Genomic DNA, 232,893 nt, shown 5'->3' with positions numbered 1-232,893 from the left:
ACCCAGGATTTAAGTAGTGTGATCCTTCCACCTCTCTTATACCCTCACCTAATAATATACCTGTCTCATTCCCTTTGCTTTGTGCTGTGGGGATTTTTTGTTGTTGTTTTGTTTTTTGTTTTTTTGGTTTGTTTGTCTTATTTTGGTTAATCCTCACCCGAGAATATATTTCGATTGATTTTTAGAGACAGTGGAAGGGAGGAGGGCGGGGGACGGGGAGACCGAGAGAAACATCGATGTGAGAGAGAGACATTGATTGGTTGCCTTCCCCATGTGCCCTGACCAGGACCAGGATCAAGCCTGCAACGAGGTACGTGCCCTTGGCTGGAATCAAACCCGGACCCTTCAGCCCACGGGCTGACACGCTATCCACTGAGCCAGAATGGCTAGGGCTGTTTTAAGTTAACTTAATAAGCAGTTTAAGCATTTTAATTTGATGTGAGCCCTTCTGTTTTGTGACCTTTGGGATAGCCTGCCTGATAGTATAATTGATGTTTACAAGGTAATTTCCCATACAACAGAAGGCCTTAACATGGGAAAATCTCAATGTGTTCTAGAACTGCACTGCCCAACAGGGTAGCCATTTGACACAGGTGGCTATTTAAATTTAAATTAATTAAAATTAAAAAATCATTTCCTCAGTTGCACTGGTCATATGTCAGGTGCTCAATAGCTATGTGTGCTTGGTAGACACCATCAGACAACTGGACAGTGTAGAAGAACATTTCCATTATCATGGAAAGTTCTGTTGGACCGTGATATTTTAGAAACTTAGAGGCGGCCAATATGGCTGGAGGTTGACTCTGAGGAAAGTGGCAAGAGATGAATTTGGAGGGAAGGTGTCAACATCACAAAGGGACTTCCTCTTTTTTCTCCTTATCACTTTCTAACTCATTCACCCTCCATTTTATTCATAAAGTCTTCCCTGACTGACCCTGCCCCGACTATACTCCTTAGTCCCTCTCAACCAAAACATTTAGTTTGTTTATTTTTTTTCCATTAGATTCCACATATAAGTGAAATCATATGGTATTTGTCTTTCTCTGACTGGCTTATTTCACTTAGCATGAAACTCTCCAGGTCTATCCAGGCTGTCACAAAAGGTAAGATGTCCTTTTTTACAGCTGAGCAGTATTCCATTGTGTAAATGTACCACAGCTTTTTTATCCACTCACCTACTGATGGGCACTTAGGCTGCTTCCAAATCCTGGCTATTGTAAATAATGCTGCAATGAACATAAGGGTGCATACCATATGATTTCACTTATATGTGGAATCTAATGAACAAAATAAACAAAATATTAACAGACTCATAGATACAGAGAACAGACTAACAGCTGTCAAAGGGGAGGGGGTTTGGTGCTGTGTGAAAAAGGTGAAGGGATTAAGCAAAACAAAAACAAAAAAACTCATAGACACAGACAACAGTATGATGATTACCAAAGGGGGTCAGGGGGAGGTAGAAGAAGGTAAAGGGGGATAAATGGTGATGGAAGGAGGCTTGACTTTGGGTGGTGAACACACTATATAATATTCAGATGATATATCCTAGAATTGTACACTTGAAGCCTATATAATTTTATTAACCAATGTCACTCCAATAAATTCAATAAAAATTTTAAAAAAGAAAACAAAAGGGGTAAAGAAATAAACATTTAGAGTAGGTGCCATATAATTCAGAGTGGCCCTTTTGATGTGAGCCCTTCTGTTTTGTGACCTTTGGGATAGCCTGCCTGATAGTATAATTGATGTTTACAAGGTAATTTCCCATACAACAGAAGGCCTTAACATGGGAAAATCTCAATGTGTTCTAGAACTGCACTGCCCAACAGGGTAACCATTTGACACAGGTGGCTATTTAAATTTAAATTAATTAAAATTAAAAAATCATTTCCTCAGTTGCACTGGCTCACATCAAATTAAAATGCTTAAACTGCTTATTAAGTTAACTTAAAACAGCCCTAGCCATTCTGGCTCAGTGGATAGCATGTCAGCCCATGGGCTGAAGGGTCTGGGTTCGATTTCAGCCAAGGGCACATATATATACATATACATATACATATACATAATCAGGGACTCTTTTGGTTGCAAGTGACAGAAAACTCAACTCAAGTGAATTTTTTTTTAAATCCTCACTTGAGAATATGTTTTCACTGGTATTTTTTTTAGAGAGAGAGGAAGGGAGATCAAATTCGCAACCTAGCTATGTGCCCTGACTGTAAATCGAACCCACAACCTTTTGGTGTATGGGATGCCGCTCCAACTAACTGAGACACCTGGTCAGGGCTCAAGTGAATTTATTAAACAATAAAAGGAAATTTCGTGTTTGGTGTAATTTAAAATTTTAGGGTGAATCTTCTTTTATTGAGGCTCTGTTCAAAGCCTTCAATAATGTCATCAGGATTTGGTTGCTTTTCATTTCTAGGTTCTACCTTTCACTGAATTGGCTCTATTCTCAAGCTCTAGCTATGTGATTTCTCCTCTCACCCCAAACAAGATTACAACTTTACATTCTTTCAAGTTCAAAGCCAATGAAAAAATAGAATTTCTTCCTGGAAATTTTCAAGTAATTCTTGGAATTCAGCCTTTTGATCTTGAATTGGTCATACCCATTCCAGGACCAACACTGTGGTGAGCAGGATTCTGGATGCTGGCTGGTCAGATCTGGGTCACATGCTGCAACCCTAGAACTGGAGTCCTATCTGAATCAAGTGGACTCAGAATGGAGGAAGGAGAGTTCCTAAAGGAAAACTGAGATAGGGTTTATCAGAAGGAACACTGGTAGGTAAAAACAATCTATGACTACCATATAATTTAAGTGACCTTATGAACTGCTCCGTAACATGCAGATATTTCATCTATCTTTATTTTTCTAAATAAAGTTAAATTTGGTACTGGCTTCACCTGACGGGCTAACATTAAAGACCAATTTTCAGGTATTCCTCCCCACCTTGAAGCATAAATAAAGTATGGAATCCAGCCCTAGCTGGTTTGGCTCAGTAGATAGAGCATTGGCCCTCAACTGACAGGCCCCAGGTTCCATGCCGGTCAAGAGCACATACCTCAGTTGTAGGTTCCCCTGCCCTGGTTGGGGTGCATGTAGGAGGCAACCAATGGGTGTGTCTTGCTCACATCAATGTTTCTCTCTGTCTCTTCTTCTCCCTTCTACTCTCTCTAAAAATCAATGGGATCAGGTGAGGATTAACCAAATAAATAAATAAATAAATAAATAAATAAATAAATAAATAAAGGAATCCAGGGAAAATGAACCAAGAGCTTTGGCCTTGGTTCATCATGATAGCTTGTAGGTATTCACTGCCCTCTTTTTCCATTTGAACATGAGCAGATCGACTGAGGGCATCTATTCTCTCTAAACTACTGGGATTTTTACTGCAGATCTCAAGACTAAATGGCTTAATGTTGAGAGACCAGGCATCTATACTGATCTTCTTCAGTAGTGGTTTTGCTTCTCCCAGGACAGAACATATGGGATCAAAGCTCATGTCTCTATTAGTTTTATACTTATATACTCTTTTATAAAAATTGCTACAGTTTTACATGGGTAGGATTTTTCTTCCGAGTTAAAATATGTTTCATAATGTATTCTTTCCTATGCCTTACTTTGCTGAGCATAGAAAATACAATAAATATTTGATAGATACAAAAAAATACACAGTTTCTATCTGGAAAAATTTACAACTGGCCAAGGGTACAACCAAGGAGAGGCCCAGGTATAACCACAAATCAAGAAAGAGTAAGAGAACAGAAATGAGAAAAGGAAGCACCATAGGGGCTCTAAAAGCACAAGAAGATACGATGTTACTAAGAGTTCTGAAAAGAATACATAAATATTGGCTTACTAAAGAATGCCCTAGAATCTTTTTTAAAAATATGTTTTTATTGATTTTTAAGGAAGAAGAAAGAGGGAGAGAGGGAGAGAAACATGGATGTGAGAGAGAAACATCAATCAGCTTCCTCCTGCACACCCTCTACTGGGGATGGAGCCCAGAGCCTGAGCATGTGCCCTTTCCGGAAATCAAATTGATGACCTTTTGGTGTATGGGATGGTGCTCAACCTACTGAGAGACACTGGCCAGGGCATGCCCTTGAGTCTTAAACCTTTTTGAGAAAGATAAGGATAATTTCATTTTTGATTTTCTAATTTTTTTATAAACAGGATTTTAAAATCTAAAACAACACTGTTGGGATGGATGAAGAAGTCTGGAATACATTTTATTCTCTCTTGATACCCTCTTTATTCAGATTCAGATTTAAACTGTGGAATTCAATTTAATAATAGTTTTATATTCAAATGGGGCTGCCATTCTTGCACTCATTCTGCTCGACTTTCATGTCAGTGATAGGAGCCCTTGATGTAGTCTGTAGCAATACAAAAGTAGACCAGCAAACTGCAGGCACAAAGAACCTGTTTCAGTATTTGTTCCTACCCCCCTACTCCCAGGCCTTAAAGAGTGGTATAATAAAGTCATGTTTAGCTATGTAATATCACAAGTTGATGGATATTATACCTGCTATTTCCCCCTCCATCTTCCCAGGTGCTTTTCAAATAGCATTGACTATGAAACTTCCTGGTCTGATACAAGATTTTGGTGATGAGGAACACACTGACTTAAAGAAAGCATCAGACATAAGAAAAGCATTCTCTTTTATTACATAAGAATACTAAGAAGCAGAGAAATAAGCATTAAATTATTTGATAGAAGCATTTACATTTCATTTGTTTATTAGTGACTAATAACTAATAAAAAATGAAGTTCTAGAATACTATGTGCATATTTTTGAAAAAGAGGTACCAAACACACTTATGTGAGATCTCTTACAAAAAATAGCACTTAGAATAGGGTCATACTAAATTACTGTATTTCAAATAACCCACTGCAGGCTGGTTGAGGGAGTGAGGTCAAAGCTGGAAAGAGAATTCAGTCCTGAGAAAGGGGAGCTAGGAAAGTCAGAAACTGCATTTGTTTCTGCAGCCAGGAGTTCTCTGATGGTTTGTTGATGGTTGGTGTGTATCCAGATTATTGTTGAAAAAGTGGTTTGCAGTGCTCTGCCTCTAAAGCAGTGGTTCTCAACCTTCTGGCCCTTTAAGTACAGTTCCTCATGTTGTGACCCAACCATAAAATTATTTTCGTTGCTACTTCATAACTGTAATGTTGCTACTGTTATGAATCGTCATGTAAATATCTGATATGCAGGATGGTCTTAGGTGACCCCTGTGAAAGGGTCATTCGACCGCCAAAAGGGGTCGCAACCCACAGGTTGAGAACCGCTGCTCTAAAGAGTCCGATTTGGTAGATAGAAGATGGAGGCCAAGAAATCTGCCTAGTTATTCAGCTGCGGGTGATCTGAGGATTGAACCCTGAGGAACACTGCACATTCAGAGCAGTCACTGCTTCATATTTTCTGTATAGAAGGTAGAGTGTGGAAAGTTCTCTAATGGGGAGGATTGCTAAGGGGAACTGTCCAGAAAGTTTGTTTAGAAAGTGCACACCCTGTATCTTATTTGAAGTGATGTGTGGCTCCTGAAGGACACTGGTGCAGCCATTGGTTAAAGGATGCATAAGAGTAGTGCTTCTTAAACTTTAATGTTCACACAAATCACAAAGGAGCTTGTTAAAATGCAGATTTTAATTCAGTGGAGCTGAGGGGGGCAGGGGGTCCTGAGAGTTCTGTATTTCTAACAAGATCCCGGCGGATACCGATACTGCTGGTCCCAGGAATAGCAAGATTTTAATTGAAAGTGGAGTTATGTAATGGAATGAGCTATGTCAGAAATTGCATGCGAAGTGAAAAACCAAAACATGAAACATAGCCAAAGTCTGAAGAAAACTTAATCCAAAGGTTAAACAAATTAGAGTCATGAAAGGGAATATAGCTGACAACTCAGACTTGCTAAGGGTGAATCCCCAAGGCTCTGGCTCTTAGCCTTTTATTTTCCCCCCACATGGAGCACGTTTGATGTCAGCATGAAAAGAGGGGATCATAGATGAGGTCACGGGCTGGGTCCTGAAAAAAGTCCAGCAAAATTTCTTAAAGAAACATTGTTTTCTCTGATTAACAAACCTACCTCCCACAAGCTAGAAAATGCAACTTTGCAATACAGGGTAACTGATTATCACCACAGAAGTTCCAAAAACCGAGGAGAACCAAGATGGCGGCATAGGTTCACGCCGGAGTTTGCTGCCTTGAACAACTACTTCAAAAGTGAAACTAAAAAACGGAAGGGACATCACCCAGAACCACTGGAACGCTGGCTGAGTGGAAGTCCTACAACTAGGAGGAAAGAGAAACGCATACGGACACTCAGAGGAGGCGCAGTGCTGAAGTCAAATTCTGAGGTGCGGAGTGCGCGAGCGGGCTGGCGGCGGAGGGCGTGGTTGGCGTTTTCAATCGGGAGGGAGTCAGACTCTGAGCTCCAGATACGGGCGAGTCTCTAGGGACCCAGACTCAAACGGGAGAAGCAGGACTGTCTGGCTTCGGTCAGAGCGAGTGCAGCTTTCTCTCTGAGCTTTGCAGCGGGTGCTGGGACTCAGAGAGGCAGAGCCCCTGGGGACAGGACTGAGAGCCGCCATAACTGCTCTCTCCGGCCCACCCTGTTGATCCTGTGCGACCCGCCCCGCCCAAGCCCTGCACAGAGGCATTTGCCGGATAGCCTCAGGCAAAGGCTAGATTAGCACCTCCCTAGAGGACAGAAGTTCTCTCACTGCAGACACAGCTGATTCTCATAGCCACTTGGCCTAGAGGTCAAACCCTCCCTGGTATTAGCTACAGCAATCAAGGTTTAACTATAAGACTGCGCACAAAGACCACTAGGGGGTGCACCAAGGAAGCATAACAAAATGCGGAGACAAAGAAACAGGACAAAATTGTCAATGGAAGATATAGAGTTCAGAACCACACTTTTAAGGTCTCTCAAGAACTGTTTAGAAGCCGCCGATAAACTTAATGAGATCTACAAGAAAACTAATGAGACCCTCGATCTTATATTGGGGAACCAACTAGAAATTAAGCACACACGGACTGAAATAACGAATATTATACAGACTCCCGACAGCAGACCAGAGGAGCGCAAGAATGAAGTCAATGATTTGAAATGCGAGGAAGCAAAAAACACCCAACCGGAAAAGCAAAATGAAAAAAGAATCCAAAAATGCGAGGATAGTGTAAGGAGCCTCTGGGACAGCTTCAAGCGTACCAACATCAGAATTATAGGGCTGCCAGAAGATGAGAGAGAGCAAGATATTGAAAACCTATTTGAAGAAATAATGACAGAAAACTTCCCCCACCTGGTGAAAGAAATGGACTTACAGGTCCAAGAAGCGCGGAGAACCCCAAACAAAAGGAATCCAAAGAGGACCACACCAAGACACATCATCATTAAAATGCCAAGAGCAAAAGATAAAGAGAGAATCTTAAAAACAGCAAGAGAAAGAAACTCAGTTACCTACAAGGGAATACCCATACGACTGTCAGCTGATTTCTCAACAGAAACTTTGCAGGCCAGAAGGGAGTGGCAAGAAATATTCAAAGTGATGAATACCAAGAACCTACAACCAAGATTACTTCATCCAGCAAAGCTATCATTCAGAATTGAAGGTCAGATAAAGAGCTTCACAGATAAGGAAAAGCTAAAGGAGTTCATCACCACCAAACCAGGATTATATGAAATGCTGAAAGGTATCCTTTAAGAAGAGGAAGAGGAAGAAAAAGGTAAAGATACAAATTATGAACAACAAATATGCATCTATCAACAAGTGAATCTAAGAATCAAGTGAATAAATAATCTGATGAACAGAATGAACTGGTGATTATAATAGAATCAGGGACATAGAAAGGGAATGGACTGACTATTCTTGGGGGGGAAAGGGGTGTGGGAGATGCGGGAAGAGACTGGACAAAAATCGTGCACCTATGGATGAGGACAGTGGGTGGGGAGTGAGGGCGGAGGGTGGGGCGGGAACTGGGAGGAGGGGAGTTATGGGGGGGAAAAAAGAGGAACAAATGTAATAATCTGAACAATAAAGATTTAATTAAAAAAAAAAAAGAAGTTCCAAAAACCAAGATCTTATCTTCCTCTGCTGGAATTCTGGATGGTCTCTTACTAAACAAACTCAGACTTCTGAGGGTTGAGTTTAATTTCCTTCACATTCTGACCCCTCCGTACATTTACAACTCTATCTCTTATCAATATTCACTTACTTTTAGGGCAGGTCAGACCTGTCTACAGGGTATTCCCTACTGTAGGCCTTTCTACTCTAGTCCGTTCTTTGCTGGAATGCCCTTTTTAAAATATACTCTTCAAAGACTAATTTAAACATAATAACAATGATGATGAAACACAAATCTATATTTATATAGTTCATACTATTTGGTAGGCCAAAAATTTTATCAGAATGAATCCTCACTCCAACTCTGAACAATATGATTATTATGATTGGCCATTCGTTCATTCAGAAAATATTTATTGTGTGCCTAATGTGTACTCTAGGCACTGAAAAACTAAACAGACAAGTTTCTTCCTTCAACAGGCTTACATTCCAGTTTTAAGAGAAAAATAATAAATAAACATACAATATGTTAGTGACAAGTGTTGGAAAAAATGCAACACAGTATGGGGATACTGATAGAGATCATTGTTGGAGCAAATACCTGAATGGAGAAAGCTGTAACTCTTGAGAATAGCTGGATGCAGAGAAAAAAGCAAAAGGCATACCTGACCTGTTTTGGCAAGGGGAGAGTGACTGAAGAAGAGGATGATTGGAGTTGAGGTTAGAGAAGTGGAGGAGGTGCGGCTAAATCATATAGGAGGTCTTTGTAATTTAGTCTAAAAATTTTGCCTTTTCTCCTAAGTTAAATATAAAGCCATGGTCCTTTTTTATTTCCATCGCCATTTATCCCCCTATACCAGCCGTGGGCAAACTACGGCCCGCGGGCCATTTGAAATGAATAAAACTAAAAAAAAAAAAGACCGTACCCTTTGATGTAATGATGTTTACTTTGAATTTATATTAGTTCACACGAACACTCCATCCATGCTTTTGTTCCGGCCCTCCGGTCCAGTTTAAGAACCCATTGTGGCCCTCGACTCAAAAAGTTTGCCCACCCCTGCCCTATACCCTCTTCCACCTCCATCCACTCCCCCACCCCCACAATCACCACACTGTTGTCTGTGTCCATGAGTTCTTTCTATTTTTTTAATTTTTTACTCAATCCCTCCACCACACCACCACTCCTGCCCCAGAGCTATCAGCCTGCTCTCTATCTATGAGTCTATCTTTACTTTGCTTATTAGTTCAGTTTGTTCATTAGATTCTACATATGAGTTAGCCATGGTCCTTTTAAAAGACTCATGGATTATTGCCTTGAAAATTGATCACAGGGGAACAAGGACAGAATCAGGGACACCTGGTAATAGGCTATTGCAAAGGTATTGAGAGGAGCTAAAGACTTAGTTAGTTTTTGGCCTCTACAATGGGCAGGATGGAGTTGCTAATTGCTGCTATCTTATAGATAAAGAATTTGAGGTTTAAAGAAATTAAGTAATTCCTCCAAAGTCAACCGTTCAGTTGTCTGTTACAGGTTTATCTGGAAAGACTGAGTGATAGTTCTCCTTTTTCCCATCTCCTCCAGAAAATAGCTTTTGCTAAGGTAAAGACAGCACTGAGGCTGGGGATTTCCATGCGTCTTCCTCTCTTGGAGCATCCAACAGAGGACATGACTCAGGTTGGGGTGGCTGCAGGATGCCTGGGGGACAGGTCTAAGCACTGAGACCCTGGAAACAACTCTAAGAGTCCTGGGCTGCTTTGCTCCAGAGAATGGAGAAGACTACTGGAGAGGGCTGTCTTTGGCCAAAGGAGGAGGATCAACAGTATAACCCCAATCCAGTTTCCCATTATCACTCCTAGCCTAGAGATCTTGTAAAGTTCACTTCAATGAGGAAAAGAATCCTAGAGCTACCTCTTGTCCACCTTGATGAGTGAGGGCTCTGAGCCATGTTTTACTTGAATGAATGAATGAATGAATGAATGAATGAATGAATGAATGAATGAAGAAAAATGACAGGGATGTGCACCATTGCATTGGTAATTAAAGGAAAACATTGGGGATGACCTAAACGACAACATGGGAATGGTTGATTAAATATGGTATTTATATGCATCTGTTTAGAAAGCTGGAACAGATCTGTACATACAGAAGTAGAAAGGTCCGCACACGTTGCAAACTGAAAAGATCAGTTTACAGAACAGTATGTAGAGCATGATTCTGTGTCAGTCAAACCATGTGCACACATACATATGCACAAATATATGTATGAAGGGACGTTTGGAAGCAAGTTCACAGGATGTTAATAATACTTATCCATGGCCAGTGAGGTTTATGTAACTTATTTCCTGCTTTTCTGCATTAACTGAATTTTTAAAAATGAGCATGTCTCAATTATGTAAACAGAAAAAAAGTCTTCTTCTTAGAAAAAACATCTGCCTAGAATTTTACAACTTTACTTTTATGCTGTAAAATTGTTTTATCTAAAGCTAAATTTAAAATATTCTTCAGATATTTTGCACCTTAGAAATTTTTATTGAGCCTCCATTTTTATCAATTAAATGTTGAAAAAGTTAAGTACATTATGTGGTGCCTGTGCTAACCATTAAACAGTCTGGGAAAAACACTCAGCACCATTTACTCATTTTTAACATTCCTTGGACTTTCTTGCTAACAAAAATTAAGTGGTTCTTTATTAAAACCACAATTATTTCCACAAATAAGAAGACATGAATTCCATTGATGCTACTTTTTTTCCTGAGGCAGAAATAGTTTTGAAACAACCAAAGGAAAAGGTACTGTTCAATGTCTGGGACTTTATTCGTTTATCACAATGATTCTTCTTCCCAACTTGATTATAAAACTATATGATCTGCAGGTTACTTTTTTTTAATCCTTGAAATGCTAATTCTATAGACACTACTTATTTATGTATATAATATTTCTAAATATGTAGTTCTAGATAAGTAGATCAGTTCAAATTGGTTGAATTCCAAGTCTTAGAGTGTTGAGTTCTAGCTATACTTAGGTGTTAGAAATGAAAATCACCATATTAGCTGAAAAACAATTTCAAAGAATTAGATGACTATTGACAATGAAATCAAGAAGTGTTCCATGCCTGCAAAATACTCAATAAGGAAATCAAGATCTCTGCCACACCTGTTCAATAAAGGAAGAGGCTTTATTTTCTATTCACAAAAAGCAGGAAGAGGAAAAAGGGGGAGAGGAGGAAGTAGAAGATCATGAAACTGATACAAATATACTGGAAAATAAACAAAAGCAAAATTTAATTTGAAAAAAATGTAGAATAGTAATACAGAAATAGAGTGTACTAGATGAGATATATTAGCGGCAATAAAACAAGTTGATCTAAAAAGGAAACATTTGGGGGTGGGTGAATAATTTTTAGGCTTTGCCCTATCTTTACACCTTTATATCTACTTAGTCATCAGGTTCTGCCAGTGGGTGAATCCTCAGCAAAACTGGAGGATATTAAAAAATGGTCTTCAAGTTACTCTCACTACCTGTACCAGGTTCTAATTCATTCCTCTAATCCTATCCCAAGTTCTTACTATAAATTTTGTTTCTCAATGAATTTGCTATCAGTGAAAGATAAATCTAAAACTCTAAATCGTGTTTAGATTTAATTCCACCCATGGAATTGTTTATATTTTAATAAGGGATGTTTGCATGAAAAAGCCTTCAAAACGTAACTGTCCAACTTTAGCTTGACTTTGCTCCCTCTTGGGTTTCATGCCAGGCCAGGGTTTCTAGTTGCCCACTGCTCATGTTTATCTGAACGTCCCACAGATCACTCAAACTCACCCCCTCAAAACTTGCTCCTCTTCCCGGAACCCACATCTTCCCTTTCCCTTATCCCTCACATTTAAAAAATTATACCTCCTAAAAGCCTTCTGAATCCATTCCCCCTTCTCTATTCACCCTACTAAGTCCTTAGGCCTTAGTCTGGTCACTAAACATCTGGACTTGCAGTAGCTTCTAAATTGTCTTTCTGCCTCCAATCCATCTTCCATTTGGTCATCATTCTAAAATATACAATTGATCATGTCAGCTGCCTGCTTAAAATTTCTTCAGTGGCTCCTCATTTTTAAAAAAAATATATTTTATTGATTTTTTACAGAGAGGAAGGGAGAGGGATAGAGAGTTTGAAACATCGATGAGAGAGAAACATCTATCAACTGCCTCCTGCACAACCCCCCAGTGAGGATGTGCCCGCAACCAAGGTACATGCCCTTGACTGGAATCGAATCTGGGACGCTTCAGTCCATAGGCCGACGCTCTATCCACTGAGCCAAATCGGTCAGGGCCTCCTCATTGCTGTCAGGATAAAAAAACAATTACAGCCCTAGCTGATTTGGCTCAATGGATAGAGCCTCAGCCTGTGGACTGATGAAGGGTCCCTGGTTCAATTCCAGCCAAGGGCACATGCCTGGGTTACAGGCTCAATCCCCAGTAGGGGGCGTGCAGGAGGCAGCCAATCAATGATTCTCATCATTGATGTTTCTGTCTCTCTCTCCCTCTCCCTTCCTCTCTAAAATCAATAAAATATATTTAAAAAAACAAAACAAAACAAAACAAAAAACAAATACATGCACATGGCATATAAGGTGCTTTGTGAGCTGGTTTCTGTCTACTCTTCTAATCTCTCTCTACCTCATTCTTTAAACATACTGTATCTAGTCATGCTGAACTAATTGCTGTTTTTCAAACAAGTCATGCTCTCTTATTTCTGGCCTTGTGTACAAGCTGTTCCTTCAGCCTGAAATGACGCCCCTTTCTCTACCTTACATCCACCTGCACTCTCCTACTCATCTTGAAGACTTAGTTCATGTCCCTTTTTTTCTGACCAATTTAGTCAATAGTTTCATATAAACATTTATTCTATATAATTTATAGTATAGTGTTTTACTTATTGCTGCATAATAAATTATTCTAAAATGTAGTGGCTTACAACAAAAATAAACATTAACTTCTCATAGTTTTTATGTGTCAGGATTATGGAACCACTTGTCTGGGAAGCTCTGGCAAGGGGTTTCTCATGAGGTACAGTCAAATGTCCGCTGGGGCTGCAGTCATCTGACGGCTTGAATGGGGTTGGAAGACCCACTTCCGATGGCTCACTCACGTGGTTGGCAAACTGGTGCTGGATGGGCCTTTCCACAGAGCTACTTAAGAGTCTTCAAGAGATGACTGACCTCCCCCAAAACAAGCAATCCAAGAGATTGAAGCGGAAGTTACAAATCCTTTACTACTCTTGGAAGTCACCTCCTCTAACCTCCACCATACTCTGTTGTTCACATAGATTAGCCATGATTCATTTCGGGAGAAGACTAAGTAAGGACATGAATACAAAATGTGAGGGTCATTGGAAGCCATCCTGAGATTGACGGTGACATGCAGAGTAACAAAAATATATCTTACTAGCTTACTTTTAATGTTGACATAAGTCCTCCCAGCCCGTTTCCTAGAAATAGCAACCTCTTCTTCTTTGTATTTCCGATGTAGCTCTTATGTTCTCAGGAACAGTTTCTCCTGTCCTATCCCAATTGTCTGGATCTGCTACAGCCCTGCTGTTTCTCCCTATCAGGATACAGCTTCACTGGTCACCACTGTCTTGCACAGATGACTGTCACCATTGCTTCTACCATTGACTTTGAGAAATGTGTGATATTTCTTCAAGAATGTGAATGTGTGATATTTCTCCAAGCTCAAGAGCACAACTGAGTCCACACTGTGATTGTTAGCAAGTTGTTTCAGATGGCCCGGGCAATACCAGAAAATAAATGTAATGGAAAGGGTAAGTTACACTGTTATGAGCAGTGCCTACCTACTCTGAGAGATCTACAATCTAAACTTACCCTCAGAATGGCTCAGAAAAGGTCCTCTGGAAATTCTACTACAATCAGATGATGTTCTCTTGTCCTATGTCCTACAAAAGACAAAGTGCAACACAATCTATCATCAGTGCAGTTCATAAGGTCTGGGATTTCAGTTTTTAAATAACACCACAGGTGGAACTCAACAATCCATACCATGGCATGCTGGGCCAAGCACTCTCCACGTCTAGTACACAGCCTCTCCTCCAGCACTGGTGGAAGAGAATAAGCCTGTGCACTCTCCCGGCATTCCTTTCCATCCAGTTCCATGACCCTCACAAACAAGTGCCGAAAGAATAGTGTTAGATATCTAGTAATGCATAAGCCTAGGACAGTCTAAATCCACACTTAGGGAAAAACATTTCCATATAGAAATCATAGGGGCAGAAAACTACCGAAGGACATCTTATTAACAGCTTGAAGCAGCTACACTTGCTTTAACTTAATTATTTCAAGTCTTTCCCAAGAACTACACATGAGTGATTGTTTTATATTTACATATTCCAAGAGACCACTTCAAGGTGTTTCCCAGGACTAAGGAAGAGTTAATACCAAAGGGAAACTGGATTCTTTGCTTTTAGGTGGTAGAGTTTCCAGCTGCTTGACTCAAGGTTAAAAAATAAAATCGGGGCTTCAGCCAGCCTGATTATATCACCTGCTGTAATTACTTCTTGGAAAGCATGTCTCCTCTTCATTAGAGAGCCTGGAGGTCAGACAGTAAAAATGGGAACTGAAGGAGGTATTAAAGGAGTCAATGATTCTTAGAGATAGAAAATGTAATGTCAAACACATGTCATGTGGAAAGAGTGGGCTGCAGTAAAATGACAAGAGATTTTTTGAGTCAGGCAAGTGTAGGTCCACTATGTAGTGGGTGCTTTTCCTGTGGTGAGTGAGGTAGCTCAGACTTAACTTCTCTGAGCCTTGCCTTCTTCACCTGTAAAATGATGGTAACAAACTCTACCTCACAGGGTTGAGGGTTAAATGAGAAAATACATAATCAACCTCTAGCAAGCAGGTAGGCAGGTTGTGTTCCAGGTACAGCACTGGGTACTGGGAACAGATTGGTGAACAGATAAAAATGAGTCACTGTTTCACTGAGATTCCAGTCCAGAGGGAAGGCAGGCATTAAACAAAGAACTACCTAATTACAGTGGTAATGAATGCGATAAAGAAGCAGCCTAGGGTATCACAAAAGGAGACCTGACCTAATTTAAGGTGGTAGGAAATGTGGCCTTGAGGTAGTGACACCAAAGGTGGGGAGCCTGGATTAGGGGAGAGCATGTCAGGTTTCAGTTGGAACATTCTAGGCTCCTGGACGGTGCTCAATAAATGGAACGAACCTGCTATTTATTATTATTATTTATTCAATAAATATTTATTGAGTATCTACCATGTGTACTATTACTAGGCATACTGAGGACACAATAAATATGTGAACTTGAGCAAATAGCTTAACTTTTTGAGCGTCGGTATGTTCGTATGTAAAATAGGAATATTAATAGTACCTACCTCTTCACTACTTTTTTGAGGATTCAATGAGATGATGTACGTAAAGTGTTTAACAATGTTTCACCTAGGGAGAAGATAAAATGTGCTAGTAATATTATTGTTGTTCCTTAGTCAGGACTGGCAATATAATTTTCAGGGCCCAGTGCAAAGTTAAAATGAAGGGCCTCATGTTAAGAAACTATTAAGTGTAGGGCCCTGTGTGATTGCCAACACTCATGAAGATAGCCCTATCACTAATTATGTCATATGCATGTATTTATATAGCTTACCAGTCCAAAAAGATTGAATTTTTCTGGGAGGCAAATTCCAAAACTCAATCTATTGAATTTAGTTTGTAAAAATAAAATATAAACATATTCAATATACCAATAGGTGATTGGTGCTTATATATTTATCAAAAATTTAATTATGAAAAATTTTTAAATAACAAAATTATAAGAATTTTATAGTGAACACAGGTATATATACCATTTAGATTCTATAATTAATATTTTTAAATTGTTGACAGTATTATAGATGTGTCCCATTTCCCCTCTCTTAGTCCCTCCTCACCCAGCCCCTGTCCCATCCCAGGCCTACACTATTGTCTGTGTCCATGGGCTCTGCATATATCTATATGTTATTTGTTAATCTCTTTGTGTCTCTCCACTTCTCTCACCTCTAAAATCTGTCAGCCTGTTCCATGCATCCATGCCTCTGGACCTATTTGTTATATTATCTTTATTATATATCTATCCACTTATTCAGTCCTCAAATCATCCATTAATCTATCTTGTTTTGGGGCATTTCAGAGTAAATTTCAGACATCAATATCACTACCTAAGGTCCAATTTGTTTGTTTTTTCTTTAGATGTAAAATTGACATAGAATAATGCACAAATCTTAAGAGTAAATTTGCTGAGTTTTGACAAATATGTCTCTGTAACCCAAACTTTCAAAGCATTACCATCACCCTAAAATGTTCCTTCATACTTCTTCACAATCAATCTCCATCACAACTTCTCCCAAAGACAACAACTATTCTGATTTCTTTTTTCTTTTTGTGTTTAAATTTTTCAAAAGGAGCCTTTATAAGTGCTTAGCTTCAGTGTTTTCTTACATGGGTATATAGACTATCCCTCAGACTCTAAATGAGGAAAGATAAGTCTAGGATACTCTGGTGCAATCAACAAATACTTATTGAGTCAAAGAGTGAAACTGGGAAAATCATTTTATTGTTTTTTAAAAATAATTTCAATGTGTACTCCAGAAAAATGTAAATAATATGAAAAAATACAAGAGGAAATTAAAAATCATCCATCATGGAGAAATAAACATTTTAAATTTTTGATGAAATTTCTCCCAGATGTCTATTTATATATACATATAGTGACCTATGTATAAAATTTGATAAAAATAGCAAACACATGTATAATCTGTTTCTATCACTTAACAATATGAAATAGATGTTTTCCTCATGAATAAGTGTAGAATGGAATCATCATTTTTAAAAATTCTTTATTAGTTAAGGTATTACAAATGTGTCCTCATCCCCCCAATTAAACCCCCATCCTCCCCCCGCCCCCCTCCCCCCCACTCATGCTCTCATCCCCCTGTTGTCCATGTCCATTGGTTTGGCTTATATGCATGCATACAAGTCCTTTGGTTGATCTCTTCCCCTTGCCCCTTCCCTCCCCTACTTTCCCTCTGGGGATTAATAGTCTGATCGCTGTTGCTCTGTCTTTGGATCTGTCCCTGTTCATCAGTCTATGTTGTTCTCTATATGGAATCATCATTTTAATGGCCACACTAGATGGGCATACCATTCTTTAATGAACCAGTTACCTAACCATGAACATTTAAGATTGTTTGCAAATTTTCAATATTATCTGCAATACTGAGATGAACTTCTTTGTACATACATCTTTCTCTGAAATGTATAATTACTTCCTTAGGATAAATTGTTAGGGTTAAGTTTACTGGATTACAACCTCAGTACATTTTACATGCTGCTTTATGACACCAAGATGCCCTCCAAAGAGGAGGCACCAATTTATATCCTTAAGTTTAAAATTTTTAAGAATGAAAATAAATGTTTTCTTCATCTTTTTTTTTTCCTTTAAGATAAAAAAGGGAGAAACACACGAAGGGCTAATATGCCTAGATTTAAACCAGCAAGTATAAATGTATATAGATGTGCCCCTAAAAGCAAATCAATCCAGTTGGACTCCATTCCATAAACAATTATTAAGCACCTACTATATGCAAAAATAAGGCTAGCTGCTGAGAACAGAAAGATGAGAAGCTATGGACTCAATAGTCAGAATATTCACACTCTTATAGGACAATTTCCTTGGCTACAGTGATTTATCTTTACCTAAGCCTACATAATGAGGATTTACTCTTAAAGGGGCACTGACTCCTACATTAAATTTGGTATTACTCAAAAGATATAAATGAAAAATCTTTCTTCCATCCTTATTCCCCAATCCATACCCCCACCTATTGTTTCCCTCTCCAGAGATTATCACTGTTTCTGATTTCTTGTATATTTTCCAAGAAAATACTCTGCATATACATAGACAGGCATGTGCTTAAGCATGCGAAAACATTAATTGCCCACTCATTGCTTATTCATTCAAGCTGTTTTAAAAATACAATAGTATTATACTTACAAATGATTACCTTGGAGATTGTTACATTATCCATTCATATAGAGTTGCTTCTTTATTTTTAACTTGGAGATTGTTCCATAACCCACTCTTAGGGAGCTGCTTCATTCTTTTTTTAATCATCTACACAATTTTCCATTGCATGAATATGTTTAACCAGTACTCTATTGATTGACCCCTAGGTTGGTCCCACTGTTTTGTAAATACAATCCTGCAATGAATACCCCTTTAATTTAATTTTTAAATATATTTTTATTGATTTCAGAGAGGAAGGGAGAGGGAGAGAGAGATAGAAACTTCAATAATAGAGAATCATTGATCGGCTGCCTTCTGCATGCCCTCCACTGGGGATCGAGCCTGCAACCCAGGCATGTGCTCTTGACCGGAATCGAACCTGGGACCCTTCAGTCCACAGGCCGATGATCTATCCATTGAGCCAAACCAGCTAGGGCATGAATACCCTTTTAGATAGTAAAATCATTTTGAAATAAGAAGTCTTTGTGAAGGTAGTAATGGTTGGCTTCTAATCAAATTAGTAAGTACTTCATAGAGACATTTCCTGGGTTATAGATGAATATTAAAAGTACAAAGCATTCAATATATATGCTGTGTCTGAAATATGTTCCTCCAAACAAAAGAAAACCATAAAAGCCAACAGGAAATTTCCACCCACTTAGACTCCTTAGGAGGAGTAAATAGATAGGCCTTATCCAGTGTTCTCCAGGTCCACAGTAGAGCTTTGTCACATTAATAGTGAAAAGTTTTTTGTATAGTCCATGCCTTGGCACTAAGAACTTCCCCTAGAGAGTTTGGATCTACCAATATAGACATACAAATAATTCATTTGTCACACAAATAATTCATCAAAAGGCCTTTGGACATGCAAGCGGAGGAGCATGTTTCCTTTTGCCCTTCCCATTGACTTTTTTTTTTTAAAAAAACAACTTCATTTTGGAATAATTACACTTAGAAAAAAGTTTCAAGAATAGTACAGCGAACTCCCACACACTCCTTATTGAAATTCACTGATTTTTTTAACATTTGTCGATCTCTCTCTCTCTCTCTCTTTTTCCCCCTGAATTATTTGAGAGTAGGTAGCAAACGAATGCTCCTTTACTCCTTGATATTTCAGGTGTGTTTCCCCAAAACAAGGATATCCCATTGGTTGGGGGGAGGGAGGAGAGACTGACCTGGCTGCTTCCAACTGACCCTTTAGAGAATCGTGGACTTTGTAAGAGTTAGAAGGAACCTAAAGGTGTCTAGTTCAATCTTTCTTTTACACACAGGGAAACCCAGAATTAGCAAATGAGTCAGCCACGGTCACATTGCCAGTATCCGGGAGAAGATCTTTTCTTCTGGCTCTTCACACTCTACAAGGCATTAGGGAACATCTGGTCCAAACTGTTCAATAAATTTTATAAATGAGGAACTATGGTTCAGAGAAAGTTTATGATTTGTCTAAGGTTATATAGGAAGTTACCTGCCTGGATTCCTTTGGCAGCTATACCTCTTTGCTAAGAGGCTTAAGGAGAAGACTAATTTTCCTAAATGCATACTCAGTGAATAAGCTAAGTGAATATCTAATATTTTTGTCTGCCCAGCAGCCCTTCCCCCTCCTTCTGGCAAGAGCTTTGGGAAACCATCCCTCTTCTATTGGATACAGAGTTAGTGAGACTGTCCTTCAAAGGACCTTGCCCTTTTGGCCATGAAATGGGCATGCAACCCAACCTAGGTCAATGGTCTCTGGGGTATTGAATTTTGAGGAGAGGGTCTCAAGGATTGAAATCCTGATTCTTCTTAAAGGTGGTGCCTGAAGAGGCTGTTATTGGCTTTTTTACTCAGCCACTCTGCTTCCCATCCCACCTGAGACTTGCTTCTTTCATTCTCCCAGGTACCCCAATGTGCTTCCAACAATTTCCACAGGCATACATTGGCCAGGCCCAGATTCTGTTGCTTGCTAGACCAGGACCCTAAATAATAACAGCAGACTAGGAAAAAAATTGCAGAAACATTTGTCCAAGCAAAACTGTGACTTGGGTTGCATAGAAAAGAGTTGGGCCTGAGTATACCCTTCCTCCAAGCTTAGTGTGGAAATGCTTTTCAGGCTCCTCACTCTGCTGTGGAGTGTACTTTCACACTCTACTTTCACACTCCAAGAAGTGACTGTTCCTGGAAAAACAGAGCAACCTTTCTGTTAACTGTAGCTCTTAGAAACGTCTCCAGCATGGGGACACCACTTAGTCAGCGGTTATTTTAAATCCATTTCCCCCAAACTGCCCCATCTGGACTGTTGAGAGTGTTGAAACACAATCTGACTTGAGCACAAAGGCACAGGGCGGGCTCCCTGCCTGATTGACTCCAGGGCCTGTTGCCAGCAGGAAGTGAAGACACCGCTCATTGTCTTTCCTGACCTCCTGAGAAGACTTTTGGAAGGAAGTCACACACATGCAAGAATGGCATTCAGACAGTGTAGTCTGAATCTGCATCCAGGAAAAAAATCTTCATAAAAGCATAATCATCTGCAGAGGTTCCCAAGCTCATGCTGAAAACAGCTTTTCCTCTTAAAAAAATTATTTTAGTATTATTTAAAATAATCTAACCATATATGATCTATATTATTTATAATTTAATATTTTAAAAATATGATTACACAGCAGCTTAGCTTCTCATTAGCCACTCATGAACCAGATCTTTGCATAGCCAAAAATTCGATTATTTAACAAATTTTTGTGCCTACTATGTGTCAGACTGTATTAAGTTCTGGAGAAATAATAGGAAGGAAAATCAGACAGGGTACTTATTCTTACAATGCTTACAGTGCAGAGGGAAAACAAACATTAATGAAGATGTTATCCTCATACCCTATTATAAATTATTACTAGTGCTATGAATAAGAATAGTAAATTACTTTCCTCAAAACAAACAGTTTCCATAATTCTAATGAATTTCTTAAAAGGACTATGGAGCAGTCCTTCCTCTATTTCATTAGCCTATACATGGTCTGTAAATATACATATCTCCACAGCCCTGGTAATAAAGAAGACAACAAAAACTATAGATCTAGTGCCCCTTTTAGAACAAAGTGTAGGGATTCTGCCTTTATTTTCTCATGGCATTAATTATGAATGTGTTCAAAGGCAAATAGAAAAGGAAAATCACTCAGACAAAATGTCCTAATAAATAAAAGACCACCATTTGAAAGGCAAATACAAATGGGGAGATGTATTTATTTTCTATTGTTGCTGTAATAAAATACCACAAATTTAGTGGTGTGAAACAACACAAATGTATTACCTTAAAGTTTTATAGTCAGAAGTTCGACAGTGTCTCACTAAGCTAAAATCAAGGTATTGGCAGAACTGAATTCCTTGCTGGAGACTCTAGGAGAATAATACTTTCCTTGCCTTTTTCCAAGGCTTCCTTCATTCCTTGGTTCTTTGCCCCCTCCTTCTATCTTTAAAGTCAGCAACATATTGAGTCCTCATATCCCATTTCTCTGCCCTGACTTCTGCCTCCCTCTTCCACTTTTAAGGACTCCTGCAATTAAAAGTAGCTTCACCCAGATAATCCAGGATTATCTCCCCAGCTCAAATTCTGTATCTTTAATCATACCTGCAGAGTCTCCTTTGCTTAACATTCATAGGTGCTGGGGATTAGAACATGGGTATCTATGATGTATCTTATTCTGCCTACCACAGAAGACATGGAAATATTCTTGTTTAGAGTGAAGAAAAGCAGAGATACTTCATTCTGTGGGGATAAAGCAATAGGTACAAGGTGGTAGCATTTTTCTCCATAGCACCAAACTGCTTACAGTGGTAATCTCCAGGCAGTGGAACTATGGGGTGATTTTTCTTTATGTTTTTCCATTTTCCAGGTTTATACATTAAAAATAAAATAATTAAAAAAGAAACATTGTGGCCTAGCCCGCGTGGCTCAGTGGTTGAGCGTCGAGTTGTGAACCAGTTGGAGGTGGGGAAGGGGAGGGGGGGGAAATAGGGGGATAGCTGTAATACTCTCAACAATAAAGATTTTAAAAATCCACAACTTTGAATCAAGGAGGGATATATATATGCTCATTTTTATTTTATTTCCATTTTCCTATACATTTGAAAATGTTTATAATAAAAAGTTATAAAGTGCATAATTTTATATTATTCTCATTGTTTTCAAGCATAACTTCAGCATCTAACTAGAGGGGATGGATAAGTTACAAAATCAAGGCAAGTTTTTGTGCTGGTGGTGTGGTTAAGTGGTTAGAGTGTTGGTCCACAAACCGAAGGGTCTCAGGTTTGATTCCAGGTAAAGGGCATATACCTGGGTTGCAGGTTCAATCTCTGGCCCTGGTTGGGGCAAGTGTGAGAGGCAGCAGATCCATGTGTCTCTCTCACATCGATGTTTCTCCTCCCCCCGCCCCCCCACTCTCTCTAAAAATCAATGGAAAAAGTATCCTCGGGTGAAGATTAACAAAAAATAAAATAAAATAAAAGAAAAGAAAAGAAAAGAAAAGAAAAGAAAAGAAAAGAAAAGAAAAGAAAAGAAAAGAAAATGCCTTCCCAGAATTTTTTTTTTAAAAAAATCAAGGCAACTATCTTTGTCACTGATACCAAGTCATATAATTAGATCCCAGGAAATGGAGAGATGAACCCATCTGGTTTTACTTAAAAAGTCTCAAAGATCTCTGAGAAATTCTCCAAAGTATAGCCATTTGGTGAGATGCTGTTGACCATTATCAATGACAGTGTTGTACCATAGTAGCAACAATGCCTTTCTCTAAAACAAAAGCTCTAATGAAACTTAATACAAGGAAACAAATAATTATATTCAAAAGCACTGATTCTATATGTCATAGTTTTCCCAGAACAAAGAATATACTTAAAATATATTTTAAAAATCACTAAATGAATAAAACCACCATATAAACAGTCTCTGATATTGTAATTGGTTATTTAACCAAGTTATGTAAAAATAAACCCAGATATACCAATAAAAATTCAGAAAGAAAATGCCTCAGGTGGCTTTCTGACCCATCCTTGTTTTATTAAACATTTGTTGCATTCCAATTAACATTCTTAAACTGATTATTAAAAGCAAGAGAACACTTTCAGTAATCGAAAGGGATCTTATAAGAGTGACAAAAATAAACAATTTCTTTCTTTCTTCTCCTTCCCTTCCAGTGCTGGCTTTTTGCTATTGATATAAACTATTTGTCACTTTTAGGAATAAGGTTGCTACTGTTCATTTTTCCATTTCTAATAAATAATATGACTTTTTTTTTTTTTTTAAAGAGCAGTTCTCATATGGATTAGAAAAACATCTGGAAGGATATAGCTCACAAACTGATAACAGTGATTAGCTCTGGACTGAGGATTTGTGATGAAGCGAGAGAGGACTTTTACTTTTCTTACTTTGCTTATTTGAATATATGCAACGAATATGCATTAGTTTAATCAATTACCCCCAAAAAATTCAGTAAATTTTTTTTTAAAGAAAACAAACACCTGCATGTACTTTAGATCTAGCGTGATGATTTAGGATCCATCACTTAATCTCTTTGGGTCTCAGTTTCCCTACTTATAAAATGGGATTAATATCACTCAGAGATGTCATGAGAAGAATGCCTTAGCACATGGCAAATACACATCCAATGAAGGTTCCTTCTCCGAGCCTCCGGTTCTTTGCCTGCAAAATGAGGGAACTAGATTAGTTGTCTGTCATCCTTTTGAGAATGAATATTCTGATACCCTCTTTTTATGTTCACAGAAAAAGATTGCTAATTGAAAAATAAATGTCTTTACTTGTCTTCAGGTAATTATTTTCCTTTTATTTCCTGTAGAACCAGGAAACCAAAAACAGATGAGCAGTAACTCTGGAATGTTTGGGCCACCCCACCCTGGGCACCTGGGAAATGACAGGGTATTTCCACTCATTAGAATCTCCCTGATGAGGAGAGCCTTCCTTACTGGGAAAAGGATCAAACTTAGTTTTAGTAAGCCAGTGTGTGCCATTAAAAATATTATATACTCTCAATTTTAATCTTTGACTATTCAAGGCCTCCTTTTTAATTAGTTTGCCTACCTATGTTTGCAATCCAGATACTCTGCGTAAGCAGTTATGCAAGTGTTCCATAATTCATTACATCAAATGTCATTGTTTAAAGTCCAATTAGATCATTATCACTTAAGGAAGGGCTGCATTTTCAATGAGTTTAAAGATTTGTCTCCTACACAACTGAAATGCTAATAATTGTCCGTCTTTCATGGTATCAGGGAAATAATTTCACAATAATTCTCTTTGCTTTCCTAAGATTGAAAAGTAGCATGGTTCATAGCAGTAGTAATTTTTATTTGCCTATTTAAAAAAGATAAAAATAGAAAAGGGAGAGAAAGCTACAACATTGAGGAATACTACCATTCCAAATTTCTCGAAACATGGTATGTTTTTTATTTAATTAAAATCTTGTATGGATATAGAATCATAAAGAGGAACACCCACATGGCTTAGAATTCTAAATATCTCTTGTATGAGATTTCTTAATTTAAGCCTTTTCTGTGCTTGCCGAATACCAGTGGGTGAAGAACGCCTTCAATGTCGTTTTTGGCATTTCCAGCTCCCTGCATAACTTGGTAGGATTCTTTACCCTTCCAGGTTATAGCAATCCCAAATTTTCTTTCTTCTTTCTTTCTTTCTTTCTTTCTTTCTTTCTTTCTTTCTTTCTTTCTTTCTTTCTTTCTTTCTTTCTTTCTCTCTCTCTCTCTCTCTCTCTCTCTCTCTCTCTCTCTCTCTCTTTCTTTCTTTCTTCCTTTTCTTTTCTTTTCTTTCCTTTCCTTTCTTCCTTTCTTCCTTTCTTCCTTTCTTCCTTTCTTTCTTTCTTTCTTTTTTTGGTTGAAGTCCAACTTGCAGCAGAAAGATTTTCTAGCCCCCCACCAAGGCTTCCCCAAATCCTATATCCAAGGGCTCCAAACCCCAGTGCCCTTGGGGTCACAGCAGGAGTCCTGGTCTGGGTAGTACATAGGCACTGAGTGTGGTAGAACTGTAGCCAAGAAAGGAAATGCTTAACCACATGGGTATACTCCAGCCGTGGGCAAACTACGGCCCGCGGGCTGGATCCGTCCCGTTCGGCTGTTCTATCCGGCCCACGGAGCCGAAAGAGCGGAGGGTTCTCTTGCTCTCCCCTCCGCTCCTTCACCAGCAGCAGTGTTAACATGTATTAGTTCACACAAACACTCCATCCATGCTTTTGTTCCGGCCCTCCGGTCCAGTTTAAGAACCCATTGTGGCCCTCGAGTCAAAAAGTTTGCCCACCCCTGGTACTCTCTTGACAGGTCATGTCTTTCTTCTGGGTCCCGATCAATATAAAAAAGCCAGAGGGTCTTGGTGGGTGGGTCTGATGAGGGAATCTCAGAAACAATGAATTGAGACGGTGGAGGGAACCAATGACCACAGCCTGGGTAACTCGTGAGGAGTTTCCAGTTTCTGTGTCTAATTGCAGCATGGACAGATGTGTTGGAGGCTGAATATTCTAGCAGAGAAGAGTCACCCTTTGCTGAAGCCATGCTGTTCCCAGGACCCTGGGGGTACTTCCAAAGGCAGCCAGACTACCCACCCATCTTAAGTTTTCTTGCAGAAAAAAATGCCTATTCTGTTTGTTTAATTTTAAGAGGTATTATAGTAGAACTGATTATAAAGAGACACTTTTGTTTCCATATTTATGAACAAGTTTCTATATATACAAATTAGGGATAATACAACTTGCTCCTACTGTATGTGGAAGGCTGGGAGAATTCTTACTATCCTATGTAATACAAGCCCAATATGCAAATTGTCCCCTTGACTGGGAGTTCGACCACTCACTATAATGTGTGCTGACCTCCATGGGGTGGCAAGGAACATGGAGGCATAGGTGATGCAGCATTGGCCCCAATGGGCCCCAATGAGAGTGGGGTCGCAGCAGGATGGTGGAGCAGGTGAGCGGGTGGAGCCAGGCCAAGGCAGGTGCCAGTGAGGCCTGGCGCTGAGGGAGGTGGGCGGGGGCCAGACTGCCCTGCAGATCACCCCGCAGACGGCGACCAGTGTCCATTACAGAGAAAGGGCAAATAGCAATATTAAAATATTTCTTCTAATTATTTTCCTTTCAATGTGCACGAATCCATGCACTGGGCCACTAGGTTAATAATAATAATAATAATAATAATAATAATAAAAACTAACATTCATCGAATACCTACTATTTTTTTGGCATCATGGTAGGCACTTTGTCTTTCATGATCTTATATAACCCTAATAAGACTCTGTGAGGTGTTATCTACTTTTTTCAAATGAGAAATATGAGACTTAGAAAAGCTAAATAATTGACCATTTACAGTGCTGGTAAATGGTGATGTAATAGTTGATTCTGAAACTTTGATTTTCACTATTCTACTTTGACCTTTTAGGAGAAAGATGGAAATGTTCTGAAATCCATTGGGTTGCCTCCAAGCCCTTCAGCAATTGAAACCACACTTTTGTGCACCTCTCCTTGACCCCCATACCTCATGCTACAGTAACACAGACTACTTGTAATAATTCTAAAGTCCTGTCATCTCAAGTTTCTGGGTTTTGTTTATGTTTTCTTGGCCTAAAATTTAGTTATCCCACTACTACCAGTCTAGCTGGCCTACTCCTACTAACTTTTCAAGTCTCTATTTAACCTATTCTATCATGCTCCCATTACTCTTTTTTAAAATGCTTTTTTAATTTTTCAATTATAGTTGACATACAGTATTATATTAGTTTCAAGTGTACACCCCAGTGATTAGACATTATATAACTAAGTAATCATCCACTATATCTCGTACCCATCTGACACCATAGTTATTAGAGTGTTATTGACTATATTCTCTATGATGTACTTTGTAGCCCCATGACTATTCTGTAACAACCAATTTGGAGTTCTTAATCCTTTCACCTTTTTCACCCAAACCTCCTCCCATCTGGCAATTGTCAAAATGTTCTCTGTATCAGTGAGTCTGTTTTTGTCTACACCTTCATTTATTTTGATTTTAAGATTCAATTGTTGATTGATATGTATTTATTGCCATGTTACTGTTCATATATATATATATATATATATATATATATATATATATAATCCTCACCCAAGGATATTTTTTTCATTGATTTTTAGAGAGAGGGAAAGACAGAGAGAAATATTGATGTGAGAGAAACCCTTCGATTGATTGCCTCCTGCACGAGCTCCTACCAGGGCCCAGGCCGGGGAGGAGCTTTCAACCAAGGTACATGCCCATGACTGGAATCGAACCTGTGACCCTTCAGTCTGTAGGCCAACACTCTATCCACTGAGCCAAACTGGCTAAGGCTTATTGTTCATATTTTCTATCTTTTCTTTTCTTCTTCTTCTTCTTAAAGAAGACCCTTTAACATTTCATGTAATACTGGTTTGGTGGTGATGAACTTTTGCTTTTCCTTGTCTGGGTAGCTCTTTATAGATCCTTTTATTCTAAATGATAGCTCTGCTGGGTAGGGTAATCTTGGTCGTAGGTCCTTGCTTTTCATCTCTTTGAATATTTCTTGCCTGCAAAGTTTCTGTTGAGCAATCAGCTGACAGCCCTATGGGAGCTCTCTCTTGCTGCTTTTAAGATTCTCTCTTTGGCTTTAACCTTTGGCATTTTAATTGTGATGTGTCTTGGTGTGGGCCTCTTTTGGGTTCATTTTGGTTGGGGCTCTCTTCACTTTCTGGTCTTGTATATCTATTTCCTTCACCAGGTTAGAGAAGTTTTCTGTCATTATATTTTCAAATAGGTTTTCAATTTCTTGCCCTCTCTTTACCTTCTAGCACCCACATGATGTGAATGTTGGTATGCTTGAAATTATCCCAGAGGCTCCTTACACTATCTTCATTTTTTTAAGATTGTTTTTGCTATTCTGATTGGATGTTTTTTGCTTCCTCATATTCTAAATTGCTGATTTGATTGTCAGTTTCATCTACTCTACTGTTGATACTCTATAAAATATTCACTTCAGTTAATGCATCCTTCATTCCTGACTGGTTCTTTTTATGGTTTCCATGCCCTGTTTTATTCTGTTGAAGTTTTCGTTAGGTGCATTGAGCATCCTCATAACCAGTGTTTTGAACTCTGCATCTAGCAGATTTCTTATCTCCATTTTGTTTAGTTCTCTTTTTCTGGAGTTTTGTTCTGTTCTTTCATTTGGGATATGTTTGTCTCCTCCTTTTGGCAGCCTCCCTGTGTTTGTTTATATGTATTAGGTGGAACTGCTGCAACTCCCAGGCTTGGTAGAATGTCCTAATGTAGTAGGTCGAGCGGCACAGCCTCCCAGATCACCCAAGCTGGGCACTCCTGTTGTAGTTGATCCTGGATTGCCGTTGGCACATCAGTGGGAGGGATATACCCTCATTGGCTGCAAGGACTGGCTGCAACCACCTACTACTGTGCAATATCAGCTGGGCAGGGGCCCACCCACATAGCAGGACTTACTTCATCGCACCTCTCATGCTCGCTGAGTCTGCCCCTTGAGTGAGTTACTGGTTGGGTGGTGCTTCAACATGGTCTAACCAGTGGTTCTCAACCTGTGGGTCGCGAACAATGAAAATACATCCTGCATATCACATATTTACATTATGATTCATAACAGTAGCAAAATTAGTTATGAAGTAGCAACGAAAATAATTTTATGGTTGGGGGTCACCACAACATGGGGAACTGTATTAAAGGGTCATGGCATTAGGAAGGTTGAGAACCACTGGCACCTGTCCCCCAGGTGTGTTGGCTCTGGTGGTCTCCCAGAAGGTGCAGGCCAAGGTCAGTCACCACTTGTGTCCTGCCTGAGACCCACTGGCTTAAGCTACAAAGCAATCTTGAGATGGCTGCTGTTTGTGCTGGGTTTAGGGGTGCCCAGGAGAGGCCAAGCTGTGAAGGTTGGCTAGTGCCAGGCCTGGGCCACTTAGCAAGAAGTACAGATCATGCCGAGTCCAGATGCTGCTTGTTTTAGAGATTTTTTTGTTAGGTTGGTTGTGTGTGTGTGTTGTTGTTGTTGTTGTTGTTTTAGAGATTTTAGGAAAGTCTGAAGCATTAGCCAAGAAAGGCCAATCTTCTGGAAAAGCCACTGGAAACCAAGCTTGGGTGGGCACACGAGTTTGGTGGGGCAGGGTCTCAGGGAATCACCAGGGTAGGGTGATCCATGATAATCAGGTTGATGGAGACTCAGATATTTCTCCCAACTGCCATTTCTGGGCTGGGAGGGCTAATTAAAATAATAATGGCCGCTGTCAGTACTTTTGTCTGGGGGAAAGGTGCCCCCATCTCTCACCCTGATGTCAGGTAATTCAGTTCCTCCCAATACATCTCTGGTGCCTTTCCAGCTGCTATCATAGAGCTGGAGCTCAGAGGGAGTGAGTCAGAGTAAGTCTGTGCACAGGCCTTTTGAGAGGAACTGCTTGGGACTCCAGCAGACCTCCATTTCACTCAGCTTCAATCCCTGCTGGATTTTATAGCCAGAAGTTATGAAGACTTCTCTTCTTGGCACTGGAACCATGGGCTTGGGGGCCTTGCTCGCAGGGGGGACCTCTGCAGCTGAAATATCCCTCCCAATTTGTATCTGCCACATGTGGGTGTGGGACCAGCCTGTTCCTTGTCTCTGTCCCTCCTACTAGTCTTGATGTGACTTCTTCTTTAAATCTCCTTTGTATAACTTCTATTCATGTAGGTTTCAGGTGGCTCTGAATGATGGTTGTTGTGTAGTTTAGTTGTAATTTTGATGTGGTTTGAGAGGATGAGTACTGTATTTACCTAGGCCACCATCTTGACCGGAAGTCCCATTACTCTTGATATACTCATTATGGCAATGATCTTTTTGTGTCATCATCTAAATTGTGAACAACTCAAGGGAGTCTTTTTTTTTTTTTTTCACTGTTGTATTTCCAGGGCTTTTCAAAGTATCTGTTTCCCAGTAGGCATTCAATTAAATATTTATAGAATGAATGAATGAAAGAATGCATAAATGACTTCTAAATTGATCTGGAGTACTCTTTAGAAATGTGTGTAGGAACCTGTATTACTTACTTTATTGCACATAAGCCTAAAAGTTATCTGTAATGAAAACATTTCATCCTCTTATTTTATTCTTTCATTTATTTTTATTTTTTAAAAATTATCTTTATTGTTGAAAGTATTACAGATGTTCCCTTTGTTTGTTTGTGTGTTGTTTTTTCCCATTGACCCCCTCCACCCTGTACCTGCTCCTCCCAGGCCTTCACCACTCTATTGTCTGTGTTCATGGGTTATGCATATATGCATATAAGTTCCTTGGTTAATCACTCCTTTCACACCCCCTTAACCCCCTCCTTCCCTCTGAAATTTGTCAGTCGGTTCCATGTTATCCTCTTATTTTAAAACTTTTCAACATATCCTTATTTTTCTCTAGAATAAAGTATGTTGAACACAGTTCAATACATATTTGCTGGATTAATGATGTCTTTAAAAAAAAATACAAGTTCTTTACAATCTAGTGCATATTATTTTCTCCAGACACACTTTGTGCCACTCCTACTTTATCCTGTAATAATGAGTAACAGTATATAATTTTCATTTAAGTATTAAATATTAAGAGCTGGGCATATTGGTCCACTGTTTCAAATAGCCTTATTCCTTTTCTTGATAGTCCCTCATTCTTGGAATTTATGAAGCCATTCATCAAATAGCATATTTATTGTGGTTTTCCACTCTCCTTCCTTCCCCTAGAAGGCTGCCCCTCACCCCTTTTTTGTGCTTGCCTCGTTTTTTAGCCCTGGTCATATCAAAGTAGTTATCTCTGTGTTTGCCACCCACCTCTATCCCCACCCTATTCGATAATGTCCATACATGCCCTCAGAGGGCAGGAGTTGAGGTTTTGTTCCCCTATGTGTCCCCAGGGCCCAGCACACAGTTTAGGACAGGGCCAAACCCTTTCTGTAGGTACTGAAACGAAGACTAGTTACTCTTTACTGAGTAACATGGATCGTCACCTTGAATTCTCATAATAATAGGTGAGTTATGAATTATCTCCCCATTTTATAGATGAGAAAACCAGGCTCGAAAACGTTTGGAAAGTTGCTCAAGTGGCGGAGTCTGTTGTCAGTGGAACAGGGTAAAGCCACCACCGATTCTAAATGAGTAAGGTTCCTTCCCACCATCTTTTCTTGAAAATTTTAAGGCTTTGCAATGTTTCCTTCTTGAGATCAAGCATCTACCTCAGCGGTTCTCAACCTGTGGGTCCCGACCCCTTTGGGGGTCAAACGACCCTTTCACAGGGGCCGCCTAAGACCATCGGAAAACACATATATAATTACACATTGTTTTTGTGATTAGTCACTATGCTTTCATTATGTTCAATTTGTAGCAATGAAACTGGGGGTCACCACAACATGAGGAACTGTATTAAAGGGTCGCGGCATTAGGAAGGTTGAGAGCCACTGCTCTACCTTAACATTATGAGTGCGGGAAATAACCCCCCTCCCTTTTTTTTTTCCCATATTGGAAATTGGTCGACCTCTCTCTGGAAGCAACATGGTCTTAAACTTGTTTAAATGACACTTTTTGGGGCAGACTCTGCCTTGGAGTCCTGGGGAACACGATAGATAGGCCCAATGAGAAAAAGGGTCGTTGGAAGCGGAATTCCGGCTCAGGAAGTTTTTCTCTGGGCAGGACACGCAGAAGCCTTCAGCCGGGGAGGCTGACCCTCTGCCTGCGCCACGCGCGGGCCAGGACTGCGGACACGGGTGCCTCACGCCCAGGGCTGCGGTCCCCGGGGACCCCACTGCCCGCAGATGAGGCGGCTGTTACTAACTCTCCTCTGGCCGGGCCTGGGCTCTCTGCTCCTGAGTGTTCTCTACGAGGACGACAGCGAATAAAAGTGGGCGAAAGTTGGTGCCTTCTCAACCCAGACGGTCAAGTAGGAAGTTGGCACGTTTTGCTTATTGAAACCTTCCACGGGTCAAATTCTTTCTTGCCCTTAACCAACATGGTCGCAGAGGGAAGTCCCAGCCCTTGAAACTTCCGGCCCTTAACTAAGATGGCGCCCGGAGGGGAGATGGAAAGTCGGCTTGCCCTCTTCGCTGCCCGTGACCGGCATGGCGCCCACGGCGTCGGTCACGTGACGCCCGGACTACGGCGCGGCGGAGGGGCAGGAGGGCCCTTGAAGGGTGCGCGCTCCCGCGGCGGTGCACCGGGTAGGTTTCAGTCAGAGTCACTATGGCGGCCGGCGCTGGCAAGGTAAGCTGAGGTGGCGGCGGGGCCAGGGCAGCGGGACCTGTCGTGGCGTCCGGGCTTCAGATCCCCGCAGCCCGTCCGCGGGAGGGGAGGCCGGCGAGTTGGGGGCAGCCGTGGGGGCTGGCGGGGGCCGGCTGAGGCGGGCGGGCGCTGAGGCGGGCGGGCACCGGCGCTTGACGGCCGTTTGTTGTGGTGTTTCCCTCCCAGGTCGGAAAGTTTCCTGCCTCGCCGGGCGCAGCCTGAGCGTGTCCCACCCGCCCCGAGCGGTGGAGGCGGCGGCGGACTCAGCCCGGGGCCTCCAGGCCTCTCCCCCGGCCGCGGGGCCAGCCTCCCTCCCCCACCTCCTCGTCCGCCGGGAGCCGCGGCTGCCGTCCCTGGGATGCGACCCTCGCGGGGGCGGCCCTGAGAAGAGGCGGCCAGGGTGCTGCCCCGGAGCCCGGAGCCCAGGCGTCCAGGGACCGTCTTCCTGCGGGCGGAGACCCCCGAGCCTTCCCCGGGGTCGTGCCTAGCGCGGTCCGCATCCCCGCCCTGGTCGCGGGGACGCCCGCCAGGTGCCCGGGAGTCCCCGCTCGGCTGCCGCCCGCGCCTCCGCGAGTCCCCGTTCCTCGTGCCCAGGACCCCGGCCACCGCCGCCTCGGCTGGTGCGGTCCGGGGACCCCGTGTCATCTCCCGGCGGCCTCCGCGCATCTGGGGCAAATGCGGACCGTCCCGCCGGCGGTCTGACCCTCGCGGACCCCTCCCGCCCTCCCACTGCCGAGGCCCTCCGGGACGGGTGGTGGCTGCCCGGAGGAGCGCGGCTGCACGTCTCCTCGCCCCGAAAGGACCTCGCCGGTCGCACCGACCCGACCCTTCCTTCATGCTGCAGTGCTGCAACATTTCCGCCACCGAGGGGGGAAAGCGGCCGCGATCCCAAACACCACGCCAGCATCGGCGTGTGACTCATCTGCTTGGATACCTCCAGCCCCAAACTGTCTTCCAGGAGTTTTCTTGGCCGCAGCTGTCCGATGTTTGAGCCTTGTCTTCCCGAGGGAGAAGATGGATTGAAAGCTGCCAGTTGGGGACTTTTTGTCATCAGGGCGCTGCTGGGTTTCCAAGGCGGTGATGGGGCTGGCGCTGGCTTGTCTTCTCACTCAAGTGCAGAGTTGTTGATGGTCACTGGTTATGCTCAGACCATGCGCAGCTTGTTTTAATATAGAATTTTGGGGAGGATAGGGGTATCGGCTTGTGAAGGGCAGCCCGGATCCGGTGGAACTCCTTTGTCCTGTGGTAGGAGAGACACCCCAGTCCTGTCCTCGATGCCGTCAGCCTTGGCCATCTTCACTTGCCGCCCGAACTCGCACCCGTTTCAGGAGCGTCATGTCTACCTGGACGAGCCCATTAAAATCGGCCGCTCCGTGGCCCGCTGTCGACCCGCGCAGAATAATGCTACTTTTGATTGCAAAGTGCTGTCAAGGAACCACGCTCTGGTCTGGTTTGATCACAAGACGGGCAAGGTAATGTCACAACATTGTTTAACAATCCTTACTTTTTGTTTCCCTTGCTCTTTCTGTATAATGCATGCGGGATCCCGGGGTTTGCACCCAGAGGAGACTTTCAGCAAGGCCACGGAATCAACTTTGTGTGTGTCTGGTTCTAGTGGAAATTTAATTGGGGTGGTTGAATGGAAAACAGAGAAGGTATTGTAATTAAATGCCTTGGGAGGGCGATGGCATCTTGATAATGTGGTCATTCCCAGTGAAATCCCAAACCCTAGTTCGGTTCGGAAAACCAGATAGTGAAACTTGTCATTTTGTTTTCAGTCTTTTTAGAAAGGTGAATTTGCAGTTGAGAGCTTGATTAAGCAAGCAACAGTTCCCAAAGCAATGAAGGGAATCCGTGTCCATTATTACACTGGGGCTCAATTGTCTGGGTGGTGAGATGTAGTTAATGTAGCTTTTAGTTGAGTTCAGATCAGGGCCTGTCTAGTAAAGGCAGTCGGTGTAAAGTTAGATTTTGAAAGATTTGCTATGTATACTCACGAGAAATTTGCAGTTATCAAAGCCAGTTTAATTAGGCATGAACTACTAACTACATACAGAGTTGGATGAACCTATACCTATTGTTTTTGGAAGTCACTTTTTGATGTTGCCTGCAGCACTTATTGAAAATATTTTGTGCATACTTACAGAGGTGATATTTCAAAATCAGTGTTAGGAAATTATTTTTTTGAAATTATATTCAATTCTATCAAATATTGCATTACCTAGATGCAATAGGATGAACTTAGTGCTCTTTAAGTGTGACCATTTTATCATTTTTATGTTAGCACCCTAATACTATATATGTGAGTGCTTATATTTTAAGAATGCGAGGAGAAAAATAAAGACCCTTTCAATTTTTAAAACTGTGTGTGAAGAATGTATTAAACCTTAGATTTTAGTTCAGCAACAGAATCAGTTCCAACTTAGAGGAAGTTATGTAAGACTAATAATAATATCTCAGGTTTCACCTCTTGACTTTTGCTCCCTCTTTTTGAGTTAAATGATTAAGTCTTTTTAAAAAGAAGAATGTAAATCTTCAAGGATAGTATTTTGAAATAAAAGAAACCTGAGCCTCAAAAAGAAGAAAGTAATACTGTGTTGCTATTGAATTAAGGAATTACTATATAAATCATTTTTCAGAGAAAGGAGGAGAATATTGCCCAAGTGCTGTGTGCTTGCATAATACCTTTATCCTAATTTTTGTGTAGGATGAGAACTGAAAAAGTATGTTAATTTTTCTGTATGACACCAGGTACTCATTTACCTGTGGAACACACATATTTTTCATCCCTGGAAACTAAAGTTTGGGTGGCTGAAAGATTTCACAGATTACTCATGATCATTTAAAGTGAATATTCATAGAACTCATCCTTCCATCAATCAGAGTCAAACATCAGTTAATTGCTAGGGCCTTAACTCAATCAGCTTTGACATTTTTGTCTTTTTATGTCCCTGGGCAACAGTTATAGCCCAATTTAAACAGATTACAGGTGTGCTTAAAATACATACTCTAAAAATGCACATTCTTTACTTTGACCCAATATTCTAAGGAGACTCAGATTTTTTTGTTTTACTTATTTGAAAACCAGTGATTGCATGAACAGTGCTTTTCCTGGCTAGGTTATTTTGAGATGACTAAGAATAGGTCAGTAGTGAGTGTTTATTGTGTAAATTTCGATGACACATTAAAATTTTAAATGGAATTTGTTATTAGAAAAGCTTATCCTTAAAGGATACACAACTGATTTCTGCCGTTTTTCCTTTTTATTGCTGCTTTATTAACCAACACTCAGAATATTACTTTAGGTGTAGATATAATTATTGACTATTGTACCACCTAGTCTAGTTAAAACAAATAACCTGTCAGATTTTGCCATGTGATTAAATTATTTTAGGAATTAACTATTTAAATTTAAATTTCAGCAGACTGGTTTTTATTGAGCATCTGTTATATGCCAGATATTATGAGGTACACAGTTCTAAAGAAAATTCACAGTTTGACCAAATATCATTTATTGTTTTCTCTGTGAAATTTCTAGTTTGAGGATTTCTGCTATAATAGTCTCATATCAAAAGTCCCTGAGCCATTCCCAGCAAACTTTTTTGTACAATACAAGAATCCCTCCTCAGGCAACTTTTTTCCCCCCCAAACATATCTAAGTCTCAGTTTTCTCTTCTGGGGATAATAGTGGTACTTACTTCTGTTTTGAGGATTGGGATAATCATGTAAATCACTTAGCACTCTTTTCCTGGGCATTTAAGGGCTATGTACTTAGGGAGGAGGGTGTTTGAGGGTCGGGGAGAGGAACCATCTAGGTAGCTGTTTGCAATTTGTTGTAGTGCTGTGGAGTCTTGGGAAGGTAATGAGAATTTTTTTCCTTTCATGTGATGGCATATGTAGAGGTAATTTTTTAAAAAATTATTGATTGATTTTAGAGAGAGAAGCATCCATTTGTTGTTCCATTTATTTATACATTCATTGATTGCTTCTTGTATGTGCCCTGACCTGCAACTTCGGTGTATCAGGAAGATGCTTTAACCAACTGAACTACTGGCCAGGGCTGTAGAGGTTGAAAATGAAACATACCAAGTTGAGAACTCTGTCCAAACTGGCATTTTTACCTGGGAGGTGTAAAGTTGGGGTAATAAGCCCTTTGGTTTATTTATTTTATTTTTTGTTAATCCTCACCCGAGGATATTTTTTTCCGGTGATTTTTAGAAAGAGTGGAAAGGAGGGATGGAAGGAAGAGAGGAGAGAGAGAGAGAGAAAAACATCAATGTGAGAGACATCGATTGGTTGCCTCCCACACGCACCCTGACGGGTTGGGGATCCAGCTTGCAACCCAGGTACGTGCCCTTGACTGGGAATCAAATCCATGACCCTTCTGTGCATGGGCCGATGCTGTAACCACTGAGAAACAGAGGCCAGGACTCTTTTTAGTTTATTATTATTTTTTAATATATTTTTATTGATTTCAGAGAGGAAGGGAGAGGGAGGGAATGAGAGAGATAAATATCAGTGATGAGAGAGAATTATTGATCGGCTGCCTCCTGCATGCCTCCTGCACGCCCCCTACTGGGGATTGAGCTCACAACCCGGGCATGTGCCCTTGCCTGGAATCAAACCCGGGACCTCTCAGTCTGCAGGCTGATCCTCTATCCACTGAGCCAAACCAGCTAGGGCTTTTTGGTTTATTTTTAATTGGGTTGTGTTCTGCATGGGCCATTATGAGAGGCTCCTTAAAATCTGGAGGAAATACTAAACATTTGAAACTTTCTGATTATTCAAGTAATACATGTTCATTATAGAAAATTTGCAAAATGTGGGCACATGAAAATGTAGGTCACACTGTTTAATGCTAAGTTCATGGAATGTGTTATGATACCTAAAACCTGCATGTTGAAGGGTGACAAGTTTGCCACAAAGTAGACTTTAACAAGCTCTCTCAAATCATCTACTGAGGGATGTAGCAGTTGGTTATTGCCCTTCTTAGATGCTGGCTCAATGGATCATCTTTTTGGAGGTCAAGCTTTTCAAGTTAGATGGTAGATAATAGAATGGTTAGTGATCCTTCTGTTGACTCAAGGTACCACTGAAAAACAAATCTATCCATATGGTGGTTACATAGAAAGGATAGTGAGTGTAGCACCTCTTTTCTGATTTGGATGGCCTTATTTGATTTGAGGCTTTGTGGAAAGGAGATAGTCCAGTGGTCCAAACAGTATGCAGTCTATTTCCAGTCTCTCTGAGTAGTACTAGTTGTTTTCTTCCAGTTGCCATTTTTTTACTTAAATTCAACAGGTACTATTGAGCACCTGTTCTAACTTGATATGTTTTAGTGGAGGGATGGTGAGGAGGAAGGAAATGGCAAGAACTGATAAGAATTGTTATTTCTTCTTTCTAGAAGCTTATGTTTTAGAGAGGGTGATTATACACCTTGGGAACAGTTGACTGACATAAGATAATATTATATAAATTAAAATGGGAAGAGCGTGATAGTGTTTGAATTGACTTTAAAAAAAGGGATGACCCGACCGGTGTGGCTCAGTGGTTGACTATTGACATATGAACCAGGAGGTCACAGTTCAATTCTCAGTCAGGGCACATGCTGGGTTGCAGGCTTGATCCCCAGTGTGGAACATGCATGAGGCAGCTGATCAGTGATTCTCTCTCATCATTGATGTTTCTATCTCTCTCTCCCTCCCTTTCCTCTCTGAAGTCAATAAAATTATATTTTTTAAAGCAAGGGATGGGTAGATACAGGTTACAAAAAAGTGCTTTCTGGTTGTTCTTGTGTGTTTTGAGAGGATGAGAGTGAAATAAAACAGACAAAAGCAGATCATTTTTTAAAAAATATATTTCTTTATTGATTTAAGAGAGGAAGGGAGAAGGAGGAAGAGATAGAAACATCAATGATGAGAGAGTCATTGATCGGCTGCCTTCTGCACGGCCCCCACTGGGGACCAAGCCCGCAGCCCAGGCATGTGCCCTTGGCTGGAATCGAACCCGGTACCTTTCAGTCCACAGGCCAGTGCTCTATCCACTGCGCCAAAATGGCCAGGGCAAAAGCAGATCATTTTTAATGACTTTGGCATCTTCCAAATACTGCAGAAATGAATTTTGTTGGATTGTAGAGTTCTTTTGGAGAGCTGCTATGGTGAACACCCATTCTTTGTGATGGTTTTATGTTTGTGCCTTGTTTTTGTAATTAGGAGTTAGGCCTTGGAGGAGAGGGTTTCTGTCTTATATGTCTGTTTCCTTTTATTTTGTATAAAGTAGATATTGGAGCCCAGTAGATAGTGTGGTGCCAGGTTGTAGAGTGCCTTGATTACCAAACTAAGGACATGGAAAGCCAGGGAGAGTTCTGTGCAGAATAATGACATACCAAAAGTCCCATTTAAGAGCGATACAATAATATATAGAGAGGTCTGGAGCAAGGAAAAATGAGTAACAAGTTAACTAACACTGTGTACTATGTACCATGCCTGTTCTAAATGCTTTAAATGTTAATTTATTTAATTCTTAAATAGCTGTTCAAGATAGCTGTTTATTTTCCCCATATTAACCTATGAGGAAATTAAAACACAGGAAGGTTAGGTTAGGTTTACTTGCCCAAGTTCACATAGTTATTAAATGGAAGAGCTAGGATTTGAACTAAGGTATTCTGACTCTTGATTCTAAGGTCTAGAACTTAAGCTCTTAACTACTCAGCTATTCTGAGGCTTTGTAACAGTTTAGATATAATGTCATTTTGTAAGGATATAGACCAGATTCACAATAGGAATGAAAATAATTAAATGCCAGAAAATGAGAAAAGACAAGTGTAATAACTTATCCATTAGTACTTTAGCAAAGAGAGAGATTTTAGGGAAAGTTTCATGGATGAGATAGTTTCAGTCAAGGAAAGAATTTTGGGTGGGAAGAATTGCTCAAGCAAAGATATAGATATGGTATGTTCCAAGACACTGCAAGGAAATCATTGCAAAGGGAATCTCCACAATTTTACAGCAAGATAGTTTCTTCCTTCTTCCTCCCTTTATCTAAACATGACAGCAATGATTCTGGCCTTAGTTTTTGGGACAGTGGCATATAATACATTCATTGATTTTGTTTATTTGTTTGTGTGTTAACACATACCTAATTTATTCTTTTGTTAATCCTCACCTGAGAATATTTTTTTTCCCATTGATTTTTAGAGAGGGTGGAAGGGAGGGGGAAGAAAAGGAGAGGGATGGAAGGAGAGAGAGAGAGAGTGCAGACAGACAGACATTGATGTGAGAGAGACATGTTGATTGGTTGGTTGCCTGCTACATGTGCCCTGACCTGGGCTGAGGATTGAATCTGCACCCCAGGTACATGCCCTTGGCCAGGAAGCAAACCCACGCCCCTTTGGTGCTCTGGCCGACGCTCTAACCACTGAACCACTGGCCAGGGTGATACCTAATTTTTTTTTGACAGAATTTAAAAGATCATTAAGAGGGGTTGCTTTTTCTGAGAAAGTCACATATTTAACACATGTTATATTTAAGGCACATTAATTATAAACATGTTTAGAAGGCATGTTTTATATCCAAAGCACATACTCATTTCCTTCTTTTCATAGTAGTAAAAAATCAATGAAATATTTTATCTATTATTTCAAGTTCTAAAAAATTTGGACAGTAATACACTTAAAACATGTTTTCCTACTTAGTTATTTGACTTTATTCCTTAGATTAAATTTATTCTTTACCTTCCTAGGCTCCTATTTGGTTTTCTCAAGTGGTATTTATGTTAGACTTAGTATTTATTCTCTTTGATAAATAGAGAGGAGGGTGTCTGTCATTTAGAGTTTTAAGTGAAAAGATTGTGAGATTGTTTCTTAATGTCATATGTCAGTTACTTGAATCAAGAAAAATGGTGGTATTTGTTAGCTGTGGAAATGTTCTAAAGACTCTTTCCTGCCCAAGCTTCTGTCACTGCCACTACAGGTAAATTAACAGTTTATACACTGCTCAAAAATCTTGGCTGTTGGGGGCTTCCAGTCAAGATGGTGGTTTAGGTAAATGCTGTACTCACATCCTCCCACAACCACGTCAGAATTACAATTGAACTACAGAACAACCATTATTCAGAACCACCTGAAATCTAGCTGAACAGAAGTCCTACAACTCAGGATATATAGAAGAAGTCACATTGAGACTTCTCCTAGGAGGAGCAGAATCAGGAACAGGTTGGTCCCACACCCACATGTGGCAGATAAAAATCAGGAAGGATATCTTGGCTGTAGAGGTCCACCTGAGAGCGAGGGGTCCCAGCCCCACACTAGGCTTCCCAGCACAGGAAGAGAAATTCCCACAACTTCTGGTTGTAAAAACCAGTGGGAATTGTGGCTGAGTGAGATGGAGGGCTCTCTGAGTCCTAGATGATCCTCTTAAAAGGAGGAACTCACTTCTTCTGAGCTTTAGCACTGGGGCAGCTACTTGAAAGGCACCAGACACATCCCAGAAGAACTGAATTATTTGGCATCAAAGCAAGGGCTGGAGGGGCAAACAGAAGTGCTGGCAGAGGCCATTGATTCTTTGCTAAGCCCTTTCTCCGCAGAGCCGGCAGGCATCATGTCTGAGTTTCCAAACCTGGGTATTACTGTTTGCCCCCACCCTGGTGATTGCCTGAGACCCTGCCCCACCCAACTTGTGGGCCCTCCCAAGCTGTTTCCAGTGGCTTTTTCATACAAATGCCTCAGACTTTCTTAAAATCTCTCCAAAAAGTAGCATCTGGCCTCAGTGCCCCATACCTCTCCTTAAGTGACCCCAGGTCTGGCATTAGCAGCATCTGGCCTTAGTTTGAAACTTGGCCTCTCCTGGGCATCTCCAAGCCCAGCACAAGTAGCAGCCATCTATAGATCTCTTTATAGATGATGCTGGGAGGACCCTGGGCAGAACACAGGCAGCAGATGACCTTGGCCTGCATCTTCCAGGAGGCCCCAGAGCTTCAGACCACGTCAAAGCACCACCCAACCACCTCCACAAGTGACACTCAAGGGGTGGACTCAGCAGGGACCACTGAAATAAGCTCCACTGAAATAAGTTTTGCTCTTTGGGGTGGACCCTTGCACAGCTTATCCTCCACGGTGGTCATAGCCAGCTCTTGCAACTAATCAGCTAGGATAAATCACTTCCATTGATGTGCCAACAGCAATCAACTTCAACAGGAGGGTATACACAGCCCACAGGGTGTATACATCTGGAGTGCCCAGCTTGGGTGATTGGAGAGGCTATGCCACTGGACCCTACAGGACACCTGTTACATTAGGACACTCTACACCAAGCCTGGGAAATGTAGCAGCTCTACCTAATACGTAGAAACAAACACAGGAAGGCTGTCAAAATGAAGAGACAAAGAAACATGTCCCAAATGAAAGAACAGAACAAAACTCCAGAGAAAAGAACTAAACAAAACAGAGACAAGGAATCTGCCAAATGCAGAGTTCAAAACACTAGTTATGACAATGCTTAATGCACTTAGTGAAAACTTCAACGGCATAAAAAAAGGACATGGAAACCAGAAGAAGAATCAGTCAGAAATGAAGGATAGAGCCCAGGTTGGTGTTGCTTAGTGGTTAGACTGTTGGCCTACACATCGAAGGGTCACAGGTTCAATTCCCAGTCGGGAATGTACCCGGGTTGCAGATTCTACCCCAGCTCTGGTCGGGCTGCTTGCAGGATGCAACCAATCGATGGGCCTCTTATATTGATGTTTCTCTCCTCCTCTCTCTCTCTCTCTCTCTCTTTCCCTCTCCCTCTCCCTTCCCTTCCATTTCTCTAAAAATCAATAGAAAAAATATCCTCCTGTGAAGATTAACAAAAAAACAAAGAAATGAAGGATACACTAACTGAAATGAAGAATAATTTCAGGGAGTCAACAGTATAGTTGATGAAGCCAATAATCAAATCAGCAATTTGGAATATAAGAAAGCAACAAACACCCAATCAGAACACCAAAAAAGGGAAAAAGAATCCAAAAATAATTAGGATAGTGCAAGGAGCCTCTGGGACAACTTCAGGTGTACCAACATTCACATCATGGGGGTGCTAGAAGGAGAAGAGAGAGAGCAAGAAATTGAAAGTTTATTTGAAAATAATACCAACAGAAAACTTACCTAACCTGGTGAAGGAAATGGACTTTTAAGTCCAGGAAGTTCAGAGAGTCCCAAACAAGATGATCCCAAAAGAGGCCCACACCAAGATACATCATAATTAAAATGCCAAGGGTTAAAAACAATCTTAAAAGCAGCAAGAGAAAAGTAGTTAGTTACCTACAAGGGAGTGCCCATATGACTGCCAGCTGATTTCTCAACAGAAACTGCAGGCCAGAAGGGAGTGGCAAGAAATATTCAAAGTGATGAAAAGCAAGGACCTACAACCAAGATTATCTACCTACCAAAGCTATCGTTTCGAACTGTAGGTCAGATAAAGAGCTTCACAGACAGGAAAAGGCTAACGAAGTTCATCACCATGAAACCAGTAGTACATGAAATGTTAAGAAACATTTTAAGAAAAAGAAGAAAAAAAAAAGATTTAAAAAATGAACAATAAAATGGCAATAAATACATATCTATCAACAATTAAATCTAAAAAGCAAGATAAGTAAAGAAGCAAAACAGAAACAGACTCATAAGAACAATTAAGAAGTACTAATAGTCATGGAGATACAAAGTACAGCATAGGGAATATAATCAATAATATTCTAATAACTATGTATGGTGTCAGATGGGTACAAGATATTTTGGGATGATCACTTAATAAGTTATATAATGTCTAATCATTGGGGTGTACACCTGAAACTAATATAATACTTTATGTCAACTTTAATTGAAAAAAAAAAAGATTAAAAAAATTTTGGTTAAGCTGGGCTGGTGTTGCTCAGTTAGTTGAGTGTTGTCCTGTGCACTGAAGGGTTGCTGGTTCAATTCCCATTTAGGGCACTTACCTGGGTTGTGGATTTAATACCTGGTTGGGGCACGAATGGAAGGCAACCAGACAATGTTTCTCTCTCACATCAATGTGTTTTGTTTTCTCTTTCAGCATGTCCTCAGGTGAGGATTAATTAAAAAAGATTTTTGGTTGGTGCTCCATTAATTTTTGGCACAATACTACAAACTCTATCAAAATCTGACTCTCATTTCCTCTTTTTCAGCTCCATTTTCTATTATTCTTTTTTTTTTCTTTTGCCCCAAACTCTGTGCAGTAGCTATGTAACAGTGCTGGCTGTTTCTAGAATACGTGCCTTTTTTGCTGTTTTGTCTTGTTTCCCAGAAGGATCGTTCCCTTCATTCCTTAAGGCCCAGTTCCAATGTGAAAGCTTCCCTGACCCCCACTAACTGAAGATTTGATTGGGTCTTTCTCTATACTCCCATAGAACTTTGTATATAATTTCATTATGGGATACAGACAACAAAGTAACTATGATGCAAATATGTACTGTTGCCCTGCCAGATGTGAGCTCTTGAGAACAAGAGAATAGGTACTGCATAAATGTTTGAATGAGTGAAACGTGAACAATGGATCAGTTGGTATTTCTGCAAAACCTGAGGAGGGTCAAAGGGCAGAAGGTCATTCAAGTTAGTTCTTAATTTGGGATCATGAACTTAATTACTAATAAGTAGTATTTATATAAATCATGACTTATTGAGAACTTGTCATGTGCAAGACAGTTTGCTAAGTGTTTTTAGATCATAGATAATCTGAAGTTGGTGATATTAATTTTGAACTATTGCAAATGTTTCTATTTTCATGCAAAATAATACTTTTATTTTAAGGATTTTATAATATTCAGAGTGCTTTCTTATTTTACTTGATCTGTATAACACTCTTAGGTAGGTAGAGCAGCTACAGACTGGCTCCCTTTTATCCAAAAGAGTTTGATGTTTAGGGGTTATTTGTACAAAATCACCTCTTAGGAACTATGGGAGTTGTAACCAGAATCTAGATTTTTTTCTAAAATAAAAGCCAACTGCTAAGACATTTATTCTGAACTACCTCATTATGGACTGAATAATTACTGTAATGAAAATCTGTCTTTTGCTCTCTTGAAAGTTAATCTAAGCTATTATTTTTGGAGTACATAACTAAAATACTTGTTATATGACATACGACTGGGAGAACCTGAGTTAATTATTTCTCTCGAGTTAACTAGCGTTTTTTAAACATTATCTCTACTATTTCTACTAATAAATATATTTTTTCTTAGATTTGCATTCAGGCAACTGATTTGGATTTGGGTGTTCATACAAATGAATGAGACAGCTTTGGAAAAACTTGTTTGCTATGTACTTTTTTAACCCTTTTAAGAGAATAGCTGACAAATATAAATTTAAAAAGTAAAGTTTATGTAGCTACTTGAACACATGGAAGCTTGGTGATTAGTACTGTGTCCTTTGTCAAATATACAGTTTGGGTTAGATTTTCATTTACAGACATATGAAACTTTGTTTCTTTTTTATTTATATTAATGTTTTATCAATAATTTCAGACTTGTAGTTTTACCTACATTTATAACTACTAACTTGTTCTAGTTGAGCTAAACAGAAATGATTTTCCAATATAGACATTCAAGCTGTTATTTTTTTTCTTATTTTTAACTTTTATGTACTAATAACAGGAATACATTTCCATAAAAATTCAAGCAATAGGGAAATATAATGAGTGCAGATATGTCCTCCTTCACATAGGCAACTCCCATCCTCTTCCTTTCCTCCAGAAGTAAAAGTTGTTATTAGATTGTGATTTTCAGAACTTTTTGTGTATTTAACTACTTAGGGATGTAGGTAAAGAAACATAGTTTTTTGTTGTTACTTTTTTCCATAAGTGATTAGATCATAATTTAAAGTGTACTTTTTAGCTGATGATATTAAGTGAATTCTGGTAAGCTATTCTGAAATGTGTTAATATGCTCTAAGTTCTGACCAGCATCCAAATTGTTGTAAGATTAATAGTTATCATTTATTGAGCACTTACTAGGTGGTGTGCTAAGAGGTATCTCAATTAATCCTCACAGCAAACTTTTGAAGTAAGTAGTATTATCTTCAGCTTATAGATGAGATACAGATAGTGGTGGAGTCAGGATTTGAACCATCTGATTGCAAAATGCACACTCCTGACCTCTAAATTGTGTGCTATCCCAACTCTCTTAGTCATTAATCTCATCACCATAGATCAAAAGAAAAAAATGCATTGAAATAAAATACTGTCTTTTAATGCTTAGATATTTTGGTAGTAAATCAGTATAGTTTTAGTTGAAGATCAGTTCCTCAAAAAGTATCATTTAACATTTTACAAGTTGAATAAAAACACCTGTTTGCATGTGAATATGGGTAGGGCAAAAGTAGGTTTACAGTTCGTATGGAAAATAACACAAAAATTAATAAATAATAATATAAGAATAAACATTTGCATACTCACAACTATAAACTTACTTTTGCCCCACCCAGTATATTAGAATATCACTGTTCAGATAATATAATATACTAAAAAAGGCACTTTTTTCTTTTGTTGGGTAATTTCTAAGTTTATTATTTATGGAGTTTGTGTTTTAAATGGAATATAATATATATATTTTTCCACATAAGTAAATCTAATTTAGAAAAAGTTACTACATTAGTTTTTTTAACTGTTAAACTGTAGAAATACTAACTATATTATTAGATGCTAGTTACAAGATTCCTTCTGTTTTCAAAAATTCAGGTTTAGGAGATAAAATCGTATTGTATACTACAAATATAGGTATGGTAGTTATGCTTCTAGAATAAACAAAATTTGTAGTTCTGAACAATTCTATTCCTAGCTATAATAAACCAAAGAGAAATCAAAACATATGTCTACACGAAAGCTTGTATGAATGTTCATAGCAGTTTTATTCATAATAGTAAAAAAAAAGTAGGAAGAACCCAAATGTCCATCAACTGATGAATAGATAAATAAAATGTGATATACCATATAATGGAAATGGAATATTATCCTAATAAAGAGGTAATATGCAAATTGACCATCACTCCAACACAAAAGATGGCCGCCCCCATGTGGTCAAAGATGGCCGGCAGGGGAGGGCAGTTGGGAGGGACCAGGCCAGCAGGGAAGGGCAGTTGGGGCCAACCAGACCTGCAGGGGAGGGCAGTTGGGGGGACCAGACCTGCAGGGGAGGGGAGTTGGGGAGGACCAGGCCTGCAGGGGAGAGCAGTTAGGGGTGACCAGGCATGCAGGGGAGGACAATTGGGGGTGACTAGGCCTGAAGGGGAGGACAGTTGGGGGGATCCAGGCCTGCAGGGGAGGGCAGTTAGGGGGGAACCCAGGCCTGCAGGGGAGGGCAGTTGGGGGGGACCAGGCCTGCAGGGGAGGGCAGTTGGGGGGACCAGGCCTGCAGGGGAGGGCAGTTAGGGGCAATTGGGCTAGCAGAGGAGCAGTTAGGCATCGATCAGGCTGGCAGGGGAACGGTTAGGGGGTGATCAGGCTGGCAGGCAGAAGTGGTTAGGCGCAATTAGGCAGGCAGGCGAGCGGTTGGGAACCAGCAGTCCTGGATTGTGAGAGAGATCCCAGATTGGAGAGGGTGCAGGCTGGACTGAGGGACAACCCCCCCCCCCCCACACACACACACATGAATTCCATGCACCAGGCCTCTAGTTGAACAATGAAAAGGAATGAAGTAATGCTACATGCTACAACATAGATGAACCTTGAAAATACTAGGATAAGTGAAAGAAGCCAGACATAAGGCCACATGTGGTATAGTTTTGTTTCTATGAAATGTGTGGGATAGGCAAATCAATAGAGTCAGAAAGTAGATTAGTTGTTGCCAAGGACTGGGAGTAAAGGAGTAATGGTTAATTTTATATATCAACTTGGCTAGGCCCTGGTGTTCCATTTTTGGCCAAATACCAGTCTAGTTGTTGCTGTGAAGGTATTTTTAAATGTGATTAACATTTAAATCAGTAGATTTGAGCAAGGCAGGTTACCCTCCAGAATGTGGTGGGTCTCATCCAATTAGTTGAAGGCCTTAAGAGAAAAGACTGAGGTTCCCCTGAAGAAGGAATTCTGTCTTTAGAGAGTCATCATACTCAAGACTACAACAACTCTTCTCTGTGTTTCTAGCCTGCTGGCTTGTCCTGAAGATTTCAAATTTGACAGTCCCCACAGTCACTTCAGCCAGTACTTTAAAATATCTTTCTGTCTCTGTGTCTCTCTGTCTTTTTCATCTGTTTCTCTGGAGAGTCCTGGCTGATACAGGGAATGACTGCTAAATGGGTATGGATTTCTTTTTGGGATGATGAAAATGTTATAAAATTGATTGTGGTGATGGTTGCACAATTCTGAATTGTACACTTTTAATTGGTGAATTGTGTGGTAGGTGAGTTATATCTCAAACAAGTTCTTATAAAAAATGAAATGTTAGATGGAGTAATAAGTTAGTGAAAGCAGATTAGAGTGTAGAAGGTAGAAGAGTGTAGAGCGAGTGTTCAAATGTGGGTAGGATTAACAGCAATTTTTTAAAAATATATATTTTTATTGATTTCAGAGAGTAAGGGAAAAGGAGAGAGAAATAGAAACATCAATGATGAGAGAGAATCATTTATGGGCTGCCTCCTGCATGCCCCCAGTGGGGAAATTGAGCCTGTAACCCAGGCATGTGCCCCTGACCGAATCAAACCTGGAACCCTTCAGTCTGCAGGCCGACACTCTATCCACTGAGCCAAACCAGCTAGGACAGCCATGGGCAAACTACGGCCCGCAGGCCGGATCCGGCCCGTTTGAAATGAATAAAACTATTGAAAAAAAAGACCGTACCCTTTTATGTAATGATGTTTACTTTGAATTTATATTAGTTCACACAAACACTCCATCCATGCTTTTGTTCCGGCCCTCCGGTCCAGTTTAAGAACCCATTGTGGCCCTCGAGTCAAAAAGTTTGCCCACCCCTGGGCTAGGACAACAGAGCAGCTTTTGAAGTACCTTTAGCTTAATTATTATCACTAATATCCTATTATGAATTGTCTTACTCTTGATTAGACTTTTGTTTTAACATATTTAGTAGATGGAGAGTGAGCTTCCAATTTTGAAATATTTGTTAACAGGCACAATTTGGGTATTATTGAGAAATTGTAGTGCCAAAGTCTTAATGTGGGAGTTGAGAAATGGTTGGAAAAATACAGTTTAAAAGTCTCAGTCTGAACCTGAGAAGCTTAAGACATTAATTTTACTCACTATGAATCTTTTGTGTATGCAGTCACATAAAGTGCAATAAAATATTATTAGAACGAATGATGTTGTCTTGACCAGAAGAAAATGTTCATTTAAGTTATAGTTGAACTTAAACTGGGACCATTATGAATTCTTAATCTTTAACAAGTATCTGTCTCATGCTTGCAGTGCAGTGTAATGTCCAGTAGGTATATAGCACTGAAAAATATAATTACAATACAAATAAGTCCAACAATAGAACAATCTGTGAATCATTGTTTCCAAGGAGCTAAGGGAGTAATGTATTCCTTTTCCCAGGATTGGGGGCAGAAAATGTGGAAGGAATGAAGAGGGCTTCACAGAGAAAGTTGTTTTTTAAGCTGCTGTTTGAAGAGTGAGTAGGGCTTTGCTAACTGGATAAAAAAAGAGCAAGGCATTCCAGCCCAAGGGAACAGTATGTGCTTAAGACATAAAAGCCTAAAAGAGAATGATGTATTTTGGGAAATACAGACCCAGATGTTAACAGAATTGGGAAGGGGAAAACAGAGCTGCTATCAAACCTTTGGGGGTAGTTGAACATCATTGACAGAAGGCATAGGGGAGGCAGTATGGCTAAAAGCTTAAAGGTTCTGGAGTTAGACTACCTGAGTTGAAATCCTGGCTTCACTGCTTACCAGATGTGTGACCTTGGGGAGTCTCTGTTACTCAGTTTTCCTCCTTTGTAAAAGGAGGCTAATACCTCAGGATTGTTGTAGAGATTTAATGATAATTCATGTTTAGCAGTTAGCAGAATGCCTGGCACAGAATAAGTACTCAATAACTTGTGGTTATTATAATTTTTCTTTATTTTTTTGTTGTTGGTGTACTTACATAGTAAAGCCTGTGTGCTTATTTTTCATCAGTGTGCTTTTTCATTGTTAAAAAACTTTTCTTCTTTGGCTCTGGTAGGATGGCTGAGTTTGTTCGAGTGTTGTCCGTACATCAAAAGGTTGTGGATTTGATTTCCAGTTCGGGCACATGCCTAGGTTGCGGGTTTGATGTATTGATGTTTCTCTCTCACGTTGATATTTCCCTCTCTGTGTGTCCCCCTTCCACCCCCTCTTTCTCTAAAAATCAATAAAAAACATATCTTTGGGTGAGGATTAAAAAAAAAGGTTATCTTCTTTGAATATCTCTGTCTTTGGAGTTATCTAAACTAAGATAATTCTTTAATACCTTGAATCTTTTTGAAATGTGTTAGAGAAATAGTGTGATATAATGAAAAATAAATACTTGGTCATTGTCCCAGGTTCCTGGCACACAACTCCTAAAATTCTTGGAATCTCCAGAGTGATAAGAATATTTTTTATGTGATAATAAGATGGCTGGTAGCTGGGGATCCCTAGATAGCTTCTGGATGGGGCTGGTCTTCTGAAAGACCTGGCGATTAGAGGGTTGGAACTTTCATCCCCACTTACCAATCTCCAGGAAGAGCAGTGGTGGCAGGTTGAAAATTAAGCTCTGTGAAAACTCTTGAACATTGAAATTCAGGGAGCTTTGGGTTTGGTGAACACATTGAGGTGCTGGGAGGGTGGCTCACCCAGACATGGAAACTCTGAGCCCCTTCCCCCATATCTTGCCCTTGCATCTCTTCCATTTGGCTGTTCCTAAATTGTTTCCTTTATAACAAACAGGTAATAGTAAAGCACTTTCCTGAGATCCTGGAGTCATTTTAGTGAATTATCAAACTAAATTTATAGTTGATTGTTTGGAAGTATCAGTGACAACCCAGGACTTTTGGAGAGGCATCTGAAGTAGGGGGAATCTTGTGGGACTGAGCACTTAACTTGTTGGATCTGACATTAACTCCAGGTAGTGTCAGAACCGAATTGAATTGAGTTATAGGACATTCGGTTTTATACTGGACAGTTGAAGTGGTGTTGCAAAAGTCACCACACATTGGATGTCAGAAGTGTTGTGTGTAAAAACAGTTCAAATAGCCCTGGCTGGTTTAGCTCAGTGGATGGAGTGTTGGCCTGCGGACTGAAGGGTCCCAGGTTCGATTCCAGTCAAGGGCACATGCCTGGCTTGTGAGCTCAATCCCCAATAGGGGGCATGCAGGAGGCAGCTGATCAGTGATTCTCTCTCATCATTGATATTTCTCTCTCTCTCTCTCTCCTCTCTAAAATAAATAAAAAGAAATAAAAAGTATTTTTTAAAAATCAGTTCAAATAGTCTTATAATTAATATCTGTTATCCATTTTTTATTTTAAATTTTTTTTGTTTTTTATGTTACATGCAATAATCATTACTATTTCAAGAAAAACAATTTTAAATATAATAATGTTACATGCAGTAAACACTAATATTTCAAGAAAAGATTTTAAATATAAATATAATAATATTACCAAAGTGTACTAACATAGTAATAACACAAAAGTTGTAGGAAATATTAAAAATTTGCAAATAACAGGATTACTTCTATTATATTCTAAAATTCTAGAGGCCCAGTGCATGAATTCATGCACCAGTGGGGTCCCTAGGCCTGGCCTGTGGGATGGGGTCAAAACCGGCTCTCTGACATCCCCTGAGGGGTCCTGCATTGCGAGAGGGCGCAGGCCAAGCCGAGGGATTCCACTGGTGTACGATTGGGGCCAGGGAGGGATGCGGGAGGTCGACCAGCCGGAGAGGGACTGTGGGAGGGCTCCAGGGCATGTCCGGCCCATCTTGCTCAGTCCTGATCGGCCAGACCCCAGCAGCAAGCTCACCTACTGGTTGGAGCGTCTGCTCCCTGGTGGTGAGTGCACATCATAGCAAGCGGTTGAGTGGCTTTAGCATATCATTACATATTACACTTTGGTTGAATGGAAGACTTGACAACTGGACACTTAGCATATTCGGCTTTTATTATATAGGACTAGAGGCCTGGTGCACAAAAATTTGTGCACTTGGGGGGAAGGGAGGGCCCCTCAGCCCGGCCTGTGCCCTCTCCCAGTCTGGGACCCCTCAGGGGATGACCACCTGCTGGCTTAGACCTGCTCCCCGGGGGATTGGGCCTAAGATGGCAATCAGACATCCCTCTGGCAGCCCGGGAGCCCTCGGGGGATGTCCACTTGCCAGTGGGGAGCAGGCCTAAACTGCAGTCGGACATCCTTAGTGCTGCTGAGGAGGCAGGAGAGGCTCCCACCACCACTGCTGTACTGGCAGCCATCAGCCTGGCTTGTGGCTGAGCAGAGCTCCTCCCATGTGAGAGCTCCCTGACCAGAGGGCAGCTCCTGCATTGAGCATCTGCCCCCTGGTGGTCAGTGTGTGTCATAGTGACCAGTCATTCCCAGTCGTTCTGCTGTTAGGGTCAGTTTGCATATTACCCTTTTACTATATAGGATAGAGCCCTGGTGCATGGGTGGAGGCCCGCTGGTTTGCCCTGAAGGGTGTCCCGGATCAGGGTGGGGGTCCTGCTTGGGTGCCTGGCCAGCCTGGGTGAGGGGATGATGGTTGTTTTCAGCTGGTCACACCCCCTTCAGGGTGGAGGTTCCCGCTGGGGTGCCTGGCCAGCCTGGATGAGGGGCTGAGGGCCATTATCAGGCTGGTCTGTGACTGAAGCTCCCAGCCTCTCCTTTTTTTTCTTTTTCTTTTTTTTTATTCTGGGATTTATTTACTTTCTATAGCTGTCCCTGGAGCTGAGAGCCAGCTCCAGCTCTGAGGCCGTGGCTGCCTGAAAGCAGGTATCTGGGGTTTGTTTGGCTTCTATAATTGAAACATTGTTGCTGTCCTGCTCACTCCAGCTCTGAGGCCACGGCTGGCTGAAAGCAGGTATCTGGGCTTGTTTAGCTTCTATAATTGAAACTCTGTTGCCATCACTGGCGCTCTAAGCTCTGTCGCCCCGGCTGGCTGAAAGCAGGTATCTGGGGTTTGTTTAGCTTCAATAATTGAAACATTGTTGCTTCCGGAGCTCAGAGCTGGACCGCGGCAGGCGGGGAACCTTGGCTTCCTCCATCACTGGAGCAAGCAAGCCTCATGTTTGCTTCAGCTACATGGCTGCCGGCCGCCATCTTTGTTGGCAGTCAATTTGCATATACTGCCGATTAGCCAATGGGAAGCATAGCAGAGGTATGGTCAATTACCATGTTTGTCTATTATTAGATAGGATTTTTCTCTGGCTCTATTTTTGTTCATCAGTTTATGTTGTTCATTATATTCCACAAATGAGTGAGATCATGTGGTATTTATCTTTCTCTGACTGGCTTATTTCACTTAGCATAGTGCTTTCCAGGTCCTTCCATGCTGTTGCAGATGGTAAGAGTTCCTTCTTTTATACAGCAGTATAATATTCCATTGTATATATGTACCACCATTTTTTAATCCACTCATCTGCTGATGGGCACTTAAGCTGTTTCCAAATCTTAGCTGTTGTTATCCATTACTACAAAGTTTGTATAGTTTCCTTGTTAAAAGCAATAAAAATCAGTAGCATACCTGGCTTGCATTACTTGAAGATTTAGCATGAAAGGAGTTGAATAAGTTTTATGACAAGAATCTAGTCAGTCAATCAGGAAGTATGTAAAAGAGCTAATATTAGGCAACACAGGCATAATGAAGGTGTTAAGATGTTATTTCAGTCTTCAAAGAGCGAAAGCTAACCCCCATAAACGATTAGGGAAGAATTATGTTCTTAATGGAATTAAGAGCTCTATTTGATTAAGATTAGGGAAGGCTTGTTTGTTTGGGAAGGGGGACTTAAATTGGACCTTGAAAATTTGGGGTAGAAAATAATAGGAATCCTTGGTGTAAGGAAGTCTGCATAAAAAGGCATAAGCCCAGAGGATAGTCAGGAAGCAATTGTATGTTAAGGAGCCGTATTACTACATTGATCAAGTAGTTTAGATTACTAGTAAATGATAGAGGTAAACCTGAGTAAGGCTTCATTTCAGGAAAGTTGTACAAGGGTTAATGTACAAGGGTTGATGGGGCAATAAGCCAGAAACCTTTGGGAACCAAGGCACAAATCTGGGAGTAAGAAACCTGGATTTGCAACTTTGGGGAAAGGCATTCCTCCCCTTAATCCATTCAGATAACCCTGTTTAATAGCTAAACTTGTATGTTCTAATAGTAGATTATGAAACACCCATCTGCTTTAATATGCTGACTTCATAATAGGGTGATTGGAAAATGATGAAGATTGGATTCATAGGTATAGGTAGTAGACAAGATTCGAAGGTTTCAAACTATGGTTTCTTATTTTCAAGATTGTTTCTTGACATATTGAAAGATTATGCCTGTGTGCATCATCTTAAAGTATATATATATATTTAATATATTTTTAAAGTGTATTTCAGAGAGGAAGGGAGAGGGAGAGAGAGGTTGAAACACCAAAGATGAGAGAGAATCATTGATCAGCTACCTCCCGCATGCACCCACTGGGAATTGAGCCGCTTTTGCCCTGACTGGGAATCGACCTATGACCTCCTGGTTCATAGGTCAATGTTCAACCACTGAGCCATGCTGGCTGGGCAAGGTATATTTTTTGTCAGTCATTTTTAATTATGGAATAAACTCATTTAAATACTATAATTTTGAATGAAGAATGAAAGTTACAAGGATAATGATGAATAAAATATTTCATGGGAATGTTCAAGTCAGAGACAGGTATTTGGTACATCAGAATTTCAGTTAAAATATATTTTAAAACACAAGACTTATGTAGCAGTCCTAGTTTTGCCATTTTATTTATTTATTTTTAGGGAGATACTCTTTTTATTTATTTTTATTTTTTGGGGGGGGAGATACTCTTTTTAAAAAATATTATATATATTTTATTGATTTCAGAGAGAGATAGATAAACATCGACCTGTTGCGTCTAGTCTTGCCATTTCAAATTGACACTCTAAGCTGAGGTTTTCGTTCATAATTGTTACTTGTGTGCAGGTAGAGTTGTCAGATAAGCATCAATAAAGTTTATTGGCATTATACTTGGATTTAATAGTTCTCCCCTACCCCTTGCCAGTGACCTGATTTAAGAATTGTATCAAAAATTTATCTTTGTTTTAGCTGCAGCTTTTTTGTTTTATTTATTTTTAAAATCCTCACCTGAGGACACCTTCATTGATTTTTTAGAGAGGGGGAAGAGAGAGAGGAAAGAGAAAGGAGAGAGGGGGAGAGAAAGAGCGAGAGTGAGAGAAAGAGAGAGAGAGAGAGAGAGACATCGATTTGTTTTTTCACTTACTTATGAATTCATTGATTGTTATATATGCCCTGACCAGGGATTGAATCTACAACTTTGGCGTATCAGGATGACCATCTAATCAACTGAGCTACCCGTCCAGGGCCTCAGTATTATTTTGTATTAGTTTCACTTGTACAACATAGTGGTTACACATTTATGTAATTTACGGAGGGATTCCCCCCTCACCCCCCAATAATTGTAGTACCCACTTGGCACCATACTTATGACTTATGTAATATTCTGAGAGTAATAGTTAATAATGTTATTCATCTCACCTAACCTGTCAACTTACTTTTGCTTTTGAATTTTGAGTTTCTGGTTGTTTGAGTTAGACTGAATACATCTTAGTTACGTATGACCCTAAGCAGTGCAAGCACACAGAATAAAAATCTATATGATGTTTATGTGTGTTTTAAATGGTTATTTTTATTATATTTTTCATTTTCTGTTGCTGTCACATGCAAGTTTTGCATTAATCTGTGGTTTTTATCTGTTGGCCATTTTAAGTATGGCTATTTTTGGGTAAATTCTGGATTTTGTTATTCTAAATCAGAATTAAGTGAAGGTTTAATGTTTCTTCATGAAATTTTATTGATTGTCATGATCCTCACCAATTTATTCCTCCTTTTTTTTAAAATTTTTAAAAATATATATATATTTTATTGATTTTTTACAGAGAGGAAGGGAGAGGGATAGAGAGTTAGGAACATTGATGAGACAGAAACGTCAAGCAGCTGCCTCCTACACACCCCCCAGTGGGGATGTGCCTGCAACCAAGGTACATGCCCTTGACCGGAATCAAACCTGGGACCCTTCAGTCCACAGGCCAGTGCTCTAGCCACTGAGCCAAACCAGTTAGGGCTACTCCTTCTCTTAATATTTTGAAATTAGATCTTGTTTATCACAAAACTTAATCCTTGATTATATATTATTCTGGCGCTAATTAGCCTGTAAGCTTCTTAAAGGTCACTCTAATAGCCTATGCTGCCATGTAGCTCTATAATAAAGGTACAGTGCCCAGTATTTAGTAGGTAGTTAAAAATTTATTGCCAACACACTACCGTTCTCTAAAGAAATTATAGGAGTACTAACTTAAAAAAACCTGTCTTTGTCCTAGCTGGTTTGACTCAGTGAATAGAGTGTTGGCTGCGGACTGAAGGGTCCCAGGTTCGATTCTGATCAGGGGCACATGTCCGGGTTGTGGGGTATGCAGGAAGCAGCTGATCAATGATTCTCTCTCATCATTTTTGTTTCTGTCTCGCTTTCCTTCTCCTTTCCTCTCTGAAATCAGTAAAAATATATTTTTAAAAACACACACAAAAACCTGTCTTTTTTTGAAAAAGCCTCTTAGAAGATAATGTAGAATATGTAAAAGTGCAGAAAATTCTCACTTGTGAAGGGGTCGAGAAGCTATAAAATTCACAATTTTTGTTAAAACTGACATTAAATCACTCAATTCTGAGAATCCCAATTTGGCACACAACACCTCCTGATGGATAATGCAATGAAAAGGTACAAGTGGATGTCTAATAGCTTCCATACACAATTTCAGGAATCCCACATTTTTTCCCACCATATTTGGTGCCCCATCTGTCTTGACTGACACAATTTTAGAGATATCAATGTTTAGGTCACTGAATGTTTTTATAACAACCTTACGTATTTTGTTTCCTGATACACTTATTGGCACTGATTCTAACTTTATCAACTCTTCTCTCATTGTGAGACCATCAGAATATCTAGCAATAATGGCCAACCGAGCATTTGATGTGACATCAGTAGTTTCATCAAGAGAAATCAAAAAATATTTACAACTATTTAAGTCTTTTTTAAATTGATGTTGCACGTTTTTGTTAAGATCTATTCTGTCTCTGACAGTATTTCTACTCAGTGGTAACTCAGAAATTCTTTTAATAATAGCATCTTTATTTTTCATATCGTGAAATAGAGCTGGTGCACATCTTAGAAATGTTTCCTTAATAAATTCTTCGTCACTGAGAGCTTTTCCATGCTGAGCTATGGAGTGAGCAATACAGTAACTTGCTGATGTTAAATTTGTAGAGCATCTTACAAATTTAATGATGGAATTTGATTGACTTTTATAGAGGTGTAGCTGCCTAGAAATGTATTCCTTCCTTTCATCGATACTTTTTTCAAGAGCTGACAATGGTTAGTTTCAAAATGTCTCTTTACATTCCACATTCTGCTTACTACCGTTTCTTTTTCTTTTCTTTTTTTTTTTTTTTTTTTTACTACCGTTTCTTTACACAGTATGCACAATGATCTGTTGTTTCTGTCGACAATCCCATACATCTCAGTCCATATGTCTTGAAAGGGTCGGCTACTGCTACTTCCACTTCCTTTATCGTTCAATCTTGCTTTTTTATTTTTTTGATTCTCCATCACAAGGCTGCAAAAATAAATAAATATAAATCATGGCATTTTTATAAAAGGTTGATAGGTTTCTTACCTATTAACTTTTTGCAATGTTGTTGCACTGACTCCTGGTGCAAAACAATTCAAAGATAGTATGTATAACCAACAAATATATGGTGCTGTAATCAATTATCCGACATGCAGAATGTCTCGTCGAGCACTGTTGCACTGTATATCTTTTTCTTCTAACCCTCCCACTCCTGTCTACTAATGAACATGGTGATCAAGTGCGTCTGTTTGCCGAATGCACCCGAATGCACGGGAAGCTTACCCGAGGCACATGTTGACAATAACAAGGCCGTTTCCAGAATTGGACATTTTGTCACTGGAGTAAAAATAAAATGTCATGAGTAAAGATTAATCTCTTTATAGTGCAATTCTTAACCTTTTTATATTAATGTCAATATTGGAACAATGTATCTTGGATGTTTTCACTATGTATCTTTGCTACGCAACACCAATGTACATGTTTACATCCAGTTTTAGAATTGCATTATTGATCATGAATAACGTAATATTACTCGAGTGATGCCCAACTCTGGCCGTTGCGAGAGACAAATATTTGAATTCTGCAATTTTTTGTGTCTGTCAATGCGCGTCACCCAAAATGAGTTTGCGTGTCACCTCTGACACACTGTCATAGGTTCGCCATCACTGCTCTATCCACTGAACTAAACCGGCTAAGGCAGGTAGTTTGTATCTTTTTAAGAAATGTGTCTATTTCATTAAGTCAGATTTTTTAGCATAAAATTAATCATAACACTACCTTGTTATCCTTTTACTATCTATAGAATCTGTAGTACTGTCACATCCTCATTTCTAGTATTGGTAATTTGTATCTTTTTTTCCTTTGTCACTTTGACTAGTTGTTTAAAGAATTATCTTTAATAGATTTTTCTCTATTTTTTGTTTTTCATGGATTTCTATTCTTTATTCTTCTTACTGCTTACTTTGGGTGTAATTTCCTCTTCCGTTTTCTAGTTCCATAAGTTGAAAACTTCAGATCGTGGAGTTAAGACATCTCTTCTAATAAAAGCATTTTATGCTGTGATATAATTATTTTGATAAACAATTTGACATTGTTATAATGTTAAATTTGTGTGTACCAGCAGTTCTTCACTTAGGTATATAGTCTAGAAAAACTTTTTTTTATCTGCATTAGGAGACATGTTCAAGCTTGTTTAATAGTAGCATTTTTTATGGTAGTAAAAAAAAAATGGAAATAATCCAGATATATGTCCATTGACAGGAATATGTAAACACTTCTGTTAATATACACCATGAAATACTGTACAGGAATGAACACAAATTAACAACAGCTGTATTTATTTGTTAGATGAATCTCCGAAATGTTAAATGAAAAAAACAAGTTGTAAAGAAATACTTAAACTATGATGCCAGTTAATAAAAATTTAAAAAGCACAAAATTATTCATAAATCTGTTTTACTACATATACAGTAATAAAATGGTAAACATATTTCCTTATGAGAGAGGCAGAGAGTGAATATAAAAATACCTAAATTTGGCATAATATGTGCTGGAAAGTGTTAAATACTTTACAAATACATACTTATTTAATTCACATAGTTATATGTGAAGCAGGCATATATTTATTATCATTTATAAATAAAGAAACTTATAAGGATTCAGAAAACATTAACTTTTCCAAATCACACTGCTAATAGATGGTAAACCTTCTAAAAAAACCCAGGCATTCTGACTCCAGAGTCTGCACTCTTAACCATTAAGCCATACTGCTTGCCCAGATGGAAGGAGTAGGGGGCTTCTGAATCTGGGTGTTAGTTAGGTACATGGATGTTTGTTTTATTATTCTTTAGTTCTTATTTTTGTTTTTATTTTTATATCTATGAGCTATTTAGTTAAAAATTTTAAAAGAAAATAACAATGGTCAATCCATCTGAAATGGAATATAAGAAACAATTCTTTAAACTATATCCCAAATGGAAGTTTAGGAAGTCAACACCATTAATTTTTTCTAACATATTTTCTATATATTAGTATATTATGAAATATTTAAAAACTGAGATAGATGATATGTTATTAATATCTTGACCTGGGTGGTAGTTACACCCTGTGTTCACTTAGGGCAATTCACCAACTTGTACACTTTTGATTTGTTCACTTCTTTGTAGTATTCTACACTTCAGTAAATTCTTTACAATAAAAATATCAAATAAGTTTTTTTAAATTCCAGAGATTTTTTTATTGCACCTGCATTGTGTCTTTGTTGGGATGGTTGTAAGGGAATTATAAGATGAGTTATAAAGTAAGGGGCTAACTTTGATGTTCTTTTTCATTGGAAAATCTATAAAAAGAATGAGGAAATATATTGTCAGGTAACAAAACATTACAACAAACAAGGAACAGCACACTATATATAATAATCCACCTTTGTGCAAAGGGGAGGAAAGTAGGAAACTATATTTGTTATTTATGCATAAAGAAGTCTGGAAAGATACATAAGGAATTAGTAACTGTGGTTCCATGGGAGTGAGATAAGGTGGAAGCTGGGTTGATATGACATAAAGATGGCAGAAAAGCTTTTCGGTATATAGAAAGTCCCCAAATCACAATGGATTAACTTAGGATTTTTCAACTTTACGATGGTACAAAATGATATGCATTCAGTAGAAACTGTACTTCAAATTTTAAGTTTTGATCTTTTCTGGGGCTAGTAATATACAGTACAATATTCTCTTGTGATGCTGGGCAGTGGCAGCAAACTGCAGCTCCCAGTCAGGCAGGCAGTCACAAGGGTAAACCAATAATCGACAGTGTGTTCATTGTGTTAAAGGATTTTGCCCAACTGTGGGTTAATGTAAATGTTCTGAGCACATTTAAGGTAGGCTAAGCTAAGCTAAGCTAAGATGTTGAGTAGTTGTATTAAATGCATTTTGATTTACAATGTTTTCAGCTTATGGTGATGGGTTTATTGGGATGTAACCCGATTGTAAGTGAAGGAGCATCTGTGTATCCTATATAATAAAGAGGTAATATGCAAATTAACCCCAATGCTCTCACAAGATGGCGGCCTATAACCAGGCCGGCATGGGGGTTAGTGAGGATGACCAAACGACTGAACAAGTACGCTGCGTGGGGTGACCAGGTCGGCAGGGGGTTAATGAGGGACAACCAAACGACTGATCAGCAGGCTGCGTTGTGCGACCAGGTCGGCAGGGGGGGTAGTAAGGGGCGATCAGGCCGGCGGGGGGGAGGGGGGTAGTTAGGGGCGACCAGGCAGGCAGGCAGGTGAGTGATTAGGAGCCAGCGGTCCAGGATTGTGAGAGGGATGTCTGACTGCCGGTTTAGGCCCTAAACTGGCAGTTGGACATCCCCCGAGGGGTCCTGGATTGGAGAGGGTGCAGGCTGGACTGAGAGGACCCTCCTCCTGTGCACAAATTTCGTGCACCAGGCCTCTAGTCCTACCTAATAAAAGAGAAACATGGTAATTAGCTGTATGTCCGCTACCCTTCCCATTGGCTAATCAAGGCGATATGCAAATTAACTGCCAGCCAAGATGGCGGCCGGCAGCCAGGCAGCTTGAAGCGAACATGAGGCTTGCTTGCTTCAGTGACGGAGAACTCCAACGTTCCCCGCCTGCCTTTGCCGGCCTCTGAGCTTGCAGTTTGAAACATTGTTACAAATATAGAAGCTAAACAAAACCCCAGAAACCTGCTTTAAGCCAGCTGGGATCGCAGAGCTGGAGTTGAAACAGTGTTTCGATTATAGAACCCAAAACAAACCAGATACCTGCTTTCAGGAGCGGAGGCCTAAGAGCTGGAGCCAAGCCTCAGAGCTAAAGCTGGCCCAGAATAAAAAAAAAAGAAGGGAAAAAATGAGTGGTTGGGAGCTTCAGTCACCCGCCAGCCTGTAAACAGCCCTCAGCCCCTCATCCAGACTGACCAGGCACCCCAGTGGGGACCCCCACCCTGAAGGGTGTGTGACCAGCTGCAAACAGCCATCATCCCCTCATCCAGGCTGGCCAGGCACCCCAGTGGGGACCCCCACCCTGATCCAGGACACCCTTCAGGGCATACCAGCCGGCCCCCACCCATGCACCAGGCCTCTATCCTATATAGTAAAAGGGTAATATGCCTCCCAGCACCGGGATCAGCGGAGCCGCGAGGCCTCCCGGCACTGGGATCAGCGTGACAGGGGGCAGTGCCCAAACCCCCTGATCGCCCTGCGGCTCTGTGTGTGACAGGAGGCGGGGCCACAACCTCTCTATTCCCCCTGCTCTGTTAGTGACAGGGGAAGGCGCCCCAACCCCCTGATCGCCCTGCGGCTCTGTGTGTGACAGGGTGCGGCGCCCCAACCCCCTGATCCGCCCTGCTCTGTGTGTGACAGGGGGCAGCGCCCCAAGACCCCCCCCCCCCACGGGCCCTGCCCTGAGTGTGACAGGGTGCGGCGTCCCAACCCCCTGATCCACCCTGCTCTGTGTGTGACAGGGGGCGGTGCCCCAACTCCCCTATCGGCCCTACTCTGTGAGTGACGGGGGAGCTCCTCAACCCCCTGATCGGCCCTGCTCTGTGCATGACAGGGGGGAGCTCCCCAACCCCCTGATGGGCCCTGATCTGTGCGTGACAGGGGGGAGCTCCCCAACCCCCTGACCGACCCTGCTCTGTGCGTGACAGGGTACGGAGCCCCAACCCCCCTGATGGGCCCTGCTCTGTTAGTGACAGGGGGCAGCGCCCCAACCCTCTGATTGGCCCTGCTCTGTGTGTGACAGGGGTGGCGCTACTCTGTGAGTGACAGGGGGGAGCTCCCCAACCCCCTGATGGGCCCTGCTCTGTGCGTGACAGGGGGCAGCGCCCCAATCCCCTGATGGGCCCTGCTCTGTGCGTAACGGGGTGGCGGCGCAACCTCCCCATCGACCCTGCCTTGAGTGTGACAGGGGGCGGTGCCCCAACCCCTCAATCGGCCCTACCCTGAGTGTGACTGAGGGTGGCATCGCAACCTCCCGATCCACCCTGCTCTGTGCATGACAGGGGGCGGTGCCCCAACTCCCCAATCAGCCCTGCTCTGAGCCCGACCAGGGGCTGCACCTAGGCATTGGGCCTGCCCTCTGCCACCCAGGAGCAGGCCTAAGCCAGCAGGTCGTTATCTCCCGAGGGGTCCCAGACTGCGAGAGGGCACAGGCCGGGCTGAGGGACCCTCCTCCCCTCTGAGTGCACAAATTTTTGTGCACTGGGCCTCTAGTATAATATATTTATAGTGGAATATGCCTGGGTGTTATATTATAGAGGAGGAGCATCTAATTCAATCTCTCAGTTTATGCTAATTATACTGTGGTAATAAACAACCTTAAGACCTCAGAGTTTTGTAACAACAAATACTTATTTCTTGTTCATGTTACATGTTTAGATAGATGGCAGCACCATCCATAGTTGTTCTCCTTTCTGGAATTCAGCCAAAAGGAGCAGTTCCTATCAGGGACATGTTCTAGTGGTAGAAGGAAAAGTGCTATGCAGAGTCATGGAATTACAGTTAAAGCTTCTGCTCAGAAATGGCACAAGTCACTTCCACTCACATTTCATTGGCTAAAGCAAGTCACAACCCAGGTCTGTGCCTTGACCTGGAATCAAACTGTGACCACTCAACCACTTTGGCCTGGCAAGTGTTGTTCTTATGAGAGATAAAGGCTATATCATTTATACAATACTTAATATCTTTTGTAAATAACTGTGACATTGAGTTATGAGGTTTAGTCATGGTGGTTTAAAAAATATATCACTTTCATTTACTTTATTTTGTCTATTCATCTGCTTTGTCAAAGACTGATTTCTACATCAATTATATTTTCAAATAAAACACTAGTATATATTAGTTCATAAGGTCAAACATTAGGATATTTAAAAAAGTGACATAGAGGCTATGAGAGATAACTCAGAGTGGGCTGGAGTGGGGTTGTGGCTGTTCCACCCAGAGGGTCACAATTGGTGGAGGAGCTGGAAGCTCTGTGGAAGCATAGGCTGGCCAAGCTGCAGGTAAAGCATGGGGATCCTGGCAATGCAGCACAACAGGGAGCAAAGTGCCAAGAAGCAGAAATGAGAAACAGGATCTTAGCCCAAGTTCTGGATCAGTCAGCTGGGGCCGGTTTAGTAATTTAGCACTTCTAAAGCCCTAAAAAACTAAAGGAGTAGAGAATTACTTTATACAGATGGCAAGATATGGACAACTAAGCGGGAAGATAGCAGAACAAGGTTTAATAGAAATCCTTGAAAAAGTAAGCCAACAAACAGAAAAGAAAGTGACAGTTAAATTCAATAGAAGAAAAATAATGGACTCTGATGAAGATGATGATTATTGAATTTAAGATGCTTAGACATTGGAAATTAATGGAACAGTTCCAGGACAGATAATACTTGGCAGTTAAGATCTGATTGAATGTTTACTTTGCTTATTGTTTATATACCTTTAGAAAAATAAACTTGCTGTGTAAAATAGAAATGAAAAGGTAAAGAAAATAAAATCGTGACATAAATTACATAGCATTTGCTTATTGAGCATCTCTTTATTAAGCATCTGCTATGTGGCATATTTGCTAGCTGAGAGGGATTCAAGAGTGAAAAAATACGATCTCTGTTTTTAGGGATTCTGCATAAATGGACATGTCTACAGAAAATTACAATGAAGTGAAATAATGTCTAAGAGAGGTACTATAAAGTACGGTAGAAATGTTGAGGATGGAATGATCAGTTGATAAGATGATGAAGGAAGGAATAGATAGAATGGCATCTCTGGGTAACTGAAACTAGTCTTAAAAGAAGAGTAGGATTTTAGCATGCAAATGAGAGGAAAGTACATTTTAGGCAGCACTAACAAATAGCATGAGTAATAGCATGAAGGAATAAAAATAGGTGTCTTGTTTGAGAACTTTTGAGTGATTTTTGTGTGACATATGAGGGAAGGGACAGAAGATGAGGAAGAAAGGTAAATTTAGGATCAAGTTTTGAAGGATTTTAATGTCATGCTGCTTTCTTCTTTAAAACAGTGGTGAGGAGTTCCAAAAAATTTTAAAGTAATAGAATCACATGTTTAGATCTTTGCTTTTAGAGCAGCAAAGTGTGTGTGTGTGTGTGTGTGTGTGTGTGTGTGTGTACATATATTAATTTCAGAGTGGCAGGGAGAGGGAGAGAGAGATAGAAACGTCAATAATGAGAGAGAATTATTGATCGGCTGCCTCCTGCAGGCCCCACACTGGGGATTGAGCCTGCAACCCGGGCATATGCCCTGACTGGGAATCAAACCGTGACCTCCTGGTTCATAGTTTGACACTCAACCATGCTGGATGGACTAGAGCAGCAATCTTGGTGATAATGTGTAAGACATTGGAATTGTGCCTAGAGACAAGGAGACCCAGTAGAATGATATAGAAGAAAGACCAGTTAGAAATAAATTTCTGGATGGGGAGAGACAGATTTTAGACTCATCACCAGTGTAGTGAAGGCTGTAGGAAATACAGGGAAGTTTGTACATCTCTAGAGGCTAAGGAAGAACCCTGGGGATGATCAATATTTGAACAGCTGGCACGGAGAAAGAAAACAAGGTTGGAAAACTGGCCAGAGAAATAAGAGGACCAGGAAAGATTGGATTTGTGAAGTAAAGGGCAGGGGAGAGTTTTTGAAAAGGTACTTATTAGTAGCATTCAAGGGCTGAGAATAGTCCTTGGGTTTGACAGGTAAGTCTCATCAGTGGCTTGAGTGCTTTTCAGTGGAGTGGTGGGTATGGAAGCTCACTGTCACTGGGTTAAGAAGCTGTGAGTGCCTTGGCTGGTTGCTCAGTGGTTAGAGCATCGAAGGGTAGAGGATTCGATTCCTTGTCAAGGGCACATACCTGGGGTGTGAGTTGCATAGGAGGTAACCAGTCTCTCACATCTATGTTTTTTTTCTCTCCTCCCTCCTCCCCTCTCTGAAAAGCAGTGGAAAAAAAATATCCTCAGGCTGTGAGTGCCCTGGTTGGTGTGGTTCAGTTGGTTCAGAGTTGTCCTGTGCACAGAAAGGTTGCCAGTTCGATTCCTGGTCAGGGCACATGCTCAGGTTGTGGGTTCAATTCCTGGTAGGGGGCATGCAGGAAGCAGCCAATCCATTTTTTGCTCACATTGATGTTTCTCTCTCCCCTTCCTCTTTCTCTAAAACTCAATAAAATACCTTAAAAAAAAATAGAAGACTGTGTGACAGCTCTGAAAGTATTTGACTGAATTGGATGCAGAGGTGTAACTAAGGGCATTTTATTCCATATAAAAGATATGTGTATGTAGACTTCATTGATGATAATTTGTTGTTTTTTTTCTCCAGTTTTAATTGTTACTTTTAAGGAGTCTACTGGTTCCCCACATTGTGGGATGGGGTGGGGTGGGGGAGAAGTGGAATGAGAAAAGCCATATAGGTTAGGCACTCCCTATCCATATTAATTTCTCAATAGACTTAAATGTAAATTGAAATCTTATTGTGTTAAATATAATTTGTGGAAATGGGATGTGAGTCACAGATTTCAAAAAGATATAGGAACGTTAACACTTTGAAATTCTGCAAAAATTAGAAATTCAGTAGTCACTGATATATTCCCTAGTACTTTTTTGATGTCCTGAGTTTTTAAGTTGTGTGTGTGTGTGTGTGTGTGTGTGTGTGTGTGTGTGTGTGTCTAAAGAATATGAATGAGAGTCTCTCTGAGAACTGCTTAATCTGGGAATGATATTCAATGAAAGGGTTAATGTTTTAGTATCCATCCTGATAAACAACTAACAATTCAAAAATGGTTATGGGAACTTACAAACTAATGTTAAAAAAAAAAAAGTGAAACATCATGGTAAAATTTGAATATTTTTGCAGTGAGAGATCCATTTTGTGGATTATCAAATTCTCTTGCTTAAGTTTTTGTTACATGGTCATTTATTTTCTATTTATAAACTTTATAATAGTTTTTCAGTTTTGCATTCTTCTTTTTGTGGTAGATGCTGAATATGTGACTATTAAAATGTACTTTTGACATTAAGTAAAAAGGAAGATAGCAAACAATTTCCAATTAAACATGTAGGACTAATAATTCCTCTGAATTTATACTATATAAAATGAGATCATGTATGTATTTAAAAATTCACTCTAAATTTAATAGAAAAACATAGTTAAGTTACTTTGGAGCAAAGAGGTCAAATAAAATATTTTCTATTTCAGAGACTTATATCCATGAATGTAAAGATAAAAAAGATATACTGAGATATAGATTTAAATACATTTTATGAGTTCTGGGATAGAAAAACTTACTTTGAGCAAGAGTTAGGGGAAGAAGGAGATTTTAGAATGGCTTTTTATGAGATTGGCCACTGTGTATAGCAGCAGTCTTACTTTAAAAAAAGAGTAACATTTTATTTTGCATGTGTTACAGTTCTGAACCTTACTACTCTTTTACTTGCACAATGTTTTCTATTGTAAAGCATGTATGTCAAAACCCAGAATCTGCGTTGTCACTTCCTTATTATAATTCCGGCTCTGCTCAGATAACATGCCTGAAAAATTGTAAATTTCTCGGGGTTTTGAAAAACAGTTTGAGAACGTAAGAAAAGTTAAGGTATGCTTAATTTTCTAAGTTATAAATATGTAAAAATTTATTTCAGTATTAATATAATTTTCAAAAAACTATCAAATGAACTCCTATATCAACAGAAAACTCCAAAAATTGATTATTTTTGGAATGGCATTTAAATTTGCTCAGATTAAGTACTTAAAATTTGTAATTTTAGTGAGTAACGGAGATCTCTTATACTTGAATTTATGTCCTTTACTAAACTTTGACCCATATAAAGACATCTATATTTATTAATGGAAAGCAAAAATTTAATCTCAAATTTTGCTTGATATTTTTAATTCAAATAAAGTCCTTAATAGAGGTAAATAAAAAATGGTTTTCAAATGTGACAAGTATAACAGGATGTTTTAATGGGCTATCATTTTAGTGTGGCCAAAGGAAATTGTTTGACCTTGAACTACAGCTTTAATTGTATGTCCATTGCCTGCAGGTATCTTGTTTTAAAAGAAAAGTGAGTTAAAATGAACTAACTAGTGACATCTGCCATTATTCTAACAATAGAATACTGTATTTTAAAGAATAAAATTTTGTATTAATTTTTGATTAAATATTTAAACACAATGTTGTTAGTGATATTTTAATATAAATACCTTTTTTTTGGTATTGACTTATTTGTGTGACAGATATAGAAACTTTATATAAATATATTTTAATGCTTTAAAATAAAATGTGTCTCTTTTTAATTTTCCATGTAAACTTAGAAGTAAATTTGCTGAATCAATCATTGTTAGAAATTGTCCTTATCTTTTTTTAGGACATTTATCACTGTATTGTAGTTTTTTCTTGCCTGTTATACTAAGTGAATTCTTATAAGGTGGGACTTTGTCTTACTTCTATGCTCATTGTTCTAAGTTCAGTTAGAATTGAATAGATTTTAACAGGTTTTATATTTTCTTAGATTTCATAGATATTTATTTTGTCTATGATATTTTACTTAAATCATATCATTTAAAAAATATTTATTGTTGAGAGTATTACAGATGTAATACTCTCCTGATTGCCCTGCTCCATATGGTTCCCGCCCCACCCCAGGCCTTCAACACTCAATTATTTGTATCCATACGTAATACATATATGCATATAAATTCTTTGATTAATCTCTTCATAACCACACTTCCCTCTGAGATTTGTCAGTTTGTTCCACATTTCCATGCCTCTGGTTCTGTTATTCATTGGTTTATTTTGTTCATTAGATTCCTTGTTTGTTTATTTTGATTTTTAGATTTAGTTGTTGATAGAAATGTATTTATTACCATTTTATTGTTCACATTTTCTCCTCCTCTTTCTCTTCCTCCTCCTCCTTCTCCTTCTTAAACATTTCATGTAATATTGGTTTCGTGGTGATGAACTTCTTTTGCCTTTTCTTGTCTGTGAAGCTCTTTATCTGACCTTCAATTTGAAACGATAGCTTTGGTAGGTAGATAATCTTGGTTGTAGGCCTGTGCTATTCATCACTTTGAATATTTCTTGCCACTCCCTTCTGGCCTGCAAAGTTTCTGTTGAAAATCAATGGGCAGTCATATGGCTGCTCCCTTGTAGGTAGCCAACTGCTTTTCTCTTGCTTTTAAGATTCTCTCTTTGTTTTTAACCCTTGGGATTTTAATTATGATGTATCTTGGTGTGGACCTTATTGGGTTCCTCTTGTTTGGGATTCCCTGTGCTTCCTGGACTTGTAAGTCTATTTCTTTGCACCAGGTAGGGGAACATTTCTGTCATTATTTCTTCAAATAGGTTTTCAGTATCTTGCTCTATTCTTCTGGCACCCCCATAATGTGAATGTTGGTACACTTGAAGTTGACCCGGAGGCTCCTTGAACTGCCTTTATTTATTTATTTTTATTCCTTTCCGTTTTTGCTTTTCTGATTGGGTGTTTTTTTCTTTGCTTCCTCATATTCCAAGTCATTGATTTGATTCTCGAAATCTACTTTACTGTTGAAACCCTGTAAATTTATCTTTATTTCAGTTAGTGTATGCTTAATTTCTCTCTGGTCCTTTTTTATGTCGTTGAAATGCTCACTAAGATCCTTGAAATACTCACTAAGTCCCTTGAAATTCTTAATTAAGTCCCTTGAAGCTCTCATTAAGATCCTTGAACAACCTTATAAAGATTGTTTGGAATTTTGTATATAGTAGTTTGCTTGCTTCCATTTCATTTAGTTCTTTTTCTGGAGATTTCCTCTGTTATTTCATTTGTGACATGTTTATCTCTGCATTTTGTCTGCTTCCCTGTTTGTTTTTATGTATTAGAGCTGCTATGTCTCCTGGAATTAGTACAGTGGCCTTGTGTAGTTAGGTGTCTTGTAGGGCCCAGTGGCTCCACCTCCCCAAGCGCCTGAGCTGTTCACTCTAGGTTCACTCTAATTGGCAGTGAGGATCAGCAGGGACTTCAGTCAAAGAGCTGCTCTGCAGGAGACACCCTATGGAGCAGGACTTGCATCAATGGGGCTTTGGTGCTTAGAGTTGGCCCTTTGAGTGTGACGCTCGTGGATGTGTAGAGTTGTAATCTGGCATGATCGGAAGCTGTCCACCAGTGCACTGGCTAATGGGGGCCCCCTGAAGGTGCAAAGTCAGTCACTGCTTGTTCCCTGCCTGTGGCCACCCGCCAGGAGCTACAGAGCAATATGCAGATGGCTGTTAACTTGTGTTGAGCTTGGAAGTTCTCAGGAGAGGCCAAACTGTGAAGCAAGGCAGGCTGCTTCTAGTGCCAGGCCTGGGGCCTCTTATTGAGAGGTATGGGGCATGTTGACGCCAGCTGCTACTTGTTTGAGAGATTTTAGGAAAGTTTGAAGCCTGGGCCAGGATGGCATCCATATGGAAAAGCTGCTGCAAACAGCATGGGTGGGGCTGCAAATTGGATGGAGCGGGGGTCTCAGGGAATCATCAGGGCAGAGCAAACAATGTGAACCAAGTTGATGGAGACTCAGATATGGTGCCTGCTAGTCAGGTCTGTGATGGAGGAGGTCTTGGCATAGGAACAATGACCCCCGTGAGCACCCCTGTCTGGGAGAAAACTGCCCCTCAGTTCTTGCTCTGATGCCAGACAATCCACTTCCTCCCCATATGTCCCTAGATCCCCAAAGCCACTGCCCCAGCACTGGAGCTTAGGGAGAATGAACCCAAGTAAGTCTGTGCACTAGACCTTTAAGAGGAACTGCCTGGGTCTTTAGCAGCCTCCCTGTCACTCAGCCACAATCCCCACTGATTTTTACAGTTACAGGGGCTTCTTTTCACAGCACTGAAACCCTGACTGAGGGGTCTGGTGTGGGGCTGGGACCCCTTGCTCCTTAATAGGATGCCTCCGCAGCCTACATATCCCTTCTGACACATGGGTGTTGGATCAACCTGTTCTGCCTCTGCCCCTCCTACTAGTCTCAATATGCTTTCTTCTTTAATTCTCTAGTTGTAGGACTTCCATTCAGCCAGATTATGGACATTTCTGAATGATGATTGTTTTATATTTTAGTTATACTTTTGATGTGGTTGTGGGAGGCAGTGAGTACCTTGTTCACCTACTCCACCATCTTAAATCATATCTTTAGAGGATTTTATCTTCTACTAGAGGCCCGGTGCACAAAAATTTGTGCACTCGGGAGGGTCCCTCAGCCTGGCCTATGCCCTCTTGCAATCTGGGACCCCTCGGAGGATGTCCACCTGCTGGCTTAGGCCCCCTCCCTGGGGGGATCGGGCCCAAGCTGGCAGTCAGACATTCCTCTGGCAGCCCGGAGCCCTCAGGGGATGTCCACTTACCAGCAGGGAGCAGACCTAAGCTGCAGTCGGACATCCTTAGTGCTGCTGAGGAGGCGGGGGAGGCTCCCGCCACCACCGCTGTGCTGGCAGCCATCAGCCTGGCTTGTGGCTGAGCAGAGCTCCCCCTGTGGGAGTGTACTGACCACCAGGGGACAGCTCCTGCATTGAGCATCTGACCCCTGGTGGTCAGTGTGTGTCATAGTGACCAGTCATTCCCAGTTGTTCTGCTGTTAGGGTCAATTTGCATATTACCTTTTATTATATAGGATAGAGGCCTGGTGCACAGGTGGGGGCCGGCTGGTTTGCCCTGAAGGGTGTCCCGGATCAGGGTGGGGGTCCCCACTGGGGTCCCTGGCCAGCCTGGGTGAGGAGCTGATGGCTTTTTGCAGGCTGGTCAAGCCCCCTCCCCCCCCTAGTGGGGACCCTCACCCCATGGAGGTTTGGCCAGCCTGGGTGAGGGGCTGATGGCTGTTTTCAGGCTGGCCACACCCCCTTTAGGGTGGGGGGTCCTGCTGGGGTGCCTGGCCAGTCTGGGTGAGGGGTTGAGGGCCGTTTTAAGGCTGGCCAAGCCCCCCGGTGATGGAAGCTCTCAGCCTCTCCTTTTTTTCTTTTTTTTTGGTTCTGGGATTTATTTACCTTCTATAATTGAAACTTTGTAGCCTTGAGTGGAGCTCAGAGCCGGCCAGGGTGGGCGTGAAGCTTGGCTTTCTCCATTGCCAGGGGCAACCCAAGCCTCCTGCTTGCTCCAGCTCCGTGGCCACGGCCAGCTGAGAGCAGGTATCTGGGGTTTATTTATCTTCTATAATTGAAACTTTGTTGCCTTGAGTGGAGCTCAGATCTGGCCGCGGCAGACGGGAAGCTTGGCTTCCTCCATTACTGGGGCAGCCAAGCCTCCTGCTTGCTCCAGCTCCGTGGCTGCTGGCCGCCATCTTGGTTGGGTTAATTTGCATATAGTCGCTCTGATTGGCTGGTGGGAATGGCTTAAGGCGTAGCGAAGGTACAGTCAATTTGCATGTTTGTCTTTTATTAGTGTAGATACTTTGTTTCTTTAACTTTTTAAAAATTCTTTATTAGTTAAGGTATTACAAATGTGTCCTCATACCCCCCCATCCTCTTCCCCACCCCCCCTGCCCCACACTCATGCTCTCGTCCCCCTGTTGTCCATGTCCATTGGTTTGGCTTATATGCATGCATACAAGTCCTTTGGTTGATCTCTTCCCCTTGCCCCCTCCATCCTCTGCTTTCCCTCTGGGGATTAATAGTCTGATCACTGTTTCTCTGTCTTTGGATCTGTCCCTGTTCATCAGTCTATGTTGTTCTCTATATTCCACAAATGAGTGAAATCATGAGGTATTTATCTTTGACTGGCTTATTTCACTTAGCATAATGCTCTCCAGTTCCATCCATGCTGTTGCAAAAGGCAAGAGTTCCTTCTTTTTTACCGCAGCATAGAATTCCATTGTGTAGATGTACCACAGTTTTTTAATCCACTCATCTGCTGATGGGCACTTAGGCTGTTTCCAAATCTTAGCTATGGTGAATTGTGCTGCTATGAACATAGGGGTGCATATATCCTTTCTGATTGGTGTTTCTGGCTTCTTGGGATATATTCCTAGAGGTGGGATCACTGGGTCAAATGGGAGTTCCATTTTTAGTTTTTTGAGGAAGCTCCATACTGTTCTCCACAGTGGCTGCACCAGTCTGCATTCCCACCAGCAGTGCAGAAGGGTTCCTTTTTCTCCACATCTTCTCCAACATTTGTTGTTTGTTGATGATAGCCTTTCTGACAGGTGTGAGATGATACCGCATTGTTGTTTTGATTTGCATCTCTCGTATAATTAGTGACTTTGAGCATGTTTTCATATGTCTTTCGGTGTTTCTTTAACTTGACATTGATGAATTCTAAGTGTATATAATTATTTTTACCATTTAAATCATTAACTCTTTAGAAGTTTATGGACTCACTTATAGTTTCTATTATACTAACTATGTAAAAATAAGGGAAATTTATCTAATACTAGAGGCCCGATGCACGAAATTCATGCAAGAGTAGGCCTTCCTTCCCCCGACTGTTGGCACCGATTTCCCTTTGGCACCTGGGACCTGGGCTTCCCTCCGGCTGCCAGCAGGCACCCGGGACCTAGGCTTCCCTCGCAGCCCTGACTTTGTCCAGAAGGTCATCTGGTTTAATTAGCATATTATGCTTTTATCATTTATGGAATATGTTTAAATATTTAAGAACACAAGCAAGGGCTGCTCTGTCTGTGGAGTAGCTTGTGCTCTGTCTCACTGCTTCACTAATAAACTCTATTTCACTTGAAAAAAAAAACATAAGCGAGTTATGTAGGCTTATTTGCCTCCGGTCAGTGTGATATTAGAGGGAAATTCTTTTCTTCCCTGAAACTAGTTTCTCTGGGTTTCCACCTATTAACATTCCACTTCTAGGTGTGTAGAATTTTCTCATCTAAATGCTAATTCCTAAAACATATGTACAGTATTCTGTAGATTTCAAAGTGCTGTTGATTTACTTAGCCATTATTGTTGACCATTTCCTGTGTGCCAAGCACTGTTCTTTATTAAACAAAACAAAGTCCCTGCCCCCAATGGAGCTGACATTGAACCATCTTTCATCATCCCCTCAGCCTATTTAGGACAAATGGGAGTGCTTCTCATTTATTGACAGGGAATTCAACATTGTTCAGGTCATCAAATTTGCTGTGCAAAAGCAATACTATCATATGTCCTTAACATATTCTGGTTATTTCAAAGTCATTAAGGAACCTCTTAGATGAGTCATTGAATGATTTTGTTTTGGTAGTTATTCTTTTTGTTTTCTTCCTGCTTGGAAACTCACTTTTCCATCTCCTAAGTATGAATTTTAATAGAACTTTTCAAACTTTTGTTTGCATCACACTGTACTTGCCTAGTTTTTAATTTTTTGACAGTTTTGACATCTCCATCCTTGTTTTCATGTCTATGGTTTCCATAAACACTTTTCTAAGCACTTTATTTCAGAATTCATGTCCTTATCCTGAATTTCTTAACCATCTTTTTAGTTTATTTTTAACTTTTTTAAGTGTGCACTTCAGTGGCTTTTAATATATTCACAGAATTGTGCAGTTATTACCTCTACTCAGTTCCAGAACATTTTTATTGCCTCAGAAAAAAACTCTGTACTCATTAGCTATCACTCCCCATTTTCCCCTCTCCTAGCTCCTGGCAACCACAAATGAGCCTACTTTCTGTCTCTATAGATGTCTTGATATTTCATATAAGTGGAATCATATAACATGCTACTATATGTTATATGATTTTGTGTCTGCCTTCTTTCATCTAGCATAGTGTTTTCAAGGCTTATCCATGTTGTAGCATGTATTGATATTTCATACCTTTATTGCCAAATAATATGCCATTATAGGGATATACCACATTTCACTTATTCATTCATCAGTTGATAGTCATTTGGGTTGTTTCTACTCTTTGGCTATTATGAATAACTAGTGGCCTGGTGCACAAAATTCGTGCACATTAAAAAGGAATTAGAGGAAATATTTTAATATTGCTACTTGCCCTTTCTCTATAATAGAAGTGTCAGAGATGAAAGAAAATTAGTAAAATGTATGTTAAAATCTCCCTCCTGTCAGAGTCTGCGGTGTACCATGGGACCCAGATTCAAGTACCCGTCCACCCGCATGTGCCTCAAAATCAAGCGAGATCCAGACCAGGCCTGGCGGGGTGTGCAGCTTCAGGTCCCCCAGCCCCGGTGCTGATGTGGGGGGCGCAGCCTTAGATCCCCCATCAAGCAGTGCTGGGTTGGGGGCGCGGCCTTAGATCCCCTGACCCCGGTGCTGATGCAGGGAGCATGGCCTCAGGTCTCCCAGCCCAGGTGACAACCATTTGCATATTAGCTCTTTATTATATAGGATGTTACTGAGAACATACATGTACAAGTTTTTATGCATATGTTTTTAGTTCACTGGGTCATATGGTAGCTCCATACCTAACATTTTGAGGAACTGCCAAACTGTTTTCCAAAGTGGTTGGCCTATTATATGTGCCCCACCAGCAGTGTATAATAAAGGTTCAATTTCTTCACTTCCTGGTCAATACTTTTTCCTGTCTTTTTTTATTGTAGCCATCTAGTGAGTATAAAGTGGTATTTCTTCCCCCCTCCCCTTTTTTTTTTTTGTAGTTCCCTAACAACTAGTAATATTGAGGATCTTTTCCTGTACTTATTGGCCTTTTGTATATATTTTTTGTGAAATGTTCACATCTTCTCCCCATTTTAAAAATTAATTTATCTTTTTATCATTAAGTTATATATTCAGGGTACAATTCCCTTATCAGATAAATGATTTGCAATTTTTTTTCCATTCAGTAGATTGTCTTGATGGTGCTTTATTATTATTATTATTATTATTGTAAAATATACACAACAAATTTACCATTTTAAGTGTACAATTCAGTGACGTGTTTAAATATGTTCACAATATTATGCAACCATCACCTTCATCCATATCCTGAACTTTTCCGTCATCCGAAATAGAAAGCTCTGCATGGATGAGAATGCTCTGCCTGGATCAGAACTCTCTACCTGAGAAAGATGGCTTCTGTAGTATGGAGGAATAACTTAGTATAGGGTTCCTAGTGGCTGCCCTCTCAGCTCTCTCCCAGAGCCACCAACCCCAGACTCTCCTCACATAGTTGTAGTCCACTCTGCCCTTCCTCTGCTAAAGCCCAAGAAGCCTGAAAAATAAAGCCTGAAATGAGGTATTCAACCACCAAAATTTCCCCAGCAAAGATGAACAATTCAGCAGGAAAAGCCCTGGTAAAATCTTCTGGGTTGAGAAAATCCCAACAGAAGGCCAGAGAAATTTACAAGATGTACTTTATGCAGCTATGTTCTGGCCTTGTCATAGAAAAGAAGGCCTGTTACTTTAGGAAAGAAACTGTCAAAAGGCATTCACCAGAAACAGTTGGAAATCACAAAGAGCCACATCTGCTATTCACTACCTTTCGGAAGCACCTGGAACACCTTGAACAATTTGTGGAGGCCTTCCCCTTTGATATGCCTGTGGTCCAGAAAGATACTAGAACATTTGATGGCTCAAGTATCCTAGAATGTTCTTTTTCCCTGAACACATATAGCGATTAATCCTTTACTTTTGGTTTTGTGGATGGAGGTTTTGAGATCTATGTTGAAGATTAGAGGGAAAAACAAGAGAAATACAAAGTATTATTCTTTACTATGTCTTGCAGTTACCTGTAAGTGAAGCAGGTGATTGTGTTGATTGTCACAAATTAATGGTAAGCCTCAGTCTTACAAAAGACAAAGATTTCTTGCTGCATGCCAACAACAAGGAGCACTCTGTGAAGCTACAGAAATGTGAAAATTCGTTGCCAGTCCAGATCTTTTTTCTTCCTACTGAGCTCCAGCCCTCCACATGTGTTTCATTTGAATGTAAGAGCAATCCTGGAGTGTTTATAGGAGTAAAGGATAACCATGTTGCTCTAATTAAATTAAATGACCAAACTGAGCATTCAAGAAGAGAGAATATAAAATTTAAGCTGTCTTGAATGTAATGTGTTTGAAAGTTGTGAATCCTGGGTTGAGTAGCCCAAATAGCTACCATGGGAGAGATTGTCAAAGAGAGAGAGAGATGAAATAGAATTGCTTGCCCTTTAAACAATAACTCCCTTTCTTGTTCTTTCCCAGACCATAGTAACCACTATTTCTACTTGTTAGTTCTGTAAGTTTGCCTCTTCTAGGTGCCTCATATAAGTGTAATAAGATAATAGATGTCCCGATGGTGTCTTTTATAGCACAAAAGTTTAATTTTGATTAAGCTTAATTTATATTTTAAATAATTTTTAATAATCTTAAATTTGTAAATTTATATTGTCACTGTGCTTTTGGTGTTGTATTTAAGAAGCCATTGCCTAATCCAAGGTCATGAAGATTCACATGAACCATTTTTGAATACTCTCTTACTTGGTCCTCCCATCCATATTTAAAACATCAATATAATTATTAAGATTTTTATGGGGAGGGTTTATTAAATGTCCTCTTTTTACGTTTTTAGATCAAAATAGTGGGTTTCAAACTGTAGAATCTCCTGGGATGCTTATTAAAGCACAGGTTCCTCAGATGAGTTTTGTACATTTGTAGTAAACTTCTAGTAGACCAGCATCATGTAGTTGAAAAAGTGTGGAATTAAAATAGTCCAGCATGGCCTGGCCAGCGTGGCTCAGTGTTTGAGCATCAACTATGAACCAGGAGGTCATGGTTCGATTCCTAGTCAGGGTACATGCCTGGGTGCGGCTCTATCCCCAGTGTGGAGCATGTAGGAGGCAGCCAATCAAGGATTCTCTCTCATCATTGATGTTTCTATCTCTCTCTCCATCTCCCTCTCTGAAATTAATAAAAATATATTTTTTAAAAAAAGGCCAGCATGGTGATTTAAGAGCATGGCTCCTATAGCCTGACTACTTGGGTGTAAATCGTGATGATGTCCCTTTCTAGTTGTACAGTTATGGGCAAGTCACTTATTCTCTCTGGGCATTCATTTTCTCTCATAGGGTTGTTGTAAGGATTAAACAAGGTGAAGCACATAGAGGAGTTTGGCAATAATGAGCACCACATAAGTGTTAGACATTGTTATACCCTTTAACTCAGTAATGCCGTTTCCGGGGACTTAATCTAAGAATAATATCAGAGATATTGCCTAAAGATGTATAGCAGTTTCATCATAGAGATTAATTCCCCAAAATCTACCATATATAATCAGTAGACCTATTATTAAATAAATTAATTAAATTTATGAAGCGTCATTTGGCATTTAGTCATATTTTCAACAAATATTTAATGCCATGGAACATAACAATGTAAGTGAAAAAAAATTAAATATGCAACTATATATAAAGTATGTCTTTAAACTTCTTTAAAAATACTGGGCAAGTGAGTGGAATGGTGGTCTTACAATGCATATAAGTATGTTAAACTGTTGAGAGTGGTTGTCCTTGGAAGCTGGGAGGAGTAATTTTAATTTCTTCTGTACTTTATTGTACTCTCTTGACTTCAACAGTAAGTATTTTATACTAAAAAAACGTTACTTTTTAGAAAGACTAAATGGGGGAAAGCTCAATGTGAAATAGGAAAGCATAATGTGAATAAGAAACCCGAGTCTGAGAAATAAGCCAGTCAGAGAAAGACCAATATCACATGATCTCACTTATATGTGGAATCTAATGAATAAAATAAACTAATGAACAAAATAGGTCCTGAGACATTAATGCATGGAAAAGACTGACAGATCTCAGGGGGACGGGGAGAGATTAACCAATGAACATATATGCATAGCCCATGGACACAGATAATAATGTGGTGAAGCCCTGGGGTGGGGCTGGGGCTGGGTAGAAGGGGCCAAAGGCAGGGAGAAATTGTAATACTGTCAATAATTAAAAAAAAACAACAACTCTGAGTACTAATCCAGTACTAGTACTGCTATTAAATAGTTTTGAACCTTGAATGAATTCTGTCTCTTCCTTAGGGGACACAGTTTCCTCATCTGCAAAATGAAAAGTTGGACCAGAATGAAAAGGCAATGTAGTTGAGTGTTGAAAAACTGGGAGGCCAGCCCTAGCTGGTTTAACTTAATGGATAGAGGGTTGGCCCACGGACTGATACTGGCTGTCTAGTTTTACTTATTTGTCATGTGTTTTTATACTGGCAGCTTCTTTTTTTTTTTTTTTTTAAAGGGAAGGAAACCATTTCTTTAATTTTTTTTTTTAATTTTTATTTCAGAGAGGAAGGGAGAGGGAGAGAGAAATAGAAACATCAATGATGAGAGAGAATCATTGATTCGTTGCCTTCTGCACACCCCCTACTGGGGATTGAGCCCACAACCTCGGGCATGTGCCCTTGACTGGAATTGAACCCGGGACCCTTTGGTCTGCAGGCTGACACTCTATCCACTGAGCCAAGCCAGCTAGGGCCTGGCAGCTTCTTTGGGGCCCTAAGCTATTTCATCAATAAGGGTATTTTGTAGACCTTTTTAGCATTAAAAATCTTATACTTAATTTTCTACAGTTTTTTCTGATTCTTTTAGTTCTGAAGCTAATGGGTACAGCTTAATCTATCTGTAATTAAGTTGCATAGGCTCTTAGGTCATACTTATTTTTCTTCAACTGATGTTTTGATTTTAAATTTAATAAATGTCATAAAGCCCAAAGGAATGTTATTCCTCAGTTGCCTAGCCCATTCTAGGAAAAGTTAATATTATAAGGGGAACTCAGCTAGAAGTTGGTAGAGCATGATCAAATGCTTTAAGAGATAAATCTGAGTATGTTAAAGTCACTTTCAGAGTCAACAACCATGTTGGAATTCATTTTCGGAACCCCGAGAAACAAAGACTATAGAAGAAATAGATGACTTTCATAATATACTAGAGGCCTGGTGCATGAAAATTCATGCACATGGCGGGTCCCTCAGCCCAACCTGCACCCTCTCACAGTATGGGACCCTAGGGGGATGCCCACCTGCTGGCTTAGGCCTGCTCCCCGAGAACAGATGTTCTAAAAGAAATAATCATATGCTTGGGTAAGGATTTTTTTTAAAAGGTAATGGTCACATGAAAATTCACTGCAGGGGGGGCTGAGGGGACTGGGGGACTATGGTGGCGGGCATGCGGCAGGGCTAAGGGGACTGGGGGACTCCAACGGCAGGCGCTCTGCCACCTGCCACCCCCCTGGCGGGGCTGAAGGGACTGGGTGCCGCCATCTTGTGGCTGTGGGCACCACCATCTTATCAAGGCCTGATGGTCGATTAGCATATTACCGCTTTATCATATAAGGTAATTTTCCTTCACTGACTAAATGAGATAATTAAATCTTCAGTGGTTAAGGGACTTGGCTAGCTATTCTATTGTTTTGGAAATGTTTATGAGCAAGTCACTCTGTGGTACCTCAATTTATAGTGGCAGTTATAATGAAGATGATGATTTTTTTTTTCCTCTGAAGGGTAAAATTGAAAGTTATATATTCATACATTTATTTTTAGATTTTTAGAAGTTCTCCTCTTTTCTATATAGTGTAGCTGCAGTAGGCTGCCCACTACGGGGATCATTATTTCTGTGTTAGAGAGTTAATTAATAGATTAACATTGCCAGGAAATAAAATGAAGTTAGATGGCCACAGTTGACAGATAGATTTGTTACTCATAACTAATATTAGAGGACATTTTCCTCTAATCATAATAACTTTTGTTTATAAAACATACCTAGCTAACCCCCATAACAGAAGAGAGGTGGTGTGTTTTCTGGCTTGATGGGCAAAATAACCCTGAGAAAACTTTGTGCCTCACAGACAAGAAGAGAGAGCTCTGTTTGTTTAGGGATTAGATTTTATTTTAGGATGAGTTGTTTGTGTAAGTATAGATATGAGAGAGTTCCTATCCTACATGTCCTGTATGTCAGATATCTTATTCTATTTTCCCAGAGATTTAATTCAATGCTTCCCAATTCCCCAAGTGTATACTTTTCGTATCTTCTCCTAATTGGGTAATGTTAATTACAGATGGCCCCCATCTCCCCTCCCCCCCAATCTGTCCACATCCACCCAGCCCCAAGAGGGACAATATATCTTATTGTATTCAGTGGTTGATGGACATTTAGATTACTTCCAACTTTTGGTTATTATGAACAATGCTGCTAGGAACATTTGTGTACAGTTCTTGTGTTTTCATTTCACTTGGGTAGATACCTAGGAGTAGAATTGCTTGGAACCCATTAAATTTCATATCACTACTTAGCCACAAAAATATTTCTTTTAAAGAATGGATGATAGCAATATATTTGTTAAGAAACACATTCGGTTGATTGGAGTATCATCCCACACACCAAAAGGTTGCGGGTTCAATTCACGGTCAGGGCACATACTAGATTGTGGGTTTGATCTCCTGTTGGGGTACATGCGGGTTCAGTGTTTCTTACATTGATGTTTCTCTCTCTCTCTCTGACTCTGTCTCTCTCTCTCAAATCAATAAACATATCCTCAGGTGAGGATTAAAAACAATTTAAAAAGCCCAGCCAGTGTGGTTCAGTGGTTAATCATTGACCTATGAACCAGAAGGTCATGGTTCAATTCCCAGTCTTGCAGGTTTGATCTCCAGTGTGAAACATGCAGGAGGCAGCTGATCAATAATTCTCTCTCATCATTGATGTTTTTATCTCTCTTTCCTTCTCTCTTCTTCTCTGAAACCAATAATATGTATTTAGATATATATAAAGAAAAACACAAATGATAGAAAAGAATTAAAGGGTAATGACTGGAGCAGGCAAATAAAAAGTTCTAAGACAGGCAGTGTGACTATATAATAATGGAAACAACTTCAGGATTTATTGGTAGATGAGTAACTACTATAGCCTACTCCCAAGTGAAGGCAAATCAAATCAATGGGTATCTAAATAAACATTGAAAACTTTTGTTCCAAAAGAAATGGAAATGGGACATCATTTGCATTCATTATGACAGAAAAATTAAGATATATAACACATAAAATGTCCTTTCCAAAATAAAAGAAGGCCATCAAGATTATTGTAGATAAACATATGGCCAAAGAAACAAGCAGTTTGTTCAAGATGAATATATGTAATAAATATACATTAATCCTTGCTAGTAACCATAGAAATAAATTTTTACAAATTGGTTGTTACATTAATTAACAAAATCAAACTGTCTAATGCTAGAAAGGTTGTTTGTGATAGTGATGCTAGCTTTATATGTTAGTCTAGTCTTTGTGCAAAGCAGCGTGGCAAAGCCTGTCCAGATACTTGAAGTAATAAAATTCTGAGGTAACTTTCATTTTAGCTTCCTTGAATGTAATTAAAATATTTTAATAGTAAATTAATAAGAAGAAATAAACCAAAAGGTAAGAAAGCAGCCACACAGTTTTCCTGTATGCTGAAATTGAATGTGGTAGTGCTTTCTTCCCCACTCTGTCTGACTCGCCCAAACTCTAGAAGCACTAACCCAGCACAGCTTTTTTTCTGTCTGGTCTAGAGAGCTGCATGTGTGCTCTGCTGTGCTCTGAATCCTGCTTTTCCAGCTTTGGCTAATGACACACACTTTGGGAGTTCCCCCTATCCTACTCCAAGAAAATGCTGTTACCTTTCCCATGTCATGTCTTTTCTTTGTTTCACTGATTTTGCTTTAGGTGCTCATCTGAAAATATGCTTCCTGTAGATTTTTTTTTTTAAAGTTCTTTGTGGCATTTTTTTGTATGGGTGGGACCAAACACTTGGGAGTCACTCCAGGTTAGTACAGCCATCCAAGAGTGAGTGATTTTTTTTAGATAGCCTGCCAAAAAGTGTAGATAAAGTAAAGCTAAAATCTAGAAACAAAAATCGAAAAAAAAAAGAAGAAACGGAAATTGACCCTTGCTCTGTTATTTCTCCCTTTATCTTTCAAGTTATTTTTTTCTTCCAACATCAAAAATTCTTTCCATTTCTGATAAATTTTTATTGTATTGGTAATACTTTCCCCTAATTACTAGCATTATAGGTTGCTACATCATCCATGCTTACTTTTCATTGTTATATAAGGCTTGTAAGATTTTATATAGTTAATTGAGTTTTGTGAAGTCAGGCGTGAGATAATGTGTAACAATCAAGAAGTCAGGAACGATAAAAAGTAAACATTTTTCTCTTCAGTTTATTATGATTAACAACAATTTTTGGTTTAATAAATACATTACCAATTTTCTTTGTGTAGAGTAACCATAGATACTCCTCGACTAAAACGGTAGATAATGTACAATTATGTTTAATCCCTTTAGTATTTTCCACTCAGATTGGCGTCACTACTTAAGAACCTTAGGAAGTGACCTAGCTGGTTTGGTTTAGAGCAGTGGTCGGCAAACTGCGGCTCGGCAAACTGTGGCTCGTGAGCCACATGCGGTTCTTTGGCCCCTTGAGTGTGGCTCTTCCACAGAATACCGACTTCTGTGCATGGGCCACGAAGTTTCAATCGCACTCTATGTACGTGCCCACACGTGGTATTTTGTGGAAGAGCCACGCTCAGGGGGCCAAAGAGCCACATGTGGCTTGCGAGCCGCAGTTTGCCAACCACGGGTTTAGTGGATAGAGCAGTCAAGCGCAGGTACCTCAGTTGCAGGCTTGATCCTTGGCCCTGGTCCGGGGTTAGTACGGGAGGCAACCAATCCATGTGTCTTTCACATCGATGTTTCTTTCTGTCTCTCCCCCTTCATTCCACTCTCTCTAAAAATTGATGGAAAAATACCTTCAGGTGAGTATTAACAAAATAAATAAATAAATAAGGCTCCATGGCCTTATTTTTTTTTTTTTTTTTTAAAGAACCTCAGGAGGAAATGGCCCTGATTTTTAAAATATTAATACAACAGAATTGGAAAATCCAGACTGTTATGTGATTTGACGCTTCCTGATCTCTGATCTCTGACAGCTTATTCAGGTCACTACAGCTTTTTTAAAAAAAATTAATGGTTGAAGTATTAGCTTTTGGCTCTTTCCCTGGCCTTTTGGATATATCTTTTCCTGATTTTTCTTCTACCTTTCTGACTGTCCTATCTAAAAGTACTTCAAGCATTTTTCTCCACTAATTTCTCCTTAAATGTTAGTATTCCTAAAGTTCAGTCATTATTTTCCTTGTAAATGTTATTTTTGGAAGGCAGCTATACTCACCACTATACCACCAATGCCAACATTTTTTTGAATCATCTTATATATTACCAGAGGCCCGCTGCACGAAATTCATGCACTGGCAAGGGAGTCTCCTCAGCCCACCTGTGCCCTCTCACAGTCTGGGACTTCTCGCTCCTTACCGCCCGCCTGCTCACTGCTCCTTACCACTCAGCTCACTGCTCCTTAGCGCTGCCATGGAGGTAGGAGAGGCTCCTGCCATCACTGCTGCGCTCGCCAGCTATGAGCCCGACTTCTGGCTGAGCGGTGCTCCCCTGTGGAAGTGCACTGACCACCAGGGGGCAGCTCCTGCATTGAGCGTCTGCCCCCTGGTGGTCAGTGCACATCATAACGACCAGTCATTCTGGTTGTTCTGCTGTAATGGTTGCTTAGGCTTTTATTATCCTATATAATAAAAGGCTAATAGGCAAATTGACTAAGAGGCAGAATGACTGGTCAATAGGACGCACACCGACCACCAAGGGGCAGATGCTCAATGCAGGAGCTGCCCCCGGTGGTCAGTGCACTCCCACAGGGGGAGCACCGCTCAGCCAGAAGCTGGGCTTACAGTTGGTGAGCCCAGCAGCGGTGGCGGGAGCCTCCCCACTCCCGGATTGTGAGAGGGCACAGGCTGGGCTGAGGGACCCCCCTGAGTGCATGAATTTCATGCACCGGGCTTCTAGTAGATAATAATTTTAATAACCCCTCAAATCCTGATGCCCTTCAGATGTTTTGAGCCCTCGGTTTGAGTTTTCTACCCAATTGCCTGCTTACATTTACTTACTTGGATGTCCTATAGAGATTCCAAAAGCAATATACCTCAAACTGAAACAAATCATTCACTACCCCCACCCATTAATATTTCCAAATACAGGTAATGGCATTATCATGTACACAGTAGCCCCCTCTAGAAGCTCCTGTCTTCAACACTGAGCACATCAGATCTTTCACTAAATCCCTTTCACTACTTTTAACGCTGTCCTAGTTCAGGACTTTATTATTTCTTTATTTCAGTAGCCTCATAACTGTTATCCCTGCCTTTTAATAACCCCTCAAGCCATTCACTTCCTCAGTGAAATGTCAGTTTGATCTTAGTACTTCCCTGCCTAAAAACCCTATAGTGGCAAGGCCTGTGTTATCTATATGATAATAGTTGTTCTGCTTGATTTATCTTAAAAGGCTTAGTGACTGTTTACCTCTCCAGCCTCACCCTCACCTCCTATCATTCTCAGTTTTGAACTTCACATGCCCCCCTCCTGTTGTTTCTTGCCTCTGTTTGCTCATGCTGTCTCAATTTCCTCCTCACTCATCCCTACTCACTCTTACTCTTCATGACTCAGCATGGGACAGCTCCTCCAGGAAACCTTTTCTGATTCCCCAGGGATAGGCTAAGGGCCCCTCCTCATTACTGGGTCATTTTTTGTTAGTATATGAAACAATGTGATTTTTCTCTTATTTAAAAAAAATTATCTGAACTACCTTCCCTTTTAGCTACTGCTCATTTCTTCTTTATCTGGTTAAAATTTTTTTATTGAGGTATAATTGATATATAACATTAGTTTTAGGTATACAACATAATGATTTGATATCTATATATATATAAGCCTAATATGTAAAGTGTCCCCTCAGGAGTTCGACTGGGAGACCAGGAGTTCGATCGCTCGCTATGATATGTACTGACCACCAGGGGGCTACATGGAATGAAGGAAGGCCCTGGCTGGCAGCCGGCAGCCAGGGAAGGGAGGCCCCGTCTGGCAGCTGGCATCTGGGGAAGGGAGGCCCTGGCTGGCAGCTGGGGAAGGAAGGCCCTGGCCAGCAGCTTGAAGGCCCCAATCAGCCCTGCTTGCTGGCCAGGTCTAGGGACCCTACTCATGCACAAATTTTGTGCACCAGGCCTCTAGTTTATATATATTGCAAAATGATCACCATAGAAAGTCAAGTTAATATGCATTGCTATACATCCTATATAATAAAAGCCTAATGTGCTAAGTGTCTAGTCGGCCTGTCGGCCGTTCAACCAATCAAAGCATAATATGCTAATGATACGCTAAGGCCACTCAACCTCTTGCTATGGCATGCACTGACCACCAGGGAGCAGACGCTCCGACCAGTAGGTGAGCTTGCTGCTGGGGTCTGGCTGATTGGGACTGAGATAGGCTGGACATGCCCTGGAGCCCTCCCATGGTCCCTACCCTGCTTGTCAACCTCCTGTGTCCCTCCCTAGCCCCGATCATGCACCTGTGGGGGTCCCTGGGCCTGGCCTGCTCCCTCTCGCAATCTGGGACCCCTCCAGGGATGTTGGAGAGCTGGTTTCGGCCTGATCCTGCAGGCCAGGCTGAGGGATCCCACTGGTGCACAGATTTGTGCACTGGGCCTCTAGTAGTTATAGAATTTCCTTGTGATGAGAACTTTTAAGATCTACTCTCTTAGCAACTTTTCAGTATGCAGTACAGTGTTATTAACTACTAGAGGCCGGTGCACGAACCGTGCATGGGTAGGGTCCCTAGGCCTGGCTGGCAATTAGGGCCGGCTGGGACCTTCCTTCATTCTGTGCCGCCCCGTGGTGGTCAGTGCACGTCATAGTGAGCAGTAGAACTCCTGGTCGGTCTAACTCCCAAGGGGACAATTTGCATATTAACCTTTTATTATATAGGATAGTTGCTGGATTGTACATTATTACACCCCATGACTTATTTGTTTTGTAACTGTAAACTTGTGCTTTTTGACTCCCTTCACCCATTTCACCCACTCCCACCCCCTGCTCTGGAAACCACCAGTCTGTTCTCTGTGCCTTTGAGCTTGGGAGTTTTTTGTTTACTTTTAAGATTCCACATATAAGTGAAATCAGATGGTATTTATCTTTCTTTGTCCATCTTATTTCACTTAGCATAATGCCCTCAAAGTCCATGTTGACACAAGTAGCAAGATTGCATTCTTTTTAATAGCTGAATAATATCTATACCACATTTTCTTTATTCATTCATTCATTAATAGACATTTAGGTTGTTTCCATATCTTGGCTATAGTAAATAATGTTCCAAGGACATGGGTTGCATACATATTTCTGAGTTAGTTTTTTCTTTGAATAAATACCCAAAGTGGAATTTCTGGATCATATGGTAGTTCTATTTTAAACTTTTTAGGAACCTCTATACCATTTTTCTGTTTTTCTAAATATATTTTTATTGATTTCAGAGAGGAAGAGAGAGGGAGAGAGAGAGAGAAACATCAATGATGAGAGAGAATCATTGATTGGCTGCCTCTTGCATGCCCCCTTCTGGGGATCGAGTCCGGCCATGTGCCCTTGACGAGAATCGAACCTGGGACCCTTCAGTCCTACAGGCTGACGCTCCATCCATTGAGCCAAACTGGCTATACTGTTTTTCATAGTGACTGCACCAGTTTACTTTCCCACCAACAATGCCCAAAGTTTCTCTTTTCTCCACATCCTCACCAACACCTATCTCTTTTCTTTTTTATAGTAGCCATGCTAAATAGGTGTGAGGTGATATCTCATCCTTGTTTTGATTTGCATTTTCCTGATGATTAGTGATGTTGAGCATCTTTTCATGTACCTGCTAACCATTTTCTTTGGAAAAATGGCTATTCAGATTCTCTGCTCTTATTTATTTATTTATTTATTTTTTATTTATTTTTGAGAGAGGGAGGGAGGGTGAGCGAGAGAAACATCAGTTTTGTTTCTCCACCCATCTGTGCATTCATTGGTTGATTCCTGTCAGTGCTCTGACAGGAAGCGGAGGTGGGGGGGGGCGGGGGGGGGGTTTCGTAAATCACACCAGAAAACTTGGCATATGGGGATGACACTCTCAGCTGCCCTGCCAGGGCTCCTCTGCTCATTTTTAAATCTCATTGTTCTTTTTTTCCCTATTGAGTTGTGTGAGTTCCCTATGTTTTGGATATTAACCCCTTAGATAAATGATTTGCAAATATTTTCTCCCATTCAGAAGGTTGCCTTTTCATTTTCTTGATGGTTTCCTTTGCTCTGCATGCTCATTTCTTTGATTCCTTTTAGAGCAAAACTCCTGTATTTTTTGTTTTGTTTTTTTCTTCTTCTTTTCATCTTCCACTCTCTTCCTCTAAATGACCATAATATGGTATTGAAGATTTGGTAGGCTTATTGAACACATTTTTTTAGCTTTCTTAATTTTAAAGTTTAACTCTTAAGATTTTTAAAAAATATATATTTTTATTAATTTCAGAGAGGAAGGGAGACGGAGAGAGTGATAGAAACATCAATGATGAGAAGAATCATTATGCTGACTCCTGCACACACCCTATTGGGGATCAAGCTCGCAACCCCAGGCATGTGCCCTGACCAGGAATTGAACCGTGATCTCCTGGTTTATAGGTCAATGCTTAATCACTAAGCCACACAGACCAGGCATAAGATTTGTTTTTGTGTAGATAGGCTGTGAGCTGTTTGTATACATTCGTTCAGATTTTTGTTTTCTAATGGTATATTAGAATATATCCTTTTTAAAAAAGGGATATATTTAATTTCAGTGCTGATAATTCTGCCTCATTATTTTTGACTAGAGGCCCAGTGCACAAAAATCTGTGCACTCGGGGGGAAGAGGGGGTCTCTCAGCCCGGCCTGTGCCCTCTAGCAGTCTGGGACCCCTCGGGAGATAACGACCTGCTGGCTTAGGCTTGCTCCCGGGTGGCAGAGGGCAGGTCCAATCCCTAGGTGCAGCCCCTGGTCGGGCTCAGAGCAGGGCTGATTGGGGGGTTGGGGCACCACCCCCTGTCACGCACAGAGCAGGGTCGATGGGGAGGTTGCGGCGCGACCCCCTGTCACGCACAGAGCAGGGCCAATCCGGGGGTTGGGGCACTGCCCCCTGTCACACACAGAGCAGGGCCCATCATGGGGGTTGGGGCTCCGTACCCTGTCATGCACAGAGCAGGGCCCATCAGGGGGTTGGTGAGCTCCCTCCTGTCACGCACAGAGTAGGTCCAATAGGGGAGTTGGGGCACCGTCCCCTGTCACACACAGAGCAGGGCGGATCAGTGGGTTGGGGCGCCGCCCTCTATCACCCACAGAGCAGGGCCAATCAGGGGATTGGGGCGCCGCCACTGTCACACTCAGGGCAGGGCCGATGGGGAGGTTATGTCTCTACCCCATCACACACAGAGCAGGGCCCGTGGGGGGGCAGGGGGGGGGTTCGGCCACCGCCCTCTATCACCCACAGAGCAGGGCGGATCAGGGGGTTGGGGCGCCGCCACTGTCACACTCAGGGCAGGGCTGATGGGGAGGTTATGGCTCTACCCCATCACACACAGAGCAGGGCCCGGAGGGGGGGGCGGGGGGGGTTGTGGCCCCGCCCCCTGTCACACACAGAGCAGGGCTGATCAGGGGGTTTGGGCGCTGTCCCCTGTCACGCTGATCCCGGTGCCGGGAGGCCTGTTACCCTTTTACTATATAGGGTAGAGGCCTGGAGCACGGGTGGGGGCCAGCTCATTTGCCCTGAAGGGTGTCCTGGATCAGGGTGGGGGGTCCCCACTGGGGTGCCTGGCCAGCCTGGATGAGGGGATGATGGCTGTTTGCAGCTGGTCACACACCCTTCAGGGTGGGGGTCCCCACTGGGGTTCCTGGCCAGTCTGGGTGAGGGGATGATGGCTGTTTGCAGCTGGTCACACACCCTTCAGGGTGGGGGTCCCCACTGGGGTGCCTGGCAAGTCTGGGTGAGGGGCTGAGGGCTGTTTTCAGGCTGGGGTTGACTGAACTCCCAAACGCTCCTTTTTTCCCTTTTTTTTTTTTATTCTGGGCCAGCTTTAGCTTTGAGGCTTGGCTCCAGCTCTTAGGCCTCCGCTCCTGAAAGTAGGTTTCTGGCCTTTGCATACAATGTTGCGAATCTGCTGGCTGAAGTCCAGCGGTATTTGTTACAATGTTTGAAACTGCAGGCTCAGAGGCCTGCAGCGGCAGGCGGGGAACGTTGGTTTCCTCCGTCACTGAGGCAAGCAAGCTTCATGTTAGTTTCAAGCTGCCTGGCTGCCGGCAGCCATCTTGGCTGACAGTTAATTTGCATATCTCGCTGATTAGCCAATGAAAATGGTAGCGGTCGTACGCCAATTACCATGTTTCTCTTTTATTAGTGTAGATGATTGTGATATTGTGGTTATGATGTCTGATATTTCATCAGGTAAGCATAGTTCAGTTTGGGTGGGCATTAGCTCTTTCCAGTTCTTCTTTTAATTTTGCTTCAGTGAACATGCTCATACATTTGCCTTTGTACATGTGTGTGAGTATTTCAGTGTTTCTGTAGGTTAGATTCTGGATGTTGAATTACTATTTCAAGAATATAAGCATTCTGCCCTAGCCAGTTTGGCTTAGTGGATAGAGCATCGGTCTGTGGACTGAAGTGTCCTGGGTTTGATTTCTGTCAGTGGCATATACTCGGGTCGCTGGCTGGATACCCAGTAGAGGGCATGCATGAGGCTGCCAATCAATAAAATGAAATTATGAAATCTGCTAAATATCACTTAGTTTAATTCATACTATTCATTGAGCTGTAAATTGCTCATCTATGTAATATATTCTAAGTGTATTTACATATACCTGAGTATAGTCATTTCCTTTTTTATAAAATATATTTTATTGATTTTTTTACTTATAGGAAGGGAGAGGGTTAGAGAGTTAGAAACACTGATGGGAGAGAAACATCTATCAGCTGCCTCCTGCACATCTCCTACTGAGGATGTGCCCACAACCAAGGGACATGCCCTTGACCGGAATCGAACCTGGGACCCTTCAGTCCGCAGGCCAATGCTCTATCCACCAAGCCAAACCTGTAGGGCGTAATTTCCTTTTGATTTAAATTTTATTAGGGAATTCCCTAATCACATTGTAATATGTATTTCATATTTTTCATAAAAGATTTTCAGTAGTGTGCGACAAAGGCTTAGCTGCTTACCTTCTTGCACAGGTTGTGGTTACTTACAGTAATATTTATGTGTAACAGGCCAATGGCATACTATTTTTAATACCTGTATGTGTTAGAGTTCAGCTGTTACTGATCTATTTATATCTCTATCAGCTGTTTACTGTTTAAGTAATTAATTGGCAAAGAACTTTATTTTTAAGAATCTTGAACAATAGAGGAAAGTCTTAAATCAGTTCTCTGACTGAAGAAAGTCAAAGTGACTTTATATGTATGTATAGTCTGTGAATTTAAAAACAATAGCTGCCATTTGTTTAGCAGTTATTATGTACAATACTGTGCTAAATTCTTAACATGCTTAACATAATTTAACCTTTATCACGAACACTCTGAGGTAGGTACTAGTATTATCCTCAATTTATACATAGGGATTTATAAATATCTCTTTACTAAAGGGATGCTCAGAGAGGTTAAAAAACATGCTCAAGGTCACATAGTAAATTGGAAATGATTGATGTTTCTCTCTTATCATTGATGTTTCTATCTCTCTCTTTCTCTCTCTCCCTCTCCCTTTCTCTCTGAAATCAATAAAAATAATATTTTATAAAAAAGAAATGGAAAGGGAAAGGCAGTAGGGAATTGAGAGATTGTTCTGAGTCAGAATTCATAGGAATTGGTGACATATTAGGTGAGATGCTCTAGTCTAGAGGGTCGTGGAAACTACTTGTATTACTGGTAGTATTTGTTGTTACTGTTGTTTTGCATTTGCTGTAAGTGGCTTCTTATAATCACATGTTCTTTCTATTATTGGAATGTGGCTGATTGCTGAATTCCTGTCTAGAGGTGCTCAAGAAATGGTGGGTAAACAATGGGTCTGGGTTGTAAATGTTACATTCATGAATTATTTATTTAAAACACTTAAATGCTTATTAACAGGCATTTTGTTAATAAGGTCTAGGAATATCATTGATCCTGATCTTCAAGGAATTTGCCATAGTCATCAGGAGTCCAATAGGCCTTGTTGGCTATTATTACGTTCTGTATAATCTTTTGGTTTATGGTTTAAATCCTAACCCTGTCTGTGTGGGATACTGTTTATATCTTAGTGTTCAGAAGTTCGCGTGAGGTAATGTATGTAAAGTGCCTGGCATAAGCAAATGCTTCTTTCCTTTCATCTTCCATGGGCACAGAAATTAGGAAACTCAAATTTATTGGGATTGTGTGTCAAGTAGGTGGAAGCAGACAGTGAATGCATTTTTAAAAGAAATTTTAAAAGTACCTTTTCTGATGATTTGGTAGCATAAGGCCTGATGGCTGGTTTTATTTTTTTCTCCATTGTTACTATTGATAGGCCACTTGACTTGTGTGTCATCCTCGATTTACTCATCTATTAAATGAACAAAATTCTATTTTACAGGGTGGTTGGGATGCATTAGAGATAGTGGAAAAGAAATTGCCAGACAAGCATAAGTAGTATAGCAGAATGGTTGAGATAAAAAAGATTAAAATGTACATTTCTCCCCATTACTAACTTTGGGATCTCCTTTGGCAACTTAGCCTCTTTTAGTCCTCATTTCTTTATTTGTAGTATAGGGATAATAAATCATCTACCTCATAAAATTTTTGTAAAGATTATTTGAAAGTGTACATGCAGAGTCGCTTATCCAAGCACATACTAAGCACTCAAAAATGTGTGATTATTGTAAATGCTCTGGTATCCTCTTGACACTGTTGAGCAATGAACTCTTCTTAATTGACTTTGCTTTGCTGTTAAATTTTCTGTGTGGCTGGATTCTGAATATACTTAATATTTCCTTTCATGGTAGTGAAATAAACCAATGATCTTTTTAAAAGAAAACTTCACTTTGGCCCTCAAAGTTTTCTAGGGAAAAATGTTTAAGGCCTTGTGTTTAAGCCATAAATGGAGGTAGAATTTGAAATGTTATAAATAAGGATTGAAATATTCCATTTAATCAAACATATAGGGTCTTTATAATAATTAAATGAGATTGAAGTATATGAAAATGGATTTGTAATTTCAAAACACTTTCTAACTTCATAGGATCGTTTGTACAGCATTATACAAGAAGGAAACTAGCCCTGGTCATTGTGGCTCAGTTGGTTGGGCATGGTCCCATGCACCAAAAGGTTGCAGGTTCGATTCCTAGTCAGGGCACATGTCTGGGTTGTAGGCTTGATAGGGGAGATGCAGGAGGCAGCCGATCAATGTTATGCTTTCATATTGATGTTTCTCTCCCTCTCCTTTTCTCTCTCTCTCTAAAAAATCAACTAGCCAGTTTATATTTTTCTACCTATCCCCCACCCTATGAATGTGATACTTTCTACTATTAAATTTAAGTTCAAAATTAAAGAAAAGAATTGCTGACTCATAACTGGGGACATTACCTATCCATCCTGAGAAGTAGTGGATGTTATGAGGGGTAGTGAGAGTAAACTGTGTTTGAACATCTTTTTTATTTTTTTAAATTTATCTTTATTGTTGAAAGTATTACAGATGTTCCCCCTCCCCCCATTGACCCCCTCCACTCTGCAAACCCCCATCCCTGCTTGTCTCCTCCCTCCCGCTTGAACTTCTTAATCCTGTGGTGGCAGAAAAATGGGAGCTTCTGCACTATACTGAACCCTTTAAGGGGTTTGTTTGCATTTTTATTATTTCTACTTACGCACTTATGGTCCTGAGTTAGTGACTTTGTTTCCTTTTCTCTTAAAGTAAAATTATGATTTCTAAAGAACTCACCTATGGATTTGTGAATTGTCAAAGCCTTTAGGAGATAACTCTCTCGAAGACTTATTATCACTAACAATAGAGAGATATGAGTAAAGACCAAGGTGTTTTAGACAGATGTACTATTTGCATCTTTTAACATTTCCATTGAATTTGTTTGCCAAATTGTTTTATGTGTGGGCAATTTTTTCTCCTTATATAAGATCTAGATTCCTATGTTTTGCCAGTCTTTAATAGAAAACATTTTTAAAGTTTCTCCCTCTCCTCTAACTCTTAGGGACTATACAAATCAATATCAACTGTCCTTAGATCAAGCCCGTTGTGTTCTTTATTAAACAATATGTAAGCCTATAGTGACCTTGTTCTATATTTCCCACAAATGTGATCACAATGATTTCCTTTTGTGGCAAACAAAGCTATTTTTCTATGGGTGAGGTTTTTTTTAACTATCAGAGATAAAGAGTGGTAGTGCAGTTATTTTGTTGTTTCAGCTGATCTCAGGATGGTTTAAGCTAACATTTTGTGATTAAAATAGTGACCTATAAAATATAGTCAGTATTGTGTATTTAAAATATCATAGTATTCCCTTGTTCTACATAATATGCTGTAATATATGGCATTTTAATAAATACATACTTATTTTAAATATTGGAGTTCAATTTTTGAGAGGTTATTAGAGACCACTTGGGGTTAAAAAGATTGAGTTTGGAATCAGTATCTATTCTTTATTTTTTTTAATATATTTTATTGATTTTTTTTTTTATTTTACAGAGAGGAAGGGAGATAGAGAGTTAGAAACATCGATGAGAGAGAAACATCAATGAGCCGCCTCCTGCACATCTCCTCCTGGGGATGTGCCTGCAACCCAGGTACCTGCCCTTGGCCGAAATCGAACCTGGGACCTTTCAGTCTGCAGGCCGATGCTCTATCTATCCACTGAGCCAAACCGGTTTCGGCAGTATCTATTCTTTAATACCAGTACCTAAGTAGGAGGCTCAAAGAAAAAGTTGAATGCATCTTGCTGTGATTAACACACCCATTACAGGAAAAAAATAATTAGAATTTGCTTGCCAATGCATCAGTTTTGAAATGTGGCAAATAGGTTAATCTCCTATAAATTAGAATTTGGTGTAGGCTTTCAATAGAAACACTCTCAGAACTGTAATTTTCAGATGATATATTTATTTTGTATTTTGCTGAGCTTCAGAAATCTAGTTTACTTTGTCCTAAAGCCTAGTGAAGGATTGTCACAATTTGATTACATATTTTAAAAGGATGTAATCACTCTAGCTGTGTTTTGTAATGTTCTGGTTAAATTATTTTTAATTTTGCCTTCCTACCTTCTCTACTTCTGTCCTTCATATTCTTATTTCTGTTCTATGTAGAGAGAGAGAAATACTTTTTCTCCTCTTTCTCTGGTGGGCTAACTCCACAAGAAAAAAAAAATTACTTTACAATGAATGTGTCTGGAATGTCACTTGGAGATGGAAAAATCCTTGCAAGTTTATAACATTTGCAAGACCTCTGGTTATGTGTTGACAAGTTCCTTCTAGTTACATGTGAAATTTTATTTTGGCAAGAACATTTTATCACTTTTCTGTGTTTTTTTCCGATAGCATATGAATAAAATCTTATATTTTCCTTTTCAGTAACACAACTTAAAAATTCCAGTCTCTGAAACTAGTGGTGTTTTGCTAGTCAGGAAGTTAGAAAGTTTATGTAAACAAATAAATCCTATCTAATAATAGACATGCATGGTAATTGACCATACCTTCACTACACCTCCCATTGGCTAATCAGCATGACATGCAGATTAACTGCCAACAAAGATGGTGGCTAATTTGCATACTGCAGGCAGGGCGGGACAGCGCGAACCGCCAGCGCACCACCATCCAGGCAAGGCCGGCTGCCTGGGACCCCATCAGCGGGTCCCGGGCGGCAAGGCACGCCCGCCCAGAAGCCCCAGCAGCTGGCTTGCCTTGCTGCCCCGGGACCCCATCGGGCCTGCCCCAGAAGGCCCAGAAGCTACCTGATATGGTAGTAACTCTATCAGTAAGCACTCTGAAAGTCAGTGGCATAAATGCACCAATTAAAAGACAGATTATGAGGGTGAATCAAAAACAAAACCCACTTTAAATATAAAGACACATATAGATTAAAAGTAAATGAATTAAGCTGCAGCCTGTTTTGCTCAGTGGATAGAGCATTAGCCCGTGGGCTGAAGGCCAGTACATTATTACAAATCAGTGGTGAACGCAGGCTTCTTCATCTTGTGCCTGATCTTAGGAAGAAAGCTTTCAGTTTTCTACCATTGTTATACTACCTGTGGGTTTTTCATAAATGGTCTTTATCATGTTGAGGAAGTTTCCGTCTAATCCTAACTTTTTGATAGTTTTGATCATGAAAGGGTATTGGACTTTGTCAGGCCTTTTTTGCATAAACAGGGATGATCGATGATCGTGTGTGTGTTTGTGTGTGTGTGTGTGTGTGTGTCCTTTTTTCTATTAATGTGGTTTGTGTCTTTTTTTTCTCTTAATGTGGTTTGTGTCCTTTTTTCTCTTAATGTGGTATATTGGTTGGCTTTATTATACTGAACCACTGGGGATAAAAATCCCACTTTTTTAGCCAGTCACTTAATTTTTAGCTTGGGTGAGTTCCAAGTTAGGCTAAACAGAGATAAGAGCCTGTGTCAGTCCATCAGATAGCCCCCAGATAGGTTAGAACATATAGACGCAGTAATTTGAGATTTAGGTCTGTTTTGCTCCCTCCGGACCCAGGTATCAGGATCCCACACTGGGAAAGCAGGCTCATGTCTTCAAGACTTCTATTGTACTAGGAAAGGGGATGGGACTAGGGTAAGTATTGCCACAAAGATTTCTTACCATTTTTAAGTTGCCTTTTCTTGATTCAGTATTCACTGACTTCTGTAAAATTTTTTTTTCTAGAGTTCTAACAAAGTTGATTCTGACATTGTTTACTTGTTTTCAAAGTTTCTGAAGGGAGTGGGGAGTTTAGAACTACCTACTCCACCATTTTACTGATGTCACTTTCTTAATTTCTTTTTGATTTTTAAAAATTTCCTCCTTTTTACCGTTTATTTCTATAAATGCTTTATTTGTTATATTTAGGCACTCATGTCCTTTCTAATTTTGTATTCATTTCTGAAGTGATTTTGCTTTGTTACTATTTCTTTTTGGAGTTCTTTCACCTTTTCTGGAGTTTTATAATTGTGATTTATGTTTTTCTTTCATGCCTTGAATTGTTTTTTTAAATGCCTTTTAGCTTGTTTTAAAATAGTATGTTATAATTTGATGTGTGCCCGAGGTCTGTCTTTCATTATCTGTAGGGATGTTACTCTGCTCTTCAGTCTCTTTTTTCTTAAAATAATTGTATGGGATGGGACCTTGACATTTTTCTGTTGCTTATTTTTATGTGAAGTTTTGTTTTTCTGAACTTTTAGAAGGGGTCATGATTTAGGATAACTTTTCTAATGGCACAGAGCTCCCTCTTCTGGTATTTTTATTTTTTTGTAAAATGTTAAAAAATATGGTGATTTCTTGCCCCTTCTCTACTTTTACTGGACCTCTTCTTCCCTTATCTCTGTTGTCCCTGTTTTGCTCAATTTTGTGTCCACACCTAGCAGCTTTTCCTCAGTGTGGAGTCCTGTTGTGGAAGGCAGCTTTGGTTGGGGGGTTGATTTTAAGAATTTATATGATTCATACTGCTCCAGCCTTTTCCAGAACTTACCCGACACTCACTTGTGATTGGATTGGGATAAACCTTTTTAATTTTCAAGGTTCTCGTCTCAGATTGGCCATCATACTATCCAGTAAATACCTACTGACTATTTGATGTTCTCCTTAAGTCCCTCAAATGCCCAATTGCTTCCCTATGCATCCTCCTGCACAGATACTGACTTCATGCAGGTCCTATGGCTGCTGATGGTTTGCCCCACTCCTATTTTTTTTTTAATATATTTTTTATTGATTAAGATATTACATATGTGTCCTTGTCCCCACGTTACCCTCTACCCCCCCCCCCCCCCGCTCATGCCCTCACCGCCCCCGTTGTCCATGTCCATTGATTAGGCCTATATGCTTGCATATAAGTCCTTTGGTTGATCTTTCCCCCTTACCCCCACCCTCCCCTACCTTCCCTCCAAGTCCCGACAGTCCAATCAATGCCTCTCTGTCTCTGGATCAGTCCTTGTTCATCAGTTTATGTTGTTCATTATATTCCACAAATGAGTGAGATCCTGTGGTATTTATCCGCTCTCCAGTTCCATCCATGCTGTGGCAAATGGTAAGAGTTCCTTTTTCTTCTTCCTCTTCTTAAAGAATACCTTTCAGCATTTCATATAATGCTGGTTTGGTGGTGATGAACTCCTTTAGCTTTTTCTTATCCGTGAAGCTCTTTATCTGACCTTCTATTCTGAATGATAGCTTTGCTGGATAAAGTAATCTTGGTTGCAGGTTCTTGTTATTCATCACTTTGAATATTTCTTGCCACTCTCTTCTGGCCTGCATGGTTTCTGTTGAGAAACCAGCTGACAGTCGTATGGGTACTCCCTTGTAGGTAACTGACTGTCTTTCTCTTGCTGCTTTTAAGATTCTCTCTTTATCTTTTGCTCTTGGCATTTTAATTATGATGTGTCTTGGTGTGGTCCTCTTTGGATTCCTTTTGTTTGGGGTTCTCTGCGCTTCCTGGACTTGTAAGTCCATTTCTTTCACCAGGTAGGGGAAGTTTTCTGTCATTATTTCTTCAAAAAGGTTTTCAATATCTTGCCCTCTCTCTCCTTCTGGTACCCCTATAATTCTGATGTTGGTACGCTTGAAGTTGTCCCAGAGGTTCCTTACACTATCTTCATATTTTTGGAATCTCTTTTCTTTTTTCTTTTTCGGTTGGGTATTTTTTGTTTCTTTGTATTTCAAATCTTTGACTTGATTCTTGGGATCCTCTTGTCTGCTGCTGGATCTCTGTAAATTATTCTTTATTTCAGTCAGTGTATGCTTAATTTCTAGTTGGTCCTTTTTCATGTCCTCCATGGTCTCACTATACTTATTGAGGGATTCATTAAATTTATCGGCGGTTTCCATAAAATTCTTGAAAAACCTTATAAACGTGGCCTTGAACTCTATATCCAATCGTTTGCTTTCCTCCATTTCTGCCATTTGTGACCTGTTTCTTTGTCTCCGCATTTTGGCAGCTTCCCTGTGTTGATAGAGTGGCCCTGCGCGCCAGGTGTCCTGTAGGGCACAGTAGCTCAGCCTCCCCAGTTACCTGGGGTGGACACTCTTGGTGCACTCTTGGTGCCTTGGTTGTTGTAGGATCACTGGGAGGAATTGACCTCCAGGCCAATTGGCTGTGAGAATCAGCTGTGTCTAAAGTGGGAGAACTTCTGTGCTGAAGACACCCTTCTGGGGCAAGACTTGCTTCAGTGGGGCTTTGGTGCTCACTGAGTCTGCTCCCTGAGTGTGTCCCTTATGGATCTGAGGAGTTGCAATCTGGATGGTCCCCCTCTGACCACTGGGCACAGTGGCTCCTGGATCTAAGGAGGTGCTAATTCAGCCTCTGCCTGAGGCCACACAGCAGGAGCCACGAAGAGGCTCAGCTGTGAAGCAATGCAAGCCGCTGCGGGGCCTTGGGCCTTCTCTTGGAAGTTCCGGGTCTGCCTGGCTCGGCTGCATTTAGGTGCATTCACATGTAAAAGCCTCTGCCGCAGCCTGGGTGGGGCAGGGTCTCAGGGAATCAAAGGGCGGATCAAGGAGCTATGGCTGATTCTCCGCCCGGAGTTGCGGGTCTCAGTGACCCGCTAATTGCTGCAAGCACCTCTGAGGGAAAGCCGCCTTCAAGTTCGCCCGCTGCCGGACAGACCAGCTTCTCCCCGTATGAGTCCTGGGTCCCCAGAGAATTCCCGGAACCGGAGTTCAGAGCAGTCGGGAGCTTGTGATTCAAAAAGACAGCCGAGTCCTCAGGTGCCGCCCCCTTTACTCGCGCGCGCACGAGCCGCCGTACCTCTGCACTTCACCTCTGCAGCTCCTCTGGCTCTCAGCGTGCTTTTCTTTCCTTCTAGTTGTAGAATTTACACTCAGCCAGCCTTCCTGTTGTTCTGGATGATGTTTGCTCTGTCCTTTGCGGTAATTTTCAATTGTTGTGTGAGGCGGCAATTTCCCGGTGTTTACCTATGCCGCCATCTTAGTTTCTCCTTAAAAAAATCTGCCCCACTCCTATTTTGAGGTCCCTAACCTAATTTTAAATAGCTTCTGTTCAATGTAGACTGAATAATGGCAGATTGTTTCATAGGTGGTGCAGAAATATTTTTTATATCAATCTTTCAAAGCAGCCAAAAGCAGAAAGTTAAATCATATCAACAAAAATATTTCTTCAGGGAAGTAAAACAAATGATCTCCACAAACGCAGAGACTCAGGGGCATATGTGTAGGTTAGTGTGGCTGGGAGGTATGAGGAAATAGAATGGTGGAAGTGAATGAGTTTGGAGAAGGAACCAGGAACCAGATTTCGTAGGGCTTTTCAGGTTATAATGGTAAGAACTTTGGACTTTATTCTGAGGTGTGTGGAAGCCATTAGACTGAAAGCAAGGAAAGAATGAGCAACTAATGTAAACTATGTTCAAGCTAAGTGGGTGCTGCTTTGAGCAGTAATATAGCTATGTCAGCATAAAACAACCTGGGTTAATACTGATTTTTTTATTTGCAATTTTATGGTTTTAGATTTATATAAGCGTTACATACATGAGGAGTACACACACACTTTTTTTTTACCAAAGTTTGCTAAATAGTACTGAATCTCATTTCAGTACTATTTAGCTGATATTCTTATTTATCTTCTGTTCTCTTTAATGTTTAAAATGAAATACTAGTTGCATCCCATTAAATTAACTTAGTAACATTAATGGATCAGAACTTGAAGTTTGAAAACCATTATAATTCTAGTATAATCCCTTTACTTGGGTTACCATAGCACACATTACTGGAAATGACCAAACTAGAATCCAGATATCATCACATTTCCCAAGAGTATATTTATTTAAAAACAAAAAAACAAACTCCCTTATACAGTGTAACATTAAGTTAGTTCTAGTATAGAAAAAATGTTGAGGATAAATGTTCTTACTTGAGTGTGTTGTCTGTGCTATTCTCCCTGGTATGAAATGTTAAGGACTCTAAGTTTCAAATGGATTTGTAAAATATTAATACAGTTTTCTTTACTATGGTCTGTAATTAAATATACAAACTGCTAGCTAAAGTAACAGTTGGTTTGGTCTCTTTTGAATTATAAACAGAGCCTGGACAGTGTCACTAAGTGGTTAGCATCAATCTGTGAACCGAGAGGTTACTGGTTCGATTCCCTTTCAGGGTACATGCCCGGGTAGCGGGCTCGATTCCTAGTTAGGCATGTGCAGGAAGCAGCCTATTGATGATTCTCTCTCATTGATGTTTCTATCTCTTCATCTCCCTCCCTCACTGAAATAATTTAAAAAATATATATATATATATTTAAAAAGGAATTATAAACAGAGTAAATCATATTACAGGCAGCCTGATGGCCTTTATATTGTCACCTAAGAATTAATGAAAAGAATTGTCATTTTCATATTTTCTGCAAATTGCTTATTCTTTTGTTGTGTTTCACTTTGGAAGAGAGCCTGTGGGAGGAGTGAAGCACAAATGAAACATAAAGGCCAGTTGAAGTAATGGGAACGATAGTTCTTTCAGTTCTCTTATTTGAATCCTTGCTTCTGTGTTCCATAGCTCTGTGACCTTTGGAAAAATAGTTGCCTGGGCCTCACTTTTCTCATGTATAAAAGGTAGTAATATCTATATCACAGCTTTAATGTTAAGGTTAATGAGAGCCTGGTGGTGTAATACACATTTTAATAAACATTAGGTTTTTGTTTTTTTTCCCTTTCTTTCTTAGGAAGGAATTCAGTGAAAATATGTTGCTAGAATATTCAGGGCTGGAGAGTGTAGAAAATTTCAAAAAGAAAGGTACATCTTTTCTTATTGGTTATTCTCTTTCTGGTAAGTCTATTATGTGTGGTCCCAGTTGTTCCTAATCTATTTTGGGATAAGTAAGTGAAAAACAGGTGGGCTTCCTGTGCTTCCTCCTATCCCTTCCCTTTTAAAGATGGAATATTATGTAATCTAAGTGATGAAAGGCAGCTTTAGGAGACCAGGAAGTAGTATCTTCATAGTTGATTCCATTATTTTAGTTTCTAGTGTCTCCAGTCTGCTTAACAAAAAATTTTACTGAGGATATATTGGTCCTGATATCAAGTATGCTAGCTAACTGATAGCTACTTGTATTAGTTATAAGTGTTACCAAAAACCATTTGTCCTGCCTGTGGAATGAACAACACTTTCTTTGACTTAACCCAGACAACCTAGAAAAATTACAAAGTCAGAGTGAGATGGAAAGATAGAATTTTATCTAGCTGGCTTTAAAAACAAAACAAAACAGGTTTATCAAGATGTAATTTATTTACCATAAAATTCATCCTCTTAAAGTGTACAATTTAGAGGTTTTTAATATATTCACAGTTATACAACCATCACCACTAATTTTAGAACATTTTAATCACTCCAAAAAGAAACCTTATACCCATTAGTAGTCATTCTCACCCTACCTCACCCCATGGTCTGGCACCTCAGCCCCTTGGGGATTACTAATGTAATTTTGTTTGTATGGATTTGCTTATTCTGGGTATTTTATATAAACACTAGAGGCCCGATGCACAAAAATCATGCAAGAGTAGGTCTTCCTTCCCCCGGCTGCCGGCACCGGCTTTTCTCTGGCACCCAGGACCTGGGCTTCCCTTGCAGAGGGAGGCCCCACCCACCCGCTGCAGCCTGCTGGTTGATGGCCTGGGCCTCCCTCTTTGGGGCCATCATGGAGCCCCCCAATTGATTGCCCCACCAGCCAGTGGTCTGGGCCTCCCTCTGTGGGGTGATCATGGGGCGATGGCCAGGCCCCCAACCAATCGCATCACACCCGCCTTGGCTGGCCTGGCGCCAGTGGGTGTCATAGTGTGGTCTGGGATGGTCATCTGGATGGTCATCCTGCTGTTTGGCCGTTCAGTCGATTTGCATAGTATGCTTTTATTATATAGGATAATAACATAATATATGGTCTTTTACTTAATATAATGTCTTAAAGCAGGGGTCCTCAAACTTTTTAAAAGGGGGGCCAGTTCACTGTCCCTCAGACAGTTGGAGGGCCGGACTATAGTTTAAAAAAAAAACTATGAACAAATTCCTATGCACACTGCACATATCTTATTTTGAAGTAAAAAAACAAAACGGGAACAAATGCAATATTTGTATTTGCATGTGGCCCGTGGGCCGTAGTTTGAGGACCCCTGGTCTTAAAGGTTCATCCATGTTGTGGCATGAATCAATACTTCATTCCTTTTTATTGCCAAGTAATATAACATCAGATGGATAGACCATTATTTTGTTTACCCATTCATTAGTTGGACATTTGGGTTGTTTCTACTTTTTGGCTATTATGAATAAACGCTGCTATGAACGTTGTGTATGAGTTTTTGTGAGGACATATGTTTTCAGTTTTCTTAAATATATACCTTGGAGTGGAATTTTTGGCTCATATGCTAACTTTATGTTTAACATTTTGAGGACCATATATCCTTTTTTCCAAAATGATTGTACTATTTTGTTTAGCTCGATTTTAAATCACTGATTTTAGTGTTCTAATTTTATATATATCAAAGGAGAACCTTGGCTGAAACAAGTGATTTGAATTGATAGTGGGGGGAAAATTCACCTGCACTAGTTTGCAAAGTTGGAAGTACTTTTTAAAATGTAGATTTAGAATTATTACTATTAATCTTTGACTTTTCAATTTTATTTTTGCAGTTTTATCTCCAAGACACTAAAAGTAGTAATGGTACCTTTATAAATAGCCAGAGATTGAGTCGAGGCTCTGAAGAAAGTCCACCATGTGAAATTCTTTCTGGTGACATTATCCAGTTTGGAGTAGATGTGACAGAGAACACACGGAAAGGTACGGGTATGGATCGATTTTTCCTATTATTTGTCTTTTTAACTTTATTTTTATTCTATCATTAAATGTTACAAAGTATGTTGTGCTTGTAGAAGCAATTTAAATACAGCATTATATGCAGTAAAGTTAAAAGTCTCATATCTCCTATTTTATAAAATTTTAAAATCTGAAATGTTAATAATTAATCTATATTCTTCATCACAGTATGACTATATAGGTCATGACTGTGTCATTTAGGAAACAGTATGCAGTGACTCTATACCCAATCAGTAGGAGCTTAAACCATAAAGATAGTTATTGTTAATAAGAAGTCTGGAGACAGGTAGGTCCAGACTTTGTTCTCTAGACTCAGTGATGTTATCAGGAATCCAGGTTCTTACTGTCCTCACATGCTATTATCCTTAACATGTTGGCTTCTTTGCTTATGCTCTTTGCCTCATAGTCAAAGTGTGCCAGCTGCAGCCCCAGGCATTATTTACCTCACACCAATGTTCTAGATAAAAAGGAGGAGGTGGGGCAAATGCTTTCCTGTGTGGCTCTGTTTTCATGTTGAAAGAATAGTTTTTTATAGAATCCTCCCAGCAGATTTCTCCCTTTTGTCTCAATGGCCACATGGCTATGTTACATACTTAGCTACAAAGAAGCCGAGGAAGTTACTTACCTGGCAGAGGTAAGAAGGAGATCCATAATTGATCAATTATAATTTATCCCTTCCAGTTGTGCATGCATTGTTGCCTCAAACAAAATTAGAGCTCTGAAAGCAGCTAATAATACCTGTCACCGTTATAAAATTTCATGTCTCAGTGTTTGAAACTAGAAGTTCTCTGAATAAATGTAGATTGTCTATATGTTTAGAATTCTGAAGCTTTCTGGCTGTAGCTAGTAACTCTCTACATATGACCATGAAATTATATAGCTGAATCATAAAACTAAATGAATAGGAACCAAAAGAGTGCAGTTCCACTGTCTTAGTTTAATATGGGTAGTGGACCCAATTGGCAAATTTCTTCTTTCATTTCTCTGAACATACTCTGATCTGGTGGTACCCTGAGTCATCAGTCTCTGACATTTTACTCAGTGTATACGGGGATTGGTGGTGGTGGTGGTGATGCTGGTGTGCATGTGCATGTATATTATATTTTTACTTACTTTCACTGGTGTTGCAATTGCAATATTAGTTTTACTGGGTTTTGTTGGTCTCCTCAGGAAATTGAGTTTTGATATTTGAATTTGTGTAGGGCCACAGTTTTAGAAATTTCCATTTGTAATTGTAAAATAGAAAAGTTTATATTTTGATGCAAAATATTTAGTACTCCTTAATTAAAGAATTCAACTTATGTATGGCCATAATGAGAACAGCTACAGTGGACACTCTAATGTCTGCTATTGCCAAATCACACCTCTTCTGCTACCAAGTCATTCAGCAAACATTTAACTGAGCCCCATGTGTGAGTAACCCACAGAACACATATAATTGGATTAAACTGTCCTCTCCAAGGAATGTCTATCTCCTTAGCTTTCATTTCCCAAAGAGAATTAATACGTGTTTATTGATAAAAGAATAAGATAATCAAATATATTTAGGATTTAACCCAAGGTAATGGGGACTTGCAGAGCTTTTCTTTTTTTTTTAAATTAAATTTATTGGGGTGACATTGGTAGACAAGATCATATAGGTTTCTATGTTATAAGATCTATATATTGTACCACGTGCTCACTACCCAAAGTCAAATCTTCTCCTGTCACCATATATAGGACCCTTTCTCCCTCCACCCCCAGAGCTTCTAATATGCTAACATATATGCAGACCTCCAAGGGGGTGACTGTTACAGAATGCTCTTTCCCAATTCCTTTCTACTCTTCTTCCTTATCTAGCTGTAAGGGATACTCTTTTTTTTTTTTTTTTTTTTAATCTTTACTGTTGAAAGTATTACAGATATCTGCTATTTTTCCTCCCCATTGACCCCCTCCTCCCCTCATTTGCCTTTGCCACACTACTGTCTGTGTCCATGGGCTAAGCATATACTATCTAATAAAGAGGGAATATGCTAATTGACTGTCCCATCCTCAAAGATGATGGCGCCCACAGCCAATAAGGAGGAAAATGCTTATTGACTGCCACACCCTCAAAGATGGCCACGCCCAGTCCCCTAAGCCCTGGAGTTCCCCAGTCCCCTCAGCCCCCCAACCACCCAGGGCCAGCCCGAGGTGCAGGCAAGCTTCGGACGGCATTTGCACAGCCATCCAGGGCCGCCCAAGGCTTGCGCTGCCGGCAGTGGCAGCAGTAGAGGTGTGATGGGAGCGTCACCTTCCCTGATCACCGGGTTCCTCCCGCCCCTCAGGGCTCCCAGACTGTGAGAGGGGGCAGGCTGGGCTGAGGGAACCCCCTCCAGTGCATGAATTTTCATGTACCGGGCCTCTAGTATGCATATAAGTTCCTTGGTTAGTTTCCCCCCTACCCCCTCCTACTTTCCCTCTGAAATTCATCAGTTTGTTTATGGTTCTATGTCTCTGGATCTATTTTGTTCATCAGTTTATTTTGTTCATTAGATTCCACATATGAGTGAGATCATATGATACTTGGCTTTCTCTGACTGACTTATTTCACTTAGCATAATACTCTCCAGATTCATCCATGCTGTTGCAAATGGTAAGAGTTCCTTGCCGTGTAATATTCCACTGTGTAAATGTACCACAGTTTTTTTCTCCACTCATCTGCTGATGGGCACTTGGGCTCTTTCCAGATCTTGACTGTTATAGATAATGCTGTTATGAACATAGGGGTGCATATATTCTTTCTAATTGGTGTTTCAGGTTTCTTAGGATCTATTACTAGAAGTGGGATTACTGGTTCAAATGAGAGTAATATTTTAAAAAATATATATTTTTATTGATTTCAGAGAGGAAGGAAGAGGGGTAGAGAGAGGTAGAAGCATCAATGACAGGAGAGAATCATTGACTGCCTCCTGCACCCCCTACTGGGGATCGAGCCTGTAACCCGGGCATGTGTCCTTGACTGGAATTGAACCCAGGACCCTTCAATTAGCAGACTGACACTCTATCCATTGAGCCAAACTGGCTAGGGCTGGCAGTTCCATTTTTAATTTTTTGAGGGAACTCTATACTGTTTTCCACAGTGGCTGCACCAGACTGCATTCCCACCAGCAATGTACTAGGGTTCCCTTTTCTCCACATTCTCGCCAACACTTGTCATTTGTTGATTTGTTGATGATAGCTCTTCTGACAGGTGTGGGGTGATACCTCATCATTTTAATTTTCATCTCTCAGATGATTAATGACTTTGAGCATTTTTTCATATGTCTCTTGGCCTTCTGTATGTATACTTTGGAGAAGTGTCTAGGTCGTTTGCCCATTTTTTAAATTGGATTGTTTGTCTTTTTATTAAGTTGTGTGAATTCCTTATGTATTTTGGAAATTAACTCCTTATCAGATTTGTCATTGGCAAAAATGTTCTCCCGCACAGTAGGATCTCTTTTCACTTTGTTGATGGTTTGTTTTGCTGTGCAGAAACTTTTGATTTTTATGTAGTTCCATTTGTTTATTTTCTTCTTAGTTTCCTTTGCCTTAGGAGATTTGTCAATAAGCATATTGCTGTGAGAGATGTCTGAGGTTTTGCTGCCTATGGTTCCTTCTAAGATTTTTATGGTTTCACTAGAGGCTCAGTGCACGAACTCATGCATGGGTAGGGTCTGGCCGGCCCACCCCAATCAGGGCCTATTGGGCTGGGCCGGCCTGGGGGAGGGGGTCACAGGTCGAACTCCTGGGTGAGCTCCTGGTTAAGGGGACAATTTGCATATTAGCCTTTTATTATATAGGATGACTTACATTTAGGTCTTTTATTCATTTTGAGCTTATTCTTGTCTATGGTGTAAGTTGGTGGTCTAGTTTAATTTTTTTGCATGTACCTGTCCAGTTTTCCCAACACCACTTATTAAAGAGACTGCCTTTACAGCATTGTATGCTCTTGCCTCCTTTGTCAAATATTAATTGAGCATAATGGCTTGGGTCAATTTCTGGGGTCTCTGTTCTGTTCCACTGATCTATATGCCTGTTCTTGTGCCAGTACTAGGCTGTTTTGAGGACAGTGGCTTTGTAGTATAACTTGATATCTGGTATTGTGATTCCTCCAACTTCGTTCTTCTTTCTCAAGATTGCTGTGGTTATCCAGTCTTTTGGTTCCATATACATTTTTGGAGTGTTTGTTCTATATCTGTGAAATATGCCATTGGTATTTTAATAGAGATTGCATTGAATCTATAGATTGCGTTGGGTAGCATGGACATTTTAATGATATTGATTCTATCAATCCATGAACATGGGATTTTCTTCCACTTGTTTATATCTTCTATATCTTTTTTCAATGTCCTGTAGTTTCCCGAGTACAGGTCTTTTACCTTCTTGGTTAAGTTTATTTCTAAGTATGTTAATTTTTTGTTGTGGTAAATGGGATTTTTTTTAGTTTCTCTTTCTGAGAGTTTATTATTGGTGTATAAAAAAGCCATCGATTTCTGAGTGTTAAGTTTGTATCCTGCTACATTGCCAAATTTATTTGTTAAATCTAGTAGTTTTTTGGTGGAGTCTTTAGGGTTTTCTGTGTACAATATCTTGCCATCTGTGAATAATGACAGTTTTACTTCCTCCTTTCCAATCTGGATGCCTTTTATTTTTTTCTTCTTGTCTGATCTCTGAGGCTAGTACTTCCTGTATTATATTGAATAATAGTGGTGAAATCAGACATCCCTATCTTGTTCCTGTTCTTAGGGGAAATGGTTTTAGTTTTTGCCCATTGAGTATGATGGCCAGTGTGGTTCAGTTGGGTGGAACCACCGCTTGGTGTACAGGTTCAATTCCCAGTTGGGGCACATACCCAGGTTGCGGGTTCAATCCCTGTGTAGAGGCAACCGATAGATGTTTCTCTCTCACATTAACGTCCTCTCTCTGTCTGTCTCTGTCTCTCTCTCTTCTCCCCTTTCCTCTCTTCCCGCTCTCAAATAAAAAAACCCTCCAGTATATATGAAATTTACATAATACCTATGTGTAAAAGGAAACTTTAAAAAAGAATATATAATATATAGAAGTGTGTGTGTATATACTAGTAAAGTCAGGATTTTGTTAGGTGATATGAGCCTGATGTCGTTGAACATATCAGTTTATATAACTGTTTCTTCTCTGTCCAGCTCTTTAAAACAAGCTGATTTTGTTTTTTGGCTTTTTATATAGTGTTGCCCCAGGGAGGAAGCTCACTGATTAGTACTGTACTAACAACCTGCCTTATAGATAAAAAATAATCATTGTAAACAAATAGGGTGACATTGTAATGGATTTTTTATTTTTGAAGGAAGGAATGGAGAAAGCCAACCTATCAGATCCTCCTGGAATGGGAGCCTTAGCAAACTAGCTACTGGCCACCACTTTGTTCCCAAACCCATAGACTGCTCAGACAGGTCATGGATTTTTTGGGTCACACAACATTGCAGTCCTCTGTTGAAAAGTTTGGGACTGGTTAGTTCTATAAAGTTCACATAGAACTTCTATCAACTCATCAGCTCAGGTCCACTTCACCAGTATCTGTTCCTGAGTAAGTCCCTATGAAAAAAGAGCCTATTAAGAGCAAGGTCAATGGTATCTTCCTTTTGCTTTATGCTCCCACAGCACTCAATTATTTTTACTCCCCACAATAAACCATGCCTTTTCTGGCCTTCAAGCCATTGCACACACATGTGTTTTCCTTCACCTAGAAACGTTTCTAGGCTGCACAAGGTGCCCTTCCATGTCCCCATTACACACTGCTCCTCCCCTTTATGTGTTTGCCTCCCTCACTAAACTGTGAGCTGTGCAAGAGCAGTCATTGTATCTGTCTTCATTATAGAAACTCACCGAACCTGGCACCAATATTGTTGATAAATTTTAAAACGTCCCATGAATCTTCATCCACCATTTTACAAACTTTTTTTTATCATCTTAACTAAGATTTTTTACAACCTTCCTCCTAATATGAGGATTGGGAATTGGCAACATTCTTGTTACCCACTGCCCTTTTTGTTCTGCTGTGACTTAGTTACTTCTCCTTACCCTGCCTTAAGCTTGAATTTCCTCATATTATGAAATGGGACTCAAGGGTTTTGGTAGTGTTCAGTGTTCACACTGTGACACAGTGTTCAGTGTGAACATTGAAAGGATGTTATAAAGTGCTCAGTGCAGGGCAGGGTACTTTTATTATCACTAAAACCCTTGCCAGTCATTTGTATCTTTTTTTTTTTTTTTTTTTTTTTTTTTTTTTTTTTTTTTACATCAAGTTTGCCCTTCTTTCTCAGTAGCCTTTACCTTTCTGTCCTTTGGAACCATCATTGGCCATTCAAAGATACTCTCACCAACTAGACTACTCCTTGACTTTTGGCTATGCTGGCTTGCTTGTTCCTGGCACTTGGTAACTTTCACCATAAGCTTTACTTGCTTCTACTTTCTAGCTCCTAGGGAAAATCACAAAGCTGATTCATCACAGACCACACAGATTTGCCAGGCTGACTGAGAGAATCTTCTCATGTCATGGCAGTGTACCCAGGATGTACACCAGAATTACCTGCAGAGCTTTGTAAAACTACAGATGCTCGGATCTCACCCATTCAGCCCTAAGAAGAATTTCTGGGTGTGGGACTTGGACATATCTAATTTTTAAAAAGCCTCAAGTTGTTCTTTTGGACAATGAGGTTTAAGAACTCTGCTCAGTTAAATTTCTGGCAAATGTTTTATATGCTTTCCCTTATCTTCAAGCCCCAAATTTCACTTCTTGCTTTGTCTGCTGTGAATCTGTTCATACTGGCCCTATACTTGTATTTCCAGCTGCTTGTGGTTGTTTCCTTTCGAATGTCCACTGTCACCTTACTCTGTACAAAGCGTAATTTAGTCTTCGAATGAGAGTATTCTACTGACGTCCCAATTTCTTCTATTCCATCGTTCTCCCAAACACTCTAGCTCAGCTTCTTGGTATCTTATCTCCAGCAGTTATGTCATCTACACCATTTGCCCTCCTTTCCCTGCTATTTCTTGTTTTTCCTGTTGCCAATCTAGAGTGTTAATAGAAGCTTTCCACTTCTGGCTACCATTCTTCTGTTACAGATTTATTTATGTCATTCTGCTTTTAGAAGCCTTAGTGACTGTGCCAATTGCAGAATAGTCTGAAATGCTTAATTGTGCACTTGAAGCCCTCAAAAATATGACTCAGTTTAGTCTTTTGGTTTTATTTTCCTTATATATGTTAAGCTATTAACTAGATTGTTTAGAGATAAGAGGGTATATGGAAAAGATTCTTTTGAATCCTAGCACTGCCACTTGCCAAAGGTGTGATCTCCAGCAAGTTATTTTAGTCTCTTTGACTTTAGTATGTAAAGTCAAGTGTAAAATGGGACATAAAAATAACTATTTGCATGGTTTGTCATAAGTAGTCAACATGTATAGTGTGCTTAGCATGAGGCCTGCCACCTAGAGGGCCTTGAAATATATTCTTTATCTCATTTTTTCAATCTTCTCTCCCTAGATTTGTGCTCTCTCATACCCTTCTCTTTTTCTGTTTCTTTGCTTATGCCATTTTCTCTACCTTTGCTTTCCTTGCCCTTGTCCATTCCAAATTCCCACAGTGTTTTATATTTATTGTAGTATTTGTGAAAGTTTCTCCCTTTGTTATGTTAAGTATTTCTAGTTCTCTCTCTGTAAATGAAATTGAAATCCTAGCCATAATCATCTTGTTTTCCCTCATTCTCAGCATACTGCTTTGTAGCCAGCAGTTTCTCAGTGAATATTAAACAAACAGGTAAAGCCAGAGAATCACCACTCCTCATTGGTGAATAAAAAATATGCCAAAGAGCAATATCATTTCACAGTATGCTAGAGAAAGTGGAAAATGAATCCACCTACCTAGAGAAAGGATTCCTCCCACCAAATAAATATGTAGAAACAAAATTCCTGGGAGAGATGGTAGCTGATTCTGAGTCTACCATCTCTCTATGATTTCATGTTTGAGCCTGGAATATTTATCATACTAGAATGCAATGAAGCTATCTAAGATTGCTGGGTTTCCGTCAAAGAACTCGGGAATTAATGTGGAGTTCCAATTGATCAAAGATGGGACACTTTGATCATCAAATAATAATAATAATAGCAGTAGATTGAAATGTACCAAATTTGTTTGAATCCATGAATGCACCAGGATTCTAAAAGAAAAAGATTTGATTACCTTTAGAAGAACTTAGGAAGCCTATTTATCAACCTGCAAACAAAAAATGAGAAAGATTAGCCTGGCCAGCAGGTGTGGTTCAGTGGTTGAGAGTCAACTTATGAACCAGGAGGTCTTGGTTCGATTACCAGTCAAGGCACATGCCTGGGTTGCGGGCTCAATCCTAGCAGGAGGCAACCAATCAATGATTCTTATCATTGATGTTTTTCTCTTTCTCCCTCTCCCTTCCTCTCCAAAATAAATAAAAATATATTAAAAGAAAAAAAGAGAAAGATTAAAGTATTTATGCTACCTTTCCTATAGGAATTACACCTGCAGTAAAGTTTTTACAACTGAACTCAGCTCACAAATGAAGATAGAATGATACAATATCAATTTAAAAATATTTTTGCCTTCCCAGTGTGGCTCAGTGGTTGACCATCAACCCATGAACCTGGAGGTCATGGGTTCGATTCCCAGTCATGGCACATGCTGGGGTTGTGGGCTTGATCCCCAGTATGAGGTATGCAGGAGGCAGCCAATCAGTGATTTTTTCTTGTCATTGATGTTTCTATCTCCCCCTCCCTTCCTCTCTCTGAAACCAATAAAAACATATTTAAAAAAATTTTTTTTTAGAATTAAAAGAGTTTTCTATTCAGCTAACTTTCCCTGCCTCTTTTCTAACTTGGAAAAAAAAAATAATAAAAGGTCTTTGAATTGAAAACATTATGAAGCAAAAACTTTAGGAGTGAAAGTTCAGTAACTCTTTTATTTTAGATTTCAGTCAAAAGGAAATAAGTCCCCAGCTTGGGAAATTATTATTATTATTGAAACTATATATTTAATACAACAGCATCATCTTTTTGTTTTGTTTTATTAATCCTCACCTGTGGATATTTTTCCATTGATTTTTAGAGAGTGGAGGGAAGGGAGAGACAGAGAGAAAGAAACATTGATGTGAGAGAGAGACATTTATTGGTTGCCTCCTGCCCAGGCTAGGAATTGAACCTCCAACCAAAGAACATGCCCTTGACTGGAATTAAACCTGGGACCCTTCAGTCCACAGACTGGTTCTCTATCCATTGAGTCAAATGGGCTAGGGCAGCTTGGGGAAATATTAACACCTCTAAGGGAAATTTTAACACCTCTCATTGAACTCTTGGTTTTTTAAAGGTTTTTTTGGGCTTTTATGATCTTACTCATTGTACTTCTTATTATTGCCAGTCATTTCAAGAGATCCTTCAAACTACTCAGTGTAGGTTGTATCAACCTTACTACGCAATGCAAAAATGGTGATAGAACTAGACTGCAACATACTTCAGAAGTTTTAGTTTCTCAGTCTAGGGCCTTAAACAGTTTTTCAACTTATCAAAGTGAACATGGGTCCTTTAAGCGGTGTTCATGTGAAGAGGCAATAGAAAAGGCTGGCTGCATACCATAAAGTAAATATATTAACTCAAAAGCAAAATAAATAATCTCTGAGATAACAGAGAAAAAAACCCATATAAGTGGTAGTCAGCTTTTGTAGTCTTAATTCTGGGTTTTCATCTCCTAACTACAGCAGGTAATTGCAGATTTTTCTTCCACAAACACCTTGCTTCCCCGATTCAGACACACCTGTTTTTCATGTTTTAACATTTCTGAAATTTGGGGGAAGCTTATAAGGGTAAATATATATTTAATATGGCAGTGTACCTATGGAATTCTTACCCTGCCAAAGAACCTTTTTTTTTTTTTTTTTAATTTGAGCAAGCTGGATTTATTACTCATTATAGAAAAAAAGAGAACAAATAATTTGAGTAACCAAGGGTGTCACACTAAGAAGTGTTAGAAAAGATCTAATATAGGATTAGGGCTTTGGTTGGATGATTTGGGGAGGATCCAAGAAAGCAGGAGTTTGAAAGGGGAGTGGGCCTAGCTGGGGTGGCTCAATAATTGAGCATCGACCTATAAATTAGGAGGTCACGGTTTGATTCCCTATCAGGGCACATGCTCGTCTTGCGGGCTCGATCCCCAGTGCAAGAGGCATCTGACTAGTGATTCGCTCTCATCATTGATGTTTCTATCCTTCTCCCCTTCTTTCTTCCTCTCTTTGAAATAAATAAAAATATATTTTTTTAAAAAAAGAAAGGGGGGGAGGATTCTATGATTGGACATTTCAGTAAATTGTATCTTTAGAGAAGGCAAAGTAGAGCTAAGGCTTAAGGCTATAATTGGTAAAGAAGTAGCAGGAACTCATATTAACCAGGAGAGAGGAGTATTTGCTATTTTGCACAGTGATCTTGTTTTTGTCAGTGCTTAGATGAAGTTATGAAGTGGTCTTGTTTTGCTTCATAGTCTCAGAATGATCTTGTCTGATATTAGTAAGATTACTTATGTCCCCCAGGAGAATAACATGGCCTAGCAGCTATAAATATTAGAGCAGTTCCTAGATGCCAGGGCTGGGGGTTTTTGTGTGTTTTTTTTGTTGTTGTTGTTTTTTGTTTTTTACTTCTCATCATTGTACCTAGTACATGGTATTCATGCATTAGTTACTTTTTGAAGTTACTTTCAGATGTCAAGTAAATAAAGAGTTTTTACTGTGTTCTGAAGAACGCTTTTCATGGCCAGGTAGAGGAGAAAGAAGATGGCTGTGCAGGGTGAGAAGTCACACAATCTGTTGTCTGCAAGCTGGAGAACCAGGAAAGCCCATGGCTCAATTCAGCCTTAGTCCAAAGGCCCGGGAACCAGGAGAGCAAGTGGTAATGATAGAAGTCCCAGAGTCTAAAAGCCTGTGAACCAGGTGCTCTGATGTACAAGTGCAGTAAGTGATGGATGCCCCAGCTCAAGAAGAGAGAGAGAATTTTTGAGAAACTTTTACTTTTTAAAAAAATTTTTTTATTGATTTCAGAGAGGAAGGGAGAGAGAGATAGAAACATCAATGATGAGAGAAAATCATTGATCAGCTACCTTCTGCATGCCCCCTACTGAGGATGTGCCCTGCAACCTGGTCATGTGCCCTGACGGGGAATTGAACCATGACCTCCTGGTTCATAGGTTGACACTCAACCACTGAGCCACACTGACCAGGCCTGAGAAACGTTTAAATTGTGTGTTTTTCAATCAGTTTTATCTTTGAATCTTTTAAATACAGTAATAATGCTTCCGGGTGAATTTGGAGAGCATAGTTTGTTTTAAAAGTACTTAATAAAATACTGTACAGCAGCATTTTCCAAAGTACAAGGTGGGCAAAAGTGGATTTACAGTTGTTCATATGGAAAATAATACAATAATTAATCAATAAAAATACAAGAATAAACTGTGTTTCACATACTCATTACTTTTGCCCCACCCCATATTTTCTTCAAAATATGATATATGTCATATATATATATATATGTGTGTGTGTGTGTGTGTGTGTGTGTGTGTATGATTAAGTGATTATGGTTATACCAGTGTGTGTGTGTGTGTGTGTGTATATATATATATGGTATAACCATAATCACATAGTTCCTTTATGTGTTCCTAAAAAGGGAGCAGGGATGCGCTCAGTGGTTACATAGGTTTTGAAAATGCATCATGATGTACATTAAGCTCTGAGAAAGGCTGTGATTTAAAAGATTAAAAACTCTTTCAACTTCTTTTAACCAAATATTTTCTAAGCTCCTCTAACCCCACCAACTAGCACTCCATTTTGAGAAATGCTGCTATATAGAGTTGATTAATACAAGTTTTAGAGCAAAACATTTTCATCAGATTGCTTTTGCATATTATTAAGGAGGTAACTGACATTTCTCTGCATCTAGTTGTCACAAGAACCTTTTCAAAGGCAGTGTTGGCTACAATGTTAGTGTAGTCAGACCGTGGTCTTTAACTGCCTTCAATGGTGCGGCAACCTATATTGCCCAGTAAGTGTTAACCCTTGGTTCATCTCACAGTTTGTACACCACCAGTCCAGTTGCTGGACTTCCGGGTGACATATCTGAACAATATAGTTTGTCATCTTAGCACTGTAACTCACTACACCTACTTTTTTAATAAACAATTTTCTTATTAATTTAAATATATTGGTAAAGTGTCAGTCTTGCTGGATCTTCTTGTATTGTGCTCCCGTATTTATTGTAGCCTGTTTGTAGTAAATTTCTGAAGGAGCCCTAGAGCTGGAATAAATTCATCCCTTCCCTATCTTTAGCCAGGGAAAGGTGGGAATTAGGTGTTTCTTGCAAATAGAGATGAACCCTGCCATTCTCAAAGTGAGAGGCAGGCAACTTTACCCCTGAGTAATGGAAGCTGTAAAATATTAACCAGACATGTTCTTTGATGTATTCAATAAACATTTACTAAATGCCTGCTTTATACCAGAAGCAACCAGTCCTTGTTGCCCTCAAAGAGTTGAATCTAATTGTTGAGACAGCAGTTGTGTAAATGATAAATATTAAAAATGCAGTATGCTTGGTGTTATAATAAATAGATTTAGGAGGCTTTGGGGACCCAACTTAGATTCTGAGCTTTGGTGAAGGAACTAGAAAAGTCTGAGTCTGGAGGATAAGTAGCATTTGGTCATGCAGGTCAGGGGATAAAGGACATCACTGATAGGACAACTTGTGAAAAGGCGTAGGGTTGCCCTAACCGATTTGGCTCAGTGGACAGAGCGTCAGCCTGTGGACTCAAGGATCCCGGCTTCGATTCCGGTCAAGGGCATGTACCTTGGTTGCGGGCACATACCCAGTAGAGAGTGTGCAGGAGGCAGCTGATCGATGTTTCTCTCTCATTGATGTTTCTAACTCTCTATCCCTCTCCCTTCCTCTCTGTAAAAAATCAATAAAATATATATTTTTTAAAAAGGCATGGGGTTGTGAAAAGTAAGGTGCTTGGAGATGCAAGTAGATTTGTTCTCATCTAGGGTATTTATGGTAGCAGGGTGGAGGAAGAGGCCAGAAGGAAAGAAGAAAAGGAAGGAAGGAAGGAAGGAAGGAAGGAAGGAAGGAAGGAAGGGAGGGAGGGAGGGAGGGAGGGAGGGAAGGAGGGAGGGAGGGAGGGGAAGGAGCTCAGTAGTTCATGGCCATAATTGCTATGTTAGGCAGAGAATTTAAAAGACTATCCATAGATGGTTCTTAATATGTGCTAGAACTTTTCATATAATAAATAAGTTAATGAAAATTAATATTGAGTAAAGTTGCTAAATTACTTAAATTTAATGTGTATTTCCAGATGTCAGAGTAATCATTACTTCATGTTTATAATACCTTATTGATGATTTGTAGGACTTATCACTTAATAAGTTACCCTCCTATAAGTACATTAGCTCTATTCTTTAAAAATCAGTTTTATTGAGATATAGTTTATTTACATCAGTTTTTTATTGTATATACAATTCAGTGAGTTTTGACAATGTATTGAGTCACATAACCACTACTCCTCTAAACATGATATAGTATATTTTCATCACCCTGCATTCACTTTTAATCAGAGTTTGGTAAACTAAATAAATTAACTCTTTGAACCCGGGAAGAGGTACTATCTGAAGAATAGAGAAATAAAAAAAACTGTCAACTTTTAAACCAGCCCCCAAATTTTACTTTCTATGAAACCCACACACAAAGAGAAGCTTCCTTGCCCTGGCCAGTGTGTTCAGTGGTTAGAACTTCGGCTCATGCACCAAAGGGTTGTGGGTTTGATCCTGATCCCTGGTCCCGGTCAGTACGCGTGTGGAAGGCAACCAGTTGATGTGTCTTTCTCACGTGAATCTCCCCCCCCCCCACTCTCTCTACACCCACTCCTCTAAAACCTTCTTCCCTCCCTTCCACACTCTTTAAAAATTAATGGGGAAAAAATCCTTGGGCAAGGATTAATAACAACAAAAAAAGAAGAGAGAGAAGCTCTCTGTACAGTGCTACTTTGGGGGCTTTTGTCTCTTGAAATCTTCAGAAGGAAAAGGAAGAAGAAGTTGCCTATAGCCCTGGCTGGTGTGGCTTAGTTGGTTAGAGCACTGAAGTGTAACAGGTTTGATTCCTGATTAGGGCACATACCCAGGTTGCAGGTTCAATCCCCAGTTGGGACACATAGGGGAGGTAACCAATCAATATTTCTCTCACATCAGTGTTCCTCTCTTTCTCTCCCCCACCCCCATTTTCTCTCTCCCTCTCCTTCTAAAATCAATGAAAATCATATCCTCAAGAGAAATTAAAAACAAAAAATTTCTTGAAAAGCAAAAGGGGAGTTGTCTACATAATGACTGGTGTAAAGCTATATAAAGATGTTTGGGGGAAGAAACAACCACAAGAAAATAAAACGAAAATTATAAATACTGAACTGGAAACATCATACTTGAAGTCTAGCGAATAGCTCTGGTACTTCATAGCAGAGAGTTGTAGCAGCAGTTTCATTTGTCTGAGGACTTAGTTTTCTCACTCATGGTGAAATGAATGGCACATTTCAAGCTGTATTATACTGAACTGTAGAGTTTTATGAGGTGTGGATAGGAGTAATAGGTTGGGGACAGGAGAATTAGGAATAAGGGCTAAATTTTAACCTGGGGAATAGTTGGACTTAGGTTCGATGCTGGCAAATAGGGAAGACAGTGCATTCCTCCCTCCCCACCCCTTAATTGTACTTCCATATATTAAGTTTACCTTTTATTGACTTGTTATAGCATAGGAGGTTAGGAGACTTTTCTAAACAGAATTCTACCTGTATTTGTGATTTGTTATGGATAGGTACAAGTTTCTCTAGGAGAATGAATATTGTCATTAAACCATCAGGTTTATTTTTTCCCCAAAAAGTTATTACATATAAGAATAAAATATATATTTACATATAAGAGGTATGAAGATTCATATTTCTAAACAATTATTTTATCCATCTTATTTGTTTGTTTTAACCAGTTACCCATGGGTGTATTGTTTCCACAATAAAACTTTTTCTACCAGATGGCATGGAAGCCCGACTCCGCTCAGAGTGAGTATAATTCAGTGCTATAAAATTTTGTTTTAATTACCTTGGTTAATAATATTATAGATGATGGTGTACCATTAATACTTTAGGATTATTCTAACAATGTTAGAAAATTCATATATTACTTTTGGACTAATGCACTTCACTTTGTTTTTAATATTAGTTGTAATTCTAAGTAGGCAATAATGGAAGCACAGGTTACATTTATGCTTCCAAATTTAATTATGCAGTTTATATTTTGATGAATAAATTAGTTGTTTTCTAAAATACTTAGGATATATAAGTTATTGGTGAGTGATAGCTACATTCATTTTGACCTGCATATAATGTAGGGCTTCTTAGACTATGATTGCCTCCGAGGTTAGTGCCGGTGTCACAATCTTATAGAACCTTAAGGATGTTGATATAGTTAGTAGTACATTTTGGTGGGCTTTTTTGGAGAGATTTTTCAGTGCTGTAATTTTTTTTTTAAATTGATATCAGAGAGGAAGGAAGAGGGAAAGTGAGATAGAAACACCAATGATGAGAGAGAATCAGCTGCCTTCTGTACACCCCACACTGGGGATCGAGCCCACAACCTGGGCATGCTCTCTGACTGGAAATCGAACCTTGACCTCCTGTTCATAGGTTGATGCTCAACCACTGAGCCACACCAACAGGACTTTTTTAGAGATCATTTAGAGAAGGACAAATCTAAAAGAAAAATAATTAGTCAACATCTAAATGTTAATATGAAACATAAGTACATTTTGACTTGTACTTTTCACAGATTATCATTATGAGGTGTTGGAGGAAGCTAAATAATCTAAAATTCAGCATTTTTTATTTTGGGGGAAAACCTTGAATATGCTAGAAGTTTGTTTCTATATCTAATATAATATTTTCTGCTTTTCAAAAGCAGAGAAAAAGATCTAAGGGTGGGAGGTTGAGAGAACCAACGTGTAAGGCAAAGTATAGAGTAGTCAGTAGGAAAGAGATATGGAAAAAGAAAGCAGAATGCATAACCCATGGGCACAGACCATAGGGTGGTGGAGGCCTGGGGTGAGGGGCGGGCGTAGGTTATAAGGGATCAATGGGAGAAAAAAAAGGACATATATAATACTTTCAACAATAAAGATTTTTTAAAAAGAGGGTATGCCAATCTTATAAAAAGAAAAAGAAAAAGAAAGCAGAGAGAAAACTTCCTATTACTGTGATAGTCTGTTCATTCATTAGAATGATATATTACTCTTCAGTTAGAAGCTACCAAGTTTTTTTTTTTTTTAGCTTCAAGGATAACTGAAGCAAAGCAGAAATTTTAAAACTTTATAAATTTAGCCCTGCCAGTGTGGCTCAGTTGATTAGAGCAATGTACTGTGTACCAGAGGATGGTGGGTTCATCAGGTCACATGCCCAGATTGCAGGTTCCATCCTCATTTGGGACGTGGGCAGGGAGGTGCCAGTTGATGTTGTTTTTCTCTCATATCATTGTCCTTATCTCCCTCCCTCCTTTCCTTCCTCGCTCCCTCCCTCTCCCCCCTTCTTCAATAAAAAAATAAAATTAAATAATTTTTAAATGACACTATAAGTTTAATAATAAAATTAAAGACATTATAAATTTAAGACATTAATGTTTCCTATTTTTAATGATAGTTTAATTATTAAAAATAAAATTAACTTTGGGAACTTGATTGTGACTCAGCTTTTATGAGTTAAGATTTTAAAAAGAAGAGTAACTGTTAATCAACTAATGAAGTATGGCTTCTTAAAGACCTTGATGTTTGTATTTGATAATGAGATTTTCCTCTCCTTTAGTCAAAAGTTTTGAGCAATTACATAAAGGGTCATCTGTGTTCTAGGTTTCACCCAGTAGGACATGTGAATTTTTTCAAAATTTATTTCAGAGAATTGTGTCACTATCCCTCTTGTTTCCCCAAAACTTTTCATCTTTGCCCAATTTCCTTCTCATTGTTTGATTTTATTTATGTGGTTAAATATTAGCATCACTTAAAATTTACTGTCAATTTCATTGTAAATAATCTGGCTTACTTTATGGATGAGATGAATTTTGAACAGGCATGTCTCTAGAGCTGGAGGAAGGTCAGAATCGTCTTTAAAGGAGGATGGTCCAGTTCAAGGCCTGTTCTGTGACTTGATCAGGCCTTCCTTTTCTCATTTGAAAATGAACATAGCCCTGGCCTGTGTGGCTCAGTTGGTTGGAGCGTGGTCCAGTACACCAAAAGATGGGTTCGATTCTGGATCAGGGCACATACCCAGATTGGGGATTCAATCTCCAGTTGGGGCTCATGTGTGTGGGAAGCAACTGATCAATGGTTTTCTCTAATATTGATGTTTTTCTCTCTTCCTCCCTTCCTCTAAGATTGATTAGGAAAAAAAAAGAAAATGGAGATAATAACCTATTTAGCAGGAATTTTATGAGGAGGATTAAACAAGGTTGCGTACTTAAAAGAGAGTAATACCTGGTATATAATAAGCACATGTTGTTTCTTTTATTGTAATTTAATATTTTTAACAATCAAGATGCTTTTAAGTATGCAAAAATACTTAGAGTTGAAGGGACATTGTATACATAGCATTGAATGCTTTTAAAGTCTTCAGTAGTTCTGAAAAAGTTTATTCTTTTTCCTCCTTGATTTTTATTATATTGTACAAATAATTTTTATTGATTTATTTGAGAGAGGGAGGGAAGGAGGGAAGAAGAGAGAGAGAGAGAAATTTGTTGTTCCACTTATTTATACATTCATTGATTCTTTTATGTGCTCTGACCAGATATCAAACCCAAACACTTGGGGTATCTCATGAAGACGCTCAGACCAACCGAGCTGCCTGGACAGGGCTTTACAAATAATTTTTAAATGATAAGAAACAAACCCCACCACCCTAACACTAAATAACAATTTTCCTTTTCTACCTTTCTTGTTGCATATGAACTTTTTCCATAATTCAAATAGAATATATCCATATCCAAGATAGTTTTGGTACAGTACAAATATATATCACTTATAAAATGTTTTGATTTTTAGCTTTTTAAGATTTTCACGAGAACAAATAATTTGTACTTGAGTCACTAAGAAAACTGGAGTTGTACATAATTTTTTAGATCTTCATTAGGCACCAGCTTTGTTAGGGTCTTCTGATAGGTTCTGGGGATAGAGAGATGAATTGGTCACAGTCCTGGGGAACACAGATGGGAATCAAACAAGGAGAGTAAAGGATTATAAGGTCTCAGTGAGAGTCTGTACAGGACGTCTATCAAAGGTGCTCAGAAGGGAGAGAGGTGCTGGTACTTAACGTTCCTTTTCGTTCAGCACTTTAGAATATTCATGATTAATTGAAACAGTTTTTTAGGATGTTTGCACTTACTACAATGGGATCAGAATTGTCATTTCTATTTTTAAGTCCTGAAAGATCAGTTTCTCAGGGGCTTACATATGATTAACCAATTGAATCTAGGGGTTTTACCCAGTCAGCCTTCAAGCTGACTCACCAGAGTGACCTCTAGGATATGGTGCCATTAGAAACTGGTAGGGGACATGGATGGCATCCTTGCTCTTTGCTCCCTCTGCTCAACTCCAGCCCACATACATCATCTTACAGGACATTGTAAGATAGGAACCCTGGCTTTCTTATGCTGCAGTGTTCTGATGGGAGTGGTAGTAGTGATCAAGTGCTATAGTGCCCTAGGTACTGTTTTAAACTCTTTATTTATACTAGCACATTCAGTATTCACAATAACCCATGGGGTTGGTTTTATGATTATTCCCTTTGTATGGATGAGAAAGCTGAAACCCAAGATTACACAGCTGGTAAGTAGAACAGGACCCAGTCAGTGTAACTTCTGAGCCTGCCTGCTTAACTGTCATACTTCACTGCCTCTCTGTCAGTAGTAACTTTATAAGGCCAAAAGACAATTAGTACCAGTTAATACTATCTGTTTACTGTTTATCTTTAAGAGGATATACTGAGTTTAGTTTCATACCTACATCTAAGCTTTCAGTTGTTAGTCGTGTGAGGCGGCTGGGTGGAGAAGACTAGGACTACTCTTTTGATTAGCTAAAGTTGTTCTGTACTCAAACAGGCTTCCAAAGTATAGCTTTCTTTTCAATAGAACTATGTTTTTTAAGAATTTCTGTATAGGAATATTTAATTTTAAAAGAACTTAATTTACATGTTCCAAAATGGATAATTTGGAGTGCTTCTTTTTCATATAGAAATTGGAAATGGATAATTTAAGGAGTGCTTCTTTTTCATATAGAAGTTCTTATGACCAAGGAATTCACCATAGCTCTTATTAAGTAGAGGATTCTTAAAGAGTATTTAATACATTGTGGATTTTGAATTTGTGTTTAGAAATATATTTTGTATGAAAGGTTTGTATATTATCTTATTTTCTATGAAGGATTAAAAATAATTCACGTTCTTTTAATCATGTAAAGGCAATTATATGTCAACTTTAGGGTTTAAGATATTCTGGTTCTGTCATACTCTGTTTCCTCTGTTGTCCGGAAATTAGATAAAAATTCTAATTTTTACTTTTCAGTGTCATCCATGCTCCATTACCAAGTCCTGTTGACAAAGTAAGTTGCCAATGATTGTTTTTTTACAAACTAACTCAGCTCTATTGCTTTGAAAAATGTTTCTGTTTGTTTTTAATATGCTTTACTTAGAAACTTATTTCTCTTTTGTAACAAAGCCTATAGAATGCATATAGATATATGGTTGCTGTAGTCTTCTGATCTTCAATATCTGGAGAATTTAGACTGGATGTTTCTTAGGAAAAAGCCTTTGTTATCTCAAGTAAATGGCTATGTAGACTAGAAGTACTTGTTTTGTGCCTAGCCAAAAGTAAAAAGTGTTTGTTACTACTCTTTATTTTGGAATACAGTTCTGTCTCGAAGTATTTATTAAAGCTTTCTGCACAGAGACTTCACTCTACATATATCTACACATAGAAATAACACAGAAATATGGGCTTATAGAAATTCCTCTTTTATTGTCCTTGGAGATTGATCAGTTTTAGCCTGATTTGGTCAGAAATTTTGCAATAATTACTTGTTAGAAAATATTTTTTCTTTTGTTCAGAAATAATGGTGTATTAAACTGTAGATATCATTGCTAAATAGTGAAGGAAAAACCCCCCAAGCATCTTTTGTATCTTTTGACATTAATGTATAGTGAGTTTTCTTAGTGCAGGAACTAAACTATTGGGGAAAACATTTTACAGTTTTTTCTTCCATTTGGATAAAGAATGAAAGCCTGTTTGAAGCAAAAGTGCTCTGTTAGATTCCTTTTTTAGTAGTAAAAGTGGTTAGTCACCAACTTCAGGAATACCAAGAATTATTTCAGAAGTAAATGATGGCATTGCTGATTTAGGACTAACTTTAAAAAATAATGCCGCCTTTCTGTCTTCTTGCTAGCATATTAATAAATATGAGCCTAATCAAGAATGACTCTACTAGTGATCATGAATAACTTGGTAATGGTGTGATCATGAATAAATTAAGATATGAGGCTTGGTAGTGTTGAGAGTGTGGGTAAATGTCTCAGCAACCTATTAGTGCCCGTCTTTTGTTTGTTGTTGTTTGGAATAATGCCATGGTTTTATATTCCACACTTGGAAGAAACCCATTATGGCAGGTATTTGTTCTTATACTCTTGAGTTCTAAGCATTTGACTGTTACTTGTAATGTTTAAACACCATAATTTCCCATCTTTTTCTTCTTAAAACCGACCTGTAGTTTAAAGGGGGGGAAAAGACAAAACTATTTTCGTTGCCTATGGCCATTGGATTCAGTGTTACATTTCATGTCTTTCTTCTCCCTGTACCCTCACATACAAATACCATTTTGAAGATGGCTACTTCTAAATGAATTGTGACTTATTGACATATTAAAGAACTATTTAAATATAAATTTGAAAGGGGAGGGAAATGTAGATAGATCTATTGATTTAGGTGGTATTATTTCTGTATTAAGAAAAGGCTCTGTAGCTATAAGTTTGTGATTTGGTTTATAAGGAATATTTTCATGAGAAAGACTTGTTCTATCATCCTTCTTATAAATCTCAAACTGGCCAGCATGATAAATACTACTTATAAATTCTAGACATAGGGCAGAAATATTTTGAAAACTAAAGGAACTGGTTAATTTGAAAAAAATTATTTTGCATTATTTCGTGAATGGGCATTTTTGGGACTTGGTTTGGCTTTAAAGTCTTTTATAAATATTTTGTATGACTGTTGATACTGTCATTTTGTTTCTAGGTTGCTGCTAACACTCCAAGTATGTACTCTCAGGAACTATTCCAGCTTTCTCAGTATCTACAGGTAAAAATAAAGCTTAAGAATTCTTAGTCTTTAAAAGTAAAATTAAACAACTTAGGTTTGATTTTGTTAGTTCACAAATATAGGCTAAAGAAATATTGGTTACATATAAATACTAAATAAATACCTTTTCATAGTAAAAAAAAAAAGGATTACAAATAGGTCTTAAGAAGAAAGGATAAAAAAAGAGGCTTGTTAAGTCTAGAGAAGATAAGGTTCTGTTTGCAAGAGAAGTTTTTTCTTCAGATATGAGGATGTGTCAGAAAAAGTTCTTTACCTATAGATGACTTTTAAATAAAAGTAAACCTGGAGAGATGGTTGCTTAATATGATATTAAGAGCAAATAATTATATAGTACTTATTACATGCCACACTTCACCTAATTAATTCACTTAATCCTCACAGCAATCCTATAAGGTATGTATTTTATTCCCATTTTTATGGATGGAGTAACTGAGGGACATTACACACCTAGTATGTGTTAGAGTTGGAATTTGAATGCACATAGTCAAATCTCAGAGTCTCTGCTCTTAACGACTGTGCTGTGCTGCTGGCTCTATGAAAAAGTTTCTTCATAGGGCAGATACTTGCAAAGGAAGTTAATACCATACTTAAAGAGCCATACAAATCTCTAAAAAGGAAACAAATATTAGTTTCTTCCTGGTTTTCGTAGATTTGGGCTGGGTTATGATTCTTCTTATTCTGGTGAGGGAGCATGGTTAAGGAAAACCCTGGATCCAGAATTTAGAGATTGAGGTTTTTATCTTGGTTCAGCTACTCAAGGAGTTCTGTGACCTTGGGTGAGTCATTATGTTGCAAGTCTTCAGTTGCCTTTTGTTTAAAACAATAGAACTAAACCAGTGATGCTGGGTCCCTACATTCTTTTATAGGAATCAGTTAGAACAGTCCTACCTCAGTTAAGAATGTACACATCTTTGAAAATAAAATTATCAATGTATTAATCAGATCTTATCTTCCACTGGGGATCATGTAATGGTGCATAGAAAAGCAGCTTTACACACTTGGAGTTTAGTCGAGTATTTAAGAGCGTAGACTCTAGCCAGAATTCCCTGGACTTGATATGTGGCTTTACCTCCTGACCTGTTGGAAAAGTTGTTTAATTCTTTTGTGCCCCATTTTCCTCACCTGTGATATGGGTATAGTAATAGCACTTACCTTGCAGGATTGTGAAGAGTAAATGAATTAATATATCTAAAGCACTTAAAACAGTGCCTGGCACATGGAATATATTCCATAAATGTTAGTAGTTGTTTACCATACAGTAAGAAAGCACAATAATTGACCTAGATCGCTCATATAGAGAGATGGAAGTAAACTTTGAGATTAATTTAGTCCAAACGTCATTTTTCATATGAGAAATCTGGGGCTCCTATAGGTAAAATGATTTCCCAAGGCTATACACTTTTGTTATTAGTCATCGTGGATGGTGAATCCAATCACTCAAGTACTCTAACTTTCTTACCAGTTTTTTAAATACTCATAGTAGGAGTAATCTTTCAATGGTCTTTTATTAATTTGCTGAGAGAAAATTATACTGCACTGACTTTTCTGTATACATATTTTTGAATTGGTAAAGTTCTAATGTAAGTTGTAAACCTTTTGAATAAAAACTAGAATAGATGCAATTCATCCCTTAGAACCAAAAGCCTATTCCTGAAAGTATTAGATTTATGTTAGGACTTGGTTCGTGGAGTTATGAAGTTTTAAGTCAGATTGAGTAAAAAAAAAAAAAGTGTGATTACACCATCTAGTGCAGTGGTTCTCAACCTTCCTAATGCCACGACCCTTTAATACAGTTCCTCATGTGGTGACCCCCAATTTCATTGTTACAAATTGAACATAATTAAAGCATAGTGATTAATCACAAAAACAATATGTGATTATATATGTGTTTTCCGATGGTCTTAGGTGACCCCTGTGAAAGGGTCGTTCGACCCCCAAAGGGTCGCGACCCACAGGTTGAGAACCGCTGATGTAGTGGAAGTAGTGGTTGTTTGGTGGTTTTGTTTTTAAGTAAAATTTGCAGCTCGAGTGTACTTCCTGAATATTAGGAATGTTTTAGAAGTTTAAAATAAACTTGGCAACTAGTCTCTTATAAGTGTTAGCTGTGTTTTAATGTGGGTTCTGGGCAGGATGGCTTTTATTAGATTCTTTAATCTATACTCTTAGAGTTATATTAAAAACCAGTACTCTAATTCCAATTAGACCAGATTTTTCCTAAACATTATTTATCAAGGATGTGGAGAGCAATAAGTGCATGCTTTAAACCTCAAGTATTGTATTTGAAGCATATGCTTCTTTGTTGAGGTGGCTCAGAGGTATTAGGGTGGTAAGTGTTCTTCTTTAGGTAATAACAGAAATAGAAGAAATGAAGTTTAAAGATATGCCAAAGCCACAACTGTGTGAACATTTCCACCTTGACTTCCATGAAGGAGACCCTCTTAATAGCTATCAAATATTAACAAGTGACCTAGAGATAAGGCTTTACTTGCCAATGTCTTTCTCTGTAAAAACGTTTCTTTGCAGCTGCCAAGTAGTTATATAACTCCTTGACTCCTTAATACTTAATTCAACAAGTACTTGGATTCTTAACTTATTTTTGGCATATTTAATTGCTAAGTCGTATACAGTCACAGAGATAATCAAGACACCTGCAAATGCTGTAGGCTTTGGGAGTGAAGTAATTTCTATTATGTGTTTTTTTAAATAATGTATATATATTTATATGTGTATATATATATAACATTTTAAACAGGAAAAATTAAAAGATACTTTTGTTTTAGCTGTCATACCCATGCAGCTAACCCATTAAGATGTATTTGCTCCCAGCCTTTGTGGCTCAGTTGGTTGAGTGTAGTCCCACGCACCAAGAATTTGCTGGTTCAGTTCCCCATCAGGGTGTATGCCCAGGTTGCAGGCTTGATGCCCAGTAGGGGGCGTGCAGGAGGCAACCAAGCGCTGTTTCTCATTGATGTTTCTATCTCCTTTTCCTTTCCTCTCTCTCAAAATCCATACAAGCATTTTTTTTTTAAAAAAAGAAGTATTTGACAAGATTGTTTTTTTTTTTTTTTTATTGCTTAAAGTATTACAAAGGGTATTACATATGTGTCCATTTTATCCCCCCGCCCTAGACAGTCCCCTAGTCTCCCCTATCCCCCAATGTCTTATGTCCACTGGTTATGCTTATATGCATGCATACAAGTCCTTTAGTTGATCTCTTACCCCCCTACCTCCTGCCCCGCAACCCTCCCCGGCCTTCCTGCTGCAGTTTGACAATCTGTTTGAGGCAGCTCTGCCTCTGTATCTATTATTGTTCAAAAGTTTATAATGGTCTCTATTATCCATGAATGAGTGAGATCATGTGGTATTTTTCCTTCATTGACTGGCTTATTTCACTTAGCATAATGCTCTCCAGTTCCATCCATGACGTTGCAAATGGTAAGAGTTCCTTCCTTTTTAGAGCAGCATAGTATTCCATCGTGTAGATGTACCACAGTTTTCTAATCCATTCATCTACTGATGGGCACTTAGGCTGTTTCCAGATCTTAGCTATGGTGAATTGTGCTGCTATGAACATAGGGGTGCATATATCCTTTCTGATTGGTGTTTCTGGTTTATTGGGATATATTCCTAGAAGTGGGATCACAGGGTCAAATGGGAGTTCCATTTTCAGTTTTTTAAGGAAACTCCATACTGTCTTCCATAGTGGCTGCACCAGTCTGCATTCCCACCAGCAGTGCACAAGTGTTCCTTTTTCTCCACATCCTCTCCAGCACTTGTCGTTTGTTGATTTGTTGATGATAGCCAGTCTGACAGGTGTGAGATGGTACCTCATTGTTGTTTTGATTTGCATCTCTCGGATGATTAGTGACTTTGAGCATGTTTTCATATGTCTCTTGGCTTTCTGAATGTCCTCTTTTGAAAGGTGTCTATTTAGGTCCTTTGCCCATTTTTTGATTGGATTGTTTATCTTCCTTTTGTTAAGTTGTATGAGTTCCCTATAAATTTTGGAGATTAGGCCCTTATCGGATATGACATTGGCAAATATGTTTTCCCACACAGTGGGTTTTCTCGTTGTTTTGTTGATGGTTTCTTTTGCTGTGCAGAAGCTTTTTATTTTGATGTAGTCCCATTTGTTCATTTTCTCTTTAGTTTCAAGTGCCCTAGGAGCTGTATCAGTGAAGAAATTGCTTCGGCATATGACAAGATTGTTTTGACTTAGTTTGCCATAAGTTTGATTAGCTTATGATATTGAGAAGATTGAATTGATTGATTTAAAAAGATATTTTTGTTGATTTTTAGAAAGAGAGAGGAATATCAATGGGAGAGGGAAACATTGATCGGCTGCCTCCTGCACACCCCCTATTGGGGATCAAGCCCTGACCTAGTATTGAACTGGCAACCTTTTGGTGCCCTGGATGATGACCAACCAACTGAGCCACACTGGCCAGAGCGGATTGATTGATATTTATAAAATTTGAGGTTAAAACATTTGTTGGAACCCTAATTGGTTTGGCTCAGTGGATAGAGCGTCGGCCTGCGGACTCAAGGGTCCCAGGTTCGATTCCGGTCAAGGGCATGTACTTTAGTTGTGGGCACATCCCCAGTAGGGGGTGTGCAGGAGGCAGCTGATCGATGTTTCTCCCTCATCAATGTTTCTAACTCTCTATCCCTCTCCCTTCCTCTCTGTAAAAAATCAATAAAATATATTAAAAAAAAAATTTGTTGGATTCTTCTACTGTGGGTTTTTGTTTCTGTGTGTGTATTTTTTAACTCTTGTGAATTATGAGTTAAAAAAAAACCAAGGTGACTTGTGTTCTGTTAAAACAGAAGTTGCTGTTAGAGCACACCTAACGGTAGTACTTGCAGCCAAACAAATGAGGCTAAAATGATGTGACCTGTATATGTATATTTTACAAAGTAGATTTATCATGTTTGAAAGTAAGATACAAAGTGGAATGTAATATGAGAGTATTTTCAGAATGTGCTAAAAATTAATTACTCTTCAAAGGAATCAAGGTGAGTTTATTAGAATCTCTTGTGCTTTGTAATATTAGGAGGCCTTACATCGGGAACAGATGTTGGAACAGAAGCTAGCCACGCTTCAGCGGCTACTAGCCATCACCCAAGAGGCTTCCGATACCAGTTGGCAGGTATTCCAGTTGCCTTTATTTACAAGAAGCATTTAAGTTTAATGTCCCTTAGATGTTGATAAAACTAAAATTTTGTAGCAAGCAAAAACAAAGTTTTTTTTCTAATGAACAAATAATGAAAACTTAGCATTTTACACTGGATATTGGTCAGTTTTATGATTTTCTTTTTTGGGCAGTGGCAGTCTTTTTGATATGTTATTTTTTAAATTGCTCTTGGATTTTATTTGTATTTGATTTTTCTTCAACAGGCTTTAATAGATGAAGATAGACTCTTATCACGGTTAGAAGTTATGGGAAACCAATTACAGGCATGCTCCAAAGTAAGTATTAATCTCAAGTACATAAAGAAAAATACGTACTTTTTATGTAGCTTCAATTTTTTGTCATTTTAAGTACATGCTAAAAACAATTATACATTTTCACTGTTCTTTTAAATCCTTTGTCATTATGGGAAATTTCAAACATACATGTATGTAGAAAGAATTGTATAGTGAATACCCATGTACAACTCTTTATCTTTTTTCACAGTTGATATTTGTTGAAGAATCTGGGTCATTTGTCCTCTATGATTCCTCTCATTCTGGATTGTTATTTAAACATTCTTCTAGCCCAGCCAGTGTGACTCAGTGGTTGAGCGTCGACCTGTGAACCAGAAAGTCACAGGTTCGATTCCGATGAGGGCACATGCCGGGTTGCAGGCTCGATCCCCAGTGTTTCTCTCTTTCTCTCTGAAATTAATAAAAATATATTAAAACAAACAAAAACATTCTAACTCCCCATCCCATACCATAAATTGGTAGTTTGATCTAGAGATTTGATTTGACTTAGCTTCGGTTTTTTTTTATGTGTGTGTGTTTTTATTTTGCCAATTCACTTCATGAGTGGTATTGTGTACTTTTACCAAGAGGTATCATATGTCTAGTTGTCTTTCTTTTGGGGATATTAGCAGTCATTGATGATCCTTGCCTACATCTATTGTTTTATTCAGGGTTGTAAAAATAGTGATGTAATTTTATCATCCCTTCATTTACTTGGTTCGCCTGAAGTACACTTTCTTTAGGAAAAAGCAGGGTAAATGGGTTTCTCCCTTTATTACTAGATTTCAAAATAACGAATTGGTTCCTTCTTATCCACCAAAGAATGATCATGAACTGTTTTCTCCCCTTAGATTTAATACATTTGGTGTATTTCGTCCTATAGTGTTTGTTTTTCTTATTGATGCACAATTACCCCATCATTGATCCATGAGAAGTTCATGTTGGCACCTGAGTCCTTTTGATAGAACCCTAGCAGACTCTGTCTGATAGCTTCCTGCTTTCATATCAGACAAGACATTCCAGGCTCATCAGACAAGACATTCCAGGCTCATCAGACAAGACATTCCAGGCTCATCTTGTACATTTCCTGCCTCAGACTTCAGATCAGCTTTTCCCTGTGGTGGTCTTACTCCTTTTGGTTTAACCATTGTTTTAAAATGCATGGGCCCTTTGAAGGTGATAGATTATTTTTGTCCACAAATGTAAATATTGTGGCTTACAGAGAATATGAAAAATAGCAGAGATAATTCATTTTGTATAGTTGAGAGAAATTCTTAATTGTCTTTGATTTTTTTTTCTGTTGGAAGTATGAATATATTTGTGAAGGATAATTTACTAATGAAACCTTTTATTGATTGATTGATTTTATTGATTTTAGAGAGAAAGGAAGGGAGAGAGAGAGAGAGAGAGACATTGATTTGTTGTTCCACTTATTTATGCATTCATTGGTTGATTCTTGTATGTGACTTGACTGGAGATCAAAGCTGCAGTCTTGGCGAATCAGAACAACACTCTTAACAAATGAGTTACCTGGCTAGAGCACTAATGCACCTTTTAAATACAACCTCATTTAATTACAGAGCCAACACCATCTGTGTTTGAAGGTATAGTAAACCCTTGATTTTTTGGACCTTGATTTAATGAATTTCAGATTTAATGGACAGAATTTCTGGTCCATAGGTGAAAATTAACATCCTGTTAATTTTAAAATGTTTTTAACCAAGATTTGCTTATAATTAAATTAATGGGTGTGTTTTATTTTGTTATTAATTCACTATGATTTTTAACAAATTTTAGCAAATAGGCCGTCCGTTGGAGAAAACACTGTAATAATTTCACCGACATAAATAAGTATTACATATCTGCAATTCTGGCCTACATATTTAAACCCAAAAGTCACCACTTGTAAATAATTTTAGCATGTGATCACTTTGCCTTGCTTGCGATAATTGGTTCTGTTTTCTTGGGGCCTGACTTTCTGCAGCAGTTTCTTTGTCCTTTTTTTTGTTTGTTTTTGATTGATTTCAGAGAGAGGAAGGGAGAGGGAGACAGGGATAGAAACATTAGTGATGAGAGAGAATCATTGATTGGTTGCCTCCTGCACTCCTCGCCCCCTACTGGGGATTGATTCTGTAACCCATGCATGTGCCCTGATAAGGAATCAAACCATGACCTCCTGGTTCATGGGTTGATGATTAACCACTGAGCCACACTGGCTGGGCTTTGCAGCAGCTTTAACTCCTACTGGCTAGGCCACACCCCAGCCATGTGTATTTGTTTACTCATGGTGATTGGTGAATGCACATGTTTATTAGACCTATTTATTATAAATTTAAAATTACATAACGCATAAAAAACTTTTCTGTGAAATTAAACTTTTCATACATACTTAATTTTAATTACACAAACATGTCTACATAAATAAAACATGTAAACTAATTTGTTAATTTTTAAAAAATATTTTTAATTGATTTCAGAGAGGAAGGGAAGAGGGAAAGAGAGCTGTAGAAACATCATTGATGAGAGAGAATCATTGATTGGCTGCCTACTGCACCCCCATACTGGGGATCGAGCCCGCAACCCAGACATGCACCCTGACTGGGAATCGAACCATGACCTAGTTCCTAGGTTGATGCTCAACCACTGAGCCACGCCAGTTGGGCAAATTTGTCAAATTTTTAACATAATGTATTCAGGAAACCTTTATTATATTACAGACTTTAGACTTTAACAACACCCCCTCACCCAAATTAGTTTGTTATATCAAGGTTTTACTGTATCTTCATATAGAATTCAAAGAGCATCATAATTTGTTATTTTTTCAAATGGTAAATACTTTCAAAAAATAACTTGGCTATAATTATAAATATCTTTTAATCCTAGAATCAAACAGAAGATAGTTTACGGAAAGAACTCATAGCATTACAAGAGGATAAACACAACTATGAGATGACAGCCAAAGAGTCTCTGAGGCGGGTTCTGCAGGAGAAAATTGAAGTGGTTAGAAAACTTTCAGAAGTTGAGGTATTTCAATTTAATAAATATTAAATAGTAAAATATGATTTTTAAATTTTAGCATAAAATGGCTAATATTTCAGGAAACTTGGATAGTGTTATTTAGCTAGCAAATATTTCCTGTCCATCAGGTGGGAGGGAGCAGCGAGCTGTTCTCATTGTCAGGAATTTTCAACATAACCAATAAAACTATGTGAGTTCTGCTTATGGTCCCTAGTTAGTGATTGAGGAAATAAAAGCCTGACCAGGGCATCTTACTATTTGCACTCTGCTCAGGATTCATCTTGCACACAATGGACCAGGATATGTGCCAGGGAATTATCTCCTGTCACCTTAGTTTGCTTTTCTTCCAGTTGAGGGTAATCAGTATAAAGCAGAGAATTTACACCAAATGTTTTTACTTTACCCATCCTCCAGAGAGGAAAACTAGCTGTCTTAACTTTAAAGATTCAAAGAAGAAATTATCTCTAAGGTCCTTCTTAAGTCTTTTAAACAAATGTGATATTCATTGCTTTAAAATGATCTTATTGATAACACAGGTCATTCCTTTGAACCAATGTAAAATTACCACAGAAGTTACCTGTTACTGGATTTGGTTAAAATGCCCATTGTAAACTAAATAGTATGCATACCTCCATATAGGGATAGTTTCTATAATAGCTCTATCCCATAGTGACTGATTCACTGTCCTGTCATTAACTTGACATGCAAGGAAAGAAAGTTGCTAGCTGTTTTATAACTTTCTTATTAAATTGATTGCTGCATATTATTGAACTTGCTTTTAGGAATTGAGAGGCTTAAAATTTTTTCAAGACTAAATAAACGTCCTACTCAGTGGTCTTTTAAAAGTGTAATTATATAAAGGTAGCATTCTCTCCTCCCTGTCCCTGTTTTGTTGTGTGTGTTTTTAATTCTTAGTTGTATTTTCTGTTTTAACATGCATCTGGAGTAAATTGAAATACTTGTTATTTACATGAAGTCCAGGGCAGATGTTGATTTAGAACAGCCCACAGAGTTACACTTTTTATAAATGGACTTTAGAATGTGGATTAATCCTAAATCAATTGCCTGTAAACTTGAATTGCAGCGAAGTCTGAGTAATACTGAAGATGAATGTACCCACCTGAAGGAAATGAATGAACGGACTCAGGAAGAATTAAGAGAATTAGCCAATAAATATAATGGAGCAGTTAATGAGATTAAAGATTTATCTGATAAACTGAAGGTATGTGTTTACTCAACCTGAAAGTATATTAAGTTAATTGGCCCTAACACACTGGATAGCTTACAAATTTAGGTATTGCGGAACAGTTGCTGATGTAAAATTTGGTAATTGTTGAAATTTATAGTAAAAATAAGGTGCTTATATTTAGCCCAAACCCCATTGCCATAGATAATTGAAAGTCTATAAAAGTTGACATAGTTTCTCTTAATGGAAATAAATAGTCAGTACTTCACAATAGACAGCAAAACCCAAGGTACTCAGACTTTCAAAAAATTTTTGAATCTGCTTATCTTTATTTTTTTTTTCATTTTTGCCAACATTATTTAAAAAAAAAAAACCACACATTTCCCATTAATGGTTTTAGTCAAGAATGAGAGTACAATAACATAGAAAACCTAGATTTATTTGTTAAGCTATTTATTACAAAGACAAAACAATTATCATGTGGAGTACTTTGAGGACTTCATCCCAATTTCATGTGTTCTGCTACAGAAACTGAATGAAGAGGCTACAAATGAAAGGATATAACATAACCTAAGAAGCTATAATAGAACAGACTGGTGAAACATGGTGAAAGGAGCAAAGCTAGTCAGAAGAAAGACTTGTGTTAGTATGTGTGGCTGGGATGTTTCCAAAAAGGCTCCCTAGAGATGCCTGAATGAATTAATCTGGGTCCCAATAGTAAAAAGATTCTTACCCCTGTGGAGAACGAGCAGAGGCCAGATTCATCTGAGATCTTTGTCTTTCTTTTTAAGGGCAAGGGTGTCCTTAGGCCCTAAAGGGGTCTATCTTAGATTCAGCCTCTTTTCCATCCCGTCTACCAACACCTAAGTGCCCGTGCATTTTCACCCCATACCCCTGCTAGATTACGGAAGATACATACACTGAAGGCAGGAATTATAGGCCTACTCAAAAGGTACCTAAACACAGAAAGTTTGGGGATAAAAGATAAACTACAAATACCCTCTTGGTTAAGTAAATTCACCTTGGTTTATATAGGTCATAGTTTCTTCTGCTGGTGACAACTTGTTGTCTCATACAGTCTGTCTCAAGAAAGAACTGGTTCAGGAAGTTTTGGAGAAGGAAAAATATTTTCATCAACACCCACTCCACAGAGGAAAAGGCACCAGGTTCTCTCCTACAGTTATGAGCAGAATCCCAAAGCAACATAAAATCATTTTCAGTGATCAACCACTGCATCCTCAAACTGTCCAGCAACTGTGGGTGTAGTATCTACCTCCATCCCATCTTCATAATCTCTTATTGAATCTTCTGTCTGGACTCCAGCCATGTTATACTGGCTGCTCACAGACTGAGAAAGCATTCCTTCGAATCTCTCCAGTGTAGCCTGGCCTTCGGCCATCAAGTGGAATAATCTTTCTTCATAGGTGTAAAATGTAGGCATGTCCCCCTGCCCTTGTTCATGTGCTTCCACATCATATTCTTCTCCATCATAATCATCTGAATCTTCATCCTCAGGACCTGGATGCAAAGCCTGGCATTCACACATTGCAGTGAACATTGCCTCCAATGCTGATTTATCACTAGGCGCAAATCTAAATTCAGCAATAGGTTCAACATCATCATCACTGCCTTCCTCTTCTTCATCAGTAACAGATTCTTTTGATTCTTCTTCAAATTTGGCATTCACCAAATTTCCTGTAGTTTAACATATAAATGCTCTCATGGATAGGCATTTAGGTTCCTAGACACTGCATGCCAACTAATGGTGGGGTATTCCAGTGAGAATTCCAATCCAGAGCCATCTAACCAAGACAGGCAGCTCTCAGTGATGTAAAGAGTGCCAGTGCCCAGGCCCTTCCCATTCAGCACCGCCTCGGTATCGGGCTGCTGCTGCCAGAGCCCCTCAGCCGACCCGGGTGGCGGGAGACTTTTGAGGAAGCTCATTGCGATAGTGAGGACCGAGATGCAGACCAAGAGGGAGCTGAAGCACAGCAAGACCCAGCTCACCGCATCCCACTCTGGAAGTGATCTGAATCTGTTTATCTTTAGGCAGTCCCAAAGGCAGGGCCCAGCTGTTAGTGTTGAATAAGCCCAGAGAGAACCTTGGAGTGATCTGCTTGCACCCTGTAGCTTCCCAGGGAGCCTTTGACTCTGCTTCCACTTCAGCTCTCTGTAGCTATAGGGACATATGGGATAAGGACAGACCAGACCATAGGTAACGGCAAGGTGGTCCTTTAAAATGTTATAACTGAGTTTGTGAAGACCCATCTGTATGTAATTCAAACCATGGATTGAGTGGCTAGAAGAGATAACATTTGTTAGAGAAGGCGAGAGCATACCTCTTGTTGGTCTTGTTAAAAGGAGGTTGTTTTGAAAAGTGCTTGTAACCATCATTACTGTAGTTAAACATAATTTTGTTTAAAATTTCAGAATAAGTTTTATTTTAGAACTTATAAACTAATTGCAACAATAGTAATTTCATGGGAAAACCTTATTATTTCCCCCTTTAAAGATCTGTTTTTCATTTTGACCACTTTATTTCTGTATATTGAGCCTACTTGCTTGCTACAAGTTTTTTTCTCCTATGTGATATGAAGGCATGACCCCAATGCAGATCACTTTTGACATCATTTTGCTGTTTACAAATATGTTCTATAATATTGAATATTCTCCTTAGAAGTTTTGTAAATAAAAGCAGTTCTGCTTTAGGTTTCTTAAAACAAGGTCAGGTTTTATTAAATAACTGAACTGTCTATTTCTTTCTCAACAGATAGCAGAGGGAAAACAAGAGGAAATCCAACAGAAAGGACAAGCTGAGAAAAAAGAATTACAACATAAAATAGATGAAATGGAAGAAAAAGAACAGGAGCTCCAGGCAAAAATAGAAGCTTTGCAAGCTGATAATGACTTCACCAATGAAAGGCTAACAGCTTTACAAGGTAAATTAGCTCACCCAGAAATAGATTTAATTTGATTTTTTTTCTTTTTATCTGTGAAATATCTTTTTCTTGGACTTTTATTTACAGTACGGTTAGAACATCTTCAGGAGAAAACTCTTAAAGAATACAGCAGCTTAGGTAGGTGTCATCAAACTTCTTAATTAAAGCTGAATTTTATCATTAAACTTTTGATGTTTACTATCTCACACTGGTTACTTATTTTCTTTAAGAGTGATATTTTACATATCCGGTATAAAGTATCTACACTCTTTCATAAAATTTCCTTTAAAAATATGCTTGATTGCCACCAGTGGGCACCATTGTTTAATCCTTTGAGATGAATGAAATTTTTGCATCTGAGATATTCCACTTAGAGATACTTAAATGAGAAAAATACATGACCAGCAGGATCCTTTTTATTTTTTTTTTATTTTTTTTTTTGAGGTTCATTGGAAGACTACTAAACAGTTAGTCTTTTCTCTGAGTTGATAGAGGATGGCAAGTTGGACACTTCTTATAAAAATAAGTGTGAAGTGTTAGTAGGAATACAAAATGCCATGGTTACACGAGAGACCAGTTTTAAAGTAATCCTTTCTTTGATCAGGCAATGATACACTGTCTTAATCCTAGGGATACAAGTTGATGACTTCTTACCTAAAATAAATGGAAGCACAGGAAAAGGTAGTGTAAAACACTTAAATATTTTTCTTTCATGATATCCTTTTATTTAATCAGGATAGAGAGGTCAGGTTTTTATGGTTTTAATTGTTTGGAATGAAAGCATGCTGTTCATAGACCATTCAATTCCTTTGTTTTGTAATTCTTAATGTTGTAATCTATGGTTGGGTATCCTTTGTTACATGGAAATTCTGATTATTCGAATAATAAGAAAATAATATGACTTTCCCCCCCACTATATTTTTCAAAGAACTATACTATTATTTTCTTTTATCAAGTACTGCTTCCTGGGGATAATTGCTCCCCCCCCCCTCTTTTTTTAAATATATTTTTATTGATTTCAGAGAGCAAGAGAGAGGGAGGGAGGGAGAGAGAAACATCAATGATGAGAGAGAATCATCGATCGGCTGCCTCCTGCATGCCCCCTACTGGGGATTAAGCCCGCAACTTGGGCATGTGCCCTGACAGGAATCTAACCATGACCTCTTGGTTCCGTAGGTTGATGCTCATTTTTTATATTTGTGCCTCAGCCAAGAGTTTACTTAACAGCCTATTGAGCCCTTGAACATGTCATAGAAATTGCTTTTTTTATCCATTTATTTCATAGATCAGAGAAAGCAGGGCCAGTAATTCTGCCATCTGAAAAATCCTTTATTAGTTCATGATACTATGATCCTTTTTGTGGATAGTTTGGGTAATCTCTTGCCAAAAATCTATAGCCACTATTGGTTTTCTTCCTATAACATGGAGTAGTTTTACCCAGGCTTCTAAATTCCTTCACTCATCAATATACCAACATACTCACTCCTCCCTTCCCCATCTATCCAACTTTAACTGAGTACCAAATAAGTGCCAGATTCTGCATTAGATGGTTGGAGTATAGAATGAATAAACCTGTTTTCTGTGTTTGCAAATCTGTGTGCCTCTCAGCTCAGTTTTTATACAGATGTTAGTAGAAGATATCAAGGTTGATACCCAGAACTTCTTAAGTATTTTTTTCTTGTATAAGGGGATATCTTTCTAGTTCTTAGGCAGCAACTAAACTCTGATAAAGTTAGAAGGCACTTTTTTTTTGTTTATTTTGCTTTTATTTGTTTTTTAATCAAGTACTGGCAAAATAGGCTCAGGTAATCGTGTTTATGTAAGCTGCAAAGTCAAGACCTAATATTGAATATGTAATGAATTTTGAAACTAAATTTTTAAAAAGTTTCACTAATCATTGTTATTTGACTGGTCTTTGTATAAAATATATTGACATTTTAAAATTCCAATTTGATTGAGTTTCAACTTGAGAACTTTAAAGGTGTAGTTTTATTCATTGTACTTTTTTCTGTCTCTTAAGTATATTAAGCAAACAAATGTAAAATGACTTAAGTGGTCTAAAAGCTTGTCATCCTTAAATGATTTTGTTTTCTGTTATTATTTTGCCTTTTTATTATCTTTCTGGCATGTACATTTTTTCAAATTCATCACCCTTTTGATTTAGCATGCATTTATTTAATATATTAGTGTTCACTCAAGCTGAGAACATTCCATTTCTTCAGTTAAGAGATTCCTTGAATATATACTGAACCATCTTTATACTATTTAGAGTTGTCAAATTACTGCTTAAATTTTTTTGCCAGTTCCAAATGATGTATATGAGAATACTTGTAGATAACTCCTTGATTTAAGACTGAATAAGAGATTTGGGATACTTTAAGGTATTCCTTGCTATTACTATTTTTCCCTGCTGGTGTGTTTGTTTTTGAATGGTGATAAGTTGAGTAGAGTGAGAGTGACTAATGGAATATCTTTAAAGAAACGGAGTAGTAAATATCTGGATATGCACAAAAACTTCATTATACCAGATTTAGTTACAGAGTGGATTTTGGAATAAGATGGATCTGTTCTGAATTATTTGTGATAAAATAACAAACCAGTTATCAAGTATTCCAATGTTACCAAAGTCCATAGCCATAATGGGCTATCAGACATGATTTTAACTAAAATTACTCTATAAATAATAGAAAGACAGCTAAATATAGAAGTAAGAGAATATTTCAAAAATGCCTAGAGATGTTAAGATTAAAACTTCTATAAACTCCATTTTTGAAATTAAATCTAACATAGCTACTAGAAGTACAGGTTTGAACTATAAATTTTAAATATATTTTCTAATAAGCATAATTTGAATATATTTTAGAGGGTCTAGAAAAGCACTGTCTAATACATTTTTTTTTTCTTATAGCCACTTTCAGGGACCTTAATAACTTCAATGTCTGTAAGACTCATAACATGGCTTTACTATTGCCAGCTTTCTCTAAATTTCTGAGAAAAACGAGAGCCACATACATAATTTAAAATTTTTAAAAATTTTAAAAAATTAAAAATTTCACTACATTGAAAATATAAAAAGAAACAGGAAAAAATTTAATAATATTGTTAAATAACTCACTATATCAAAAATGTTGTTTTAACATGTAGTCAATATTAAAAGATTATAAATTAAGTATTTCACATTCTTTTTTCTTTAATAAGTTTTTGAAATCAGTCTATATTTGTTTTACACTTAAAGCACATCTCATTTTTTAAGGGCTCAGTAGCCACAAGTAACTAATGGCTACTATATTGGACAACACAGGTATAATCAATAATCAATAAAAATCCATAGGAAATTCATATGTATAAATAAAATGCATTTTAAGTATCGTGGATCTCTATTATGTTTCTATATCTGTCTTTTTCTTTATATCCCTACAACCCTATTTAGTGTCATAGACACACCACACTCCTTTTGGATTATCACTAACATCTTTTATAGTTTTGGCAAACTGAGTTCCCAAGGGCCAGAATTCAAATAATAGGGTATTAAAAGTGTCATGATACAATCCTTTATATATATTATCTGAAAGACATTTCTCTAATGTATCTCAGGAGATGGCTTTGTGGAAGTCATATGTATATTTATCTTTTCATATTAACCTTGTATTTTATCTAAACTGGTATAGTAAATATTTTCATGTAGAATCCTGATATTAAAATCAGAGTAGATGAAAGGGTGATTTTTGGCTTGGTGACTAATGGTGGGATGTCCTGCATTAATTAATGTCATCTAAAGTCCTGTGATGTTAGTTTGAAATTTGGTTTCAAGTAAGTTTTATGAAGTCCTTTAGTTTGGTTTCAAATGAGTTTTCATATTTAACAGTGATATTTGTATAGTTTGAGTTCTAAAAAATGTTATAGTTCAGATAGGATTTATGTAAAACAGCTTTTTTTTTATCTTGGTAATTGCTATTGAATTGAGCGATCCTGTTTTGGATTTTTTGGCTCCAATTGGCAAATGCTATTTATTAGACATTTTTTAAATTTCAGATTTCTGTTGCAGTTAGTCTTTTTCTTTTTGGGGACTATATTGTATCTGTGTTCTGGATATGTAAGGCATTGGTCTCTAAAACATTTTCACAATCTTTCTTCCTATGTTTTTGTCTTATACTGAGGGTGCTTATAGACTCTGCACACATGTAACTAGATAAAAGAAAGTGAAGAAGGTTGTCAGTAAGGATGTCAAGGGGGCTAACGAGTGATCAGGGTAGGAGATTTCTGTCCCTCAAGCAAAGTTGAGATGAAGGGTGAGGAAGAAGAAGGAGAAGAGAAAAAAGGATTTTACAGAATGGTACTAACTCATTTCCTCTTTTGACAGGTTGTAGTGCTTTCACACCTTCCAGATAGTCATCATGTTGGAGTATATTTTTAACACTTGAACTTCTCAAAGATAAAAATATGTAATTGAAAGATGTTATCCAGATCTAGAAATTAACTATTTGAATCAAAGTAAAGACTATTGTAATACAAGAACTAAAACTTTTATTAAACTACTGTGTTAGATTTTGATTCTCTGCACCCATTAAAAACCAAAAACCAAATTCTGTTTGACCTGAGGAAAACCATTTACCAAGCTCTTATTTTCAAATATGCAGGCATTCATTTTAATCATTTGGACAGAAATAAATAATGTAGTGCTTTGATAGTACGTGAAGTACAGATTAAAAGGCTCAAAAGGTAAGATTGGCCCTGGTCTGGTGGCTCACATGGTTGGAGTGTTGTCCCATACACCAAAAAAGTTGTAGTTTGATTCCCAGTCAGGGCATATTACTAAGTTTTGGGTTAAATCCCCAGTTGGGAGGCACCTGATTGGTGTATCACTCTCTCTCTCTCTCTCTCTCTCTCTCTCTCTCTCTCTCTCTCTCTCTCTCTCTCTCTCTCTTATTTTCTCTCTCTCTCTCTCTTTCTCCCTCTCCCTCTCCCTCTTCTCTTCACCTCTAAAAATCAATGAAAAACATATCCTCGCATGAGGATTAAAAAGAAAATTATGTTTTAAAAAAGGAAGACTGAAATGAAAGTTTAAAAATTAAAATATTACATCATTTTCTTTAAAATTGTAAAGGTATTCTTAAAATATCTTTTCCTCTTAACTCAGATGAATAGTTTCAAAGAGGGACTGTTAGAGAACAGTTATTTGAAAATGTATTTAGTAAGAACAAATGCAAATTTTGAAATTAAGATTATTTATTAAGCTCTCGTAGAGAAAAGTATGTTTTTAAAGTGTTACAAAGTTTTTAAAGCAATATTTTTCTATGGTTTTCTTGAACACTTTGGATAGAAACTGCACCTTTAAAAGCTAACCATTCAGGGCATAAAATAATGATTATATAACTACAATTTTTAGCCATTTCACTTTAACTCCAAAAATGTCTGCTGTTAGTATTAAAATATATTAAACTTTTATTAATGGCATTCAGAATTACCCATGTTGAAACAATTCAGTTTTTCTACCTTTGCTGTTGATTTTCAAAAACAGCAGCAAACTATATCCTTAAAGGTGTTTCTTTCTTTATTAGAGCACTTGCTTTCAAAGAGTGGCGGGGACTGCACTTTTATTCATCAATTCATAGAATGCCAGCGTGAGTACAGAGTATTTTTCACATCGATTTTAATGAAGTGAGGGGCTGAAATTGAAAAATGAGAGGGAGAATGAAGATCTCAACATGTTTGTTATTGTGGTGGTGCGCAAAGGACCATCTTCAGACAGCAGTGAACCCCTTCACACTGTTTATGTTTCTCTCTTTTGAGAAAAATATTTCTGTTGCAATATGAACATTTCATATGGCCCACAAAAACAAAGAGAAAGTTTCAAACTTGTTAATTAAAAATCATTGTTGAGCGGGAAAGAAAATAGAATGTCTACACCTAAGCTTAAGAGAGAGGAATATTAACCTGTTTTATTAGGGCTTAAGTCACAGATTTGGATTTTGAGGTTCTTAAATAAATTTCTTAAATGATGCATAAAAACAATGGTTTACTTTAGGCACTCAGGTATGAAAATGACCTTAGGGTAGCAGGAGCTTTCTAGGGAAGGAGTGGCAACAGATTGTCCTATAGTCTGACATGAACTACCTCCCCTTGGGCTACCTTCAATAATATTTTTAAAATAGATAGGTTCACTTTTGAGGTGATTTATACCTATGCTGAATTCCGAACACAAGTATTGTGAATTCCCTCTTACTTGAAAATTATGTGGCTACTTAAATTTATAACAGTCACAAGCTTGAGATAGTGTCTTTATCTCGTTAGTGACAATTAAAGGTCACTGTGCATAGTAAAATTCATTGATGACTTCTATACTTTTTCTTATCAGACACACACTTTGTCAGGCATTTTTCTCTTCCTCTTTACTCTCTTGTTTTTGAAATGAGTGGTTTTTTCAAGTTTCTATGCGCATGAATTCACTTAGTGGGTGTGCATGCATGTGTGGTATGCTTCCCTCCCACCCCATCTAAGGGTATTTGAGGTTATAAGGGTTACTCCTGGTAATTATAGCAGACATTAGCTCAACAGATCAAATGTTATACTCCTTAGAGATGCTTTAAGGGATTTCATTTAATAGTGTTACAAGAGCTTCTGTTTTAGTCCATTTTAGAGACTATAATATTGAGTGTAAGTTTAATATTACTTTGAGGCAAATGATTTAATAGATATGACATCTCTTTCTCCTTTAAAATTTTATAAAGCAAAAATAAGTGCATCTTTTTATCTTTTGATAACTATCACTTTTACAGGAAATTGGCATAGGGATTTGGGGCAAAATAATTGGTACCCACTGAAACCAACTTAGAGCAGAGTATATAATATAAACTATAAATCTTTAGGAGAAGGATTTTATACTTAGTTTTATTGCATGTGACCATTTTTTAATGTTATTTTTATTTTGACTTTTGGGATTTATATTTGAACGCAAAGATAAATATAACTATCTTTTTGACTTTGGGGTTTTATATTTGAACGCAAACAACTACCAAAGGAATGTTATAGTAAGTTACAATTTGCAAAAATAACTTAAAATATTATAAAATGTGTAAAGTATTTACCTGTAGTTGTAATGCAGAACAAAGTTTGTATTAAAACAAAAAACAAAAAACTTTGGAAACTTTTATTGGGTTACAGGGAGAAAATGAACCAAATAAACATTCAGAGGTAGAGCAGAAGTTGAGTAAATTACAGCAATCCCCTCAATGGGGATATTAGCCAATAAGATGTTTATGGGAACTGTGTAATGGCATGCATGGTAAAATGCTAAATGTGGTACATGGGGATTGGGGCTGGTGGTGGATAAGAATTAAAGTCTTGTTCTTATGGAAAAAGAATGAACCAAAGAATGGGGGACAAGTATTTCTAGACATTTGAATCCATTTGGTCTCTGAGTGCAAATAGTGCAGGTTTGGACTGTGGGTTCAGGTAGCTAGGGATATAGCCCATTATATGAATGTGTTTGGTTCCTGAGTTTCAGTAGCAAGAGTTTGGTTAATGAGAATACCAGTTTTATATTAAAACTAGGGGCCCAGTGCACGAATTTGTGCACCTTGAAAGGAACTGTGGGCCACGAGGCTGCGGTGGGCACAGGGGCGGGTCTTGGCCCATCCTCTACCTTGGCAAGCCCCGCTCCCACTGCTGCTGCCCCCAGTGGCGCAGAGGATTGGGGACGGCGCCAACAATGGGTACGAGCAGGCACTGTCAGTAGGTGTGAGCAGTGGCTGCTGCCCCGATTGCCCCTCAGGAGCAGGGGGAGGTTAAGAAACCCTCAGAGGCGATTGGGGCCAGCAGCTGCTGCTTACACCTGCTGAAGGTGCCAAGCAATCAGCACCAGCGCCGTGTGTGTGTGAGCGGTGGCTCCGGTGCCGGCTGTGGGTATGAGTGGGGCCGGCTCTGGCCGTGGCTCTGGCACTGGCAGCGGGTGCGAACAGGGCCGTGACCAGCAGTGGGTGCGAGCAGCGGCTGCCAGCCCTGATCACCCCTCAGGAGCAAGGGGAGGTGGAGAAGCACTGAGGGGTGATCGAGGGCGGCAGCCGCCACTGATAGCGCTGAGTGATTAGGGCCGGCCCTGGGATCCGGCAGCGGGTGTGAGCAGGGCTGGCGCCAGCAGCAGATGCAACCACCGGCAGCAGATGTGAGCGCCAGCATGACTATGATGCTTGGGAGCAAAGAATTTTCAGTAACCACCAGAGGCTCACCCAGATGACAGCAACTGGCCTCCTGCCTTGGTCTGGTGCCCCTGCTCACCTGCTCCACCATCCTGCCATGGCTGATGCCCGCCATGTTCTGTGCTCTGCTGCCTGCTGCTGATGCCTGCCATGTTTCACATGTGCCCCCTGGTGGTCAGCACATGTCATAGCAACTGGTTGTTCGGTCGTTCCGCCGTTTGGTCTGTTTGCTTATCAGGGTTTTATGTATATAGATTTTCCAAATATGTTTTGTTCCTTAAATTTGGATAGCCAGAGTTGGCATAGTAAGGGTTATCTCTAGTTCGATTTGTTGTTACAGGGGACATTTTCATTATTTTATGACAAGCTGCCATTATAAAAATTGTTGCGTGTAATAAGTATTATGGCAAGCAAGGCAATTTCAGCAAAAATCTTCAAGTGAACTTCTGAAATAATTTTGGATTATTTTTTGACAAGCACATAAAAACTTTTTACTATTATTTTTATTGATAGGCATCTTGAGCTGATTTATGATCTTGAACATGAAATATATATTCTGTGAGCAGAGATACTTCATGTTCTTGTTTCCAATCTTTTAGAAAGCGAATGTTAAATACCTAGCTTTCATTATTTACTGTACTTGTATACTAGATTCACCTGTGTTTTAAAAATTAGAAAGCCAATAGTTCACTTCTGTAGGATTCTGCATGTCTGTTTTTAATTTATTGAGAGATTCTTTTCAGTTTATGTGTATGAATCTATAAGAGACAGTATGGTTAGTGGCTCTCTCCATTATAAAGTAATTTTGAGGAAATTAATGGAGTTGGAGCACATTTCTATTTGTTTTCTTTTTATGGTAAAACACACTGTGTTTCTTTTTATTCTTTTTAGGAGAAAAGCTTTTAATCCCAGGCAAAGAGATTAGATTTGAACAGACTTTATAAATATAACCTTTTGCATAATTCCAAAACTGTGAAGTAAATTTTCTGTATAAAAATACACTATATAAAACCTACAATTAACCAGTAACTTTAATAAAATTTGCTAAAAAGGCCTAGCAATATTTCCTTCAGAGTTTCAAGCATGAGGTTTAAAGAGAACTTCACATTCTATGTTCCCTGCAAATTTTAGTTACTCAAGGTTTACCATGAAACTTAATGTATTGAGACTTTTGTGTTCCGCTAAAGATGCTTTCTCAGTTAAATTGTGCATCTCTAACTCTGTTTCATATGTATTTTTGAACTCTATCACTTGATTAACTTGTATTCTGAGTGAAAAGATAAAGGGTAAAAGGGGGAGAATCTGAGGACATGGAGACCTGCCATTACTTAGCCTTCTCTGGACCTTGACTCATTGCTCTTCCTACTGTTTGTCCAGGAGAGGGCAGAGGCATCAATGCTGGATGCCTGAGGAACTTTCCTCTGAGGACTCCTTTGTAGAGTTAAATTATGCCCTCCCCCAAGGGCATCTCCCTTTTGATGATGGTCAAAAAGTGCCCTGAAATAAACCTCATGTCTTTGAATTCTTTGTTTTTTAAATTTTATTTTTATCACCATTTATCTACACCGGGGTCCTCAAACTTTTTAAACAGGGGGCCAGTTCACTGTCCCTCAGACCGTTGGAGGGCTGGACTATAGTTTAAAAAAAAAACTATGAACAAATTCCTATGCACACAGCGGCGGCAAAAACACCCAGCAGGCCGGATAAATGTTTTCGGCGGGCCGCAGTTTGAGGACCCTTGATCTACACCTTCTTCCACCTCCACCAACCCCCCTCCATCTTTGAATTCTTAATCTGTGCTTATTAGAAGACTTAACGGTTTTTATTGTTATTAGGCAAGAGTCTATCTAATTCTCTTAATATTTCATGTCTTACTGGGTTTTTTTTCTAATTTTTGAAAACATTTTTTAATGGTTTCAGAGAGGAAGGGAGAGGGGTAGAGAGACATGAGAGAGAATCATTGATCGGCTACCTCCTGCAGGCCCCACTGTGGGGATCAAACCTGCAACCTGGGCATGTGCCCTGAATGGGAATCGAACCATAACCTCTTGGTTCATAGATCAGCACTCAACCACTGAGCCACTTCAGCTGGGTGATTTTTTTCCCTGACTTAAAAAAAAATTCTCTCCCTGCCTCCCAGTCCATTTTGAAATCATAGTCACTATCTGTGTATGTCATTCCCTTCTCCCTTCTTTTAAGGCTTTGCTCTCACATAGAAATTGCCTTATGTGGAGTGATGAATGCATCGAATCTCTTGCTCTTGTGATTGTTTTCATCACTATGAGATCAGTCTCTCTGAACAATCTTTGGATTATTCTGATTACATATTCTACTTAAAACATATTTAAATTTTTCATGTTTTAAACTTTTATTTTCCTCAGCCAAAGCACTTTATTTATGACAAAGAATAGAAAAGACTTGGTGTGGTTCCCACCCTACTCATATTAGTTTATGGCCTCATTAAAAGAAAACTCCTGAGTTTAAACTAGATGTTACTAATGTTCTCTTTCTTTATTCTTAGAGTAGTTGTCCAGCCTAGGATATTGGAGGGATTTTGTTTATTTGTACCAATCATTTCCCGGGTGAGCTATCTTTCTAACAGATTTGTTTCTGTGTTCTTAAAATTGGCCCATTTCATTTAGTTTTCAATCTATCTTGGAATTCCAGTTTTTTCTCTTATTTATTATTCCTTAGTCTTATGTTTTCAGACAAATAGCTTCTGGAATTGTTTTTATAAAAATGTAGGCTATCTTCTGTAGCAAGAATTGCTTTAATTAATTTTATTTTGCTGCAGAAACAAATCTGCCTTATAAAAACCTACATTATTAAAATTAACAAAGTCACGGGACCTCCCCTATGAGTTAAAAAAGCTCTCTATTTTGTGAACTGCTACTTTCTGAAGGGAAATAAATTGTTGGTTTTATTATAAATGCGGATTGTTTATATTTACTTTTATTGTATCTTGATGTTAATTCTAATGTCAGTTTATTTACTGTATTTCCTTTTAATGATCTGTTAGATGACTTCAGCTCATTTTCATTTATGATGTTTAGAATAGGATCAGAGGGATCTTTTTTTTCTTTTTCTTTTTTTAAATTCTCACCAGAGGATATTTTTTCCATTGATTTTTAGAGAGCATGGAAGGGAGGGGAAGAGAAAGAGAGCAAAACGTCGATGTGAGAGAAACATATCAATTGGTTGCCTTCCACACATACCATGAGGGTGGGGATCCAACCTGCAACCCAAGTATGTGCCTTTGACGGAGAATCGAACCCTTGACCCTCTGGTGCATGAGCCAATGCTCTAATCAACTGAGCCACACCAGCCAGAGCAGCATCATAGGGATCTTGATATGAATTCTGATTTGTTCCCTCACTGGCAATATGACTCTGGGCAGTTGACCTCTTTATACCTCATTTATATAATGGGATGGCCCTGGCTGGTGTAGCTCAGTTGGTAGGAGTGTCATCCTGTACACCAAAAGGGTTCAGGTTCAATTCCCAGTCAGGGCACATACCTAGGTTGCCAGTTTGATTACCAGCCCCAGTTGAGGTGCTTTCGGGAGGCAACTGATCAATATTTCTTTCTCTCCCTTCCCCTCTCTCTAAAAATCAATGAAAATGTCCTCAGATGAGGATTAAAAAAAATAAAATAAAATGGGATGGCAGTACCTACTTCATAGGATCAATATGAGAATTATTGAGATAATATTAATATTCTAATGTCTGGCACACATGTTAACTGGTAGGTAGAAAACTTATTCATGGGGCGGGGGTGGTTGAAGCAACTTGTTTTCCTCGTTTTTATTCCCAGTCACAAGATAATGAAAGCTGATTGATCTGGCTATTTTGTTCCTATTAAAGTAATATGTTTCTGACAATCTAGAGATTAACTTTTTAATTACCAGTACCAATGCCATTTTAAAAATTTGGTCTCAATCACATTATTTTGATGCCTTACTCATAACATTATTTTTTGGATAAAACCTAACTTTGAGTTTAAAAATATTTTTCAGGGTGGCAGTTATAACAGCAGATTATGTAGTTCTTTTATATTCACCTAGTATTCTTCTCTCTGTCAGTATAAGATCCCTAGCTAACTGACATCAATGTCTGAGAGTCAGTACTGTTAGTTTCTGCTTCAATTAGTTGTAGCTGTCATGTGAAAAAAGTGGCTCTTGTCGGGAAACCAAGATGGCGGCATAGGTAAACACCTGAAATTGCTGCCTTGCACAACCACTTCAAAAATACAACTAAAAGACAAAACGGACATCATCCAGAACCACAGGAAGGCTGGCTGAGTGGAAATTCTATAACTAGAGGGAAAGAGAAAAGCACACTGAGACTCAGAGGATGTGCAGAGGTACGGAGGCACACGTGGAAAGAGCAGGCAACTGAGGACACGGTTGTCTTTTTCAATCTGGAGGGGGTCTCAAGCTCCCGACTGCTCTGAACTCCAGTTCTAGGCGAGTCTCTGGGGACCCAGACTCACACGGGGAGAAACTGGACTGTCTGGCATCGGTTGGAACTCGAGGGCGGCTTTTTCTCAGAGGTGCTTTCAGCAATTACTGCGAGACACTGAGACCCAGGGCCTCTTAGGGCAGGACTGAGGAGCAGCCATAGCTGTTTGCTCCACCCTGTTGATTCCCTGAGACCCTGCCCCACCCAAGCTGTGCACAGAAGCTTTTGCATATGAATGGCCTGGCACTTTGCAATCTAAAATTACCTAAAAACTGCAGCTGGGTCAGAGAGACCCAGAACTTCCAAAAGAAGGCCCAAGGCCCTACAGCAGCTTGCATTGCTTCACAGCTGGGCCTCATCTGGGCACCTCCAAACCCCAAACAAAGAAGAGGAATCTGCAGATCTCTCCATAGCTCCTGCTGGGTAGCCTCAGGCAGAGGCTAAATTAGCACCTCCTTAGAGATCCAAGAGCCAGTGTACCCAGTGGGCAGAGCGGGACCATCCAGATTAAAACTCCTCAGATCCATAAGGGACACACTCAGGGGGCAAACTCAGTGAGCACCAAAGCCCCACTGAAGCAAGTCTTGCCCCAGAAGGGTGTCTCCAGCACAGAAGTTCTCCCACTGCAGACACAGCTGATTCTCACAGCCAATTGGCCTGGAGGTCAATTCCTCCCAGTGATACCTACAACAATCAAGGCTTAACTACAACAAGACTGTGCGCAAAGACCACAAAAGGGTGCACCAAGAGTGTCCACCTCAGGTAATTGGGGAGGCTGAGCCACTGGGCCCTTTAGGACACCTAGCACACAAAGCCACTCTATCAACACAGGGAAGCAGCCAAAATGTGGAGACCAAGAAACAGGTCACAAATGACAGAAATGGAGGAAAGCAAACTACTGGATATAGAGTTCAAAACCACACGTACAAGGTTTTTCAAGAATTTTCTAGAAACCGCCGATAAATTTAGTGAGACCCTCAAGAAATCTAGCAAGACCCTCGAGGTTATAAATAAGGACCAACTAGAAGTTAAGCATACACTGACTGAAATAAAGAATATTATACAGAGTTCCAACAGCAGACTAGAGGATCGCAAGAATCAAGTCAAAGATTTGAAATACGAAGAAGCAAATAACACCCAACTGGAAAAGAAAAAAGAATCCAAAAATATGAAGATAGTGTAAGGAGCCTCTAGGACAACTTCAAGTGTACCAACCTCCAAATTATGGGAATGCCAGAAGAAGAGAGAGAGCAAGATATTGAAAACCTATTTGAAGAAATAATGACAGAAAACTTCCCCTACCTGGTGAAAGAAATAGACTTACAAGTCCAGGAAGCACAGAGAACCCCGAACAAAAGGACCACACCAAGACACATCATAATTAAAATGCCAAGAGCAAAAGACAAAGAGAGAATCTCAAAAGCAGCAAGAGAAAAACAGTTACCTACAAGGGAGTAACCCATATGACTGTCAGCTGATTTCTCAACAGAAACTATGCAGGCCAGAAGGGAGTGGCAAGAAATATTCAAAGTGATGAATAGCAAGAACCTACAACCAAGATTACTTTACCCAGCAAAGCTATAATTTAAAATTGAAGGTCAGATAAAGAGCTTCACAGATAAGAAAAAGCTAAAAGTGTTCATCACCACCAAACCAGTATTATATGAAATGCTGAAAGGTGTTCTTTAAGAAGAGGAAGAAGAAGAAAAAGGTAAAGATAAAAATTATGAACAACAAATACACATCTATCAACAAGTGAATCTAAAAATTAAGTGAATAAAAAATCTGATGAACAGAATACACTAGTGAATATAATAGAATCAGGGGCAAAGAAAGGGAGTGGACTGACTATTCTCGGGGGGAAAGGGGTGGGGGTGTGCGGGAAGAGACTGGACAAAAATCATACACCTATGGATGAGGACAGTGGCGGGGAGGGGTGTAAGGGCAGAGGGTGGGGTGGGAATGGGGTGGAGGGGAGCTATGGGGGTAAAAAGAGGAACAAGTGTAATCTGAACCATAAAGATTTAATTTTAAAAAAAGAAAAGAAAAAAGTAGCTCTTTAGCTTTAAGAACTTAATCATACCTGTGCTCCACTGAAGTTTCTTTTGACTACATCATTTGCTTTGTTCCTAATTTTTATTTAGTGTGCATAGTAGTGTAGTTAGTGCATAATTTATTTTTATCAACCAGGAAATAAATTTGGTTATGATAGTTTTTGCAACTCCACCATGTTTTCTGACTAAACTAAGTGTTTAATGATGGTTCTCAAATATTGTCAAACTTATACTCATCAGTTCTACTCCTTGGTAGGTTCCTTACAGGAATGCCTGCACATATATATCGGGTACGAATTTAAGAATTTTCATAGCCACATTATTTACAGTACTTCAGAAGAGCCCAAAAGACCATCAGTAGTCAAATAGATAAATACACTGAAGTATATTGGATAAAAGAAGCCAGATACAACAGAATATATACTGTAGTATTTCATTTACATAAAAGTCAAAACCACTAAAATTCTATTCCTTAGTCATGCATATATAGGTATTGTGGCTATAAAGAAATGTAAGAAATAAAATACCATAGAACTCAGATTGGAAAGGGAAATGTGGAAGGCTTTGGGGGAAGGAGTTAGGTTCTGTTTCTTGATTTGGGATGTAGTCATACAGACATTTGCTTTAAAAAGGTTTATTAACCTGTACTTTTGTGTTTTATGCCCCTTTTTTCATGTTGTTTTCACAATATGGTTTTAAAATAGGAGAAAATGAATAATTATCTATCCCTCAAAAAAATAGGGAGTTTTCCTAAAGAAAGAAAATCCTCTATTTTAACTTCTAGCTGTGCCAACGTAAATAGCTCTTTTAAGACCTCCAGTGTCCATACTTGGAAGTTCTCCTTGTGTCCCTGAGAGGTCTCTGACTTTTTTTTTTTTTTTTAGTACTCCTAAAGGGCTGAGGTCTCCATTCCAAGTTTGTGAACCAGTGATTATAAATTTTTTAAAAAAATAATATGTTTTTCTTCTTTAATTACTGACCACTAATAATTCACCATATTTGATAATAAATATAACCTTAAATAATGTCAATAGTGATAGTAGCAGCAAGTATTTATTATTTAGCACTTATATACTAGTACTATTCAAAACTTTTTATATGTATTTAATCCTTAGTTTAAAATGAGGAAAATATTCAAATAATTTTTCCAAGTTTAATCCCTTTATAAAAATTTATTTACTCACCAAATATTTATTAAGTATCTACTGTGTATATACCAGGCATTATTTTAGCTGTTGTGGGTATAGAAATGAACAAGACAAAGAAAGCTTTGCCTTCATGTTGTTTACATTTCCTTAAAGAGACAAAAACTAATAAAACAACAAAATAATATGTTAGGTGATGAGTCCACTGAAGAAAAATAAAAGGTTATAATTCAGTAGGGAGAGACAAAAGTAATAATATATGGGATTTGAACAGAGATAGTACAAAACTGAGTGAGTTATAACATGTATCTGGGGAAATGTCTGTGAGATAGAAACTGTGAAAACCCAAGGTGGATTTGAAATTGGAGTTTTGGAATAATAAAAATGCTTTAAAAAAAAATAAAGGGCCAGATAGTAAATATTTTAGGCTTCGTAGACTATAAGGTCTCTGTTGGGACTGCTAAACTCTGCCATTTTAGTGGAAAGCAACCATGTCAATCTGTAAATGAATGGACCTGGCTGTGTTCCTATAAAACTATTTACCAAATAGGCAGTAGGCTGGATTTGGCCCAGTGGGGCTGTTGATGACTGACCCCTGGGCTAGATCACATGGGCCTTATAGGTCATGGTAGAAACTTCAGATTTTATTTTAAAAGTGAGAAAGTTGTTTTTAAATATATTTTTATTGATTTTAGTGAGAAAGGGAGAGGGAGAAAGAGATAGAAAAATAAATGATGAGCGAGAATAACTGATCGGCTGCCTCCTACACATCCCCTACCGGGGATTGAATCCACAACCCAGGCCTGTGCCCTTGACCAGAATCGAACCCGGATCCTTTAGTCAGCAGGCTAACGCTCTATCCACTGAGCCAAACCAGCAGGTGAGAAAGTTTTAAGCAATGAATTACTCCTGATGTGATATGTGCTTATAATTTTTTAAACAATATGGTACTTAAATTTTCAACATACTAGAGAAAGTTTAGAATGGCTTTCAAAGTCTGTTTATATTATTTTATTATTTGCTATATTCATGTAACAAGCATTTGTGGAACTTGTATTTTATGTCAGAATTGTATTAGGTATAAAATTATTAGTAAGATAATAATTTTATACCTAATATAAAATTATTCCTGCTTTCTGTAGACAATAAATTCCTAGACTTACTACTACATTTCTCTTGATAATCTTTGAGGAGTACCTAGTATTGTACCTGGTGCATAGTTGTAAATATTTGAAGGAATCTTAAAAGTTCATAGTATGTTGGGAAGGGTAGACATAGAAAGTTGAAATAGCTTAATAGAGATATGAATTGAAAAGGAATGGAAAGAAGGGAAGAGAGATATACCAAGTCCATCCAGAGGAAAAAGGAACAGAAGATAAATTCCAATTTAGACACGGTGAGATTAAGTTCCTGAGATTGCTGAGTGAAGATATGTGGGAAGTAGTAAGACAATAGGGTTCTGAGACCTAAAAGAGAAGTCTGAACTAGGCATCAATATTTAGAAATTATAAATGTGGCTCAGTTGGTTGGGTGTTGTCCAGTGCACTGAAAAGCTGCCAGTTCAATTCCTGGTTAGGGAACTTGCCCCAGTTTCAGGCTTGTTCCCCAGTAGGGGGTGTGTAGGAGGCAGCTGAGATGTTTCACTCTCACATTGATGTTTCTCTCTCTCTCCCTTCCTCTCTCTCTAAAAATTGATTTAAAATCTTTTTAAAAATAGTGTAGCATATAATGTCATTAAAGCCCACAACCTTGAAACACAAAAAATATAGGAAGCAGAATAAAACTTTATTATTATTTTTAATCTTCATCCAAGGATATTTTTCTATTGCTTTTAGATAGAGTGGAAGGGAGGAGGGAAGGGAGAGGGGGAGAGAAAAATATTGATGTGAGAGAGACATATTGATTGGTTGCCTTCCACATGTACCCCTGGGCCGGGGATAGAGCCTTCAACTGAGGTACATGCTCTTGACCAGGAATCGAACCCGAGACCTCTCGATGCATGGGACAATGCTCAACCAACTGAGCCACACTGGAGGGGCTTAATTTGGCTTTCTTAAAAGGAGGCTGGGGCAAATCGTGCCACATACTATAAAGAGCCTAAATAGGAGGGGAAAAATTGAAAAGGAGCCATGGGTTTGGGCAGATAGGAGGTTATAGTGATCTTGGAACAGTTTCGATTATTGAGTTGTGAGTGTAGACCAAGTTGTAGTAGGTTGAAGAGTGAAAGAATAGAGAAATTATATCACATATGGCAAAAGTGTAAGTTGAAGGGGACCAACTGACATACAGGGTTAAATAAGGGGATATACAGAATAGCTATATCATCCTCCTAAGTGAAATTTAGAATATGAAAATCTGACTTTAAATAAATTATAAAGAAGCTACATTATACATTTACAGATAACCTCCTATAAAAGTTTATTTTTTTAATAGCTCTTCTAAAATGATTCATTTGACTGAAAAAAAGTTATATAGGCATCTCTGCTGAATAGTATCAATAAGGAAAAGTAAACTCTTGGTATAACATAATTTGTATTATTTCTTTATTTAAATAACATGCCTTCTCAGAATTCCTTTATTTCAACTTAATAGCCTTGATTTAAATAGGATTGCTTTGTTTGTTCTGAGTACTTTTTAAAAATAAAATAAGGTGGAAACTAATGAAAGTAAAAGGTAAATTGTTCCCCAACCTCCAGATTTCTGCATTAATCTGGTTATTCTATTAGAGAGTTTGATTTCTCTGAGTTCCCCGTCCAGGGTCTAGTTCTTGTTCAAGCCTAGTCATGGGAGTAATGTTACCATCTTTAAATTTGGTCATGGAATGTGTTGCACTGACTGCCCTGCTCAGGGAAATGCTATTCGGATTGGGCTTGGATAGTAACGTTTATTTTCTTTGGCAGAGAAGCTGATCGTCGAGGGGCATCTAACCAAAGTGGTAGAAGAAACAAAGCTTTCAAAAGGTTTGTGTTCTGTGGGATTTTTCTGTGGGTTTCCCAACTCTTGGATAATGAAGGTTAGTGTATATTTTCAAGGTCATTGTATTTAAAAATCAGTTTCTTTCTTATAGCTCAAAAAATGGCTGTCCTGTAATAGTGTCATATAATAATATAAAATAGTTGGAATTCTATTTTAAGAAGAATATCTTAATTGGAAAGTTTCTTTTTAAAAGGGTATATATGTGTGTGTTTTTAAGTGCTTAGAATAGGTTTCTTTAGGTATTAAAGATTTGTTGCTATCTCTTTCACTTCAGCTTTGATCTCAAATTTTTAATCAAATACAATGTAAATCTTATTTGAAACAACAGGTAAAAAATGTTTGCAGTTCCATTTGGGAGGATATTATACCTTTAACATTTCTTATGATAATATTTTCTTCATTTTTGGTATCTCAATTTGATTTAAACAAAAGTGAATATGTAGAATCTTCTTATATTTTATCATGAATAGTCCTATAATTGCCTGAAGTAGTTTATTCTGTTCATTCTTTTCTGATACAGTTGTCAGACTTAGAGAAGAAAAGTGAGTTTTAAAGCATCATAGTGTCAAGTCACTTTTGTGCATAGGGAAATTGGCAAATTTTATGGGATATGCTTCTTGTTATTCTAGGACTTCTTTCAGAACATACCAGTTTAAAATCTAAAGTTACATTCCCAATTATTTTGGTCATTTAAAACAACGAGTGATAAAAGTTTAGAATACTCAATTTCAGTATATTCTATTTAATGAAAATAATTGGATTTATTTGGCTTTTAAAAATAAAGGATAGTGTTATTTCAAATATCTGGTGGCTTCCATTCTGAATTTTGTGCACGGCAGATGCCATATTTGGGGAAAGAATGCATAGAGTATGCATCACTAATATTGTCTGGCAAGCAGGCATTGAGTTTCAGAACGTGAACTATTTTTAGTACATATGGCAATTTATTTCATCTTATTAAAGTGAGATGAGAACAGACTTTAAAATAGCTTGTACTTCATCACCTAAATATCTATTCAGATTAGTTGGTTGAATAAGCAACACTTTGAAGTAGAAGTAGAGCCTTTGGTGGAAAAATGAATGCCTCTTTAATTAAAGAAAAGTATCTTGATGCTTGTTTCTAATGCATTCTGAATTAAACTATATTTGCTCAAAATTATGTGATGTCATTTTTGAAAGAGGTTTGTGCAATCTTACTGATTTCCTTTTGAAATTTGGCTATAAAATACATATTGAACGTTTTAAAGAGCATGCTTTTTAATTTTCATTTATTTTTTAAGTATTTTTTAATTGATTTCAGAGAAGAAGGGAGAGGGAGAAAGAGACAGAAACATCAATGATGAGAGAGAATCATTGATTAGCTCCCTCCTGCACATCCCCTACTGGGGATCGAGCCCGCAACCCGGGCATGTGCCCTTGACCGGAATCGAACCAGTCCACAGGCCAATGCTCTATCCACTGAGCCAAACCAGCCAGGGCTAAAGAGGATGCTTTTTTATCTAGCAGTTTTACTTCTGGCCTTTTTATCTTAAGTAAAACATTAAATGTGCAATGGTATTTTAGTGTTACTTTTTTGGTTTTGTTTTGTGCTTGTTTTTGTTTTAATTGATTTTTGTTTTGAGAGGGAGACAGAGAGAGATCAATTTGTTGTTCCACTTATCTATGCATTCATTGGGTGATTCTTGTATGTGCCCTGACCAGAGATAAATTCCACAACCTTGGCGTATTGAGACAACACTCTAACCAACTTAGCTACATGGCCAGGGCCTGTTTTAGTGTTGTTTTAAAAAGCAAAAAGAGAAAAACATAGGTGTCCATTAATAAATTATAGCAAATAAATTCATGCAAGAGAATAGAATACACCCTTTAAAAATAATACAGATACAAATTTTATATACCCAGAGATATCTTTTGTCTCCAATCAGCATTTTACTAGTACTTCTCACAGTAAGCATGCAGAGGAAATACTTGTAACAAAATAGATAGCTGAAATAAGTTACATTTTAAATATTTTATATCTGGCTATAAAGTATTTTCTTTGCATCTGGCCAAATTGTGTTATTTTTGTTTTATTGGTAATGTTTTTAGGGGAATTTTCTGCATTGAAAGTATCAGTTGCTAGAAATTGCCAGTTATCAGCTGTACAATCTTAGTATTTTCTTCATATATTTTACCTAATGCAAAATGTAATCATTGGCTGCATATGCTTTTTGTTTAAGCCCTTACTCAACTTGCAGTTAATGTGTGTTGATAGTTGCTTTAGGGGTGAAAGTAGTAAGAAAGTAGTAGACAGCTGGATTGAACTTCAAGTTCTACCGCTAGCTGTATGCCATCAGAAAATTACTTTAGTTCTTTAAACCTCAGTTTCCTCATTTGTAAACTGGGATTGGCAATATTTAACTTGCAGGGTTTTGTGGGAATTTAATGAACCATTGCTTATAAAGCAGGAAGCACCATACTGGTATTCACACAAATGTTAGTTCTCTTTTTCTTTTTCTTTTTAAATATGTTTTTGTTGATTATGGAGAGAGGAAGGGAAATGGAGAGAGGGATAAAAACATCAATCATGAGAGAGAATCATTGATTGGCTGCCTCCTGCACACTCCCTACTGGGTTTTGAGCCTGCAACTTGGGCATGTGTCCTGACAGGGAATTGAACCCTGACTTCCTGGTTCATGAGTAGACACTCAACCACTGAGCCACACCAGCCTGGCATCTCTCCTTTTCCTTCTTATCCTGATCCTTAACCTTGCTCTATTTCCTGGTTCTAATGGTATACAAAGTGATCTATGGCCCATATGTTTGTTTTGCCCATCCATTGTTATGTCTACTCAAAGATACAGTGAAAATAGTCACCTTGTTGTAGATTTCCCAGTTTGGGAATAGTTTTGTTATTGATGTTGGTAGCTATATTTTTATTTCCTTCTGTATACTATTGGAATATATCTTAATGATTAAATACTGCAGAGAAAATGAACTAGTAATGACTTTTTAAAAATTTTTAAAATTGATTGGGGTGACATTGGTTACTAATGACTTTTTATACTAGAAAGTTGGGTGCTGCTTCATAGCTGAAGAATAGGGGAACGTTACCAGTCATTTGTTGTGTCTTGTGCTTCATTCCTTTTTTTCTTTTTTTTTTATTGATTTTTTTACAGAGAGGAAGGGAGAGGGATAGAGAGTTAGAAACATCGATGAGAGACATTGATTAGCTGCCTCCTGCACACCCCCCATTGGGGATGTGCCTGCAACCAAGGTACATGCCCTTGACCGGAATCGAACCTGGGACCCTTGAGTCCGCAGGCCGACGCTCTATCCACTGAGCCAAACCGGTTAGGGCATTGTGCTTCATTCTTAAATAGATTTGGTTTGCCTTTATATAATCCTATATAATAAAAGGCTAATAGATGCAAATTGTCCCCTCGGGAGTTCGACCGACTGGGAGTTCGACCACTCGCTATGACGTGCGCTGACCACCAGGGGGCAGCGCGGAACAAAGGAAGGCCCCAATCAGCCCTGATCACCGGCCATGCGTAGGGACCCTACTCATGCACGAATTTCGTGCACCAGGCCTCTAGTAACTGTAATATCAGTACATAAATATGGTGGACCATGAGTTGACTAAATAAAAAATCTACTTTGCTTTTTTATTTACAGTAGATTTGTGCCTTTTGTCATCCTTTTTTAAAAAGCAACTACTATGAACTGTGCACTGTTCTATGCAGTGTGTGTGTGTGGGGGGGAGGCGTTATAACAATTAACAAAACTGAAAAAAATCCCTGCCTTCATGGAGCTTATTTTCTAGTAGGACCTTAATGAAAAGGTTGGACCAACTTTTAAGGCAATTTTACCTTCCTGGATAATACTCTAAATATAAAACAAATGTTCTTTCTAAACCCGAAGAATGCTTTTGAAAATATATCCCTCTTGGTTTTACCTCAATATCTTGATCATAAAATTGCCAAGAATATAAAAATCAGAAGAGAGTCATTTTTCTGTTTTCCTTTCTGTTACCCAGAGTGGTTCCGTTTGTATCTATATAGATTAGGTGTACTAGCTGCCTTATTTGAGACTACAACTTTGTGATCAAAACTAGGACATTTGGAAATGTCTGATTATAGCACGTTATGCATGCACCAGAACAGATTGGATGCCCATGGGCCTTCATGGTCAGTGACTTCACTTCTAATCTCAGTTCCGTCTCTCAGTAGTCAACCTTTGACTAGAAAAGACAGTTAGAAAAGAAGCAAAGGCTTTTTGTAATCCATCATCCTTTTTACAAGTTAAGCCACAAATTCTAGGGGTGTTCTTAAATGGAATAGCCATTACAAGTTATATTTTAATATTTAAATTTTGACAGTAATGATTTTAGATAGATTTCTGACTGTTTTCAAAATGGAAAATATGCCTTAATTTAGTTGATTATAAGACAGTATATATTCACTATAATTTTTCAAATAATTTATGACTATGTGAAATTAGAAAGTAAATGTCTACCATGTCCCTGTTTCCAGAGTAACTATTGGTATCTCTATTGTAGGTCCTTCTACATTTGAATAAATATATACAAAAGAATTTCACAGCTAGTTGTATAGCTGTTTTCAATTTTAACGGGGTCATATTATAAATACTGTTCTTTAACAGATTTTATTTTGGCTTAATAGTACTCAATTATCTTTTTAAAAAAAATATTTTTATTGACTTCAGAGAGGAAGGGAGAAGAAGCAAGAAATAGAAACATCAATGATGAGAGAGAATCATTGATTGGCTGCCTCCTGCACGCCCCTACTGGGGATTGAGCCTGCAAACCGGTATGTGCCCTGATCGGAAATCGAGCCATGACCTCCTGTTTCATAGGTCGATGCCCAATCACTGAGTCACACCATCCGGGCTCAATATATCTTGAATATTTTCCATTTCATAATAAACAGTGCTGCAGTGAACATTTTTATAGATACTATATGTAGTTTATTTTTTCTTTAGGGAAAGTACGAAAAGTGGATATGTGCATTTAAGTTTTGATACATTATCACCACAAACAATACAAATGTATAGCATAATAAAACATAATCATATACTTAGGGAATTTATAATCTCACTAAGGAAATAATATATATGTACAAACACAGAATGGCATGAAATAGAACATAATTAATTTCAAAAACATGATACAATAAAGAAGATGCAATAAAAAGGAGCAGCATCCTGGAGATAGATATGAAGATTTCCTTAGAGCTGTATCTTGCAGAATGAATAGGACAAGTAGAGAGAATGGTCGTTGAGTTTAGGGGAATTCAACTTAAGCAAAGAATTGCAGGTCATAATGAGCTGACATGCATTGGCTCTCTAAGAGGCTGGCCTAATTGAAAAAGAGCTCATGTGGGAATTAATGCAGGGACAAGGTTATGGCTAATTGGCTTATGGAGAACAGGGAGGTGCTAAAGAATTATGATTAGAGAAATAACCATCTCTGTAAATAGTATCATAATGCATATCATAGTATCCACAGATGTGTATTTTAGATGAGAATCTAGGGCCTAATTAATTCCCAGTCACCTTTAATTAATTGTTGGAGTTACAGTTAGGATTTTTGAGAGCACTTCATTGAAAACTATACCTAGGATATCTTTATTGGATCAGGCAGCACACTACTTGCAAATAAAAAACTTTTTAAAAAGTTTTTTTCTCAGTGTGGTTCAGGTACAGTTAAATTTTCTTTAGATATAAAAGGCTCTTGCCTTGGCCAGTGGTGTTCAGTGGTTAGAACATAAACCCAAGCACCTAAGGGTCACAGATTCAATTCCTGGTCAAGGGCATGTACCTGGGTTGCAGGTTCAATCCCCAGCTCCAGTCAGGATGTGTACGGGAGGCAACCAATTGATGTGTCAATTGACATCTCTCACATTGATGTTTCTCTCTCTCTTTTCCCCTCCCTCCCTTCCTTCCAGTCTCTCTTAAGAAAAAAAAAAAAAATCAATGGAAAAAATATCCTTGGTTGAGGATTAACAAAATAAATAAATAAAATAAAGATGTTTTTAAAAAATTAAAATAAGTTAAAGGCTGTTAATTTTACTGTCTTAAGTGTTACCTTTATAACAAATAATTATTTTACTTTTGTTATATGTATAAATATTACTAAGACAAACTAGTGTTGTTTATGTAATAGAGCCATTTTCTTTCATCATCTTCATAAAATGTCCACATTTTCCTGAGAGTTTTGTTATATTTGTTGCAGTTTTCTAAATACTTTAGCAAAGCTTGCTTCATTTTTGTTTCCAGTTGGCCAGTGGACAGCCTTGAACAAAAGCCCCAGCCCTCTGCACAGCAGACATGCTCCACATTATAATTTAATATGAGCTACGTGTAATAACCAGCATTCCATTTTGGACTAGAGTGGTGAAGAAGTAAGAGATTAGTGACCTGAGTTCATTTTAAAAGTATTTTGCATAACAGTAGATTTAGAGCACGCATAGCCTGAAAGTAGTTTTATTGATAGAAGCTATTTAATTATAATGAGATTCTGCTTTTTTTTCCTTCTTGGTAGAAAACCAAGCAAGAGCAAAGGAATCTGATTTATCAGATACTCTGAGTCCCAGCAAAGAAAAAAGTAGTGACGACGCTACAGGTGAGTTTTAACCTAATGTTTACTAATTTGCAGATGTTATTATTTCCAAGCAGTTTAGATATGCAGGTTAATGTGGGTGGAGATTTCAAAGTTTGTATTTGAGGGAAAAGCAGTGCTTTAATTTACCAAATCATTTTCTTGAATCCTGAATATATGGATAAAACTATCCAAATAAAATAGCTATATAAATTTCAACTATTCAAATACAATAGAAGTATAAATTTCGGTTATTTATTTTGATAGTAACAGCTTGCTGATAGAGTTGACTACTGTTTATAATTATCTTTTTTCCCTCTGTAGACGCCCAAATGGATGAGCAAGACCTAAATGAACCGCTTGCTAAAGTATCCCTATTAAAAGGTATTTTAACATGTTTTTATAACATTTTAAACCAGGGCATCAGATTTACATACCCTTGCCACAAATCAATTCCATGTATAATGTGAGATTTTCAGTTTTAGTTAAAAGATTATGTAAGATAAGTTCTGTAAAGTAGCAGGAACTAAAATTAAAAACGTTGGTGTTGGTGTCAATGCTTCAAACAAAAAATATTTAAATTGTAAAATAATGTTTATCAGTCGGCAAAGCAGGAAGTGATAAAATATGATATGCAACAATTTTTTGTATGTTTACCTTGGTGCCTCTGATAGAAACTCATTGCTGCTTTTAACATAAATTAGTAAAAGGTGAAAATATTAACTTCCTTGGGGAAAACCACCTGTTTGCTCTATTATCATATTATAGCAGTTATAAGTGTCCTAATTTTCTCATCATTCTCTTCTCCAGTAAAGATACCCAGGTTCTTAGGACACTTCTATAAATTTTGGGTGGGGGTAAAGTAAGCAATGCTTGTAATAAATTTTTTCATTTGTTTCACTTCTAAATAAGAAGTACATTTATTTATTGATATTTACTTGTTTAAAATGAAATGGATAGGCAATAAATCAACATTTAAGTGTTTTTAAAATGAAGTGCCTTGGGTTGGCTTATTTATAAATCTGTGGTTATCAGCATTTAGACTCTTATATTGCCTTAGTGAGGAAAGGAAAATTGAGATGTGAGTTCAGACCAGTTGGTTAAACATGTTGGTAGCAATGGACTAATACCGGGCAGTTCTCTGAAATCAGCAGCAGAAGCAGCCTATGGAAGTTTCTTTTTTTTTTTTTTTTTTTTTTTTTTTTTTTTTTTGTAGAAATACTTATGCTCTGGCTGGGCTATTAAGGGATCTTCCAGTCCAGACCCTGAGCTTTGGATTATTTATAGAAACCTTAATTTCACCCTGCATGACTCTTCTGCTGGCCTAGTGGTGCAATGATGGGGATTGAGGGTGGCTAACAAAGAGATTACTTAAATTCTCTTAGAGTTCCTTAGTCTGAACATCCTGGCCTTCTTTTTTCTTCCATGTGGATATTGAAGCTCACTCACATGGCTTTTTGAGCCACCTTTGATTGAATTCCATTACCAAGGAAAGTCCTAAGATTACTGGCCCAGGCAACGAATTGCCAACTTGTCTTCAAGTATGAGCATAGTTTCCAGCAGGTCACCTTTGATGTTAAAAAGGCATGATTTCTTTCTAGTATTGTAAATAATAAATCTACATTAATTTTTTCAGAGTCCAGAAATTTTATCTTGGAACATTTCTGATTCTTTGCAGAAAGACAGTATTGTTATTATATAAAAAATTGTTACTGGAAACATGTCAGAACCCCTGGGCCTTTGTGGGAACATAGGAAAACAAGAGGGAAGGTGAATGAGTAATGAAAACCTATCATACAAATTAGCTGTTCTTACGGTCTTTTTTACTATAGAAATCTCCCAGAAATCTTTTTAGCAGCCAGGTTCAGATTGATTTATAAGTAGCATTTATGATTATATTAATTACATTCAACTTGTTATTAGTACTTTTGTAATTTTATGTCAGTCTGTTCTAAATTTTGTTTTTATCCTGTTGCCAGAAGTTCAGTAAAATTTACATATTTGTTGAATGAATTAATAAAAGACCTCTTACATCAAAATTATAAAACAACAAGAGCTTTAGGAAAGTAACATTCTAAACAAAAAGCTAAGAGTCAAAGAGGTCTGGGCTCAATCTCAGCTTTGTTATTTATTTGTGATAGGTCCTTGGGCAAATTGCTCAACATCTGTGCTTCACTTTTTTTCATTTGTCAGACTGGGAAAAGCCGACTTCATCAGGTTGTTGTTAGGATTAAATTAAATAATGTATTTGCCATGGTGTTAGGAAAATAACATGTTAAGATTGGTACCATAATGAAGAAACTGATTATAATAATGATAGTAATTGATAAAAATAGACCTGTCTGTTCAATAGTAACTTTTCACTCATTGAATAAGATTGTGAGGTTTATAAGAAATATTTCCTACTTTATCTTTTAGGGAAAAGCAGGTGATGGATATTTTCAAATTAATAATAGAGCGTGCCCTTCTAGTTGTTAGATGGTATGCTGCCCAATTCATAAATCACATAATAAAGCCACTTAGAACTTAATAATAGTTAATAATAATATCTGTTTGTTACTTTGCCACGTCAAGGGAAATTTTTTTTTTAATCCTTGAGTACCACAGTAAGGCTAAGTCATTTCTGTATAAGTACTCATAAAAGGGAAAGTTGTGGGAGAGAAAGAGACTGGAAAATGCAAGGTGCCTGTGGAAGGAGGGTGGGTGTACTAATGCTGCTAGTAATCGCTTGGGTTGCCATTGGTTAAGATGGGTCAGAATTCCCTAACCTTCCTTTAAGTCAGTGGTTCTCAACCTTCTGGTCCTTTAAATACAGTTCCTCATGTTGTGACCCAACCATAAAATTATTTTCGTTGCTACTTCATAACTGTAATGTTGCTACTGTTATGAATCGTAATGTAAATATCTGATATGCAGGATGGTCTTAGGTGACCCCTGTGAAAGGGTCATTTGACGGCCAAAGGGGTCGCAACCCACAAGTTGAGAACCGCTGCTTTAAGTTAAGGTGACAAAAACAGAACCCCCAACTTCTTTTACATTCTATATAATTGCCAATTCTTGTTAATGAAGTACTATCTTTATCAACACCTATTGAAAGATTTTGCAGCTTGATTTTAAGAACAGACTAAGTCAGTCACTGATTAGATGTAAAGGAAAATCAACCAGTTTAGAATCAAGCATATTTTAGAAGTGTTTCTAAGAAAGTCACCATGACCCTAAATAGTTGTTTTTCCCATTGCTTTTTTTCTTTTGTAAGAGTTGTATAAATTCTTAAAAATAATGTATTCACTACCACTTACTAGAAACATTTGGGTTTTGCTTGATTATGTGTGGTTGTGCTTGGTAATCTGTGTAAGTTCAGTAGGCTGACAGATTTTTTTTCCTAAATAAAGAATAAATTATTAGACCACAATTTTAACCTTTAGAGTTGTAAAAAGGAGTTACATTTAAGTAATCCCATTATTTTCCCCATTGAACCGCTATGCCTGACTTCTTGAACCATTATTTTTAAATTTTATTTTTCCTTTTAAAAAAATAGCCAATCTTTACTTAGAATTATAGTATGCTACTCTTCATTTTAGTTATCTGGGGTTAAGAAAATAAGCTAAAGTAGATTAAAAATTCACCATAAGATGTAAATAAAAGGATGATAGCAGTAGTACCTTTGTCCTGAAATAAAAATCATTTTTAACCAATTTTTGCCACTTTTGAAAGAGAAATGAAGATGTGGCTTTAACCACAGGTTTTTATGTGCTTGAAATCATTTCCCTAAAAACCAATAAAAAGAAAACTAGAATTTAGTCCAAGTAGTATTGAACACAAGTGGTCTATTTAGGGACTGTGCCAGGGCCTGCCATGGTTTCAAAGTCTGATAAGACTGTCCTTGGAGTTTGAGAAAGTTCTAGTCAAAAGGTGATAGGAAAGTTACAGATGATAAACTGCTTCTTTGTTGATGTTGCCATTAGGAGTCAAAGTGGGAGTAAGAATGTTCAGATTTTTTATGTTTCTTTTTGTTTATTTTGGAAGATGGGGAGAAAAGGCAGTTTGAGCTCATGGAATAAGTATCATTGGAGATGATGCTGAAGGTGTATCTATCATATTACATATGACATGTTCAATAATTTAAAAAACAACCTGAATCTGGTCAAGTTGCAGGACGTTAAAGATTAGGGCCACATTCAAAATAATGTGGTGCGCGTACAACAAAATTAGAATGTGGAAAATTCTGTAGGACAGTGACCCAGTTTCTTCAAGTAAATTGCGAGATTTAAGAGATGTGTCAACTAAATGCAATGTGTGAACCTTGTTTGGATCATCATTCAAACAGTCCAACTACAAAAGAAATTTGAGACAATGGGACGTTTTAATACTAAGTGGATACTTGATATTAAGGAATTACTTATTATTTTCAGTGTGGTAATAATATTAGTTATTTTTGTTTTTAGTTGTTGACTTTTGGAGAATATATTTAGATATATTTTTAAGTGGTTAGGATTATAAAAGAGAGATATCTTCTCAAAGAAAATATTAAAAACTACAAGCTTTATAATATGGGTTGGGTTTGACAAGTACAGTATAATTAAAGTTTGTTCACATAATCATTTGAGTGTTTTTTTAAGTTGGGGTGATTATTTTGGCAAAACTCAGTGGCTTCTGAGCACAGAAATTTGCTCAGACCTGTATTTTTGGGAGATTTGTTGATGAATTGGAGTAGATAGAAGCTGGAGATAAGGAGGCTTAGGTAATTATTGATGGTCTGAATTAGGATGGCCATTGTGGAAATTTAAACAAAAGAACAAAATTGGCCTCTGTTGTTCTTTCTTTGGTAATTATCTGAAATTCATAGGCCTGAGAAGCAGAATATGAGAGAGAAATGAAAGTCAGGTATAATTTCTGGAAGAAGAGGTATCCTGGTAGGAAAGTGATGGTTCTAGTTTGTTGAACAGGAAAGGTGATGTGGTGTGCCTGTTGTCCCAGCATAATTATTACAAGTGCTCCCTTTCACATTTAAAGGTGTCCTTGTTTCATATTGTTATCCTAGGAATTAGAAATGCTTTAGAAGTGCAAGACAGAAACTAGGATTAGAGAGTCATTGGCATTTATTTCTGAGACATTTATTGACCTAAGAAATACAGAGATAAGACACATGCAGAGGCTATGGTCTTATGGAAGATAGTGTTGACAGGGTTTAATTGGGCGTGGTGAAAACTTTGGACAGCATATCTAACCATGTTTTGGGAATTCTATGCATAGGGATGGACCATCATAGCAAGGGGAAATTATAGAGAAAGAACAAACAATGGGGAGGAAAAGGAGCCAATAAAAGATCCAGTTATCAAGAAGGAGCCTAGCTGGTCAGAAGGAATGGCAAAGGGGTGAGAATCAACAATAAGAGGTTGCTGCCTAGAGCTGTCTCATATGACTGCACATACCCACGACAGAAAAATGGTCTTTCTCCATTGTAAAGGTTGTTCTCCTCAACTAAGCCTGCAACTACCAGACCTTCCAAAGGGAGGAGTGCTATTAATAAAAAAAGGGTACACCCACCTGGCCAACTGCCTCAGTCAGATCTTCTATCAATTGATGAGTTAACAGATGTTGTGGCTACATTAGCCTTCAGCAAATATGCAAAATAGAACTTGGGAAAAAATGCTTTGATTTGGTCTTTTACCAAATCAGATGTTCATAGCATCTCATCCATGTTTAGAGCAAAGGGAAGGTTTAAGTTAACTCTCCAGTCTTCTGAAGAAATTTAATTAGGACATCATCAATATAGGTATTGCAAGTGACAAGGCTGGTTCATTTAGTGGGTTTTTGTGTGGTATGGACCTCTTTATAGGATTTACCCTTAGTCTGAGAAAAGCTAGCCCTTGGCCTATACTATACACCGGGTAGTTCTAAATATAAAGCATTTGTGTTAAAGGGAAAATAGATCTGTTATTCTTTCCATGCTATCATAGTTCCTAAAAACATTTATTTCCACCTGACTTCACAGCTAAATAAAGTAGATTTGGCTCAGTAAGGCTTCCATTTATCTTCATCTAAACACTTTGAGCTGTACTTATCACAAGACTTTTTCCAAGATTATGAAGTACATTGTTACAAAAAGTCTGTGACAAAAGTAAGGTACCATGACAGTGGGCCCAAGCCATAATAAACTAATAATGCATTTTCCCACAGAACCCTATGAAGTACAATGAGCCATTGATCAACCTTAGCAGAAAAAAGATTTGCTCATTTGTCTTTGGCCAAAAAAAAATTTTTTTTTCTTTTAAATAGTCACTTGGTTTTCTGAAAAGAGTATCAACACATTGACTACTTGATTAGTTTGAATGTAGTCATTTGTGTTTATATTAAACTTAATTTGTAAAGATTTGAAGTCAATATCTCTACTTCTATGATCAAACTCTAGAATTTTATATTTACACCAGAGGCCTGGTGCACAAAAATTTGTGCACTGGCAGGGGAGGGTGGAGGGAGTGTCCCTCAGCCCCACTTGTGCTCTCTCACAGTCTGGGACCCCTCGAGCGATAACCACCTGCTGGCTTAGGCCCGCTCCCCAGGTGGCAGATGGCAGGCCCGATCCCTCGGTGCCTGCCCTGCCTCCCCGGGTCGGGTCGCACACAGGACGCCTGGACGGGCCGGCCAATCGCTGCTGCCCTGCCCGGCCGCCCCGGGTCGGGTCGCACACGGAATGCCCGGATGGAGGCCGGGTGGGCTGGCCGATCGCTGCTGCACTGCCCGGCTACCCCAGGTCGGGTCCCATACGGACGCCCGCTGCCCTGGATCGCAGATAGCAGGCCCGAATGACGGCAGGGCAGGCAGGATGGTGCTGTCCCACCCCACCGCCCCGGGTTGCAAATATCAGACCCAGATGGCGGCGCGGCAGGCGGGATAGCGCTGTTCCGCCCTGCCTGCAGTATGCAAATTAGCAGCCGTCTTTGTTGGCGGTTAATTTGCATATCGCGTTGATTAGCCAATGGGAGGCATAGCAGAGGTACGGTCAATTACCATGTTTGTCTATTATTAGATGGGATTATTTGATGCAAGGCATCTTATTTGATCTAACTAAAATGCTGGTCCTTTTCACTATGTGGTACAGAGAACTAATTCACTTGATCCTTATTTTATAAGCTCACTAGAGGCCCAGTGCATGGATTTGTACACCAGTGGGATCCCTTGGCCTGGCCTGCGCCCTCTCACAATCTGGGACCCCTTGGGGGTTGTCCGAGAGCTGGTTTCAGCCTGATCCCCACAGGCCAGGCCGAGGGATCCCACCCGTGCTCATGCACTGGGCTTCTAGTATGCATTTAAGATCTTTGGTTAATCTCTTCCCGCCCAACCCCCTTCCCATTGAGATTCATCAGTATGTTCCATGTTTCCATATCTGTGGTTTCTGCTCCTGCATTGTCTGACCCCTGGTGGTCAGTGTGCATCATTGCTACCGGACAGTCGGTCAGCCGGTCGTTTAGGCTTTTATATATATATATATATAGATTATTGCCTAAGTTAAATTTGTCTCCCAAAACATAATTACTTAACATAAAATCTGTTCCATTATTTTTAATTTGAAAAATAAGTATTAGTTTTGTTTCACAACATCACTGATCAAGAGAATTGTTCTGCTGCAGACAAGAAATGTCTGCTTTAATAGACCTTCAAGGTGGATTACATAGAAAAATAATCTGCAGAGGAAACAAGATAGTGGAATAGGTAAACACCGGAAATTGCTGCCTCACACAACAACTTCAAAAATACAACTAAAAGACAAAATGGACATCATCCAGAACCATAGGAGGGCTGGCTGAGTGGAAATTCTACAACTACAAGGAAAGAGAAAAGCACACTGAGACTCAGAGGAGGTGCAGAAGTAAAGTGCAGAGGTACGGAGGCGCACGTGGAAAGGGCTGGCAACTGAGGACACGGTTGTCTTTTTCATTCGGGAGGGGGTCTCAAGCTCCCGACTGCTCTGAACTCCAGTTCCAGGCGAGTCTCTGAGTACCCAGACTCATACGGGGAGAAACTGGACTGTCTGGCATTGGTCAGAAATCGAGGGCGGCTTTCTCTCAGAGGTGCTTGCAGCGATTACCAGGACACTGAGACGCGGGGCCTCTTAGGGTAGGACTGAGGAGCAGCCATAGCTGCTTGCTCCGCCCTGTTGATCCGCTGAGACCCCGCCCCACCCAAGCTGTGCACAGAGGCTTTTGCATATGAAAGGCCTGGCCCTTTTCAATCTGAAAATTACCTAAAAACTGCAGCTGGGTCAGAGAGACCCAGAACTTCCAAAAGAAGGCCCAAGGCCCTACAGCAGCTTGCATTGCTTCACAGCTGGGCCTCATCTGGGCACCTCCAAACCCCAAACAAAGAAGAGGAATCTGCAGATCTCTCCATAGCTCCTGCTGGGTAGCCTCAGGCAGAGGCTAAATTAGCACCTCCTTAGAGATCCAAGAGCCAGTGTACCCAGTGGGCAGAGTGGGACCATCCAGATTAAAACTCCTCAGATCCATAAGGGACACACTCAGGGGGCAAACTCAGTGAGCACCAAAGCCCCACTGAAGCAAGTCTTGCCCCAGAAGGGTGTCTCCAGCACAGAAGTTCTCCCACTGCAGACACAGCTGATTCTCACAGCCAATTGGCCTGGAGGTCAATTCCTCCCAGTGATACCTACAACAATCAAGGCTTAACTACAACAAGACTGTGCGCAAAGACCACAAAAGGGTGCACCAAGAGTGTCCACCTCAGGTAATTGGGGAGGCTGAGCCACTGGGCCCTTTAGGACACCTAGCACACAAAGCCACTCTATCAACACAGGGAAGCAGCCAAAATGTGGAGACCAAGAAACAGGTCACAAATGACAGAAATGGAGGAAAGCAAACTACTGGATATAGAGTTCAAAACCACACGTACAAGGTTTTTCAAGAATTTTCTAGAAACCGCCGATAAATTTAGTGAGACCCTCAAGAAATCTAGCAAGACCCTCGAGGTTATAAATAAGGACCAACTAGAAATTAAGCATACACTGACTGAAATAAAGAATATTATACAGAGTTCCAACAGCAGACTAGAGGATCGCAAGAATCAAGTCAAAGATTTGAAATACGAAGAAGCAAATAACACCCAACTGGAAAAGAAAAAAGAATCCAAAAATATGAAGATAGTGTAAGGAGCCTCTAGGACAACTTCAAGTGTACCAACCTCCAAATTATGGGAATGCCAGAAGAAGAGAGAGAGCAAGATATTGAAAACCTATTTGAAGAAATAATGACAGAAAACTTCCCCTACCTGGTGAAAGAAATAGACTTACAAGTCCAGGAAGCACAGAGAACCCCGAACAAAAGGACCACACCAAGACACATCATAATTAAAATGCCAAGAGCAAAAGACAAAGAGAGAATCTTAAAAGCAGCAAGAGAAAAACAGTCAGTTGCCTACAAGGGAGTACCCATACGACTGTCAGCTGATTTCTCAACAGAAACTATGCAGGCCAGAAGGGAGTGGCAAGAAATATTCAAAGTGATGAATAGCAAGAACCTACAACCAAGATTACTTTACCCATTAAAGCTATCATTCAGAATTGAAGGTCAGATAAAGAGCTTCACAGATAAGAAAAAGCTAAAGGAGTTCATCACCACCAAACCAGTATTATATGAAATGCTGAAAGGTATCCTTAAGGATAGGAAGAAGAAGAAAAAGGTAAAGATAAAAATTATGAACAACAAATACATATCTATCAACAAGTGAATCTAAAAATCAAGTGAATAAATAATCTGATGAACAGAATACACTGGTGAATATAATAGAATCAGGGGCATAGAAAGAAGTGGACTGACTATTCTCGGGGGGAAAGGGTGTGGGGGTGCGGGAAGAGACTGGACAAAAATCGTACACCTATGGATGAGGACAGTGCGGGGGAGGTGGTAAGGGCAGAGGGTGGGGTGGGAACCGGGTGGAGGGGACCTATGGGGGGGTGGGGGGGAGAGAAAGAACTGTAACATCATAGCCTTTACTCTTAAATACTTCCGTGTGAATTTTTTGTTTCTCTTACATAACTATTATACAGTTCCCCAAATTTAACATTGATATACTAGTATATTACTATTATCAAATCCACAAGCCTTACTCACATTTTGTCAGTTGTCTCAATAATGACCTTTATGACAAAATAAAATCCTGAGTCATGGGTTGCATTCTTTTTTTGTGACTCTTTAGTCTCCTTTAATCTGGAATAGTTCCAGTCTTTCTTTGTATTTCATGACATTGACATTTTGGAAGAGCAGTATTTTATAAAATGTCCCTTAGTTTGTCTGTACCTTGTGTTTCCTCATGATTAGATTCAAGCTATGCATTTTTGGTAGGGATATAACAATAATAGTGCACATCATATCAGGAGGTGGTGTCTGATATTGAATTGTTCTATTGCTGGTATGTAAGTATCCTGTTACTCCTATTACCTACTTAATTTTAGCATCTACTGATGATTCTTGCCTGAATCAACTGTTACTACATTAGTTGCCAAATAGTGATTTTCTGATTCTGTCATTCCCTTTACATTTACTGGCTGGCTTTCTACTATAAGGAAGCGTTTCCTCTTCTCTTCCCCTTTCCCCATGTAATCAATGAGTATGAAAATATGTGTATGTAACATCTGAGACTTACTTAGATTGTATTGTGAAATTATATTCTCAGCTGTTTTTTTAAAAATAAAATAAAATTTATTTTTAGATAGAGGAAGGAAGTGGGGAGGGAGAATGGGTAGGAGGGAGAAAGAGAAACATCAATGTGAGAACAAAATATCAATTGGCTTCCTCCTGCACGCCCCATACTGGGGATTGAGCCCCAAAACTGGGCATATGCCCTGACCGGAATTGAAACTGAAACCTTTTGGTGCATGGACGACACCCAACCAACTGAGCCATACTAGCCAGGGCCTCAGCGTGTTCTCTCTCTCTCTCTCTCTCTCTCTCTCTCTCTCTCTCTCTCTCTCTCTCTCTCTCTCTCTTGTTAATCCTTACCTGAGGATATTTTTCCATTGATTTTTGTTTGTTTTTTAAAGAGAGTGAAAGGGAGGGAAAGAGGCAGAGGAAAACGTCAGTGTGGGAGAGAGACATCAATTGGTTGCCTCCCGCATGCACCCCAACCAGGGCTGGGGATTGAGCCTGCAACCCAGGGATGTGCCCTTGAAGGAATGGAACCTGGGACACTTCAGTCCACAGGCCAACACTCTATTCACTGAGACAAACCAGCTAGGGCAGCTCTGTTTTGATGGATTAAAGTTGTTATGCCTGAGCTACTTATAAAACAAAGTAATAGTCAAATAGAATGTACTGGAAGAATATGGCCTATCTGATTTATTTCAGGCAATATGCAGTAGCAGAAAGTTTTAATACAATGAAAGATGAACAGAATGGCTAGAAAGGAAAGAAATTAGGGGAAGGATGTAGTTGAGATGTAAGAGTAGGTCTGATTTCTTTCAATAAAATCATTTAAGTTATTTCTTACATCATTTAATAATTCAACAAATATTTGTTATGTGTGTATTGTTGGGAAAACAGTCATGACAACGTGAGCACAGTGCAGCTTTTAGCCTGGTTTTTATTTTGTATCCCACAACTGTGGAAATCATGCTAAAAATACTTTTTCTGGAAGAAAAGTTTGTTTCTTCTTTTTTTCACTTCCAGTTAAGTTAAAAGTGAAATTGTTCTGATTTTGTTATCAAAGAATTTCAAAATTGGTAAAGAATAGCATTATGCTTGTCTTACTGACATTCAGGCCTTACATAAGCTCTATATGAGTGAAATTTATAATTTTAGTATGTATTAATATATGTTTTATAGTAACATGCCATGAGCTACTAATATATTTATTTAACTGTACTTGTATTCTTTCTCCAGGTAAAATGACTAAAATGCTTAATATAATTTGCTCCCAAGTTTTATTTAACTCAGTTACGCTGTGTTGTTTAATTATGCATGTCTAAACATGAGATTGCTAATCTTTGGTTGTAGAGTTTATATTGTGATACTAACTTTTGCTTTTAAAATAAACATTTTTATCAGATGACTCGCAGGGTGCACAGTCAGAAATTGAGGCAAAACAAGAAATTCAGCATCTTCGCAAGGAATTGATTGAAGCCCAGGAGCTAGCTAGAGCAAGTAAACAAAAATGCTTTGAACTTCAAGGTGAGATCAAGATTACTTTGATTCTTTAGGGGATATGGAGGCAACATGATATAACTGAATGGCCCCAAACTTGGAGTCTAGAGGCAAGGTATCTTGTTCCTGATCCACAACTTTATTAGGTATGTGATCTTGGGACTTTCACTTAAACTCTCTGAACTTACGTTTCACATCAATAAAGTGGGGAGAGTTCGGTTGCTCTACTTCTTTCACAGTTTTGACGTGAACATCATGAAAGATCTCTGCCAGTGAAAGATCTTGATTTTAGTTAACCTAATGTAAGCTACTCAGTATAAGATAAGGGAGATTTATATTCCCTGTGACTTTCCAGTGTACTCAGCAGTAAATGGGAAGAATCAGGCTAGATTAAGGTATAGAAAGAATCTTCTAATGTCCCAACCATTTCTTTCCTAGTAGCTCACTTAACTGTAGTGTCACAGGCCAGTGGAGTCATAGGCTATTCCCTAGAGCTTACATTTCTGTATCATTCACAGTAACTGCCAGGTTGTAGTCAATTAGCACATTAGAAAGTTTTAGAGTGAGGAGAAAGTGAACGGCCTTTGGCGTCCTCATGTTCTCTAAGAAGGCCTTCCTGACCAGGAGGAAGACTCTCAGGGAGATGCTACTACTCCCTTCCTTTCCTGCTTCTTGAAGAAATTAGAGTTGCTATGCATTGAACTTAAACCTTGTGGAGGGCTCAGGCTAATTTAATCAATTATATTTAAAAAACAAACAAAAACATTTCCCAAACAGCAGTTATTTAGTCAGTACTTTCTATGTACTTGATAGTACACATTAGGATTTTAAGTTCTTTTTTTTTTTTTTAATTTAAGCTCAAAATGCTGATTAACAATTATCAAGAATGTTTCTCATGTGAAGAATAGCACATATCTTGGTGATACAAAGTCTGGGAAACCCCACTACTCAATTGAATAGATTTATTACTTACTACTTACTGTTTGTGCTCCTAAAACCTTTAAACTGTCTAACTGCCAATACCGATGATACTTACCGCCTAACTTTTGTTTCCTTCAATAAGCTTTAGGAGAGAATTTTTAAGAAATTTCCCACTGCCCAATTCTGAATACTTTTATTAACTCACAAAATTAGATATACTGTGTTTTACTTTTAGCTCTTTTGGAAGAAGAAAGAAAAGCCTATCGAAATCAAATTGAGGAATCCACTAAACAAATACAGGTTCTTCAAGGTATGGACACTAAGGGTATTTGAGATAGTTTTTAGTGATTCACAGGGATTGGAAACTAAGAGTGCAGAGCATTCCCTTTGTTCTTCCCTAGAATCTGAGACTATAACTGGGTGAGCTCCCTCCTTCCATCCTTCCCTCCCTTCCTCTTTCCTTCCCTCTCTCCCTCCCCCCCTCCTTCTCTCCCTTTCTCCTTTCCTTTCTTTCTATATAAAGGAAGATTCCCCTGTACTCAAACAATAGACACTTGGGTTAGAAGAGCAAGGGTGAAGGTGAGGATTTGGAAAGGTTGTCACTTTCTGAGTTATTGCAGTGAGTTACTACAGAGATAGCCTTCAGATAGGAAATCAGTTTGAGCTGCTCTGTGCATTAGCACTTTTAGCTTATGTTGCTAATGTTCATAACACACTTGGCATTGCAACAAAAATTATATACCACATGAAACAGAATAATGGTCCCAACACTGCCTTCAGTGGTAAAGACTGCTCTTCATAGCCCCCGTTTAGTGGGCTATCACGGAGTCATTGCAGAAATGAGCAGAAAGACCTCTGCCTGTCACGAGTTTTCTTTGAACTGCAGCTTCTGGTACTGTGAGGCTATAATTGCGAGATACCCCAAGCGAGATCTTTCTTTCCTATGCTATTGTAAGATTCCTAAGCAAGATTAATTTGCCTTCATTGTCAAAGAGGGAACTAATGTTATTTAAATTTTTAGTTTGCGAGATAGGGTAAGAAATTAGACAATCTCACTTAAGAAGAAATGGGGAGCCATGGTATGAGGCCTGTGATATTTGTCCTAAAATAGCCCAGAGAAAAGCCAGTCTTTGGGTTTTCTTTTGAGTGGGATATTTGATCTATTAAAATTTTTAAATTTTATTATGGTCAAATTAGAATTTTTGGTATAGGTTGTATATCATTTTAAGTTGAAAACTTTTTAAGCCCTTATTATAGTTTAATGCTCTTATTCATTAGTTTATATAAATGTTATTTGAATCTATAGTGCCATCCTGTATTGTGCATGGGCAGTTTTCTGTGACAGTTCTGTGACTTAGTGCTGCCTTTTGTCTTTAAAGATGCCTTACGTAAGCATCAATGAGTGCCCCCTAGTGCCAGCATGTATATTTCAGGACTTAACCCACAAATCCAAGGTCATACCATCACTGGCCATTGTGTTTTTTCAGGTTTTGAACCTGTTACCTCTCAGTGTTTCCTGCACACTTAAAAGGCCTAATATTTTCTTTAATATTTATTTATGGAGCAACCTCCTCCTCCTCTCCCCGCCTTAAATCCTCTTGATTATTTTAATTATTCTTTTATTTTGTCAAAGGAACTTTTTTTACCTATAATTTTCTTGTGTTATAGTAACCAAACCTAGTATGCTACTCCTAAACAAAGTGTTATTTCATACAAATTATTTCCAGTTCTATCATCAGGGCATAAGACCAGATCTTTTAAAAATGTACCTCTTTGAATGGGGACATCTGTAATAGTGTCGACAATAAAAATAAAGTTTAAAAATTAGGCAGTATTCATTAATTTTATTAATTCTTGCTTGTTTGCTAGTATTGGGGATAGAACATGCATAAGATGTACAGTCTAGTGAAAAGATAAACAACAAACAAATATATAATGTGATATCCAATAAGGGCAGGGTAAATAGCTAGAGAATGACAGATAAGATTTTTTAGGTAAGTCATCAGAGAAGGCTTCTTTAAGGAATTGATATTTGAACAGAAAATTGAATCAAGAACATCAAAGATTTTTCTAATGTTTACCATTTGATCAAGCATTCTCTATCTAGGAATTCACCCTAAGCAGTATTGTTTAGAATAATTAAAAACTAAACAGTCTACAATGTCTAAAATAAAGGATCCGCCAAAAAAAAGTTACAGCATAACTATTTTGTTAAGAGATGTTCATCACTAGCAGGATAGAGAGCACTACACATATTTTCATCCTCCCTATTTTGTATTCTACGTGTATAGATGCATAGAAAATACCCAGAAGAATAAGTCCAAATGTTAGAAGCAATTTTCTCTGTGTGGGGGAAATAAAGATTAATTTGTTTGTTTGTTTTCTCTGTGTGTTTCTGTATTTTGACATTTTCTACATTAAACATAGATTGCTTGTACAGTCTAATCAAAAACAACAAACAGCTGTGATAGCTTGGGCTATGTAGTGACTACAGTCCCATATGGGCTATTCTTTTATTTTTAATTGCTATGGACTAAGGAAATGATAGATAAATATACTTTTGTAGCCCAACTGCAGAGGTTACACATCAATATTGAGAATCTCCGGGACGAGAAGGACAGTGAAATCACAAGCACTCGAGATGAACTGCTTAGTGCCCGAGATGAAATTTTGCTTCTTCATCAAGCAGCAGAAAAGGCTGCCTCTGAGCGGGACACTGACATTGCTTCTTTGCAAGAAGAGCTTAAGAAGGTGCGAGGTGAGCTTGAGAGGTGGCGGAAAGCAGCGTCTGAATATGAGAAAGAAATCACGAGTCTGCAAAACAGTTTTCAGCTTCGATGTCAACAATGTGAGGACCAGCAGAGAGAGGAAGCAACAAGGCTACAAGGTGGATAAGTGTATTTTACATAAGCTCTAACCTCTTGACAATGATAACCATATAACTTATAAAAATTAACAACCCAGGCTCTTCTTCTCTTTGATAGCAATTGATTATACAAAGCAGTGTCTTATAGTAGGGCTATAAGAACTTCAGGTCTGCAAGTTCTAGAATAAGCTAAATGTTTTATAATTTTATATTTTATTTAAATTCTGTTAAAAATTATTTGTCTTATAAAAGTCAAGTGGGGAGGGGATTACAAAAGTTCAAAGTGATGGGGTTTCTCGTGAGGTATAGATGCAGAGTAATAGGAATCTAAGAATAGCCATGTAAAATTTACATGTTTTTAAAGGGGGGAAAATACGTATGTTCTCTGAAATTTTTCATCTTGTTTTCTCTTAATTATGGAAGTTATGTTCCTATGTTAATGAATATGTTTTGGGATTCTTTTAGGTGAACTAGAGAAGTTGAGAAAGGAATGGAAATTATTGGAAACTGAATGCCATTCTCTAAAAAAGGAAAATGTTTTGCTATCATCAGAACTGCAGCGGCAAGAAAAAGAATTGCACAAGTATGCAAGAACTCTTTTTAGCTTTGAAATATTTCTTTATCTTACATTTTAATTTAAAGTTAATTTAATTTTGATACTTAAATATATTTTTGGAGCAAAATGTTCAGCCAGTCTCATTTTGGCTGTTTGGCAGGTTAACCATGCTACATGACTACTTCAGCATTTTTTTTTCTACCACCACCATCATGATACACATTCTTTCCTTTTGGTGTACTCATGGAATATAGGTTCATTAAATGCTCCCTTCCCCAAAAAATATTCCTAAATGAGCAGCAAAGATCTTTAATTAGTGATTGAATTTGTCCTATAAACTAAATGATAATAAATTTCAAATACAAGTTTGCTTTTCTTTCACGCCAGTGATCCCTTCTTTTACAATAAGGATGATATGACCATGACAAAGAATTTATACAATTAAAAGACACAAATTCAGCTTCTGGACTTCAAACAGGGTTACATAAAGAGTAATAATATATAAGATCAAGAATTCTCTAATCAGTTAAATCTTTCTAGCATCCAGTACCTTAAATGCAAACCAATCAATGCAGTAGATTTACTTCAACAGATTAGTGGAGTCCTGTTTTCCCACGGGGATTTGAACTCTGCAAACATTTGTTACAGAGTTCAAAATTTATTTTTCCTTAAAAATTTGATCTGTTATATATTTTTATTTAAATAGCATTTGTACTCTTATTCAGAATATGAAAGTAGTACCTGTTTATTATTAAAGCTACTTTTAATCCACCTCTTCTCCCCAGTACACCAAAATGGAAGTCATTCTTGCTAGCCTTGTGGTTACCTTCCTCAAGAGCATTAAGGTTAGCAAAAAGTCAGTTATCACCCTAGCTGGTTTGGCTCAGTGAATAGGGCTTCAGCCCTTGGACTGAAGAGTCCAGGGTTCAATTCTAGTCAAGGTTACCTTGGTCGTAGGCTTGATCCCCTACCTTGGTTAGGGCACATGTGGTAGGCAACAAACTGATCACATGGATGTTTCTCTCTCTATGTCTCTCTTCCTCTCTCTAAAAATCAATGGGAAAAAATATTAGGTAAGGATTTTAACAAAAAAAGAAAAAAGGGCCCAGCTGGCGTGGCTCAGTGGTTGAACCTCTACCCATGAACCAGGAGGTCGACAGTTTGATTCCTGGTCAGGGCACATGCCCAGGTTAGGGGCTCAATCCCCAGTAGGAGCATGCAGGAAGTAGCTGATCCATGTTCTCTCTCATTAATGTTTTGATTTTTTGTTGTTTGTTTGTTTAAAGGAAAGTGTGTGTATGTGTGTGTGTTTAATATATTTTTATTGATTTCAGAGAAGAATGGAGAGGGAAAAAGAGATAGAAACATCACTGACGAGAGAGTCATTAATTGGCTGTCTCCTGCACGTCCTGGTGCCCCACAACGGGAATGAGCCCACAGCCTAGTCACGTGCCCTGACTGGGAATTGAATTGTGACCTCCTGGTTCATAGGTTGATGCTCAACCACCGAGCCATGCTGGCTGGGCTCTCGTTGATGTTTCTATCTCTCTATCCTTCTCTCTTTCTCTCTCTCTCTAAATCAATAAAAACATTATATCCTATATAATAAAAGCCTAATATGCTAAGTGTCCAACCATTTGTTCGACCGTACGACCAGTTGCTGTGATGTGCACAGACCACCAGGGGGCAGACACTCTGACTGGTAGGTTAGTTTGCTGCTGGGGTCCAGTCGATCAGGACTGGGTGAGATGGGCTAGACACACCCTGGAGCCCTCCCGTGGTCCCTCCCTGGCCCTGATCATGCACCGGTAGGGCCCCTCAGCCTCGCCTGTGCCCTCACAATCCGGGACGCCTTGGAGGATGTCAGAGAGCCAGTTCTGGTCCTATCCCCGCAGGCCAAGCCGAGGGACCCCACCGGTGCATGAATCCATGCACCAGGCCTCTAGTATATATATATATAAAGTCACAGAGTTTGGAATATTCATACTAGATCGTTGGTTAAGATGTCTGCCTAAATTGACATATACTATTTAAGACAAATTAATTTCTTAAACTTCTGGTTTAGTAGTTCTCTAAGTTTATTTGGTAAGCCTCCCCAGCATACTTGTATTTAGAACCTAGTCTTTCTTCATGGGTTATTATCTGCCATTTAGTTCCTGGCTGTATTGGCTTGACATCACATCTGCCTCCTAAGAATCGGCCTAGCAAAAAAAAAAAAAAAAAAAAAAAAAGAAACTGCCTAGCATACAATCAAAATGTGATTTACTAGTATACTACACTAGAGGCCCGGTGCACAAAATTTGTGCGCTGGAGTGGGTGGGGTCCCTCAGCCTGGCCGGCGTCCTCTCGCAGTCCGGGACCCCTCGGGGGATGTCTGCTGAGGGATCCTTAGCGCTCCTGCCACTGCCGCTGCACTCACCAGCCATGAGCCCAGCGTCTGGCTGATTCCCCCTGTGGGAATGCACTGACCTCCAGGGGGCAGCTCCTGCATTGAGCATCTGCCTCTGGTGGTCAGTGCACGTCATAGCAACTGGTCATTCCACTGTTTGGTCGATTTGCATATTAGGGTTTATTATATAGGATAGTACCTCAGTTACATCCTGAGTCTTATGACTCATCCTGAGAGGCATAATAATTTTTAAGACCTTATCCTTCTTTAGCTGTTTCATTTATATATGAGAACCAAATTATCTCTTTAACTGATTTGAGAGAGAGAAAGAAAGAGAAATATTGATTTGTTGTTCCACGTATTTATACATCCTTTGGTTGATGCATGTATGTGCCCTGACTGGAGATTGAACCCACAACACTGGTGTATTGGGATGATGCTCTAACTGAGCTACCCAGCCAGGTCCTGGAAGCCAAATTCTTTAACACAACTACACTATTCAGGTCTTTTGTTCTTTGTTGTCTGTGATGTAAAAGGAATTGAATAAAGAATTTCCTTTTATGCCTATAAAACTGTTTTCCTAGTGTGTAAATTGTGGTTGTTTTTTTAAATCAAGTTTTAAAATTTGGTAATCATAGAATTTAAGCAGGAAAACAGCCTCAGAAATTGAGTTCCGTGGAGGGCACTGAGACTCTCCTTGTATTATCTGTGTCTGTTTAACATGGTGCCGGCACAGATCTGAGAGCTCAGGAAATCCTTACTCAGAGAATGGTATTATACCAGTCAAATGACTTGCTTAACATCCCACAACCAAATAGGGGCCCCAGCCTCCTGGTTCTTTGTCCTGTGCTTTTCCCCATTTTGGTGTGTCTTCTCATTTGAGTAGGTTTATCTTTACTTGAATTGGCAGTGACTTCTAAACTGTGAGTTTCTATCCCCCATCCTATTTGTCAAGTACTTATAATAAATAGTTGAAGCACATGCTATTCTTTCCTTTAGAAGACCTACACTGAATCTTTTTATGATAGTTAATATAATGTGATATAACAAAATATAGTCACCTTCTACTTCTACTTTTAAATTTCAACCTTTATGTATATCTGATTATCTGCAAATAGGACACAGCTTTAAACTTACTTGCATTCTTTAGTGTTTTGACACTTTTTACTTATTGAAACTCTTATTTTTTATATAGTTTTCTTTTCTCTGAAATCCACTCCATCCCTCCTAGTGAAATGTTTAAGGAATTGGACTTCCTGCTGTGTCTAGTTTCTACATGAATAACTCTGTGAATATTTATCTTACAGTTCTCAGAAACAGAGTTTAGAGCTTACCAGTGATCTTGGCATCCTTCAGATGACAAGGAAAGAGCTTGAGAATCAGATGGGATCCTTGAAAGAACAGCATCTTCGGGATTCAACTGATTTAAAAACTCTTCTCAGTAAGGCTGAAAACCAAGCAAAGGATGTACAGAAAGAGGTAAAGCGGAAAGACATTATAAGCCCCATTATGGTGGGACTTACAGCCAAAAGCAAATCAGATATTCATGCTAGTTAGAAATCAAGTTACATGACCTGTCACGAAGTTGATACTTGGAACATCTCTGCTTGGTGATTTCTAGCTGCATATCATGGTCCATATATAGAGAATTTGTATTTAGGCCAAACCATTAAAAAATATAAATATATAAAATTACATTAAAATTTTTTCCATACCAGTTAGTTGACCTATATGAAGAGCCCTTTGTACCAAATCACTTAACCCTCTCGAAGACAGTATCTTACTTAGAATACTTTGGAAAATGCTCAGCTGTTGTGCCTCAGTGGTTGAGAGTCAACCTATGAACCAGGAGGTCACAATTTGATTCTCAGTCAGGACACATGCCTGTGTGTGGGCTCAATCCTCCACCCAGTGTGGGGCGTGCAGGAGGCAGCCGATCAATGATTCTCCCTCATCGTTGGTGTTTCTATCTCTTTCCTCCTCTCCCTTCCTCTCTGAAATCAATAAAAATATATTTAAAAGAATAAAAAGAAAGAAAGAATACTTTGGAAAATAAAGTGAGGCCACACCATAATGCTATTTAAACCCCTCAGGTGAAACTGGCCTGAAAAGTTACTTAAAATTCACCTAATAACCAGCCAGCCAAATACATATTCTATGACCTTTTACTTTCTTCCCACAAGCCCCATCTCATTTTCCCCTTCTTCACAAATATGCATGCTCCTGTTTCATGTCATTTTGCTAAAACCTTGACTTGGTGGCTTTTTAAAAAAAATCATGTTAAAAATGGTGAAGGTTGACTTTGGAGCAGAGACCCCACCCAGCCTCTTCTGAGCAAAGACTTGAAGTTGCCAATGCAGCAGTAAGAGCTGTGTTCAGTCCTGGCCTTGCACTCCTGGCCTGCATTGCCTCCTGACCTGCTCTGGGCATGGAGAAGCCTAGTGCATTTTGATCTACTTACTGGTCAGGGCCCACCCCAGTTGTAGACTCTGTTAAACAAAGGATTCGTTATAAATGGAAGGAAGTTGAAGACAGTTCTCTGTCTTTAATAACGAATTTTCCCAAAATTGTTTTTAGAAAATCTGTTTAATCAATGCAGTTTTCCTTTGCACTTTCCTTTCCTTGTAGTGTCTTGAACTTGGAAATGATTATTGTTCTGTCTTCATGTTTGTTCCTAAAGGAAAAAAAAAAAACCTGTAACAGTATATGCAGCCATATTGATTTTGTAATATGTTCATTTTTATCCTCTTGCTAAGGATATGTGTTTGGGGAGAAATCTCATTTTATTTAGTTGGAACACAAATTTTGTGCCAAAGTAAATACCCAAGTATTTAATACTGTAAGCACTTTGTGTTCTTCCAGTCCATATGTCATAATTCTTTCAAAATCTGGGAAGAATGCTGTGGTTGGAAGATGATTCTGTTGTATGTTACTATGAATGCATTACCGTTTTGTTGCATTATTTGTTTGCCTGTTTTTGGTTACCAAGCCATCAGTGCAAAATGCTTTAACTGTTTCCATAAATTGCAGTGGCATGTTGTCACAGCATCTAAATTGTTGATAGCCTTTGGATTGCATTAAATGCAGCATATTTAAAAATATGTCTGATCTTGTCAATATGTTTCTTTTTTGTTTTCTTGTTCAGTGTTTCCCATTGTGAAATGATATGTAGTCATCACACTTCTTTGTAATGTAAATTTGCTTCTCTTTCTGTTTGTTTGATGTCAACTATTGGATACTAGTCTGTAACTAAACTGTTCTTTACTGAGGCTCTTATATCTGTGTAATCTGTTGCAAATGAATTACTACCTTTTATTAATGCACATATATTCTTCCCTTTCAGTATTCCCCTTTGTTCTCCTTTCTCTCATAGAATCATGCGTAGTATCATCATTATGTATCTTGAGCACTGTAAAAGGCTAAAATATTATCAGCTAATAAGCAAGGTTATTTAAGAAGAAAACCAAAAGTGTTGGTAATATTGTGTGGTATTTCCCTTTTAATCAGAACTGAGCTCATTTCTCACCTCTGAGTTAGAAAGCAAGATAGAGCAAAAGTGATATCCAAGCAAGATATGAAACTAAGTTTGCAGAAGGTGACCTTTGTTCCAACAATTAAACTTTTACATGTGGCAGCTTTTATTTGAATATTTAACAAAGAAAAAATACATGAGAACAGTACATTTACCCTCAGTATTAAGAGAAAAATAATAGTATAGCATCTTTATATTTGACTTTAAAAAGCATCTACATAGTTTAATTTAGTAGGAATATCTATGAATTTATAATACATTGAATATACAAGTCACCTTGCAAAGACTAACTCAGCGAAGTTGCTTGGCCTCACCATCTTGTTCTGAGGCCAGAGTTCTTCCCACCCCTCTCACATGCTGAAGGTAAACAGCCAATCTTCCGACTGAGCTGCCTAACTGTCTTTCAGCTTCACAACTCCTGGAACGGAGAAATGGCTAAGTGCTTTGGTATGAATGGCAGGATGGATGTGAAAATGGTGGAAAGGGAAAGTAAGGGGAAATTTAAGTCAGCAAAGCACTTTTCATTTCTGCTCTATTACTCACTGTTAAGAATCAGATCATTTAGAATTGATTATGTTCTAAGGCACACAGACTAGTCTAGGTACACTGAATTTGCCTTGGCAGCCTACCCATAACCTTCTGCCTTCTGGAAGGAAGTCCACAGACCCCACAGAAAAAAACTGTCATGAAGTCCATGAATCTTACTCCTTAATTCACTCTCTGGTATATTATCTGGACTTGTTCTGGGGACTTTGGTAGGTAATAAGGCGCCCCTTTCATATTTTACCTCCTTCTCTGTACACATATCTTTCTCCCCATTTTCTAGTGACTTTTCTGCTGACCCTAAGCCCCTTACCCCCACCTCTTCTGACTAATGTTTTTATACATTTTTACCCTTCTTAGTTCTTTACCTTTTGGGATGCATAATGATAAACTCCAAGGTAATTGCATTATTCAGAAGCACCATATCAAGGTGTATCCTTTATTGAGGAATTTCTAGGATATAGGCAGAAAGGGTTAGAAGCTTTCCAGCCTCATGGTCTATGTTTAGGGAAGAGGAGAAACCTTTCCAGTATGGCAAACCCATGGTATATTTATTTTATACTCAGCCCTTGTCTTTCTTTCTTCCACAATCTTCAGAGATGGCAGCGGAGGCCGAGACAAAGGCACAGCCAGCAGCAGAACAGTCTTTGCTCTTTGACTGGGAGCCCAGCTTGCATGTAAGATGCAATATCTAGAAGTGGAACCAGTCTAGAATTCCTGCCTCCCGGGGCATTTAAGTAGGGGCACACCATACTGCATTTCCCATTAACCTCACCTGTGTTTTTGAGGGCTAGGTAGTGCATCTGAAAATTATATACTGTGAACTGTTTTTCAGAGCAGGAAGTAGTTTGTTTCACTTTTCTATAGACATTTTTCTATAATGTCTATCAGAAACACATTTCTAAAAATTACTTTTAATTGATGCTTATAAGTTTAAGTTGAGAGATAGAAATATCCCTACTCATAGTCGTTGGTACCTTAGACCAGTGGTCACCAACCTTTCGGACCTCATGGACCACCGGTGGTCTGTGGACCACCGGTTGGCGACCGCTGCCTTAGACACATTTCTTTGCTTTATTTGCCTAGAAATTCATTTATCTGGAACATTTTCATAACCTGTGATGCTGGATTAAAGGAGGACTAATGGGAATTAATACTTTCTACTTCGCGACTAAACTAGCTTGGCTGATATTGCTTACCAGGATATAAACTCATACTTTCTAACCTTGCCATTTAATTAAGCTATGGAGTTTTTCTTCACCTGTTTTCTTTTGCTCAGTTTGAAATTTTATTTTTCTCCTCTAACTCACTTAGTGGAAAAAGTGACCCTTTATATTAGAAACAGATGACACACTAGTTACTTCTCTTAATTTTTTTTTAACTTCAGAGCCAGAAAATTCTTACATAGAATCAAGTTAACATTAAAGACTTCTTATTATTAGTGTAAATGATTCTTATCCTTCTTAAAACAAAAAGGCTTGACTTTGGTGTTGCAGGTGACTAAAGAGGGTCTGGTATATAAGCCTGACTAGAACATAACTTCATACCCTTTTAAGTTGAGTCTGCACACTCTTTTTTCTTTGCCTTTAGTATGAAAAGACACAGACTGTACTCTCAGAACTGAAGTTGAAGTTTGAAATGACTGAGCAGGAAAAACAGTCAATCACAGATGAGCTCAAACAATGTAAAGACAACCTGAAGCTGCTCCGAGAAAAAGGAAATAATGTAAGTCTTTGCAAACTTGGCTTAGCTTTGATTGAGAGGCAGGTGAGAGCCCTGAAATCGGTTCTTCAGAGGATTTTATTACTGATTTGAGAAACTAAGGCCTATAATACACATGAATTAAGATTTTCATTATGAAATGTCATGATGGAATCATTGTGTTGTCAAAATTTTTAGTTAAGAATTTGCTCCTTTAACCTGTACCCCTAGAAGAGCCTGAGGACTGCCTGGAGCAAGAGCCTTGTTTGCAAGAGAATAATTACCTAAGAACTGTCAGCTTTTCACTGATGAATCTGAACTTCTGTCCCACTTCCTGGCTCTTTTTTTTCCTGGCTGGGAAATGAAGCCTTGTACCACCAGAGTCCCACCTAAGAAAGAGTAGTTCATGTTGACTCCTTAGCATTTGGTTGTATCCAAAAATGGAAACTTTATTATGGCTTTTATTTTATACTAAGAATTTTCTCACTAAGGCACATTCCTAAAAAACGTAGTGTCTTTTTGGCCTCCCATAAATGTTAGGAAATATTGAAGTTTCTGTAGGGCTATGTGTGTGCATGTGTGTGTACACACATGTGTGAAGTTGGAATGTTTTAGTATAAACTGGGTTTAATATTAATTTGTTTTTCATTTGCTAGAAAGGCAGATGGTCTTTAAAAAGATGTGGTACTAAATAAATGTTGTGTTACATGTTTTGGTGATCATTGCCTTTGTGGGACCTAACTGATGGATGATGTTCAGTGTGGTTGGATGTGCTGTGACTTACTTCAGACCTTTGCCATGGCTTGGACACTGCGGGAGACACACACTTCCTGCAGAGGAAGGCACTTTGCTTAACTCGCAGCACAGTGCAAAAGAGTGGTGTTGCATGGCCGTCACAGAATGCTCATGAGTTGTGTCCAGCTGTCCTTCCTTTGCCAAAGAAAGTCTTAGTTTTTTAGAAAATAAAGGCATGTGGCTTAGTTAGAAGACTTTTAGAAGTTAATGAATGGGGTCTGGAGGCTGTATGCTAAGCAAAAACAGAGTGCATTTATTTTGAAAATATAGATTACAGAACTCTTCTAAAATCAGATCATAATGGTTTGATTCCAAGTTTGATTACTCCTATCTTTTATGTTAATTCATATCCTTCTGAGTATGGAATTTCAGTCTACCTTCTACTAAATTAACCTATGAAGACATCTAGCATAATCAGAATGGATTCCCTGCACCATTTAGAGCCTTTTCTAAAGTAACATTATTATTATTTGCAGTTGCACAAATAATTTACCGTAAGGGTAAATTTCCTTTTATTTATAATATGGACATGTGGTACTAAAATGTTACTCTGTAATAACACTCATTGTGGTAATTTCCTCCTAATTTAATAATTGTTTATATTTGGTAATAAAACCCAAAGCCCTGAGACTTAGCTGCCTGTCTTCATATACCAAATGATGATCTTACATTATGTCAGCTCTCTTACTTGGTTTAGAAAACACACACCATAGGGCATTTATTTTTAAGCTTTAAAGCAACAGCAAAAGAGTTTTGGTTTTTTAAAGAAAGGTTTTGATGGAGAGATCAAATAAATTTTAGCCATTTCCAATTTACTCATGTCAAATAATGGATTCCAAGTATGAAGCAAAAATAATGTACTGTCAAGCAGAGCATCAGTTGTTGAGATATTGCCCTTGCTCTGTCTTAACATACTGCCTTTCATTAGGATGTTAGGAACACCCACATTGCCCATTCCTCCAGCTGTTCCTGTTAGACTGTAGTTTGTCAGCTTACATACCACAGTCCATCATTCTGGATTGTATTAGATGTCTTTAAAATGTTTGAATCAGTGCAAAACCTGAGTGCTAATACTTCTATTACCTCAGTCTTTCTACCCTTCCTCCCACCCCCTTGGGGTCTAAATCATCTTATCTGATTTTTTATAGCATAAAATGATTTTAATATCCCTTCCCTTCTTTAGCCTTCCATATTACAACCCGTCCCAGCCGTATTCATCGGCCTATTCCTGGCTTTCCTGTTTTGGTGTTTCGGTCCATTGTGGTAGAGAAAGGTACAAGCACTACTGTTGAGTCCTTGTCTGTTTGTCCCCGTCACCTGTTTGTACCATCTTTGTAATATAGTGCATGGCAAAACCACACGGGTATTTTGTTACCTGAAGCAAACCCTTCATTTAGTATGCCATGTATTGTGTCATTTGAATGAACTGAACAATCAACTAATCATGTAACATTTTGTCTTGTTTCCTTTGTAGTAATGCTAACAATGAATTAATTCCAACCTAACCAGTTGTTAATATTCTGCGTTTAACTGAGTCTTTGTCTCTAGCAAACTGGAGTAAGCTATGAATTTCTGCAATATTAGTACCCCTTTCCAATTATATTTTTAATCAGATTTTAATGAGAAATGAAGAGTTTGCCTCTTTGAAATTTTCAGCCAGCTTTCTTACCCCTCCTCCCTTTCCTCTTCTTTTCCATAGTGTAGGGTTTCTTTGTTTCAATCCTTGCCTATATTTACACAATGGCTATGAAGATGAAAAAGGATGAGATTAACATAATGGACCATTGGCTCACAATCTCAACCTCAATGTGCATTTACTTAGGAGAGTAAATTTACCCCATATCTTTCTGAGCCCTGATCTGCAACATTAGAATATTTCCTTAAAAGCCAACTTTCTTAATAAAAACACTAATAAAAATAAAGCTATCAACCAAAAGCAAGTTGATATTATAAAGCCCTCTGAAAATTAACAGGGAACAGCCCATCCATGTTTGCCTCCAACAGGCATGCATGCTAGTAGATCATATGAGATGATCACATGACATTATTACACTGGACATGGTCTTTACCAAAAGTATCAGATAGGCAGAGTCCCTAAGTAGCACTTCCCCATCTTGAACCCCATCTGATTTTGTCTTATGTGGTTTCAAATTCAAGCATCAAAGCTTAGACCATTTTCTTTCGATCTTCTTACTGACCAACCTTTTGTATAAAACTACCCTACTATGTGAGTCTGATTTTTATCAAGAAATAAACACGTTAGGCAGAAACATACTCCAGGCATCTGTGTACATCAGTTAGTTGTAATATATGGGTACTGGAGTAAATAAAGCAGGCTGACCCCAGAGGGCTTCTTAGAAGTCACTGTTGGGTTTTAGCTGTAACAAAACTGAAAACTGCCCAGGACTTGCCTGAGATGTATCGAGACACAGTGGTCCTCTAAAAGAGTTCCTGCTGTTAGGGCTCTTCTCACACCTGCTCTCCCGCACCTTTATTTCCTTTCTTTTTAAAATGTTTTCTTATGCAAAGATAAAGTTTTTCTAATAGTCAAGTATTCAGGACTCTCTGGAAACCAAGGGGTTAATATGTATGAAAAGAGAGGGGAGAATGTGATACTGACTCTTGGTTTCTTTCCACACAGAAACCCTGGCCCTGGATGCCCATGTTGGCTGCCCTGGTTGCAGTAACAGCCATTGTGCTGTACGTGCCAGGTCTGGCCAGAGCTTCTCCATGAGAGCGTTTCTTGAGTCCGTACACCGTCCTCCCTCTAGAAGCTGGCATCACACTCATGCTGGGGACAAACAGAACCATTTTCTTCCTTTTTACCTCTTAAAACAGCAGACAGAAGTGCAAGAATACAGCTGTAGGGTCATTGCTTTAAATTATATAAAATGTATCTGTCTATAAAGAGAATATAAAATTGTGACTTTATTGTAAGCAATAACTTGCTTGCAATTTTTCATGTAATTTTTAAATTAGTATGTTGGGGTTCTGAATATTATGGTGGCCTAAAGTAGGCTTCTTGGTACACCAGATTATTTATAACATTAAATTTATGGCTATTTTACTCTGAATTCTAAAGGCCAGATAATTCATTTTTCTGATTCGTTAATTACCCAAACCAAACAACCGATGTATACATGGGAAGAGAGGCCCTGTGTGCTCAGTGCCTATCAGTTTGAAATATATACACATATATATATATTTTTTACATATTTACACCATTTTTTACTTGTTATAAAACCACTGAGCTATTGGGAACAAGACTTAGAGACAACTCTTTGTGTGGATTTTTTTGTTGAAGGAGAAATAATGCACTTGGAAAGTATTCTGCTCTAGTGATACTTTGGGCAATATGTGCACGCTTGTTCAGCCTTAATGTGACTTGACGATGTGGAGGACATCAGCTTTGAAAAACTTTCCATGAGAGTATTTTCTCGAACAAACTAAAGAATTTCTGGAAGCAAAAACATAGTAATTATATAATTTCAGTGCAGTAAACCAAACTTTTGAGTCAATTGGAATGTAATTTATTAAACCTCATGTATTTAAAGAGATATTTTCTTTAAAGCCAAGTTACTTTTTCATATACAGCATTTTAGGAAGCATGATTTTTTTTCTATCATCTCTTCCTCCAAAGCATGTTTAATTGAAGAAAGAATTAATTTCTCTTTAGATAAGCTTTTACAGACTTAATTTGATTATGGTATTTCAAAGCTAATTCATGTTCGAAGTATACTGTTAGTACCTACCAACAGATTTCCTGGTTGGGTATGCAAATGGTTATTTTCTTTTGTTAATTGGTATGTTCTGTTAATGAGAGCACTATTCCCAAGATTAATAGCGTTCCAGGCTCAGTGAAGCACCTAAACACTGCTTGATATTATAAATTTAAAACACAGAAGTGGTTTTGTGCAGCACCACAGTCATGTCAATAAAGTTTATTTAGATCATAGAATATCCTAAAGTACCACATAGTTAAATTTTTCAGTCAATGAAGGCCAGGAGGCAATGTCAGTGAACTGGCTTGAACGTTCTGTGGCAATCCACAGGCCTAGCCAAATATTGAAATAGAAGTTTAGGATATAATTTGCCTTGTGATGTTTGGCAGTCATTGTTTGTACTTTAAAGGTTATGTTTTAAGCTATTCGGGATTGGCTGTTGGGAGGATCACTAGATTTATGGAGGAATTAGTCACAGATGACTTGTAGGAAATACTGTCATACATAGTTCATTTCATCATTTTCTGTTGCAGGAAGCCACTCCACCACAGAATGCTAATATGCCAGTGGTACCCAGTACCTCTTGTATATAGGTTATTGCAAATATTGTTCTGAAATGCTTAACTTCAGAATTACATTTTTTAAAGTAAATAATTGTTTTAAATCTATTTTGTAAAGATATAAAGTACAATAGAATTTCTGGAGTACAGATTAAACTATTTGCACTAACACACGTGATGTGCATGATTTAATAAAATAACTTTACTCCCTATGCATTTTTGAGTTGGATATCATTGAAATTCTTAGTGCTGACTCTACTATTGGATTGTTAATAAGTCTTTTCTTAAAATGACTCTTTGTGCAACACATGTTTGGTGTTCTTCAGGGTTTAAAAGAAAACACTGAGCTGTTTCCTCCAGGTTTTATTAGCCTTTTATTTAACATAGTGCTTTAATTTTTTTTCTCTTTTACTATGGTTATTGTTAAAACATGGCTCACTTGCCAGACAAGTCTCTCTAAATGTAAAGTCCAGTATCAATATTTACTTTATTTAAATTGAATAAATGAGGTTTTGTAGTTACTGCCAGTTTTTCTTAAGAATATAAATGAGCCTATTCATAAGCAATACCTCCAGCTTTGTTTAGTTCACTTCCAGGTTAAATAAAGAGTATGATTATTCACTGGTAGTGATCGAGCCATTAAGAAATTTTAGTCGTAGCCGTTAAGAATTGAGCAGCCTATAATGATACATTAAAGAATTACACAATGGCGCTAGCGGCTGGGTCAGAAAATGAAAAGAACGTGGGGGCTTGAAGCTAAGCAGAACCAAACTGGATCCTGACTCTGCCTTTTGTCAGCTGTGTTGCCTTGGGCAAATCATGTATATTCTCTGAGCCTCCACGGCCTCCTTTATAAAATGGAGAGAATAGTATCTATATTTTTAGTGGTGGCATGAAAATTAAAAAGATAATGTATGTGAACTGTCATTTGAGTGCCAAATGAGTGTTTATGAGAATGTCATACTAGAAAAAATACTGCAGTTATTTAAGTTAGGTGAACCATTATAGCTGTTTAAAGTGGATTGGCTCAAATGTTGCAATTTTCTCTGTGTGAATGAGATATAACTGCGAAGTAATGAATCTGAAGAAAGCATCTTCACCAAGCTCTGTCCCCTTCATAGTTGTGTCTGGGAAGTAATATGCTTAGTTTGATAATGAGCCTGTTGTGAAAACAAGTTACAGTGCTGAATAGTAGAGGCTTCCAACCAAAACTAGTATTGATTGCCTCACTTGGTCTCTCACTTTAATCACCAAGCTTGACCCCCAGTAACTTTTAGCTGCTTCCAGTGATTATATCTACTATCAAAAAGATGGAAATCTGGCCCCTAGCCAGTTTGGCTCAGCGGATAGAGCTGCAGACTAAAAGGTCCCAGGTTTGATTCCAGTCAAGAGTACATACCTCGGTTGCAGGCTTCCATCCCTGGTTGGGACGTGCGGGAGGCAACCCAGTCAGTATGGCTCTCTCACATCGGTGTTTCTATCTTCCACTCTCTCTAAAAATCAATGGGAAAAATGTCCTCAGGTGAGGATTAAAAAAAAAAAAAAAGATAAAGATAATAAATGTAACAAGTTAAACACAGACACACACAAAGATGGAAATCTACTAAAGAGAAAAAAAACTGCATACAAAACAGCTGTCTTAAAAATGGACAGCCTTGCTCAAAAAAATTCACTTCTGGAAATTTATTCTGAAACGTAATTAAACATAATTGTGTGCACAAAAATTCAACTACCATTTAGTATAGGATTTTTTTGGTAATAGTGATGGGTAAACAACCTAAATATCCAGCAGTCGGTCATTGATTAAGTTACTATTGCCATTCTACCCATTACTCTGCTTGCAAAGGATGTGGGGAGAGATAGGTTACCAGGGTAGAATAATCCTGGTTTTATAAAGAAATAATGCAGACATACAGGATATGTTTCCAGCAGGAGGACTCAGAAAGATTTATACCCAGGCCACAGTAGTGCTTCTCTCTCTATGATCATAGGTCAATTCTTTTCTCCTTTTATGATTTCTAATTTATTTTAATATATGTTGCTTTTGTAAATTTTTAAAAAGCTATTTGATTTTGCTTTGAATTAGAAACAAAATGAATTTTTCAGGATTCCAAATTGGTTTCCATGATTAAATGAGTAAGTATCTGTATTTATTTTTTTAATATATTTTTATTCATTTCAGAGAGGAAGGGAGAGGGAGAGAGAAATAGAAACATCAATGATGAGAGAGAATCATTGTTCTGCTGCATCCTACATGCCCCACAGTGGGGATTGAGCCCGCAACCCAGATATGTGCCCTGACCAGGAATTGAACTGTGACCTCCTAGTTCATAGATCGATGCTCAACCACTGAGCCACACTGGCCAAAGTATCTACATTTAAAGGGGCTAGTGTTCATTTGCACTTATGAATTCTGGTGTGTTCATTTAAAAATCAGTCTTATAATTTGAAACCTGGTTTGTATACATGTACATAGAACGTTGGAGGAGGTCTTAGCAATCCATTCTCACCTTTTTGCCAATCAGGGCGAAAGTTCAGATAATATTTTACTCAAAGTCAGAATGATACTTATAAAGTTGAGAAGTAAGATAATGATTTTTTTGCTACTCCACATTGTCTCCAAGCTTCAATGGTTTTATATCCATTTACTTAGCAAATAATATTGTCTCATGGGAGACACTGTACCAGGTCCTGGCAATACTCAGTCCCTGTAGAGGGGGGATACAGGCAAGGAAGCTGGCAGTTACAACAGAGTGAACTAGGCGACACAGGAGCCTGTGGAACCATGGAAGAGGCTGTATTCTTTCTCACCTTCAACCACCCCACCATCCAAGCCAGAGATGCTTGGCTGCAGAGCCAGAGGTGAGTTTTCCTTCTCCTTAGTCTGGGAAACAGGACGGGTTTCTCTCTCTCTCTCTTTTAAAATTTTTTTTAAATTAATGTATTGATTTATTTTAGAGAGAGAGGGAGGAGAAGAGAGAGAGAGGAACATCGATTTATTGTTCCAATTATTTATGGTTGGTTCTTGTATGTGCCCTGAAGGGGGATCAAACCCAAAACCTAGGGGTTTCAGGACGATGCTCTAACCAACTGAGCTACCCTGCTTATTTTTAATTTAAATAAGTTTATTTAAACAACAAGACATTTGACTTAAGGGAAAACTATCTAGAACTCTGTTAGAGTAATTTGTTCCTACTTAAGGACAGATTGTTCTATATGTAACAGCTATGTACAAAAAAGTTATAAAATTGTCCTTGATTTTGCAATGATAAGTGAAAACATTAAAATTTTCCAAAGGTATGCAAGGATTTTTATGTTTGTTTGTTTTTTTGTTATTAAACAATGAGAGCAAAATAACTTACTGGACTATAAGCTGAATGAGCTGCTAATGGAGAAGGGGAGTATTTTCATAGAACCAGTATTTTTCCCCATCCCATCTCCATTTGATGTCTATCAAAACATTCCCAGCCAGTGTTGCTCAGTGGTTGAGCATCAACCTAGGAACCAGTAGATCATAGTTCAATTCCCAGTCAGGGCGCATGCCCCAGTGGTGCGCTTGAGCTCCAGTAGGGGATGTGCGGGAGGCAGCCAATTGATGGTTCTCTCTCATTAATGTTTCTATCTCCCTCTCCCTTCCTCACTCTGAAATCAATAAAAATATTTTTTTTAAAAAAAGTTAAAAAGAAAACCCAAACAACACCACATACCCTTGGCCATTTAGTTTTAAAAATGCAAATGTTTGTGCACATACATCAGTTACTTTATGTCCAGTAAAGGAATGGGAAAGGGGAAAATGAAAAAAGAGAAAACTGTATTGTAATAGGATGCGATGGAACCAAACTCCTTGCAGTTTTATTACTCTACAAGTTCTGGAATAAAGTAGCAGTTCCCCTTTTAGCAGACGCCTCCCGTCTGCTGCAGGAACACATCACTTGTACCTTCATCCTCCATGTCCAAGTGTGCAGTGTCTGTTTCATCGATTGGCTGCCCGTCAAATCGGAATCGCATCTCGCTCTTTGACAAACCCTGTCGTCCACAATAGGCTTTCATTAGTTTGCTAAGGGGTGTGTTCCTCTTAATCGTAAACTGCACCCCAGAGCCATCCTGCCCCGCCACCTTCAACCCAATATGATTGCTGTTCTCAATCTTGATGAGTCTCCTCAGCTACCGCTTCACAGATGAGATGCCAAGTCCGCACCAAACAAGCACATAAGCAGCACCAGGAGCTGCAGATGGAGGTGGCCAGGACTGGTTTCTCTTGAAGTACCTGGTTTTGCAAATGATTAAGATCTGAGGTTGATTTTCCTAGAAAAGGCATTGTGATTGGGAAGCCAATCATGAGAATTCTTTTAAAAGATATTAGCTTGTAAGAACATGTAATAAATAACTTGAAAATGCAATGGGTATTTAATTTTAAAGCGTGCCTTTAACATTTATGTAAAACGTTTTTTGTACTCCTTCAATAGAAACTAAACTGGCCACTGTGTAAAGCTAGCAATAAAACTACTGGTCTGCAATGTGTTAAAAAACAAAAGACTCAGAACCTTTGACCCTCTTCCTTATCTGCCTAAAAGGAATTAAGATTTAAAAAACCTGCTTCAGGCCCTGACCAGTGTGGCTCAGCTGATGCACTGAGAGGTCCCAGGTTGGATTCCAGGTCAGGGCACATGCCCAGGTTGCAGGCTGGATCCCAATGTACAGGAAGCAGCTGATCCATGTTTCTTTCTCTCTCTCTCTCTCTCTCTCTCTCTCTCTCTCTCTCTCTCTCTCTCTCTCTCTCTCTCTTTTTCTAAAATCAATAAAAACATGTTTAAAAATATAAAAGCCTGCTTCAGGAAGGGAGCCTTAGCATATTTACCCTGACATGTCTGAATTGAGTGTGGCGGACAGGGAGAAATCTAGCAAAGCTTGTTTGTCGGACTCCCCTCTGTGTCCCATTGTTTCTGGCACATTTGTTGGCCACATGTTTGCTCTCTCTCATCCACCAGTGAATTGCCCACTTTCCCAGACCCCTGCCCCCCTTCTTAGTCCAGATGGCATAGAAGACTCAACTGCCCAATGCGACCTCGGGTCTCATTCTTGGGAAACCGCTGCATGTACATATGTAATAAATTTTAAACATTTTTTGTTCATCTGTCTCATGTTAATTTATTAGCTCAGCCAGAAGAACTTAGAAAGGTGGGAAATTATTTTTGTGTCCCTACACCTTGTATCATTTATATTGATTCTGAATGAGTTATAGGAAGTACAAAACAAGGAAATGCATTTCTTTGGATGAATTATCAAGTTTGTGTATCCTCAAGATAGCTGTCATACCTGCAATTTCCATTTAGAAGTGTTTTTTGCTTTTTGGTTTTGGTTCCTCTTCACCAGAGGATATTTTTTCATTGCTTTTTAGAGAGTGGAAGGAAGGGAGGGAGGGGAGGAGGTTGGAGAGAGAAAAAGATAGATGTGAGAGGGACACATCAACCAGTTGTCTCCCACATGAGCCCAGACCAGGGGCTTGGAGTGAAACCACAACCAAGGTATGTACCCGTGACTGGAAATCCAACCCAAGACCCTCCAGTGCTTGGGCCGGCCCTTTGCCTGGAGCTGGAGGTGGGAGTAAGGACTGCGTGCATATGCGCCCAGTGGAACTTTTTAACAATATGTATATTTTTATTGATTTCAGAGAGAGGAAGGGAGAGGGAGTAAAACATCAGTGATGAAAGAGCACCATAGATCAGCTGCTTTCTGCATGCTCCCTACTGGAGATCAAGCTGACGACATGCATGTGCCCTGACCGGGAATCTAACCATGACCTCTGCTTCATAGGTGGATGCTCAACCACTGAACAACACCAGCTGAGCAAATTTCAAGGCTTTTAATAAAGCTATAATGATTTAGAATATAGTATCAGAGCTACACATATATCAGTGGAACAAAAGAGCCCAGAAATCAATCATCTATGAAATCTTGGTACATTGTAATAGCAGTCACATTACATTACAAATCACAAAAAAATAATTCAATGAATAATTTGAGGAGAGTTGGGTTTCCATATGGAAAAATAAAAGTTAATCTCTATACCTTATACAAAAATAAATGCCAGATGAATTAAAGACATTAACTATTAGCACCCTAGCCGGTTTGGCTCAGTGGATAGAGTGTTGGCCAGCAGACTGAAGGGTCCCAGGCTCGATTCTGGTCAAGGGCACGTACCTCGGTTGTTTTGCAGGCTTGATCCCCCGCAGGAGGCAGCAATGTTTCTATCTCTCTATTTTCTCCCTTCCTCTCACTCTAAAAATCAATAAAAACATTTTTTAAAAAATTTAAAAATAAATGATTAGGGGAAAAGGAGGGAGGGACAAATAATTTTATGAACTTGGTGTTATGTCAACTTACGAAGGTAAAAATAAGTTCAACTATTTTAATGTTAAAAACTTGTACAATAGAAGATATTTAATAAATTAGAAGACAAACTGGGGGGTGTTATTTGCAACACAAATAACAAAAGATTACTATCTCAGATTTACAAGTAACTACAATCTAGTAAGAAAAGTCCAAAGGAAAAATGGTCAAAGGATATGAACCAGCAAGTCTCAGAAAAAGAATCCAGATAGCCAATAAAATATAAAAAGATCAGGGAAATGCAAACTGAAACATCAATGAGATATCCTATAAAAATTGCCATGTTTATTTTGCTTTTACTTGTGCCCAGATTTCAGATGTTTTAAATGCATCGTCACATTTTATGTATTGACGGTCTGACAATGCTAAGTGCTAGTAAATTTATGGAAAAACAGGAGTTATCATTTGTTGCAGGCAGGAATGTAACTTGACATGGCCACTTGGGAGAGCAATTGAGCAATATTTAGTAAAGTTGAAAATGTATAACACTTTGACCAATAATCCCTCTTCTAATGATATATATATTAAAGAATCTCAGATGTATGTGTACAAGGATCTTTGTTCACAGAAGCATTCTATGTAATAGCAAAAATTTAGAAACAAACTAGAGGTCCAATGATAAGGAAAGAGATGAATTGTGGTTATGTGATGGAACACTATACAGCAGTTAAAGTTTATAAATGGGCCCTAGACAGTTTGGCTCAGTGGATAGAGCGTCGGCCTGTGAACTAAAAGGTCCCAGGTTCGATTCCGGTCAAGGGCACATGCCCTGGTTGAAGGCTTGATCCCCAGTAGGGGGCGTGCAGGAGGCGGCCGATCAATGATTCTCTCTCATCATTGATGTTTCTATCTCTCGCTCTCCCTCTCTGAAATCAATAAAAGTATATTAAAAATAAAATTAATAAATGGGTTTATGAGCATCAACTCTGCTAGAACTCAAACAATATTGAATGAAAGACAAAAACCACTCTGTTTTCTATGTAGTGAAATTGTAACTAGCAACAGTAGGATTACTAACTTCCTATATTTGCTTCTGGGATGGTGGTGCAAGGATGGTGAGATTCAGAGAAGCGAAGGAGGAACAGGGAAGGGGCATCAGCTTTCACTGAGATGATGAACATGTTATTTACTTTTTAAAAAGCACGGTGGCAGAATTTAACACTTGTTCATTTATGATGATAGGTACATGGATGTTTCTTATATTGTCTTCCATGCCTTGTATTTGAAGAAAAGAGTTCCATCTGTTTCCATTAAACAGACTGTCTCTCTAAGGGTGGCAAATTGTACCTATACAGTGGGCCCTCTTATCTGCAGGAAATATGTTCCAGGATCCCCAGTTGGTGCCTACAAGGGCAGATAGTAACAAACCCTACATGTACTATGCTTTTTCCTATACCTATATACCTAAGGTAAAGTTTAATTTATAAGTTAGGCACACTAAGAGATTAGCAACAATAAAAATAAAATGGAACAATTATAGCAATATAATAACAGTTACAGTGAATGGCTTTGGGGCCATTAGTAAGTAAAGTGAAGGTTACTTGAGCACCAGGACTGCAATTCTGCAACAGTTGATCTGATAACCGAAACAACTACAGAGTGACTAAGGGTCGGGGATCGTATACAGCGTTGATATGCTGGACTAGGGGATGATTCACGCCCTCGGTGGAGTGGGGTGGGACGGCTCAAGATTTCATCATACTACTCAGAATGGCATGCAATTTATAACTTATGAATTATTTCTGGAATTTTCCATTTAATATTGTTGGACACGGTTGTCCACAGGTAACTGAAACCATGGAAAGTAAAACCATAGATAAGCGGCAACTATTGTACAAAGTGTTATGACCAAAGTGTTAGTTCTGTTTGGACAGGTATAGATTGAGTAACCAAAAAAGGTGTTTCAAATGTACTACTACCATCTTTTGAATCTTTTTCCTCAGAATACAGTACTGCCATCCTTGTGGACAAGGACTCTATCCCATACAGGCTTTCAGCAGCTGGGCCTGAAGCAGGCTGTGGCAGTATTTCTGACAGTTGCCGCTTCTTGCAGGAATGTCTGTAAAAGTGAGAAGTAATTCCTAATCAAGGGAGTTTTTTTTGTTGTGTTTTGTTTTTTTGTAAAAGAACATTTATTGGGTAAATCACAGAGGTAGAAAAAGTAATTTTTAAAAGAAATGAGCTTAGCCCTGACTGGTTTGGCTCAGTGGATAGAGCATTGGCCTGCGGACTCAAGGGTCCCAGGTTTGATACTGGTCAAGGGCATGTACCTTGGCTGCGGGCACATCCCCAGTGGGGAGTGTGCAGGAGGCAGCTGATTGATGTTTCTCTCTCATCGATGTTTCTAACTCTCTATCCCTCTCCCTTCCTCTCTCTAAAAAATCAATAAAATATATTTTTTAAAAAAAAATGAGCTTAGTAAACAAATTGTAGAGGTAAAAGGAAGGCCCTTGGAGCTTGGGAGTGAGGGAGCTAATGGGAACGTGCCTTGGGGGGGGGGGGGGGGAGACAGGGAAGGGAGAGAGCGCCCCGGGAGATGTTTTGTCCTCAGCTAAGGAGGTCCCGTGGTGAGCAAGTTGCTCTTGGCCTGCTGGCCGCCCAGCAGCCTCCTAGTTTTATGTGGAGGTTTGGGCTGGAGCACCGTTCCTACTTGCAGCTGGGGACCCGCAGTCCTGCTGGGGAAAGGCAGGCTCTGGCCTGTGCAGTGCACAGGTGTTCCAGGATAGAGGGGCCAGCGGGAACCCAGGGGTCACCTGCCCCATGGCTCCTGCTGATCATGTGCCACGCAGGACTGCTGTCAGCAGCTTCTGAATTTTCAAGGGAAACTGGAAACCGGGCTTTATGTTCACGTTCCAGATTAAAGGGGAGGGGAGAATGCACCCAGTGAGGCAAACAGAACGTGCCCACAAGCTCGCTGTGGCCAGTGGGGCCACCAGCCGGCAACCTGTGTTCTAATCAACAGTGAATTTGTAAAGCGGACAAGTGCCTATGCCAGAGCTGGACTTCACAGGACAATACAATGTTCCAGAAATTTCAGAGCTAGACGTAGGGTTGCCAATGTTTTACCAAGCAATCACATTTTTATTAAAAAACACGTACACAGCTTCTATTTACTTTCACCATTTCATTAGTGGAAGTCCATTATACCTCTAAAAAGTAGGATGCACTTAACAGTGGCCCGCGTTTGCTTATGAAATCCTCGAAGCCAGTTTTTTACATTTTTGAAAGGTAACATGGTGCGTATAACACTCCATAGTAAAACATAACATTTCTACAGTGAACCATATGAATATTCAACTACTAGTAAGTAGAATAAGGAGAGGCTATAAAAAACTGTATCTCCGTTCAGGACAGGATTTGTTGCCAAATGAGTTTTGGTGCCAAACCAAAAATCCTGGTCTGCAGACCTTTCTGGATTGTGGACCCTCATCGAAAAAGAAAAGCCCTAGAAATGGATTTGCTTTTGAAAACCTCAGCAGGTTGCCCTGGTTTTTCTCAGGTCACCCCAGGCCACTGGAGACCACCCTGATGGTTGACTTATGTCGGCTCAGACAAGTCTCCCCATGCTTCCCACTTTCACCTGCCTCCCTAGACAACAGGGAGCACAGGCTGCATCCGGCAGCATTTCATAACGTAAAGTGGCCCTTGCCAGGGGAGCCCTAAGTCCTTGTATCTCCAAACTGCACTGGTCCTAGTTCTGAAGCCTTTGCCATCCAGAACTCAACTCCTGTCATGACAACTCTTCGGCTCCTGGAATGCACCTCTCCGAGCTGGCAGAGTCCCAACAAACTTGGCTCCCTCCAAGGTGCATGTGACAAGGTTGCCAGGTTGCCTGCCACGCTGAGTGACTTCTGGAGCAGCCAGCGTTGGAGGTCCAAGGTTTTCAAGAATGGCTCCAGAAGGACCTGAGCTTCAAAGAATGGTGGGATCGGTCCGTTCAAAATCACTTTCTGCCCCTGCGTCCCGAGGGAGATGTACGTGTTTGAACAACCAAGACATACTAAGGGCTCCTACTGTTTCAGAAGCAAATGACTATTTCAGAAGCAGCTTGAGCAACTGGAAGGGGGCGAGACTTTGCAGGCTGGCCTTGAAAGAAAGATGTGGGCTTGTTGGGGATGTAACAGGAAGGCGTGGCAAGGGAGGTAGGGCGTGTGGGAGTGGGTTCACGAAGACTGCAGCTGGGCTGGAGGAAGGGCAGGGTTTGGGAGGAGACTGGGAAAAGAGGATTTCAGGTGAAAGAAATGGCTGAGACAGGGGGAGCTGGCTGTGCAAAGGCGGCCCCACTGCAGTTACGGTTTGGTAGTGAGGAGTCAGGGCTGCCTTAAGCAGAGGGTATTCGTCAGGAGACAACTGCAGGGCATTTCTGTTTCTGTCTTTCTGTCTTTCCCATTCTCCTGAGAGAATTCCCCCAAGCAGCCCCCCTGCTTGGCCTCTGGAGGACTTTTTCTGTGACTCCTCACCCTCCTGCCCCAACAGTTTCCACCCCAGGAGCCCCTATTAACCTGTGAACTCCTAATGGCAAGGCTGTGGCTCACAGGCCCTTGCTGCACGCCCCCCCCCCCCCCCCCCCCGGCCCTGGGATACATACTGAGTTTTCAGATTTTCTCCCTGTTGACCCTGCCTTGGCCTCCGCATGGGTGGGACCCAAGATGCATCCTTCAAGTTACCGCCTCCAACAGTCCCTTGCAAAGATTCCGATCTCAGGCGCAGGCATTTATTGCATTTTTTATGATCAAAGCTCTGGTCCCAGCAGGATGTTTTCCATACCAGGACGCTTAAGAGGACCCAGAGTGACCAAGGGAAGAGGAATGAGGTGATCACAATTTTCTCCAGTTCCTGGGTGGGTTTAGCAAGAAAAAGGGGTGGCCCCTTCGCTTGCTTCTCTGAATACCAAGCTGAGCACCTTTGTTAATTCAGCCACTCGTACTTTCTTTGTTTTGTACCTTTTTGTTTTGATGTGATTTCAAACTTACTGAGACATTGCAAGGATAGCACAAGGAACTCACATTGCCCCTTCACTTAGACTCACGTTTCATTTTGCCCCATTAGCTTAATCACTCTCTACTTATGTGTAAATACACACACACACACACACACACACATGCACACACACACTTTTTTCTGAACTGTTTGAGAATTTCAACTCATTCATCGTGCTCCTTTGCATTAGTGTGCATTTCCTAAGGACACGGACATTCTCTTGGTTTTTCACTTCTCGCTGGGGTTTACTGAGAACTGGAGGGAGAGGAGAGCAGCAGTCTCGAGGACCTGAGGGGTTTAATAGCACCTGTGTCACAGTGTTCCTTGCCTCCCACCAGACCCTGCAGGGACAGAAACCCATTCTAACAAGGGGTGGGCTGGGTCACCTTCCAAAAGTCTGCCTGTGGTTTCTGGGTGAAAATTCAAGCCTTGCCACCGCTCCAAAGCCAAGTATGATTTGGGGAAGGTGGCATCGATGAAGTGAGCCAGTCTCAGGCTTTGAAGCCTGTTTACTGTCCACGTGGTGCCAGAACCCAGAGGAAAAGAGGTCAGGCAGGTGCAGAGGAAGGTGTCTCTTCACAGCTGGCCGGAAAGTTGTCTTCCTGCCACACCGTCTGTGCCAGGGCCCTCAAACCCTCCTGCTCTGACCCAGGCTCCCAGAGATTCAGAGGCTCCCAGAAGAGCCACAGCAACCTCCCACATAGGGTCCCCACTCTTTTGGTAATTCCTGGTGGGTGGATGGACAGGCAGATCAACCTTTAGCTTTTCTGATTATAAAATTAGTACCTGTTTAATTAATACCTGTTTGATTAATACCTGTTTAATTAATACTTGGGGGGATTCATAAACTGAGAAAAATGTGAAGATGATCCAGACCCTCCGGAAGCCTCCTGCAGTCCTGGGGTGCTTCCGCTCCAGCTCCCTGTGCCAGGGGTGAGCATTGTATGCAGTCAGGGGCCCCCACTCTAGGTGAGAACTCCATGTGGTTCTGGCTCGGCCATTACTGCCTGAGTAAGAAGACTGACTAAACTTTGAGATCCAGTTTCCCCATCTATAAAATGGGATAATAATAATAATACTTGCTTAAATAAGCTAATTCAGCTCAGGGGCTTAGTCCAAGGCCTAGAAGCAATTGCCAACAAATGTTAGTTCTAAACAACAACAAAAGGTCCTGTGCCCTTCCGCTGGACAGCAGTCTGCTGCTGAGGTTCATTCAGTCCACATACATTTTTCTGAGCACCCATTGCCTCCCAGGTGTGAGTCCTAGCAAGCCAACTAAAGAAAACCTTTGCCCTCAGAGAACTTACGTTCTAGTGGGGAGAGAGATAACAAGCCTGCATATCTTATGAAGTATGTCAGGTCTGATAAGTGATCTGGAGGAAAATTTGGCATGAAACAGCAGAGAGGGACACCAGTGGCAGGTTGCTGTTTATGGAAGGTGGTCAAAGAAGGCCTCTGAGAAGGTGACATTTGAGCAGAAGTCTGAAGGAAATGAGGGAAGGACACATCTGGTAGAGGGGACGGCATGTGCCAGGGCCCTGAGGCAGGACATGCTTGTCATGTCTGAGGACAAGCCTGGAGGCCCGTGTGGCCAGGGCGGAGTGAGTGAGGAAGAGAGTGGTAGGAATAGAGGTCAGAGAGGTAGTGGGAGTCCAGCTGCTTCAGGCCCTAGAGGCCAGTGTAAGGGTTTCGACTGTTCCCCTGAGTGAGACGAGGACTCTGGAGGGTTGAGAGAGAGGAGTGATGTAATGGACCCTCAGTAGGTCTCAGTACTTGTGTGTTGTAGATAAAGTGAAAGCTGCACAGCTCCTCCGACTCTGTCAACCAGCTCCCCCAACTCTGAGGGCCCCTCCCCACAGGGAGCATCACTCAGCCCACTGCCCGGCCTGACGCTTCCCCCGACACACCCTGTTTCTCTGGATGGGACTTATATCCAGGTGACTCACCCAGATGCTTCCAGGCTAGACCACACGCCCAGCGGAACTGTAAACCTCTCACTAGCTAATGGTCGCCCTGGACTGAGGTCTTGCCATAAGCCAGAGCCCCTATCCCGGGAACTCCTTCAGCCTCACAGCCACCCTGCCTGGCAGCCACCATCACTCTCCCTCTGCCGCTGGTACCATGAGCCATGAACGTGCACAAGGTACTGAAGCAAGCAGGCGCAGAAGCCAAGGCCCCAGCCGGTCTGTCAGACGCCCAGGATGGGACCGTGACCACCCCAACAGCAAGAGAGAAGGCTGAAGGAGTCATGCTCCTTGGCCCGCCCCAGGCTCTCACTCTGTTGAGAAAATGTCGGAGAAAGCATTTTGCAAGTCTGTGTGAGGCATCACACCAATACAGGGGCAGTTAGGAAGATGGTTCGAGTCTGAAATCCCAGGCTTTGGTTTGGCTCCTGAGTTTCCAGATAGCTTCCTCCTGCACCCCAAACACCTGAACTCCCCCAAATCTCAGCGTATTCCCCAGCTTCTCCTCTGCTTTGCTTGAAACAAAGCAGGTCTTTTATAAAGAGGGTGGGGGTGGGGTAGGGGGGTGGCCTTGCTTTGGGGAACATGCTTTCACCTCCTTCTAGTTCATTGTTTTTATACAAAATTCCAGGCGCACAGGGCAGGCAAACAGAAGTCTCATTCATAGTCCCTGACCCCCTCCCCCCGCAGCCCCCCACCTCCTGCTGGTGTGTTTCCCGCCTCCTTCCCCTTGCCTCATTTCAGTCTCCTGTTGAAGTCGTGATCCACAGAAGGCTGGGGAGGTAGACGCAGAGCAGAGCAGATTTTGTGCACTGCTTGTGGGGGTGGGAGGGCATCCCCGGCGGCCGTGGTGTGGCGTGAAGAGCCCTAGATTTGCTTGCCCAGAGACTAGACTGGTTTCCAGGCTGGTTCTGCGGATCACTAGTCCAATGACCTTGTCACTTTCCCTTTCAGCCGCTACCTGTTCATCAGAGTCAACATGTGCTTATTATGAAATCATGTGCCTCCTTCTTCCCTGTTTGGCTAAGTTGGCACAAAGCTGAGCGTGAGGGCTCACGCATAGGACACACGTTTCTGCTTTCCCACTGTTTTCCCTCTTTGGGCCCCACACCTCCCTGATTTTTGTCACTTGCAAGTGGTAAAACTGCCAACTGTACTGCACACACACTTTTTTAAGGCTGAAGTCATCGGCTCCCTCGGCGTCACACCTGGTGGGCACAGGGCACTGCTATGCAGGCAGGGCCCGGCAGTGGGACAGCACCAGCCATGCGGGGTGGGGGTGGGGGTGCCGGTGGGGAAGGTGTCTGATCACGAAGTACAAACTTGTAACGTGTTGCCGTCTTTAGAGGAGCATTACTTTGGCTCTGGGCACTGGAGGAGGTGTGGATGGCTGGTCTCGGAGATTTTCTGGGCAATTAAAGAGAATGAAAACAAATGTGCACTTCACACAGCACGGGCTGTCTGCGGGGTGCTGGTGTCCTGGAATTCGGAACCTTTACTCTGTATGCTTCTGTGTGTCTGAACTTTATACTTGATGAGTGTGTATCAATTTTAGACCACATTTCATAAGTCTAAGATGCCATCGATTAAAAGAGACCATCATTTTATTCAGACAAACTGCTACCCATTAAACTACGTCACAAATTAGTAAGGCCCGTCTTACTAATTGAAATGTTTTTGAGGTGTTAAAATATGAAAGAAATGTGCATCTTAGAATTAGTGGAATGCACATGAAAAGAAATTTTCCATCTTTGGGAAAAAATTTGCTTTTATCTCCCACCCTCCTGTTCAGAGTGATTTCCTAAAAAAAAAAAAAAATGCCTAGGGAGCGTTTGAGGATGACTTCATGTTACTATTTTTAGCATCTAGATGCCAGTTTATTCCAGGCCCTGGGCTAGGTGTGTTCTTGTGTCCGAGTCCCTCAAGGCCTCCTGGGAACTAGTGGGAAAGGTGGTCATTTTCCAAATAAGGGGCCTGATGGTCAGATTCTGATTCCTGCTCACACGGCAAGTAAACGAGGGAGATGAGACGCAAACCTGCCCGCTGCCCCACCGCATCCCATCACAGGCCTGAGCTCGGAGGGGGTCCTGAGAGGGGCCACCAGTTAGCACCTGAAGCCCCAGGATCAAGGAGAAAGTGCCCTGCTCCCAGGCCCACCTGTGCACCCCCTTGTTTCTGGTTCTGGGGAGCTGACTTCCTCCTTGCACACCCCTCTCTGCCAATCAGAGTGAGTCAACCTCACAATGACCTCACTGTCCTCAGTGGGCTGTTTGGCCGTCTCCTGCTGTCACTGAGCCCTGGCCCCAGCACCTCCGCACGGGCGCAGTGTTCCCCGCCCCACTCCTCAGACGTGGCGGCTGACCTGTCGTCCGGCTGCTAAGAACGGAACGACCACGGCTGAGAGGGCTGTTTTCCTCCCGCCACCGTCTCAGTGGACTGCCATCCATGGGCGCTGGGGGCTTGGCCTGATTGTCCCAGGGCCTGGCACAGAGGCACGGACAGCGGGAACACTGCTTGTTAGACAGTGGACGGAGTGAGCTGAAGTAACAGCTCGGGGCCCAGGCTACAGCAAAGGATAATTTTCAAAAGGATACTTACACAAGTATATAGTGGCCACATGTCAACGTTTATGTAAGTCATCAATGAGGGAACCAGCGAAATGACAAAGCTAGATGAGATTTGAGGGGGAAAATGTTCGCCTGGGCTGCCACCACAGATTACCCCCAACTGGGTAACTCTTCAGCAACAGAAATGTATTCTCTCACGTGTCATAAAGCCAAACGTTCAAAATCGAGGTGTAGGCAGGGTTGGCTCCTCCCGGAGGCTCCGAGGGAGACGCTGCCCGCCCCTCTCCTTGACGTTCCTCGGCTTGTAGACACAGCACTCCAGCCTCCGCCTCTGTAATCACGTGGCCTTCTTCCTCGTGTGTGTATCTGTGGTTTCCAAATCGTCCTCTCCTTATAAGGACAGCAGTCTTTGGATTTAGAGCCATCCTAATCCAGTATGACCTCATTTTAACTTGATTACATTAGCAAGAGCCTACTTTCCAAATAAGGTCACAGTCACAGGTTGGGGGGGGGGGGGTGAGAGGACTTGAACGTCTTTTGGGTGACACAGTTCAACTTGTAACCATTACCAAATTCATGTCTCATTACTCAGCATCACAGACCCCGGCTTCACAGGGCCACGGTGCCTGGGGTGTCAGCTCTGATGGGTCTCTGGTGTCTTAGGGTTGAGCGCTGGCCTATTGACAAGGCTCAGGGGAAGGCAGGGCATCTCCATGGCAGAAGTCAGCACTGCACGGGGCACAAATGGAGCCAAACTTGCAGGGCTCAGCTCCAGCTCCACACCCCACTGTCTGTGACTCCTCGCTTTTCTTCGCCTCTCTGGGCCTCAGTTTCCCCATCTGTGAAATACGGGCCACGGTGGTACACGCTCCATAGGACAGCACTCAGAATGGCACCTGTGAAGCTCTGAATACGTGTGCACTGTTATTGGCCTAGTCACGCCCACTCACAGGTTCACAGCTTTGCTCCTTTTGGGTGAGAAAGGCTGTCCTACTGGAAGTACCAGAAAGTTCCCCCTCCCCCTGGGCCTGGTCATGGCGGAAAAAGGAAGCTTATAGTCCGCCTCGGTCTCCAGAAAACACAGCGAGCTCCTGGTGAGGACGGAGGAGGCCTCTGCCCAGGCGGATTGTAGGCCGGGGCGTTTGCTTTCAAACCTGCCCCGCTCTGGTGAACAAGCTCTCTTTTGGCTGCTGGCGCTGCGTCCGGCTTGGAAGGTGATTTCCCGTCATTTGCTGCCTGTGCAGCTGGCAGTTTTTTTTCGGACACTCATGACCCGTGGAGAGCTATCAGGGCCCAGAGGCAGAAGCTGGGACCAGAGCCTTTCCAGCCAGGACTAGGACCGGCTGGCCGGAGAGGGCAGCCTCCCGGGGGCCAGCTGGTGGGGTAGAGGCCGGCAGATGCCAGGCCTGGCCTTCGCCATCCAAGCTGGCAGGACAAGGCCTGTCTGCCCCTCGTGAGCTCCTCACACACTGGACCTGGGGAAGCCAGGACCTCCTGCATCCAGACCTGTCCTCCGCGATGGGGCGGCGTGGCCAGGCCGGGCCCTGAGCAGTACCACCGCTGCTGCCACTGTCATTAGCGCCTGGGATGCAGGCCTGGGTTGGAAAGACTGAGCCGCACCCCAGGCCTCTCCGACCCTGAGTTTGTTCATCTGGGAGTTGAAGCAGGAGGGGCCGGGCCCTGCACTCTAGGCCCTTCACGGAGACATCTTTTTTGCCCTCAGTCATCGTCTTCCCCTTTCCAGGCCTGAGGACAGCAGCGTTCTTCTTGGGTTTTTTTACTTTTTTTTTTTTTTTAAGAAGGTGGAGATTCCTAGAAAAGACAAAATTACTGAGACAGAAAGCAGACCTGTGGTTGCCTGGGGCTGGGGTGGGGTTGACTGAAGATGGGCCCACAGCGTGATGGAAGCGTTTGAAGACAGTTTGTGTCGGTGGTTGAGCTGCTTTGGACATTCACGCATCAAACAGTGTGCCTGCCGTGGTGAGTTGTATGGCATGCAAGTGCCTCTTCGGGAAAGCGGAGTGAAGGCGTGCATCTAAAAGGGAACCCTCTTAAAACCACCGTTGGTGAGGGGTTACCATCTGCCAGGAACTTGATAGAAAGTGTTCAGTCAATGGTTGTGAACTTGAACAAGAGTGGAGGGGGCGCCAAATTGGAAGCCTTTATGTGGCCTGGGCAGGTCCAGACTCTGTCTAGGTCTGTTTCCCGAGTTGATGCCCTGGAGGGGTGAGAGGTGCCGGGCCCCTGCAGGAGCTGTCCTGCCCAGCCCTCTGTGCTGCAGACCCTCGGGCTGTCCCGGGCCCCGCTGTGCCTTTGCCTTTGCCACAGAGCACCTCTGCCTTCCTGCCTTTGTGCAGAGCATTTCCTCCCCCCAGCCCCTGGAGCAAACACACAGCCGGGAACAATTGGAAAATCCGGATTGGCCCGGCCTCGTTTCCCCCCACCCCTGGCTCCTTCCCTTGACCGGGACCAGAGAAGCAACCAGGAGACTGCCCCGGAGAAAACCCCTCAAACCAAGGGGCCCACGCGCCTCCTGGGCTTTCCGCTCCCCTGCAGCCCTGACGGGTGACCTCAGCCAGTTTACAAAGAAGATCAGAGATAAAGAGATGCTTGTCCACAGAGACGATCAGTGCCTGGGCCAGGCTCCTTGCTCAGGGAGAAGCTGGGTGAATTGGTCGTTGGCTTGTTTGGGAATCACTTGCCTTCCTCTCCTTCTGCCTCTCTCATTGTTGTCAGGTGCCAAAATGCCACCGTTCAAATGCCACCTCCTCCAGGAAGCCTTCCCTCAAACCTCCTCCCATTCACCCAGAAAGTTCCTAGGGTCAGGCAGCAGGAACCCAGAAGTGTGAGAAGTGCCTTTGCAGGAACTGAGTACCTCCGTGGGAGGATGGCAGGAAGGAGCCCTGAGAGTCAGAAGGTAACCTGGCCTCTCCTCTAGGGCTGTGGGGAGCTACAGCAGGTTCTGGGCAGGGTGGGACCAGCAGATGTGGCAAAAGAGGGTGGTTCCAGCTGCTGGGTGGAGGAGGGTCAGACCAGAGTGGGACTAGTGGGAGGCTGAGGCCACTGAGGAGGCTGAGCCATCTCCCCGGGGAGTGCTCCAGCAGGAGGACGCGGCCTGCCCCTCCCATCACCTTTCCCTTCCTACCTCGCACTGTTCCTGTCCCCAGCCCCCTCCCTGGGCCCACAGCGCCCTGGCTGATAAACTCCAGGAAGCACTCCACTGCTTGGCGGCTGCTCCTCCCAGAGAGGCTATAGCAGGTTTCTTCTGGAGATGATGCCCCAGGACTAAGTGGTGGACCTGCCAGCCGGAGGACTGCAGAGAGCAGGAGGAGTGGAGGGCTGGGAGCCGGAGCCCTCGCTGGAGCAGGTCCGAGGCCAGGGCGAGTGGTGAGCCAGCCTGTCACTCCTGGCTGACTCAGACCCTCCTGCCCCTCTTATCAGGCCTGCGGAGTGATAAGGGCCCAGTTCCTGCACTGGATTCTAGGCCTTTGTTTGGGGCAGCCAGGAAGTGACTGTGGGTTTTGCTGTGCCTTAAGGAGTGGGGCTGACTCACGGGGGTGGGGGCCTGGGTGTGCCAGGGGTGGGGAGAGCCTGCAAACGCCGGCCCTGCACCACCAAGCACCAACGGGCCGGGGGAGGGAGGTCCCCAGTGGGAGTGTGTCTGACCTCCACACCCACCTCCTCCGCAGCCACGGAGAGGAATCCTTGCCTCTGCCTCCAGGATTAGGACAGGATGGGTGGCCCAGGGCGTCTCCTCTTTATTTTTCAAACAGAAAATATTTCCAGAATATTATTCCCCGAAAGTGTTGACTGTCTGCTAAGCACCAGACACGAAACTAAGGGTTTTGCTGGCACTGTCTCCTGTAATCTTCACCCCAATAACAACCCTGGGGGGGCGGATATCACTGTCCACACCTTACAGACAAGGAAACAGGCTCAGAGAATAGACGTGCATTGCTCAGATTTGCTCATCCAGGAAGCAACAGATCCAGGATTCAAGCCCACTCCAAACTCATAGAAAACTCCCTTGCAAACCCCCATAAAGATGATAGACAGGGCAGGGATGGGCCTCAGGAGGTTTGGGACACCCTGGGGACTACCCATCCCTACATCAGGTCCTCAAGGGCCCCTCCAGACCACCGCCCCAGGGGACCCTGCCACGGTGGACAGTGAATGTGATGCTTTCCCAGCTGTTACTCCCTCCTCCCTGTGAGGAGCCGAGAGGCTGGGCCAGGTGTTCTCCGTAGGCCAGACAGCGGGTGAGTAACTTGAGTTCATCAATGACCAGTTGGGTGGCTCCTTGTCTAGGCTCTCGGAAGGGGGAGGAGGTGTGGTGCCTGAGAATGAGATAAAAGAACAGGAAATTCCCAACCAAGCGGCAGAATCAGGACCCCATTAATCAAGACGGAAAAGCCATTCCTAAAAAGGGAAGGATCTGATTCATCTATTTGTCGTCAGGACTCAGTCCTCTCCGCATTTATCAGTCAGGCCTGACGCTCTCTGCACACCTGCGCGCCGGGTACCCCTGGCTCACGTCCGGCCAGCTCGCTGGTCCTAGGGGAGAGAGAGTCTCTGGCAGAAAAGTTCCAGAGAAAATTCTGATCAGCAGCTCTTGAGTCACAGGACTCCCTGTTTGAACAAATCTCCATAGCCTGGGGCGGGGTTTGGGGATTGCCCTTACCTTGCCTGGCATGCCCTTCCTTGCACTGCATCTCATTGTGGGGCCGGACAGCAGAGCAGCAGAACCAAGCCAAATGGGTGGGAGGTGTGTGTGTGTGGGGGGGGGGGGGGGGAGGAACAGGGGGAGGCAGGCAAAGCCCAGGGGATCCCGGGAGCTAGCTCCCAACTTCCCCACCCACTGGGCTGTCCATCCCCAGACGATGCTGGGCCATTCTTGTCAGGCCAAGGAAGCCAGAGGGTTATCGCCAGGAAGAGCCACTCAGTGTCTTAGCTTAGCCAGGGCATTGCAACCTCAGCACTATCGACATGGATGCCAGATGCTCCCTGTTGTTGGGATTGCGCTGTGCGGTGTAGGAGGGGAGCAGTGTCTCTGGCCTCCGGCCTCTAGGAACCAGTAGCATCTTCCCCCTCTTCACTGTCGCAATCCAGAATGTCCGTGGACCTTGCCTAACGTCCTGGGACCAAATCGCCCCTGGTTGAGATGACCCCAGCAGCAGACGTTAGATGAGGAATTTCAGGAGCACAAGCAGGGGGTGGGGAAGTGGGGCAGGGAGAGAGCAGCTGGTCCCCGGCGTGTTAAAGGGCAGGCTATCCCTGTGGGGGACTGGGGCTTGGGGCCTGGGAAATGGTGTGGAGCAGGTGGACTGAGGAACCGGGGAGCTGGAGCAGGTCTGGGCCAGGCCCGTCAGTCCCCTTGAGGTGCTGGGACAGAGGGGGCACGGCAGGCTGCTGTGTGGCACAGCGTGGGCCCTGGCAACCTGGAGAAAGCTGGCACCGGCAGCTGAAAGCTGGGCCTGGGACACTGCCGTGGTAAGGGTAGTGGCATATGGGACCACTCAGTGCCTAACAGCATCTCCTGCCCCCTCGTTCCTCGTTTCTCCCCTCCCAGCGACACAACCATGTCAGGAAGGACAGCTGGGTCTGGGCAGAGCTCCCCAGGGGTGCCAGGGCACCAGGATTGCTTCCATACTTTAATTTAATAGTTCATTTTTGTGAATTTGTTTTGCCTTGTGAAGATTGTGAATCGTGGCACTCAGTGGTAGATCCCTGGCTGCAAGTTTAAATTATATGGGGAGCTTTTAAAAAGCACTATTGCCTGGGCTCCCTTCTCCAGAGAGAGATTCTGTCTTGTTCTTCAGAGGCTTTTTCTAAGGTCCCTGATGATTCTCATGCACAGCCAGGCTGAGAACCACTGATGTAATTAATCGTGGCTCTGGGTCTTTGCAGGTGCTGCTCTGCCTGGAAGACCGTAACCAGGTTTCTTCTCATCATGCAGGTCTTGTGCTAAGTTCCTAGCGCTGCCATCACCAATGATCACAAACTCGGCAGCTTAATGCAGTAGAATGATATCATCTCACAGTTCTGAAGGCCAGAAGTTCAAAATGAAGGTGTCAACTCGGTTGGTTCCTTCTGGTGGCTCGAAGGGACGATTCATTCCATGCCCCTTCTCACTGCTGGTGGCTGCGGGCAACCTTGGGGCTTCAGAATTCAGGTCTCTGCTTCTGTCTTCTTCACCAGGCCCTCTTCTCTGTGTTTTGTGTCTTCTTTTCTCTTAAAAGGATATTTAGGCCCTGGCCAGAGAGATCAGTTGGTTAGGGCATCGTCCTGATATGCCAAGGTTGTGGGTTCGATCCCCAGTCAGGGCACATACAAGAACTAACCAATGAATGCATGAATAAGTGGAACTACAAATTGATGTTTCTCTCTCTCTCTCTCTCTCTCTCATTTCACCTTCTCTCTCTAAAATCAATAATTTTTTTTTTAAAAAGGGTAATTACTGTTGGATTTACGGCCCACCCTCATTTAGGAGGATATCATCTTGAGGTTTTTACCTTAATTACATCTATAATAACCCTTATTCCAAATAAGGTCACATTCTGCGATTGCTGAGGGACACATGTTTTGGAGCCACAATTCAAACCACTGTATGTCTCATCAGCTTCCCTGACCATCCCTGCTAAGCCAGCCCCACCAAGTCTGTTGTCAGTGCTTTCTCTTCTTAGCATGAACCACTGTCTCTAGACTCTTAAGGACTGACGATCTGTCTCCCTCCCACTAAAATATAAATTCCAATGGAGCAGGACCATATTTGTCTTGTTCTCTACTGTATCCTAGTCCAGTGCCTGGAACATAATAAACACCCAATACATATGTATTAAAGGAATAAACAAAGTTTCCTTCGTTGCCTTGCTTGCTAGGAAGCTCAGAGCAAAACTGCTGACCTATCTCTAGTAAGTACTTTTATTTTGTTTTTGTTTTTGTCTTTTTAAAATTTAGCCCTCTAACCTTTTCTGAGTGTAGTTCAGTGGCATTAAGTATGTTCACATTGTTGTGCAACCATCACCACTATCCACCTCCGAACAATTTGTCCTTTTAAATGAAACACCCAATCAAATGAGTTGTCTGTAGAACACGGTATTCAGCTGGCGGGGGCGGGGGGGGGGGTGTTGGAACAGGGATGGGAGCAGAATAGCTATGCAAAATCTGTAAAAACCCCGAACTGCGGGGGCGGGTGGAGGGGGGGATCAGGCCCCAAACATTGATAAGATGCCCCACCACCCGTCTGTGTTAGGTCTTAAGCCATTAAGATAGCCAGGCCAGGAGGGGCGGATCTCATGGCATCATCGGGCCCAGCCCCCTGACTGGAGGCAGGACCACACGCTGACTCACCCTCAGCTGCTTACAGGAAAGTTAACCTGCCCTCTCCTCATCCTGCCTTCCAGGAAAACCAGGCTCTTTGGAAACCAGGGGCTAGGGTTTGCCTCTTCTAGTCTGAGGTGGAGGGTGGGGAAGGGGAGGAGAGGCTGGGGAAGTAGGAAGAGCTGGAGGGGGCAGCTCACCCTGACCTAATCACATTCTTGGAGCCAGGGAGTGGGTGGGCCAGCCCCCTTCCAGCCTCTCAGAGTCAGCCGCTGTGCTTTAGGGCCTGACTTCCAGTGGGCCCTGAGGACCTGCCTGCTTCCACTTGGGGAGGAGAGCAGCACACACCTGGGTTCGAGTCCCCATTCTGCCACATTCTACTCCGTGACCCTGAGCAAGTTATTGAAACTGGCTGAGCTCAGTTCCCCTCTTGAAATGGTGGTATCTAACAATGGCGTCTAACTCAGGGTTGCTTTGAGGATTAAATGAGATACTTCCATCTTTTGCATAGTTCCTGGAGCATGGTTTTTGCTCAGTATATATTAGCTACCTGGAAAGCTAACATTTTGAAGACAACGTGTTTTTTCTTTAGGTAGTAGGGCCTCCCAGCATTAGGTCAGAAGGGGCTGGCAGTGGCCCAGCCCAGGCCGGGGTGGTAGGGGCCCTGTGGTGGTGGAGGACTAGTGTTGTTAACGGGTACCTGGGTTCAAAATCCCAGCTCCCTGTCATTAACTTTAAAGCCAGGCAAAACACTTAGTAATCTGTGGATCTGTTCCCCCTCTGAAAAACGGAGGAAATAATAATATCAGCCTCACAGCGTTGACTCCTACATAAAGCTCTTAGAATACTGCCCGGAACATAAGTCTGTGCTGGCCATTACCATCTTTGAGTCTGTTAGAGTCCCCTTGTCCCTACCCAGTCATAACAATGACAGCATCGGCAGCCACTGTTCTCTCCATGAACCCAGGACACCGCTCTCATCTTATAGCTGAGGCTCAGGAGAACTGGACGTCGGATACATAAACCCTCATGAAACCAACAGACCTGAGACAGACTGTCAGGTACCGCGCCAGCACCCAGCGCGCTGTGAGTGTGCAGAGAACAGAACCCGAGAAGCCGGAAAGGCTGGCAGGAGGGGGCAGCCTGGCCTCCCTGAGGACTGGTGCGCTGGGACGGGTGCAGCTTCAGGTGGGGGCAAAGGTGTGGAGGTGGGGCTGGGCAGGGCCCTGTGGGACCTCGGCCAGGGGCAGGGCCAGGGATAAAGTCAGGGCAGGTGAGGGGGCTGGCCAGCCTCCAAGTGGAATTCAGGGACGAAGCAAAGGCGGAGCGAGGCCCAGGCAGGCTCTGAGCTCCTTCTTCTCTGCAGCCAGACCTCCCTTCCTCAGAGACCCAACGGACTTGCGCTCTCAACTGGAAACTGTAGTCCCTGCCCCTCAAAATCCCAGAGTCCGGAGACTTAAGGAAACAACAGACTCTCTGCTTGGACTCAGCTTGGGACAGGGATCAAGGAGAGAGAGTGGGCCCTTTAGCCCCACTTTATTGGTTTGTTCTCTCTGGGTGAACACACCCAACATGGCAGCCGGCAGCCGGGCACACCCCAGACGTGCTTCCGGCATTCCTCCCGGCAGGATGTGGACACACTGTCCCTCCAAAACCAAATCCACCCCCTCATCCGACGTGGAAGGGTTACTGATGGCTTCTTAGGAATGTAAAGGGCACGTTTCCTAGTGTGGCCAGACTTCCTGTAAACCCTGCCTCCCGGTCTACCCCTCCCCTAGGAACTGCTCTCCTGAGGCTCAGCTTCGGACGTCCACGCCCCGAGTGCCTTTAGCAGGACCGGCTACAGGACGTGCAGGTCCGGGTGTAAAAGGAAGATGTGGGCTCTGGTGCAAGATGTTGACAACAGGGCGTGACATCAAACGCTGGGCCCTTCTAAGCACAGGACCCTGTCAACAGCCAGGGCCGCGGGCCCAGAAGCTGACCTGGCCCTTAGTGCGTGCCCTACGTGGACTGGAGCATCAAGTTTTAAACATTTTAAAGCAAAAGCCTGAGATTCACCTCCCTCCACCATCCCCCCCAACCCCCCCCCCCCCCCCCCCCGACTCCCAAAGCATATTTGAGGACGCTATTCCCGCCCCTGACCAACCTCTCACCTTCTATCCTGCCCTTAGGCCCACAGCAGAAAAGTTTGAGGTTTCATGTTTGAACTGATCGTACCTTGGCCAAGTGCTCTCACACGTTCTTTATGAGAGAGAAGTTACCCTCCCATTTTACAGTGAGACAAACTGAGATCCGGAAACGCCCCACCCCAGCGGGCGCCTTGCTGGCCAGGAGCAAAGGTGGCGCCAATACTCTGGCTTCTAGACCCCCTGGGTCTGAGCCATTTCCACCAAAAAGAACCCAGACACCTTCTAGAGTGAGTGCACAAGTGATGCAAACCACGGCGCTGAGGGAATTTGCGTTCTTTCTAGCGTCACAGCAATTCCTCCTGCTGAAGCAGCCTCACCCAACCCCAGACAAACACCAGGCCCAACAGACCTCAGCTGGCCGAACTGCTGAGGAATGCTCCGGGAGTGTCCGCACCCGTCCCTGACTCATCGCACCCAGCACTCCCGAGGCCACTGACCAAAGAAAAGCTTCTATTCCCAAGGATTACAGGAGGCTGTTGGTTTTACTTCATTCCTCGTTAAAATGTGGGGAACCTTTTTGTGTTGGTTTTCCTGTTCATCCTCACTAAGGATGATTTTTCCGTTGATTTTTTTTTCTTTTTGTTGATTTCAGAGAGGAAGGGAGAGAGAGATAGAAACATCAATGACAAGAGAGAATCATTGATCGGCTGCCTCCTGCACGCCCAGCACAATGGGGATTGGCCCCACAACCGGGAGTCTAACGAGACCTCTGAGTTCATGGGTGGTCGCTCAACCACTGAGCCACGCCGGCCGGGCTCCACTGATTTTTAGAGAGAGTGGAGGAGGAGAACAGAGAGAAACATCAAAGTGAGAGAGACACATCAGTCGGTTGTGTCTCCCGCAGGCTCCCTGACTGGGGCCACAGATGGAGCCTGCGACCGAGGTACATGCCCTTGACCAGACTCGAACCCGGGACTCTCAGGCTGCAGGCTGACGCTCTAACCACTGAGGAAACCCACTAGGGCAGAAACCTTTTTTTTTTAAGTGAACTTTTTTTTTAAAAAAAAATATATATTATTGATTTTTTTACAGAGAGGAAGGGAGAGGGATAGAGAGTTAGAAACATCGATGAGAGAGAAACATCGATCAGCTGCCTCCTGCACATCTCCTACTGGGGATGTGCCCGCAACCCAGGTACATGCCCTTGACCGGAATCGAACCTGGGACCTTTCAGTCCGCAGGCCGACGCTCTATCCACTGAGCCAAACCGGTTTCGGCATAAGTGAACTTTTTATTGTGGAATCGCGTCAGATTTATAGAAACGCTGTGAAGGTACCATGGAGAGTTGCCTCCCCCCGTGTCCCCCTTATTGACATTCATGTTATCGTAGCATATTTGTCACACCAAGACGCTGACATGGGCCCATTGCTGGGAGCTAATCTCCACACGGGTTTTGGATTCCACCCGTCTTGCCGCCCGTGTCCTCTTTCTGTTCCAGGACTCGGTGGAGGGAAGCACATGGCATTCAGTTGTCACGTCTCTCCTCTAACCTGACCGTTTCTCCTGGGCAGTCTTGAGGAGGACTGGCAGGTATCCTGTAGGCTGTCCAACGGGGTTCATTTGGCGGCTTTCCCCTAATAGGACCGGATTATAGGTTTTAGAGAAAACGCCCTTATCGCATCTGTGACACCCACAGGACACCAGGTGAGGTTCACCTGAGTTGTGGTTGAGGTGGTGTCTGTTTTGCTTCCCTGCTGTGCAGTGAAGTTACCATTTTTCATTTGCCAAACTCTACCCTTTGGAAGTGAGACAATAAATCTAAGCCACCCTTGAGTGGGGAGGGCGGGAACTAGGTTCCACCTCTAGGAGGAACCTTAATTTTTGAAATGCTAATTTAATTAACTTAGGAAAGAAAAATCTATGCTCTGTTTTTAAAAGGCAAAGGTGCAGGTGAAAAGCCTCTCCCCATCTGTGTCCTTGAAAATTACCATTTTCTCAGACTCCTTCCAGAGGTATTTTATGCAGAGACAGGCAAATATATATATATATATATATTTTTTTCTCTCCACCTTTTTTACACAAAGGTAGCACGCTGGCCACACTGTTCTGCACCCAACCACAGGGTTGCTTGGGCTACTGAGACTTATAAACCACCCAGTTGTCTGACGATGATGGATTACACGATTGTATAGCAAAGGCCTGGTCACAGCCACCGGCAGTGACTCAAGTAAATGCTATCTCGTATCGTGAACAGTAATAGGTCAAATAAAAATCCAGTGCAGAGTGCATGTGATTTCTCCTGGGTGGACGCTGTTTTCCAGGAGGACGAAGTCAGAAGAGGTAACAGGAAGCTGTGAATCCCTGAGAGGAATGGAAGACTTGAGTATAATGTTTTGCCACATCGTATAAAAGGCAAATAAAAGGAGGAGGCTGGCCCTAGCTGGTTTGGCTCAGTGGATAGAGCGTCAGCCTGTGGACTTAAGGGTCCCAGGTTCGATTCCAGTCAAGGGCACGTGCCTGGGTTGCGGGCTTGATCTCCAGTGGGGGGTGTGCAGGAGGCAGCCAATCAATGATTCTCTCTCATCATTGATGTTTCTATCTCTCTTTCCCTCTCCCTTCCTCTCTGAAATCCATAAAGATATATTAAAAAAAAAAAAAAAAAAAAAAGAGGAGGCTGTGAGCTTTCAGGGAACTCAATCTTTAGGACCTGAACCAGCCATAGGTGGACGGCCAGACCCCACCGCTCTTTTCCTGGTCAGGGAGGTAAGGGCTGTCTGACTCTCTAAGCTGTCTCTGTGGATTGAGGGTGTTCACGGCATCTCGGAAGTAAGTATAGAGCAAACACCCCACCCAGGGCAGGGACAAGATGCAGATGCTTCAGGTCACACACTTGTGATGCCTGCCTGAAGGGTTGCCCATAGCCTGAGGGATAAAGTGTTGCCCTTCAGTTTATTCATCCGTTCCATTTATCCATCCTTCGTTGATCTATCCATCCGTCTATGTATCTACCCAACCATCTCCCACCCGCCCACCCACCCACCCATCCACCCACACATCGAACCATCCACCCACCCATCAAACCATCCACCCACTTGTTTTCTTTATTCTTTCACTTATTGTTTGGCTGGCCCCGTGCCAGGTGCAGGGGTAAAGCTATGGCTGAGATGGACACGGGCCCCCTTCACACGGCTGCTGAACGGCAGAGCTGGAATCAGAACCCAGGCTGCCTGGCTCCTGACTGTAGGTTTTCCCGGAGCAGGAAGGCTAACAGAGAGTTCTCTTCTGCTCTCAGAGGACAGATGAGGTCATATCTGCAGATCAGGAGGCTGGGCTGGGGGTCCCAGGGTTGGAGCAGTACCTCCCAAAAGGCCCTTTAAGTTTGGGAGCGATTGTGTGGTAAGGGCCCCACTTCCCTGTAGGACCTGCAGGGATTCCTCAGTGGCCTGGGAAAGCACCCCCTCCCTCCTCCGCTGCAGGGCCTGGCATCCAAGTCTGGGTTCTTTCCAAAGAAGGAGGAGGCTCTGCTCAGGGCAGGTGTTCACACGGCCCAGCAGCTGAATCCCGACCTCCCTCCCGCCCCCTCGCCCCCCTCCTCCTTCCACCAGGGAAGATTCAGGTTCCACTTGGAGAGCAGAACTAGGAAACGGGGCTGAGGGCTAGAGTCCTAGAAACAGCCGAAGGGTAAGTGTGCTTTTACCAGCCCATTTTACAGATGAAGACACTGAGGCCACAGAGGTTAAGTTACCTGTCCTCAAAGCTGGGGCCCACCAAGCACAACTCAGGACTCTACCCCCAAACATTTCTTGCTGCTCTTCAGCCACCTTCTAGCTTTCTTGCCCTCAGAGGCCTGGACACTCAGATTCCTCAAACGTACTCATACCTTGCTCTTAGGTCACCAAGAAGAACCTGTGGCCAGGCCGGGGCCTGTGACTGCTCCATGGAGCCCATGGTGTGTGTCCAGCGTCCTTCCTCTCCGGACCTTGGTGCCTTCAACCCTGGCAGTGGAGATGCCAACACCTGCCCTCGGGCTTTTTCTGACGACTGAGGGACTCAATACAGGTCACACGCCCAAGACAGTAAGCCTTTGGAAGGACTCAGGAGTTGGCAGTGTGTATCACTCATTCCCTTCAGAAGTTGTGTTGTATAGTGTTTCTTGGAATGAACTAGAGGGAAATGTTCCCCCAAATATGTAAATAAATAACACAACTCTGAAAACTGAAATTTCACCTAAGTCCCTGTTTGCTTTTTAGTTTTGAAGTCTTTGTCCATGCTGGCCGAAGAGCAGCGGCCGGGGGGATGGCGGGCGGTGAGGGGGTGGCCGGTGCTTCCTGCTCTCGCTCTGGCAGGTGAGTGAGTACCAGGGGGACCCTCCCACCAAGGACACCTAGAAATGGCCCAGAAAGGTAAGCCTGGAGTTGGGAGCTCCTTTTCCCCTCAGGCAGGCTGGCTGCAGCGGCGGAGGGCCGGGAAGCTCCAGAGCTTTGGTGTCTCGGGTCTGGGGGACAATAATTGGAGGGCAGGCCCCACCATGGTGGTGGTTCTTCGATAAAACCCCAGGCTTGAGGCGCGACTCTAATAACTGATGAACACGTTCAGGAAATTAGATAACAGGAATTTCAGCAGACACCTGGAAACCATAAAAAAGAAGCAAGTGGTCTGGCCAGCGTGGCTCAGTGGTTAAGGATGGGCCTATGAACCAGGAGGTCACGGTTCGATTCCTGGTCAGGGCACATGCCCGGGTTGAGGGCTTGATCCCCAGTGTGGGGCGTGCAGGAGGCAGCCAATCATTGATTATTTTTCATCATTAATGTTTCTATCTCTCCCTCTCCTTTCCTCTCTGAAATCAATAAAAATATATTAATAGAAGAAGAAGAAAAAAAGAAGAAGCAAGTGGAAGTTCCAGAACTGAAAACACAATACTGAGGCTAAGAATGGCCGTTGTCAGGATCACCGACAGCCACGGCCCAGGCTCAGGTCCTGGCCCCAGCCTTCACCACGTACAATGCCAGCCCTTGTTTCCTTTTCCTTGAGGTGAATTCATACAACGTACAATGAACCATTTTAAAGTGTACGGTTCAGTGGTATTTAATGTATTCACAATGTTGGGCAAAAACCAGTGCTCCCTAGTTTCAAAATCTTTTCATCACATCGCTAAAGGCCTTGTACCCATTAAGTTGTCGCTCGCTGTCCTCCCCGCTCCCCCGTAGCCTCTAGTCTACGTTTTGTCTCTGTGGGTTTCCCTCTCGTGGCTGTGCCATATCAGTTAAGCATACAGTACGTACCTTTTGTGTCTGGCTTTCACTTACCATGTTTTCAAGGCTCATCCAAATTGTAGCATGTGTCGGTATTTCATTCCTTTTCATGGCTGAATAATATTCCATTGTGTGTATGTATCACATTTTGTTTAACCATTCATCCACGGATGGACGTTTGAGTCGTTTCTGCTTTTGGCTAATATGAATAATGTTGTATAAACATTCGCACACAAGTTTCCGTGTGCACCTGTTTTCATTTCTCTTGGGTACATACTTAGGTGTGGGATAATTGTTCCTTAACTCCTTGCAACAGTTTCCTTGTCTAAAAAATGGGGCGGATGGTGGTACCTAACACCTAGTTCCATGAGACAATCAAGGGTCTTAGCTTCATAAATGATGACTATAGATCAGAGTTGTGACCCAAGCAGGTTGTAAGTATTTGTTGACATGTCTGTCTGCTCAGCTAGGTCACAGGGCCTTCCTGATGTCTGTCTGCACCCCAACCCCAGTGCCTGGCACCCTGCTGCCATGGAGCAGACAGTGGCCTTACCTGTCCCTTGGCTCAGCAGTGCCATGGGGAGCACAAATACTATTGTTCTTTTTCATCCACTGGGGGAAACGAAGCTACTGGAAGTTGAATAACTTAATGCTACAAGACTAAAGAGAAGCAGAACCCAAAGTCCAATCTAAAACCCCAAGCAAGGGTTCATTCATTCATTCATTCAACATCAAATATTTACTGAGCACCTGCTTTATGCCAGGCATGTTCTAGGCATTGGTGTCTTCATGAGTTACTTGGGAAAACTATACAAACAAGATAAATGAGTTACGTTCTGTATCTAGGTGATATGTGCCAAGCAAAAATAAGGCAGAAAAGGAGGATAGGGAGTCAGTTGCCTAGGGAGAGTGGGAGGGCTACAATTCCTATACAGCTCGTCAACGACAGGACAGGGATTTGAACCTGGACCTGAGTCCGGAATCTATGCCAGGCCTGGCCTTCCCCTGGTACCTGGGGGGAGTGTGGGCTCTGGTTCAGAGCTGGGGCTTCAGAGTCAGACCTACTAACGGGCTGTTTGCCTAACCCCTCTGGGCCTCAGTTCCCACCTCACGGACGTATGTGAGGATTCAGTGTGGCCACAGACGCGCATGGGGAGGTTGCTGTTAGGACTGTCGTTGTAGTACTGTACTAGAGAAGGTTTGCCTTCTGAAAAGCTATCTGGTGCAGCGGGCTCCCTCTGGTCCTAACCAACTTGGGGTCACACGACTGGCCAACCGTCTAGGCCGCCAGAAGTGAGAGGAGAAACCAAACCTTTCACCCTTGGAGAGCAGCGACCCTCCCAGACCCCGTGAATTTGGCCAACCAGGTTCTGCTTGCTCTCAGGTTACTTCTCTGTGAGCTTCTGGAGCCAGCTGCTCTCCAGTTTGGGCGTCAGGGTTACCAAGGAACACGGCTCCATTACACTGCCCCCCCCCCCGCCACACACACACACACACACACACACAAACACTATTAAAGACCCACTCGGAGCATTTGCAGGGAGGACCGACTCCAGCTATTCCGGAAGGGCCTGTCTCTGTCAGGGCTGATTCTGGTGCGAGTTGAGAGTGTATTTACTGGCCAAAGTCTGCTCCAAAGTAAACATGTCATCACATTCCTCACAGCCTGTAACCTCCATGGGGAGAGGCTGGGCCACCGTGGAGCTAGGGTGGTGAGGAAACCTTATCTGACTCCATTTCAGCAGGATCCCACTTCGTTCACTGGGTGGGGGACACGGGGAGGAAAGAAGCAGAGACTCCTAAACAGGCCGAATGAAAGGACACATTTGGTGCAGTTGTTCTCTGCGGTGGTGAGAAGGGGATACTGGGAGGCTTAGAAGACAAACATGTGATGTAGTGAGAGAGCACACTTATTCATGTGGGTGTGCCTTTGAGTTTATCCTATTGCTTTTTTCTGCCCATAGACGTAGAACAGACTTTTTTTTCTTCCTTCCTTCCTTCCTTCCTTCCTTCCTTTCTTCCTTCCTTCCTTCCTCCCTCCCTCCCTCCCTCCCTCCCTCCCTCCCTCCCTCCCTCCCTCCCTTCCTTCCTTCCTTCCTTCCTTCCTTCCTTCCTTCCTTTCTTCCTGTATGACAGACTTACAGTAGACTGCATATATTTAAAGTGTATAATTTGATTTTTTAACACACACACACATACTCATGAAACCATTACTACAATAAAAACGGGGAACATTTTGTATCAAACTTATATATTAAATGTAATCATGTTCTGTTTTTGTTTTTTTTAAAAAAATATATTTTATTGATTTTTTACAGAGAGGAAGGAAGAGGGATAGAGAGTTAGAAACATCGATGAGAGAGAAACATCGATCAGCTGCCTCCTGCACACCTCCTACTGGGGATGTGCCCGCAACCAAGGTACATGCCCTTGACCAGAATCGAACCTGGGACCTTTCAGTCCGCAGGCCGATGCTCTATCCGCTGAGCCACACCGGCCAGGGCTCATGTTCTGTTTTTTTTTAAAAAAAGGTTGGGGGGCGGGGAGACATAAGAATCACTCCAAAAAGTTTCCTCAGGGTGACAAGAAGAGATAAACCAAAGAACGTATATACTTAGATGCATAGCGCATGGGCACAGGCCATAATAGGGTGGTGAAGACCTGGGGTGGGTGGGGAGGGGCTGGGAGGAGGGGAGAAAGGGAGGGGAAAATGTGAGTTTCCTCATACCCTTTTGTGCTCCCCCCCCCCCTTCATCCCTAGGCACACTAGGGTCTGCTTTCTCTCACTCCAATTGGTTTGCATTTCCTAGAGTTGTATGTAAATGGAGCCATACAGGATGTATTCTTTTTCTGTCTAGCCCTGTTCACGTAGCATAATTATTCTGAGATTTAGCTGTGGCTGTGTATATCCGTAGGCCCTTCCTTTTTACGGCTGAGTGACTCGTGCTCGGTGTGGCTGTACCGGTTTGTGCATCCACTCACCTGCTCATGGGCCTCTGGGTCCTTGCCCGTTTCGGGCAGTTACCAATCAAGCTGGTGTGAATATCCAAGTGCAAGTCTTTTATAGACACACGTTTTATTTCCCTGGGGTAATTAGTCAGGAGTGGAAGGGCTGGGTCATATGGTAGGTATATGTTTCACTTTCTAAAAAACGGCCTTCCATGGCGGGTATGCCATTTTATATTCCCACCAACAGTGCATGTTTAACAACGTTAAACATTTAAGACAGAAAGAACAGTCCTTAAGGTAGAAAGTAAAGCTCTTATAAGTCTACCTCCTAGTGACTGGCGGCTTCACTGTTTACTATAAATCTTGCAAGGTTCCTTTGTTTTCTTGTCCACACACAGAACCAGACTGAGGCGCTGAGGTGCCCTGGGCAGGCTAATAATCTGGCATGCCCTCAGCCTGATATTGCAAAAACAGTTGTTCAAAATTTACTTAGGCAGGCTGTGGAGAAACTGGTTTTCTGTTAATAAAATATATCATTCTTCTTTCCTTTCAAAAATAAAGGATTTATGACATGCACCGAATGAAACCTGACCTCTTAACTTCTTTGGCATGGTCCTGGAATCGTAGTTGTTCAAGCTTTTGGGGGCTGAAATAAAGGGCATAGGATTGGGTGTCACACTAACAAAACATTAGGTCCTGGCGCAGCACGAAACGCTGACCAAGGACGAAGCTGACATGACCAAAGACCCAAGGGAATTGTCTCCTAGCTGGACTCGGGCTTGTGGCACAGCCCAGAGCTGCCCGAGGGTTGGGGAAAAGAACGTCCCAGTTTCTCCCAGAGGACGCTCGTTGCCTCCGATCACTGGTCTGTCCTGTGTGGAAGCCCAAGTCACTGGCCCCGTGTTTCATCTAGTTCAGTGCTGTCTGGGCTCCCTTCTAGACTGGCGCCCTGGTAGGCTGCCTGGTGGTCAGCTCGGTGCATGTATTAACGCAGATTAGTGTTACTGGTATTTTAAATGTGTGCATACAAATTGGATCATACAAATTCATGTTGGTCTGTAACTCGCTTTTCTCCACCCCCCCCCCCCCCACCACACTTAGCAATAAATTCCAAGATCTTTCCACATCAGTCTATGCAGACCCATCACATTCTTTTTAAAGATACAGAACTTACCCTCCGTCACCTTGGGGATCTTGTTAAACCACAGCTTCTGATTCAGCAGGTCTGGGCGACGCCTGAGATTCTGGACAGCCCAGGTGCTGCCCCAGCTGCTGGTGGGACCACACTCGGAGGAGCAAGGCCAGCGTGCACGTAATAAGCAGCCTTGAATATCAGAGGAGCAACAGAGGACGGGCATTAGAGTCAGAAGACAGACACTGAGCGCTGGCCCTGGCACTGTGTGACGGGGAGCAGGTCACTTACCCTTGCAGAGCTGCCAGCGAGCGGTCACAACTGCCTTCCCTCTATTAGATCCTGGGGATAAAGACAAACTGCCCCTGCCCTTGAGCCTCTGAGAATAAGAACAGTAACCCTGGCTGGGGAGCACAGCAGGGGGGAGTAGGCGAGATAAGGATGGAAAGGGCTTTGTCAGCTGCGGAGCCGGACACAAAGGGCCAGTTCTGCTCCAGTTGGAAGGCAGACTGGTTTGCAGGTGAGCAGTGGCTAGACAGGGTTTTCTTCAGCAGAAAGGTGCTCTGTGGCATTTGTCTGCACTCTAAGAAAACAAACCGGACCCACACATACATCTTCCAAAGAAGCCAGTCAGGCTGCGTGGAGCAAGAGGCCCAGTCCCTTGCAAAATTGTGTGTGTGTGTGTGTGTGTGTGTGTGTGTGTGTGTGTGTGTGTATGTGTGTGATTCCAGAAAGACAGGGAAGGTATGGGGCAGGCTCTGGCCCTGGGTTCCACCTTGGGCTGGGAAGGCCCAGAGGGAGGAAGTCAAGGCCCTTAGCAGGCTCTGTCTCCCCCGTCCCCCCTGCTGAGTGAACAACACACACATGTCCATGAATGGTGGCCACCGCCTTCATTCCTTCACCATCGCCAGGCAAACCGTGTTTCTGGCAGTCAGGGTCGTGGGCTCTGAGGGACTGGAGAGCTTAGAGACTCAGAACTGGCCTCTGGACCAGGGTTTGAATCCAGACTCTGACACTAATACCAAAGGGACCCTAAGCGGGTGACTTGATTTTTTTTGCAGCCTCAGTTTCCCCACTTGTAAAATGGGGGTGGTAATGATAGCACCAAGTTCACAGTGTGCTTGAGATTTAAAAGGATCACTCATGGACATGTGATGCTTAGCTCAGGGCCTGACTCCAGGAAGTGGTCACTGATTGCAGTTGTGGGATCAAAGGAGATACTATGGATAAAATCGCAGCAAGCCCATTCTGAGCCCCACCTCAGCAGAGGGTGAGTGGGAGAAGGGGAAGGTCCGTGTCTTCTCCCTGCAGCCTGCTTCCCCACAGGCCCCACCTCCTCTCAGGGCAGGGCTGGCTGGTGGGTCCCTGGGCCTTCAAAGTGCCATAGCCTTAGGCCAACCCTTCGGGCGAGGCCTGCTGTCCCAGCCCTCTTCTTGCTGGAAGGGCTTTCTCCCAGGACCCCACCCACATGATCAAGGGACTTTTGCAGTGAGGTTGGGGGTAAAGGGTGACCCTCCCACCTCTCCTGGGAGGGAGCTGCCGAGAGAACCTCTTCCCCTAGGAGGTGGAAGAAGAGCAAGTATTTTCATTTGGATTTTGCTTTTTTCCCTTTCTGGCAGAGTGTGGAGCTTGGTGTAAAATTACAACTAAGAAGGCCCGCCCTGGGGAGGACATAACTTTATTTTCTAAGCCCTGGTGCTCCATCTCTGTTCCCTTTGGAAAGCAGGTTTCTAAATCGGGAACTTTCAGTCTTTGCTCTTTGATGTGGCTTGAGCCAGGCTAGTAAACCAGACCAAGTGGAGAGGGGGCTGGGACATAGCTAGCCAAGCAGTTTGCAGCCATTGAGGAAATCCTATCTTCTCGAAGCCACGGGCACTTAATAAATGGTTTGCACTTCTCCTCCCCAACCAGAGGGTAAATAGCTTAAATCACGCCACTCAGGGAGACAGATAGCAGCAATGTAATTAGTGCCATCTGTGCAAACCACACTCAGGAAGAGATGAAGGGCCCTAGCCAGTTTGGCTCAGTGGATGGAGCGTCGGCCTGCAGACGTAAGGGTCCCGGGTTCGATTCCAGTCAAGGGCACATGCCTGGGTTGGAGGCTCCATCCTCAGTAGGGGGTGTGTGCAGGAGGCAGCCAATCCATGATTCTCTCTCATCATTGATGTTTCTCTCTCCCTCTCCAAAATCAATAACAATATATTAACAAAAAAGATGAGAGAATAAATCTCATTTTGGTACATCAGCATCAAGCTGATTAATATTTTATTGAGATTCTCCTCTAAGAACTCCCCTAAATTCCCAGCCTTTAAAAACCCTTAAAACAAAGGTCCCAGTGCCCTCTCCCTCCCAGGAGCACACCTGTACCTTTCCCTCTCCCCTCTCCTTCCCCCACAGGCAGGCATCTCCTAACCTCTAAGGGAGCCCATGAGTCTTGCAACACGGAGCAATGGGCAGCGGCAGCTCGTCCAGGGCTAACCCCCTGACCCTGTCTCCAAGGCCCCTTTGTCTCTGACTTCTTAGTGAGCCAGAGCAACCCGGCCTGGGCTCATTTCCCCACCTAGTCCCTCTCCTGTTGCTTCTTCTCTCCTAAGCCCTTCCTTGTTTCACTGTCCCCAGCTTTAATAAACATCTTCTAAAAATCACCTGGACTTGTGTTATGAAATCTTTCCTGCACTAAGTCAGGAACCCACACACTACCAGCGGCCCAAGGTAGACCACTCAGGGCAGACACTTCCGGGAAGTATATTGTTAATGTAGGCTACAGGTTGGGAAACAAAGTCAGGCGCAGCCCCAGTCCCTGCTTCTTAATCATGACTGTTGCCTTTGTTGGCCCTTCCTTAGTATCCAGTCTTTGTCACTCCGACCTTAGGCTTATGACTACTCCTCTCAGCCTCAGTTTCCTGCCTGTAAAACGGGGATGATAACCACACCTCCCGCGGTTGTCCTGATGATCAAATGTCAGTACTCAAGAAATGGCAGCTTCTATTATTATTTCTACCATTTGAAGATCCGGACATAGTAGAGGACCCCAGGATGCTGAGAAACCACAGAATGCAGGTTCACTGGGCCCCCCACAGAACTGGGTTCCTGAAGAGTGCCGAAGGAGGTACACACGAGGCCACAAGTTATAAAAAATTATGCCATCTGGAAACCAGATGGGCTGAGCCCCCAAATGGCATCAGCACCAAGGGACTGGGGAGTAAGAGTTTTAAAGGCTCCCATGTGGGCGTTTTTTGGCGGGGAATTCTCAGGACAGGTCCGGGTCCTGGGCAAGTCCCGAGGGGAAAGTTACCGGTCTTAGCAAATGGAATGTGGTCTCAGAGAAAGGGAATATCGGTTGTGAAATGATCTAAAGGTCAGTTTCTGAGGGGAGGGGAGTATTGATTTGATCATTTGATCAGACCTATCACGGAGGTAGGTTTCACATCTAAGGAAGAGGTTCCAAGATCAGGACCCTGGTGAGAGCACGATGGGTCTCCAAGTTGTTGACTGGTTTATTTCAACATCAAGCATATCTCTATCCTGCACTGTCCAATTGGAGAGCCAGCAGTTGTCAAAGGCAGCTATTGAACACTTGGCAATATGCCGAGTCTGAATTGTGCTCTATGTGAAATATTGATTGCATATTGAAATTATAACTTTTTGGATATATTGGGTAGGGTTGTGGTAGGCAGTTAGATAAACATGAGCAAGGACGATGGGCCAGGTGCAGAAGGTCTTCAGGGCAGAAAACTTAGGGTGCCTAATGGGCAAAACTGGGAAAACAAGGAGCTCACCCCCGGGGTAACCTTTCTTCCCTTAGCATGTGTGGTTTAGACCCCTGACCTCTCCTCTCCTGGCATGTCACTAGTCGTGCAGTAAACCCCCTTGGAGGAGGAACAAGGGGTGGAAGAGTGGCCTCAAGTGACTCCCATGCAGGCCCTTGCATGACCACTCCCTCACACAGTAACCCTAGGATAACATCAAGGCCTCAGCTCCTGTGTTTCAGCTCTAGGCTCAGAAAAGCAGCAAAACCAGACAAGCGAAGCCATGGCTGACATCAGGACCAGCTACATTGACTAATGACTGCCGACCAATCAGCAGAAACCTTAACTCTAAAAGGACACACCTGGAAAGCTGATGAATATTCTGTTGGGATCCTCCCCTGATTCCTGGAAATACCCTCAAAAAGAGGGTATCTTTTTGATACCAGCTCAGCTCTCTCTCCCAAGAGCACACGCTTGCCTTTCACCGCCTCTTCTTCCTCCCACCCACTTCTACCCCACAGGATAATTACCTTTACCTTTCTCCTAAGTTCCAAAGGTCCTTCTTTTGCCTCTTAACTTGTTTCCTGACCCCATTTCTTCTGCTGCTCACTTCTCCTACCTCTGTGACATTCTAAATAAACATTCTCTTATAGTTTGAGTCTTGGCTCTGAATTCTTTCTCAGCCAGAGCTCAAGTCCTGAGGTTGCCGAACCCAGGTCCAGTCTAACACTTGGTGCAGTTTTCACTGCCAACAGGGTGACCAACTTATTTTGCCAGAGTCACTCTTGCTTTTAGCACTGAAATGAAAGGCTTACATCCCAGGAAACGCCTTAGTCCTGGGCCAACTTGGACAGTTGGTCGTCTTACTGTTGGTTAAAATATATTATATTTAATCTTGCCGAAACCGGTTTGGCTCAGTGGATAGAGCGTCGGCCTGTGGACTGAAAGGTCCCAGGTTCGATTCCAGTCAAGGGCATGTACCTGGGTTGTGGGCACATCCCCGGTGGGAGATGTGCAGGAGGCGGCTGATCGATGTTTCTCTCATTGATGTTTCTAACTCTCTATCTCTCCCCCTTCCTCTCTGTCAAAAATCAATAAAATATATTTAAAAAACATATATATTATATTTAATCTTACACTTTTTTTTAACTTTTTACTAGAAAGTTTAAAATGACAACGTGGCTCTCGTTATATTTATATTGGATAATGCTGGCTCTATGAGGTCTTAAACCCCAGACTATACTCTGCAAGGCCATGGAGGTGACATTTTCCTCCGTCAGTCACTGACCACAGAAAATAGCAACTAAACAAGCATTGTGACTGAGCAAGCTGTGAGAGTGCGGGGACTAAAGGATGGACATGATTTTCCCAAGCTGGAGGGGAGAGAGGAGAGCATTCTTGGCAGAGGGCAAAGGTATGAGCAAAGGCATGGAGGTGGGATCCAGGGAGCTATTATATAAGCACACCGGCTTGATTAGAAGAACCCTTTCCAACCCTACTCAGATGGGCTGATTTGGCAATTGGTGCGGCTTTGAGAAGTTGGCTCACAGGGCTTCCCCCTTCCGCCCAGTGTCGATCTTCAGGTTCAGCCAGTCTCTTCCTTGGGATGCGCCTGTGCATCTGCGACTGTCTTGTCAGGTCCATGCTGACATGTAGCGGTTACTGCTCTGCTTATGTTTTCTTGGTCAGTTTATTCTCACCACGATCTCTCGGGGCTGTGGCAGACAGGTGTCAATATCTGAGTAAAAGATGTGGAGGGAGCCAGGGCTTCTTACAGAGGACTGGAGTCCAGGGAAATGCAGTTAATTCCTGATTTTTCAGGGGCTGGTGGTGAAGTCTGTTAATTTGCCCGGTTGCCAGCAATATTGATTGAGCACTGGTTGTGTGCCAGGCACTCCGGTTGCATCATCTAATAGCCTAGGGGTGGGGTTATGTCCATTACCTGGATGAGAAAACGGAGGCTCGCAGAGGTTATTTTTCAAGGCCACAAAGCCAGAACAGTCAGAATTCACACTCGAAGACTGTGCTCTTCACCTCTTTACATGTTCCCGCTCTGGACAGTTCTACCAAGAGATCAGATGGCGAGGACAACATTTGGAAAACAGGAATTAGTCACTTGTTAAATGAAGGTCTTGTCATGCAAAACTGGAATGTGTTGGCTAA

The 232,893-nt window shown here is 40.6% G+C and overlaps 1 protein-coding gene, 1 long non-coding RNA gene, 1 other non-coding gene and 3 pseudogenes across 37 annotated transcripts; 4 read left to right on the top strand and 2 right to left on the bottom strand.

Annotated features, from left to right (window-relative positions):
• The first annotated feature begins 33,650 nt into the window (after nt 1-33,650).
• On the top strand, nt 33,651-192,815 carry LOC118667948 (sarcolemma associated protein). Of its 33 annotated transcripts, none has more exons than XM_036331789.1 (24): nt 33,651-33,878; nt 102,864-103,011; nt 118,105-118,177; nt 122,715-122,751; nt 124,437-124,499; nt 129,575-129,670; nt 129,919-129,990; nt 132,871-133,011; nt 134,090-134,227; nt 136,962-137,130; nt 137,218-137,268; nt 137,761-137,811; nt 142,689-142,751; nt 155,885-155,944; nt 162,505-162,585; nt 162,886-162,945; nt 174,618-174,740; nt 175,870-175,944; nt 178,201-178,521; nt 178,966-179,083; nt 182,753-182,924; nt 187,111-187,245; nt 189,200-189,289; nt 190,658-192,514. In XM_036331789.1, the coding sequence occupies exons 1-23, from the start codon at nt 33,681-33,683 to the stop codon at nt 189,281-189,283; spliced, it is 2,529 nt and encodes an 842-aa protein (XP_036187682.1). In that variant the 5' UTR covers nt 33,651-33,680; the 3' UTR covers nt 189,284-189,289; nt 190,658-192,514. The 33 variants fall into 33 exon arrangements, with proteins under 33 accessions (XP_036187682.1, XP_036187681.1, XP_036187685.1 ...); XM_036331788.1 differs by having other exon boundaries at nt 102,864-103,017; XM_036331814.1 differs by lacking the exons at nt 33,651-33,878; nt 189,200-189,289 and adding exons at nt 95,748-95,822; nt 100,906-100,976 and having other exon boundaries at nt 190,658-192,815.
• LOC118667954 lies at nt 63,163-64,398 on the top strand (annotated as a pseudogene).
• Nucleotides 65,339-76,956, top strand: LOC118667951 (annotated as a pseudogene).
• Nucleotides 135,389-136,144, bottom strand: LOC118667953 (annotated as a pseudogene).
• Nucleotides 140,031-140,154, bottom strand: LOC118668687. Its single transcript, XR_004971708.1, has one exon. It is a non-coding gene; the product is annotated as a small nucleolar RNA SNORA33 (small nucleolar RNA).
• Nucleotides 192,816-193,806: 991 nt separating the features above from the next.
• LOC118667947 lies at nt 193,807-221,869 on the top strand. 3 transcript variants are annotated; one of them, XR_004971466.1, is made up of 3 exons: nt 193,807-195,160; nt 214,156-214,371; nt 221,540-221,869. It is a non-coding gene; the product is annotated as an uncharacterized LOC118667947 (long non-coding RNA). The 3 variants fall into 3 exon arrangements; XR_004971464.1 differs by lacking the exon at nt 193,807-195,160 and adding an exon at nt 208,731-210,179; XR_004971465.1 differs by lacking the exon at nt 193,807-195,160 and adding an exon at nt 208,731-210,179 and having other exon boundaries at nt 214,107-214,371.
• The last annotated feature ends 11,024 nt before the right edge of the window (nt 221,870-232,893 follow it).

The sequence above is a fragment of the Myotis myotis genome, unplaced genomic scaffold (assembly GCF_014108235.1).
Source record: "Myotis myotis isolate mMyoMyo1 unplaced genomic scaffold, mMyoMyo1.p scaffold_m19_p_13, whole genome shotgun sequence".
NCBI lineage: Eukaryota > Metazoa > Chordata > Mammalia > Chiroptera > Vespertilionidae > Myotis > Myotis myotis.
Note: the sequence above shows the minus strand (reverse complement) of the source record. Positions and strands in the feature narration are given on the sequence as shown.

Bases quoted from the DNA above. Each gene is read 5' to 3' on its own strand.
- LOC118667948 (XM_036331786.1), top strand. From the start codon at position 33,681: ATGCCGTCAGCCTTGGCCATCTTCACTTGCCGCCCGAACTCGCACCCG. The intron at 137,812-142,688 runs GTAGTGTAAAAC...TTTCTTTATTAG, and splicing joins AAATGGAAGCACAGGAAAAG to AGCACTTGCTTTCAAAGAGT. The intron at 174,741-175,869 runs GTGAGATCAAGA...TTTTACTTTTAG, and splicing joins AAAATGCTTTGAACTTCAAG to CTCTTTTGGAAGAAGAAAGA.